Source organism: Rattus rattus, chromosome 6 (assembly GCF_011064425.1).
Source record: "Rattus rattus isolate New Zealand chromosome 6, Rrattus_CSIRO_v1, whole genome shotgun sequence".
In the NCBI taxonomy this organism is placed as follows: Eukaryota; Metazoa; Chordata; class Mammalia; order Rodentia; family Muridae; genus Rattus; species Rattus rattus.
This window is the reverse complement of record NC_046159.1, coordinates 140366128-140654485: the sequence shown is the minus strand read 5'-3', so window position 1 is coordinate 140654485 and position 288358 is coordinate 140366128. Positions and strand designations below refer to the sequence as shown.

At 40.2% G+C, this 288358-nt stretch overlaps 4 protein-coding genes across 6 annotated transcripts in view; 1 reads left to right on the top strand and 3 right to left on the bottom strand.

The window, feature by feature from the left end:
- Positions 1-77933, bottom strand: part of Abcb4 (ATP binding cassette subfamily B member 4) — a 215940-nt gene extending 138007 nt beyond the window's left edge. The window contains exons 1-7 of one of the 2 annotated variants that reach the window (XM_032907037.1): positions 18159-18229; positions 16721-16769; positions 15357-15519; positions 10693-10750; positions 8623-8814; positions 7783-7954; positions 6654-6778 (exon numbers count right to left, since the gene is read on the bottom strand). In XM_032907037.1, coding sequence (XP_032762928.1) covers positions 6654-6778; positions 7783-7954; positions 8623-8814; positions 10693-10750; positions 15357-15519; positions 16721-16769; positions 18159-18223 — 824 coding nt within the window. In that variant the 5' untranslated portion in view covers positions 18224-18229. Of the gene's footprint in view, positions 1-6653; positions 6779-7782; positions 7955-8622; positions 8815-10692; positions 10751-15356; positions 15520-16720; positions 16770-18158; positions 18230-77862 lie in introns of those variants that run through there. The other variant, XM_032907036.1, reaches the window with a different exon arrangement.
- On the bottom strand, positions 53061-130177 carry Abcb1 (ATP binding cassette subfamily B member 1). Its single transcript, XM_032907039.1, has 27 exons — positions 130088-130177; positions 126736-126784; positions 116366-116513; positions 104896-104950; positions 102828-103019; positions 101972-102143; positions 94036-94160; positions 90168-90339; positions 87088-87201; positions 86854-86964; positions 86548-86673; positions 86256-86459; positions 85822-85992; positions 83596-83757; positions 81970-82146; positions 81185-81331; positions 77863-77970; positions 76388-76465; positions 73598-73681; positions 69600-69803; positions 65593-65693; positions 64240-64380; positions 60079-60235; positions 59495-59692; positions 57568-57774; positions 54358-54504; positions 53061-53705 (listed from the first exon to the last, which is right to left on the bottom strand). Exons 1-27 carry the CDS (start codon positions 130150-130152, stop codon positions 53499-53501), a joined length of 3822 nt encoding a protein of 1273 aa, XP_032762930.1. The 5' UTR covers positions 130153-130177; the 3' UTR covers positions 53061-53498.
- A 20855-nt stretch (positions 130178-151032) lies between these two features.
- On the top strand, positions 151033-280358 carry Rundc3b (RUN domain containing 3B). 2 transcript variants are annotated; one of them, XM_032907029.1, is made up of 11 exons: positions 151066-151400; positions 181967-182082; positions 199834-199967; positions 209376-209461; positions 226547-226636; positions 231852-231932; positions 246985-247153; positions 255574-255731; positions 263686-263832; positions 275787-275908; positions 278079-279615. In XM_032907029.1, the coding sequence occupies exons 1-11, from the start codon at positions 151288-151290 to the stop codon at positions 278222-278224; spliced, it is 1362 nt and encodes a 453-aa protein (XP_032762920.1). In that variant the 5' UTR covers positions 151066-151287; the 3' UTR covers positions 278225-279615. The 2 variants fall into 2 exon arrangements, with proteins under 2 accessions (XP_032762921.1, XP_032762920.1); XM_032907030.1 differs by lacking the exon at positions 263686-263832 and having other exon boundaries at positions 151033-151400; positions 278079-280358.
- A 6850-nt stretch (positions 280359-287208) lies between these two features.
- The window catches only part of Slc25a40 (solute carrier family 25 member 40), a 43700-nt gene continuing 42550 nt past the window's right edge, over positions 287209-288358 (bottom strand). The window contains exon 12 of the mRNA XM_032907034.1: positions 287209-287284. Coding sequence (XP_032762925.1) covers positions 287274-287284 — 11 coding nt within the window. The 3' untranslated portion in view covers positions 287209-287273. The remainder of the gene's footprint in view (positions 287285-288358) is intronic.

Sequence of the window (288358 nt, the reverse complement as noted above, 5' to 3'; positions counted from 1 at the left end):
TTGAAATTTGTAAAAAGGAGGGTTACTGATTTTTTTAAAGATACTTTGTATTGGGCCACTTAACTGAAGGTATTTATCAGCTGTAGGAGTTCTCTGGCACAGTGTTGGGAGTCACTTATGTATATTACTGCAGCATCCTCAAGTAGCAATACTTTGACTTTTTCCTTTCCAATTTGTAGCTCTTTGATCTCCTTTTGTTGTCTTATTGTTATACTAGAACTTCAAATACTGTATTGAATAAATAGGGAGAGAGTAGACAACCTCACCTTGTCCCTGATTTTAGTGGGACTGCTTTACGCTTCTCTCCATTTAATCTGATGTTTGCTATTGGCTTGCTAATATATTGCCTTTATTGTGTTTAGGTATGCACCTTTTATCCCTGATCTCTCCAAGACTTTTAGCATGAAAGGGTGTTGGATTTTGTTCAAGGATTTTTTAGCATCTAGTGAGATTATCATGTGATTTTTTCTTTCAGTGTGTTTTTATATGATGGATTACATTGATAGGTTTTCATATATGGAACCACCCCCGGCATGAAGCCAACTTGATTATGGTGAATGATTGTTTTGATGTGTTCTTGGATTCAGATTGTGAGTATTTCTTTGAGTATTTTTGCATCGATGCTCATAAGAGAAATTGGCCTGAAATTTTCTCTTTGTTGAGTCTTCATGTGGTTTAAGTATCAAGGTGACTGTGGCCTCATAGAACGAGTTGGACAGTGTTTCTTCTGTTTCTATTTTGTGGAATACTCAGAGGAATATTGGTATTAGCTATTCTTTGAAAGTCTGATAGGAATTCTATCCTAAAACCATCTGATCCAGAAAGCCAGTTCCCAGGAGCACTGACATACCTGAGAGCAGAAGTAAGACCAACACTTCTGCTCCAAGGGACACACCTGGAGCCCTCAGGACACACAAACCCAGGAGCAGTCTGGGACAGGACCCTTCAGGGGTTTCTGCCTATGCCTTGAGCTGACCCAGTCCCACAGATCTCTGTACCCAGATCCCACTGAGAAAAAGTCAGTCACCAGGAGTGCTGACACATAGGCTTACAGGAGGGTCAAGTCACTATCAGAGACAGCAAGACCAGCTAACACCAGAAACAATCAGATGGCAAGAGGCAAGCGCAGGAGCCTAAGCAAAGGAAACCAAGACTACTTGGCATCATCAGAGCCCAGTTCTCCCACCAAAGCAAATACCGAATGTACAAACACACCAGAAAATTTAAAATCACATCTCATGATGATGATAGAGGACTTTAAGAAGGATATAAGTAACTTCCTTAAAGAAATATAGGACAACACAGGTAAACAAGTAGAAAGAAACTACTTAAAGAGGAAACACAAAAATCCCTTAAAGAATTACAGGAAAACACAACAAAACAGGTGAAGGAATTGAACAAAACCATCCAGGATTTAAAAATGGAAATAGACACAATAAAGAAAGCACAAAGGGAGACAACCCTGGAGACAGAAAACTTAGGAAAGAGATCAGAAGTCGTAGATGCAAGCATTACCAACAGAATACAAAAGATAGAAGAGAGAATCTCAGGGGCATAAGGTACCATAGAAAACATTGACACAACCATCAAAAATAATGTAAAACACAAAAAGCTCCTAATCCAAAATATCCAGGAAATCCAGGACACAAGAAGAAGATCAAACCTAAGGATAATAGGTATAGAAGAGAGCAAAGATTCCCAAATTAAAGGGCCAGAAAATATCTTCAACAAAATTAAAGAAAGAGATTCCCTAACCTAAAAAAAGAGATGCCCATAAACACACAAGAAGCCTACAGAACTCTAAATAGATTGGACCAGAAAAGAAATTCCTCCTGTCACATGATACTCAAAACACCAAATTCACAAAACAAAGAAAGAATATTAAAAGCAGTAAGGAAAAAGGTCAAGTAACATATAAAGGCAAATCTATCAGAATTACAACAGACTTCTCACCAGAGACTAGAAAAGCCAGAAGATTCTGGGCAGTTGTGATACAGACCCTAAGAGAACACAAATGCCAGCCCAGGTTACTGTATCCAGCAAAACTCACAATTAACGTGGATGGAGGAACCAAGATATTCCATGACAAAACCAAATTTACACAATATCTTTCCACAAATCCAGCCCTACAAAGGATAATAGATGGAAAACTCTAACACAAGGAGGGAAACTACACCCTAGAAAAAGCAAGAAAGTAATCTTCTTGCAACAAACACAAAAGAAGAGAGACATAAAAAACAGATTGGGAAAAGATCTTTACTAACCCTACATTTGACAGACGGCTAATATCCAAAATATATAAACTCAAGCAGTTAGACACCAACAACTCAAATAACCCAATTTAAAAATGAGGTATAGAGATAATAATAATAATAATAATAATAATAATAATAATAATAATTCCAACAGAGGAATCTCAAACAGCTGAGAAGCACTTAAAGAAATGTTCAATGTCCATAGTTATCATTGAAACACAAATCAAAACACACCTGAAATTCTATCTTATACCCATCAGAGTGTCTAAGATAAAAAACTCAAGTGACAACATATGCTGACCAGGATGTGGAGCAAGGTGAACACTCCTCCATCACTAGTGGGAGTGAAAATTTGTACAACCCCTCTAGAAATATCTGGTGGTTTCCCAGAAAATTGGGAATAGTTCTACCTGAAGACTCAGCTATACTACTCCTGGACATATACCCAAAAGGTGCTCCATTGTACACAAGGACACATGCTCCACTATGTTTATAGCAGCTTTATTCATAATAGCCAGAAACTGGAAACAACCTAGATGTCCCTCGACTGAAGAATGAATACAGAAAATGTGGTTCGTTGGCACAATAGAATACAATTCGACTATTAAAACCAAGCTATCATTAATTTTGCAGACAAATTGATGGAACTAGAGTTACCTGAGTGAGGTAACCCAAACTCAAAGGACATGCATGGTGTATATTCACTTACTAAGTGTATATTAGTAGTAAATTGCAGGATACCCATGATATATTCCACAGACTCAAAGAGGCTAAACAAGAAGGAAGGCCCAAGCAAGGATGCTTGAATCTCATTTAGAAGGGGAAATAAAATAGTCACAGCAGGCAGATGGAGGGAACTGGATGAGAGAGGGGCCTGGGAGGGGAATGGGGTGAGGTGGTAGTTCAAGATCAGAGAGGGGGTGCAGGAGAATATGGAAAACTATAGCTGGTGGGGTTGGGGGATGGGGAGCATCTCTAGGAAATGCCAGGGACCTGGGATAGGAAAGGATCTCAGGAGTCTTTGGTGTGACCTTGGCTGAGACTCATAGCAGTGGGGGCCATTTCCTGTAGCCGGACATGGATGGATCAAGCACTCAGGGAACAGCCAAACAATAATGGTCTCAATTTGAGACCCACCCCATGGGCCAGCATCACTTAATAATACTTGGTTGTGCTTGCAGACAGGAGCCTGGCTGTCCTCTGAGCGTTCCTACCCAGAAGCTGACTGAAACAGATGCAGTGAGAGCCAAGCATTGGCAGAAGCTCAGCGAGTCTTATGGAAGAGCGGGGGGAAGTATTAAAGGCCCCAAAGGGGATAGGAACTCTACAGGAAGAACAACAGAATCAACTAACCTGGACCTGAACCACCAATCAAAGTGCACACACAGGCTGGACCTCGTGCTCCTCCCCCATGCACATATGTAGCAGATGTGCAACTGAGTTGTGGGTCCCCCAACAACTAGAATGGGTCTGTCCATAAATCCATTCCCTTACCTGAGCTGCCTTGTCTGGCCTCAGTGGGAGAGGATGCTCCTAGCCCTGCAGAGACTTGATGTGCCACGGTGGGAAGATTTGGGGGGCAGGCTCACCCCCCTCAGAGAAGGGGATGGTGGATAGTGGATAGGGGACAGACTGTGTGAGCAAGGGGCCAGGGCAGGGAGGTAGCAACCAGGATGTAAAGTGAAAAAATAAATGATTAAGGGAGAAAAGAAAATTACATGGAAGAGCTGAACTATGAACTGCGCCCTGCCTGTTCATGTGAGGACACACAGACTTGGTTTGACTCAGCTACCAAGCCTACTGATTCTCTTTCCTGCCTGAGCAAACCGGTAGGAAAGGGTGCCTCTAAGGAGCGACAGGAGACACAAGACTTCAATTAGAAATGCTGGGTCACCCTCATCAGAGATGATTCAGAAAAAAAAATCCTGCTAACCAACTAACTCCCAATGGACAAACCCCAACTCAAAAACAAAACTCAGATGAAAACCCAAGACAACATGTATTCTCCAAAAATGAGCCATCTCACGGGGAGGCATGGCACTGACAGTGACTTAGCTGAAATTCCAAGCAAGGAACTAAGACTTTAATCACATTCACAGAATTCAAGGAGGTCAAAGAGCAAACAAGCATCTGAATGAAATATGGAAGTCAATTCTGGATATGAAAATGATTCAATACTGACAGAAGCATTGAAGAAAAATCATACCAAAGTGATGCTCAAAACACAGCACTCAATAAGCCAGCCAAAGCTGTGTGGAAAGCCTGACTTGCTAAGACTGGATAATGTGGAGGGCAGTCTAGCAAGACTAGAATCAAGGTAAGAGTCTGATCATTCGGTCAAGGACAATGACAAAATGTTTAAAACAGATAAACAGAACATGCAAGAACTTTAAATACCCCCCCCCACAAAAGATCAAATCTATGAACGATGGACACCGCAAGACAAAAACTCCATGTGGAAGGCTCAAAAAATAATTTCAACAAAAACCACAGGAAAAAAGTTGCCACATCTAGGAGAAGAAATGTCTGTCTAGGTACAAGACACATACAGAACACTTAAGAGACAGGACCAGAAATGAAATTCACTGTGCCACCTTATAGTTAAAACACTAAAGTCACAGGGAAGGAGGGAAGGAGGGAGGGGAGGGAGGGAGGAGGGAAGGAGGGAAGGAGGGGGAGGAGAGGGGAGGGAAGGAGGGGAAGGGAGGGAGGGAGGGAGGAGGGAGGGAGGAGAGGGAGGGAGGAGGAGGGAAGGGGAGAGGGGAGGGAAGGAGGGGAGGAGAGAGGGAGGGAAGGAGGGAGGGAGGGAGGGAGGGAAGGAGGGAGGGAGAGAGGGAGGGAAGGAGGGAGGGGAAGGAGGGGGAGAGAGGAGAGAGGGAGGGAAGGAGGGAGGAGGAGGAGGGGAGAGAAAAAGGGAAGGAGGGAGAGGGAAGGAGGAGGGAGGGAAGGAGAGAAAAGGAAGGAGGGAGGGAGGGAAGGAGGGGAGGAGGGGGAGGGAGGGAGGGGGCAAGAGGGAGGGAGGGAGGGAGAGGGAGAGAGAGAAAGGGAGAGAGGGAGAGGGGGGGAGGGAGGGGGAGGGAGGGAGGGAGGGAGGGAGAGAGGGAGAGAAGGAAGGAAGGAGGGATGGAGGGAAGGAAGGAGGGAGAGAGGGAGAGAAGGAGGGAGGGAGAGAGGGAGAGAAGGAGGGAGGGAGAGAGGGAACTGAAAGTTGCAGGAGAAAAGGGCCGAATCTCAAGGCAGGGCAATCAGAATAGCAGCTGATTTTTCAAGAGAAGTTTTTAAAACCAGAAGGGCTTGGAGTGATGTAGTTGAAATTCCAAAAGAGCACACCTAACAACCAAGTCTATTATACCCAGAAAAACTACCAGTCGTAACTAAAGGAGAAACGAAAATTTTCCATGACCAAGCAGTCTAAGCATAAGACCTGTTAAGTCTGAATTTGGTAGAGAAAAAGCAGGGCCGGTACTTGAACGTTTAGATGTAAATAAGGACTTTCAGAATAGGACTCTGGTCACTCAGGAAATAGAGCCAACAAGCACCAGACAGGACTCCACGAAAGTAATAAGTTTCTGTATACAAAAGGAAACCATTCGAAAAACAGGAGAAAAAAAACCTGTTACACTTAACAAAACTACTCTGACTATTGAATTAAATGCATCACAACTGTGAGTAATTTTGCATTCCCAACGAGCCAGTTTCTTCCCACAGCTGGTGCCTTGAGGGAAAAGTGAGCGCATTGGTTGCTTCAGACGTAGAAGCCTTGTGATGACAAATCTCACACCATCCTGGAGTTTTTACCACCTTGAAAGATTTTCATCTTTGATCCCAGACTCCATTCCTGCCCTAGGTATGGAAAACCTATTCTCATCTCTCTTGTTTCAGGCTAGTTAAAAATCTCCTCTAAGAGACATGCTTCACCACATTTAAATGTGCCCTCCTCCTGCTCCTCTTATCAAAGCATATTTTCAAAGATTATGTGTGTTGGGCAGCATATATGCATATGAGCAAAGATTCCTTTAGAAAAAAAAAAAAAAAAAAAAGGCATCAGATCCTATGGAGCTAAAGTTACAGGTGTCTGAGCCACCCCTCTTAACCACTCGGCCAGTTCTCCAGCCCTATAAACACAAATGTCAGTGTCTTTCTAAAAAGAATTACTCCCATAACTCTCTTAAATTAATGGTTGTCTGTGTACCAAATACCTACTTATTTGTAGTTTCTGTACCACCCCCCTCCTCTTAAGAATGAAAACACAGGCTTTCCACAATGCAAAAAGGAAACAGAACGTGTACACTCCCTTCCTCTGAAGGCAGGCAATAGGAAGGCTCAATTAGAATGTCAACTCTTCAGAACATCAGCAATGACACAGAACTTTACATTTCTAGCAGAAGCAGCCCAAACCTTTCAAGTTCCTTCTTTTGTCCTCCGAACGCAATCACAGTTCTGATGGCTGCTAAGACTTCTTCGGCGACTGCTCCAGCCTTCGCATAAGCCTGGAGTTCCTTATTAGTAAATGAAGTCAGTACCTGTCAAAGCAAGCGTAGGCAATCTTGCTATCATTTAAAAATGCCCAGCAACTCTATCGTTTGCAAAATAAAGAGGTAAAAACATAAAAATGTTGCTCATACATTAATCATTATACAGGACAAGATCTTTGGATGCCAGGTGTCTTGTGGGAGAGAAAAAGTGTAATGGTTTCCCTCCCAGTGCCTTCTAGCTGCCCCAATGTCTGGTCAAGGAAGACAATCAGGGACACAAAGGGTCTCTGGGTCAGGTGGGTCAGGTGGGTCAGGTGACTGATGTGTCTGGGAGCCTTCTGTTCTTCCTATTTGTCTGGGTCAAGAAGACAGCCTCGAGCCCACAGATGCAGTTTCTCAAGCTAGTATATGTATCTTTTAAATGAGCCGACCATCGGAGGATCTAAGACATGCAGAGCAGGGAGTGAAGCAGAGGCCCCAATAAATTGAAGCAAGGTGTAGTTCTTAAAGATTAGCTTGTGCTTGCTTTTCTTTATCTCCAAGATATCCTAAAAACATTTTAAATAATCCTTTTATTAAATCCTGGCATGAATCTAAACATATCGTGTTCAATGTTTCAATAAGCTAGGGGGATCAATTAAGAAAAAGAAGCTTTTAGGCTAGCAAAGGCTGGCAAGATGGTTCATTGGGTAAACATGTAATTCAAGCCTGCCAACCTGAGGTTGCTCCCTGGAGAGTGACAGTTAGTCTTACAGAAATCATTGTAGGGTGGAATAGACCTGGGAGAGCTACTTGTATCTCATAGTGATATGGTGCTGCCCTCTACTGAGCACAGGTCTTTCCAGCTCAGCATGTATTTTCTATAAAAGTGGGGGATAAGATAGGGGGTCCCCTTCCTTCCTATCCTCCCCACAATAATAGCTTGGTGGGGCAGAACCATCTTATCCCACTGATTGGTAAGCAGAAGTCTAAAAAACAAGTACCAAACAGAGTTGCTGCGGTTAAAAGACCGTCCCCCGAGTCTGGGGAGGACTCTAAATGTGTTCACTTACCTTTGCCCACATGGCAGATGACAACCCAATAAGAGGGCTGACAGCCAAAATTACAAGGGTTAGCTTCCAACCACTTATAAATCCTATTATAAAACCGGCTGAAAATGTCGTTATGGACTGAAAGAACATTCCAAGTTTGTCACCAATTCCGTCATTAATTTTGGAGACGTCACTAAAGGAGGAAGAGATTATGTTACAAATAATATCAGATCTGTGAACCAGAATTTATCCAGTTTTATATTGCATCATTGAGTCTGATATAAATTAATGTCTAGAGTACACACACACACACACACACACGTATGTATATTCTACTTGACAGGCTGTTTCTAGTAGATTTGTCATTAAACAGTGTTCTGTGGTCCTCAGTGTAAGACTAATCACTAAGAAATTTGAAACTGCTCAGAGATTTCTGCTGTGTGCATATGGTGCTGTCCTCTATGAATACAAAATCGTTGAGTTCACCATGTCTTCATGAGGCAGAGGATGACAGACAGGAGCCCCTTTCTTCTTTCCACTGTTGTCAAAGGATGCCATGGAGCCCTGGCAAGAAAGGGCTCAGTGTGGACCAGCCAGGACATATTGTTGCTCCATTGCACACCACTGCTCTGATCAGTCTTGATTCTGCCAGCCTAGTCCCTCATTCAGTGCCAGGCAAGCAGGACCCCCCTCCCTGCCAGGGTACTGTGAACAAGAAGCTGTGTAAGACACAGGGCTTTACCCTGCTCAGTGACACCCTGCTCAGTGACACATTGTCACTCCTCACAGAGCTGGTGGTATCCACTTCACAGCATGAAGAACAAGCCCACATCTGACTTGAGCATGACACGAAGTACTCACTCTGTGAGCCGGGTGTTGAGCTCCCCAGCGTCATTCACGTCAAACCAGCCTATCTCCTGATTCATGATGGCATGGAAAAACTTCTGCCTAATCTTGTGTATTTGTCTCCCAGCTGCCAGGCACCAAAGTGAAACCTGGATGTAGGCAACTATGAGCACACCGGCACCAATGCCCGTGTAATAGTAGGCGTACCTGAAAAACAAGAACAATGAATTTCCAAGTATCCCATCATCCTTAAGAGACGAGAAGCAGTTGTAATGGTCAGCACTCCCCTGTGTCTGCACTAAGGTAGAGAAATGGCCGATAGGGGTCACTGCACTGGGGTAAATAAATCCCAGCTCTTCTCTTAACTAACTTGTAAACTCAGGCAGGTTACTGATCATCCTGTGCTCTAGTTTCCTAACTGGTGAAATGGTGCTTGGGCCAGTGCCTTACATAAAATAATCATGCAGAGGGATCAGTTGCTATGAAAGACTACTTGGCATGCTGGCAATTGGGTAGGACATGTCATTGTAGCCCTAATCTTATGACATCAGCATCATGAGCAATTGGCAGGGACAGGCTGTCTGCTTGACAAGGGACGAGTGACAGAACTTGTCCAAAAATGGAACCCAGGGATGGGAGTGATGCCGTGCCCATTGAACTGCTGACAGACGGTGGCTGGTAAGTGACAGCTGAAAACTAATAGTACTTTTAAGTCACCTGACCAAACTGTTCATTTTGAACTATCCTAAAATGTTTTAAGGAGTCAAAGAGCAGCCCTTCTAATTTAAATTGAAGCAATGATAAATGAAAGCCCTTAAATCAAACTAAAAAAAAATTACAAGTTGATATTGACTCGTTCTGAGTCTTCACATTCACAAAAGTGAACAACCCTTGGACTTCTCTAATTGGTTGATGTTTAGACTAAAGGCAAACCTTCCAAAATGAAATGCAGGATCCAGATTTCCCCCATTTTTTTTTTAAAAGGGTTCTACTTTTTATCTTCTGAAGAATGCAGTGTGTCGTGGGGAAGCATCAAAATGCTTACTTAAAAGTAAAAGAACATCTGATGTGATGTTCACAGTTCTGTGCTCAGCCTATCAGGAATCTTGCCAACAGCCCATGCTCTGTTACCTCTTACAACTTGCAACAAGACATGGTGCAGCTAGAATGCGTCTCATTAATAGATGAATCTAGAATTATTTTTCATGTGCTAATGATATAGCAAGAGTAGGCCCACTTAACAAGTATAACTTATGCTTAGGGAACAGCCTGTAAATTGTTTAGTTTTATTTATTTTTTCACTTATTTACATTTTAAAAGGGTTTTTTTTTTTAAAATAAGATCTTGCTATGGAGCCCAGGCTGGCCTCAATCTCATAAGCCTCCTGTCAATACCCTTCACAGTCCTAAGATGTGTCCACGATTCCTCAGTAATGTATTTTAAACAATCAAGATATTGCTGTTAACTAGGCATTGGTGCTTAAACCTGTAATCCCAGCACTTGTAAGGCTGTTGAATGTCACAAGCTTGAGAGTAGCCTGGGCTGCAGACTGAGGTCAGATGGGGCATGTAGTTGTCTCAGCATAAAAAGAAATCATGCTTCTATACAATAGTGCATTCTAAGGATTTGTTCCATATCTTTCCAATATAAGCAAGTGGCTATGCTTCCTTTAAACATGTCAAACCATCCACAGAATAATGTAGAATCCTATTGTCTGGTTATTGTTATAGAGCTTTGCACATTTCTTAAAAGATATTGATCAACAAACTTCAAAGAGTACAAAGCATTAAAATGTTTCCGCAAGGTAAGCCAAGGTTAAAATTAAACATTTATTTATTCCAGGGTGTTTTATTTCATTATTTGGAATTAGAAGCTGAGTTTAAAATTTTCCTGCTGGCTGGTCTTATTATAATTATTACTAGGGAAACTGTGCAAGAAGCAAACTAATCGTTGCAATGCTGTGATCAGTGAGTGAGCCTTAATTCAGTTTCGAATCATCGTGTACGAGTGAAAATTTGTATAGATCATTATAACCGGATTCATGCAGAAAAGATTAATGAAAGAATAAGGAAGGTGCAGAATTACATGGCCATGTCCTCCTCCAGACTGCTGTCGCTGACCGTCTGTGTACTGTTGATTTCACCTAGAGAACAGAAAACAACGCTGGCCCATTTATGCCTCTTTGGTCTCCAATGATAATACACATGGAAAAATAAACCAACTCATTTCACTTGAAAATTAACACAAAAGCGGGATTCAAGCGATTCAGTTAGGTTCAATCCAGTTCCAGTTCAAGCTTTATTGACATCCATCCCAACACGTTCCTGCCGGCCCTGCACATCTACACACAACCTACATTCAGGGGTACTTTCAAGAAGAAACTCGCAGTGACAAATAAGCACCAATGTGACTGGACATGGGCACACATTTAAACCCTAACATCTCATTTCTTTACTCGTGTTGTCACTTCAAAATTATCGGGAAGAATAGATCATAATGCAATATTAGGAAGTGCTAACAGTATGAACTAAATACATGAGAAACCCCAACATGGTGACTAGCCACATAAATATAAATAGCCACTGGTCAACACTTTTGTGTACATATTTTCACATTTTCTTTTATTTGTGTATATATATACAAAACATTAAACAATGAATCTTGGTCTACACTCATTAAGAATTTTTCTTGCCAGTGTACACTTACGTCAATTTTAAATTCACATCGATTAGAGCTCTTCCCAATATCACACTGTTACAAACAATTCTACACACTGGGAACATTGCTCAGTGAGAATCTACTTACCTAACAAACACTATGCCCTAAGTTTGATCCAGGACCACATAAACAGACAAATAATACTTCAAAAGAATATGTGTGCATATATATGAACATATGGTAAGCAGTGTATAGGAAAATTGTCATAATTAAGACTACTCAATCAAGGAAAGGCCCACTACAAATCTTACAGTCACTGCAACATGTTATAGTATGCGGGGAACTCAATGAGAAGGGAGAAAAAGGAAGAAACCAGATGATTTGTGATGTTAACAATATGGACATGTGTGAAGATGAGTGAGCTTCTGATCCCCTTGACCTTGGTCCATATCCTGTGCTGTGCATTTAAGCCCCATTCGACTCATGTATTACACAGTCTCTAGTCCTACCTTATGCCAACTCACTGTCATTTCTTTAACTTCCTGGATGTCACTTAGACTTTTTGTGCCCTGCCAATATCAGCACAACACATTTAAAACCACAGCAGCCTTTATCTAGGTCTATCTGCAGATAGCACTTGGTTCACATGGAGATATGAATTCAGAGACTACAGAAAACTCCAGTTGGTTAAGTTTTGTATTCTCCACCCCCCTCTCTCTCTCATGCACACACTCACATACATATACACATACACATACACATACACATACACATACACATACACATACACATACACATACACATACATATAGTGTGTCACAGCTAGAGAATTCCCTGTCTCAAACATCAGAGTCTGCTGGAAAGGCTGGACACGTTTTAGTACTCAGCTAAAGAGTAGTGGGAGGAGAATGTTTGGAAATCAGACCTCATGGTGAAATAGGGAAACCAAGTAGGGCATTAGAAGAGTTAACATGACGACAAGGGCAGCAGAAGCAGCAGCAGCAGCAGCAGCAGCAGCAGCAGCAGCAGCAGCAATAAAGGATGGATGAAGTCTTTACACAGCTGTCTGGTTACAGCCCTGTATTGTATAATGCCCTCTAGAATCTGGGTCTCCTTGAACAATCAATAGACAAGGAAGCTCTGTAGTCTAGAACGCAGCAATCACAAAATGGTATAATTTTAACCCAAGATAAGCAGAAACACAAAGACATGGCCCCCAGGAACCAAGAACAAAGCAGCAAAGGTTCCAATGTGCTACAAATTAGTTTGGATATTTATGTGCACAGTTCTTGGATAAGGATACATAGTGCTTATCTTAGACCTAAGAATTCAAATATCAGGCTAGAGATATGGCTCAGTGGTTTGGAGCACTGGTTGCTCTTCCAGAGGTTCTGAGTTCAATTCCCAGCAACCACCTGGTGGCTCAGAACCATCTATATTGGAATCTGATGTCCTCTTCTGTCATACAGGCACGTATGCAAACACATCATCCACAGACATAAATAGATAAACCTTTAAAAACAAGTTCAGCTATCAGGCTAGGAATATTGCTTAGTGAGACGCCATAAGTTCAGTTCTCGGCACCTCACAAAACAAGTTCAAATGATGCACAAAGCCATGGGTTTGGTCTCTAATATCAAATGTAAAAAGTCCAGGGATGAGGAGATGGCTCAATAGTCAGGAGTGCTAACTGTTCCTACAGATGACAACGTCAATTCCCAGAACCCACACTGTGTGGCCCAGGACCTCTTGCAGCTATAGCCCCAGGGGATCAAATGGCTTCTGGCCTTAGTAGGCAACCTAAACAAATGTCCACCTGAACGTTTTACACACACACACACACACACACACACACACACACATACACACACACACACACACAGACAGACAAAATTAATCTAAAGAAGAAAAAACAAAGGGTCCTTGTAAGTTAAGTATATCACCGAACTGAATTATCAAGAGTATTTTCATATAGGCGTTGCCAACATTTTTGATTTTTTTTTTTTTTTTTTTGAGATTATAGTATAATTACACCATTTCCTGTTGTGGATTTGTTCTAACGCTTGTATCATGTTAATTGGGCCCCCAAAATTGCATGAGGGTCCCTGCCCCCCAGTGGCCAATGACTGGGCAGGGAGACAGAGGCAGGATTACCAGGTGAGGGACCAAGGTAGGAAGAAGGAGAGAGAAACCCCATGCTGGGAGAGAAGTAAAGACCAGGCCCTGGAACTGGAGGACAGAGAGACAACCAACATGTGAGAGTCAAGAGGTGCCCAACCCCAACACCTCCCAGCTGGGTCTAGGGCAACACTAATGGAATATAGATTTTAGTAAGTAATAACTCAGGAGTATGGGAGGGGAGGTGTTAGCTACGTGGAGGTTTAGGAGTGGCCCAGTCACTGAACTGCTCAGAACATATTAAAATATAATGCTGCATGTGTGTATGTGTATGTCTTTCGTATGGGTACCCAGAACATTGGGGCGGGCAGCTAGGAACACACGCCACCACTGCCTGCTTGATTAGAGATGAGATAAATTGATCTCAGCTACAATTTCCTTCCTGTCTCTCCCTCCAAACCCTCCCATATACTACTTTTTCTCTTTCAAACCATGACCTGATTTTTTCATTAATTGTTGTTACACACACACACACACACACACACACACACACACACCCCTAAATATATAACTGGAACCCGCCAACGTGTTCACCTGAGTACAAACTGTAAGTCGTCCAGTAGTTTATGCTAACACAGTCTCTGTATGGCTAACAGTGACCTGTAAACTGAGGCTCAGAGCAAGCAACCTGCCTCTCCCAAGTCAAGGACGGTTGGGATAAAGACAAAGTAATTCAGCAGCCCATTCATTTCTCCACTCTTCTGTATTAACAAGTCTCTTCCTTCGAACCTTACTGAAAGGAAAAAAAACTCCTAAATTCTAAAGGTCCCCTGTTCATCCAAAAGTTAGATTTTCTGCAGTTTCAGTTTCCTGCGGTGACTCATGAAACTGCATCACGTGACATCATCAAAAGGAGGACCAGGATACAGTAACATGGCAGAGAGAGAAAACAGGAACAGGCACAATTTTAGCACAGTGCATTGCTATATTTGTTGTTTTATTAATTATTGTCATGAATCTCTTGCTGTGCCTGATTTATGAATTAAACTTTATCGTCGGTGTGCCTGTGTAAGAACTACATTGTAAATACATGCGGGGTTCAGTACTCTCTGTGGCTTCAGGCATCCGCAGAACAGCTTTTAAACATGTGCCTGGCAGACAGGAGGGACTCGCTTACCAGCAGAGAACACGCATAGCTTCCCATCCCCTCATCCATCCATCTTCCAACATGAACGCCCTGTGACCACCTGCTAATGTCGCTGAGCTGTCAGGCTATTACCCTGAGTAAACATTTCCTCCTGATCATCGCACGTTGTTTTTCATAGAGGATCTAAGTCTTCACTCTCTGTCAGATATCACCTTCCACTGTCTTATTTCCATAAGAACATTACTTGTCCTGTCCTAAAACAGCCCCCCACACACACACACTCTCTCTCTCACTTCCTCACCCTGTCCCCTCTCCTTCTTTGTATAAACAACTGTCTTAGCCCTCTTCTCTCCACTCCAGGATCTGCTTTCAGTCAAAACTGCCTAGATGTCTCTCCCTTCCTTTTTCTCAACGGAGAGTAAGCATGCTTTTCCAGTTTCTTGGGCTAAAAGTGTTAATGACGTCGTCCTTAACTCCTCGCTTACACTCAGAGTCATGGATATCATCCTAAACTCACACTCATGGCTATGGACTCCTGAACCATTGCAGTCCTGCTTAGATTCTGTACTCCCTTCTGAAGCTTTCAAAGACATTTCTGACTTCATAGAGCCCCCTCTTTTTTGACACATCTCTGCCGTACTTCCCCTGGATGTTCTAATGCCCATAAACATTATCTTCTCAAACTCATTACCAACATGAGCTAGAGCTCCTACCCACCGCCTTTCACAGCACAAAAACACATTTTGTAAAGGTCCCACCAATGGTTCATTAAGCAAATGTTAACTTGTGAAATCCCAATAAATTTGGCGCCGCAAATAATCCTTACTTTGATTAGTAACGCTCGGCAGAATGCGGGTCTCTGCTTGGGTAAAACTATCTGTCATGTATCCGAACACCAGCATCAGGAGGGGAAGCAGGGTTCCGTGGATGATAGCAGCGAGAGTTCCCAGAGCCATGCACAGCTTGTCAAGCCAATCTGCATAGCGAAACTAGGAGAGAGCAGAGCAGGCACACAGTGAGCACGTGACACCGTAAATGGCACTTCAAAATAGACTCCAAATTCAAACACATTTTAGACTGCCACTGCTCCTGTCTAACACCAGGCTGTGCTCTCCCCATGCTGAACTTTGGCAATAATCTCATGGGCTATACCCAGCCCTTTTTACATTCATATATATATATATATATATATATATATATGAATATATATATATAAATTCATTTATATATGTGTATATATATACATATTTATATATGTATATATATATACACACACACACACATATATATACACAGTGTTGGGGAAGCACATGAGTGTGCATGCCATAAAAGGCCAGCATAGGATTACATGAAGTTAGAGGTGGTGAAGTGGTCTGATGTGCACGCCGGGAGCTAAACTTCATGGTCTGTAAAGGCAGCAAGTGCACTTGACAGCTGAGCCGTATCTCCAGCCACCACACACTAATTCTTCATATTGAATTCAGCACGTCTTGTCTTCTGTGCTATCTCAAGAGAAGTTTTTAAGTTTCTAAGAGGACAATAGTAGAAAAATAATATTCCAAAAAGGTAGCAATCACTTCCCATTCTGCGGTGGCAATCCGACTGGAACTACAACCACTGAGGAGAAACACCTCTCTCTCCACACGGTTGTGAGTGCTTCCAGGTTTAACTGAAGACAGAGAAGACACACTTGATGGCTGAGTCCTCATAGTCAATAATTCACCATGACCTTTATTACCTCGGGGACATAGGACTCCGAGTCAAACCTGCCGGGAGTTCAGAGCCTTGAAAGACAGCACATTTTCAAGCATGACAATCCCAGCACTTAGGAGGTAAGAAGGAGACGGATCAGGTGTTTGAGGCCAATCTGTTCTACATACACGGCAAGACCTTGTCTCAAATAACAGCAAAAAGACAAAATTCAATGCAGCACGCTTCCTCTAACTAGTTGGCAGTGACCAATGACCGTCAGGAAGAAAATACAGGTAAAAGGCAACATAACTAATTTGGAAAACACTGAAAACCAAGAAGGAAGCTCAGTACAGGGCAAATTATGATTGGCATTCCTCTGAAAATAAGCCGACTCTGATCAATTAACTCTACACCCACATCTCCATACTTCTTAAGAAAGCCACAGGAAACATCTTTTTGAGGGAAGTGTTTTAAATAATGGATCCATCCCAAACTCACCATCCCGAATATGCCAACAGCAGGTTTCTTCTCCTTCTTCTCCTTTTTACTGAGAAACACAACAAAGGAATTACACAAAGCCTCAAGAATGCTATGAAAACTTTAAAGTTATAAAAACAAATGATAACCAGGACAAATAGTAGGATCAAGGTCTCTTGTTATTCGGTGCTGGGTTTACCAGGGTAGCTGTCCCATTAGCTTCCGGTGAACTTCCTGTTCCAACTTCACACTTCTCTGCCAGAGTATTACAGATGTGTGTTACCAGCTCTGCCTTTCAAACGCTTCTCCCACAGTGCTCCTGCCCTTGCCCAGGCGCTGGGATTTGTGTAAGACTATATGCTCGTGAGCTACATTATTTCCTAATTTTGGTGATGAATACCCACTTCTTACAAGTAAAACACTGCACATCGAAAGAATAAAGTCTTCTATTTCTTAACCTCTTTTGGATTACTTTCAATCTAATTATGATATTATGGCTGGGCATGACAAAGTATATTTATAATTCCAGCACTGCAATGGCTAAGGGAGAAAGATTACAAGTTAGAGGAAAACCCAGGCTACATGGTGATACTCTTTTGAAAAAAAAAAAAAAAGAAAGAAAATCAATCATGTTCCGAATTAATATTCCCAGTTGCCTTCTGGGTAACTCTAGTGTAGTTTAATTAATACTTAGACATCTATCACCATCATCATCATCACTACCACCACCACCATCATCATCATCACTGTGGATCGTGATTGTAACCACTTTACTACAGAGAACGCAGTGAACAGATGTTGAACATCTAAAAAAAAAGTCATGACTTTGTATCGAGGTTTCTTATCAGATTTCACACTTTGAGATGCAAATTCTTCTTTCACTTTGTACTTTCCCTCTTTACCCTGAAACCTTGTTTCTGAAAAGTATTAAACATATCTACTAATTCCTATTGTCATAGTTTATAATTTTCTATAAAGAACGAACCCACTGATGTAAGTGTTTAATTACCGGCCACAGGCAGTCCACTATGATAAAAATACACTGAAAAATAACTGTTTTCTCTTGGCAACTACATTTTCAGTTTTTCTGATTTAAGTATAGATAACCAACCTTAAATGGTCGACCTGTACTGTTCTGTTTCACTTGTGTTTGTATACGTGTTCACCAGAAGATAACGGACCACAGCGAGAGCTCAAGCAGCACATGGCTCAGGTGAGTGAGTGAGTGAACGACAGCGCTCATAAAGCTGGGGTCATAAAACTAAACGGATGTGAGGGAGCAACGGCGGGTGTAGAGGCTGAACAGGAGCCTCTTTCTGTCACACACATCTGAAGGACTGCTCCAAGCAGAGGCTGGTTTACATTTCTGAAGACTGAAATAGTACAGTGCTAGAGGCTACAAACTAATTGCCCAAATGTACAAGCTATGTAAAGTATGAAAGTGAAACAATCTGGATACCTCTTTTTGCCCATCTTTGAGAAGTTCTTGTCTGCTCTTCTGTTAAGGCCCTCTTCAAACTCCATCACGACCTGGGGATAAACCACAGTTCATCAGCCAAACACATGGCCGCGGGGACCAGAGCCTAGGCAGAGCTCACTGCCCCAAGGAGCCCAGTGGTGATGAGGGGCCCCGCCTGGAAGTAACTCTCCCGGGGGAATCCCGGGGAAATGTGTCACCCGCATAGACCTGGTGCTCTGCTCTGGATCCAGCCACCCCACCCTGCTGGGTCCCCTCCGCCCCCGTGCGCTTCTCCACCGCCTGCGGCTGTGAGCTGGGCAGCAGGATGCACCGCGCAGGACTGGCGCTGCAAACACCAGCCTGGGGGCTGCTGCGGGAGCTTCTGGAGCGACTTGTGGCTGTCGCCACTTGGTCCCACGGACTCACGAGTACCCTGCCACCCGGACCAGGCTCAGGCATCCGGAGCACCGGACCCTTCCTAGGAAATGCCTACCTCACGTGACACCTCCGGGTTTCCTTCGCGAAGTCCGCCAAGATGTAGAATTTGGAAGAAGTAGCTCTGAGTTGAGCTGAGCCTCAGAAGATGGGAGCAGCGGCCTCAGCCTCTTACAGCTTCAAGAGCCGCTGCGGGAAGGAGCCAGAGGGCTTCCTCAGGCCGGAGATTAAAATAGATGCCGGCGGCCGCCCTGCGGCCCCGCAGCCAATCAGCCTAGTGGGTGGAATTGGGCAAGGAGGCTGGAGCGGTTGCGAAATAGGGATGGTTTCCAGGCTTCTCTGAGTTTTTGAGAAGGGAGCTGGAATTCCCCACACATGAACACAGACATGTCTCTACATGTTCAGGTAACTCTCCACATGGACGTGTATATACCTGGATAGTGCACGGTTGGATCCCTGGTGAGTCATACTTAAAAGGACACATTCCCTGACATATCTAATCTAATATAATTAACAAAGCAGCCAGGAACCTCGCTTATTCTGTAAAGTTCCCTTCTGACAGCACTGCTTTTTTTGTGTGTGTTTCTAAAGCTGGTAGAAATTTTTCTGCGAAAGTCTTTTTTATTTTCCAGTATGTTTGGCGTTTTTCTGAAACATATCCATCCGGTTTTCTGGCTTTGATGAGAGTCCTGTACAAAAGTCTTATACAATTTCAAGGTAGAAATGATATTTTAAAGTACATAGCGTTTTTCAACTTTTAACTCTGGAATCGATGGCCGTGTTTTCCTCAGGGCATATCAAGTTATTACGTGTTCTGGAATTCTGATTGATGCAGATATGTGAGTGTAACAGGTCTTTTTCTGTCTAGTTGTACCTGGCTGTGACCTAACATGCTGGCAACTCAGTGGCTGAAAAATGTCAACCTGAGACAGAGCTCCTTGTCATTTTGTCCTTCCCCTCCCCCACCCCTGAGCTGAGGACCGAACCCAGAGCCTTGTGCTTGCTAGGCAAGCTCTCTGCCACTGAGCTAAATCCCTAACCCAGAGTTTTCTGTCTCAATGACGGTGAAGCCCAGACCACCTGGGTGGAAACTCCTATTCTTACACCAAGCTGCCTCTGTACCCACAGATACCAAGAAGTAGCCACCGTTGTTTTATTTAACTCATGGTCCATGGGGTGAGCTGGGGTCTCCTTCCTGAGCAAGATGGAAGTTTTACTTGGTCTGTTAACTAACTGCATTGAATGGAAGACATATCATGAAAGGACATCTGTACCTTACCTGCTCCTCAGGGACTTCAGGTGAGGACGGAGGAGTTTGTCATCCTCCGGGCCCAGACCACCTTTCCCCAGTCTGTGTAGTGAGGTTATCTCATCTGCAACCACAAACCTTTTTACTCATCTTCTTAGCCCTGAAGGCCCTCTCCTCTCTTCAGCTTCCCTTTGTAACCCCAGCATCCCTTCTCACCGGTGTGCAACTTGCAGTTTCCCCTTACAATCTGCAGGGGGCGAGCTGTGTTACCAACGGAAGGGACAGAGGCAAGTCCCCAACCCTTTCTCCCCAGTGGCTTGAAAAGGTCCCTTTCAATTTGTGCAAAACTGAAATACGTTGCTTCAACAAAGAAAAGAATTTCTCATACACCCACTCATATGGATTTTGTCGGCATAGAAACAAAGTTATAAGGTAGGTTTATGAGGTAATGTTTAGACTTAGGAATGACGGAGTGTAGCTCCCTCGCCTAATACAGCAATGACAATAGTACAGGTATCTGTCATGCCAGCTCCCAGTGTTCCTCTCAGTGTACCAACAGGGAGAGAACTCACAACTGTCCCCAAAGTGTCCCATCAGCTTGGTCCCTGATACCTCCATTCATCTACTTTGAATGCTGCCTCTCCAATATGCCCACCCCATAGCCCTCACGGCTGAGGACAGCTTTGAACTCAGCCTGACACAAAATAGTCAACCTACTTATGGCATTGTGATTTTTTTCCCTTTGGGATGGTTCTTCAGCACAAACATCGTGGATAGCAACTCTGGGCCTCAATATCAAAAGGCTGGACATACCCAGAAGAAGAAAACTCCACTGTCTGTTGGTAGGTAAAGATATTTCTTCTTTGTGTGTTTAACCCACATCAATACTGTGGCTTTCTTTCTATCCTTTGAACTGCCTTTGCCTTTATCTGTTTATCTTCCTTGATCATTTACCATTTATCATTTCAGACTATCAATTAACCTTTTTCTTAGGCCACTGATCTTTCTCAGTTTTCTAATCAGCTGTGCCTGTGTGTTGGGATAGTTGACTGCTCACAGCCTTAACTCTGTGTGGTCTGGCTGGAGCAAATGTATAAGCCTTCACCTTCACCACAGTCACTTTCCTTCACCTTGCTCTTGCCTCTGCATTCCTTACTACAGCTTTGGTATATGAAGTATATTTACTATACGGGTGCTGTCATTTCGGGTGAGTAATCCCGAGTGTTCCTTAAGGATGCATGTGTGCTAGTTTTATGTCAGCTTGACCTATGCTAGAGTCATAGAGTGGAAAGGGCCCAGCCAACTGTGTGTGCTGCCATCCCTGGGCTGGTGGCCCTGGGTTCTGTAAGAAAGCAGGCAGAGCAAGCCACTATTCCTCCATGACCGCTGCATCAGCCCCTGCCTCCAGGTTCCTGCCCTGTTTGAGTTCCTCTCCTGACTTCTTCCAATTGTAAACAGTGATGTGGAAGTGTAAGCCAAATAAACTCTTTCCTTCCCAAGTTGTTTTTGGTCATGTTGTTTCATCACAGTGATAGTAACCTAAGATATATATATATATATATATATATATATATATATGTATATATATATATATCACATTATATAGTATTATACTCCTATATACTATACTATATATTATACACTATATATATTACACCACTACATAATATATATTATACTACATATATACTATATATACTAATACGTGACATTTCTTTGCTACAGTATGATGAACTTAATTAAGACAATGGAAAGTCTTAGTTCCTGCTACCTCCATCACGTCTAAGTGTCTTTGACCCTTAGACACTTGCCTTACATTCTTGCCCATTTCTCGAAAGGTGTCTTCTCTTTGAGCTTCACTAACTTTCCGTGAGATCCAACTGTCCCTGTTGTAAGTTAGCACTCAGATGGCTAGTCCTGCTTTTTGAAGTGTTCTTCCCCACAGTCTGTGCCTTCCTGCCATCCGCCTTTATGAACTTGTTGGTAGTCTTCTAACACAAAAGATTGTTACACCCCTACTACACTCCATCCCATTCCAATTTATGAGAATAATAGTACCTAACATTTATTAAACAGGAGTCACGTCTGAGAAACTGTCCCAAGCAGTTTGAGTGCATCAGCACTCTTCGTTCTGTTCTTTGAGCATCCAAGCGCCCTCCCATCCCAGGCCAGCGACTCTTACTGTAGCTTCGGCATGAAACGTCTCTTCTATTCAGTCAGCTGGGCAGTAGGGATCACTCCTCCATTTTCTTCAGGCCCTCGCTCAAATCCCCGGCTACATCACAGCACTCACAGTGTCTTGCATACAGGATGCACTCACAAATATGCATCAGGTGACGGAATGAAAGCAAGAAATAGGTTGACTCAACCGAGCATAGCCTAGGGGTGAAGTCACATGCAGGCTTCTGCTGTAAGAAAATATTGCTCTCCTGTATGTTTCTCTAAGCTTTTGAAATATTTCAAGTTATGCTTTTTGAATTGTCTGTCTTTTGCATAGCCATGGCCAAAATACTTGCAAGAACAAGTTCAAAGGGGGAATCCTTTAGTTTGGATTCATGGTTTCAGAGGTGCTAGTCTGTAATGGTGAAGAGGGAGTAGGAATAGAGTAGTGGAGATATTCATTGCGTGAGAGTCTACAGCAGAGAGAATCTATAGGAAGGAGCCAGCCCCCCAAGAACATGTACTTCATTATCCCACCTCCTACTTTCCACTACCTCCCAAAAAGGACACCATAAACTAGCAACCATTGGTCCGAGGTCTTACAAACTAATCCTGTCTAAGGACACCTCCACTGACACACCCAGAAGTGTGTGCTTCAGTTATCTCCTAGTTCTTTCAAAGTCCAAGGTAGGGGTTAAGATAAAACATCACAAGGTGTGGCTTTACAAACACAGGCTTCCGTTTAGTCTGTACCCTTCAAACATTTACTGAGTCCATGCTATACACTAAACATTGTACTGAATGGCAGCAGCTCTTGTGTCTGTAGGGAAATTGCAGACTGACTCCCCACTGAACCAGACAGTTAATATTTAGGTTGGTTGCATAGAACTTTACGTTGCCTCCAGGGCTACAGGTTCTATAACCAGTGTTGTAAAGCTGGCTGTCTTGTTTTCCTTGAGTCTGCTTGAAGTCCAAAATAACATAGACTTCTGCTGGAATACACTGTCCTGCCTCGCCTTAAGTAAAACTACATGTGAACATCCACCAAATAACGCAATCTTAAAGCTTGTCCATCTAAACTCTCATCAACTAAGTCTTTCCCAGTGCATTAAACACATCAGAGTAAGATACCAATATTTTAGCGATTCTTTTAACTCTTATTGACTCTTTTTTTTTCTCCAGAAATGTTTTGTTTTTCTTGAAAGAAAAACCAACTGTTGGGCTGGAGAGATGACTCCGTGGCTAAGAGCACTGACTGCTCTTCCAGAGGTCCTGAGTTCAAATCCCAGCAGCCACATGGTGGCTCACAACCATCTGTAGTGAGATTTGATGCCCTCTCCTAGTATGTCTGAAGATAGCCACAGTGTGCCTATGTATAATAAATAAATCTTTAAAAAATAACTGTTAACTAAGGTTTACACAGAATTATCACCCCGCAGATACAATGGTAGGTAAAGGCAGGTCAGGGAACTGGTGATATTGGATAGCCAAATATCATATACAATGATGCTTATGTCATCTGGTATTGAAAGAAGAAAGATTTTAAACTATCCCCCACTGACCCTGCTGTGAGGCCAAGTGCACCTCACAGCAAAGAATAACATAACATGTTTTGGGGATGTAGCCTGGCTATAGCCATCACAAACCATCTGGCCTCGATAAGTCCTTAGAAAAATAAGAACTAGGGTCAGCTTGCCCCAGAAGCAGGGTGGCCTAGAGTTGAACTGAGCCCAAGTTACAAACCAATGAAATTGCTTTGTGTGACTGTTGCCAACTGCTTATGTAATTTTCCCTATAAATCCCTTCCCCTAATTGGGCTTGGGATCGACTCCTCTATCTCCTGTGTAAGATATGTGTCATCCCCAGAGCTCTGGTTCCTCAAATACACCTCTTGTTTGTTATATTAAGACCGGTTTCTCGTGAGTTCTTGGGGGTTGCATTGTCTCGAGATTTGAGTGGGGGTCTTCCCCACCCCCATGGTCTTTCATTTGGGGCCTCATACAGGATCTCGCGACAACCCACGACTCTGAAGACCTTCTTGGAAGTAAGGGGGTCCCCAGTTGTGTCTGAGTGTGCGGCCGCTGACTGTGTCTGTCTCTGTTCTGGTTCTGGTTAGTATCTGAAAAGCACTTTGGTTTCGCAGCCGCTTTCTGGAGCTGTAAAGCTCAGAAGCTGTGGTCGACAGACGTGACCACAAGCTGCAGCCCTGGGGGACGCTTCAGGGCAACAGGAGAGCCAGGGACGCCTGGTGGTCTCCTATCGGGTAGAAGAGGATAGTGTGTTCCTCTTGGAAGAGAAACTTCAAAGACCTCTTCCGTCTGAAACTGCCTTTGGCTGGTGCCTGCGGATTAGGCACGGCAGTTGTTGTCTGGATACTGTGGTCTCTTTGTGTTGTCTGTTGTTTGTCTGTTTAGTGTTTTTTGTGACGATGGGACAGACGATAATGACTCCCTTAAGCCTGATGCTAGGTCATTGGACTGAAGTTAGGGACAGAGCACATAATATGTCAGTTGAAGTTAAGAAGGGAAAGTGGCAGACTTTCTGCACCTCTGAGTAGCTGACTTTTGGTGTCAACTGGACCCCCCAAGGGCTCTTTCGACCTGAATATGATTCCTGATGTTAAAGCTATTGTTTTTTTTCAGGAAAAGCCAGGAGCTCACCCGAACCAGCAACCTTACATCTTGGTCTGGCAAAACCTGGTTCAAAATCCTCAGTACCCTCTGCTCTTCCTAAGATCTATCCTGAGATTGAGGAGCCTCCTGAATGTCCAGCTCCTCCCTTGTATCCCCCATTTCCTCCCCAGCAGCCTCTAATCTCTGCTCCACAGGAAGAAGAAGCAGGGAGTGGGTTTTTGGCTACAGGTACCCGAAACTGCAGGGCTTGGAGCCCCACAGAGCCTGACTCAACAGTAGCCTCGCCTTTGTGCACTTATGGTGTCCAACCTCCTGAATCCTCTGCCCCTCTGGAGGTCCGGCCCAGGGGATGCAAAGTTGGCTAGCACTCACCCCTGACTCCTCTACTGGCCAGATTCTTGTTTTTCCCTTGCAGGCTTATAGACCTCCCCCTGGTCCAGGCAATGGGATGCAGCCCCTTCAGTATTGGCCTTTCTCCTCCTCTGATCTTTATAACTGGAAACTTAATCACGGAACTATTTACTTTATTCGTCAAAGAGTTTTACTTGGTCCTCTTGGTGCTTAACTTAGAAGTTAAAAATAATTTGCTTGAGAAAAATGGTTTTCTGCCAGGGAGTTTTATCTTTCTCTCTTGAGCCTCCTCTCCAAGGAGAGATGCCCCTCCCTTTGCTCCCCTTGTCCAGTCTAGCTGCTGCTAACAGTTGTGTATGAAGGACTCCAGGTTAGTGATTGACCCTGTCTGAAGCAGGCATTATCAGAACCTAAAAGCTTTATCTTAGATCCTGAAGAAAAATTCTCCTGTTGCTTAAACATTCACAGCTTCTAAGGAAGGGACAGCGCAGAGTAGGGAAGTGTGGGGCTGAGGGTGGCAGGTGCATGGGCAAGCAAGCTGCAGGCTGTGCATGGGCAGGGGCCTGAGCCAGCTGGAAAAGAGTTTCAAGGTAAAGGGTCGGGTGGCCAGGACTGATGCTTTGACAACAAAAAGAGTGCATTAAGAGAACTTTCTTTGAGAGAGCCTGCCTCCCTCCCCTTATCCGCTGGCCCTATTCTAAGAGAAGAGCATTAAGTAACCTTCCTCTGTCTACATGGACAGTGCCTTTGATCCTATCCCCTCAGCAGCCAGTTCCTGCCCCTGTGGTCAAAATGCCCCAGGTTGGTGGGCAGGGAAGCCCCTAAAATAGTTTCAAAAAGAATCTACAAGAAACTGTGAAGTACTTTGTTTTGCCAGTCAAAATTTAGAATTCAGGCTTTGGCTGTGGCCAAGGTCAGGATTAATGTTTTCTTTTCCATGGGCCTTTAGCCCACTGAGACAGTTTGGTAAAGGGCTGCTACTGAGGTCCTGAAAGTCCCAGGTGAACCGGTTACAATTCTTAGGTCAGCCACTTCGAATCTAACACCCAGGTCCTAACCATCTCTTCATCCTTTTGTTATTAGTTCTTACTAGAAGCCTAGTGTCATTTGGAGGCTGGTTCTCTTGAGAGGCAAAGCCAAGCTGACACTGAAGAGAAATACTCCTTGAGGGAAAATCTAAGTCCAGAGAGACAGTCATAACAGATCAGCTGTGTCCCTGCTCATCTTGCTGTTTCACAGGCGCTAAGGTTGTGCTTATTTTTACAACGGCCTTTTTGGGACAGGCTGGTTTAGCTGTGTGACTAAATGCTATTTGTCCTCTTCAGTGGACCTCTATTTTCTAGATTCTCTTCTTGTTTTCTCACCATCCCACTTGAGATGCTTGTTAGTAACTGTTACAGGTCTTCTTTACTACCGAGGAAAGACAGAATCCTACTAGAGGCCAGAAAAAATGTTTCAGACATGGATGGAAGACCCTCACTACTGACTGTTGACTTCAGTACCCCTCAAGGTAAGGAGTGTTCCAGGTCTACCGCCAGGCTCCAAGGGTGGGTTTCCAAGAGACTGGAAAATGCCCCACCAATCTGACTAAGGTAAGAAAAAGATATAAAGAAAAAGTTACAGAAACTTGAGGGGTTAAGATAAGTTGCTGAGAGAGTTAGTGTAAGTTGCAGAGAAAGTAAGATTGAAGTGTGGTTCAGGGTCTGTGCACATAAGTGGACAGCATCTAGTAGCTGTAGAGGAAGATGCAGAAGATATAACAGAGAGACTGAGGAAGAGAAAGAGGAAAAAAGGTAAAAAGAACAGGAAGCTAAGGAAGAAAAGAGACAAAAAGAAGAGGAAGCTAGAGAGCTAAAGAGAGATAAAAGACAAGAGAGGAACATATACTGGCCACAGTAGTTAGGGAACCTAGGAACACAGTACCTGGCAACAGAAGAGAATTCCTGGCTAAAGATCAGTGTGCCTAATGCAGAGAAAAAGGACACTGGGTCAGGGACTGCCCCAGGAAGAACAAGAGGGGCCTCTCCAGTGGCCCGGAAGGCAAGCCTCTCCATACTAGAGTGCTGGCTATCCGCAAAGATAGAAGGGAAGCCCACCCCGTTGTTTTGTGAACACGGGGGCCCAACACTCTGTGCTCCTATGCCCAAATGAGCTAGTGTCCAGAAAAAGACCTTGAGTACAGGGGACTACCGGCAACAAACAATACTCATGGACTACCCAAAGAATGGTGGACCTTGGAGTGGGCCGGGTATCCCACTTGTTCCTTGTGATCCCAGACTTCCCCTACGAGTCTGAACCCTACAACCCTGCTCCCAGACCCTGACCTAGACACCCCCTTCATGACTGTCAGCAGGTGCTCACTAAAGCACAGCGGTGGCATAAAGATCTGACTGACCAGCCACCAGAGGGGGTAGATGCCATCTGGTTCATAGATGGGAGCAGCTTCTTAGAGAAGGAAAAAGATGGGCTGGGGCAGCAGTGGTAGATGGAAACAGAGTCATATGGGCTCAGGCCCTACCAGAAGACACCTCTACTCAGAGAATAGAGCTCACTCCCCTCACCAAAGCCCTTGAGCTGAGAAAGAGACTTAACATCTCTGTGGACAGCAGGTATGCCTTTGCTACAGTCCATCAGCAGAGGGGCCTTCTGACATCTGAGGGCAAGAAAAAAAGAGATTCTGGCTCTGTTAAGGGCCTGCCATGACCCAGCCAGGCCGAGGAAGAGACTCTGGTACACCTCAATGGGAAAGAAGACCCTGTTACAAAAACAGGCAGAGGCCATGATGTAAACAAATGCATCAATGGACTCAGGGGTAAGTAAACTCATCCAGATGTTTTCAAAAACTAAATATTATGTCACAGGTCTCAAGTATCTCACAGAACAGATAGTGCATTGTGAGTGCACTGATGGATACCATGCCAAAAGGTAACTGTTTTCAGGAAAGTTGACTCTGGCAGGAGGCTCCATGGGGAAAGGCCTGAATCCTACTGGGAAGTAGACTTCACAGAGATAAAACCAGGAAAATATGGTTACAATGTCTCCTAGTGTTTATAGATACCTTTTCAGGTATAGGTAGAAGCTTCCCCCACCAAGCAAGAGAGACGGCCTCAGTAGTCATCAAGAAGATACTGGAAGAAATCTTCCCTCTGTTTGGAGTGCTCAAGGTAATCGGTTCAGACAATGGCCCTGCCTTTGTTGCCAAGGTAAGCCAAGGTGTGGCCAGGTGTTTAGAGGCCAATTAAAAATTATATTAGATCTACAGACCTCAAAGTTCAGGACAGGTAGAAGAATAAATAAAATTCTAAAAGAGACCCTGACCAAATTGACCATGGAGACTGGCGCAGACTGGGTGGCACTCCTTCCCTCTTGCTCTCTTCAGAGCAAGAAATGCCCCTTCTGGATTCAGCCTTACCCACGCCCCTGAAGAGACTACAGAGTTCAGGGCAGGTAAAAAAGATAAATAGAACTCTAAAGGGGACCTTGACAAAATTGGCCTTAGAGACTGGCGGGGGAGACTGGACTGTCCTCCTTCCTTTTGCTTTGTTCTGCGTATGGAACACTCCTGACCCTTTTGGCCTAACACCTTATGAGATTATGTATGGGAGTCCCCCTCCATTGAATCAGGCGGGGCCCCCTACCCTGAGGTTTTTCCTAAAACTCTGTTTGCTCATTTAAAGGCATTAGAAACAGTCCAAAGTGGAATTTGGAGCCAAGTGAAGGATGCCTACAACACAGGAGGTCCAGGGCATGCCTCACCAGTTCCCAGTGGGAGACGCAGTCCTGGTCCAGCGACACCAGGCTGAGAATTTAGAGCCTCACTGGAAAGGACCCTATCTAGTACTGTTAACCACTCCCACTGCTGTTAAGGTAGATGAGATTGCTGCATGGGACCACGCCTCCCATTTGAAGACAGCACCAGATGTTCTCAAAAATGAATGGAAGTTAGAAAAGACTGCTTAATCATCTTAATCTTTATCTCTGTTATAAGCGCTTATAATCCCCATATCCCCCAGAAACTGATTTGGCAAGTCTCTTCCCAGGCTGGGGAGGTAATATGGTCCATCTCCAAAGTGACCCCACCATACACATGGTGGCCCACTCTCACCCCTGACTTTTGTAAGTTGGTAGCTGGGCTGGACACCTGGGACATTCCTGACACAGATCCTCAGAGTATGACCCTAGAAGTCCCAAAGAGATTTTCACCTGGGGACAAGTTCAGATGCAGAAGTCCAGAAGCAAGGTGCCAATTGGGGAGACTGGGGTTTTACATTTGCCCCCAAGATGGCCGAGACCAGGCTACCATCCGGCCTTGTGGGGGCTTAGAAAGTTTATACTGTTCTGCGTGGGGATCTGAGACTAATTTCCATGCTCCTAGTACCCTTAGTTATTCTCTTATTAAAAATACATTTCGTCCAAATGTCAAAAGTAATAAGTTAACAACCTTTATTAGAGAAAGAGTTAGTGCAGTGCAGATTTTAATGCTTCACCAACAATATCATGCCTCAGAAGACCTTAGGAGAAAAATTGAAAAAGAAGGCCCTGAGTTCTAAGATTAGAACTAGCCACAAGCAGAAGTGGGGAATGAAAGAATAAAGATTTTAAACTATCCCCCACTGACCCTGCTGTGAGGACAAGTGCACCTCACAGCAAAGAATAACATAACATGTTTTGGGGATGTTGCCTGGCTATAGCCATCACAAACCATCTGGCCTCGATAAGTCCTTAGAAAAATAAGAACTAGGGTCAGCTTGCCCCAGAAGCAGGGTGGCCTAGAGTTAAACTGAGCCCAAGTTACAAACTAATGAAATTGCTTTGTGTGACTGTTGCCAACTGCCTATGTAATTTTCCCTATAAATTCTTTCCCCTAATTGGGCTTGGGATCGACTCCTCTGTCTCCTGTGTAAGATATGTGTCATCCCCAGAGCTCTGGTTCCTCAAATACACCTCTTGTTTAGCACATCAAGATCAGTTTCTCGTGAGTTTTTGGGGGTTGTGTCATCTCGAGATTTGAGTGGGGGTCTTCCCCACCCCGGTGGTCTTTCAGTATTTTACTTATCGTCACTATGGGAATACACATTTTAATACATCATTGGAGATATAAGAAACTAGATACTTCCTATTGGATCATACAGATGCAAGAAGTTTGCTAATAGAAACACTACCTTAACCCAATAAACAAAAGCAGCTTTTTAGACCTACTCTCGCTTTGTAGCCCAGTTTGAGATTGATCTTTTTCTTGCTTCAGCCTCCTGAGCAGCTGGGAAAATTTATATGTGGATACCACACTTGTCACAAAGCCACATAACTGTTACGTCTTTGTTTTTATTTTCTGTAAATATATTGATAATGTGTTTATAATGATAATAATAATCATTATTATTATTAATTTCAAAACTGGTCTCACTGTGTAGCCTTGGCTGTCCTGGAAGTCACCCTGCAGACCAGGCTGGGCTCAAAGTTACAGAGCTCTGCCTGCCTCTGACCCAGAAGTAAGATTAAAGGCGTGTGCCACCGATCTTGGCTATTTATTATATTTAAGTATAGAAATTTCCGAGTTTTAAAATTCTGTCAGTGCTAGAATATCTATTACATTCCATTACCTAAGAAGTTTGATTTATGAGCCTTCTGTGAAGAATCCACAGGACATAATCGTGTCTTATAGAGTGAGATAAACACTCCTCTCTTAGCTCCTCTGAGTCCTATTTATTTAGTGTGTGCATGTGCATTCATGTGCACCAGTCTGGCTGAAATGGCTGGCCACTGAATTCTGGAAGTCTTCCTGTTTCTGCCTTCTCAGTGATGGGCATACGGGCATGTACAGCATGGTAGCTCTTTAAAAGCGTGTGCAGAGGGACTCTAAACTCAGGTTCCCATGCTTGGGCCACAAGCACTTTATCAACTAGGTCGACTCCCTATCCCCTTTGAGTCCTTATTAACAACGGATTTACAGAAATCAAAAGACTTTTTCCTCAACTTTTTGCTTTAATTGTCCAGGAGGCTCTTCTCCACAACTCTTTTGGTATAAATCTGTGTCTGTCTCCCGTAGCTCTAAAAATTACTCCTTCTCCCATCCCCTTCTCGATTCCTGCTCCCCTGGTTTGAGTCCAAACTGAATTCATTCTGAAGGAGTGTGTTCTGTGAGAAGACAGGAAAACTTGTCTTGGCGAACGTCTTGGCCTGATCTAGGAAAGAACTCTAAGAGGATCCCACTGCAAAGAGGAACACAAATGCTTCCCTTGTATAAGTGATAGGGGACACTAGGCAGGGAAGGACGAGAGGAAGACGCGGATCTCGGCTTGTTCGCTTGCTGAGACCGGTGCTATGATCTGAGATAGCAATACTCAAATCAAACAAACCTAAAACGGACGCGGATTCCAAATGCCGTAGTGAAAAAGCACCACGCTATTCATGACTCATTTTCCACGTGCTGGCCATCCCATTCGCCAGAAGCAGCCTGCAGTGACCTTTCAGCTGTGAAGATGCACACGCAATATGCTGGAACCTAATTGCCAGTTAAAGATGAACCAAGGACAAGGACTTTAAACTGGCCACACAGCTGAAGGCTAGACGCCTGAGAGTAAAGCACCGTTGAATCGTCACCTCTAGCCCAAAGCAAACAAAACTAAAGAGACAGAAATAACAAAAAAGAAAAAAAAAATGAAAATACTGTCAGTTAATGCTTCCTGGCCGCACAACCAACCCAAAGGTAAACGGATGACCGCAGATTGTCTGAATCCCTTCCTGTCTTAGAGACGGACTGAATTCTTAGCCAGCAGGACAACTCTTAGCTCACACAAGATTAAACCGGCACGTGGTCCTTTGTGAGCCAGAAAGTGAGGACGTGCTTTCACACCCAAGGCCCACATTGCCCTGAGAGGAGAGCAATAAAACATGCAAGGAATGAAGTCCTCGGCCGCCAGATTTTGTCTCCTCCCCATTCCCCCCCACCCAACGCCAGGGTATGTCTGCCTTGTTTCCCAAGCAGTATCTTTCTATTTGAACTCTTTTGATCTCCTCCCTGGTCCCTAAGTCTCAAGATTGCCCGTCTTGTTGTTTCCTCTAATTCCAAAAATTCTGTGTCAGTGAGACCAAGAACTCTCCAAAGAGGAGTCTGTGTATCCCAGAGACATTAATGTTAGGTCTCAAACCCAGGACAAACAGCAGAGGTGCCTAGTTTACATATCAAAGTGGACCTGGCTGATGGGCATTCCCAGCGTCCCTCAGTCCCTCAGTTTGTTACAGGGAATGGCTGGCATATCCACTCCCTAACTCAAACTTCTCCAGCCCAGAGGCTGGGCTGCCCTTCCTAAAGCTGCTCCTCCCTATATAATCCAACCGCTTTGGTTACCTGGCCTTTTGTTCTACCCTTTACCCTCCTAGCCACTGCTGGTGGTTGGCAGCCCCATAACTCTCTCCTCACGTGGCCTGACTCGGGGTCTTGTTGGCTCTGGAGTCTCCCAGTTGTCTCTGCCTCTGGCTGTGCTCTCCCTTTTATCGATATACCTTCTCCTCTGCCGTACCTAGGAACAGCCACAATCCTCCTTCCTTAGTCCCTTTGTGCATTCATCTGGTGCTGAAATCAGGACCGGTCACGGCCTTCCTTTTTACTTATATTTTCATTCAGGTAAGTATTCCTTAACGAAGTCTCCTCCTATTTAGAAGTAACCAATTATCACGTGTGACAGAAGTAGGAATGATACAGAATGACTACTTCAACCCTTATTACAATACACAGGATTACTTAGAAGACTTTGGGTTTTTGTTTTTCTGTTTTTTTTTTTTTTTTTTTTTTTTTTTTTTTTTTTTTTTTTTTTTTTTTTTTTTTTTTTTTTGTTTTTTTTTTTTTTGTTTTTTGTTTTGCTTTGTTTTTAATCTATATTCTAACGCAGTCACTTCAGAGAGGTTTTCCTCAGTCAACTTTTGAGTAGCACGCCCCGTAAAGGCCACGAGTTAGGTGAAATAGTAACCGGATAATAATATATTAACTTGATTAAAAATTGATTTATTAGTCTACTCTAGGCACGATCTATGGTGTAAAAAAAAAACATTGGCAAGTGCGTGTCGGAGGCATGCCTTAAAGTCAAGGTTTTCTTGTACGGCTGCTGGCTGCCCGGCCAAAGGAGCAAGCCAACCACGTGACCCTGAGATAATTTTTTTTTTTGGGGGGAATATTTTTAGAGTATAGTTCCCTTTGATGGATGGCTCTCAACATCCATCAAAAGAAGCAGTGACATTTCTTCTCTGCTCTAGCTCGCTGTGCAGGCTCCAGGTCAGATGTTTGTTTATACGCTGTTTGTCCGTGGCGTGCAGCCTTCGGTGATGTCAGCTGTCTGTCCGTGGCATGCGGCCTTCTGGGACGTCACTCTCACAGTCCCTCCACCTGAGGGAAGAATTCCATTTCTATTCCAGGAACGGGGCATCAGGTGCTGAGTCCCAGATGCTGGAGCTTTTCACTTCTCTTGCTTTGTTACCCACCCTTGATACTGGGTCTCACCACGCTGCCTTTTCCTGCTGTCCATTTGTAGTGCCATCCAGGGACACCTACGTCCAGGAACACCGAGGCAGTTCCACACAGTTTCTGTACTAACAAGTGCTCTCAGTGCCTCTGTTCCTTCGTCTTCACACCACCCTTCATAATATGCTGTCCGTGTGTGTGTGTGTGTGTGTGTGTGTGTGTGTGTGTGTGTGTGTGTGTGTGTGTACTCAGTACATTTCAGAGATTTCTTCTAAAGGAAATTCATTTTCATACGCAATGAGATTGAACCAATCCTATATAATCATCCCCATTGTGGTCAAACCGGATGTCTGAATCAGTACTAAAGAATTTCCGGCGTGAACTATCGGTACCTTAAAAGACTCTCAACGTGGCAGAGTTCATAAACGCATCATTTCCTGCTTGATTTTTTTTTTTTGATTGGCTTAATGATTCATAGAGTTGGAACTTGTCTAACCTCAAATAGGTTCTGTCTTAAAAATGAGGTCAAGTAAGTTTGAGCCTGCATTTACTCAGTGATATTTTTTTAAAGGTGTTGCTTTTTTAAAATGTATTTAAAATATACTTTGACAAGTAAGAGACAGCACTCAGATAGGCCAGAGTTGGCTATTATCTGATCTTTACAATCGTGGTAAGTTGATGAATATTTTATTTTAAATTTGTATTAGGAATTCATTCATTTATTCAATAATATTGGGCCCTCCTCGGTTTTATGCCCTGTTCTAGAATGCATGGTATGTAAGACTGAGCAAACCAAATCCTCAAGGCTAGGCAGACCAGCAGAAGCTTAGTAAGTGACTGAATGTGTTCAAAAGTCAAAGCAGCCCTAGTGCCAAGTTTGAGGGAGGAGATTGGCAACAGCAGAGAGGGAAAGATTCCAATTTTAAATACATGATCAGGGAGACCTCACTGAAAAAGTGGCATTTGACCAAGATAGGACAGAACTGGAGATAGTGTTGAGTGATGCTGGCAAGATCTTGGGAAACTTTGAATATAGAGACTTTTAAACTTATCTAATATGGTTTCTACCATAGGTTGTTTCTGACAGACCAGTGTTTCTAGACTGATAGATGTTTAGGTTTAGAAAAGAATCAGCTTATGGTGTCCTGCATTACAGAGTCCCTGAAAGGCTAAAGAATTTGACCAATGCCACATAGTCAGGTAGAAAGATGACCATGTTCACGACATAGCTTTTCTGTCTTGGGGCTTACTGTTCTTCCTGTCATGTCGAAAGGAAGGTTTTTAATGACTGTTCAGATGGGCACATGTGGGATACGTGTTGGAGGGACAGGGCAGTCCTGGTCTCTAGCTGTGTCTTAACTTTCACTAGGTTTCCCAGGCTTCAGTATTCCCTAGTGAAGTAGTCTATGATCCTATCAACAGTTGAATGTACTTTGTTGTTGTTCAGCATAGGATGCCAGGCACTTGTGTTTTTTGTGTCCCTGATAATTTCCAGAGTGTATTGTGGTGTTCTTGGGTTATAATCTACACTTCCATTGTAAAATTACCCTAAATAAAATACATTGTTTTTTTTTTTTTGAGGCAAATGTGAGTAACAGTGGCCAAGGACACTAACTCAAATTATTCTAAATGATACATCACACTGTAAAAGAGATTTTGTGGACTCTTATGGGCACAGAACAAAAGAAAGTCATAAATTAATGTGTGTACAAATTCTACTGGTGGAAATATTAGTTAGGTAGTTCACATTGAATCATGGAGACCTGTAGGTTTTAGGTATTAATTTACAGTATTCTTATCTCTTTTTTTCTTTTTTTTTCCCCTCCATCTTTATTAACTTGAGTATTTCTTATTTACATTTCAATTGTTATTCCCTTTCCCGGTTTCCAGACCAACATTCCCCTAACCCCTCCTTCCTCCCCCTCCCTTTCTATATGGGTGTTCTCCTCCCCATCCTCCCCCCATTACCTCCCTTCCCCCAACAATCACGTTCACTGGGGGTTCAGTCTTGGCAGGACCAAGGGCTTCCCCTTCCACTGGTGTTCTTACTAGGATATTCATTGCTACCTATGCAGTTGGAGCCCAGGGTCAGTCCATGTATAGTCTTTGGGTAGTGGCTTAGTCCCTGGAAGCTCTGGTTGGTTGGCATTGTTGTTCATATGGGGTCTCAAGCCCCTTCAAGCTCTTCCAGTCCTTTCTCTGAATCCTTCAACAGGGGTCCCGTTCTTAGATCAGAGGTTTGCTGCTGGCATTCGCCTATGTATTTGCCATATTCTGGCTGGGTCTCTCAGGAGAGATCTACATCCGGTTCCTGTCAGCCTGCACTTCTTTGCTTCATCCATCTTATCTAGTTTGGAGGCTGTACATGTATGGGCCACATGTGGGGCATGCTCTGAATGGGCGTTCCTTCAGCCTCTGTTCTAAATTTCAGCATCCTTATCTTTAGGGATGGAGGAAGCTATAAGTGTGTATGCTTAGTGATACATTCTGAAAAATATATACGTGTTAGAAGACGATCAGGTTAGACAAAAATGGTAAGTAATTATGAAGGACTTGAGAAGTCCCAGATAATTTTGGTTTTTGCCTTAGATTCTCTTTATTCCCAATCAGAATATTTCAGTCAGCTAAGATCAAGGTGTCTGCAGGAACTTTACTCTACCTGTAACATCCTTAGTGAATTTCACTTTACAGTTCCCACTGGCCAAGGAATTGTGAATGTGGAGGTGAAATGTGTACTTTCCTTCAAGTTAGGAAGGCTCATGATTAGGAACCGAATAGATGAGGCCGTGTACATATGGAGGCACTCTCTGGGAGAGTGGAGATGTTCAATCAATGAAAAATCCCTGGGCCTACTAATGTTACCGGTATTTATGATCTGGTTTTCTCTTCTTTTTCTGGTCTTAACATTTAGCCTATCATCTATATGAGACACATAGTAGGAGGGTTACCTACAGTAAGGAGGAATGGAAGGATCATAATGTGGTCAATGAGGAGAGAGTAGTAGATGAAGGAAATAGGCACCCTTGCCAGCCAAACATCCTCTGCAAGGATCATCATCATGTGCTTAAAACCTACAAGAAAAAGTTTCCTCTTTATCTTGAGTCATCTGTGGTTCATGAAACATTTTATTGTCTGTTAATTCTAATTTGATTAGCTAAATTGATTCCAGAGGTATGTTGGTATGATCTCATATAAAGAGACTGGTGGTAACTCTGTGCAAGATGTGTGTGCATGTATGTGATTGTGTGCATGTGTGTGTGTGTGTGTGTGTGTGTGAGAGAGAGAGTGAGAGAGAGAGAGAGAGAGAGAGAGAGAGAGAGAAGGAGGGAGGGAGAGAGAGAGAAAGAGGGGGTGTGTGACTGTAGGGTCTAGTAGATGGTATTGGGTATCTAGGGAACTGGACTTAAAGACATCTGCGAACCTTCTACTGGGTAGTAGGTACAAAATTCAGGTCCTCTGGAAGAACAGGGTGCTTTGGTAACCACTGTGCCATTGCCCCAACCCCAAGGTTTGGTTTTTGCTCTCTATATCATTGCAACTTGTGTCTGTTGTTAGTACTTTGGTTCGTCCTGTTGTTTGTTATTGTTCCAGATCCTTGAATAGGGAAATAAATGAAGAGTCCCATTATAGAAGTTACAAACATCCACAGTAGCATGTGGAATTATTTTTCCATGCACCAAGTATTGTTAGTAAGAGAAAGCAAAGGCAGAAGCTCAGACCTGTGAGAAATTGAGTTTGTATAGACTTTGTGGAGATGTCATTTTTTATTTATAATCTGAAGAGGAAATGAAATTCCATTTAGTTTAGTTTTGTGGTAACATCATCCATGTCCTCTCCACTGGCAGAGCATGTGCTCCCCGGTGTTTTTTCAGTGCTGGCTGACTATGCCTTGGGATATCTTAAAGAGTCACTTACCAGGAGAGCCTATGATCTTAAGGTGAAGTGTCCTAGATTCCAAGTCCCATGTGTTGTTTTCACAACAGATGCTTTTCACAGTTTGTGTAGACCCTTAGCCTAATTTTTACATGAAGAAGGATTGGCCCTTGTCTCCTACCCACTTTAGATCTCATCTGCATCTCCATGACTAATAGTCTGCTGAGTTTAAAGAGAAGGCTATGCCATTGTTCAGTTCAGAAGTAGCTCTGTAGAGTTTGCCCCACACATGTGTGTGCAACACACATGCTCAATGCACACAGTCCTGGGTTCCCAAGGATGTTTTTATACAAGTACACAATGCACTCTGGTCATGTTTCCTACTCTCCTTTCTTCTTTTCCCCTTCCCCCTCATGTTAGGGTTGTTAGGTTTCTAAATAGATTGTATCTACCATCATGAAAATGCACATATAAAATTTTATATACCTATATACAATGTAGAATACACAAGTGAGTCATGCAATATCCTTCAGAGTCAGAATTTTTTAACAAGCGTTCAAAGTTTTTTTTCTTTTCCTACTGTATGTCCTACTGTTTGCAAAGTGAATTCTTTCTTAAAGAATAACTTTATTTACAACAAACTTGCTTGTCCTAAAATTTCCTGATAGCTTCAGAAAACCAGATGTCTTTGTTAGCTTAAAATCTAGAATGCTTATCTGAAAAATGCCAAATAGTGAGTAATAGTTTAAAGTGTGAAGCTTTTCAAGAAAAGACTCTGTTTAAGTAAGGTAGACGGTTTGGATAAGAAAATAATCATAGCAAACTGTGATTAGTAAGAAGATGAGATATCATCAGTAATTGTGGTTTTATTAAAATTATCAAATTTAATACAATTTCATAAAAGAAATTATACACAAGCAAGTCTGAAATGTTTCAGATAATTCCTTTAAACTTTAAATAAAGAAATTGAAGACTCTAAGAAGCACCTTCTAAAAAATGTGTCAGAAGAGCCAGGAGGGCTAGATTGTATTTATTTGGGTTTCTTTGTTTTTCAAATATTATAACTGGGCAGGTACTAATTACATTGTCTTATTTACATGCTTACACACACACATACGAACATAAACACATGCTCATGCCTGTAGGAGATGAGTAGGGCTGTGGCCCCCACCCATGCTGTAGTGCACGTGTGGATGCCACAGGACAACTTTCAGGAGCTGGCTCTCTCCTTCTCCTGTAGACTCAGGGAATCAAGCTGATCCTTCAGGATATGTCCTCAGTTGGGGCCTCCTTCACGTATGCTGTAGGCATGCAGCTTACTCGGTACATGTTTGGGGTTGGAAATGAGAATTCAGGAGCAAACTATGGAGATTTGTAGAACTCAAGTGCTTAGTCATATCTGATTAGGATACTCTCAACTAAAGCCATAGAGAATCTTTGACGTAGTGTCTCTTCCAGTAGGTGAAGAAAAATCTCCCCTTCTAAAAACCTTAACCATCCTTTAATCCTGTCTTTTGAGTGTTGGTTGGCTTTAGAGAACCTTTGTAGTCTGCTGTTAAGTTCAGTCTCCCCAGTGGGTGTCATCTTGAAGAGCTAGACCAGCCTTTCTGTTAGGACTTTGTACTTCTGTATAATTTTGACAGACAATGGGTACGCAGTTTTTTAAAAAAAATAAAATATAAAACAAAACTAGTGGGAGCAAAGGTATGTACAATTTTTGTTAACAGTTTTAAACCAAGAAATAGTTTTCGCGCAGTAACGAAAAAAAGGAAAACCATACCCGGTTATTTGTAAAATGAATTTTGTTTTATTTTAACAAATGACTTAGAATAGCTATTGTTAAAGACAGGGTGATATTCGCAATCCTGACATTTAGTACTTGTAGCATTCAACAGCTTAACATCAGAATATAACTCGTCTACAAACCTGATTTTGAAAACTTTATTTATGTATTCATTTTACACACCGATATTAGCCCCCTCCCCTCCCAGTACCCCCTCACGCAGAACTTCCATCCATTCTTCCTCCCACCCTCCACTCACTACTCCCCACCCCAGGAACATCAAGTCACTGCAGTACTAAGCCCACCCTCTCCCTCTGAGGCCAGAGAGGGGAACGGGATCCATAGGCAGGCAGGTGACAGTCCCTGTTCCAGATGTTGGGGGACCCACATGTATCTGTTACATACATGCAGGGGGGCTAGGTCCAGCTCGTGCTCACTGGTTGGTGGTTCTGTCTCTGGGAGCCCCCAAAGATTGGCTGACTCTGTTGGTCTTCCTGTAGAGTCCTTATCTTCTTTGAATTCCTTAATCCTTCCACAAACTCTTCCGTAAGACTCCCTGAGCTCCATCTAATGTTTGACTGTGGGTCTCTGCATCTCTTTCCACTGGCTGCTAGGTAGAGCCTTTTAGAGGGCAGTTATGCCAGATTCCTGTCTCCAGGCATAACACAGTATGATTAATAGTGTCAGGGATTGGGTCTTGTCCATGGGATGGGTCTCAATTTGGGGCAGTCATTTGTTGGTCATTCCCTCGGACTCTGCTCTGGTTTTGTCTTTGCACATCTTGTAAGCAGGACACATTTGGGTTGAAGATTTTGTGGGCTGGGTGGCCATCCTTTTACCTCCACTGGGACTCCTACTGGCTCCAGGAAGTAGCCCCTTCAGGATCCATATTCCCTACTGCTAGGAGTCTCAGCTAGAGCTTCCCCGAAAGACCCCCAGGAGCCTCTCTCCATTCCAGGTCTCTGGTGATTTCCATTCTCTCTCCCCTGCTCTCCCTATATCTGATCATTGCCCCAGCCTCGCTCCCCTCCCTATCTCCTCTCCCACCCAGTTCCCTCCCTCCATCCACCTTCAATATCTATTTTCTTCCCCCTTCTGAGGAATATTTAACCATCCTCCCTTAGGCCCTCCTTGCTATTTGGCTTCCTTGGGTCCGTTGGTTATAGTGTGGCTAACCTGTACTTTTTGGAGAATGTTCACTTGTAAGTGAGTACATTCCATGCATGTCCTTTTTGGGTCTGGGATACCTTACTCAGGAATATATTTTCTAATTCCATCCATCTACCTGCAAAATTTATGATGTCTTTGTTTTCAATAGCTGAGTAGTATTCCATATTTCCTTTATCCATTCTTCACTTCAAGGACATATGGGTTGTTTCCAGTCTCTGGCTATTACAAATAAAGTTGCTATGAACATAGTTGATCAAGCGTCCTTGTGGGATGGTGGACATCTGCCAGGAATGTACCTCTCATTTTTCAATAGATCCATACAACTCTGGAACACTGAGTAGGTACATTATATGGGTAAAAGTCTGACCTGTGTCTCGTGGGTTTCTGGGAGCCTTCTGGAAAACTCAGTCAGTTTTAGATAAAAAAGACTCAGCTTTAGAGTTTAAAGTATCTTAACATTTTAAAACATCTACAGCATTATTTTGTGTGAGCAAAGGCGATAGAATGAACAAGCACACTAAGGCATAGAGGCTAGCATATCAGTATGCAGTCCCCTTTTAAAATTTTCTGTACTGACTCACACTCAAAGTGTCCTTTCCTTTGGTAGCCATTAAGATTTTGGCAGGAAAGAAGTTTCTGAGGATATTTTGTATGCTTTATTCATGGACCCCACAAGATGGACGAAAGCATGTGAAAAATATTGCCCACTGCCTCTCAGCACCACTGCAAACCTCATCAGGTAGGCTTAGAGTACCCAGGAGCATGTCAACTCGCCATCTTTGAGCCAAGCTGTAGTATATGCAATCTGCTGCTACCAGGGGCCTTCCTGTTCACCAATGTCCCCTCTTGAACTGTGACTACAAACTGAGCATGCTCAGTAGTATATACTTTGAATTGAATATGCTGGACAATGTGCCAACCTCAGCTCTTTCCCATATGACTGTGTATTGAGCTTTGCTCCAGAAGGGCACAGCTCTTGGAATAGCTACTGTACTTTTACACACACACACACACACACACACACACACACACACACACACACACACACACTGTTTATTGATTCTTTGTGAATTTCACATCAGGCACCCCAATCTCCTCATCGGTCCACATTTGCCGTCTACCCTTGCAACCTCCCTTTCAAAAGAAAAACAAACAAACACAAACAAACAAACAAACATTTCGCCATAGAAGCTGTGGTGTGTCTCACAGTACATCCTTTGGCCCAAACAGCCTTACTTGCAAATGTTCGTTGCAGTGACTCATTGGTCTGGTCCCAGGGACGATTCCCAGATATCCTGCTGTTGCTCTGTATCATGGACGTCCTGCAGCTTTGGATCTGTAGGACTGGCCCCTTCATGAACTCCAGTAGTTCATAGATTCATAGTGAAATTACCAACCCAAAAGCTAAAAATGTTACCAAAGAGTGTGTGAGAGGTCTATGAGATTCCCCCTTTCTCTTGGTGTAGATGTTGGGGTACGACAGCTCAAAGCCACAGGGCTGCTTTTATCTGCTGTAGGTAACAGATCTCTCTCCACGTCGATGTTGAAGCTCTGCTTGTTTTGGGTTCATTGGGGTGTGAACTCCTGAATTCAGTTTGGTTACAGAAGCACAGTAATGGCGGAATCTTTATTTAGGAATGAGTTAAACTATAAGGTGAAGTTATTCATGGACTCTTATTAAAAACAGATGAAAGTCTCAGAATGCTCTTTGTCATTTAAAGTTTAGTTCTCTATCAACATGCTTGTGGTAGTTTGATAGAAAATGCCCCATAGACTCATGTGTTTGAATACTTGGCGATAGGGAGTGGCACTATTAGGACGTGTGTCTTTGTTGGAGTAAATGTGATGTTCTTGGAGGAAATGTGTCACTGTGGGTGCGGGCTTTGAGGTCTCCTATGCTCAAGCTATGTCTGTGTGAAATTACAGTCTCCTCCTTGCTGCTCATGAATCAAGATGTGGAACTTTCTGATCCTTCTCCAGTACTAGGTCTTCCTGCACCATGCTTCCCGCCATGATAATGGACATTTTGACCTCTGAAACTGTAAACCAGTCTCAAATTAAATTAAAAGTTGCGTTTGGCCATGGTGTACCTTGACAGTAATAAAACCCTAAGACAGTGCCGCTGACATCTATCTGCACAGTGTTTTAAAAAAAATATAAGTCTAATTGATTTTATGTCGCGAAATTGTTTGGAAGTTTCATTTCTTTTCAAAATATTTTCACACCTTTCTTTTTCCAAAGTATCCCCCAAGTTTTCCTAGCCCCTTTGTTTCTGCAGTAGACTTTTCTTTCCTATTTGAGAACCACAATACAAACTGAAGTGCTAGGGAGAAACGAGCCATATCGGTGTGAACGTTTCTATCAACCCAAAAGCTAAAAATGTCACCAGTGTTTGAGAGATCTGTGAGATCCCCCTTTCTCTTGTAACTCCACCACTCAATCTTTGCCAATGTCTATGAGAAACACCTCGTTGTATGACTCTCTTTTGTTCTCTGAGTGGTGTAAGTCCATTTCCACATCAGAGCATGTTTTTTGGACAATACTGGGTGGAAGAATGAAGTATTTCTTATTCCCAACCTCTATGTGAAGGTTTAAAAATACTTTTTTATGTTTTAAAATATATTTAGGTTTTTATGAAATTCATGTTCATTCATGCTTATGAGTCTCTGTGTGTACTGGGGAGCACATACACTGCTATACCTGTGTAGAGAGGTCAAGGATAAGCCTAGGACATTCAGTTCTCCTTCCACCATGTCGGTTCTGGGAACAGTTGAACTCAGATGTCCATCAGGTTTGGTGAGAAGTGTCCCTAACCACTGAGAAATCCTGTTGGACCCATATGTAGGTTTTAAAATTCAACTATCAGAGGGCAGTATGACTTCCAGGTCCAAGGGAAATTACTGATGCTACTATGCCCATATAACTGTATGTTTTTCTTCTCTGTTTTAAATTTGGTCCTTGGTTGATTCATTTACCAGATGTAGATGGATTTCGTACAACAACTATTAAAAATATCCTCCATTGAATATAAGCCGTGGGTTTTTCTCTCTTCTCTCCCTCCATCTGCCCCTTGTTTCCTTCCTTCCTTCCTTCCTTCCTTCCTTCCTTCCTTCCTTCCTTCCTTCCTTCTTCCCTCCTTCCCTCCTTGCTTCTTTTTGTGAGACAGTGTTTCATATAGCCAAAGTTGGCCTTAAACTCAAACTATATAGGTGCAAAGTCATCTGACTTTGAACCTCTAATCTTCCTGCTCCCAATTCCTAAGTGTTTAGATTAAACAAGTAAGCATCCCTATGCTTGGATAAATCTGCATATCTTTAATTCAAAAAGATCTGGATGTAATGAAATTATCAGTATTGGAGCTCTGGTTTTTTATGTTTAGATTTTTTACTTTTTATGTGTATGGGAGTTTTGTCTACATGTGTGTCTGTGTATGTGTGTTTTGTCTGCATGTGTGTCTGTGTATGTGTGTTTTGTTTGCATGTGTGTCTGTGCACCACATTTGTGCAGTGCCCAGAGAGGCCAGAAAAGGGTGTTAGATCCCCCTGGGACCGAGTTACAGTGGTTGAGAGCCACCATGTTTGTGCCAGGAAGTAAAGCGGCATCCAGAAGGGCAGCTACTGCCTTTAACCTGGAACACTGTAGCCCCAGAAGCTTGTTCTTATTTATTGACCTCTACAAAGTTGTTTTCTGCTAAACTTTCTGTGTTGTCAATTGTAATATTTAATAACTTTCTTCTTTTTGCTTGTTATTTTGATCAAATAATTCTAAACAACCATTTCTACTTACAAAATAAAGACAGTGGGATAGAGGAATAGTTCCAAAGGTGAAAATCACAACATTTCTTAGACTGTGACACTTGGAATTCATGAGCGACCTTGGCCACAAAACATCAAACCAAACTGATATATTCAAGATGGATGGTTTTTAGTGAGCAGTGCTGTGGTCTCCCATGAAGTACTGTTCAAGAGACAGGCAGTTCAGGGGAGGGACTTGTAATCGTTGCTAGTGGTTTTGTCTTTCTTACTTTCATTCCTCTCCCTTCTGTTACACTGCGTAGTTCATTAAGGAAGGGACTCTGAGTATCGTGTCCACTTCTAAAGTCCTCCAAACCTGGGCAATATACTGAAAGAACAAGACTGCAGAGTATCTGGCCCACCGAGCGTTAGCAGAGGCTTGTGGAGTGAGAAGGCAAACATGGGAGTTCTCTGAAGCCAATCTAGGCGTTTGGCTATTTGCTTCTGATCTCAATCCCCTCTCATTCAAATTCCACATCGCAGGCCAGTCTTCTTCCTAACTTTGCTAGAAAGGTGAGTCTGAGCACCATGTCTTTTTGTGGCACTCAGCTACCTGGATGGGGCTGTCCAAACACCTCTCTGCATGACGCAGCAGCTTGGGAGTGTGGCTTCTATTACCTGTTGTGTCTCTCTCTGTTCCATTATGACGAGTGGAACTGACTGTTGCTCCAGTGTCTTCTACTTTCCTCGTGCTCCTCTCATACTCCCGGCTCGTGCTCCGCTCGTGCTCCGCTCGTACTTCCCGCTCGTGCTCCCCGCTCGTGCTCCCCGCTCGCGCTCTGATTGTGCTCTGCTCACTGGGAATGCTGTCTCCCATGTCCACTCCATGAATATCTACTCACCTCATCTTTTCCCACTCCTGGGCCTAAGTTAAACTAATTCACGAGTACCACATAGATGGTTGCCGTGTCAATCCGACATGGCAGAACTTACTACATAACAGTAAACTCACAGCCACATCAGTTTCCCTGATTCTAATTTACCGAGTGCTCCTGATTTCTCTCGGTATCCATAGCTTCTACAGGTTCTGTCATTCTAGCCTTAATTAGTAATATCAAATGTCTGTCTCGGTGGCAGGCAGTTTTCGTGTCCATTTAAAGTGTGCTGCCTACTATGGACAGGAGAAAACATGTTTGAGACAAAACCTGGTGAGGTAGACGGCCTTTTCAGAGAAAACATGCCCTGGGCAAGCATCCTTGTGTCTGAGTGTGTGATGGGTCAGTGTGCCTATCACATCTGTCTTAGGGTGCTATTTGCTTATAGTCCCAATTAAAGAGGTCACATCTAGTGTGACAAGTGTGATGTCACAGGTGCCATTATTTTTTGGCAAAAGTGAAATATGTTTGTGCTTTATAATATGCTCGCAGATGGTGGCTGTTTACTTGCATAAACAGGTGTTTTTTTTTTTTTTTTTTTTGTTTTTTTTTTTTTGAGACAGATTCTTTGTAGCTTTGACTGTTCTGGAACCCACTTTTTAGACTAAGCTGACCTCAAACTCTGCTTGCCTTACAAGTGCTAGAATTAAAGGCATTTGCTACCTTTCTTTCTTCCTTTCTCTCTTTCTTTCTTTCTTTTCTTTCTTTTCTTTCTCTCTCTCTCTTTTTCTCCCTCTCTCTTTCTTTCTTTTTCTTTCTCTCTCTCTTTTTCTTTCTTCCGTACTTTCTTTTCTTCCTTTCTTTTCCTTCCTTCCTTCCTTCCTTTCTTCCTCCCTTCCTTCCTTCCTTCCTTCCTTCCTTCCTTCCTTTTTAAAGAGACTTGCGGTACCACAATGCGCATGTGTGTATTTGGACTTATGAGCCTCCTACCCCTGCCTCCTGAGCACCAAGAGTGAGGTACTTGCACGGTACCTGTGCTTGCTGACTTTACCTGGTGGGAATTTGGAATCAAATTTTCAGCTTCTGAAGCTGTTCCACATACATTTTCATGCCACTTGTTCTGACAACTCATTCATATAATAAATAGCAAAAAATTGTAACAATTGTATTAATACCTGTTGAGTATTTAACTAGATGCCTCTCAATGTTCAAAGTACTACGCAAAGAACTACTTATCTTGGAAATCATTTAAAAATGAACTGAAAATATGTTTAAAAAACAGTAAGTACAAATAAGGCCTACTTTAAACAAACTAATAGATCTTCTATGTGAAATTATAACTACTTAGGAAATGTAGAGGACAAAAAGTCTACTCATAATGTCAATCTGGAGCTCAGATAAATACTATAAAACTCTACCAAGTAAGTATGAGAGAAGGAAAAAGATATCATAAAGTCATTACTTGGATATAATCTAAATTTGGTGCAGTTCTAACCAGAATATTTGTAGGTACTGTTTGAAGGAAACTGTGTCAAAGGGATTCTAATTTTTTTAAGGAAGAAAAGATATTACAGAATTATCTTGGAGCTTTCTGGAATGGAGCAGTTAGGGAATACTAGGTCTACTCAATAGTAAAGAGAATTATTAGACTTTAGTCAGTACTTACTAGCTCACAAATGATAAATTAATTTGTCTGTTAGCACACAAATAGATACACATGTTTACTATCTGGTAAGTCAGTGGCAGAACACGAATGATTTAGTACTAGTGTCACAAGACGATTGGCCATTTGCATCAATTAGACTTTTGTCAGACGACTCCCATGAAGCTCTATAAAAAATCAAAAATGAAAGTGACAAAAAGAGGGAATTGCTGGCGATAAGCCATACAGTGTTTATCACAAATGAACAGAACGGCGACAAACTGGCGGAGACTGTGCCGATGACATGTGGAGTGATCCTGCTAGAATCAAGTTTTCAAAACACATCTTGAAGTATGTTGTCCCAGACCCATGATGATGTGGTTGGGGGCAAGATCAACTCAAGGCTTTCTAGTGGCCATGATAAAAGAACAGAGGGAACATTACATTCTGTGTCTTTGTCCAGTAGCAGATGTGGCAAGGTCCTGAGTGAGGCTGGAGCCAGGGCCTGGAGCCAGGGCCTAGAAGAAAATTAAGGTTGTGGTTTCTGGTGATCCAACTCTTCCCCCTTGGGCTATAGTTACCAGTTCTGAGGCAGCTACGTATTGAGGTAACCTGTGTTCTCTTTGCCAATATTGTCTGACTCCGCTCTCTGCTGACCTTGGCCACTTTCCCCTTCAAATAGTATGTATGAGTCTGTGTGCATAATACATGTGCTTGACAGCAGGATCCACACCTTTAATCCCAGCACTGAGGCAGAGGCAGGCAGATCACGGAGTTCAAGAACAGCCTGGTCTACAGAGTGAGTTCTGGGACAACCAGGGAGTGCACACACACACACACACACACACACACACACACACACACACACACACGTTGTCTCTATTTCCACCCCTCAATGTACTTGGCATAAATCACTAGCTTATATAAGACCCCCTGGTCCCAGCTATCTTCTTTCTCATCCTCATATTCCGCCTTGACACTGTTTGAAACTGTCATTCCTGTGGTTTTCAGTCAGACGTTACTATCTTCGTGTCCTCACTCTTTTGAGCAGAAGAAATCATCTTTAGAAGTCTAGGTATTTATTGGCAGCTTCAACAAACATATGAAAATCGTCCCACCGAGTTTCCACAAAACTTTGCAGAGTTGCCAGTGGTATCCACATTCATCCTGTAGAAAAGATCAGTAACGAGCGAGCTGAGACCAACACAGGGTTGAGAGGTAGTCATGAGACCGCCACCACCTCCCCGTTTAGGACAGGTTTAAGGTAGTGTAGCTCGAATCCTGCTCTATTCTTTGCTGAGTGGGAATACCCAAGCTACTGGGTAGCACCCCAGACCTAAGACACTAAAAGCCAGGTTCATTGCCCTTCCCAGTTACAGCCAAAACAACGAGGGGCTTCCTCCATCACTTGCAGCTTCTGGGAGAGGAACACAGGTCAATGAGCACCGAGGGAAGAGGATGCTGGCTGACACTTAACACTTTTGGTTTCTTATTTTATTTAATTTACTCTCTGGGTGACCATTGTGGAGAGGAACTTGTCTTCCTCTCTAGCAGGAAATCCAAGCCATTGTGGTTATGAGTGGAAAGGGAGGGTCGGGGAAATGTCTGTGGCTGTTTTGTTGCCCTTGAAGTGGGTGGGGCAAGGTTAAATATTACTTCTAGATGTTAAGAGGAACTAACCAGTTGGCAAAATTGATAACTCTTTTTCCCTTCTTTGTGTGTGTTTCTGTGTGCAGGGTGCATGTGGATGGCAGAAGACAAACATGGATGTCATTTCTCAGGAGCTGTCCCTCTTGTTTTCTGATGGTTGCTCTTTGCTACCTAGAGCTCACTAAGTTAGGCAAGTCTGGCTGGCCAGCACCTACCTCTCTCCACCTCCCAGTACTGAGATTACAAGCACACTCCCTCATACCCTGACTTTTTATGTGGGTGCTGAGGACTGAACTCAAGTCCTCATTCTTGTTGGGCAAGCACATTTCCAACTAAATTGAATCTCCCCGGTGCCTACTGGTACTTCTTAAGGCATATAAATGCACCAACTAATGGGTTTCACCATAGTGTAGATAGATAGATAGATAGATAGATAGATAGATAGATAGATAGATAGATAGATAGATATAGATAGATAGATAGATATAGATGATATATGGGTATAGATATAAAATACATATATATACATATATATATATACAGGCAGACAAAACACTTGTACACATAAAATAAAATAAACATTTTAAAAGTATTTTATATATATATATATATATATATATATATATATATATCCTGCATTATTTGTTGCTCATCACCTTCCTTTCCCAACCATCATTCGTTTTTTCTTCCCTCCCCTCCAACCAGTAATAATCCCCTTTCTTCTGTTAGGCTATGGGTTTTTTGTTTTCTCTAAAGTTTCCACATTCCAAGAGCTGGTGCTGAGCTCTCTCTACTTCTCGACTGTGGATGCCATGTGACCCTTGTTGTCATGCCTTCCTACCACAACAGATTGTATTACCACAAATCAAAATAAACTAATTCCTTGCTTTTACCAGGTATTTTTTTTTCCCATAGCAATGAGAGAAGTAACTAAATTATGTGCTGAATTTACTTCCTTTGGATATATAGCCAGGGATGATACAGCTGGACCTAATAGTAATTATACTTTTGAAATGTTTATTTTATTTTATGTGTACAATTGTTTTGTCTGCCTGTATGTGTGTGTACCACATATGTGCCTGCTATCATGAGAGATCATAAGAGGGGTCAGATCCCTTGGAACTGGAGTGATGAATGGTTGGAAGCCATCCTGTGGATGCTGGAACCAAACCTAGGTCCTATGCAAGAGCAACAAGTACTCTGAGCCACTGTGAGCCGTGGTAATTGTATCTTTAATATTTTCATGAATCTATATATACTGTTGTCTATGGTGGTTACTTTTATACCAGCAATGTAGAAATATTTCTTACTTTCCCTATCCTTGACAACCTTGCACAAACCTTTATTTCTTGTTATTTAAAATGATAGTCATTTGAACATAGGTGAGATGGGGTCCCAGCTTAGTTCTCACCTACATCTTCCTGATGGATTGAGGGTGATTAGCATTTTCATCTGTTTTTTTAGCCATTTTATGTTTTCCTTTTGTTAGCTTTTGAGTTGAGACCCGAAGTGATGGGCCGCATGATGAGACTTCCCATGTGTCTCGTTCTACTCTGGACATGTTCTTTCTTTCACCACACAAGGAGCCCTACTTCAGCATCTGCACATGAGAGAAAACACCCTACCTATATTTTGTCCTTTTTACCCACTACCTTATCTTTTTGTCCTCTCTCCTTTCTTTTAGATGTCTCCTCACCCCTACCTCATCTCCTCATACTTTCAGGATTTGAGAGGAAACATACTGTACTTGTTCTTCAGCGTTTGGCTTAGTTTTCATAACACGATGGTCTCCCCATCCACCCGTGTTCCAGAAAAGGAGATCATGTCATACTTCTCTTTAAATTTTTTTTAAAAAATTATTTAGAATTTCATTCCCCCTTCCTTCCCATCTTTCAAACCCACCTTTCATGACCTCTTCAACGATCGTTATGTATATATGTATACACACATATGTGTCTATAAATACAGTCTGATGAGTTCATTTTGTGTTGCTTTTATGTCGGCGTGTTTAGGGCTGGCCACTTGGAGTTGACTAACCTACTGGGTACCCATCTCTTGAGAAGACTGAGTCTCCCTCTCAGTCCCCACTGAGATCGCCCGTAGCTCTTCATCTAGGAGTAGAGCCATGTGATCTTCCCCCCATCCATGATGGTATGTCAACAGGTGTTGTTATTGTGCAGGTTTTGTTTAGGAGACCATAATGTTGTGATTTCATGGGTGCACCGTCCTTGTCATGTGTAGAAGGTACCATCTCATAACAGACTTTCTTGTCCTTTGGCTATTACTGTCTTTCCTCCCCTTGTGCATGATGATCCCTGAGCTTATGGTATTGTTGGAGAGGTATCACCTGGAGTTTCACAGCCCCAGAAAGTTGTTTTCTGCATTTTGAACAGCTGTGAAGGCTAACTCTCTTGTTTTTTTAAGGTGCTATGCATGTTGTCAAGAGAGAAAAACAATCAACAATCAACCTATAAATCGCAACAAGGACAAGCATGGCAAGATGTTTCCATAATAGAGGTGGGGGCTAGGAGTCTTGCTACTTTCTTTTTGAGAAATATCTATTTGGATTATTTGCCAGTTGTGATTGGATTACTTACTTTCTTGTTGTTGCTTTTATGCGGTTTGTATAATCTGGATTAGTAGCTATGTGCCAAATGGGAAAGATTTTGTTCCCACTCTTTAGGTTGAGTCTCCATTGGGCTACTTCTGTTGATGGGTAAAAGCTTTATAATTGGATGTAATAGTACTTGCTTATGCTTAGGTTTATTTCCTGAGCTGTGGCCTCATATCCAGGAAGGTGTCTGTGTCAGCATGTTAAAATGTTTCTCCTCTGCTTTCTTCAAGTGGATTACAGCTCTGAGGTATTTGTTACATTAAAAAGGCTTTTACTTATTTGGAATTGATTTTCATTTGTGAGAGACAGAAATCGAGTTTCAGTCTTTCACGTGTAGATACCCAGTTTTCACACAGCCATTTGCTGAAGAGCCTCCCTTTTCTCTGATTCATGTTCTGTGCACTTTGCATGGGAATCACTTGACTGAAGAAGCATGGATTCATTCCCGGGACCTTTTTTCTGCTCCATCGGTCTATGTGTTTGTTTTCTACTACTAGTGCCAGGTTGTTCATGTGACCGTGGTCTGTAATATCTGGCAATCGGATACTGTAATTCTTCCAGCTTTGTTCTTTTGGTCCAAGATCATAATGATTATTTCACATCTTTTGTGTTTACATATGAATTTTAAATACCTTGAATAATTTGCATTTAGTGACCATTTGGACTTCTTTTGAGAACTGTTTATTTTGTGTGCCCATTTGTTGACTGATTTGTGTGTGTGTGTGTGTGTGTGTGTGTATGTGTGTATAATTTTGTGTTCTTTATAATTTCCAATATACTATAGTTCTTAATAGATATTGATCATCTGTCATATGCCTACCTGGAAAAGACTATTTTCTCATCCTGTGGGGAGAATATTATAATAATAATCTGTACAACTGGAGTCTATTTCAGCACATCCTGACCTATGCTTATATCTTGAAGTGGTTTTTATATATTTTCCTCTATCAATTTCAAAGTCTCAGGCTTTACACTCAAGCCTTTGATGTGTTTTAAATTATTTTGGTACAGAGCATTGGAGAGAGATCCACTGTCATACCTGTGGAAATCCAGTTCTCCAGGAACCACTTACTGGAGAAACGGTCTCTTGCACAACTTGTATATTTTGACATCTATGAGAAAAGTCCATGCATGAGTTTATTTCTAGGTATTCTACTGTATTATATTTGTCTATATGTCTCTGTTTTCATCAATGCATGCTGTTTTGTTAGTATTGTTCTATAATATAACTTGAAATGGGGGATTATGAAAACTCAGCATTGTTATTTCTGCTCAGGACTATTTTGGATATTTGGTATCTGTGTTTCTATATGAGTTTTAGGATTAACTTTTATAGGTCACTGAGTTTATGATTTGGGTCACATTGAATCTGTAGGTCGCTTTTGGTAAGAAAGCCATCTTCATCAAATGATTTCTGATGATCTGTGAGCATTGGAAGTCTTTCTCCTTCTAGGATTTTCTTCAAGGTCTTTCTTCAGTGTTTCAAAGTTCTCATTACAGAGGCCTTTTACTTCCTTGATTAGGAATACTTTTTATTGTTTTGACACTAGCGTGAATAAAAGTGTTTCCCTGATTTTTCTCAGTACATCCCTTAATGATATTTAGAAAAGCCATTGAGTGACTGAAAGCATTTACCAGGCCTAAGCATTATCTGTTGGAATACTTAGGTCTTTTCATTATCAGATCCTCTTGTTGAAAATTATGGTTATTTTTTCTTCCTTTTAAAAATGTTTATTAGCATATATTAAGTATACATCATAGTGAGTTTCTGTACGGCATTTTCATACATGTACATAACATCCTTCAGTCATATTCATCCAAGTAACCTCCTTTGTCCTGGTCCCACTCCTGTTAATCCTCTTCCTTTTCCTTGCTAGTCCTCTATTAATGGGTGTGTGTGTGTGTGTGTGTGTGTGTGTGTGTGTGTGTGTGAGTGTGTGAGTGTGTGTGTGTATACATTTGCATGGATGGCATTTGTATGACGAGTACACATTTGTGACAATCTCATTTGCTTTTTCCCTCTTATTTTTGAGACAAGTTTTCTCACTGAACCTGGAGCTCCCTATGCTGGCTAGGCTAGCTGGCCACAGAGCCCATGGGATCTGTCTGTTTCTGCCTCTAGCCCTGGCATTACAAACATACCACACCTTTATGCTTACATAGGTGCTAGGGATCTGGACTCAGGTACTCATGTTTGTGTATTATCAGGCACATTATCCATAGAGTGACCCCTCCACCCAGTAGACTAAGTTTTAAAGGCTAAAATTATGTACAATACTCCAGTTGGTAGAATATATAATTTCACATGCATTTTGAGCAAAACAAGTCAAAAAATATAAACATTCAGTTTCACTATATATATACTTTATACAAACATTTCAGTAGTTTTGATACATACATAATTTGTTAAGCAAGGAAATCAGTTATAGTTACAAATGAGAAAGTATAAATAAAAGTATATATTATCAAATATTTACTTTTAACTCTTTTGTAAATTTTATAGTGCATTTTAAACTATTACTCTCCATTTGATGATGTATCTATTTTTGTTCTTTTAATTACAAAGTCTCTGAAGACTAAAATGGACTAAATGCTTTCCTTTGTGACAGGAAATAGATAACTGACTATTCTAGTAAGTGTTTTCCTTTTGACTTTGATTAAGTGTTATATATTAATACAAACATTAAAAATATTTAACATCTCGCATGGTCACAGTTCATGAGCGCTTTGCTCCAGCCTGCACACTGACCATGGAGAAATAGATGCCTTTCTGGGCCAGCAGCTGCTGGTGGGTGCCGTGCTCCTTGACCTGGCCGTTCTGAATCACCACGATCAAGTCTGCGTTCTGGATGGTGGACAGGCGGTGCGCGATCACAATGCAGGTGCGGCCTTCCCTGGCTTTGTCCAGAGCTTCCTGGACGACCTGTTTCACAATCGCACCAAAGAGTTAATGATGGAAACACCCCTCTTCCTACAGATCCCCCTCCATAACTAGACCCAGGATTTGTCTATTGTTCCTCAACAGTTATGGTGGTGAAATAAAGCAGAGATTAGAAACCAAGGTATGTCAGAAAAGAAGTAGTCCTCAATTTGGATGAGTTTTGTGACAGAGATAATCTAATAGCAAGGTAAGGGCAGTAAATACCCAATCATTTAAAAACACTCATTGTGCCTTGCCACATAACACAGGAAGCTGGGGCACCAGACAAAGCCATCACAGGACGCAAAAAACATCTCTTGATCATCTGCCTTTCAGATAGCTCATCTCTTTCTCAAGCTGGAAGGCGGCAGCAGTGGCCCTCTTAGGGCACTGTCAGACTCCGACCATCTCACCTTCAGCTCCTCATAGGCTACAGAGCTGTTGCCTGCAGGAGCAGACTGACGCCAGCATGCGGACTGTGGGTGGAGCACAGAGGAAAACACAGGGTTCATGACTAATCTGCCTCTCATCACTGGAGGTCTCCTAAGTGCCAGCGGCAGACATGTTTAAGCTCCACTGGGAGCCACCATGAGCAACAGCTGTCTGGAGCAGTGTCCTCTACTAAGGCAGAGAAAGAGCCCGACTTAGTCCTCACCTTTTCACTCTCCGTATCCAGAGCTGAAGTCGCTTCATCCAGAAGTAAGATGTGAGGCTGTCTGACGAGGGCGCGCGCGATGGCGATGCGCTGCTTCTGCCCGCCCGACAGCTGAGTCCCTTTGTCTCCCACTCTGGTGTTGTATTTCTGTGAACGGAAGTTGGTTGTTAGGAAGATAGAGCTGACGGCAAAGTGCAAACAGAGTCTGATCACGGAATATACAGTTTTCTAATAACCACAATATATAACGTAGAACATGGATTTAACTGTCAAAAAAGTAAAATGGTAGATTTAATATTTCTGTTATTTTTAATGTGTTTTTACATTTTATTCGTTGGGAAGTCACAGGGCAACTTGTAATGGTTAGGCCTTTCTGAGAGACTCAAACGGTGCCATTTTGTTGCCACACTCTTTCGTCTAATAAGGTCTCGCTGTATTTCTCAGGGAAATCTCACACGTCCTACATAGACCAGGCTAGTCCTGAACTACTTATAGACATATGCTAGTGTACTTGGCTTTATCCTGTGTCTGGAAAATAGATACCCTAAGATCATATGCTTTAGTACGAGTTAACCAAAATTTATTGCTGTAGGGATATTGCAATGGTGTTAACTTTCACCCTCTGGTTTCATAACATTTAGGACAAGATTGGCAGGAAATTTAAATAGCTGTGCATTATTATCAATGCTTGTCCTATTCATAACCTGCAGTTGATACCCTGTGAAGCATTTTAAAGTGAGAAAGAGAAAAAATTATTAGAATGATAGGATTTGGGTCTTTGGTTTTTTGTTTGTTTGTTTGTTTGTTTGTTTGTTTGTTTTCTTTTCTATTTTTCGGAGCTGGGGACCGAACCCAGGACCTTGTGCTTGCTAGGCAAGCACTCTACCACTGAGCTAAATCCCCAACCCCTGGGTCTTTGTTTTTATGAACCAACAATCCCATATGTTTAATAGATATTGAGGAATTATACTGAAATATTTGGCTTTGAAAAGTCAAGTAGTCCTCAAAAAATTTTTTGCTTCACATTCTTTTCAAAAATCTTCCTGTCCTGCTTCCCACATAGGCAACCATTACTAATTACAGGTCAGTATGACGTGAGATAGAGATTACAAGATATACTTAGGATATAACATCACGTACCATGAGGTGACAATATTTTCCCAATTTTGAGCCTTAATATGTTACGATTAGAGTCAAAATGTTGCCTTGGATGTTTATACCTGCATTTTGACTATTAAAACCAGGCTTTTAATGAGTGTTCTCTCTCTCTCTCTCTCTCTCTCTCTCTCTCTCTCTCTCTCTCTCTCTCTGTGTGTGTGTGTGTGTGTGTGTGTGTGCGCGCGCGCATGCCTGTGTAACCTGGGAACTGTCCAGTTTTTTGTTGTTGTTGTTGTTGTTGCAGATAGATGTGAAGTCTAAGGGATCCTCCTGTACCTGTTTCCCCAAGGCAGGGATTGCATGCATGAGCTCCACCTTGCTGTTTGGTGCTGAGGATTGAACTCAGAGCCTAATGGTTATCCCTCAAGCACTGAAGTGACTGAACTATCTCTCCAAACCCTGGAATCTTCTGTTATTTGCTGTATTTGACAGACCTAGTACTATGATGGCAGAACAAGTTTCCTATTTGTAGAGAAGGCCCCTGGTAAGCTCTGGGAAAATTCTTGATAAAGGTTCCATCCCAAAGCTGAATCTGCCTCTGAATCCAAGAGCTCTTCTGTGTTCCACTCTGAGTGAGTGCAGAGTCCAGACTACAGGGACTGAGCAGTGATCCCTATGGGACCTCTATGGACAGGGTTAACTCTACATGGAGAAGGAAACTGACTATGGCAAAGCAAGCTAATTTCTATGCCCAGTCACCGAGAAGAAGATGCTTGGAGAATCGAGTTGGTCAAGAACACTGAGAATAAAAATCCTGATGATCACAGAAGTACTCTGAGTATCAGAAAGATTGGGATCCAGAGGTAGGTCCTTTTGATAGTCAAATACCAGAGGACAAAATATATTTAAGAAATGTAGTGGTTCTATGTTGTAGGCTGCATCACTTATGCTCTGGGATTTAGGTCTGAGAGCCCTGGATTCTTCTCTCAAATTTTTCTTCTTCACCAGAGCTAGGGTGGAGCCTGATAATTCATATTCCTAACAACTTCCAAGGTGATGTGATTTACATTCAGGCTTTGAGTCAGTGACTCTTATCAGTAAACAGTGACTAGGGTTTTGCACTCTAAATGGCCGAGCCTCAAAAAGAGATAATCATTCATGGTTGGACTTCACGGAGGAGAGGAAGGGGACAGGCCTCCTCCCAGGTAACATTCTTGAGAGTAGCAGTTATTTGTGAGAAGGCCAAAGGTAACGAAAGTTTTAGGAAGCGTTTGGGCCACCTGGTGTTGTCATGCTTGTGTGGCTGCTTTGGGGCTACAAGTCTTATTCTATCATGAGCACTTCCTGTAATAATGGACAGTGGTAATGGGAGAGTTTATATCAGTTATGTAAGACATGTGAAAAACGGTAACACCCAAGTAGGTACACTAGGTGAGAGGTTCAGTTTATCTAACTTACAGGAAGAACTCAGAAAAGTCAATAGGACAATAGCTCAGGGGAGACTTTGATAGTCATCTCCCAGAGGATGGTAGATCAGTTATAGATCAATAATACCATAGTCATCCTAGTGACTTGGCTCTATTCAGAGCCTTCTTTCAGGCATGGGTGGAGAACTCTTGTCTGGACTGATTCCACAGCGATGCTCGAGTCTTTGAGGGGACTACAGAACAGCCATGATCGTTTCCTCTGCTGCAGCAGTGAACCCACAGTGCAGACTAGATGGTGCCTACCTACCCTTACCTGGGAAAAGGTGTTCAGATGTCTCCCCAGGCCTGAAACAGGGGCATACTCAAGCTTAAAAACTAAAGGACTGTTCCAGTTCTCAAAATTCCTGTCTTTTATACTTCAATATGACTAATATTCTGTTTCTTTCTCACAATGACAGGTAAGCATAACCCCTACCTGGAATAAGAAGTATGGATAAGTGCTTCTATGCTAGTATAATATTTTGGTTGCCAATTTACTTTGGGGCAACAGACTTTTAGGTACAGGTAGGTGGTAGAGCGCTTGCTTATTATGGGCAATGCCCTGGGTTTCATCCCCAGAATGGGGTGTGGATCATCCCAAAAATAAGTTAAAGGGGCTGCTAACTACTGAACCCAAGGTACATACCTCAGGCAGTGAGTCGATGAACTGGTGGATGTTGGCCTCCCTGGCGGCCTTCACAATCTCCTCATGAGACACGACACGACTGTTGTCTCCGTAGGCAATGTTCTCGGCGATGCTGCAGTCAAACAGGATGGGCTCCTGGGACACAATGCCCAGGTGGGCACGGAGCCACTGGACATTGAGTTGCTTTATTTCTTTGCCATCTAGAAACTGAAAGCGAGGGTTCACGGATCAGCTTCAGGACCAGCATCATTCAGATTTAGCAAAATTACTAAAAGTCTTGTGGTTATTATGATATTAAAGAAAAGGCTTTTTTTTTGTTAATCTTTTCTGATTTGTCTCTCACTACTTCTACAGCTCTGAGATAAGGTCTTACTTTGTAGCCCAGGCTGGCCCTGAACTCACAATGTAGTTCAGGCTAGCCTTTACCTCATGGGAGTTCTCCTGCCTCAGCCTCTCAAATATTGAGATTATAGTCATAAACTACCAATACCTGAACCTTATAATTCTTCACAAAAAACATTTAATAATATATCAATAATATATTTATATTTATTGGGAATTTAATCAGCATTTGAGAGCCAACATTTCACTAATTTTGAATGTAGTGGTAACATTATTTAATCCTGTGTTAAAACTTCAGTGATAAAACTAGAAATCAAAACTCATAGGGGATAGTTTTCTAAAAGGCAGTAAGGTAAGAAACAGAGCTCTACAACCGTTAAAGAATTGACCGAGTAAAGGTCATGACTGTTTTTGAAAAGAATAAAAAAGTTTTCTAAGCAGCAGAGAATAATTATTAGGAGAAGTTGAAAAGAACCATAGATGAATGGCAGGTGAAAAGTCCTTTTTCATCTCAGTCACTACTGCCAAGGCCCCCTGGATCTATGGGTCATTGCTACTGCTTCTGTGGTTTTTCTATAGTCTGAGTACTTGTAACTAAATAATACATAATAAGTATTCCATGCTCTAAATTCTGTTTCTTTGGTTCCTTTTCCAATCCTGTCTCTCATTGTAATTATTTAAATTCATTACCTCCTACAAGATTTTTCTCTCATGCCCAGCACCTGAGATAATTTCTCAAAGTTTTGCTGAATATAGAAACCTGATTACTCCCTCACCATTTTAATTGAGGAAACAAAAGGGCATTCCCCATTTCCCTACCCACTCTCCTTATGTGTCTATCAAATTTTGGGAGTCCTATTTGTTTTGTTGTACCATGTAGCATGTCCTCTATGCCAGAGGATTGCCTTATTCCACCATAAATAGAACATGTCCTTTATGTCAGCAGATTGTCTTATCCTGCCATGAAAATGCTTGGGGCTCCTCTCCACCAGTTCCCTGGACTTCTCCCGCCCCCCACCCCCCATCATCTTTATAGTCCATACTCAAATCTCTATATCCTTCTCTAACCATCTGTCGACCGTGCTGAACTGCTTGCCCACCAACACATCACTGAGAGTAGGGTGGTGAAAATAAGCCACAGATTGCTACGTGTCGTATCATGACGTCTCAGTCCTTGTCTTACTTAAACAGCCTGTGCCCTTGCAAATTACTGTTGCATTGAAGTGCGTCCTGCTCCTGACTTTTCCTCCCATTCCCATCTCCTCCAACTCTCTTTATCTTTCTGGCTATCTTTGGGCTTTGCCAGCTCTTGTACCGTCTGCTGAAGTCTCACCACGGCAAGGGCGATAGCTGGCCAAGGCTGGCTGCAACAGAGGACAGAGGGGCAGCGTGTTGAAAGAGAAGCTGGATACGTTGGCTAGTTCAGTTGACACAGACTGTACACGAAGCCTGTACACAGACTGTAACGGTGGCTTTTACTTCAGGAATCAGAAAAAAAACATGGCCTATGTTCAAGGATCAAATGTATCCAGCCAATTTAGATGATTAAAAACCTGAAATGTTCTGAATACAAAAATATGCTCACCACTGTTCCGGCCATGGGGTCGTAGAAGCGCTCAAGCAGCTGGACCACTGTACTCTTCCCGCAGCCACTGCTGCCCACCAGGGCCAGGGTCTGCCCTTTCTTCACCTCTAGGTTCAGCCCCTGAAGCACTGGGATGTTGGGTCGGGTGGGATAGTTGAACATGACTCCATTAAATTTCACATTTCCTTCCAACATATTCTACAATGAGAACAGTAACATTTAGCCTGATTGCAATACTGAAAACACAGTGTCTAGTGGTAACCCTTAGCACCAGGTGTCAAAAGTGAGCTCCTGTCATCTTAAGCCTCATTCCACATCTCTGGAATTCGATCAAAAGAGATAATAATTGTACAGCATGAATTCTTTTTTTGTGTGCATGAATTCTTAATATAATATTAATGTATCAATGTACTCTCCTAGACTACAATGGTCAGTATTCAAACCAACTCATGTAAATCTCATACATCTATATATCTATATCTATATCTATATATCTATATCTATGGCATTAAATTTCCAATTTTATTAAATTTCCTTTCCATCTTTTCATTGAGAAGTTAGGGATAGATATCCATCAAACTCACAGGCTTCAAGCCCTCCGTGCTGTAGCTGTCAATCTCAGGGATTTTCTCAATGATCCTGATGATGTGGGATGCCGAGACTTTGGCTTTCGCGTAGTCAGGAGCGAATGAACTGACCTGCCCCACTGCCATGGCACCAAAGACAATAGCTGAGAATACTCTGGAAAATAAAAGACAGGCCCGTGCAGTCTGTGACAGCTACAATGTTAACATTGTTATAGCACTTCTGTAATAATGGAGTAATTACCATGACAAAGTGGAAAGGTAAAACAAACTGTCTTTCCTCACGTTTTCACACAGGCATGGCAGATGACTCAAACTGGCCCATGTTCACCTGTCCTGTAATCTTCAACTTTTACAACATGACCTTTGCTTACATGTCCATCTAAGAAGTACAAATTTGTTTTCCACCTTCTGACCCCACAGTGGCCTTGTGACACGGCTCCATGGACAGGATGTGGTGGAAATGACTGTTCTCAGCTCCAAGCCCGTGACTCAGCATATGTTTTGTTAACTTGTGTTTTTCGTCCTGGCCAATGAGCCTATAGCTCACCGCAGACAACAGTGACCACAGCAGAGATCGACTATGCCCGACCCAGAGAAGGAGAAGTGACCCAGAGACTTCAAGCAGAATAAATAGCTATAGTTCCATGTCACTGAAGTTTAGTGGTTGATTATTACATGGCATAAAGGTGGCGATCAGTAATACATACAGTCAGTGCTGCTGAGATCACTTCTTAGACATCACATGAGCCACATAAAGAGAGCCTTGTCGTTGCCTTTGTTTAATACACAGCTATGATACCGCTTTGGAGAAGCTGCTACATTCTTAAACTATAACATGGGACTCATTAAGTGTCAGTAACTTTAGAAATCTTGGAGTTAAAAATAAGCAAAATGGTGTTGAAATCGATGTCCTGCAGTTCCAGAGGTGTCTGACTTTGATCTTTGGGCATAATCACACAATTCCCCTGTGAAACGTATGTTGGAAGGTGAATGTTTTTAAGTCAATGCTTAAATAGGGCAGAAATGGTGTATTGGCACACTGTACAGCCAGACTTACCTAGTTTTGGTTGCAACACAAACTGTCACAGCATTGACTATACTAAACTACTAGAGGGACGTCTAGCCAGGTTTGAAGCTCAACTTGAAGCTCAGAAAACTCATGTATAACCTTGACCAACAATCTGAATACTTGGTGACATCAGTTGTGGGGTTTCTTTCAGGTTCCTCTTCCCATGACCCAAGTTTAAGTTTCAATGTTTGCAGAAACACAGAGGGAAAAGCCTAATCCAGAGCTTCCACTGTCCCTTAAATTTTCCTCTGGCTTCAGAAAGACTAGAATGTGTTCAGATCCCGGACAGGCAGGCAAACAAGGAGAGGGACCACTGCTAAATAACAGTGACGAACCTCTGACTTCTTCTTTACTCTCATTCCCAAGACAAAAGCCTGGCAGTATTTCTGTCCTGTCAGCTGCCAAACCAAACCACCACCACCACCACCACCACCACCACCACCACCACCACCACCACCATCAAAATTACACAGCCCTCTAGGAGAAAGAGAGATTTCAGTTTCTGAGTAATCTTTCTACTTTATGGGGTCTCTCTCTCTCTCTCTCTTTCTCTCTCTCTCTCTCTCTTTCTCTTTCGTGTGTGTATGTGTGTGTGTCTGTGTATGTGTGTCTGTGTGTGTCTGTGTGTATGTGTGTGTATGTGTGTGTATGTGTGTGTATGTGTGTGTGTCTGTGTGTTGTCTGTGTGTGTGTGTGTGTGTGTGTGTGTGTGTCTGTGTGTGTGTGTGTGTGTGTGTGTGTGTGTGTGTGTGTGTGTGTGTGTGTATGTGTGTGTGTGTGTGTGTGTGTGTGTGTGTGTGTGTGTGAGTCTGTGTCTGTGTGTGTGTGTCTGTGTGTGTGACTGTGTGTGTGTGTGTGTGTGTGTGTGTGTGTGTGTGTGGTGTGTGTCTGTGTGTGTGTGTGGGTGTGTGTGTGTGTGTGTGTGTGTGTGTTGTTTAGGTGTGTCTGTGTGTGTGTATATGTAGGTGTGTGTATGTGCTACTTTATCACCCGCCTCTTAGTTGCCCAGTCAGAAAGCTTTTTAACGGAGCCATTCTATTCCTTCTGGACAAAAGACCTTTTTCTAAAGCATGACCTTCTGAAGACCTCTGAACTGAATCTAGGCACACATTCAGAAGGTCAGACATTCATTCAGAAACCGGCTGAATATGGCTTTTTAAAATGCTTAAACCTAAGATGATTAAGATGACAGAGAGTCTCAAATCCTAGCACTGACTTTACCAAGAGCTCCAAGAAGATACGGACACAACAAGAAAGGACTCTACCTAGATTGTGATACGATAACTACTGAGAAAGACTGCCCGTTGCCTTGCCTGCTGCTAAGACCCGTTCTGAACTGTGGACAAACAGGATACCTGCCATGCCTCATGTTGCTTAAGACAAAGCAAGGTTAGTCTTTCAAGTTCCTCCTCCACAGGAAGGCCTCTCAGATTTGCTGGGATGGCAGCTGAAGACCGATCCTGCCTGGGATCTATGTCCTCAACTAAACCACCAACTGCAAAGGAACCTAGTTGGGTAACTGTCTAGGTCATGGGTAAGTCTGTCCTTTTAAATAACACATAGACCATTTACATTAAAATATATCCTTCCCAGATCTCTGAGGAGCTTGAAGACCGAACGAGAGAAAGAAGTAACTTTGTCTTAAGGAACCCATTTTACAATGACTACTCCTGGTAGTCAACCACCTGTGTCTCATGGTGAAAGGTTAGTTAGGAAAAGGTAATATTTATGCAAGGGCTGAGGGTATGAGAACTTCTAAGAAAGCGTTTGAAGGTCTAGAAAAGAATTTGAGGTTGGTAACTGCAAGTTATGAAGGTTAGAGGATGTGGGGAAAAATGAAAACCTTGGCTGTTGATAGGAAGGTGACTTAAGGGATATAGGAGAAATTTTAAAAATGTTTCAGATGGAAGGTGTTCAAGGTTGGTAAATGCAAGTACCAAAGGATTTGTCTTTTTGTAAACTTATAAGAAGATTCTTGTAAGCTTCTGGGAATCCACTTGAATCCAGGTCAAGGACTCCAGATAAGGGCTGTCATCAGCCCGTTTCCTCCCTACTCCTATTGCTGAAGGTGGGATCCATCGAGTCCCCTTTCCCTGGTCCTGGGATGCTCCCCTTCTGCAACTACCAAAGCTATGGGCCTAAAAGTTTCAAATGCACACCCAGGAAAGACGTTTTTCTCCCTAAACTCCTTAACTCTATTTCCTACTCCTGACATATATATCTTCTCCAGCACCCTGCCAAGTCCAGATGTTTCCTCAGAACCTGCATCAAGGACAGTTCCAAAGCAGTTACCCCGCCTCACAGACTGCCTCAACTGTGCCTGCACACTCCTGCCCACGGATGAGCCCACAGCCTAGACAGCAGTGAAATTCTTCCCAGACTTGGCCAATGGTCCAGCGTTTCGCCCCACCCCCATAATGATGCTCCAGTGTCAGCAGGAAGTAGTCATAGACACCGAGGTCGCCCTTCATTCATTTATTATCAACAAAAGGCTGGGATGTTTGATCTTGGACCTCAGGGGCAAGAGGTTATTTTAATACCAAAGCAGATCTGGCCTACAGCTTCTCCCAGCATCCCTCAGTCACCAGGAGGATACCCTGCCCCCAGCCCTGAACTTTCCAGCCCAGTGTTTGGAAAGCACAGTGGCTCTTTGCTATATAACCCAGACACGTTTTGCTTACATTCTCTCTCTGTCTCACCCGCACCCCCCACACACACTTTTTCTGTTCTTACAAATGTTTTCTCTTTTTCTTCTTCCTCCCTCCTGTCTGCCTCCCTTCCCACGGCAACTTCCCAGCCTTTTTCACTGGGCCAGTGAATTTGTCCACCAGACAACAGCTTCCAATTAGCCTGCTATTATGTATACCTCAACCTGGCTTTAATTGGCTCATTTTTACCAGCAGAGAAATATCTTATCAGGTAGAAGAGTTTTCCGATAAACTGTGGAGTATTATTGGTACCATATGGACACCCAGAGGCAAAATGTCACTTCCTTCATTATCAAATGCTCAACACGACACTTCACCACACAAATTCTCATCCTCGATTTACCGTCAGGGTTAAATTATACAAGTGAACATAATACTTACAACAGAACATTTTCAAAGGTCATGAGTTCTCGTGCCACCAAGTAGGCACCGAACCGGAAACAAGCAGCATAGGAGAAATACATCATGGCCTGGGTGAAGGAGAAAGTGATCCCAAAGACGTGCGCTTTCTTCAAAGCATTTCTGGGAAGAAGACAATCCAATTTCACTCCATTGCTCAGTCATTCAAGCAGCTTATGGTGGGGTCGGCAGTGAGGCACGCAGGCGTGGCATGTGCTATGGACTCCATTTAAGGAATTCAGCTGGAGTCCCTTTTGTTTAACTGTGTGAATTTGGGGAACTGCCTTGTCTCTGAGACTCAGTGCTGTCTTCCTCTTTAGTGCAGGTTATTACATCTCAGTGGGTTGATGGAACCCTGAGAAGAGCCTGCCTTACATTAGCAAATGAATGGCCCTTGCCTGTCCCGCACTGTGGGACACACAGCACAGGTGTCCTGTAGAGGAGGACGCCTCACAACACATCTCCCCTGCCCGCTCAAGCTGTGGGTGACAGGGGAGCAGGCCTGTCCTTGCATGTGGGGTTGTAGATGAGCTGCACATTGTCAACGCAGTGGAGGGACTTCCTGAGAAATGCACTGTGGGAAGAAAGAAGTGCTCACCTGTCTGGAGCCCAGAAAGGCTTTACAAAGGATTAACATTCCAAGAATTTCTGAACAAAGGTCTTGGGTGTGGTGGTGTGGGCAGGGACAGGTGGGGATGGACAGACTTTTGACCTCCCTACTCCTGTTTAAACATACCAACTTTGTTCTTGTCTTTGCTACTTGGGAAACTTTTCTCAGAAAATGGGGGCTTGCCATGATTGTGACAAAGGTGCTTGAAAACACTTCAGTAAGGTCCAGTTCTTGCCTTGTCCTAGAGGAGAAGCTGGGACTCAAGGTTGGCTTTGTTCATGTCCTGGTCACCCTTTAGAGCCCTCATGGATACTGCTGGGGTAAAGGGAAAAGAGAAGGTCTCCCCAGGACAGAATGGAACGGAAAATTTCCTCAGGAGATCCCTCTGTATCACACAACACCTCCAATTTCATGTTCTATAGAGAACCTTCACCCCAAATACAGCAAACAGCAGGGTCATTATCCCACTGGACACCAAAGGCATTCATTGACAGTTGTCCTCTCCCTCTCCCCATGTGTCACCAGCCTTCTCGGTTTTAAGTCACAGACGCTCCTGACTCCTGACTAAGCTCAGGTCTCTTCATTTCTCTCTTGACAGTCTCTGGTGTTCCTTCTAGTACTTTCTTCATGTACCTTTTGTCTTTTGGCAAAAGCAATCCTGAAAACTGAAGTCCTGCTTGGAAATCTCCTCAGAGCCCTAGCTCTCTTCAGGGCGTCTTTCTTACCTGTATGGTATCTGCAAGCTCTGGGCATACATAGTTTCAAACTTCTGCTCCCGAGTCAAAGAGACGACAGTGCGGAAGTTTTCAATTGCTTCTGTAGCGATCTGTAAAAGACCGAGAATTATTAGGGTTAAAGACAAACACAGAATTAATTGGAAGTCTACAATTAGTAGCAGTAACCTATTATAAGTTAATGCTCCTGTATCCTTTAGCCTTATCCTTAGCTATATTCTGTATGAAGAAGAATGATAAGTTATGAAACTGAATTTTAGATCCTTAAGAGAGACCAGATAATTTTGTCTTGAACTTGGACAGAAAGAGAATCTAGGGCACAAAACCATGACACATTTTTCTAAAGCCACCATATCTTTCACAGAAGTATGTCCCCTGTGAAGGTGATATTTAAGTAACTAGTACTGTGATACTTATCCCTTATTCTCTGTGTAACTGTCATTCACAATTACTCAAGTTTAAGTTTGAAAGATGTTCAAAGAGTAATGGAAATGATCAATAATTACATACAAGCACATGTTACAAAGTAGCTTATATGTTTTTGTAAACATACACATCTTAAATAAAATACACTGAATTCTATATTCTGTCTAACCAATTTTAACAGTATTTTTCAAACTCACTTAATATGCATTAATAATGAGTTTTTAATAGCTACATTGTGGCCAGGTAGGTATTACTTGCAGTGGCTTGGATTCCTTTACTATAAGTAACATTGTAAGAAATACTGCTTTGCACATAAACATTTGCTCATCATGAATGATTTTCTTAGAAAACATTCTTAATAGGAAGACTAAGATGTCAGGGGGAATAAATTGCCTTTTAATGAATTCATTGTCCTTTTTTTTTTTTTTTTTTTTTTTTTTTTTTTTTTGGTTTTCTAAGATAGGGTTTCTCTGTGTAGCCCTGGCTGTCCTAGAACTCACTTTGTAGCCCAAGCTGACCTCAAACTTAGAGATTTGCCTGCCTCCGCCTCCCAAGTGCTGGGATTAAATCATGCACTAACACGGTTTTGATTGTATTAACTTTTAGTGAACATGATATATCAATTATTTTAGAGCTTTTTAAATGTTCAGTTGGGAATTTCCTGCCACCAAGGCTATTTAGTTAGGAAGACAGTCCATCACCACCTGTTGCATACTTCATAAAGGGATGTGAGAACATCAAGAACATTTGGGACACACAAAAGGATTTCTTTCTGCCTATACAGAAAGGATTTCTGTCTGCCATAGCGCTCAAACGCCATGCCTTCTGGTTAGCTTATCATCAAGGGAGAATATGGACCAGAAGGTCTGTACAGTCCTTTCAAAATTGTATGTCTCTAAAAATGAAAATTAAGATACTAGTTAATCTACTGTGTCTCCTTGTGGTGGTTTCACTGGTAAAACTGATTCTATTAAAGACATATTCTAGTAACCTAGTGCAATTTTGCTACTTAAAAGCCATATTTGTGAAATCTCATTTATGCATCACTGAATCTTACAGAATTTGATAACAGATATTTCACTATAAATTAAGTCAGTTTTGAAGACTAGTACAAAACAAACTACTAGAATAAAAAAGAATACATTTCTTAAGATACTTGTTTTAGGGGCTGGGGATTTAGCTCAGCGGTAGAGCGCTTACCTAGGAAGCGCAAGGCCCTGGGTTCGGTCCCCAGCTCCGAAAAAAAGAACCAAAAAAAAAAAAAAAAAAAAGATACTTGTTTTAAAAATGAATATAGTTTTCTCTGATCTAGAGCTACCAAGAAAGTAATTAGGAAAAAATATTTTATAAACTTTGCACATTTCAAAAATAATATACACCGACTTTAGAGAAGTATGGATAGTAAGAAGTTGAAGGAAATAGTCACTTTTAATGAAACTCCCCAAAGACAATTTCACTTACACACATAGAAACATTTTTTAATTATAGTGGGTTCAACAAACAGAAGAAGTTGTCTGAACCAGTAAGAATGTTGTAAAAGTGATAGCCATGGCTGGGAGCACGGCTCAGTGGGGAGGGAGGGATGCTTGCTTTTCAGGCGTGAGTGCCTGAGTGTGAATTGCCATCCCATACATTGGAAAGGCAGATGTAGTCATTCATGCCCGCAACCCCAGTACTGGGGGACTGAAAGAGGGGAACCCAAGAGTTCACTGGCCAATCAGCTTAGCAAAACTGACAAAGGAGAGGTTTAGTTAAAGATAAAGATGGACTTTGTATCAAAGACAAGGAGGAGAGCGAGAGGGCAAAACCCCAGACGTCATTTTCTGGCTTCAGTTGGCATGCACATAGGCATGCATACTGCCAAGCATGTATACAACACACAAGCACGCGTACACACACATATACACTAAATAAACAAAGAGCTCGACCTGTCGATTACAGTGTAAGGTTTTCAAGAAATATTTCCTATTCATTTTCTAAGGAAGGGAGTGTCTTGCTTGTGTGGGGTTCGGAGTGTGGGTACAGCCTAACACAAGCGAGAGCTTAGAGCACAGAGCTCGCATGTTATGTGAACGGCAGTCATTCACAGTGCAGTCTCCTCATCTTGATGCACAATTGGGAGAGGCAGTAAGTAGCAGCCACATCCTCACAACTTCAATAAAGGCTCAGTCATCACTAGCAAGAAGGAAGTCTAAAGTTCAAAGAAGAGTAAATAACGCGGCTTCCTCAGAAGGGACTGTGCATGTCCGTCTGTGCTAAAGAAAAATTTTGTTTCTCACAAATTAACTTGTACTTCTCTTTCCACACCAAATAAACTAAGGTTTGATTAGAATTTAACAGTGAAAGGATAAATACCTATACTATACAAAACTGCTCATTAGCCCTTAAAAAGGTGATAGAACATGGCCAAGAATAGCCCATAGGCGCTGTAGAGTTTATCTGCTTGTTCAAACATCATACCACAAAGACAGGAAATGAGAAGGACCTCATATCTACTCCAGGACCCCAAACCCAAAGCACATTCCCAAGTGTGGCATGGAATGTATTCCTTGGTTGGGGACAGACCATAGCCAGACCCCAGGGTTAGCTAGTTCCCAATGACAGTTTGCTGGGACAAGAAAGCAGGCCGAGCTAGCCACAGGAAGCAAGCCAGTAAGTATCACCCTCCACGGTCTCTGCATTAGCTTCTACCTCCAGGGTCCTGCCTGGTCTTCACTGAGTAGCATAAATCCTTTCCTCCCCAAATTGCTTTGTTCATGGGTGTTTCATCGAAACACAGAAAACATTATTAAGGCAGAAGAGGAAAGTGGTAAACAGAAAAGAAGAGGGCTGGATGAGAAGAGAGGAGCCTGAAGACAGTGGCGAGAAACAAAGCCCTGGAAAGCAGGCATCTGTATTTGAAACTAAGGATGTGTTTCCACTTTTCTTCAAATTCTAATCTTGAGATGAGAATAATAACTGTTGCCCAAATGGCGGTTATTAAAGTATCGCATTATAGTAGCAGGGCGGTGGTGACACTTGAGAGGCAGAAGCAGGAGGATCTCTCAGTTCAAGGCCAACCTGTTTTACAGAGTGAGTTCCAGGACAGCCAAGGCTACATCTGTCTTGAAAACCAGAAACCAACCAACCAAACAAACAAAAACTCAAAAAACAAAACAAAACAACAACAAAAACACGTTGTAGACTTCAGAGATGGCTCTGTTGGAAAAGGACTTGCCTTGCAAGCACAAGGACTAGAATTTGACCTCTAGAACTCAGGTAAAAGCATCTCAGCTATGCTTGATGGCTTGTGTCTGTAATCCCACTTCTGAAGGCACAGGGATGGGTGGAGAGATCATATCTCAGTGAACAACCATCTCAAAAAGCATACTGGACCATACCTGAGAAATATCACCTAGGGTGTTTTCTGACCCCACACAACATGCACACACATGCATGTGCACTTTCACATATACAGGCACCCACAGGAACACACACACACACACACACACTCACACACACACACACACACCAGCATAGCTAGAAAGAATGTTCTTTCTACTCAGTGACCAGTCATATTTAGTTTAACTCACCTTCCCAGAACCTTCTAGTTCCTTCTTATCTTTCAGTGCTTGTCCAGACAACATTTTCATTTCAACCACTCCTGCTATAGCAATGATGGGAACAATTGCTAGGAGTAAAAGTGTCAATTGCCAGCCGTAGATCAGGGATATGATGATGCCTGTCCCAAGATTTGCTATGTTCTGGGCAATAACAGCAAGCCTAGACCCTGTAGCCTGAAGAAGAAAAGTAGACACATGGTTTATATTCTAAAATAGGTTCGCGTAAGTTTTTTTTTTTCTTTTTTCTTTTTTCTTTTTTTCAGAGCTGGGGACCGAACCCAGGGCCTTGCGCCTGCTAGGCAAGCGCTCTACCACTGAGCTAAATCCCCAACCCTCACGTATGTTTTTAAGATAATAACTCATTTTCATGAAAATCTTCTCACCTATGAAATAAACGGAAAGATACCCTTATATAAACCTTTTCTTTTGATTTCTAAAACAAAGATTTCCCATGACTTATAATAGAATTATAACCCATAATAGAATTATATAGAATAATAACCCAAAGTGCAAGTTCATATTTCCATAATATTTCAGTACCAAAAAAAAAATCTTTATGCACCACAGTATGAAGACCAAAGTAAATCAGAATGTGGGGATCTGACCGTTATACTAAGTTGGGGATGATGGCGGTCATCTAGCTATGAAACTATCACTTAAGGAAGATATGTGCCAACATATCTGGGCCTATTTGAAACACTTTATTTTCTTGGAAAGGGACAGATTAGAAAGTTCTGGAATATGGTTTACAGTAAGCAGAGCCTTTGGGTATTATTCAGAAGGATTCATGGCTCTCACTCCTATGCAGTGATTCCCAACTCTAAACCAGCAGTTAATGTAATGAGTGTAGCACGCCTCCATGCAGTGCAGTCTACATCTCTGCGTGGCTACTCTGGCACCTCCTACAATCTAGCATCCCTATTCCGGCCTCCAGACCCAACTCCTCTGCAAAGAGCACACATCCTTCACCAGCCCTAATTTTTTTCACTTGAGCAAGACTGGCTGGTCTCAGCAAAGATTACGAAGTATACTCTAGACGGCCATTGACTATCTCTGTCCTTTGCGACAAATCTCTTCCAACTCCAAAACTGAGCAGATATATTGATTAGTAACCAGAGCCTCTCCTCTATTCTGAATTCTAGCACCAACCACCCTTCCCACATCACTTAATAGCTGTCTGACATATTCAGTAGACTGGGACTTAGTGGGGGAAAGCACTTCAACTCCCAGAAGCCTTTAAACACTTGAAGCTTTTAGGGAACTGAAACAGGGCTGAAAGCGATAGGATGGATACTACGGTGTAGCCGTTGGTTTTGCTGCTATCAGTGACCTCACAACGAAGTGAGTTTGCTAGACTGGGCACCGGGCATAGGTCAAAGGGTACATTTGAAAAGTACATTTCGTGTGAAATGAGAGGAAGCAGCTTAGAGGGATGCAGCCTCACAGGGACACTCCATTTGCCAGTGTCTACAATCCTGTACAAAAGCTTCTGAGGGACAGGAGCATCCAGCACACCTCCCAGGGGCACAGCAGAGACAGGGACCTGGCTTGTAAGTGTTTAGGTGTATGGAGGTCTCACTTTGGACCAAGAAATACCATTAAGATGGTTCCAGAGGCGACAAATTCCTTGATGTTTGGCTCTTTTCTGTTTTTGCAAAAAGTCTTTTAACAATGTCTCCATCTGTGGTCTTTCTTTCTTCCTTTGTCTCTTAAGAACAGGCCTATTGGGCTTTCTTTCCCACCACACTTGACAGCCCTGAGACAACCATTAGTACACAGGGCAAATGCCCAACTGTCTCTTCTCTTAGAACACTTTCTCAGTTTCACTGCCAGGACACCACTCTTCTATGTCTTGAACCCCCAGTTCTCCCTGTTCTCATCCTCACACCCCTGAGACCTCAGGGCTCAAGACTCACTCTTCACCTGAGATTTCTTGGCCATCTTTTCATGTCCTTAAGAGCTATCACATCACTGAAAAGAATCTACAGGTGAGTACTTCCAAATTAGACTTCTCTGCTAAACTCTAGATGCACAAGACATGCCTTGCTTTTTGACATGTTCAGACACTCATCTAATGTGGGCATCGTGACATTAAGTCACAATTCTTCCCCAAGCCTCATCCACCAATAGGATCACAATTTCATTAAAGAACAACTCCATTTGTTTTTTCAATTTGTGTAGGCCAAACATTTTACTCAACATTACCTCTCAAATCTACCATCTAATCTCATCCGCAAATAAAGTATATCCAGAATCAGCTATGTTTCGTTGCTTTTAGTATAACCTTTCTAGGAGACCTCTCCTAGACCATTGTAATAGATTTCCTACCTCTACTTTCCCTCCTCACAGCAGTTATTCACATAAGAGCCGCATAACTCCCGCTTTAAACACTTAGCAATGAGTTTCTTCCAATTCTTAATATGATACTGACCACAAAACTCGACTTCCTCTCACTTCATCTAGTGCTTTTGTGCTCTTTGCCATGAGATGTATGAATGGTCTAACCTTGGGTCCTTTACATTTTTCTGATTAGAACACTCCCACAGAGGCCTGCTTCAGACCTCTTCTTATATCAGGTAATTAGACCTTTCCTCTTGTAAACAAGGTAGCCCTTGGCCCTACCGCCTTCCTCCAACCTCCACATCTGACAATATGACTTGTGTAGACGTTACAAGAGCAAGACAATTATCTGTCTGTGGAAGTTAAAAATGTCTTTATTCACCATCCATTTTGCTCTCTTTAGTTTTATATGCTTGATTCTGTATCATGGGTCTTGCTGTGTGTTCGCTTTGAGCGGAGACCCACACTCAGCAGGAATTCGTAAGAATTATGCTGCAGAGCCACAGTTCTGTGTGCATTCAGATTTGTGACTTTACCTATCACGGGTCCCATTTATTAAACAGCAGAGGATGGATATTACCACCTTTCAGGAAGACTGAAACATAAGGCAGGCCGGACTCAAGACCGACTCACACAGAAGAGACCATGCACCATTCAAGGTCAGCATCATGTTATAGACTTTTGCCATAAAAAAAGGCTGGAGAAAAAACCTTCACATCTTCACCTAAAACATCAAATCCTGATGATTCAACTATTTATATCAACCAGGGATTCAAATAACAGCGTATTTTTGGTTTTATAATTTAGTAAAGTATCTTTCTTCCTGAGCTACAGTTTTAATATGCTTTTCGTATTCTTCAGTGTAATTTTAAGAACATTTTCTTTGTTTTTTTTTTTAATGAACTCTAATGTCCATTAAGCTTTAGACAACAACTTCGCTATCCTTTTTTCTCCCAACGTCAATTATAAATATTAACTGAACATTTAAAACAGAGTGATTCCAGTGGGTACGCCGAGAACACTTAATTTCCCGAGTAACCTCTTCCTTCATATCAATCTCCATGTTATGATTGGCACAGCAAACCAAAGGAAATTTGTAACTATATGTGTTACATGGTATATAATCTTTGAACTTTAACATACTGCTGTAAAGAATTTGATACACTGTGATATAGAGTTTGTGGTGGTTTGAATGGGAAGTGTCCCCCAAAGGCTCAGGCATTTGGGCACTTGGTCCCAGCTGGTGGCACTGTGCAGAGAGGCTATGGGAGGTACAGCCACTGGAGGGGGGCTTTGAGAGCTTTAAGTCTCTTCCTGCTTCCAGTTCACTTTCTCTGCATTGTGTCCGATGTTGAAGATGTAATGTCTCAGCTTCCTATTCCTATTGCCACAGCTCTCTGCCACCACTTACTCTTATCCCTCTGGAACTTTAAATCCAAATTAACTCTTCCTTTTATAAGTTGCTCTCAGCCATGGCGTCTTACTATAGCAATAGAAAATAACTCCTACAGAGAGCTAGTTACAGTTTCTTTAAAATGGTGACCATTAACACACGTGATCAGGAAGTCAGTCGTAGGCTAACCCTGAAACAGAATGGATATGAACAGCCGCAGAAAGGAAGCACGTACCCCTTTCACTTGAGCAGCGTCATTGGCAAGCCTGGTGGTCAGCGCTCCTGTGGTGTTTTTAGGGTCGTCGAACCAGCTTACATCCTGTGGCACAAAGGGGTTGGGTTATCTTAAAGTCCTACTCATGAGACCTTAGCTCCAGGAGGAAGCTGACAGAGACGCTTTTGTTTAGCTCTCACATCCTCTGCGTATGGCTTTCAGACAAGAAAGAGACTTAAAACACAAACAGAAACAGATCACTTCCTCTGTCTCCGTCTCCACTTTGTTTAAAGCAAAGATTCTAAGAGCTGAACAGCAAACACCGACAACGAAGTTGCCGATGTCTTCAAGACTTCCTTCTAGAGCCGGAAGGCACAGGGACATGAGCACACGGCATCTCAGACAGTAATAAACATGATGGGGGAAAAGAACAGGATGGGAAGGACAGGATTCTGGGGAGGATGATGTTGTACAGAGTAGGGAAGAGACAAGGGGAGTCCTTCTAAGGCAGCATGTGAGCCGAAACCAAAAAGAAGGAAGAAAAATGAAGGAAAGCATGTAAGAGAAAGCCACAGTACTTTCAAAGGGCCTGAGGCCAGCACACTTGATCTGCTCACACAGAAGTGAAAAGGCTTTACATCCTGTAGGTAGCCTCATTTGTCCTACTGGGATTCCCCTGAGGCTTTCCTTCTCAACTTTCTTGCAGTTTCCTCTAGTGCCCCGAAGATGACCTCTGTGATGTGGGTGGGGGATGTTTGTCTAGACTTTCCCCTGAAGGACCCAGGCTGTCTCTAGATTAGGTGTGGATGGAGGAATTGAATCTAGCAAGGAGGCTGATACAACATTAGAAAATTTTGAGTCTGAACAACTATAGAGAGTAAGAAAGAGCAGGTATGGGGTAAGCCTGCTGCGGATTAAAAAAAAAATAGAATTAAAAAAATAAAAAAAGCTCAAATTTGGAAATATTAAAGTGTGAAACATTTATTAATATCAAAAAAGAAAAGATAAACCAGCAGATGGTTAACTCTAGTTAGAGCAGAATAATAAACTGATTTAAAAATAAATAAATCTGGATTAAAATGAACATATAGCATGATAACAGATCTTATTAGTAAAACTTCTTCTGTTTTCATATTTTGCATTTATTAGTGATAGACTGTGAATGGATGCGTGAACTGGCCGTGGCACATGCATGGAGATCAGAGGGTAATTTGTGGGAGTTGGTTCTGTCCTTCCACTTTGTGGGCTCTGGAGATCAACTTCAGGTCACACGCCTTAAAGACTAGGCTATCTTACATCCTCATACATTTTAAAATAAACATTTTAAAAAGCTAGGAAACAAAGGGCTAGAACCTTTTTATAGCCTATATAACTGACTCTTTCGTAAGTACGAGGTACTTAAATGTTCCCTCACTGGAATGTGATAGCCTTGAAGAGAGGCCATTCAGATTTGAACACCTTGCAAAATTTAGTACTATGCTTTATAAACAGTGGCTCTGCTATGCCTTTTCTACTGAGCAGTTTGTACTGTTCATACTTAACCATCATCCACTCAGCTCTCAAAGTATAATGGACCTGGTAGTTGACCTGGAGGCTGACGGGATAATGGGGCTTCAGCGCTGTACTGAGGTCAACTTTGAGACAGTTTAAGTAGAATCTAGGATATAAATATGGCTTGAAAGCTCGTGATCTCAAAACCTTTGGAGATGGAGTTCACTACTATGCTCAGTTATACTGTGAGTTTGAAGTAAATTTGGGTACAAATAACTCTATCTTAAAAACAGCAAGATGGATGTGGATTGACAGGAGAGTCCAAGAAGAGGGGCCCCCATAAAAGAGTGCCCACTCGCCTGTCAGGTTCTGTTTCAACTGTGACTATCATTAGCTAGCTATTTCTATAAATATCTAAATATATAACATTTAAAAGGATTGTCTTCTGGAAATTCAAATACAAGAAACTGGCATTTCTCACTAGTATGTTTTCAATGTTGGGGATTTTACTGGGGCCTTATGAATTCTAGACTCTATCTCTGTGTTACATCCTAGTTTTGTTGGGCAGCTTCTGGACCTATCCCACCTTTGGTTCACGAGACTCATGTATCCTAGGAATGCCATTGATGTAATCCAATAAGTTCGTAAGTAGCAATATCATAGTATGGTGTAAAAAAGTTGGACGTCTCTGTTTGTAACTTTAATAGGAACGTTTAAGTGCCACATACAACATTTTCATGATTGCTGAATCGGACTGCTAACAGTATTGTCAGTGGTTCAGGACCTGAATGTACAGAATGTCAGAGGCACTCATGTTAAGTCATGACAGCTAATAACATTGTTACTTGGGTCACTCTTTCAGTCTTGCCTCAGCAAAGAATCTTGACAATCAGGAATGGGTCATGAAAATGAATCTGAATTTGGGCAAGAAGAGTGTGTAAAAGATCTCCAGGCATACAGAGTCATGACAGGATGTCTTGACTACACAGGAGGAAGAAGGCTACAGAAGGCCCAAGGGCATAGAGGGTTCCTTCTAACACTTCTCAACCTTTGGGATAAGATAAAGGACAAGAGGACCACTTTTGCTTCCATGTCTCTCACTGCTGAGGTAAAAAGGCCTGTGCAGAATCATCAGGGGACACATTTGTCTCAGCATAGCCTAGTTCCTCACAAATAACAGGATCTTTTGCAAATGGATGCTGAAGGCGACCAACAAAACATCTTAATCTAAGCACCTTACAACCTGAGTACCTACAATCTGTGTCCATAGAGCACAAAAGAGACAGCGTACTCACCCCCGGGGTACATTAATAGCCATACCTGTCTCAGCATGGATTTGAAGACCATGTATCTGAGTCTCTTGGTGAGGATCTCTCCAGCTTTGCCAAATGTGAAGCCCTGAGAAGAACAAGAGTATGTCCCACAGAAGACTGGTCAAGGACTCAAATAGCAGTTATTCAGTGTGAATCAAGACCTGTGAGAGTCCTGAGCAGGATGAGACTCACAGTCTGAGCTTCTGTCCTTACTGAGCTCCCTGCCTGTTTCTCAGATGACCAGTTGGGCATTGTACAGTTTCCAGCACTGTTTACACAGAGGAAGTGCATGGACCCACTGACTTCTTAATGAGGATGTGCAGTCATGGATGACTCAGATTTGTGACCGAACTGTTTTCATTCCCTCTGCTTCACCATCCCAACGGTCAAGGTAGGAGTGTCAGCTAAAAACTGCGCCCCTTCCAATATTGTGACACTCTTACAGATAGTGTCTCATTTATTGTACCAATATCAATAATCATTAAATTATTTAGTGAAGAAGCACCTTTTTTGCTGTTGTTTTATGTTCCTAACATGTTAAGAATAATGTATTAGAATGTGTTAAATAAAGAGACCAATTTAATTTTAGCTAAGAGTATTCACACAGGGGCTGTTAAAATAGTAATTTATTCTTAGAATGTGTTTAATAAAGAACCTATGTAGTTTTAACTGAAAAGGACATGTAGAATAATTATTGATGTGTTCAGTCAATGATTATTTACCTTTTTGGTCAACAAGTAGCTATATAATATCTCAAATCAGTCACACAGCTCTCCTAATTATGAAGAAGCAACCCTTCACCCATTTTACAGATAAGGAAATGGAGGTGTAGACAGCCTAAATTCCTGGATACATAACCGTGTGTGTGTGTAAGCAAGTTTTAAACCTGGGTTTAACACAATATCCTTACTGTATGCCTTGCCATGCTACACTGCAAGAGGTCTTGGTTCCTTTGCAATTGCATTTGAGGCACGTGATCTACAGACTACGAAATACCTTGTACATGTTTCTTAGGAGCCTTAGGACTGCCATTTTCCCATTACTGGCTCCCCCCCCCCCTTTTTAATTGCTGAATTGCTTTTGAAAACCTTTAAAAATCAGTATGACCTGTTAGGGAGTTTCATTTATTTATTTGTTTGGTTGGTTGTTCATTTGGAGTGTAGGAAGATGCTTCTCTGACTACTCCAACTGACCAACAGAAAGTATACACAAGCTGATAGCCAAGGTTTACCGTAAAGGCTGTATTTTAGTTCCCACCTTCCGTTTCCATACTGCACAGAACAATCTGTTCAATGCGACTGCATCACTGTTCCCACTTCTGGCATGGTTGGTTGGGACAGAGAAGGTGAAGATAGAGTCGGGATTAAAAAAAATAATCCTGCTCTCACTGGCCATGGTAAAGAAGGAATGACTTTATGAGAAAGACCGATACATATGTTTCTAAATCCACCTGAGTGAATGAAGTGAAAATACACCATTTACCTGAAGGAAAAACGTAATGAAAGAGATGATCCCAAGGATCAGGAACAATAAAGAAAACAAGTTGCTGTTCTGCCGCTGGATTTCAGGGGTGTCATTTTTTGTAAAAACCTATGGAAAAAAATATTCGAAGCGTTGTTAGTTCAATCACTAAAAAAGCATTCTAAATCTTCCCTGTTTCACACATTACAGTTTAGGTATTGGAAGGGCCTTTATACACTGGAACAGGGTTGGCATCCGGAATAAAGGCAGCCTCCAACACCCCTGCATTCTGTCTTTGTTGGGGGAGTGGTATTTGTCAACCACAGATTCACCCAACAAATATTCTCCTTTTGGCTTTCTTGGGAACAGAGTGTATCGTAAGTCATTTCTTTGTGTGTGTCTGTCAGGGGTGAGCACGTGTGTATGGAAGCCAGAGGTGAAGCTAGTATTGTTTAGAATTCTACTCTCTGTTTTGGATTTACTTATTTTATTTTTATATATGTATAAGGCTTTGCCTGCATGTATGTATGTGCACCATGTGTGTGCCTGGTTCCCATGGAGGTCAGAAGAAGGTTCAGATCCCTTGGAACTGGAATTACAGATGATTGTGTGTGAACCACCAGGTGGACCCTTGGAACTATGGGTCCCTTGGAAGAAGAGCATTTACTCCTAACCACTGAGCCTATTTCCAGCCCATCCACCTTGTTTTGTAAGATGGAGTTTTATTTCATGAGACCAGGACTAGCCAATTAGGCTAGAAAGCCTGGCTTGTGAGCCTGGGGATCCTTTTCTCTCTATCTCCCGGGCATTGGGACCACACCTGGCTTTTTACATTGGTGCTGGGAATCAAACAGGTCTGCTTGTACAGCATGCATTTTACTGAGCCATCTCTACAGCCCCAACTCAACTATGTGGACATTTTAAAGTACTTCAAGAGAGAACATGTTTATGTATTCTTGCTGGCGAGAACAGATGTCATTCATTCAACCTTTCAGAAAGGCACTTTTGCCAGTATATCCTGTAGGAGTTACAGTCAAAAGCCAGGTGGCAATGACAGCCAACTGATGCCTCCCATGGAAACCTTTCCAGAGATGCTTAGAAGTGCTAAAAAAAAAAAAAAAAACAACAAAAAAAAAAAAAAAACAAAAAACAAAAAAAAACGATGTTCGGAACTGGAAAAACTTACAGCATAATCACTCCATGGGGAAAGAAAACACACTTCTCTCCTTCTATGGGCTAAATCTGTTTTTTTTTGTTTTTTTTTTTTTTTTTTTTTTTTTTCAGGAGAGACACATTCCTAAACCAACCCAGAAAACTTTGTTTCATTAAAAAAAAATAAGGAAAAAGTTTTCAGAAGATGTTAGCTCAATTCTGGATTAGTCATTCCAACATTGCATTGTATTCTAAGGGAGACTGAATAGAGAGGGTGGCTATTCTATTACTTTCACAGAGAGAAAGGAAAACAAATGGATATTAAGAGACGTATATTAACCTACTCCAGAAAGCCAGGAAGGGGTGAACCAAAGACAAAAACCCAAGCCTTTAGACCCAGAGCCCATTATTTGCAACAATGGATGGCTGCCCGCCTAACTACTATATTAGCACTCTAATGGGCTAGCCCTCAATCACTAGCTGTACCTCCCCTGAAAGAATGAGGAAAACAAAGTGCCATTGTTGTTTGCTCTTTGTTAAAACAAAAGCAAAAACAAAAGCCAGGCAAATGCTAATTCTGACTTAATTATTTGCATCAGAAACCACAAGGCCAGCAAAGCTTGAAATATCTGTTCTTCTTACACTTTTGTGTAATGTGTTTGCTGGCCTGTGTTCTACAATGTATTCCACAGGATCAGATGTTTAGTCCCTTCTTTGGGGGATTTTCATAGCATACAAAAAATACCTTACACAAATTGGGCACAAAAATATTTCTTGACATATTAAACATGAGAATTAATCTAACGAGGTATGTAGGTAGATAGAGGACACGTGGTTTTGACCATACAATGGATAGTGTTTGGTTTATGCTTTTTATGGTAGTCAATTTCTTTCTGAAAAAGATTTTTTTTTATCAATAAGGCAAGTATGTCCTCGGTATGCTGTCTCATGGTTAGCGTTTGTCACTAAACCAAGACCATGACTGCTCAGACTGTACCTGTTATTTAAATGCTGCTGTTAAAATTAGGTAGACCCAGAATGTTCACCTCCACCTTCAGGGGTTTGTTAGAGTCTGCATATGAAATCTCCCCGCAAAAGGCTCATTTGGGGAATTTTATTGCTCATCTGGTGGATGTAGTCATTGGTGAGTGACTGGACTATCAGTGCTCAGGCCTCATCAATGGATTCACTCTGTGTGCATTGTAGGTGTGACCTTGTTAGAGAAAGTAGATTGTATTCCCACGAGGGAAGGAGTCTTGAAAAGCTATGCTTTATTTCTTGTTCATTCCTCTTTCTTTTGTTTCCTGGATGCCATGAGAAGGCACTCTGCACGCTGCTACATGCTCCTACCACCATGATGCCATACACCAGGCTTGCAACAATGGATCCACCTGTTCTTAGACTGAAACCTAGAAAACTATAGCCAAAATTCTGCCTGGGTTAGAATGCAAGCTCAAGATCAACCTGGGTAATTTGGCAAGACCTTGTCACGAAATAAAAATAATAAAGGGTGAGGGGTATGCTCAGTAGTGCTGCCCTTGTCTAGAACATGTGAGACAATGGGTTCAGTCCTGTAGCATGAAAAGAGACAAAACCCCTCAAGTGTCCGTCAGAGTGATGGAAAGCTAAGTAAGGCAGAGCTGTTTCCTTCTGTTTCAGTCTTAGAAAGTTAGTGTAGTGCGTGAGCCAGTTCACAGGCTGGCCAGTATGTATGTTATACAGCAGGTCATTGTCAATCCAGTCAGACAAACGTAAAAGAGTCTCTGTGCATGTCAGTTAGGTAACAGTTCATAACTTTGGCTCTGAGCTCAATGTTGGCAAGTATGAAAGGCTCAGTTGCCCAATTCCATTGACTATGTCAGTGAATGGGTGCCCAAGGCCCTAAGATTAAAACCATTAAGAACCTAAATAGAACACAAAGAATGTTTACAAAATTGTCCTTCTTATAAACCAAACTTCAATGATATTTTCAACCAAGCTTGTTTCATGTGAAGGGAGCTAGTTACATCACACACACACACACACACACACACACACACACATACACATACACGTGTGTGTGTGATATGTGTCATATATATATAAATTATATATATATATACACACACATAAATATATGTAATTTAAGATAGCTCATTCATTTTCTAGTCAAGACTCACAAGTAAATATAAAAATGGATGTAATTACTTACCCCTACAACCTTTGAAAATATTATGGAGAATGCTGGTTGCAAGCCTCCATTTATTATGGCACAAAATACACCAACCACAAAATAAGGCCATTCAGTTGAATTCAACTTCAGGATCCTCCAAAAGGAAGCTGGAGGTACGTCATCATCCTAGAAAACATATACGTGACAACAAAATTGGTTTCTTTTGTTTTGTTTATCATTGATTTTACTGTGCAGAGCTCTTCCATAAGCATAAGACTTTCTTGTGTTGTTAAGGCAGGTCTCATTTATTTCGGGCTGGCTTCAAAGAAACTGTCTTGAATGTCTAATCTATCTGCTTTCACCATCCAAGTGTTGGACTTACAAGAGGGCTACAAGTATTTAAATTAAATATTTATCCTATTTTTATTTCTTATCAGTTGATAGATTTTTGGCTTCAAATATGATGATGATACATTGCTTGTACCTCTTTAGTTTTTAAGAAATAAAGGATACTTCCACAGATATTTAATTTTTACATTCAGATGACAAGAATATTGACCAATAAGGATAATCAGAATAGGAATATTAACAATTAGAGAACTACTGTAGAATCATCATATTCTAAGTTCTATTTCTAAACATCTTGATCTTAATTCTTATTCTCAGACCTAAACTGACTATAGAACATTGCCATTTAGGTTTCTGGAGCACTCTGGAGAACAGGACGAAAGGATTATAGAAAACACATTGTAGTTCCTAGGCACACTTCTAGGTAGGAGAGGGTCACAAGGATAGAGAAAAGAGTATTCCATCTTTGTCCATACCAGAGCCTCTTTGGTGCTAAGTTCCCTGTCTTGATCGTGTGGCCCACGGATGCTTTTGCGAGTTGATCTTCTTCTTATTAGACTGGATCCCGAGTCTTTTGAAGACATGTCCACATTATCAATTCCATCTTTAGATTCACAAGCTTCATTTCCTAATTCAATTTCATTTCCTGCTGTCTAAAATAAATAAGAAATATGAATAGCTTAAGATCAAACAGTGGAAAATAATCATTGAAAATAAAATATCAAGAAAAACATTGAATTACTTAAGTCAAAGGAAGAGGTGAAACTAAACTACTATTTCTTCTTGTGTGATATGTTGGGAGAAAAAAAACCTAAATATTAAGGATTCTTTGTGAACACATTGAGATAAAACAGCATCCCTTCTGAGTATCCTCTCTAGTCATCTCTTTTGGGAGAGTATGTAATTCAATCAACTTTGTTTTTGAACCAGTGTGTGAACATCAAATCAAAAGAGATTTAAATGTTTTAGATTTTTAATGATGTGATTTTTTTAAATATATTATTGTTTTGTACTAAGCCTTCAGAATTTGCTGTATATTTTCATCACTATCATACGTACATAGCTCATACCTATTATGATGGATAGATTGCTTAAGTTTTTTTCCACTTTTCCTCAATTATCCTTCTTTGGCTCTCTTAAAGAAGAAGGAAGGGGAGGAAGAGGAGAAGAAGGAGATGGAGGAGGAGAAGAGGAAGAGGTAGAGGAAAAGGAAGAGAAAGAGGAGGAGGAGAAGGAAAAGAAGAAAAAGAAGGAGGAGGAGGAGGAGGAGGAGGAGGAGGAGGAAGAGAGGAGGAGGAGGAAGAGAAGGAGGAGGAGGAGGAGGAGGAGGAGGAGGACAGACAATCTAAAGCACTCATCCTGAATATTGTTATATAAAAATAGTAAAGCAGTAGTGGTCTGTCCAGAAAGGAAACTGAAACATAATCATAATTCCCTGCATGTTTTAGGACTATTAGAACATGAGCTCCTCAAGGCTATGATTGGGCCTCGAGGTGGGGGAGATTTAAACAGAATCAATACAATTCATGGAAAGCAAAGTATCACCAGCACTAAAGAGAGAGACGCTTCCCTTTAAAACATAGAGAGGAGCTTCATTAGGAATGAGAAAAAGATGGAGGGGTTGGGGGAGAGCGTTGAGATCCAAGAGTCATGAGAGGGATGGTGGGGAGGAGCCTCTTCAGAGGGCAGCCTTCACAGCACCTCTCTAGCAGTCCCCTGAAGAGCCTTGTACCAATCCAAAACACAAAGAAAAGGGATGAGTTTTAATAATCTTTTAGAAGTGGCAAGAAGTTTTCAGATCACATGATTTAGTTCAGCACAGTGTATTGATAAGCAACATGGAAGAACCATGTACCATAAATTGAGAATCAAGTCACAGTATAGGGATTCTTAACTCTCTGTCCTAGAGAGAGCAAGAGGGCAGTGTCACTTAAGTATGGGATCAGGCATGAAGGTGCAGGCCCACATTCTAAAAAAAAATCCCTAAGGACTCTTCTCCTACATTTCAAGATTATCCAATCAGGTAGCACTTACCTATAGATTAAATAGAGTGACAGCTTACCATCAAGATAAATTAGGACATTTCAAGAGTTCCACTGTACCTGTGTCATGACAAGTTTGAAGTAAATTCCTTTCTCTTTCATGAGCTCATCATGATTTCCTTGCTCCACAATGACACCACCATCAAAACCAGCAATGACGTCAGCATTGCGAACTGTAGACAAGCGGTGAGCTATCACAATGGTGGTCCGGCCTTCTCTAGCCTGGAGAGAGAGAAACCTGGCTTTAGATACATGAATAATTACAGCAAAAAAACTTAATTTATTTTTTCTGAATAAAACTGCTTTGAATACTGTGAAAACCATCGACAAATATATTATTTGGCTTTAATAAAGGCATAATGAACTCATAATAATGAAAAATAGTTTTTATTGCAATAAATACAAAAACAAACACGTTTACATATTAATATAATTTATGCCTCTATGGAGGCATAATTCCAACAAAAGAAGAATGCATGTTAGAAAAATTAGATAGTAGTAACTAGAAAATAGTGAATAACAATGGATTAATCTTGAGAGAGTTTCAAAAAAAGTAAAGGAAACATGATATTTCCACTTAAAATTTATACTGTAAAGAAAAGTATTCTTAAATAGGGCCATTTATAATGTATTTTATCTTTAATTTCCTATAAATTTATCTGTTAATTTTGTTCTATGTTCTACTATTTAACTATGATCTACTGTGGATCAGTAGACACAGGGATGATGTGAGCTCAAAGACAAGCTAAGTAATAAGGAAAAAATGTGGTCACAATGCCATCTGCTTCCATTTTAGTTCACAGATGTTTGGTACACTGTGTCCCCTCTATTAAGCTCATTGTCAGGGTGCTTAAAGGAATACAAACTTCTGTGTCATTAGGATGGACAAGCCAGAGAAAACAAGAGCTCACTTTTGCTATCTCCTGGGACAGCTCAATATTAAAGAACCTTTGCTTAGAAAGTCTATATCTTCCTGGCAATCACAAAGTTGGCCATCATATGCTGAGCGAGAGCTGATTCTAACTAGTGAGGAAGTCCTAACAAGAATCATAGGAAGGTCAAACTCTGGTCATACTCAATGACTTGTCATGAACCAGGAGGTCTCCAGTACCAAGACTCTGTACATCCTCTCCTTGAGAAAAAGACTTTTCAGCTCCATACTCTTCAAGTGGTATCAAGCAACATCTAGTTTTACTATCTTTTTGTTGACAGTGCTGTAAACTCTCTAAGCTATCTTAAGAAGGTTATTTCTCTTTTCAGTTCCATAGTCATCAAGTGGTATGAAGTGACTTCTATTCATATTTTCCTTTGGTTGACAATACTATCAACTCTCAAAACCAGATTAATGGGGTTATTTCTCTACATTTTCATGCTCAAATGCATGAAATTTCACTTGCATCTTCACTTTTCATTTTTTTAATTAAAAGATATTTACATGCCTTTTGATGAAAAATTGCTGCAATTCAGAAGAAGACAAAGAAGAAGAGGAAGAGGAGGAGGAGAAGAAGGAAGGAGGAGGAGAAGAGGAGGAAGAGGAGGAAAAGGGGGAGGAAGAGGAGGAAGAAGAGGGGAAGAAGGAAGAAGGAGGAAGAGAAGAAGGAAGGAAAAGAGGAAGGAAATGGGAAGAGAAGGAGGAGGAAAGGAGGAGAAAGGAGGAGGAGAAAGAGGAGGAGGAGAAGGAGGAGGAGAAAGAGGAGGAGGAGGAGAAGGAAGAAGAGGGGAAGAAGGAAGGAGGAGAAGAAGGAAAGAAGAAAGGAAGGGAGGGGAGGAGGAGGAGAAGGAGGAGGAGGAGAAGGAGGAAGAGAAAGAGGAGGAGGAGAAGGAGGAGGAGGAGAAAGAGGAGGAGGAGGAGAAGGAGAAGGAGGAAGAGGAGGAGGAGGAGGAGGAGGAGGAGGAGGAGGAGGAGGAGGAACAAAGTGTGTCGGGAGAGATGACTCAGTACTTAATAGTGCCTATGGATCTTGCAGAGAAGTTCAGTTCCCAGCACCCATATTTGGTGGCTCATAACTGCCACCCACTGACTTTAGCTTGAGGAGATCTAACATCGTCTTATGATATGTGCACACACGTGCAAACATACTCACACATAAGATAAGTATTTTTTTAAAAAAAATAGAAGAAACAGAAGTTGACAAGAAAAAAAAAAGATTATGGAAACCTGTTGCATTTCCCTAGTAACAGGTAATAGAAGCTACCAAGTTTTTCTAAGACCAAGATTAAGAAGAAGAGATGTTAAGAATGTTATTTTGCTTTTAAATTACATATTAGGAAGTATAGCTCACAGACCTTATCCAGAGCGGCCTGAACCACGGCTTCGCTTTCTGTGTCCAAGGCTGACGTGGCCTCATCCAACAAAAGGATCTTGGGGTTGCGGACCAGGGCCCGGGCAATGGCGATCCTCTGTTTCTGTCCCCCACTCAGCTGCGCCCCTCTCTCACCAACCAGGGTGTCAAATTTCTATAATTAAAACAAACAAATCAGGAAAATATAGCAAAGCAGCAAACTATCTCAGTTCACGTCTCGAACTGGGAAATAGTCATCACCTGCGCCTCACTAGAAGTACGTATATCTATCACCATTTGATAGGGCAGGGGCTGTAAAATCCGAGTGAGGCTAAGGCAGTTCTTCTGCCTCACAGAAGACTCCCGGTTCCCATGAACCACATCAGCCAGAGCTCTACTCTCTGAGCCTGGGGTGACAGAGGGTCAGGGACGACTCACGTGGGGCAGTTTCATGATGAAGTCATAGGCATTGGCTTCCTTGACAGCTTTCTCTATCTCATCCATGGTGACGTTTTCTCGGCCATAGCGAATGTTTTCGGCAATCGTGGTGGCAAACAGCACGGGTTCCTGACTCACCACCCCAATGATTTCCCGCAGATACCTCACATTGATGGTCCTGATGTCCTGTCCGTCGATACTGACCTGGAGCAAAACGTGTGGTTTTCACACTTTAGAATCACAGTCAGAATGATGGGCAGCGTTAACTGGTGCTGACCGCACACCCGCTCACCTCGCCCTCTATGGGGTCGTAGAGCCTCTGCAGCAGCTGGACAGTTGTGCTTTTCCCACAGCCACTGTTGCCAACCAGGGCTACCGTCTGCCCGCTCTTCACCTTTAGGTTGAGGCCCTTCAAGATCTACCAAGACACGTGGGAAGCCAACGTTAGGCCAGTTCCCAGGACAGACGGATGTAGGTTCTAAGTGCAGGCCTCTCAATTCAGTAGCACGCTTGGTTTTACACTCAATCCTTTCTCTATAACATTTTTTAAACTATCGGGAACGTTTCCGTTTCATCTAATAAAAATTTGCCACCGTACCTGAACATCTTTTCGAGACGGGTAACTGAAGTGAATATTTTTGAATTCCAAATTTCCTTGTATGTTGTCGGGTTTGTGACCACTCTTTGAGAAGCTGTCTATACTGGGTTTCTGTACAGATGAAAAGTATAGATGATGACTTAAGTGACAGCAACTTCACGATGAGCTAGATAATGTGATAATGAAACTATCTCAACTCCTTTACTAATGGATTAACGGGCAGGTCAGACTCACATTATCAATTATATTGAAGACTTCATAAGCTGCTCCTCTAGCATTGGCGAAGGCTTCAATATTTGGAGATGCCTGCCCAACACTGAATGCTCCAATTAATACAGAAAAGAAGACCTGGGCCAGGTAAAGAAAAAGTGTTGTGTTATTTAACCTTTGCCACAACTCTCTCACATTTCTTCTTTCTTCCAATACAATTAATTGCATTTTTTTTTAATGTCAAGGCAGCCTAAGAACACAGGATGTTTAAAACAAATCTAAAAATTCAGAATTTTACATTTCAAATACATCACCACCAAATGTAAAGTGACATAAGTGAGACTGTTTAGCTTAATGTAACCGATCTACATTGTATGCATATGAAACATGGCACTATATTCCTTAAGGCAATGTTTGTTTTCAACTGAAAAATACAGAAATCTAAAACGTGAAAACATTTAAAAACGTTCAGTAATTTCATTTAGCCTACAATAGAGAATCAATCTTACTTTTTTAGTGGATCCGTGACATACACGCTCTATATGAATATTATAATAAAACATTTTTTATTTCTTTAAGGAGTAATAATATTTACTTAGATCACAAGGGCTGTGCAATGGAAACAAACAGTAACAAGCAAGTTAGAAGACTAAAGTTCAAATCCTGCATTAGTACTAATCAGCTATACATCTGTAGGACATTCTCCCGAATACTGTTTTTAGTTTTGTGTGCAAAAAAAATATGTAAGACTCTATTTGTTCTCTCTCCAAGTTTAATCGAATGTCATCAGTTATGAAAATATTTTGTAAGTTACAAAGCACACAAGCAAGGGATGATTCTGTATGGGGTTAAATCATTATTTCCCAAGTTTGGGTATTGTTTTGATCAAAATATTGTCAGTAAATACTTGAGTTTATTTACTTCTGCTAGAAGTTGATGAGAACTAACATCACCATCCATTTGTTTCTAGTCACTCAGGAACCATGATGCTTGATAATTTGCACGGAAGGGGATTTGCTAAGAGAGTCTGTACCCATTACCCACTGATCTTTACAGTTAGGACACACACTCCTGCCACACATTTGGCAGAAGACGTGAAGAGCGTTGACTGCTCAAACCTTACTGCCAGTGTGTAGTGCGGTTGGAATCTGAACCTATTAGGTCTGATATCAAATCACTCAGTCTCCATCCTGAATGCATTCTAGATCGTGAAGCAGTTTTAGATTCCACGAATACTCGATCAGAACTACTCATCCCTAGGGCTAGCACTAAAACTCAATGGTACAAACAAATGTCAAGCAATCCTCAGTAAAAATAAAATCAGCTTCACTATATCAAAATTGAGCAGCATGTATCTCGTTACAACTCAATCTTTTTCAGGCCTTATCAAAACAAAAAACAAAACAAAACAAAAAACTATCTTTGTAAATCTGTCCCTATCTAAACAGCCTCACGTGTACTGAATAAATCACAGTTCAAACGACAGTAACAACAACAACAACAAAACAAAGAGTAATTATGAAATTCATATTACAAATCTGAATCCTGAGAAAGGGAACTATTTTAAGGAACTCAAAGAATTGTGGTCTGTTGTTAACTCTGTTTCCATGTGGCTAACCTAAGGTGAAACAGAATAGACTTTCTAACAAGATACATATATAGCTTGGTTGCAAATAATTCCAGTCCCTTAAATTAAGATATCATGTGTAAAGTCTTTTGTAAATACCTAAATTCTAATATGTAGAAAATATATATGATGGTTAATCCTGATTGACAACTTGTCAGGATCTAGAATCACCTTGAGGACCCTACCCACTGAAGGCTCCAATAACATTTGAAAGGAGGAAGCCTAAACAGAAACCATTCTCTGCCCAAAGCTAACCTAGGGAAGTGTTTCTCTAAGACCAGCCTGAAAGGTACAGAGGTCAGTGCAACTGTGGTCCAAGGATGCTGACTACACTTTGAACTGGCAACAGAACTTGATAGCATCATCTGCCTGGCTTTACAGGCATGAGATGTGCAATAGTGGTTGAGGGGGTGTGGCGGCTCAGGACAATGTTTCAGAAAGTCACTGAGACAAAGTAATATAGAACAAGTTTGGTTCCCAGCAAGGAGGTCCTGAAAGACCGGTGAAACTTTAAGGTGAAGCCTAACTTGCAATGTAGACTCCAAGATATTAAAGGTGCCAGGACTGTTAGAGATAACCCAAGAGAGAGAGAAAATGTATACTATAGAGAAGCAAGCTGGAAGGATGGGACTACCCAAGTCTTTTGTAGTCAAGATGTTTCCGTCATGAGTCCCAGATGCCTTACACAGCAATGTAGGGTTTGTATTTTCTCTGTTTGGTCTCATTCATATGAACTTCCCTTGTGCTGTCTCCAGTCTTCCCTTTGGAATATGAATGTTTATTCCATGCTACTATACATGAAATATGTAATGCAAAATCTGATGTTGTAGGAGCTCAGTTAAAAGAATGCCCAAGTTTCAGAAGAAACTACTATATTTATACTTTTGAACAGACACAGTTAGAACCAAAAATGTATTGAGACTATTGGACTGAATGTCTTTTGTATTACGAGATGGTCATGAGCCAATAAAGACAAAAGACAAAATGTGTTATCAAGTCAAATAGCGAGGGTTAATATTGTCAACTTGATGGCATTTAGAATTTGAGGGATATTAATCCAACCTTATCTTCTTCCAATTGTGTTGTGCATAACAAACTGGAAAATAAAAGTGAAAAATTTAGTATTAAGTTTGATACAAAGAAATATTCCTATTAAATGAAAATTCATGTTGCAGAAGTTGGTAAGGTTAATATTTAGGCTACATCAGGGGGTTGTAAAACCAAGCGCTATATTGCTACATAAGGGATCTGGAACTCCTAATGGAAATGATGGTAATGTTAATATTTAGGCTATAGTGGAAATTGTACAACAGATCTATAAGAAAACCAAAATCGATACATTTAATTTTTCAACTCTTTAACCTAATAATGCATTTTCTAGTATTTAAGACCTTTTCAGAGAATATTTTTTCAACATCATTCAATTCCATTAGACCTTTTAATGATCCATTTCTTCTCTGATGAGTGTTTAACTTACAGTGAGTACTTGTCCAATAGAGTATTCTTTTGAGATGACCAAGGAAGTCCCATACCAGAATGCCAGAGCATATGATGCATAGATAAGCAGAAAAGCTGCACCCATGGAAATGTTGGCCGTGATAGCTTTCTTTATCCCAAGCCTTTTAGCTTCTTCCAAATTGTTATTGTACCTGGGAGAAAGAAAAAAAATAATTGAGTAGATTTGGAAACTTTGTGGAAATGTGTTAGAGTAGCATGATTTTTAGTGATCAGTTAGAATGTGCCCAGCCCTTTAGCATACATGTACCTCCTCTATGTTTTTCCCCTACACTGTGTTATTCCTATTTTAATCCTCTACTTTTAGAAATTGATATCAAGATGTGGAGAGAGCATTTTAATTGTATGAGTCCTCTAAAAGTTCTTTTTGTGTAAGGCTTAGCAACAGTAAAATCAGTGAAGCAGTATTTAGCTAGCTTCTAGAACATGCGTTACTTCACACATAAGAGAAAGATATGAAAAACAATTATTTTTTCCTTAAAACATATATTCTTTCTGTATTTGGTTTTGATTTTCATGTTTTGTTTTTGAGTCACAATTTCTCCATGTAGTCCTGGCTGTCCTGGATCTCTGTAGACCAGGGCTGATCTTGAACTCACAAAGATCCACCTGCTTCCCAAGTTCTGGAATTAAAGGTATGTGCCACCACTGCCTGGCTTAAATTTTATATTCCTTTTAAAGCAGTTAATAAAAGAGATTTAATGCTAGAAAATCCTGAACACAAGAAGGTCATTTAAATCTCTACACTTGAGGGAAGACAGTTTGCTTCCTACCTTGTCTCCTCCTATGATTATTGGAATGACCAATTACAAGATAACATGTATAAGGAAAAATTTAAAGCTATGAAATGCTATACATAAGCTATGGAAATTTTCTTCTGTAGCTGTTTTAAAAGCATTGACCCATTAAAAATACTTGGCTTAAGAATAGAGTAGCCCATCACTATTTATTAGTATCTGTATCTTTTATACTTTGTACGTATTGCCAATGAATCCAACGTTGGTCATGTTGTGAGTGCCTGCTCTTGGGCGAGGGGGTATAGTCTGGTAGAATATAACATCTAAAGCCTTATGGCAGCAAAGACAGAGAAAAAAATTAACATATCAACAGCCTTGTAACCTGCTCATGGCACAAGTATTGGAGAATACCTTACAAGCTCTTAGAACAGTGGTTCTCAACTTTCCTAACTACTCTCAACACAGTTCCTCATTTTGTGGTGACATCCCAACCATAAAATTATTTCATTGCTACTTCATAACTGTAAATTTGCTACTGTTATGAATCATAATGTAAGTACCTGATAGGCAGGATATGTGATATATAAACCCTATGAAAGAGTCCTTTAACATCCCCCAAAATGGACTCAACCCACAGGTTAAGAACTACAGTCTTAATGTACTACAAAGAAAAGGAAACAAAGCTAATAAAACAAACCACAACCCCATACAATGTCCTGACTACTGACAGATACTTTTCCCTCTAGGCCTAATAACTTAATGTTTATTCTCCAACTTCAATTCAAGCACTTTCAGGTCCCAGAAAATAGATGATTAAGGTTAAAGGAGACTATTCATGGCTTTATTTTCACTTGAGAGCTGTACAGGAGACCACTCTGCTCAAGAAAGGAATGGGGACCAGAGTTAAAGAAAAAAAGAGAACTTTGCAAATCCAGATGCAAATGAAAATATTAGGGAAATAGGATGAGTCATTTTTGAACCTTATTCTGTTATAAATATAGAATTCATATTTTGAGGTCTTTGAACCATTAAATACATAATTATATGAATACTATACACTATCAATTTTCTTTGAAAATTTAATTTGTGGGTACATCAAAAAATTGAAATTCTGTCCCGAGTAGATATTACTTCTTGTCCTGGTGACTACTTTATTTTAGCTAGTTAGTTCACCTAGATCGTAAAAAACACAACACAGTATTTACATAAGAATCACACATACTGAAGACCAAACTCAGAGAAAATTTTATAGTGGTAAAATATTTATACCCTAAACATACCAGTTGTAATCATTTCGCAAGAAATGGTTTTTAAGAAACATGTTTTAATTAAGTGTGTCTCAAGTTAAAATCTGACCTAAGATAAATTCAATAATTCACTAGGCATACACTTTACATGCTAACATTAAAAAACTCAGAGATTAATTCTCCATGCTCATGCACATCCTTTACTCCGGCTGTTGCTTACCGAGGCTAATGTTGAAATCATTTCACTGATAGTTTGGTGTCAGTATCAGTTGGTGTCACTGATAGTGTGCAGCCAGAGGAAACATTTGCAAAGGAAAAATCAACAAGGAAAAAAATCCGTTTAGATACCAGACACATCCAGACACCAGAGAGATGCCGATATTAGACGGATACATATGAAGGAAGATAAGGGGGGGATAGAAGAGGAAAGAAGCATAAACAATACTGCATTTACATAGGATCTTTTAAAGACTAGTTTTTAAATGAATGTGTCATTGATGTCAAGCCAGATGTATAAAACCAGCCATTCATCAGAAGCTCTAATACAGATATGATAAATAAAAAAAGGAGTGGATAGTTAACAAAACAGAAAATACTCTTAATTATTATGAAGAGACTTGTTACAGAAGCTATTTGAAGAGAAAGTCAGACAAAGACTGATTCTGAAAGAAAATAACAAGTAGAAAGAAAACTAAAAGATTATATGTGGTTTAATAATAGCCTGGGGCTAGTAGGATGGCTACTGTTGCCACCAAACTTGACCACCTGAGTTTGATCATGCAACCTCATTGGCAGAAAGAGAGAACCAACTCCTGCATAGTCCTGTGAATATGGTGTGGACTCATGTGTATATATGTGCACACCCCAACACAATCACACACACACACACACACACACACACACACACACGTGCACTCACGCACACCATATGCATGCAGCATAGAAAATAAGTTGGAAAATGTAATTCATAAATTTTACAAAATCCTGTCAATCCCCTTTCAGCTGACTTCTGGCATCAGCCCTCCCCCTGACTAGTCCAGACAGTGCCACAGCTCTGTAACCTGTGTATGGCCACCCCTCAGTTTCACACCTTCAGGACTTGCCCATGCCTATGGAATAAAATCTTACTTTTTCCTCTACAGCTCCCACATCCTGGCTGCATCCCATTCTCTTTCCACTTATGTGAGCTCCAGGCTCACCTGCCTTGTAATAAATCTCAAAACAGACCAAAGCTTCCTGCCACCTCGGGGACTTTGGTAGACTGCTCTTCCTACCCATCCTATCCCTATGCCTGCTTTTGAAGACCTCTCTCACCTCAGATCTTATCCTAGATGAAATCTTCTTCAAGAGGGGTTCTCTGACCACTGGACTTAAAATTTCCTACCTTAGAACACTTGTTTGATCTCTTTGGAGCATTTAAAGGTAATAATTTAAGGCTCCTCTGAAGTATATCCCTTTCACTCTTTTATAATATTTTGTCTCCAAACCATATATCTTCCAATTGCTTTACTAAATTTTTGCTTCTTTGTGGCTGTTTATGCCCTTTCTCCCATCTCATATGAATTTATACTTTATGAGAATATGGGCTACATCTGGCAGAATGTCATCCCATCATTAAAGAAGACTTCCTGTTGTACTTATCAATCATGTTTTAAAGCAAAATAGAAAATCTTTCTGATATAAGAACACAAGTGCAATGGCAATTTTTCCAGAAGGTTATTAATGCTGCAATAAGTATGTATTGGCTTGTTTAATAAATGAGAAAAACATCATAATTAACATTGCCATCCTAAATGGCATGTGGGCTGAGAGAGTTAATATTTCTACTTGAAAAAGAAATTCAAACCTTTCAAGTTCCTTCTTTTGTCCTCCAAAGGCAATCACAGTTCTGATGGCTGCTAAGACTTCTTCAGCAACTGCTCCAGCTTTTGCATAAGCCTGGAGTTCCTTATCAGTAAATGAAGACAATATCTGTTTAAAAAAGACAAGTTCAGATTATTAGAAAAATGACAGTTAAAGTACACATATGCTAGTTGAGTATTACTACATTTGAAGAATTAAAATCTTTCAGTTGTCTTTGGCCATGATATACCTATTAGCCTGCGTGCGCGCGCGTGCGCGCGTGTGTGTGTGTGTGTGTGTGTGTGTGTGTGTGTGTCTCACTGTGCAAAATATCTCAAGATGCTTTTTCTTCAAAATGTTTTTGGCAATGAAGATGTGTAATAAATTAGGCAAACTATAAAATTACACACTGAGTATTATTTCATGGATCCTTATCTAAACAACAATAGGAGTTTGGGGAAATGTTAATTTTCAGAAAAGAAAATATATGCCACAATATGATCTTAAGAATTATAAAAATAGGCTTTATGGCCAGGACATGTGATATTCCCAGCAACTTTCAATGTGGGAGGCTAGGACACTGCAGAGGCCACACTTTCCTCTTCTGGTGATCCCTGGAGAGACAGAGCATTCACCTACCAGGGACGTTTTTCTTCCTCTTTTTGTTATTGCTTCAACCATGCTCTTTGATCTATCTGTTTGATTGCTGTGCATTTATTAGGAAACAGTCCTAGTCCTCTCAGGCACCTAATAGTTCTTCTCAATTACAAAGGGAAATTGGTTTTCCTAGCTTACACAGAAAGAAATGGAAACTTGCCGGGTTAGGTAATTAGGAAGTGAGCGGAACATCCAGGACTCAAGTGTGAGTCCATGTGGCTTCACAGCCTGGATTAGCAACTACTGTAAGTGGATCTCTGAAACATGCCAACTGTTATGACAGCTGGATCAACTGGCATGGGGAAAGGACTAAGGCTACCATTTGGACTAGGAATGACAACGTGGTCAGCCACCTAAATAGGCATTGTGCACAACCACTTTACAGATTTCTGATTTAACAGCATTACATTCTTACAATATGTAATCAGAGTCATTCGTCCTCAATATTTAAGTAAGAGGAATTGACTCCTTCTTGTCATTAAAAGAATCAGTCTTTTTTTTTTTTCATTTTAACAGTGCTTATCTGTCTTCATTGATCCCACTGATTATTCGGATCTTGAAGACTTCTCAAAGCCATCCTCTTAGGGCTGCCCCACACTACTGACTCTTTCAAAGTTCCAGGCCTGAGCTGGGCTGGTCAGTACATCCCTCAGTAAGCAGGTTTGCAGACCAGGGGGCTCACATAACATGCTTCACAACATTTCTCTTCACTCCCTGTGTAGCTCACAGTGGAGACAACCAACAACAGGACTACTAATATTATTTACCCAGAAGTTAAAATGTGCTGTTTTAATCTATTAATCTAATGAAAGTATTTCTGAATCCAACACATCTTTTCTATTTAACCTATACACCTATGACCTTCCATGATTGTACGCAGACATGAATGTGAAAAACTATAGTAAGGTTTTTTTCCCTCATAAAAGATTATGTCTGTTAAAACATTTCCCCCCTCAGGGAATCCCATGGAAGGGCAGGCAGGAAGAATGTAAAAGCCAGAGGGAATGGCGGACTCCAGGAGAATAAGACCCTCTCAATCAACTGAGCAGTGTTCATACAAACTCAGTGAGACGGGAGCCGTATGCACAGGGCTGCCATGGGTCTGCACCAGGCCCTTGAATATGTATAAAGGTTTCTGTTTAATGTTTCTATGGAATTCCTAAATGTGTGAATGGGAGGGTCTGTTTCCGACCTTTCTTTGGGCTTTTTTCCTTCTGTTCGTCTGTTTTGTCCAATTCCAGTGTGTTAGATTTTATCTTATTATATTCTATTATTACCCCTTAGAAGCCTCTTTATTTCATAATGACAGTCAGAAAGGATCTGGATGGGAGAGGAGGTGGGGAGAAACTGGGAGGATTAGAGGAAGGGGAAGCTGTAATCGGAATACATTCTGTGTGAAAAAACATCTATTTTCAATAAAAGGAAGAAAATGCAAAGAGGCGGAGGAGGAATAGGAAGAGAAGGAAGAGGAAGAAGATAAATTTCTCAGGGATATAACAAGCCAGCCTCAACCAATTTCTGATATAAAGTAATAGAAAGTTAAAAGCTGTCGAAAACAGGTAATTTTATATTCAAATTAATACAAAATTAATGTTGTTCAGGAACAATATTTTAAACTAGTATAGGTATTTTGACCACATTTGAATCCATTCTCTTATTTCTTAATGTGGACTCTTGCTTTATTATTTTATAAATCTTGTGCTCATTAATGATTTCTTTTGAGATACTTATAGGGTCCCATATCAAAAACAATACATTGGCATTACACATGTCCATATCCAGTGTCCTCCAATAGTAACATTTTTGAAAAGCATAGGAATTATATCACAACTAGGAATTTGACATCGATACATTCCAACAATATTATTCATGTTTACCAATCTACAGATGTGTGACTTTACTCCTAGGAAATGTTGTAACCTATATAGGATAATGTCCCTGTCAACAAAGTCAAGATTCAAAGCCTTCAAGCTGCTTTTTAGACCTACCGCCCCTGTCCATAGCTCTTCCCTTTCCTCTCCCCAAACATCTCTAATTTCTGGCATCCATGCTGACCTATTTACCTCATTTTAAGAATGTTGTATAGGACTAGGCTTGGTGGCACATACCTTAAATCCCAGCACTTGGGAGGCAGAGGCATGTGAACTTCTGAGTTCAAGGCTAGTCTGGTCTACAAGAGTTCCAGGACAGCCAGGAGTACACAGAGTAACCCTGTCTTAAGAAACAAAATGAAACAAACAAAGGACAGCAACAAAAGCTATGTTATGCTTACATATAGGAGTCTAGCCTGGTGTCCTCCAAGAGGCTCCACCAGCAGCTGACTGAGACAGATATAGATACAGTCAATCATTAGACTAAGGTTGAGGACTCCTATAGAAGAGTTAGAGGAAGGATTGAAGGAGCTGAAGGGAATGGCACATTCCCTTCTCACAGGAAGAACAATAGTATCAACTAACCTGGACCCCTCAGAGCTCCCAGAGCCACCAACCAAAGAGCATAGCCCTGGTCTATGCCTCCCAACCCCTGGCACATATATAACAGAGAGGATGCACCTAATTCTGTAGAGTTTTGATACCCAGGGAAGGGGGATACTGGGAGGTGGTAAGGTGGGGTTGGGTAGGTGAGGGGGTGGTGGGTGATGGGGGGTAGGTGAGTGAGGGGAGTGAGTAGGTAAGGGAGTGGGTGGGCAGGGACCCTCTCAAAACAAAGGGAGGGGAGAATGGGGTGAAGATCTCCGGGGAAGGGGTTACCTGGAAAAGGGGCACAATTTGGAATGTAAATAAATAAAAAAAATTGGTAAAAAAAAAAAAAAAGGAAGAAAAAAAGAAATGTTTATGAATGCACTCAAATAGTACATTGCTCTTGGGGGTAGGCATTAATTCACTTGACATGATTCTCCGGAAGCCTATGTAGCTTGCTGTGTGAGTCAGCATCCCTTTGTTGGGTGGTACTGCACAGTAGGCTTGCCCTAGTCATCTAATTCATCCATTGAAGGAGATAAGGTTAATATAAATAAAGTTGTGTAAACTAGAATGGGTAAACTCTTATGTCTGCGTCCTTTCCTTTCCTTGTAGATAAATGCTCGGGAATGTGGTTGCTAGGTCAAACCATAGCTTCATGCTTGGTTTTGTAAGAAGCAATGAGGAGCTGAGGGAAGGTTCTATGGCTAAGAGCATGCACTTCTTCTTCAGAGGAACCAAGTTATGTTCCCAGCACCCATGTCAGGCACCTCACAACCACCTGTAACTCCAGCTTCAGTGGCTTTTACACCCTTTTCTGGCCTTGGCAGCAGACATATGAGTGATGTATTTATACCCTGAAGGTTTGAATGAAGATAGTCCTGTCCCTAGGGAGTGGCACTATTAGGAGGTACGGCCTTATTGGAGTAGGTATGGTGCTGCTGGAAGATGTGTGCCCCTGGGGTGAGCTTTGAGGGTTCAAATGCTCATTCATGCCAGTCCCAGTGTCTGTCTTCCTGCTGTCTTCCAATTCAAATGTAGAGCTCTCAGCTCCTTCTCCGGCACCATGTCTGCCTGCATGCTACCATGCTTCCTGCCATGATGTTAATGGACTAGACCTCTGAACCTATAAGCCAGCTCCAATTCAATGTTTGCCTTTAAAATAGTCACGGTGGTCATGGAGTCTCTTCCCAGCTGTAGAGCATTAGCTAAGACATACACACACGCAGGTAAAGCACTCACATACATAAAGATTATTTTTTAAAGCCTTACACAATAGCAAGATTGTCTTACAAAGTTGTCATGCCACCAGTAATCTTTGAGTGATCCACTCTCTCTGTATTCCTCCAACATTTGGTATTTCACATTTTTGTTTCAGTCAACATCAGTTTCTACAGTCGATCTGGCATTCTGTGGCCTTTCTACTCAGTTGTCCTGTAGACTAAACCGCCAACCAAAGAGTACACATGGAGGGACCCATGGCTCCAGCCGCATATGTAGCAGAGGATGGCCTTATCTGGCATCAATAGGAGGGTTTGCCCCTGGTCCTGTGAAAGGCTTGACACCTCAGTGTAGGGGAATGCGAGGTGGGAGTGTGTGGGTGGGGAAGCACCCGCATAGATGCAAGGGAGGGGGTGTAGGATAGGGGGTTTGGGGAGGGGAAACTGGGAAAGGGGATAACCTTTGAAATGTAAATAAAGAAAATACGCAATACAAATTTTAAAAAACAAAAAAAAAATCATGTTTTCTTGTATCATTAACTGTTTTCAGAAATTCATAGTTTTCTTTCTTCCCTTACCAATCTATGCACGTTGTCAAATGTTTGTTCTGTCAGATGATATGACTGTTTACTTTCCTTAGTCTAAAGCAGGGTAGATTACACGGATCTTCAGTACAGCATCAGTTTTTCATAGCTGCACTAAATCTCTCTTGGCCATAACTCATAATTCTTTTTTTATACACCTGGGTTTAGCTTATACACCCCAATACGGGGATTTTCCCCTTTTCTGTCTTATCACACACACAAAAACCCTTGCTTTAGGCTTTGTAGTGACAGACCAGGGCAAAGTGCAGAACAAAGAACAATGGGAAAAGAGGAAGGCAGAGGTCAGGCAGGGCCGGTCCTTGGATAAGAGGTTAAGGAAGGAGGCCAGCACACACTGCAGTTACTATCTGATAGAAAAATCTCTCTGGATCCCTTTTTAAAAAAATATAAATACTATAATCAAGTTAGATTAATTCAATTTTTCTACATGTGAAAACATATTTCTTATTTCTATCATAAAGTCAACTAATAATTGAATCTGTCTACTTCAAAAGCTCAGTTCTGACAATTTCAAAATCTAAGACAGGTATTGGAAGACCCTAGCACCTGAAGGACAAATCTGGTACACCATATGCATTGTAAATAAAGTTTTATTGAAACACACGCACAAAAAAAAAAAAAAACAAAAAACAAAAAAAAAACTTGCTTGTGTGTTTCGCCTTTAGCGCTTTAGTTACAATGGGTCCTGACATGGATTTCTTAGATTCTATCCTGCTTGGCGTCAGATTAACTTCTTGCATCCGACTCTTGGGTTTGTCAGCCACTGGGTCTTCGATTCATCCTAAAGCTCTTCTCTTCCTCTGAGACTCAAGGTGGTGATATGAACCTCTTGTTGTCAAACACGGTGTTGAGGCTCTCCTCATTTCCTGCCTGCCAGATTCACTGATTCTGAATATTCTACATTCTACTGTGCAATTTCCATTCGAATAGCCTGAAAGAACCCATACAGCATGGCCCATTTGACTGTTGTGCCTCCCAGGTTCTTTTCTTTTTAATAATTTCCTATTGGCTGGTGAGTTTTTGCTACTGTCTCAAAGGATTATATAAATGAGTGACATATTTGTTATGGTAGTTATTTTAAAATTATAATCTGATGGTCTCAATATCTTATTTATGTCTCTGTGTGGACCAGCTGAGTGTATGTGGGGGGTGTTTTGTTGCATTTTCTGGTTCTGGGAATGATGGGCCTTTCAATCACATTCTGGAAATCTTATCTATAATATTATGGAACTGGGAAACAGCATTTTTAATATAGCCAAAATGTAAGATTAAGAAGTATACGTAAAACATATAAAAAGATTATCAAAGAGCAGAGATTAAAATAAAAGCCAAGGACTGTCTTTATTAAATAAATAGTATCAGAAGCAATGTAAGATTAGCTATTAAAATATTAAGTTCTAGTCTGCTTTCCCAACTCAGAGTAGATAATTAGTGGCTTTTCATTGAGTTCTGTTGTGAAGAATTTCCACCCAATCTGTTCAATGTTCTACCAAACAGAAAAATCAACTAAGAAAAGAGGAGCTTTGCCAGCTTCCAGCTAACTGATAACAACCAGGAACATCATTCCCATCATGTTCCCCTGGGTAAAAAATTAACAGTGTTCAGGATGTCAGTTACTAGGCTTGCTAAGAGAGCTAATGCCTATGCTTCACAGGTATCTGGTAGACATAGCGGATGCTTAACCAATGAGAGCTGCTGTTTGTAATAACAAAGCAACATCCACCAGACAGGGGAATGTTCCAAAAGCTTCTCCCCACCACAGCCTGACTTCTCCTGCGTTAGGGAGGTGTCAGTTTGGTTGAACTTTGACTTCTTATATCTTACATGTGATCTCACAAAATCTACATGCTAGACCAATCTTCCCACCATATAGGTACTTGTACATTAAGTAATTTTATAAAATGAGTTGCATGCTGACCCTGAGATGGGAAATGAATTACAAAGCTGTTAGAGGCATGTGCATGGCATGAAGAAGAACTTCTGTGTCTTCGTGACTGAATAACATGGCTGGAGGTTATAGTTTTACATGTGTCCATGGCTAGACAGTAGTTCCATAAGTCATTTTTACTGCAAAGGATTTAAATAAATATATCACACATATATGTATGTATGCATGTATATAGTATGATATATACATATATATATATATGCAGAACCATTTGTAACTATGACAAAATGGTTAAATCAGTTTATAAAATGAATAATCTATACACATACAAAACATTTAAGCTGAAAATGGAATGTGACATTTGGTGTTCACTGAATTTGAATCTCTACTTTCTGTAAACGAAATTAGCACTGTCATATATTAGAGATGGTGGTAGTTTGGATGGGACTGACAATCATGAGCTCACATATTTGAACACTTGCTTCCCAGTTGGTGAGAATGTTTTGGGAAGGATTAGGAGGAGTGGCCCTGGAGGAGGTGTGTCCTCGGGGTGGGTTTTGAAGATGAAACGGCCCATACCATTCCCAGTTAGTTCTCCCTGACCCACCTCTCTGCCTTGTGCTTACAGATAAAGACGTAGTTCTCAGCAACTGTGACTAGTGCTGTGCCTGCTTGCTTGCCTGTAGCCATGTGTCTGGCCATGATGGGAATGGACCACCTATGTGAAACTATGATCCAGCCCCAACTCCTTTCTATATGAGCTCCTTTAGTCATTGTATCTCTTCACAAAAATAGAAAAGTCACTAAGACAGATATTTACAAATCTTATGGGTTCAGTGTATCTTTTCTTATGAAGGCAAAGAATGAACTTAAGATCTTTCTCTTTTTTCATCTCTTTTTCACAAATAATCACACGGCTAAAGACAGCATGAAGTACTATGGGGCTAGCTCAGCTGATGTTTTATCCTCAGCTGATAAAATATCCTGCTGATATTTTAGCAAAACGCATGAAATTGTGTATAAAATTCACAGACAGGGTTATTGTGGTTAAAAGGCTTTTCCGTGGATCATGAGAAAGAGTTTAAAATCTGGACTCACGGGCTTCACCTACCTTTGCCCAAATACCAGCTGACAGTCCAAGAACAGGGCTGATGGCCAAAATCACAAGAGTTAGCTTCCAGCCGCGAGTAAATCCTATTATAAAACCACCAAAAAATGTTGCCATTGCCTGAAAGAACATTCCAATTTTGTCACCAATTCCTTCATTAATTTTGGAGACGTCACTAAAAGAAGAAAGAGATTGTGTTACACATAATGTCGGAATTGCGAATACACAATTTTTCTCCTGAGCCAGTTTTGTTTTGTCAAGAGAGAGTACATTAATCTGTGCCTAGGATCTTTGGTATGCCTGGTCCTTTGGGGAATTGAGGATGAGAGAAGGCTGTCAGTAGGAGATTTGTCATTAACAATGTTCTGTGGTTCATATGGCCTCAGAATACAAACATGGGAGGTGTAAGACTATTTATTGTGAGATTTCAAGCTGCTCAGAGATTTCTGCTGTGTGCATATGGTGCTGTCCTCTATGAATACAAAATCGTTGAGTTCACCATGTCTTCATGAGGCAGAGGATGACAGACAGGAGCCCCTTCCTTCTTTCCACTGTTGTCAAAGGATGCCATGGAGCCCTGGCAGGAAAGGGCTCAGTGGGACCAGCCAGAAATATTGTTGCTCCATTGCACACCACTGCTCTGATCAGTCTTGATTCTGCCAGCCTAATCCCTCATTCAGTGCCAGGCAAGCAGGACCCCCCCCTCCCTGCCAGGGTACTGTGAACAAGAAGCTGTGTGAGACACAGGGCTTTACCCTGCTCAGTGACATCCTGTCACTCCTCACAGAGCTGGTGGTATCCACTTCACAGCATGAAGAACAAGCCCACATCTGACTTGAGCATGACACGAAGTACTCACTCTGTGAGACGGGTGTTGAGCTCCCCAACGTCATGCACGTCAAACCAGCCTATCTCCTGATTCATGATGGCATGGAAAAACTTCTGCCTAATCTTGTGTATTTGTCTCCCAGCTGCCAGGCACCAAAATGAAACCTGGATGTAGGCAACTATGAGCACACCGGCACCAATGCCCGTGTAATAGTAGGCGTACCTGAAAAACAAGAACAATGAATGACTGTTTTCTAACCAATCCTTCTCTCTAAACACAACTTAGTTTTCTTTAATTTTCTGGGAATCTCACACTCTTAACAAACAAGAAGGGGTTGAAGGAGCTGTAAGGATTAGCATCCACCTAAGTCTGTAGCAATATCGAAGAAAGGATTTGAGGCAAATCCCAGCTCTTCACCTAACTACCTTGTGGCTAAGGATGCTTAATAACCTGAACTTCAGTTATGTATTATGGAGATAGGAGTTTGTAATATGTCATAATTGTACTCAGGCCAGTGCCTGGTGCATTATAATTACTCAGAGAGCGTCGGTGATTGTGGAAGATTGTTAGTGTGCTAGTACACTAAGGCTGCAGCTGTAGTCTTCTCTACTTTTGTTACATAGGCATGAATTGATGAAGGCTTAAGGGTGAGCTGTGCGCCTCAGATGAAGGGAAAACATGATGGAACTTCATAGAAAGTAGAACCAAGAAGTGAACTATTAGTTTAGCAGAGCTTGGACGATGAATGGCAACTGAAAACTGATGTTTCCGTGGCATTTACCCAACTGGCTACTGAGAGCTAACCTAAACTGTTCCATGAATCCAACAGTTTTCCTCCCAGTTTAAACATATAATCACACCCTTTAGAACAATTGAAAAAGTGTTTTTTGGCTGTGCCTCTATAGCTAGAAGTCCTGTGGCTTCATTAAGCAGTCCATGTACACATTAAATAGAAACCCTGCTTCTTCTTGTTGATTTTCTGGTGCATGGGATGGGACCTAGAATCTCATCTATGCTAGAAAAATGCTCTATCACTGAAGCACTTGAAGCTCTTTCAAGGCAAAATGAACAAAGGATAAAATTTGGTATGTTTGAAATGTTCTTTACTTGCTATCTTTGAATAAAAATGTTCACACCAAGTGTCAGACTGAAAAACAGAAATATAACACACAGTCAGCCTATAAGAATGTTGCTAAGCAAATCATCCTTCAAGCTACATGTTATAAACTATACTTATTAAGGAAGATGTAATTGGAACATTACATTTTAGTTAACATATAACTGTGAAATTAATTATTGTACAAGTGATAGTGCAAGAGAGTTCAAAGGAAGTTCCATTGAACAAGTAAAACTTTTATGCGGTGAAATACTAGCGTGTTTTTATGTAGTACATTTTACCCATTGGAGATAATAGAGTATCTCCAGTATTAAAAAATATGCCTCCCCACAGGAATATTCATAAGTATTTTATTCTCATCTTTCAAAATGTTATTGTGTCTCATCTTTCTCGAGTCTATCAGAGAAATCATAGTAAGATACAGAAACATTATCATCTGACTCACCAGCACATACCTTTGGACTTCTATTACACAGCAATTGCACAGACTGTCAATATGAATAAATCATTAACAAAATAAAAAGTCTGTCCATGTGACTTAAGGCCAGCATGACTACCTTTCTTTTAGGATGTTGTATTTTCTGTTTAGAATTACATGTGTAGTTCATGGAATTTCTGTCAGCTTATCTTAGCATTACACCATGACTGGAAACAGCCAGGAAGCAAACTGCTCACTAGGCCATTGAAAGTAACTATCGTGAATTTAAATATATCTAATGGGCTACTTTAAATTTCTCTAATTCCTGTATATATGGCATGCAATCTTTTCAACTGCATACATAAGTTTAATTGAAGGACAACCTTAATATATTTAATGATGTAAACACTTAAAAAAAACTGTAACATGTTTCTTGAAAACTAATGATGATAGCCTGAAACCTTCTAATTTTATTATTATAATGTGAACTATGACTATATTACTATGATTAGATCGACGCAGAAAATGTTAATAAGATAATAGTAAAGGTAATATGAAATTACGTGGTCATTTCGTCCTCCAGCTTGGCATATATGTCTGTAGAAACATTGTACAAACCTGGAACAACACAAAGCAAACATGAAACTTTTATGCTTCTTTGGTTTCCATTAAAACTAAGCACAAAATGAATGAAACTTGTTTTATTATGAAAAAAAGAGACTTAACCGACTCAGCTTCATTTCTGTAAAAGCACTTTGACATCTGTTCAAATGCTGCCCCGTTGACTGTGTGTGACCACACACAGCCTAAATTCAGTGGTGTACATATGCCAGAAGAAACACGGTGACAAATATTACTGCATCTTTGACTCTCAAGTATACGCTAGAAACCTAACAATGAAGTTCTCGATTTGTTTGTCTGTTCATCTGAGACTGGATCTCATGTAATCTAGGTTCTTAAACTCACTTCTACTTCTGATCCGTCTGCCTCTGCCTCCGTGTACTGGGGTTGCAGGAAGAGACCTCTATACTCAATATCTATGTGGTGCTGGGGAATTGAACCTAACACACAAACCCAGGGCCTCATACATGCTGGGCAAGCACTCTACCTACTCAGCTATATTACAGCCCATGTTTTGACACTTCAATTTTTAATTAGAAGTTATTGTATATCTACAGACTCAAAGCAATCCCCATCAAAATTCCAACCCAATTCTTCATAGAGTTAGACAGAACAATTTGCAAATTCATGTGGGATAACAAAAACCCAGGATAGCTAAAACTATTCTCAACAATAAAAGGATTTCTGGGGCAATCACCATCCCTGACCTCAAGCAGTATTACAGAGCAATGGTGATAAAAACTGCATGGTATTGGTACAGAGACAGGAAGGTAGATCAGTGGAATAGAATTGAAGACCCAGAAATGAACCCACACACCTACGGTCATTTGATTTTTGACAAAGGAGTCAAAACCATCCAATGGAAAAAAGATAGCATTTTCAGCAAATGGTGCTGGTTCAACTGGAGGTCAGCATATAGAAGAATGCAAATCGATCCATTCTTATCACCCTGTACAAAGCTTCCAAGTGGATCAAGGACCTCCACATCAAACCAGATATACTCAAACTAATAGAAGAAATAGTGGGGAAGAATCTCGAACACATGGGCACTGGAAAAAATTTCCTGAACAAAACACCAATGGCTTATGCTCTAAGATCAAGAATTGACAAATGGGACTTCATAAAACTGCAAAGCTCTGTAAGGCAAAGGACACTGTTGTTAGGACAAAACAGCAACCAACAGATTGGGAAAAGATCTTTACCAATCCTACATTCACTAGAGGGTTAATATCCAAAATATACAAAGAACTCACGACGAAGTTAGACTCCAGAGAGCCAAATAACCCTATTAAAAATGGGGTTCAGAGCTAAACAAAGAATTCACAGCTGAGGAATGCCAAATGGCTGAGAAACACCTAAAGAAATATTAAACATCTTTAGTCATAAGGGAAATGCAAATCAAAACAACCCTGAGATTCCACCTCACACCAGTCAGATTGGCTCAGATCAAAAACTCAGGCAACAGCAGATGCTGTCAAAGATGCGGAGAAAGAGGAACACTCCTCCATTTTTGGTGGGATTGCAAACTGGTACAACCTCTCTGGAAATCAGTCTGGAGTTTCCTCAGAAAATTGGACATTGCACTATCTGAGGACCCCCCTATACCTCTCTTGGGCACATACCCAAAAGTTGCTACAACATACAACGAAGACACATACTATGTTCATAGCAGCCTTATTTATAATAGCCAGAAGCTGGAAAGAACCCAGATGCCCTTCAACAAAGGAATGGATACAAAAAATATGGTACATCTACACAATGGAGTACTACTCAGCTATCAAAAACAATGACTTTATGAAATTCATAGCAAATGGATGGAACTAGAAAATATCATCCTGAGTGAGGTAACCCAATCACAGAAAAATATACATGGCATGTACTCACTGATAAGTGGATAGTAGCCTAAATGCTCGAATTACCCAAGATGCAATGCATGGACCACATGAAACTCAAGAAGGATGACCAAAATGCAGATGCTTCACTCCTTCTTTACAAGGGAAACAAAAATATCCATAGAAGGTGAAAGGGAGGCAAAGTTTAGAAAAGAGACAGAAGGAACAGCCATTCAGAGCCTGCTCCACATTTGGCCTGTGTATATACAGCCACCAAAACTAGATAAGATGGATGAAGCTAAGAAGTGCATGCTGAAAGGGACTGGATATAGATCTTTCCTGAGAGATACAGCCAGAACATGTCAAATACAGAGGCAAATGTTAGCAGCAAACCACTGAACTGAGAATGGGACCCCCATTGGAGGAATTAGAGAAAGGACTGAAAGAGCTGAAGGTGCTTGCGACCCCAGAAGAACAATGCCAACCAACCAGAGCTCCCAGGGACTAAGCCACTACCCAAAGACTATATATGGACTGACCCTGGGCTCCAACTGCATAGGTAGCAGTGAATAGCCTAGTAAGAGCACCAGTGGAAGAGGAAGCCTTTGGTCCTGCCAAGATTGGACCCCCAGTGTAGGGGATTGTTGGGGGAGCAGTAATGGGGAGTGGATGGGGAGGGGAACACCCATAGAGAAGGAGAGGGGGAGGGGTTAGGAGGCTGATGGATGGGAAAGTGGGAAAGGGAATAACATTTGAAATTAAATAAGAAATTCCCATTTTAATAAAAATGAAAAAAAGAAGTTATTGCATGTAATATAAATTAAAGTGTAATATATAACATTGACAAGCATCATCTGATATTAAGAAATACTAACTTTGAACTGAATATGTTTAAGACTCTTTCATAACTTTACTACCCCTATAAACAAAAATCACCACTACTTAATATTTTTATGTGTAGTATTTTCAAGTCTCTCAAGTTCCCCTGTATACATATGCATAAATATATGTGTACACCTAGTTTCTTTAAAAATTGAATCTCCGTGTCAATTGAGATTTTCGTTGTCTACAGCACTTTACTGTTACAAGCAATGATGCACACACCATGGTATAATATGTAAATATTCATGATGAATATTTTATAGGAGAAATTAGCACAATTAAGACAGTAGGGGAACACTTTAAACCTTAGAATCAATTAGAAATGTTACAGTATGTAAAAGACTTATGAAGATGAATCTGATTTGACAGCTGTGAAAATAAATAAAAACCTCTGATGGCAAACTAAGAAAAATGTCCTGAAAGTCTGTAGCACATGTAAAGGAGTTCCCAGTTTAGAAGAGGTAAGAAAGTGTGTGATGTGCATGTAGGAAGGGGATATATGGCCAGAATGTAGTCTGAAGTAGGTAACTGTCTATTTTAAAGACAGACTAGCAGACATTCAATGGTGGTGGAATAAAGTGGATATAATCAGAAGTGTGACCCAGAAAGCTTTAGCATTCAAGCAATGTATAATTTTGAGAATAAAATTTAAGAGGCTTCAGCTTTTATAAGAATGTAGGGAAAGTCTGTCTGAATAGGAAGAGAAAGCGGGCAAAGAGGAAGAAGCTATAGGAGCCTCCAATGGAGGGGATATTAGTAGAGAGTAAAAACAAATTGATCAAGACCATAAGCCCAACCACCTGAAAAATGTGAGTTTCAAGTAGGAAACCTGGAGGTTGGTCTGGAAAAATCAAGGAAGATTATTAGTTCAATGTTGAACATTTTATTTTGTGGCAGCTGTGCATTTGACTGAAGATATCGAGTAAATGTAGAACTGCCTGCCCAGTTCTTGGGGTTGGAGGCAGAGTTCAGATGTAAATACTAAGAAATCATATGCTAGAGAGTACAGGTAAATCTGGGGGTGGGGGGGGGAGAGCCATCTCTATACCTCACCAGGAAATGTTTATAGTTTGCTACCACAAAGGTCTATCGCTGTCAACTCAACACGAAATTCTCCAAGTCTAACAAAATACCTCCATGAAATTCCAGATTGAATATTCCACATCTGAATGTTACTTATACAGAATTCTAGGGACTAGAAGTATTTTTGATTTCAGAATTCCTCAGTCTGAAATAATTCCATGTATGTTACTAAAATAACATTACTAATCAAAAAGTCTTAAATCTAATATATGAATACCGATGGTCAAAAACTGTCAGACTATGGGGAAGGTTTTGAGACATTCGGTCAGTTACTATTTTTCATTTTATCATAAGAACTTACACAAATGCTCTTTGGCTATTGTAGCTTCTGAGTCTTGAGTCTTCTTTTGTTTTTCTTTTACAGTTTGAAAAACATGAGTTTCAAGGTCAAAATTGGCTCCTGTTTACATCTACAATTACACCACATATCTAGTATCAAGGACTACTCGCCAAAACAATTGTGGCAATGAAGAATGCTTGCATAGCATCTAAAGTTGATTTTATTTGGGGGTGAGAAGAGCCCGGAATTCTCGGGGTTATAATTCTCGGTTCTTCTATCAGCCATTAGCTTAGCTAGGGTGGCAAAGCTAAACTTAGTTTGGCTTTTAATGAAGTACTGAGACCCTTGACGACCATCTTGCCTTCTGGCTGCTAGAACCTCAGCTTCCTGGTTCCTCACCACTCTTACTCTTCTACCTCAGCTCCCCTTCACTGCTTCTCTGTGCTTTCCCTCTTTCCTACACACTGATATTTCCTAGAACTCGGAGAACCTTGCCAGAGTGAGTGTAGACACTCCCACCGCTTCTGTTTCTTCCAGATCTGTACCTGGAGATGTTCCAACCCATCCTAGGTCATGATTAAAGCTCTGGGTCCCTAACATATTTTCATGTATCATTGTTCGGTAATTTCATACATGGACATAACATATTTTTACTAAATCTGTCCCATTTTCTCCCCTCTTATTTTCTCTCTAGTCCTTCTAGCACTCTCTTCTAACTTAATGTGCTCTTTTTAAAACCCCAAAACCTCACTGTGGTGGTTGTATATGCTTGGCCCCGAGAATGGTACTATTTGGAGGTGTGGCCCTGTTGGAGTAGGTGTGTCACTGTGGGTGTGGACTTTAAGACTCTCATCCTAGCTCCCTGGAAGTCAGTATTCTGCTAGCAGCCTCTAGATGAAGATGCAGAACCCTCAGCTTCTCCTGCACCATGCCTGTCTGGACACTGCCATGCTCCAGCCTTGATGATAATTGACTGATCTCTGAACCTGTAAGCCAGCCCCAATTAAATGTTCTTTTTAAAAGTTGCTTTGGTCATGGTGTCTGTTTACAGCAGTAAAACCTTAACTAAGACACCCACCAAGTCATGTCATGCTGCCTGTATGCCTGTATGACTGTGGGTGTAGGGCCATCTGCTAGAGCATAGGTAGCTACTATGGCTTGCATTCCTAATGAGCATTGAGTCTTTTTACCCACAAGCTATCAATTGTGTACCATTCCTCAGATAGGGGTGAGGCTTCATGAGCCCCTCTCACATCCCTGTGGGGATTTTTGACTGTCTTTCTCCTGTACAGTTCTTTTTTTTTTGGTTCTTTTTTTCGGAGCTGGGGACCGAACCCAGGGCCTTGCGCTTCCTAGGCAAGCGCTCTACCACTGAGCTAAATCCCCAACCCCTCCTGTACAGTTCTTGAGCATGCAGTCTCAGTTGAACTCTTCTCAACATCTTATCCTCAACTGTGACAAGTTATAAATGATCGTTCCACTCAAAGCATCTCATTCATGGTGCCGTCACATAACACCTTTGGAAATGACAATGCAATCATGCCATTTCACTTACAATCTTCAGTGATAGTTAATGCTACAAAAAGGTTAAAAGTCTGTGACATATAACTATATTTATCCCTTTGCAATCTTTCCATAATAGACAGTATGCACAGCAGATGGGTCTTTTTGAAATTTTAGCTATGATCTTTTAATTTTTTTAACCCCATATCTTTCTTCTCATTCTAATAACTATGGAACTATGCAATCACCATTTCAGCAGAGAACAGCTGTCATAACAAAGAAACAAACAAACAAACAACAGAATGTATGTAGATTTCTTGTTGTCTTTTGTGTATCCAAACCCTTCTAGGGAGGAAACTGACCAAAGCCAAATACCATTTAAATTCATGGGATAAAAGTTCACTTTTTATGACTCAAAAATATTTTCTCAGTGCCTTAAAGAAGAGATGCCGTTGATAACGGGTGAAAGAACAGACACTGAAATGTCCAGGAAAGAGAAGCCAGCTCTACACACCCCAGAGTGAGAGCGCAAAAGAGGAATGATTGCACATCGCACTGAGAAGACAGTCATGGGACAGCTCCCAGAGCCTCCTTGGACCTGAAGATACTCAGAAGGAGTTGAATTCCTCCAGTGCTCCTAAGAGAGGGGAACAAAAGGCTTGAGTCAACTCTGCTTGAGATGGTGCTAAACATCATTTGGCCTTTACTCATCTGTAGTTATGCTGTGGGGAGAGAGTATACTTCAGCAGTAGAGCTTGCCCATGTGCAAAGCATTGGTTCAATCTCCAGCACGAGTCTAGAAAACACAGTTAAGTTGGGTCTCTCAGACAAACCAGTGCAAGGTGAGAGCTGCACTAAAACGTCTACGCTACCCTAAATAGTTGCCACCTTAGATAATGAGGGACTCAGAGTGGAGATTACATTGTATAAAATTAAAAAAAATTGGCACACTGGGGTTCTGAAATACCACATTCACCACACAAATTTCCAGCCTCAACTCGCAGAACTTTGTCATCCCTACCTTCTACAGCTCTAATTCCAAAGAGCCCCACTTCTGAGCACACCAAGGAATTTGCTGTTCTCTGAGTATTCTACCTACTTTTTCTTCAGCAGTTTTTCATTTTCTTACTTTACCTGGATATTCTTTAGTAACTTTCCCCCCAGAAAACACTCTTCCTTCATGAATAAGCCATAAAAAAGAAAAAAGAAAAAGAAAAAAATGACCTCTTCATCAAATTACTTCGCCTTAGCATAGTAGCTCACCTCATCACAGAATTTCATAGTAATTGATTGACACATGAGTAAAATTGCTAAGTCAATGTAGACTGGAAGCATCCCTGACTGTCTGTCCCCTCTCATTCACCTAAGTGCAAAGTGAAAAACTGAAATAGGTTTTCTCTTTGTATCTCCGCATTCAGGTAGCTGTGTCCGTGGTAACCCACTCTGTTCCAAAGACAGGGAAGTAGTCTCATAAAAAACAATCCATCCAAGAATTCTTCTACTTGTAATGTCAAGTGTCACATAAGATTAAAAGTGAAAATAGTCTACCATTCTATGTGGCGAGGGTGGCCATTTGTAGGATCACAAAAGACCTCACAGGAACTTCACTGTGCATACAGCATAACTAAATTACACCCCATGCTCTTTAGGGAAGACATCATGGTACAATTTGATCCAAATTTCACAAGATAGGGTGATACTGCTGAAACCTCTAGCCAAGTTTTTCCACAAACTTCCTTTTTATCCCTTATGCCTTTTTTCCTACCCAAGTTTCCATGGTAAGCAAGCAAAGTAACCGATAGACAAGATAACTTCAGAGTAATAACTTCCAATACGCAAGTACAGCAATGATATTATGGTTTCTTTGAGGTGAGAAGTTCAGACATGAATAGACTATCAGGGTCTGAACCACCCCAAGTAAAGAAGGAGACTGGAAGGTCCTGAACAGAACAGGGGAACAGGAAGGAGCCCTGAGTAATGAGATTTATGTGGCAGGTGGGAAAGAGCAAATCATGCTACATGAGCCACTAAATACAAATCGAACTTATTCCACATTATGGGAAATCATAGGGACAGAAGTGAACTGGTTTCTGTTTTTGAAAACCTTGCTGTGACAATATGTGGAGAACTGCACAAAACCAGGCAGGAATGGAAGTATGCCAAGGAGTTTATAAGATAGAACTGTGTATGAAGCAGACTTCAGACATGGGTCATAGCTGGGCTGTGGAAGGCTGGACTCTCAAAGGGACCTCAGTGTTGCAGAGGGTAGTAGAACAGGCCAGCATCAAAGACCTCAGCTCTGGGCTCCTATTCCTTTCCTTTTGGGATCTCTTTGAGATATTTTTCCTGATGAGCTTTCATCAGAGATGTCAATTGCCTAGAGGGTTTTCTGACTGAAAAGACATAGTAAGTCATAGACATATATGATCTACAAGGCCCCTCTAGCTCTACAACAACATTACGATTCCAGATTTCCAAGTATTCTTGTACAGAACATGCCATCAACCACAAGCAAGAAAAACCAGACAGTGTTCCTAGATGCTATATCTCCCAAGCATCTGTCCAGATGGGAGGCTGCCATCAGCACAGCAGGTTTGCTGCCCGTGACACAGATGATCCAACAGCCATAAACTTCCACCTGTGCTGCTTTCCCCTCAAATGACTTATGCCTATTGGCTGACCAGCCTGCTGTCTGACTCTACCACTTTCATAATGGTACTGATCCTACCTTCAAGACCCAATTAGATCCCAAAGCCTCCCAGTACATCAAGGGTTAGAATGCCCTCATTCATTTCGAAAGACATAAGTCCTTGGACCATAGTGTTGTCTATCCTTACGTCAGAGTAGCTTAGGTAATGTTAGTACCAAGCAGTTCTCTGCCAGAAGATACTACTTGTACCCTTAAAGGGATCAGAAACAATTCATGTCTGGATAATGAAGAAATAAAGCAATATAAGATATAATAGCATTGGACAAAAGACCGCTAGATAAAATATGAAACGGTAGGGTTTGGGTGTAACATGAAGTATCCCTGAGAAATCCCATGTTTAGTTGGTGGAAATGAATAAATCATGATAATCTTAAACTGAGCTGTGGATTGATCCACTGATGGATTCACAATTTGATGGTATTATGGAGAAAAGATAAAAATTGTAGGGATGAGGACTAGTTGAAAGAAAACTAGGAGCAAAATTCCTGGGAGCATAGCATGCCTTTGAGGAATATCTTGGCCTTGAGTTCTCGGTCTCTGTCTCTGTCTCTGTCTCTGTCTCTGTCTCTGTCTCTGTCTCTGTCTCTGTCTCTGTCTCTCTCTCTCTCTCTCTCTCTCACTGTCTCTCTCTCTCTGTCTCTCCCTCCTTCCCTTCCTCCTATGTGTGTATGTATGTATCCCTCCACCTGTCACTATGAGGTGAAAAGCTCATCTACCACATGCTCTCTTGCTATCATAATCTCTACTTTCCCTCAGCTTTCAAGCAATTGATATGACTAAACTTGAATAAAATTTTTGAAACTATGGGTAGAAAGAAATCAGATAATTCCTTCCTTTGTTTAAATTCTTCCTCTCAGGTATGTGTCATAGCAAAGAACGACTGATGAATGTAACGTGTTTAGTTCATTGTTGTCCATCAGAAGTCAGTCCTTCTAACTTCAAGAAGTTATATGATAGTCTCTTCCCAAACTGGGTTAAATTTCAACACATGAATAATTTGTTTTATTATCAGCTGAGTTCAAGCACTGTCCGTTCATCCTGTGTGCACAGCAGAGTTAATACCTCTTACAGTGTTAGAGTACTGCTTGTATCGAGACTCCACAAAACACTGGGTAAGGTTAGAATGACATAAATGCATGCATCGTGACTGCTGAGCTACCAGAGAGAGACCCCTGAAGAGAAAACTCTTCGACTAGAAGCTAAGGAGATAGCCAACTGCACAGCTTGCCGCAAAATATAGACTGCATGGGAACTAAAGAATTCAGGAAGTACTGAAGACTTTCCATGAATGGATGTTACAAAGAAGATATGACAGTTCAATGTTGGCATGGTATTCTTACAAGCTGTTTCAATATTGTAGATGCAGAAAGGAAAAGCATACAGATTTTACATTACTTAAAAATACATAAAAATCCCCAGCTCAAATCATTATTTGTATTAATAGAATAAATCATTATTTGTATTTACAGAATTGAAGTAGCCCTACCTCGGGTAGGCTATGGGTTCTTTGTGACTACAAAGAAATAGTTTCCAGGGCCAATGTCAAATACCAAAGATTCCATAAATGTTCGTAGTAATATTTATATGACTGCTTCTAGGGAAACGAATCCATTGTATGCACCAGAGACTTAAAATTCAGATATTGACATGCAATGCCCTGGGTTTAATCCCTGGCATCAAATAAAAAGAAAATTCCAAATGTTGAGGGGTCATTGTAAGCCAAGAAGTATGTATGTAGTTCTGAGGTGTTTTGATTTGGGGTAGTCAATTTTTAAATTGAACCTAGGGCTTCATGTTTGGTAAGTAAACACTCTACTACTGAATCGCAGCCTCATCCCTTCTTAACACTTATCCTATCTTTGTAGAAACTGAGCTCTAAGTCTTTTTTAAGTTTCATTCAGTTTAATTCAATCTCTGCTTGACCTGAGTATCTTTCAGATTGAAGCATAGAGCTATTAACCTGGCTTTCCCTGGTTCATGTGTATAGCATACAAATTTTTTCAAGAGCCCACCCACTTTCTTGCTCTCATTTCTTATGAAGCAAGTTTCTTACTTTCAAAATCATGAGAAAATTGAAGTGCAAGACCTTCCTCACCACAGTTAGGCCTTTTGTGGTTTCAGTTTCCTGCAGTCAACCATGAGACTGTAATATCTCACGTCATCACAAGAGGAAGGGGGCAGAGAGCAGCACAAAAAGGCATTTTTGAGAAAAACAGAGAGACCACATTCACATAGCATTGAAGGTAGCGTATTGTTATATTTATTCTATTATTGTGGTCATTAATCTCTTACTGTGATAAAGTAAACATTATCGTGGATACTTATGCAGGTTTCTGTACTATCCATGGTTCTGTGTCCATTGGAACAGTCACTGGCAAATGAAAGGATCTGCTGTCCTGAGAACTTTCTCACAGTCTGCCTCCCCATGTATCCACCTTTGGACTCTGGCACTTGATATTCTCTACCTTTTCCTGGTTTTAAGAATGAACATTACACATAGCTAATGCAAGCATCAACACCTGCCTGCTGGATCTCATCCTTTCTCACAAATTCATCCTAACAAATCTCTTTTACACTTGTCTTGGCCCCATTTCTCCATTCCTGACTTGCTCTCAGAGAGCCCAAACTTTAACAATGCAAAAAAAAAAAAAAAAACACAATTGCTGGTGTTTATTGCTGCTAAAATCTATGATTGCTTCCCTCTTTCCCATCTTGACAACAGTTGTGTTCTTCTAATTTCTCATGTTAAATACCTTAGAATCATCCTAGGCTCTTCTCTTACACACAGTGTCAATTTACCACAGCCTCTCATAACTTTCCCAGCTTATCATTCAAGGACCTGAGGAGATTCCCGTACTTCTTCCTGAAGTTTTTGGGGGACATTACTGACTTCAAAGATCCCCTCTCTATTTCTACATATCTCTCTTAACAATTCCACTAGTTAATCTAATGCTTAAATCATCTTCTCAAGTTTACTACAAGGGTGAGCTAGAATGGACAGCCTCCACTACATAGACCATTAAATGCTGTAGTGTGTCGTTATTAAGGCCCCACAGAGAATTACTTTAGATGAATAATTTTTGCATGTTTCCAGCACAAATGGTACCACAAACAATACTTACTCAAATTAAAGTTGTTTCCTACATTTGCAAAGCTATCTGTCATGTCTCCAAAGACCAGCATCATAAGTGGGAGCGCAATTCCATGGATAATGGCCGCCAGAGTTCCCACCAGCATGTAAAATCTGTCCAGCCAACCTGCATAGCGAAACTACAAAGAGAAGAAAATAGAGCATGGGCATCAGATAGTTTCGTGCATGTGTCATGGATGCTTTCCTCTACACCCCAAACACAAATATTTTGTCAGACTACTAGCTACTAGTCTAAGCTTCCCTTTTGCCCTTGCCTCTTTGCCCTCTACCATATTACCACAACAGCTTAAGAAAAAAGAATGGGTGTTTGACTCATTTATTGAGTTCTATATTAATTCTTCATATTGGAGTAGTCTGTCTTCTCTTTTTACATGAGAGAATTATAAAAGGTATTAATGAGAAGGTAGCAGAGATAGCAGAGCTATGGCTTGATTTTCTAAGACTAGACACCATTTTTTATTTTATGGAATAAAAACCCCGAAAGCCCAAGGCTCCCTTTAAGACACCATGGAAGAAACATTTCCCTACTTTTTAAAAATGTCTTTGATTAAAGGTCTATTATACAATGGTATTATTTTAGCTGTAAAATAATTTCAACATATTTGGAAAAGAAAAATGATTACTTGGATGATGAGTATTTCTCCAGAACGTTTTCCCTAAGATGTAGAATATGGTCATAATGAAAGACTAATACAGATGGGCACATCTCTGACCACAGGCAAGGAGCAGGAAGGAAAAGAAGGCTTATCAGAATCCAAAACGTGATGTGAGAAGGAAGCAAAATAAATGGTAAGTAAACCCAGGGTCCATCTAGGGGACAGTTCATACTTTTCAATGATCTGAGAAAAGGAAGAGAATATGAGAAAATGAAAATAGAAAATACGAGAGTCTGCAAGAAATCCCTATGAAAAATGGTTGTCTTGTCACAGGATGTACCACTTAGTTACAGGGAACGTGTTTATCATCATGGGAGGAAAACTAGGTAGACAGTCTAACAGGAAATAAAAGAAACACGATGAACAGAGATCAGGCAATAGTACCAAAATGGGTGCGAGAGTCTGTGCTCAAGCTCGGAAGCAGGTGTTGGGCACGTGTATACATGTAGCTATAGGCGAGAGTTTTGTGTTTTGTTTTGTTTTTTTAAATGTGGGAAGGAATTGAGTAAAAAGTCATCCCCTAGGCAGGAAATGTAAACCAAAGTAAAGATCTGGGATCTGGAAATACAAAAGCACAGAAGCAGAAACCAAGAGTTTAGAGCCTCTATCTACTTCAGAAGGAGACAGAACTAATCCTAAAGTTACATAACGACAGTACTAAGTGAGGAGAAGCACTGAAGTGACCCATGGGAAAACAAGGAGTAAGAGCGCTCTGGGCAGTACTTACAGGTGCTCCAAACAGTGGGAGCCTAAACAAAAACAACTCTAATAAACAGTAAGTAAAAGCAGAGGCTTGTGTAAAAAAAAAATCTAATATTATATTACTTAGGTACTTGTTTTTGAATTATATCTTACTACTAAGAAAGTAATCAAGTGAGATTAAGTGTGGGCTAATGACACAATTTTCCAATCACCATCTTTCAAAGAGATCATCTTCTTTACAAATCAGACCCCAAAGGGAAGAATAGTGAGCGGGCATATTTTTTTTTTTTTTTTTCGGAGCTGGGGACCGAACCCAGGGCCTTGCGCTCGCTAGGCAAGCGCTCTTCCGCTGAGCTAAATCCCCAACCCCGAGCGGGCATATTTTATTTGTGATGGGACCACAGGCTAAAGGTTGCCAATGCATTCTTTATTTTGTCTAAACAACTGTCTTCTTCCTTAAAAAGTGGAGAGAGAAAGAACTAGGCAGAAATTATCTTCTTTTAAAATATCTATTATATACACCAAAAACTAGATTCTTCGGAATAGGGAGAAATTTCACTCATCACCAACATCATCAACATTTCACCCCCAGAACTTCTCGTTAGCTAAAATCAAAACCAGGGGGTGATACATGCAAATACTTTCTGACTGTTTGACTGAACAACAGATATAAGCTGCAGAATAAATACCAAAGAGACATAATTTCAGAAAGCGTAAAGAACCGAGGGAGGGCACAACAGAAAGTACAGGCAGTGTGTGTTCTGCATGTTCTGGCAGAGAGTGTAAAGAACAGATAAAAAATGGGACCCGTGATTATTAGCTCCTCTGTGGAACTCAATCATAGATGGAGTGTTGCTTCCTTCTGGTTTGGAAGGAAGAACAGGGAGGGGGTTCAGAAGCAAGATGGAAGACATTCTAGCCAGAATGAAAGGCAAGGAGAAGCAAGAAAGGTTCAAATGGACTTTGAGAAGGCTGAAGTTTCGCAGGTTAGAGTTTTCATACATGAAAGCACAAAAGTAAAGCACATTAACTACTAAGAGGTACCGTTGATGGAGATGGGAAAACTGGAAGAGTTAAGTGCTTGGCAGGATGGAGAGCAGAGAAGTCTCTTGAGTGTCTACACTCATATCCAGGAAGTGCTACCCAGGATGTTAAAAACTCAACATCCAAGTCACCACTTTATACCGGCAGTCATGGGGATGGGTTAGATCATAAAGAACGAGCAAAGGGGTGCGTGGAGTAAAGCCAAAACTGGACACAAAGCAACAAAGACAGAATGATGACGTTTCTAGACCTTGAGATAAAAGAGGAAGAGAAAAAGTAACTAGCAGGTTGTGGTGCAATGCCATGGAGCTATTTCACTCACAGTGTCCTATGTCTACAGGTAAGCCATACAAAGAGACAGATGGAAGAAACATAGGAAGTAACCTGGGGTAATATCCTATGAAATAAAGAAAGTAATACTTCAGTAACCTAGGAAAGGGTAGCATCTGTAGAAAACAAAATTAGTAAGTTAAACAATATAGTCTCACGATGCCCTATGACTCCTTTTCATTGCTAGGGAGTGGTATACAATGTTGTCATCATTTTAAACAAGTGATCAGAGAACACCATAAATAAACGGGGAATACCTTGACATGTGATGTTTTTAGAGTCATAAGCCATAAAGGATACAACATCCCCCCCTTTTTTTACTAAAAGTGTTTGATCCGAAAGCAATAAAACATTTAGACACAACTTCTCCATAGAAAAGGATAGGCATGGAAGTCTAAATCTAATGATGTTCCAAGGAAATGACATAAACCGTTCTAAAGAGAAAACAATAAATGTTATCTCAATTGTTTTACTTTGAACAAATCAACTGTAAAACACAATTTTTAGATAATTGGGAAATTTTAATATAAAAATCATAATATTAAGAAAGTGTTGCTCATTTTGCTATCAGTCAAATATATTTTATAGGAAATGTTTTACAGAAAACCCTTTGAAATTAATAAAATGACATGGCCATACGTGAGTTACCTTGCAACTTGTGGGTGCAGCTGAATCATGCGTGGTAATATGTTAATAATTATTCGCCGTATGTGATGTGTTTACCAGTGTTGTTCTCTATTCTTTTATGTCTGAATTTTTTATGTCGTAAAACTTGGCAAAGAGAAGATGGTTTCCAAAACAGAGAGAAGTATTCCTATTCATCTTAGACTGGAACGACCAAACTAAGAATGAATGCAGATACTAATATTTTTCTAGCAACAGAGATAGAAAGACGAGTTGGCTTTCTCTTATTTCTCTGTGACCTTCTGAAAGAAAGGATGGGATTTGAGGAAAGCAGTCACCTAACGCTCAGTAGGATAAAAGCCACCACCAAAAGACTTTGTAACTTATTAGGGAAAAGGCTGGGGTGGGCAAGTAGAGGATCTCTCGGGGAACATGGCAAACGAGGGGGCAGAAGAGCCAGAGGACCAAGAAGTCTGTTGAGAGAGCGCCTCCTAGAAACTGCAGGGATGAGATACTCGTGATATCTCAGTTAGACTTGTCTGCACAAGGTCTGAAGAAGGACAACACTAACAGACATGCCAGACTGGATGGAGGAATCTCATGGAACCTCACCCCCAGATCTAAGAACTACAGAACTGAGAACTGCAGAGAGAGGCAGAATTAGTCTTCTCAGGGATGAGTCCCTGATTGGTTATCCGAAACCAAGTAGCCAGTCTTGAAATGTTCTACATACAAAGAACACTAAATGGACCCAGTGGATCGTGTTTATATATTGATCCTTACATAAACAAGAAAAAAAGAGGCCAGGAACTTGGAAACGGTGGCATATAGAACTGGAAAGAGAATGGGGGAATTGATGTAATCATTGTAATTTAAAAAATTAAACCTCAGTTTTGTTATCTATAAAGTGATAAAAATTAACACAGCTGTTACAAAGATTACGATGCAACACAGAAAACTTTTATCAAGAAGGTAATATGAAACATGAAGTACCCATTACTATGATTGGTTTGCAAACATTACAATAAGAATTTTCAGACTCTTATAGTTAAAGAATAAGACAACAGAGTTGTAACAACACATCAGGTACAACATAAAACTGGATGAAGGTATTAACTGGTTATAGTTGAAGGCCTTTAAAATAAAAGGAAATGAAAATCATTTGGTTAGAGGCTGATAGGAAGGACAGAGGAACGTAAACCAAGAACACAGAATGAAGCAAACTGGTATTGAAAGCTAAAGGGGAACCATGCCAGGGAAGAAGTGAACGGTGCAGGCAGGAAAGTCCTTTAGGTAATATTCACGGCATGAGTAGAAACATGACTTTCCTGGAGCCACTGAGGTAGAGAATTCATTCAACATTTTAAATTTGTTTAAAGAGCTATAATAAGGTTCACATTTGGCTCTAAGTACTGGCAATGATGGTGGAAAACACAGGTTACCTGCCCTTAGAATGCTTACAATGAGTACAATTGGTAATAGGAATAGACATGGCCAATATCCACCCAGTATCTAGGAACCTATTAAAGATCTGGGCACTGTTCTAGACCCTTGAGGAACAACAGCAAACAAAGCATAAAAACACTTCACTCTCGTGAGCACACGTGCAGGAAAGAGAGAACTGTCAGAAGTGAGGACGTGGTTAAGCAGTCACAGGATATAACTTCAGGTGACTGACAGGGTCAGTGAGTTTAGACTGGCAGGTCAGGGAGCATCTCTCTGAGACGAGACCTCGGTAACAGGAAGGATGCAGTTTGTGGTATGAGGATCTCTAAATTAAGCATTCAGGTAGGAAGCATACATGCAAAGACACTTAAGTAGAAGCGAGCTTGGTTTATATTAAAGAACAAACCCTATGATAGGACAAGAGTAGGGAGAAGATGTCTGTCTGTAATTAATTCATAAATAAGAGAGGTCATACCATATGTGGTATGTATATTAGAAACAGCTTAGTTTTTTACTGCAAAGCTTCCCTTTAGGTAAAAAGGAAAAGCATTACAATCCCTTTGTGTAGAGAAGAAAAGCCATACAACTCTTGCAGGAACGGACTGAAATGAACCCATGTGACTCTGACAGGCAGGCTTTGGGAAGTATGACGCTTCAGTGGATGCTAGAAGAATATAAAGGTACGAGAGGCCAAGTAACGCCACTCTTAACATGTGCACAGTCTAACCCTGGGACACGCTGAGAATGTGCTTTCTCACATTGTCCCACATGGGAAGAGAGACTGCAGACGCTAGACATCTGAGGACGATTGCCCTGGGACATCCAGGTAGACCCACTGTACTCATAAAGATGCTTCTAAGAGGCAGGTAGGCGCTCAGAGTCTACAGTGACACGAGAAGGGGACACGGGAATGTAAGCGCCTCCTAGAAGCTCCAGATGGGAAGGAAACGGATTCTTATCAAGAACCTCCAGAATGAATGCAATCCTCCTGACACCCTGCCTTTAGTTCACTCCAGAACTGGAAGAGCATAGATCTGTGTTGCCTTAAATCTACCTAACGGCATTTTCTTCTTAAATCTACCCAATGGCATTTTCTTCTCAAATCTACCCAACGGCATTTCCTACAACAGCGTTAAAGAATAGATGCACAGAGTCAAAAAGAGTGATAAGAAAAGAGAGCCAACATTTTTTAGGAGGACCCAGAAGCTGTGACTGAAACCGACACATCTGAGCTCATGACTTCATAGACAGAAGCCATCTTAGGCGAAAAGGAACAAGGTGTGAGTATAATTCACAAAGGCTGAGTAAGGGTGGGGATGTTATAACTGAGTCAAAGAAAACAGTCTGGGCTGATACGGCTACCGAAATAGAAGGGTGACTGGGGCATAGGTAAATGAAGCTGGCCAAGGAGGAGTAGGAGTACTATCAAGTGGTAAGGGATATGTTTGGGAATGGATAGAGAGAGGGAAGAGAAAAACCGTTCTGCATAAGGATCAAACATACTTTAAAAACATCTGTGTGGAAGTAGAGGAATACCAGCATTGTCAGGGACTCAGGGAATACAGGATTGAGAAACTCCTAAAGGGGGAAGGTGACATTAGAAGCCAAAGAGGTGGGAGAAAACCACACCGTAGTACCACAGAAACGATTTGGTGGCCAGTGACAAGGGCAGATTCGAGGTCAGGGAGTTTTCAAACATCCACAAAATTGAGCAAGTGGTGGGAATGGAAACCAAATTCCAAAACATTCAAGCTAATTGGCTACAATGATTGAAGAAGACTTGTCTATGCGGCCAAACTCCATTCAGAGAGACTGAGGATATGGGAGCAAGGGAATGATAGTAGCTATGTGGGGACCAGAGATGGCAGAAGAGGTGGGAACCAAAGTTCAAAGGTCAAGTAAGTGATGTGCTGTAAGAACTGGGCCAGGTGTGGAGGCACACATTACTTCTACTAGGCTAGAAAGAGTATGTTAGTTTCAAAGCAGTGTGGACTGCACAGCAAGACTTTGTCTACAGAAGCAAAATGCCTCATCAACACTGGGTGTCTCTACCATGAAAAACAGGGTGGACCAGATCCAAGTTCAGACAGGTTCATAAGATTATTACCTTGATAAAGGTCAAGGAGTGGTTATTCATAGAGCAATAAAAGTCACAGGGTGAGTAAGAAGATCAGGAGTGGGAAGAAGACACTAGGCCAGGTGACAAAGACTTCAATGACCAGATGATCACAAGATAACAGCGTTAACAAAGAACTCTTCAGCTTCATGGAGGTTACATTTTAACCAACCATAAGCTATGACAAACAATTACAGGTTTAAAAAGTAATATAGTCTACTTGTGTATCTGGGTAAAAGTTGGGCCTTCCGTTATAATAGTTATGTGACCGTGAGTTGTAGTACATTATTTAACTTCTTAGTGTGCATTCTGCCCAGCTATGCGTAAGGAAAAGAGGAGTTCAAACTTCAGATAATGCACGCAAGGTCCTGACAAAGGACTGGTTCCTGAGGCTGAGAGCTGTCACGTGTTCGGAATGATGGTGGCTGATACGGTGCATGTTGTAGATAGCTCAGGGTTAAATCTGCCAAAAAATGCTAACAGGGGGTGTGAAATTTGAGTTCATATTAAAGGAATCGCAAACAACATGCGCGTGCCCTGTTTTTACTTCCGCCTGCCCAGTTTCCCCACTTCAAGTTGATTCTACCTTTGTGTCTCTAAACTAAAATGAGACCTGACATCAAAAGAAAACCAGTATAAAAATGTATAAAAATTCCTGGCTTTGTAACCATTTCCTCAAGAACCGCCTAAGGTTCCCTCCTAAACGTAAATGAACTTTGGGAGCAGAAAGAGCCTAGAAATGTTCAGAAAGAACCACTTAGATGGTTGGTATCTAAAATGTGGATCCAGGAAGGGTCCATCATTGTAACTGGTAAATTTGCACTCTGCAGTGTGAATGATGCTGAATGAATGAATCCAATTCTGGTACCTGCTGGGCAGGAAGGTCCTTAATGATTAGCTCCCAGTGAGAACCTTGACCCTGTCACCGAAGCTCTCCACTGATGACGAGCATAATTTTGCATCTGTTATTACAACTTGCAACTCCTTGCTGGGGAAAAGGTTGTTTTGGACCGGTAACTCAGGGAGCTTGCGTCTGATCTCGTCCGACCCTCACTCCATGTGCCTCACACCATTACTGATTTTTGTCCTCTTGCTGTAATAAAACTTAGCGGCAGCTTTTCAGAGAGCTGTTGTCATAGCCAATGAGGTTTATCTGATATATTATTATTATTATTGCTAATTGAATACATTACCCAATCTTAGGTGTGACTATAGTAACATCCTGAGTTCTGAGTTCCCCTAGTAAGTCTTACCTAGAAAGTATTCAAAAGCATTGCAATAGTATTAGAATTTACCCTAAAACCCTTCTGACTATATCCCTGTGTTCATAGGTTTTACATAGAGGTTAGGGTCCAGTTTTCTACATAAACTCTTTGGGACAAGACAAAGACACCTTTATTGGCTAATTTTGATTGTCAATTTGACATATCTGAGGTGGGAACCAGGATTGAAGAGCTGCCTCCTGATATCACATTGACCTATGAATCTATCTGTAGGGCGATTTCTTGATTGGTAATTGATATAGGAAGATTCATCCCACCGTGAGAAATACCATCCCTAGAGCGGTAGGCTTGGGCTACATAAGAAACATGTATAGTCTGGGAGGAAGCCCACAGGCAACTTTCCACCAGGGCTTCTGCTGTAAGCTCCTCCCATGTCTGCCCTCATTGGTAGACATAATCTGTAATATGAAATGAGCCCTTCCTTCCATGTGCAGCTTGTCATCAGTGTAACTAGAACAACACTGAAGAAGTGCAGTACTTAGTCAGAAGGCTTAAACACATTCCCCTTATCCTCACCTTAGTCAGCATTTGGGGGCGAGAAAATGCTTGCCCTGTTTCTGCTGTAAACCTGTAATAACAGTACCTGCCTTAAGGATTAAATGAGCTTGTGCGGGAAGTAATTATAACAACGTCTGGCACATATTGTTATACGTGCGAGGTTATTTCTATTTCACATTCAAACTTTGCATTTGTGTGTATGTCTGTCTCTATCCCCTTCCCCCTTGGTGTGGTTTGAATTAAATATTGATACTTCGCATAGTAGTTAGGGTACAGTTCCTGAAACATAAAAAAAAAATAAACCTCAAGTCTTTAAGAAATTATAACCTAGAAACAGTAAGTAAAAACAGAAATAAAGATGCACTTTTCTGGTATTCTGAGCATGCGCAAAGCCCCTGAGTGGACCGCTTGTATCAAAAATAAAAAGGATAGCAACAATAACTTAATAAGAATGATGTTGGTATTAAGGTAACTGCATACATTAAATTTCAAGAATAAATCCAACTTTAACATAAAAGTTTCTTCTCATGCAAGAGTACAAGAATGGAATCTTTAAAAGGAAGAATAAAATCTAAAATAAAAAAAAATTATGTCCATGGTGACCTGTGTAGTATTCTGTCATTGTCAGCGCTCTGGAGGTAGAGACAGGAGGATCAGAAATTCAAAGTCGTCATCAAGTACGTAGGGAATTAGAGGCCAAGATATACAAGCTTTTTTCTCAAAATGAAACCAACAGCAACAATAATGACAAGGGCAAGAAGAGGAGTAGAGACATGTAACAAAAGGAACCGTAGCGAGAGCAAACGCCATCACAAGAAGATGCAGATGATGAAAGATACCCAGAGTCCTCAGGGCAAGCCGTGAAACTGTTTTTCCTACCTAAATCTATTTCTTCTGATGAATGTATAAAGATGCATTTTACATGGCGCTCCCCCCTCCCTGCACACTTCATAACATGGCCAGTGGAAAGAGTGAATTATAAAAAGCAGGACTCGATTGTTTGAGCATTCTCCCAGGTCCCAGCGCCTGGGACAGTTCGTGTAAATTTGCATGGACCCTTAAAAAAGAGGAAGTGTTCAAGGAAATAGAGATCATTTAAAAATAAATAGCCACACCTATAAAATTCCTGTTATATTCCAAGTGAGTTTAAAGAAAAGCTTCCAAACAGCCAGCATGTAACCAGAAAACGAAATGGTTATGTAATCCTTTCAAGTTCTACATTTTCAGTTACTCAGTACAGAAGAATAATGGCATATGCTAAATCACAGTAATAAATAATCCATTGCTACCTTTTATTATTGTAAGTGCTTAGGACTTTGACCCCATCGAGATGTTAAGGGGCATTACAAATGTCAGGCAATGTAGCCATCTCTGAAAGCTGGACGGCAAAGATCACCACAAGATGCCGATGAAGGCCATGTATCAGAGATATGACTTATAAGGAGAATGCAGGAATACAGGCAGGAAGGGGTACCTGCTAACTCGTAATTCATACAAATTATGAGCTGCCTTCCTTTGAGAATCGAACGCTAAGCAGTTAAACTTTATCTCTCCTTCACTATAGTGTCCAATCAAACGCTGTTCCAGATGAATTACCACTTTTCTAGGGGGTGGATTAGAAGGCAGTACATTTAAAACTCACCATTGTGAGCACACTGACCGCTGGTTTCTTTTCTTTCTTCTCCTTTTTACTGAAAATACAGCAGAATAAGTACACGAAACTTTAAAAACCTTATGCAAAGCCTTACAATTACTAAATGAATTTACAGACACTTTTGTTAAATGGCAAGACAAAAATCCATGTCTATATTAACCAATAAAAGCATAACAGTATGACATTTATGAGGCTTAAATGCAAGTATATCTTAGAAATCTACTTATGTGGTTATCGACAGCAACTGGGATTTTTATATAGTCCCCATACCTTAGGCATTTCTTAGTTTTCCTCATACATACATACATACACTTTACAATGAGAAAAAACAAACTCTAAATGGGACGTTTTACATTTTTATTCTAATTATGAAATAATTTATGCTTTTAGGGTTGGTCACCTTGACTATCGTTGTAACAATAGATGTCCTATCTGCAGACTGAATATCATTGTTAACCATTCCCTTTCTTAATAAAGCTCAGTGATGGTCAGATTCTGAATATACCTAGCCTAAGAAACAGAGTAATTAAATAACCCTGTGAGGAAATCTAATTGAGAGAGGATATCTGTGGCGTTAAGTGAACCATTACAAAAAGAAATACAACGTAGAAAAGATGCTCTTAGTCAGAAAGCTGTCCTTGGACATAATGGGTCAGTTCTTATTTTGAGCCGAGATTCAAATGACACACTAATACCCATTTTCACTCCATGTAATGGCCACCTAGGACGGGAAAAGCAAACCAGCCACAACAAAGTCTTACATTCTCGGGTACAAACACTGTTAGAAAAGAAAAGCCATGCATTTACAAATATTTCTAAGTTCAAAAAGTAAATTTGTCTTCGTTCTTCTTTTGACTAAATAACATTAAAAAGAATCAACGTTCAGTAGCTTTCACAATCGCTCTCCACTTTACTCTTTTCAGATGCTCCCTGGATTTGGATCTTGATCAAATGGCTAGACTGTGGCTCATTACCGCTTAGTACCCCAGACCCAAAGGGCATGCCTAGCTTTTTTAATGTGTCTTTTTGTGGCTAGCACTCAAATGCTTATGCCTTTTATGGACAGAACCATCTTCTCCGTGATAATAAAAAGCTCTCTAAAAAAATCAGTGGTTACTTGCATTTGGCTTAGATGGCCACTGGACATACTAAGCAGGAACATCTTCAGGTTCGGTTCTACCCTACCCCAGCTAAAAATCAGTCAGGATCCCAGAAACCAGGATGAGAAGAAATAACTGTAAATGGCAGAATTTTAGTTCTAAGTTTTTTTTTTCCATTCTCTAAAACTGATGCTACTTGGAGACGTTGTCCTCATATCCCAGGCACTAAGTAATCATTCTTCACACAATTTATAAACAATTCTGAGGAAGGCAAACTTCATCTTTCTTTCAGGGATGAGAAAACTGTAGAAGAGCGAAGTCCCACAGCTGGGACAAAAGCCCAAGGTTTAAACTCCAGGGTTACAGAAATAACCTCCAAGCTGCGAGATACATCTTCAGACTTTTAAGAAAAAGTATGGCTTGAGAATGTGCTACCAACTCTCATCCCTGCTAGATTAATCTCTACCCCTATCATTAAAAAAAAACTTTATAGATCAATTTATAAATCAAATTAGAGCACTTATGTAGAGCTCAGGGCCTTGGTTTTGAACTGCAGTACCATAAAACAAACTCAAGAAACCATTTTGATGAAGACTGTATGCAGATGAACACAGCTTAGGGAGTATTATCATTACAGCATTGTCTGTCAACTAAACTAAATGCTTCTTCATGATCCTTATGTTAGAAAACACAAGTATTGAAAACACCTCAAATCAGTGGTGATGAGCAGTTCTTATGGAAAAAAAAATCTTTCTGAATTAAACTCTGCAGGGAAGATGGCATTGGTACCCAAACGAAGATCTGTGTAGGACTAGACACTACCATTTCCTTCCACACAGCCTCACACACACTCAAATGTCTAAGTGTTTGTGATGGACACAGTTCTTTCAACTATTCTTTAAAGGCAAAATTAGGCTACCTTCCCTCCACTATTATATAAAGTTTTTATTACTGAAATGTGAAATAACAGGAAAATGTAAAGGTTAGTACATAATTCGCCTAGATACATAAATTATGACATCTGACAATATTTACCCATGCAAACAGTGTATGTTATCAATTGTTAAGACTCTGCAAACTATTATGCTGGAAATACCAAGTATTCATATATCCTACTCTCATTATCATATCTAGGAAATGTAACCTCAATGTTGAGATCATTTAAAATCCATCCCATGGAGTTTCCAAGTGTGCTTTCTGCCATTTTTGTTGTTGTTTTTATTTTCTTTGCCGAACTCTGAGTCAGAGCTCACATAACATTATCTGCTGGCTACGTTCTTTACCATCTCTTAATCTAGAAATTCACCTTTTGTTGAGACACTGGCTTTTCTGGCATGGTGTTGTGACACTGGCAAAGGTGTCCCATGGTTGTATGTACTTCGGACTGAACACAGATGAGAGTGTGGGGCAAGCAACGGTATTTAGAAACCAGATCTGTTTCTTGGAGTGCATATTTCTACTCTCCCTTCTAGTGGGCTGAAATGAATTCTAACGTCATAAGTAAGGCCACTTTGAAATGTTGGGTGGGTTCATCGATGAGGCAAGTTACCTCTGCTTTCAGTCGCAGACACTATCTGGTGACATTCCTAACTTGTGGGTTAAAAGAAGCTTGTGATCTCTTTGCTTAATACTGCCTCAAAGACTTAAAAGAGTCACCGGAATGTTAGGTCAGACATAGAGGTAGGCTAACAATAAGGGCATTATGGGGGCTGAAGATTGCCTATGATAATTTTTAGGCGGGCTCCTTTGAACTCTCTTACCTCTCCCCACCATTGAGGTTCTAATCACGTAATCAGCATTTGTAGAGATTTGGAAACAAGATGTGGCTTCTTTCTGTGGTAATACAACCTTTTTATATAGAAATAGTCATTGAGAGCTAAACAAAATGCAATTTGGGTCTCTTTTTCTTCTGCCACAAACGTGATATCTATAGAGTTGCTCTATTGGAAGCAAGATAATAGACCACAGCGAGAGCCCAAGCAGCATATGCTCAGGTGCGTGAGTGAGTGAACGACAGCGCTCATAAAGCTGGGGTCATAAAACTAAACGGATGTGAGGGAGCAACGGCGGGTGTAGAGGCTGAACAGGAGCCTCTTTCTGTCACACACATCTGAAGGACTGCTCCAAGCAGAGGCTGGTTTACATTTCTGAAGACTGAAATAGTACAGTGCTAGAGGCTACAAACTAATTGCCCAAATGTACAAGCTATGTAAAGTACGAAAGTGAAACAATCTGGCTACCTCTTTTTGCCCATCTTTGAGAGGTTCTTGTCTGCTCTTCCGTTAAGGTCTTCTTCGAGCTCCATCACGACCTGGGGATAAACCACAGTTCATCAGCCAAACACATGGCCGCGGGAACCAGAGCCTAGGCAGAGCTCACTGCCCCAAGGAGCCCAGTGGTGATGAGGGGCCCCGCCCTGATGCTCCAGCGGCCGGGTCTGGAAGTAACTCTCCCCGGGGAATCCCGGGGAAATGTGTCACCCGCATAGACCTGGTGCTCTGCCCTGGATCCAGCCATCCCACCCTGCTGGGTCCCCTCCGCCCCCGTGCGCTCCTCCACCGCCCGCGGCTGTGAGCTGGGCAGCAGGATGCACAGCGCAGGACTGGCTCTGTAAACACCAGGCTGGGGGCTGCTGCGGGAGCTCCTGGAGCGACTTGTGGCTGTCGCCACTCGGTCCCCAAGAGGACCCTGCCACCTGAACCAGGCTCAGGCTCCCCGGAGCACCCGACCCTTCCTAGGAAATGCCTACCTCACTTGTCTCTACTTTCCGATTTCCTCCGTAAAGTCCGCCAAGATGTACACTTTGGAAGAAGCAGCGGCTCTGAGTTGAGCTGAGCCTTGGAAGATGGGATCAGCAGCTTCTGGAAACCGCTGTTCGACTGTGCCTGGGCTTTCTGATGACAGGAGAGGAAACTTAGTGAGCTCAACCTACGCCCAGGCGCAGTCCCGCCCAGGCAGTGAGTTTGACCAGGAGGTTAACCAGCTCCCAGCCCAGCCTGACTCAAGTATTATGCTGGAGTAATTGCGAAACAGGTTGGATTTGTAGAAGAAATGTGCAGCCTGGTTTCACCTCGCAAAGGTCAATTAGACAGACTCACATCCCCGAGTCATCAGAGACACTTGCAAGAGTCGCATCTCTACACGGCCACACTTGTGTGTGTGTGTGTGTGTGTGTGTGTGTGTGTGTGTGTGTGTGTGTGTGTGTATGTATAGAGTTGTGCATTTGAAGAACGGCACTTGGTCCTCTGCGTATGGCCAAGTTAAAACACGCATTCTATGCATAACATCTAATAGCCAATTAAACAATGGGTACAGACCCTGCCTGTCAGTAAATTTCCCTTCTTTGGAGCACCAGTTCCTCGGGTATACTGGCTTACCTTTTATTAAAAAACACAAACATATATAGAAAGAGGACAATTTCCAGTATACAAATGGGGCATTTCAGTGTAAAAGTGGTATTTAAAAATATGTAATATTTTGAACTTTTAGCTATCAAACCAATATCCAAGTTCTTCCAAGGCATTTGAAATTCTTACAGTTCAATTGGGATTATTAAAAACATAACTTTCAACACATTACTGCAGTCGCTTTCTGTGTTTACATTTTATACTCTTCCTGAGACTTTCTTCAAACCGACCAGAAGTAACTGCAGTCTTTCCAGGTCAGATTCAAAGATCGGTTTGAACTCCTCCAAGTGTTTTCATTCTTTTGTACAACACAGCTGTTTTGTTTTTTTGTTGTTTTTTTTTTTTCTTTTTTTTTCGGAGCTGGGGACCGAACCCAGGGCTTGCGCTTGCTAGGCAAGCGCCCTACTACTGAGCTAAATCCCCAAACCCAGCATAGCTGTTTTGTGACCTCTGATTTGCAGTGTCTGACTTACATCTATGCCTCTGGACTTGTTGCAAGTATCAAGGAAAAAGATTCTTGATAGATTTCAAAGTCATATTTTTTTTTCTACTTTTTACTCAAAAATGTCCTTGTTTTAACTCTTTTAGGAGGGGACATGTAATTGATTTTAAAGAAAAACCTTACTACTGTTACAGACTTTCTAATAGGTCAATAGTGTTTTTTTTGGGGGGGGGTCTCTTTTCTAATTGGCTGTGCTCATGTATGGCACCTGTGGTCTATTGGGGGCATATATATGTCATCTTAAGCATTTCTAGTCGTGTTTATGCTTCTGCTGTTTCTGTATTCTTCCAACTCTAGAGATCCCATCTCTCCTATATTTGGTTCTGTATGCACTTGAAGGAACAACACTAACTAACATTAAGCACTATATAAGAAACCCCACCACACACTTCAAAAGGATAAACTCATTTAATCCCCACGGGAACAGCTGAAGTTGTTACTGTTTTTGTTTTTCTTAGTTCCCAGCAGAGGAAATAGGTCTACACTGTGTGTCAAATGCCACACAGCTGGTAAGTATCAGACCCAGGACTTAAAAGTGTCTTCTGTACTATCCCTCTTTTGTTCTTGCCTTCCTTTTGGGGGGAGGGAGAGGGAGTGGGGGATGGGTTGATGAGGAGTGACTCAATATGTATTTCCATAATGGAATGCACTGTAGAACATGGCTATCGTACATTACTCCCTACCCTTTCCAGTCTCATGAAACTTCTCCTTAGGATTCAACTTTAGGAAAGCTACCATGGGCCCCACCACCACCAAGAACTACATTAAGTCTAATATTTTACCTCTAATAATTTACTAGGTTTTAAGGATGGTAATATAGTATTTCTTTTTACTGACTTTCAACCTCACTTCTTTAAACCATCTCCCCCAAACATCCAGGCTCAATTCATTTCAACTAATTCACTGTATCTCTCAGGTGCTGTGTGTTGTTGCTGTGGGCACTCTGCTTTTCTACATGTAAATCTCTTCGTTCTGAAGACCTAGACCCAAGGCGGTAGGATTTAGAGGTTGGGCTTTAGGGAATGTGGTTGGGTCATTGGACTCTAACCCAATCAGCGGATGGGCCCACTGAATAATTCTACTGTGGTGGGCTATTAGAATTTAGCTTAAATTTAGAGGGTCAGACTTAGATCAAGGGAGGTCTTTAGGGGTCTGTCCTGAGAAATTATATCTTGTCCTGGTCTCCCTCCACTGCCCCTCGATTCTTAACTGCCATGGTGTGTTTATGTACCATTCTCTGCCACCTGATCCCAGCTATGATGATCTACCTCCCTCCAGCCTATGGACCCGACATTTCTGAAATCACAAATCAAAATAAACTTCTTCTTCTTTGGTTTTGTTTCTCTGAGATATTTTGTCACAGTGATGTAAAACTAACATGCTTTCTCCTAAGATTTCTAATTATTCCAGCTCTTCTTCTTGCGACCTTCTTGTGAATGCATCTTTCCTTGGTTCCTATAAGAACTTTCTTTCCTTCTAACCCTTCTATTTATCTACTGCAAATCCAAACGTAATCTAGGCTGAAGGAGGAACACCTTGATGAACTTATTTGACTTGAGGCTGAGAAAGACCATAACAGGATCACTGCAAAACAAATGATTCACTTGTGTGACAATAAAAAAGCCACAATATTACAGCACCCACCCACTTATGCATAACTGAATTTTATGTGTGAGGTACACACAGCAAGGACATTGAATGACTATACCAAACTCAGGTTAGATTACACCATCCGATTGCTTTTTAAAATTCCACGTTAGAAAACTCCTAACTCGGGTTGGCAACATTTCTCAGTGGATAAAGGTACTTTCCATCAAGGCTGACAACGTAAGTTGATTTCCCAGAACACGTACGATAGAAGAGACTCTCCCATGTTGTCCTCTGACCTTTATATGAATTCACACACACACAAATAAATGTAATCTTTCTTTTAGTTAAAGAAACCTAAACTTTTAAACTTGGTAATTTCTAAAGAAATTATCTATCATTTAGCCTATAATTCAACAATCGTAGCTCAGGTAAAATGATGATAACAATTAAAGAGCTTAATTTAAAATTAAGTGCTTTATTAACATGCTCTGGGTAGAAATCCCTTTACCTACTTCAAATTTGATAATTTTACTTTTACTTTTAATTTGATACTTACTGGTATTTTATATGAGAATGGTTTTTGTTTTATTATCTGTGCCTCATATCTTCTTATTAGAAATACCATGTGCTAAGGGTATTATACTGAAGTTGAACTAGTAGGTCACCACCTGCCTGTACCATTGCACCATCCTTAGGAAGCTCTGGGGATTCTTCCACCACCAAGCATCTCCTCCAAGACCCTCTACCACTCTCTTTTAAACTCCATTAGTGTCACCCACCCCCTCTACTCACCCCACCCCCACACACACAGGGAGGCACCGTCTTCTTCCAAGTGACTGACAAGAAGAAGAAAGAATAAAGGAGTAAGGCTTTTGCAGTAGGGGTTGGGAGAGAATGAAGTGGGGGGTGAGGGAGGCCTAATCCAGTCTCATTATTTATTGCTGGATACCTCTTGATGAGTTACTCACCCTCTCAAAGCATAGACTTCAACATTGTTTAGCAAGACAATAAGATGATCTATGTCTCTGAGGAACAAGTAGGGCACGGTTTAGAAAATGGCCCGTATAAAGCGTGTGATTGTGTACATTCCCTAAGAAAGATGACCAATGGACACCAAGACAAATGAAACGTAAAGACTCAAGCATAAAGTTGGAATGCCTGCAAGGGGCCCTGAAGGACACTGAAAGTAAATATGATGTCCTAAATTCAAGGGTCTCTGGTCTTTCAGTGCCTCGAACTCATTGATTCTATTGATCCTTGCACCTTAGTTTCGATAGTTCGGGCAACTGGCAAGAGACTGGGTAACTATGGTTATCCAACACTGGAAACATTATTTTTCTTGAAACTCAAATTCACCTTTTGTAATATAACTCATTGAATGGAAAAGCAGTTGTTCAGTACCTGAATGGTTAAATTCTCGGGTAGGTTATTTGTGTTGGTACCGCTATTAATGTAATAGCGATACTAGTATGTAATTTAATTAAGTGTTTCAATTTAAAATGAGATATGAGCTGGGTTGTGCACAGTTGTAATATTTAGGAGGTAAATTCAAGATCTAAGAGTTCAAAGTCAGCTGGTTAGTGGTGGTGGATGCCTTAAATCCCAGCACTCAGAAGTCAGGGGCATGCAAACCTTTGAGTCTGAGGCCATCCTGAGCTACAGAGTGTATTCCAGATCAACCAGAACTACACAAAGAATCTCTCTCTCTCTCTCTCTCTCTCTCTCTCTCTCTCTCTCTCTCTCTCCATCTCTCTCTCTCTCTCTCTCTCTCTCTCTCTCTCACACACACACACACACACACACACACACACATACACACACAAACAAAAAACAAACAAAACAACAGCTCAAAGCTGCTCTGGATACATAGAAGGACCATGTCACAAAAATCATGATAAATAAGTAATATAGTTTTCTTAACACCCTTAGCAAATTTATCCTCAGGGGACTCCTAAAGCATCTTTCCTTAGATATTAAAGTTGTAGCAATCCTAGCATGTGTCTCTTTCTTTTTTATCTTAGTTTATAGGCAAACCTTTTACCCTCAGACATCAGCACTAAGAAACTCCTGATATAAATATAACATTATCTTTGAGAGTTACTTTTTTACTCTTGACAAGGCTCATAAAAAAGCATCATTTCCTGTTTAGCTTTTTTCAATTGCTTTATGGCTTGTAGACTTTGAACTTGCCTAATCTCAGATGAACTTTCTCTTGAGAGTGAGGTGAAATCAGTTCAGTAAGCCAGCGTGAGTTCATTTACTTATTTTCCATTTTTTTGGTATTATTTGGATGATATGTCTATTTAAAATATATTTTCATAAGTGAAAATTGTTCTAAGATATGGATTCATTGTTGGTTGTGGTTCATTTTACAATAGCAACTTGTTAGTAAATGCTTTTTTTAAAAAGTTTATAGGAGGACTTCACTTATTCATTCAACAACGTTAATAACTGAGTATCTCCTAGATTTTATGTACCAGCCTAGAGTGCACAGCATGTGTAACACGATACAAACAAAAACTGCTTGGATATATCAGCTCGTGCGTCTAGGCAGCGAGACTGAAGTTTAATAAGTTATTCAGTGTGTTCAAAGGTGGAAAGTGCTCTGGGGACAAGCGAGGGGAAGAGGGCTGGCAGTTGAAGGTAGATAAAGATGACAAATTTAAATAGTATGGTCAGGTTGAGGAAGTAGCACTTAATCAAGATAGGAAAGAGCTGTGGGCAGTTTTGAGGGGCGCAGGTAAGATTTTGGAAATCTTCAAAACTGAACCCTTAACTTTGTTTAGCCTGGGTTCTACTAGAAGATGTTTCTCACATACAAGTGTTTCTAGATGCTTGGGCTTGGGGAAAAAGAAACCCATAGAGTCCTTACACAGTTCTGCTAAGTCTCTGCTGAGCTAAGTCTCTGAAATGTTGAAGAACCAATGCTACCCAGCCTGATACAAAGATGGCTATATTATCAATGACCTAGGGTTTGTCTTAGCGCTTGATGTTCTAATGGGCAGGTGTGAACCTGGCAAATGTGGGGTACGTGGTGAAGGGACAGGGCAGCTCCATTCTGCAGCTGTTTCCTTTCCACATCCAGTTTCTCTCGTCTTGACTTTACTTTTGCCATTGACCAAACAGGCCAGCCCATCTGCCTTGCCACTCCTCAGGATCCCCTAGAAATGATGTCAGTACAAGAAGAGTCACCATAAGGCTGACAATATGTTTGCCTTTCTAGTGTCTGTCCCTTATGTACCTAGGATTCAAACTCCCAGACAATCAAGTGATGTTATCTCTAAGATAAAATAATATTAACATAGGAAATATAGGATGATGTTAACCACTACTCGAAAATAAATGATTTCATTTATCCTGTGACTTTTCTGAGGTCATGGATAAATTGTGATGCTTATCTTTCCAAGAGGGAAACGCCATAATTCTGCCAAATATTTGGATGTGAGGTCTCTATTGTTTGGCACAGTGCAAAACTTTGTTGTGATTGTAGTCCTACTCACCACTTATCAAGCTACAGTGTTTATGTAGGAAGAAGCTTAATTTTACAGTTGACATTCTAATGTCACACTAAACTTCGTTCTTTTTTATTTTACTTGACCACCATATAGTATACAATCAAATAGTTCTCATCAAATTTGTCACGTTGTCCTTACAGCCACATAAAGGTATCTTTTATCTCCTGTTGTAATTGCTGTCTTGGAGGCTTACTGCGTCTGTCTGTAACTTAGGCCTTGTCCTGGAAGCTTCTAGCCTCCATAGAATCTAATCTAGGCCTAGAATGTTTTCAGCCATTGAGACTTACTGCAGAATAAGCTCACCCCTTCTTACTCTTCCTGAACTCTGGCTGGCTGATTCAATTCAGCTGCTCTGGCTCAAACTTCTGTCCAGGCTGACTGATCCAATCTGGCTTCTCTTGGTTTCTCCTGAATTGCTCTGCTTGATCTCATATTACCTCTGGTGATGTATTCTAATATTCTGGTTCCTTCTCATTTTGTCTTTACCTGTGTCTAGCTTGTTCTCTCTTCAATCTGTCTCTTGATAACTGTCCTGGCAAAATTGTCTCCTCCTTTCTCTGAACTGCCCCTCAAGTAGCTTCCCTTTCCTCTCATATCTCCTAAGAGTTGGCCATATCTTCTTCTGCCAAATCTTTCTCTGATTTGTCACCTTGTCTGCCACTCAATTAGACATCACTTTCAAACGTGGGTGCTTCCTTCTACAACTAACTTTACCTACATTGTCTGAGATTAAAGATTTGTACTAAGAGTGTGTCTGTATTCTGGCCAGGGGGGTTAAAGGTGTGTGTTAAGGGCTGAGACATACCACAACTAGAAACAGGGTTTTTCAGTAAATTACACAATCTCAGGATTCCCAATGTGATCAAATATCCTCCATCATTGCCATCTCATAACACAGCAAGGACAAATTTTATTCTAGAGTCAACTTTTCTTCCTCTTCCATCAACCCCCTTGTTGTTTAAAGCGATATAATGTAGAAGTCATGATATATATGGCTAGAAGAATGCCCCAGTCAGGAGTGTTTGCTGCGCAAGCATGAGGTCCTGAGCTTGGTCCCCAACACTCGTGTAAGAAAGCTAAGTGTAGCGTGCACACCTAACATTCCTGGACTGGGAAAGCAAAGACAAGAGAACTTCCCGGGGCTTGGTGGCCCACTAGTCTGGCTGATTCAGCTTGCTTCAGGTTCTGTGAAACACTTTGTCTCTATAAATAAGCTAGAGAGCAATGTAGAAAAGCATCCAACACCAATCTCTGTGTTCTACATGCACGCACATACATGTGCTCCCTGACCTCTGGATTCTACACATGTATGCACATGTGCCACTTGCACACATGTCTTCATGTATGTGCTGCACACCTCTCCCTGAACAAAGTCATACTGTGGAAATTGCTGCTGGGGTGGGACAATGGAATGCACATTGAACCTTCCCAAAGAGAACCCTTGATTCTGTCCCAAACCATGCTTCTCTTTTAGCATGTACCTATAAACACATGACAGCATCATCTGCCTGCTATCAGGATCCTTAACTCCTCTTTTCTTTCACATTCTGTACATTCAATTAGAACCCACTATCTTTTAAAATAATGGCCATAATCTTGTCTAAACCATTATAACCAACATGCTTTTTTGGGCTACTTTAAGACTATCATAGCTAGCAATGGTGAGACATGCCTATAATTCCAATATGTAGGAGGTAAAGGCAGGAAGATCTACATTTCTAGTCCAGTCTGACCTACACAGTGAAATTCAGTCTTAAAATGGGAAAATTACAATACCACTCTCCTTACATCCCCTATAGTCTTCTAATTCTTTCTCTTCACAATAGTGGAAGTTATACACACAATACCATATCACGCTTCTTGAGCTATGGCTTCTTGTTCTCAAGTTAAATTGCAAAGCCCTATATGATCCTCCTGCTCTTGACTCTCTCACTTTAGTCTGTTTCTCACCTTCTTCTTTCAAGACACATACACAGTAATATTTAGCTAAACCATGGAAGTTTTGCTGTGCGTTGTGACTATCTTCTCTCCTAACCCCGTCATTCTTCTCTTACTTGTTATTCAACACATGCACTCTTGTACACACATGCACACACATGAGAGAGAGAGAGAGAGAGAGAGAGAGAGAGAGAGAGAGAGAGAGAGAGAGAGTTATTTGAAACATAGTATTTAAGTGCAGAACCATCTAGAGCCTAAATTTCTACTTTTGACATTTTCCTCGAATCATTTAGAATTCATTTAAATGTATCAATATTTATGGTGGTTTGGATGAAAATGTCCCCCATAGACTCATAAGAAGTGGCATTATTGGAGGTATGGCCTTGTTGGAGCAGATGCGGTCTTCCTGGAGGAAGTGTGTCACTGAGGGGTGGGCTTTGAGCTTTCAGAAGCTCAAGCCAGGCCTAGTGGCTCTTTCTGCTGCTGACGCAGAGGGTTCTCATCTCCTTCTCCAGCACCATGTCTGCCCGCTCTCCAGCATACTTCCTACCATAGCGATAATGACTAAACCTCTGAACTGGAACCCGATTCCAATTAAATGTTTTCCTTCATAAAGAGTTGTCATGATTATGGTGTCTCTTCACAGCAATAAAGCCCTTAGACAATATTGCGGCTTGAAATGTGTTCGTTTTTGTTGTAAAGACTTCAAATTTTCTTCATTAACACTCCAAGTAAAGCTATTCAGTATCATGAAAACTTCAAACCATCGTGACCAAGCATTGGCTATTCTCAAAAGTAAAATTGGCCTGCCATAATTAATAAACTATTGTATAATAAAATGGTTTGATCATCGGGTTTCTGAGTCAGTTACCAGATTACTCACTCAACTACAGGTGGCCTTGGGGCATGGTAAGATTGGTAATTAAACTCAGAAAGATGTTGTCGTCATCTCTAAAAGGACAGTATAATTACTAGCAGTCTGGGAGTAAGGGCATGGACCTTAGTCTCAGTGTCAGCGCTGTACAGTGTCATATATTCCTTGATGTTCTGTGAAATATAAACCAAGAGAATGTCTTATGTGCTGATTCGTGATTGTGAAGTAGTCTAGCTCAGTAGAATGTCTACCTATAGACATACCAAGACTTACAGATATACATAAACTACCATCGCGGGCAATCACTTGCTATCATGAGATTTAAGATACTTTAGGTAAGGGCCCATCTCACATGAATGAGTCCCCAGAATATAATAAAAACAGAAAAACAGCTAAGTTTTTGAGGTGGTTCAGTTTAGAATATGTTTGTCTTAGACCTCTGTTAGATTAAAAAAAAACTATTTTAACATATACTGATCCTGTATGTTGGCTCCTGGAGATTGTGTTCCTTAAGATGTTCTGGAGTATTTCATTCTGATCTATCACATATAGGTTTAAAAATCAACTAATTCAAAGACACTACAGTATCTGGTTCACTAGGCAAACTTTACCTTAGCTCTTCAGAGTAAAGGGCAATTTTTATCAGTGGAATCAATGCTCAGTGATTATATATATATATATATTGAGATATATATATATTGAGATATATATATATTGAGATATATATTGAGATATATATATTGAGATAGATAGATAGATGTGAGATATACATATACATATATGATTTATCTTTTATTTTGGCTCTTTTGCAGCTTATCTTCCAGAAATGGCTTGATTGAATTGTAGGGACCTTATTATTATAAAAAACTTCTTGATTCAGATATAAAGTCTAATTTTCCTTGGCAAACCCAGAGTTTACAAAAAAGAAATTGCCAACGAAGAAAGGTTCCTACTTTTCTAAGAAATTTTCTAAGAAATTTTCATTTCTATACAGTTTTTCCTGAGGTTCATGATAATACTTAATTATCTTTTCTTTTCATTGTCTTTTGATTTTTACCAAACAGTTCTAAATACTTTTACATTATGAAGCTAGATTTCTGCCCTAAACCAAAAACTTAAGAAATGAAAAATAAAGAGTGATACTTATGTTTCACAGTTACAACATTTCTTAGTTTATGGCATTTCAAAGTCCACGAGAGACCTTGTATCACAAAATATAAGACTAAAGATAGTCAAGGTGTTTGTTGAGTAAACAGAATGTTGCAATCTAACATAAAACATACTAAGATGTGTTATGACTCAGCTCTTTGTCTTTTTGTTTTTATTTGTTTCTTATCTGTCACACTATAACTCAGTCCAGTTTTATAATCCTTAAAAGTCTGTGTACACAGTACAGGTCCTTATAAACACTGACTGAATTAAGGTGTGCAGTATGTCTAGTTGGCTGAAGGGTAACAGGCATGGGAGTAATTATATAAGTAATTAAGTAAGTATACATAGAAAGTTTTCTAGAACAATCTACTTTATTGGACCCCATGCTTGTTATTTCAGTTCCTTTCTTGTTCAAAATTAAGCCTTTCTTACATTACTAGACAGATAAATCTAGCCATGAAAAGTTCCAGTGACACCTACGAACCTAAATGGTACTCTGAACTCTTTTGCACGATACACAATGACTCCTGAAGTTTGGTTTCCATTAGCCAGGGAAAAGAAAAAAGAGAAAATAGCATGTAGGCCAATCTCTATATGAACTGATCACGGCTCTTTTGCAAACCCTTCCTTGCTTAGTAAGCCATCCCTGAGAGCTTAAAGGAAGGACAGAGAGGCCACCATGTGGTTTAGTGTCTTGCTGCATCCCGCAAACAGCCCTCTCTTCTTTAAAACCTTAAGGTTTTAAAATAACCAATAAAACTGTCATTTCCCGTATACCGGAGACAAAAAGCAAGTGACCCAGTGTTATTTGTCTAACTGCAGCTCTAATATCCTCTGTGCTTCTCTGTTAATGTCAGCTGTACTCTTTGCTTGAAGTGGTATTTTTCTTATGTTCAAGGGTGAACATTCTACTTAAGGAGCCCTTGAAAAAGAACCTCCTGTGGTACCTATCTATCTAAAACCAATAATGCCCTTCTTCCCGTTTAGTGTTTGTGAAGAGATGATGCATGTCCTTTCTTCTTTTAACTGGGTCCGGAGCATTTCTCATTCTCCTGTCTCTCCTCCTGAATCAGTTCTGGGAGCACATGTAGGAACTGCAGATAAGAGACCATGCAATGGTCTTTCTGGATCTGGGTTACCTCATTCAATATAATCTCTTCTAGCTCCTCCCATTTTCATTAGAAAGCCCTTTTCTGGATTGAAGGAGCTGGAGGGGCTTACAACCCCATAAGAACAAAAATGCCAACCAACCAGAACTCCCAGGAACTAAACCACTACCCAGAAAGTACACATAGACAGACTCATGGCTCCAACTGCATATGTAGCACAGGATGGCCTTGTTGGGCACCAATGGAAGGAGAAGCCCTTGGTCCTGCCAAGGTTGGACCCCCAGTGTAGGGGAATGTCGGGGTGGGGGAGCTAAGGAGGGTGAATGGGAAGGGGAACACCCTTATAGAAGAAGGGGAGAGGGGATAGGGAGCTTATGGATGGGAAACTGGGAAAGGGAATAACATTTGAAATGTAAATAAAATAATATTCAATAAAAGAAAAAAAAGGAAAATTTAAAAAAAGAAAAAAGAAAAAAAAGAAAGTTCTTTTCTACATCCATTCCATTCTTACATATACTTCCAACATGGTAATGCCTATATTTTCTTCTGGTAGTTTCATGTTTATGCAAGATGATAGATAAGCCCTAAAACCAAACACTGGAAGATTCCTTTTGAAGCTCAGGATTGTCTAAGAGATTCCCAAAACATTATAGACTATTGTTGTTGCCTTGGCTACCTGTCAAGATTGAAAGGAAGCCCCTATTTCTGAAGACGCCATGTACTTTGGACATACGACCCACCCTGTGGACCTGAACTGGATCTGACCTGAAAGCATCCTTTCTGAGGATTAACTTTCATGGTATATAGGGGGCAGCAACCAATAGTCCTACCTAGGTATGATGCCCATGAACTACAACAATGACCAACACAGCACAGTAACCTAAGGGTGCAACAGTGGCACATAGACCTGGGAGTAACCAGTAGCTTTCTAATCGGCCTGCTCAACAGGAAAAGGTAATACGCCTTGTACTGGAAACCTAGTCAACTACCCAAGGCTATTGCAGTCAAGGGTCTTGGAGAAGAGCCTATAACTACCATGTTACTAAACCAGTACATCCTAACTATTTACTGTCAGACCCACAGATACATCTCCCCGCTCATCAAGGAAACATCTTTTTTTACAACATACTGAGACCATTATAGAAAATCACAACTGATCAAAGCGCCAAGAACAAGTGACTGTGTGATGTCCAACCCCCAGTGATAAATCTATGACACAACTAAGGCTTGGGGATCATAGCTGAAGACGGGGTAGAAAGATTGTATAGGCTAGAAGAGCAGTAAGTTTGCTGTGGAATTGAGTCTCCTAGAAACATCAAGGAAACTACACCCATGAAATATCATCAACGTGGTTGCCTAAACAAGGATGATGCCCATCGACATTCAAACATGGAAGGGGCCTTAACCCTATACAAAGAGATAGAGGCAACTAAAGAATGCTAAGACTAGGAGAAATACGCTTTCCCAGGGAAAAGGTCCAACTGGTTATCCAACATCAAGTGCTCAGTCCTGAAATCATATACATATAAGTAACATTCTAAAAATTGAATAAGTTGCACTTATGTACTGTCTTAGGGTTTCTATTCCTGCATAAGTATCATGACCAAGAAGCAAGTTGGGAGTATCTTATTAGGGTTTTACTGCTGTGAACAGACACCATGACCAAGGCTACTCTTAAAAGGACATTTAATTGAGGCTGGCTTACAAGTTCAGAGGTTCAGTTCATTATCATAAAGGCAGGAACATAACAACATCCAGGCAGGCGTGGTGCAGGAGGAGCTGAGAGTTCTACATCTTTATCCGCTAGCAGAATACTGGCTTCCAGGCCCCTAGAATGAGGGTCTTAAGGCCCACATCCACAGTGACACACCTACTCCAACAAGGCCACACCTACTCTACACAGGGCTACACCTTCTAATAGTGTCACTCTTTGGACCTAGTATAAACAAACCATCACAGGGAAGAAAGGATTTATTTAGCTAACATTTCCACATTGCTGTTCCTCACCAAAGGAAGTCAGGACTGGAATTCAAGTAGGTCAGGAAACAGGAGCTGATGCAGAGGTCGCTGAGGGGTGTTACTGGCTTGCTTCTTATAGAACCCAAAACCATCAACCCAGCAATGGCACCACCCATAATGGGCCCTCCCAACCTTGATCACTAATTGAGAAAATGCCTTACAGCTGGATCTCATGGAGGCATTGCCTCAAGGGAGGCTCCTTTCTCTGCAATAACTCCAGCTTGTATCAAATTGACACATAAAACTATTCAGTATATATACTTAGGAATACACACACACAGTACACACTGTACACTACATTTTACACACACACACACACAGAGAGAGAGAGAGAGAGAGAGAGAGAGAGAGAGAGAGGCCATGAATTTGAGAGAGAGCAAGGGGGATGGGTTGGAGAGTTGGAGGGAGGAAAGGAAAGGAGGAAATGATGTAATTATATTTTAATTTTAAAACAAAGAGGAAAGATGTTTGCAATTTAAAGTGTGTGTACCAGAGTAAGTGACCTTCTGGAAATAAAAGAATGAATCCTCTGGTATCTAGACTAGACAGCCCTGAGGTAACAGCATCCGAGTTATATTCAAGGATGAGTGGAAAGCCAGAGTGGATGGAGCAGAATGACAAAGGAGAAAGAAAGAGCAGGAGCAGGGATATGGGAGAAGGGATGGTCCGTCATTGCAAGGACTTTGACTTTAACTCTGGAGGAGAGAGAAAACACAGCTTTGGGCACAGCAGAATTACACAATCTTACCACGATTCTGTATTTGGTCTTACATGCTCTCAAACACAGGCTACAAATTTGTGTAATAGTTGTTTAAATAGCCTACTAATTAAACACAATAAAGCACACGAGCAAAGAGGTCATGCTGGATTCTCCAGTTTGGAAACTTGACAGGATATAATTAATTCTACACTGAAAAACGATTTCTGAATATAAACTATAGAAGGAGAAGATCTATAAAACTGTCCAGACTGTGGGGATGGCAACCGAGGGAATAACGCAAAACTAACCGTACCTTTTAAGCGGAAGAGGAAGAGCCTAACAATTATCCCCATGTGTGACTTTCTTAATAACTATGTTCGTAGTAAATTAACTAGCAAATGAGTACTCTGAACTAGTAAATTAGCATGTTCGCCATTGCACAGTAATAATGTATCAAGTTTTAAAGAGAGCAGCATCTCTCTCTCTCTCTCTCTCTCTCTCTCTCTGTGTGTGTGTGTGTGTGTGTGTGTGTGTGTGTGTGTGTGTTTGTGTATGTATGTATGTATGTATTTGTGTGATGAGTGCACTCACCCATGGGCACACATGGGGGCCAGAGGTTGATGTCAGGATGCCTTTCCTGGATTGTTTATCTTGTTTTTGAGACAGGATCTCTTACTAAACCTACAGATAGCTATCTTGGCTAAACTCACTGACCAGCTAGAACCTCTGGCATCTGTCTGTCTCTCCCGTTGCCTCCAGGGTTGGGGTTTCTGGCATGCATTGGGCAGATGGTGCTAAACTATTTAAGAAAGCAGGCTGAGTAAGCCAGTAAGCAGGACTCCTCCATTTACCTGCTTCAATTCCTTCCTCCAGGTTTCTGCCCTAAGTTCATGCCTTAGCCTCCCTAATGGACTGTGACCTGGGATATGTAAGCCAAATAAACCCTTTTTTCTCCAAGTTGGTCTGGACCTGGGTGTTTCATCACAGCAATAGAAACCTTAACTAAGGTAATTAATAAAAGAAGTTAATGGAGATCTGCTGGCTTTGTGGTATTTTTAAATGGCTCAAGGCCTTACATGTTTGCTATTGGTCACTCAAGTAAAACTCCACCATAAGCAGGGTAATTTGCACCCAGACATTCCTTTAGACACAAGCACAGATCATAGAGTTTCAACCATTGGAGAGTCTGACACATGAGGATCTCTTGCACACCGGAATTAGCAATGTAGAGACACCCTAGCTAGCAAAACAAACAAACCCCAGTTATATAGGAAATCACTGTAATTTCTGAAACTTACTATGCGCTTTTAATCAAAAATAATGGCCCAGGATTCTAAAGCTTTGATAAGTGCCAAGTGAAGTATCTCACACAAAGGGAGAATTTTCCAGGAACTTCAGTTGTTCTGAGTTAGAAAACACCCAGGAAAGGCACATGGCCTAATGACCTAAAACTGATAGAGCAGCAGAGGTTTTAATCACAATTTGGCTTACTACAGGACTGCACACTCTTAACAGCCTGTTATCAGGAAACGGCTCAGGCTGTGCGGTAAGAAATAGTGTCTATCCACAGAGCCAAACAGCAACAGAATAAAACTAAACAACAAAAAGGCCCCTCTGGTCACTAGTGAAAGTCTCTAACGAAGTCCTGCACCAGAGTACTGTCAAGTCATTGTGGGCAGGCACTCTGCACTGGGAGTTACACCGCTGTCCACATCAGCCCAGGTTTCCTTTACTTTGATTCAGTTATTGACTGAGGTAAATACACTTGGTTAAATGGCTGAGTAAAATGATGCAGTCAGTCAAGTTTTGAATACCAGTCAGAGATTTTGGTAGATATAAGCTCATGTAGAAATACATGTGTGTGTATGTGTACATGTATTTATAAATATTCATATGCACATTTATATGATTAAATTAGCTTGGGGATTTCAAGACAGAATCGTTACGATCATACTTATACAGTTAAGCTTGCATATACCAAATGTGCTAATATATAGTAAATAATTGCTGAAATAAAATTTTATTTTCTTGATTTTATAGATCTCACAAGAATTTTCTTAAAAATTATTTTAAGGTAACAATGTCTCATTACAATTAAATCACCATTTTGAAGAGAAAAATCTCCTTTAAAAAATGTCATTATTAGTTTTTGTAGTGATTTTAAAGAAAATGGCCTCCATGGACTCATAGAGAGTGGCACCGCTAGAAGGGGTGGCCTTGCTAGAGTAGATATGGCTTTGTCGCAGGAGTGGGTTACTGGGGCAGGCTTTGAGGTCTCGAAAATCTCAAACCAGGCCTTGTGGCTTACGGTTCTTTACTTGCTACCTGTTGACCCAGTTGTAAAACTCCCAACTACCTCTCCAGCACCACGTCCGCCTGTGTGCTGTATAGTTCCCATCATGGTGATAATGGACTAAACTTTTGGACTGTAAGCCAGCCCCAATTAAATGTTTCCCATTGCAAGAGTTGCCACAGTCACAGTGTCTCTTCACAGCAATAAAACCCCTAACTAAGACAGGTTTGCTAGTATTTTTTATAGGATTAATAGGTTAAAATTTGGTTCTAAGATTGAAACATAAATGTGTTGTTTGTGCTAATCTGTGACCTACGGAATTTTGTGCTTGAGGATTTTTTTTATGTGTTGTAATTTTACTTCTTCAGAACAGGAGGAGATTATTGGGAATAATGGTACACGAGAATGGTGTAAGCATTAGTGTCATAGGATCCCTATGGATTGAGCATCTGTGTTTGCACAGTGTATCTTATTTTTAGTGTGTATATGTATGGATGTGTATGTGTGCACGCATGCATTTGGAGGTCTGAGGTCAAACTTTGGGCTCCTAGCATCTGTAGTTCCTCAGAAGCTCTCTAATTTTTGTTTTTTAATAGAGGTCTTTCCTCACTCTACATTTTGCCAATCAACCTAGGTTGGCTGGCCAATGAGCCCCAGGGAGGGATCTGTCTCCACCTCTTAAGTGTTGATCTCACAAGCACGCCATTAAATGGAGTTTTAAGAATGGATTCTGGAGTTGAACTCAAGCCTCTTCAAACATTTTACTGAGGGAGTTTTCTTGCCAGCTCCTCTAGTGGATCTTTTAATGCATTTAAATACTGTGCGAATGCTCGAATAATGAACTGAAATATTTACTGAAAGAATTTAAAAAGTAGTGGGAAAAACTCACTGAAGTTCTATAGTAGAAATATACTGTATACTAAATGTTACTGATTTTTAATTTTTATTATAACTGATTTTAACTGAGTTTTCATTTCTTGTTTCCAGATTAGTAAATCTGGAAAACACTCGACATCAGGGCAAGTGAGGGGGGGAAATCTTATCAAATGAGGCCCCCAAGTGGCAGTTTAATGAGAACGGTCCAGGGAAAGGTAAATGAATTCTTGTGGTAAAAGATAGTTAAGCAAGTATTGTGTCAAGTGAATGATACTAAAAGCAATGAAAATTAACACTGTAGCCTGATAACTTAAGGTAATTTTTTACTGTTTTCAGTCAGAAGTTCAAGAATTACAGTACAAATAACATGAAAGTGCACTTGATGCCAGAAAGCCAATCTCACTTTTTTTGTGTGTTAAAATGACTACTAATGTTCAACTTTTTAAAAAACATTTTAAATGTTATCCCATTTCCCAGTTTCCCTTCCAGAAACCCCCTATCCAATCCCCCCTCCCCCTGCTTCTATGATGGTGTTCCCTCACCCACCCACACACTCCCTCCCACCTTCCCACCCTGACAGTCCCCTACACAAGGCCATCTCCTCCCACTGATGCCTAACAAGGCCATCCTCTGCTACAGGCAGCTGGAGCCCTAGGTCCATCCCTGTGTTCTCTTGGGATGGAGGTTTAGTCCCTGGGAGCTCTGGGAGCTCTGGTTGGTTGGAATGACTGTTCTTATAGGGTTGCAAACCCCTTCAGCTCCTTCAGTCCTTTCTCTGATTCCTCCATTGGGAACCCCATGCTCAGTGTGATGGTTGGCACTGAGCATCCACCTCTGTGTTTGTCAGGCTCTGGCAGAGCCTCTCAGGAGACAGCTATATCAGGATCCTGTCGCCATGCAGTTCTTGGCATTAGCAATTTTATCTGGGTTTGCTGGCTGTATGTGTATGGGCTGGATCCCTAGGTGGGGACAGTCTCTGGACTTCAGTCTCTACTCCAAACTTTGTCTCCATCTTTCCTCCTATTAATATTTTTGTTCCCCCTTCTAAGAAGGACTGAAGCATTCACACTTTGGTCTTCCTTCTTCTTGTAATCTGTGAATTGTATCTTGGTTATTCCAAGCTTTTGGGCTAATACCTATTTATCAGTGAGTGCATCCCATGTGTGTTCTTTTGTGATTGAGTTACCACACTCAGGATGATATTTTCTAGTTCCATCCATTTGTCTAAGAGTTTATATGCTTCCCTTCCAAATCTATCAAACAAGGTTGCCTACAATTTGACTTCAGACATCTTTCTACTTCCTATATCGCTTTGAGACAGGGTTTTTCTATATAACCTAGTTTTCGATTTGCACCTGAAATGTTCCTCACAGGCATGGGGTCTCAAATGTTTGTCCCCACCTGGTAGCTTTATATTGGAAGGGTTGTAAAACTTTGGACAGTAGGACCTATTTGAACTCCATTGAAAGATCCCTGGTGGATTTCCCATCACTCCACATCCCCTCAGATTTGATGTCATCTTCAATGCTCTCCTCTAGCCTTCCATGCCATGAAACTTCTGAAGCATTAACCCATTTTAGTCACAACAACACAAACGTAATTAATAAAGCAAGGTATTCCTTCTACCTAAGTCATCAGAATTCTGGAATTGCAAACATATGCTACTGTCCTTGCTCTAGAAATTTTCTTAATAATTAATGGTTTCCTATGCATTTCCTTAGACACTTATAATCTCGGGCTTAAAAAAGTAATCTCCAATGTATGTTCTGTTTGCCATTGCTAGTGTAAATATTTTGCTAAGACTGGCTCCCCAGCCAAAGCATCTGTTTTCTGATAGCTGGTTCTGAAGTCGTACAGTTAGACTAGCAAGAAAAGATAGGATGTAGCTTCCTAGGAGGGACCTCCCTCACAAGCATCTTTGGCAATTGAAAATACAGGGGATATTTGATTACATTTTCACCGACAAATCACATACCCCTATATATGGAAACTTCCCCTGCATTTTTTTTCACGTGAAAGATAAAGTTCAGAGTCTTTTATTATATAAATGCATAAATTTTTACTGTAGTAACAAATATTTTCCTACATATTTTTATTTTATCATAATTATTTTTTAATAGTTTAAAGAGGTGAGACTTTGTCCTGATGATTTTAGATTTTCAAAATTAAAAAAACAAACAAAAAAACCAAAACCCTGAAGTCTGGACATACTGGTTTAAAGGCAGATGAACAGTAGTCTGAGGGGAATGCCAGAGGTCAGGGCCTCAAGCCAGGAGATCAGGCCAGAGAAGTGGAGACTCTGCAAAGAGGCCCTTCCAAGCTACTCATCAGGCCTCCAAGGTAGGATTTCCCTCTGCACTTGGTCAGACCTCCCCACGGCTCATGAGCTGCAACTCAGTTCAGATCTCACTGCACAGAACACTAGGCTGGACATCCACACAACACTCATTTTTCTATGATCAATTGAGTTTTAGGCTGTGCTGGAGAAGACCGGTGGGAAGATGAGGCGAGGAACATCAAGAATTCTAACCAGATTCACGTGAAGAGACATGTCACGGGCACATTCCCTGATGCAATTGTGTCGTTGTTTGTCAGGCTCAAAGAGGTCCAAATGGTACTCTTCTGTTCTAGATAACCTCATCCCCTATCCCCCAACTGAGGCATTCTCCTGCTGAGGCTACTGAAGCTCCAGGACCAGGAATCTGTCATGAACATTTGAGACTTAGCCTTGTCAGGGTGGCTGCGGACCAGAGTCGCTGCGGATTAGGCACATTAAAGCCGGTTTTCCAAGCCACCCTGCCTCGCCGCGCGCACCAAGAAGCCGCACGAGACTAGCCCTCATTCTGACAGAGGCCCACGCGCCAGGGCGGGGTTTAAGTGAGCCCTTTTAAAGGCTCCTAGGGAGGGTTCCGCCCCCGCCTCTCGCCATTGGCTCTCTCTGGAGCGGCTTTGTTCCCATAGGTGCAGGGGGCGGGGCTGCATGAGACTGGCGTGGGGGCTTCACCTCAGCGGCTCCCTCCCTTCTAGAAGAATGACGTGCGGTTAGGCCTGCGGGGCTGACAGGCTCGCCCGCGCACTGCTACTGCGGCGTCCCTAGGGAAGCAGCGCAGCTCCCGACTTGGAGCCCGCCCGCGCTTCTCTCGTGGACGGCGGCGGCGGCGGCGGCGGCGCGCGCGGCGCGCGAGCCAGCGAGCGAGGGCGGAGGTGGCTCGTGCGTGCGTGTGAGTGAGCGTGTGTGTGTGTGTGTGAGTGAGCCTGTGTGTGAGCGTGTGTGCACGCGCGCGTGGCACCAGGGTGGCGGGCGCGGGTGCTCCACTGCCTTCCACACACTCTGCCTGCTCCGCGGCTCCTTCCTCGCCCCTCTCCCGCCCCGCGGGCTGCCATCCTGAGAGAAGGCCGCGGGTCACAGGTGTGCTAGGCTTGCGGGACCGCTGGAGACAAAGGGGGCGCGGAGGTGAGCCCGCCATGGCCTCCCGGAGCCTGGGGGGCCTGAGCGGGAGCCGCGGCGGCGGCGGCAAGAAGAGCCTGAGCGCCCGCAACGCTGCGGTGGAGAGGAGGAACCTGATCACCGTGTGCAGGTGCGGGGCTGCCGGCGCCGGGCTGAGGGAGGTGCTGGGGCTCGGCGCTGCGGGCCGCGCCGCGCGTGTCCGCGGACGTGCGGGGCCCTGCAGAGGGGCGGTAGCTTCTCCCCGCGAGGCGGTGGTCCAGCCCTCGGGTCTGGGCGTCCTCGGTTGGAGGCTGCCCCGCGAGGGCCGGGGCGGAGTCGGGGAGGATCTGTTCTGAAGCGGTCAGCTAGTGTCTGAGTAGAAGAGGGCGGAGGAAGAGCAGCATCCAGCGGTAGTAGTTACTGAGATGCTCCCACATCCCAGGGCGGTCTGTTGTTTTCTCTTGTTGGCGTGTAGCTTGTCACCCCTTTCACTCGGCCCGAATCTGTATTGTCTAGTTAAGTCTTGTCAACTACTGCTTGCGGGATTATGGAAGACTCCTAGTCCTCCAGCCAGTCCTTTATTGGGAGATGTGCCTTTATTTAAATGCTTCCTGGTTGTAAACGTATCCCTTCCTCCGGGAAATATAGAAATAAATAGTCACTATCTATATAAATCAAGAATTCAGAAAAAACTGATTTTTGAACACGCTGATACATTTTCTTTTAAGCCTTATAAAATTCTAGGCGTCCATTTCTTAGTAACCACTCAGAGCCAATAAGCTCTGTGAAAATGATTTTGTTCAATCATACTGGTTAATCATCAACCAGTGATAATTCTCCAGTTATCAGGTAAATGATGAAACCTTTCCTGCCTCTCTGGTTTATGTCTATTTAATTTTTTTTTCCCTTGTGCAAAATCGTGGCTGGCATCTTAAACAGATTGCAGATATCTGTAGTAGGTTACATTCGATATTTAAGCAACTTTTAAAAAGTTGGATTCTAATGAGTACCCATGTTATCAGGAAGACCTTCGCTCACAGTTTGCATTGTAAGTGGTAAAAATAAGATGAACTATATTATTTGTGCTGTGTAGAATACAAGTTTTTGGGGACAAACGGGCTTTATTGCATTGTTTTAAAATGAGGCAAATTTTTAAGTTAGATACATAGAAAAATAAGCTAGCCGGATAGTCTCATCATTTGAAGATATTAAAATGATTTTTTTAAACGAAATTGATTTCAAAGCAGGTTTCAGCCTAAACGGTGCTTCTTGAGTCATTATGCTCATCAGAGCTTCCGCAGACTCAAACTTCCCTGTGATTTGACATTGAAGTTGGAAGAAGCTGATCTGGTGGAAATGTAACCGAGCTCATAATGCACGTTGTCTTTAACCATTGTCTTAATACCACTTCCTTATTTTCTTCATTGTTTTGTCGGCTGTACAATAATGTTGGGCCAGATTGCTAGGGATTTCGAATGATCCACTTAAACGAATAATAGCCATCAAGCATCGTGTGATCATACTTGATTTTTAGTGTTTCCAAATACGAGCATGGTGATAATGGTAGGAACATATTTATAGCAGCTAGGCGAGGCTCATGCATTTTTCTTTAAACAAACATTTGAATTGTGGCCCCATTTCGTGATTCTCTATTGATGTCTTGGAAAAACGGAAATTTATAAAACTAGAACAAACAAAACCAACTTCCAACTACTACATATAATTTCTTATACTTACACAGTAAGCTTTTTTTCTACCCCCCTTAAAATGTTAGATATAATTTCAGTTTAGGTTCAGTGCTATATCATAAAGCTATACAATTCTGTAGATTTAATGACATATACAAGTACAATATTGTTACTGTTTTGAATTTTGGAATTAGGCTACTTGGTTATGTAGGATAGTCAGGAAAAGAACTAAATTGAATTTGGACTCATTATGATTGTGTGTGTGTGTGTGTGTGTGTGTGTGTGTGTGTGTGTGAATTATTTCAGTTTGTTGCAGAGAACATTTATTGTGGACTTAAACCACTGTATAGTACTTACTTATCAAACAAATATTTAGAATATTTTTTATAGACTGTACTGGAGAAAAAAATAGGTCATTTCAGAACTCTAAATTTCCATACTCAACTCCAAAATATTTATTCATTGATTTTAGCTACTCCATTTTGTGTATATATTTTTCATTATTTAGAATTTGAAAAATTAAGGTATATTTCCCATGTTTCTCCCCTCCCTCTTTTCTGGTACATGGCCTTGTTGTGTAACCTTAACTGGCATGAAACTTGCTATGTAGATTAAGCTGGCCTCAAATTCACTGACATCTTCTTGTCTCTGTCTCTGGAGCCATGTGCTTTATATTAGGCCTGCCCTTGGGCTTTTTTAACCTGCATTTTTCATCCACATAAATTCAGACGTTAATTATCTTTTGTGTTGTTTTTAAGCTTATGCATTTTTTCAAAGATTTTTATTTTGTGTATGTGTGGTTTGCTTTCATGTATGTCTGTCCTCCGTGTGTATACATTGCTCTCTGAGGCCAGACCAGAAGAGATGTCAAATGCCCTGGAACTCGAGTTACAAATAGTTGTGAGCTGTCATGTGGGTTCTGGACTCAAACAGGAGTCCTCCAGAAGAGCAGCCAGTGCTCTTAATCACTGAGCCATCTCTACAACTCAAGCTGATATCTTTTTAAGCCAATGTATTTCTTTGGCCTTAGTTCTATTGGCTAATACAATTAAAATCTAATGGATTTTTTTCAGTTTATTATATTATATAAAATACTAAAACATTCATGTTTAACAATTATATATATTTTAAAACAACTTTTGCCAAACTTTTAGGTCGGCTTGACACAAGCTAGAGTCATCAGAGAGGTGAGATCCTCAGTTGAGAAAATACCTCTGTAAGATCCAGCTGTAGGTATTTTCTTAATCAGTGATTGATGAAGGACACCCCCCCCCCCTTTATGGATGAAACCATTTCTGAGCTGGTGCTTCTGGGTTCTATAAGAAAGCAAGCCATGAGGAGCAAGTCAGTAAGCAGCACCCCTCCAGGACCTCTGCTTCAGCTCCTGCCTCCAGGTTCCTGCCCTGTTTTGAGTTCCTGTCAAGACTTCCTTTGCTGATAAACACTGATGTGGAAGTGTAAGCCAAATAAGCCCTTTCCTCTCCATCTTGGCTTTTGGTCATGGTGTTTCATTGCAGCAGTAGAAACTCTAACTAAGACCGTAGTAGTTTAAAGGAACTTCTTATGTGAAATGAATTTTCCTGGCTTGTGGATTAAAAAAGACAAGGATGGTGTATGAAATGCACAATAGGTTAAGCAGGATAGAGACAAATGGTGATTTTACAATTAAAATATTTTAATAACATGAAACATGTTTTATAGGTCAAGATAGTATTTCAGGATGCTAGTATTATTGCAAGTTAGAACAGCTCCTCATTTCTTTAGTGTGGTCAAGGAATAAAGAGCTCATATTTTATACGTAACTAATATCTACTCTGAGCTTAAAGTTCTTCCCTCCGGTATACCGTCTCAGTCAGCACTTACTATGGAATACAATCTTCTGTCTAATGAAGGCCGTAATTTAAATGCTCACATTTAACACAATAAGCAGCATGTAGTAATTTTAGATAAATTACTTAACAAAAAAAAGAGGTTGCACATTTCTCCACCTTTAGAGAGCATACAGATAGCACAATGCAGTTAACTATGGATGAGTGCCTTCTGTGTCTGTGTCTATGAATATGTGCACTGTGCAGTGGCTGTCCTTGGAGACTCTTGAGGTACCCTAGGACGTTTAGCTAAATGGCCCCATAAGACTTGTGTTTAGAGTTTTTGTTTTTGCTGCTGTTTCTTCTTGCTGACTTAGCTCTTGTCTCTTGAAGGTGTGCTTCCAGACTTCACATCATGGCTTGCTAACTATAGCTGTTGTGAACTAGGGAAGGAGATAAATAAATCTGTGCCCAGAGGCACAGGTTAACTGAGAGAGCTTTAGCGGTCTCAGCATTTTAGATTTTGAATATTCAGGGGGAAGAGTCTTGCTTTGGTTGAACTTGGTTATAACTCAAATGTGTGTATGTGAGGAATTACAGACTATACTGGTGGTAATATCCTTTAAACACAGTAACTTATTCTTTGTTACTACATGCTAGAGTGTGTCTTATAAGAGTAGCCATACCTTGATATGATGAATATGAAAACTATTCTAATCTTGTTATATGTAGTAGAACATTGATCAACATTTTCGGGTCAATTCATAACATCATAGAGCTCCCGCAGATGCAGAGCGAATTACTCCATACTCTTATATTTCCAGTTACACTTATCCAGTTATATACCTTCCTTCATTGAGAGCTAAGATAGGAAGCAATCTAAAGGGTCTTTTTGGTGCTATTGTCAGGAGCAATGTATACTATAAAGATACCTTATTTTGCAAAGACTTCTGTGAGGACTTATTTCAATGTCGACATTTGCCTAATTCTAGTTAGTTTATTTACATTATTGGGCATATGAATATGGAACTTACAACCTTATCTTTGTCTTAGGTAGGTGATCAGTTAAATCTGTAGCCAGTTTTTTAAAAACATATGTTGAACATTGTGGTAATTTGTTCAGCTCCACTGTACCTTAATATTTTAAGTATAATTTTGTGCATGTATATGTTTGTGCAAGTATGTACATGTTTTGTGCATTCAGGTGCATATGAAGGTCTGAGGTCAACCTCGGGTGTCATTCCTCAGGCACTGTCTACCCTGGTTCTGTGTAAAGGGGACTATCAATGGCCTGGAAGTTACCATGTGAGGTAGACTGACTGATTAGTAACTGCCTCCTCTGCCCAGTCCTAGGATTACAAGGACACTGCATCATGCCTGAGAGTTTGTTTGTTTGTTTGTTTGTTTGTTTGTTTTTAATATAATTCCAGAGATTGAAGGCAGGTCCTCATGCTTGCAAATAAAGCACTTTACTGACTGAGGTATCTCCTGAGCCAGTGAAATTGTATGGACCTAAAATATGCATTTTAAAAAGTATACTTAGCATAAACACACTGCCCATTGTATTATTGTTTCTCCATTTGTTGACTTTTCCCACTGTACAGTGTAGAGAATTCCTTAATTATAAAGCAGTCTATAGATTTCCTTCATGATTTCTACTAACCAGCTTAACAAATCTGCTTGATCTCCCAAATAATCAAATATTCTTGTTTTCTTCTAAAGCTCTGTTGTTTTGTCTTTTGCATTTATATCAACAATCCATCTGCAGATTATTTGTATTTGTGGTATTAAGTGTGGGGACCAGGACTAAATATTGTCCTTAAAAAATCAGGTGAACTAGTTGAAAGGATCATATTTTATCCAATACCTTCAAGTATTACTTTTGTCTTAAATAGTAGAACCGCCCTGCCTCTATTTCTAGGCTCTTTGATTTCATCAGTCTACTAGTTTCTTCTTGAAATGATATAATACCATCTTAACAACTATTATTTATAATATGTCTTGCCGTTTGATAATAAAGTTTTATAGCTTTATATTTGAAGATAATCCTATTTTTAGCTTGTTGCCAGATAAATTGTGCGAATCAACTTATCAGTTTTCATGAAAATCATTCTGTGTGTTTAAGAACTACGATTTTAAATATGTATGTAGCGTAGTTCGGTCATTTCATGTGCCTACATTACTCTCTCTTATCTCCCTCACACTCCTTTTTGGACACCTTCTACCCAAGAAATCTCCTTTGTAATATATGTCATTTATTTGTGTGCTTGCTTTGTTTTGTTGTGACCCACTGAACTTAGTTTGGATTGCATAAATAACCATCGGTAGGATGAACATGGGCATCTTAACAGTGGATATATATACCACTGAAGAATATGACACCTCCTCCAACAACCATTAACTATCCATAGGGATCTGGGACTCTCCTTATGCTTGAACTGATCGTACAAGTCATTTTTGATAATCTTTCATCTTTATAATATTGAAACATATGATCACAATAAATGGATGTAGTAAATATCTTCATATATTCAAATAATCTCTTTTCAGGAATAAGCATTTATTTCAAATACATAGGCATTATAAATCCATTGTCAAATGTATTTGTGTATATTGGATATATTTCTATTATTATAACAAAAATCATTATATTTCCCCCATTTTTGCTAGTATGAAGACATAGACTTGGTCTTTAAACATTCTAGCTTTAAATAGATTTATTTATTGATTCTATCAGAATTTCTAAGATTGATCAAAACTCACATGCTTTATTTCTTCATTTGTCAATCTTTATCTGTTTTACTTCTTGTCTTACTACTTACTACATTGGCTAGGATCCTTAACACAGTGTTACAGAAAACATTAAGGATTTTATGACTTCGTGGGCGTTTGCAGCAGATTTTACTTACTTCTCTACTATTTCTAGATTCCTGGGAATACTTATCTTAAGTAGATACCAAATCTTTCTTGGCTAACAAGATTAAACATGATGCCCATCCCTACTTTCCTGTCCATAGACTGAATTCTGTTGTTTGAATTTTACATGTCTTACTACCTTGGAATAAAACCATTAGGTAGCTTATGTTTTTGAGATTTCTTTGCATACAGCTGAGTCAATATTTGGATTACTTCTACATATTTGCTCATGGGAGAGACTGGTCTATATTTGTCCTTTCTTATCAAGTCCTCATCTAGTTTTATCAAGGTTGCTTTTTTTGCCATGTTTTACATAGGTTTTATAAGATTGACATTATTTCCTTCTGTAATACACAGGGCAGTTCACTAGGTAGCAATCCAGACCATAAATCTCCTTGTGGAAATAAACAAAATCTCCGCGGGAAGATTATTAACAGGTTGACTTCATTTAATAGATTTTACCAATTCAGATTGCTGGTTTTCTTCCTCATTTTTAGTAATTTCTTTTCAGGGAATACATTCCTATATCTATACATCTCTATCTCTCTATATATTGAGGTTTCACTTAATCTCTCTCTCTCTCTCTCTCTCTCTCTCTCTCTCTCTCTCACACACACACACACACACACACACACACACACACACACACACTTTTTTTTTTATTAACTTGAGTGTTTCTTATTTACATTTCGAGTGTTATTCCCTTTCCCGGTTTCCGGACAAACATCCCCCTCCCCCCTCCCCTTCTTTATGGGTGTTCCCCTCCCCATCCTCCCCCCCTTGCCACCCTTCCCCCAACAATCCGTTCACTGGGGTTCAGTCTTAGCAGGACCCAGGGCTTCCCCCCTTCCACTGGTGCTCTTACTAGGATATTCATTGCTACCTATGAGGTCAGAGTCCAGGGTCAGTCCATGTATAGTCTTTTAGGTAGTGGCTTAGTCCCTGGAAGCTTTGGTTGCTTGGCATTGTTGTACATATGGGGTCTCGAGCCCCTTCAAGCTCTTCCAGTTCTTTCTCTGATTCCTTCAACGGGGGTCCTATTCTCAGTTCAGTGGTTTGCTGCTGGCATTCGCCTCTGTGTTTGCTGTATTCTGGCTGTGTGTCTCAGGAGAGATCTACATCCGGCTCCTTTCGGCCTGCACTTCTTTGCTTCATCCATCTTGTCTAGTTTGGTGGCTGTATATGTATGGGCCACATGTGGGGCAGGCTCTGAATGGGTGTTCCTTCTGTGTCTGTTTTAATCTTTGCCTCTCTATTCCCTGCCAAGGGTATTCTTGTTCCCCTTTTAAAGAAGGAGTGAAGCATTCACATTTTGATCATCCATCTTGGGTTTCATGTGTTCTATGCATCTAGGGTAATTCAAGCATTTGGGCTAATAGCCACTTATCAATGAGTGCATACCATGTGTGTTTTTCTGCACACACACACACACACACACACACACACACACACACACACACACTTATTGAGATAGGATCTTATTGAATATGTAGCCTAGATACCTCAAACTCAGTATCCATCTGCTTCAGCATCTCCTAAGTGCAGAGTGCTAATGACTTTTTCTTGGTTAAAAAAGATCTGTAGAGATTTACCACTCCTAATCCCGAAATCTGCATATTCCTCATTGTTTTCCTTACTAAGGCTTGTTGTGGGATTGATTTTTTTCAAAGAACCAGCCATTTTTGGATTTTGTTGATTTTACTCTGTCTAATCATGGATTATTTTTAAAATAGAGCTATAATTTCCATGTCTTCTAGTTACCTTTTACTTACATTTTAAACTTAATTCTACTCTGTAAAGATTATATTCTGAAAGACTTTGAGCTTTTGAAATTTTGTTGATGTTTGCTTTATGATATAACATATGGCTAGTTTCCATCAGTGTTTTCTATGCATTTGCATGTTCCGTTGATTGCTTGTTCTATGTATGCCATTTATATGTAGAGTGTTGTATATTTTATAACTTGTATGTCCATTTATTTATTTATTATTTATTTATTTATTTGGTTTTTCACTTCAGTGTTTGAAACTCACTCTATAGACCAGGCTGGCCTCAAACTCATAGAGTTCCATCTGCCTCTGCCTTCTAAGTGCTGGGATTAAAGTCTGCCTAGTAATATAATAGAGGAGATAGAGTATCAGAGCTTAGATCTATTTTTCCATTTTATTATACATATAGAATTATGGTTTTAGTATGTTAATTATGGTGATCTTTTCCTTCTTGCTTGATGCCCTTGTCATCATGATATATCCATTTATATCTCTGACAAAGCTACTTTCTTCAAAGCTACTTTGGCAATTGCTAAAATTGTCAAAATAGCATTGAGAGTAAAAAAAAAGTAATGAAGGCAGCTTAAAAGCACAAAGAGGGGTTGGGATTAGCAGTGGTAGAAAGGAAGGGCCCTGGGTCGGGTCCTCAGCTCCCAAAAAAAGAACCAAAAAAAAAAAAAAAAAAAAAAAAAAAAAGCACAAAGAAACAGAATGATGACATTCATAGCTCCAGCCTGACCTGGGAGGAGGGCAAAGCTAAAAACTCTGGGGAAAACAGACTGTGCTAATTCTAGCCGCAGGATGATAAGCTCATAGTACTCAAAAGCCTTACATCTAGGGTACGTGTCTGTGTGGAGGTGAGTTGGGTTGTTGTGGAGGCCAGCATGAGAAATTGGAATGTTTTTCTCAGAGTGTGATAAACAGACACCATGTTGTAAGAAGGCCTCTTATTTGAAAATGAGTTTGTCTGTGGACCTGAAAACAGTGAACAGTCATCGTAGGTCAGTAGTGTTTGGCCAGCAATCTTGGATACCTTGACACAGCATTTGGTTGGGAAACTTCTGTAAGAAGCAATTTAAAAAAAAAAAGGAGGACCCAAATCCCATGGGGAAGAGAGCTGGTCTTGCAGAAGTGCAGACAATCCTGAGAACTCAGAGGACACAACTACTTCTGCCCACATTCCTGACCCAAGAGGAACCTGCCTAGTGCCCTCTGTGCCCTCTGGGCACAGGAACCTAGGAACAGTCAGAGGCAGGACCTGTCCAGTTTCTGCCTGCTCCAAGAGCAGACAGCCAGTCACCAGGAGCTCTGACACACCTGAGAGCAGAGGTAAGACCAACTCTTCTGTTCCTAGCAACCCGCCTGGTGGCCTCAGGACATACAAAGGCAGAAGTCCTCTAAAAAAGAGACACTTCTGGTTTCTGACTGCACCCAAAGCTGAACAGCTCCCACAGCCCTCTGTATCCAAATCCCATGGATTAGAGAGCTGAACTCTCAGAAGTGCAGACAATCCTGAGAGCTCAGAGGAGATGGCCACTTCTGCTTACATTCCTGACCCAAGACTACCTGCCTAGTGCCCTCTGGATACAGGAACCTAGGATCAGGCAGGGGCTAGACCCCTCTGGTTTCTGCCTGAGCCCAGAGATGAAAGCCATGCACCTGGAGTGCTGACACATATGAGAGCAGTGGTAAGACCAACTCTTCTGCTCCAAGCGAATAGCTTTGAGGCTTTAGGACACACAAACCCAGGAGGCAGCTCTCTGTTCCAAGATATGACCGAAAGAAAACAGGAGTGCTGACACACAGGCTTAAATGAGGGTCAAGCCACTATCAGAGATAGCAAGACAAGCTAACACCAGAGACAACCTGATGGCAAGAAGCAAGTGCAGGAACTAAGTAACAGAAACCAAGACAATTGGTATAATCAGAGCCCAGTTCTCTCACCAAAGCAAATACTGGATATCCCAACACATGGGAAAACCAAGATTTGGATTTTAAATCACATCTCATGATGAAAATAGAGGACTTTAGGAAGGGCATTATTAACTCCCTTAAAGAAATACAGAGCAACACAGGTAAACAAGTAGAAGCCCTTAAAGAGGAAACACAAAAAATCCCTTAAAAATTACAGGAAAACACAATGAAACATGTGAAGGAATTGAACAAAACTATCCAGGATTTAAAAATGGAAATAGAAACAATAAAGAAAGCACAAAAGGAGACAACCCTTGAGATAGAAAACCTAGGGAAGTGATCACATGTCATAGACACAAGTATCACCAACAGAATATAAGAGATAGAAGAGAGAATATCAGGGGCAGAAGATACCATAGAAAATCACATAACCATCAAAGATAACGTAAACACAAAAAGCTCCTAACCCAAAAAAACATCCAGGAGATCCAGGACACAAGGAGAAGATCAAACCTAAGGATAATAGGTATAGAAGAGAGGGAGACTCCAACTTAAAGGATCAGTAAATATCTTTAACAAAATTGTAGAAGAAAACTTCCCTAACCTAAAGAAAGAGACGCCCATAAACATACAAAAAGCCTAAAGAACTCCAGATTGGACCAGAAAAGAAATTCCTACCATCACATAATAGTCAGAACACCAAATGCACAAAACAAAGAATATTAAAAGTTGTAAGGGAAAAAGGTCAAGTAACATATAAAGACAGACCTATCAGAATTATATCAGAGACTATGAAGTCTAGAAGATCCTGGGCAGATGTCATACAGTCACTAAGAGAACACAAATGCCAGCCAAGATTACAATATCCAGGAAAACTGTCAATTAACATAGATGGAGAAACCAAGTTATTTCATGACAAAACCAAGTTTACAAAATATCTTTCCACAAATCCAGCACTACAAAGGATAATAGATGGAAAAACCCCAAAACAAGGATGGATTATGTTTGTGTGTTTCTCTTCTTTTGGTTTCATTACACCCTAGAAAAAGCAAGAAAGTAATCTTCCAATGAAACCAAAAGAAGAGAGACACACAAACATAATTCTACCTGTAACAACAAAAATAACAGGAAAAAACAATGATTGGTCCCTAATATCTTTCAACATCAATAGACTCAATTCCCCAATAAACAGACATAGACTAAAAGACTGGATACTTAAAGAGGAACCAACATTTGGCTATATACAGGAAACACACCTCAGTGACAAAGACAGCACTACCTCAGAGTAAAAGGCTAGTAAACAATTTTCCAAGCAAATGGTCTGCAGAAAAAAGCTGGAGTAGCCATTCTAATATAGAATAAAATTGACTTTCAACCCAAAAGCCATCAAAAAAGATAAGGAAGAACACTTCAAAGGACAAATCCACCAAGATGAACTCTCAGTCCTGAATATATATGCTCCAAATGCAAGAGCTCCTACACTCATAAAGAAACCTTACTAAAGCTCAAAGCACATATTGCACTTCACACAATAACAGTGGGAGACTTCAACATCCCACTCTCATCAATGGACAGATCATGGGAACAGAAACTAAACACAGACACAGAGAAACTAACAGAAGTTATGAACCAAATGGATTAACAGATAACTATAGAACATGTCATCCAAAAACAAAAGAATATACCTTCTTCTCAATACCTCATGGTACCTTCTCCAAAACTGACCATATGGGTTGGGGATTTAGCTCAGTGGTAGAGCGCTTGCCTAGCGAGCGCAAGGCCCTGGGTTCGGTCCCCAGCTCCAGAAAACAAACAAACAAACAAACAAACAAAACTGACCATATAATCAGTCACAAAACAGGCCTCAACAGATATAAGAAGATTGAAAGAATCCCATGCATCCTATCAGATCACCATGGCCTAAGGCTGGTTTTCAATAACAACAATAACAACAGAAAGCCCACATATACATGGAAGCTGAACAATGCTCTACTCAATGACAACTTGGTCAAGGAAGAAATAAAGAAAGAAATTAAGAAAGAGAGACTTTTTAGAATTTAATGAAAATGAAGACACAGCATACCCAAACTTATGGGGCACAATGAAGACAGTGCTAAGAGGAAAACTCATAGCTCTGAGTGCCTCCAAAAAGAAACAGGAGAGAGCATAAATTAGCAGCTTGACAGCACACCTAAAAGCTCTACAACAAAAAGAAGCAAATACACCCAAGATGTGTAGAAGGCAGGAAATAATCAAACTCAGGGCTGAAATCAACCAAATAGGAACAAAAAGGATTATACAAAGAATCAACAATACGAGGAGCTGGCTCATGAGAAAATCAACAAGATAGAAAAACCCTTAGCCAGACTAACCAGATGGCACAGAGAGAGTATCCAAATTAACAAAATCAGAAATGAAAAGGGAGACATAACAACAGAATCTGAGGAAATTCAAAATATCATCAGATCCTACTACATTGACCTACACATTGAAATGATCATCCATCATGATCAAGTAGGCTTCATTCTAGGAATGCAGGGATCATTCAATATATAGAAACCCATCAATGGAATCCACTATATAAACAAACTCAAAGAAAAAAATACACATGATCATCTCATTACATGCTAAAAAAGCATTTGACAAAATTCAATACCCCTTCATGATAAAAGTCTTGGAAAGTTCAGGAACTCAAGATCCATTCGTAAACATAGTAAAAGCAATATACATCAAATGAGTAGCCAACATCAAACTAATTGGAGAGAAACTTGAAGTGATCCCATTGAAATCAGGAACTAGACAAGGCTGCCCACTCTATCTATTCAGTATAGTACTGGAAGTCCTGGCTAAAGCAATCAGACAACACAAGAAGGTCAAAGGGATACAAAGTGGAAAAATAATTCAAAATATCACTATTTGCAGATGATATGATAGTATTCATAATTGATCCCAGAGAAGTCCTAAGCTCCGATATACAACTTCAGCAAAGTTTTGGGTATAAAATTAACAGAAACAAATCAATAGCTTTCCTGTACTCAAAGGATGAACAGGCTGAGAAAGAAATTAGGGAAAAAACACCCTTCATAATAGTCCCAAATAATGTAAAATACCTCGGTGTGACTCTAACCACGAAAGTGAAAGATCTCTAAGACAAGAACTTCAAGTCTCTGAAGAAAGAAATCTAAGAAGATTTCAGAAGATGGAAAGACCCATCTCATGGATTGGCAGGATTAATATAGAAAAAATGGCCATTTTGCCAAAAGCAATCTACAGATTCAGTGCAGTCCCCATCAGACTTCCAACTCAATTCTTCATACAGTTAGAAAGAACAATTTGCAAATTCATTTGGAATAATGAAAACCCAGATTAGTGGAAACTATCCTTAGCAATAAAAGAACTTTTGAGGGAATCACCATTCCTGACCTCAAGCAGTATTATAGAGCAATAGTCATAAAGACTGTATTGTATTAATACAGAGACAGGCAGGTAGATCAGTGGAATAGAAATGAAGACCCAGAAATGAACACACATACCTATGGTAACTTGATCTTTGACAAAGAAACTAAAACCATCCAGTGGAAAAAAGATAGCATTTTCAACTAATGATGCTGGTTCAACTGGAGGTCAGCTTGTAGAAGAATGCAAATGGATCCATTCTTATCACCCTGTAGAAAGCTTAAGTCCAAGTGGATCAAGGACCTCCACATAAAACCAGATACACTCAAATTAATAGAAGAAAAAGTGGGGAAGAGTCGAACATATGGGCACTGGGGGACATTTCCTGAACACAACACCAATGGCTTATGCTCTAAGGTCAAGAGTCAACAAATGGGACCTCATAAATCTGCAAAGCCTATGCAAGGCAAAGGACACTCTCATTAGGACAAACCAGCAACCAACAGATTGGAAAAAGATCTTTATCAATCATACATCCTGTAGAGGGCTAATATCCAAAATATACAAAGAACTCAAGAAGTTAGGCTTCAGAGAATTAAATAACCATATTAAAAATGGAATATAGATCTAAACAAAGAATTCTCAGATTAGGAATCTTGAATGGCTGAGAAGTACCTAAAGAAATGTTCCACATCCTTAATCATCAGGGAAATGTAAATTAAAACAACCCTGAGATTCCACTTCACACCAGTCAGAATGGCTAAGATAAAACAATGGTGACAATAGATGCTGGTGAGGATGTGGAGAAGGAGGAACACTCCTCCATTGTTGGTAGGATTGCAAGCTGGCACATCTACTCTGGAAATCAATCCAGAGGTTCCTCAGAAAATTTGACATTGCACTTCCTGAGGACCCAACTGTACCCCTCCTGGGCATAAACCCAAATGATGCTCCAACATATAATAAAGACACATGCTCCACTATGCTCCTATTAGCCTTATTTATAATAGCCAGAAGCTGGAAAGAACTCAGATGCCCTCCAGCAGAGGAATGGATACAGAAAATATGGTACATCTACACAATGGAGTACTACTCAGCTATCAAAAACAGTGACTTTATGAAATTCATAGGCAAATGGATGGAACTAAAACCCTAACAAAGACAGAAGTTTGTACTAGGGAGTGGGGTATTGCTTTTGTTTTGGAAGAATATGGATTTTGGAACTTTGGATTTGGAAAGCAGTGGAATGCTTTAAATGGTGCTTAATGGGCTATCTTATTAGGCATGTGGAAATTTTTGTTATTTAAGAGTCATTTGAGGGGTTAGGGATTTAGCTCAGTGGTAGAGCGCTTGCCTGGGTTTGGTCCCCAGCTCCGAAAAAAAAGAAAAAAGAAAAAAAAAAAGAGTCATTTGAATTGTGCAGGCCTGCCCCAAGAGGTTTCAGAGGAAAAGAATTTCGGCATTTGCTGTAAAGTCTTCTTTTGTGGTATTTTGGTGAAGAATATAGCTGCTTTTTGCCCTTGTCTAAAGAGTCTGCCTGGGGCTAAGGTGATTAATTGCACTGAGAAAGGAATTCTCAGAAATGCCCATCATTCTCTGATTAAGTCTCATGAAGAGCATTTTAATGAAAAAAGGAAAATTGAGGAAGAAAAAAATACAAAATACATGGTTCAAGTATTACAGGGATATGTAGAAGTGAAATGGAGCTGAATCCTGTGTTCAAGAATATTGAAATTGAATTAAGGGAGTAATGACCTAAGGCAAGACCATCTAAGATCAGCTAAGTTAGGTCCAGGCAACTTAGTACAAACCTGTAGTTCCAGGAGACAGGCACACAGACCTCTAAATTCAAGGTCAATCTACAGAGCAAGATCCAGGACAGCCAAGCTTAGGCAGTGAAGGAGTTAGAAAAGAGGAAGCTAGTGATAATGTAATAGAACAAGGGGGTCATGGTCCAGTTACTGCAAGCATCAGAACTCACCACCTTTGGCCATGAGTCTCTGGTTTTTTATTTAAGAGAAGGGGACAATTGATTTTGACAATTTGATTTTGTGTTTTCAATTCTTTAAGGAGTGTTTGTGTTTCCTCTTTAAGCGCTTCTACTCGTTTACATGTGTTGTCCTGTATTTCCTTAAGGGAGTTATTTATGTCCTTCTTAAAGTCCTGTATCATCATCCTGAGATGTGATTTTAAAATCAAGTTTTGCTTCTCTGGTATTTTGGGATATATAGTATTTGCTTTGGTGGGAGAACTGGGTTCTGATGATTCCAGGTAATCTTGGTTTCTGTTTCTTAGGTTCTTGTGCTTGTCTCTGGCCATCTGGTTATCTCTGGTGTTTGCTAGTCTTGTTGTCTCTTACAGGAGTGGCTTGACCCTCCTGTAAGCCTGTGTATCTTTCATCCTGGAGACTGACTTTCTCCCATCTGGATCTGTGTCAAAGAGCTGTGTCACAGGGTCAGCTCTGGTGTAGGTTGAAACTGGAAGGATCCTGTCCCTGACTTCTCCTAGGTTCCTGTGTTCAGAGGGTTCCAGGCAGGTTCCTCTTGGGCCAGGAATGTGAGCAGAAGTGGTGGCCTGGGTCCTGCTAAGACTGAACCCCTGTGCCTCAGGGGTTGTCAGGGGGAGGGGTACTTCTAAGAGTCCTAAGAAATACTCAAGTTAATAATAATAAAAATCTAAAAAGTCAAACACCAAAAAAAAAACAAAAAAAAAAAAAAAAAAAAAAAAAAAAAAAAAAAAAAAAAAAAAAAAAAAAAAAAAAAAAAAAAAAATGGGATCAGGGGTACAGAGAGCTGTGGCATGGTCAGCCAGGCTCAGGCCTAAACCGGAAGGATCCTTTCTGAGACAGATCCTCTCTGAGACTACTCCTGGGTTCCTGTGTCCTAAGGGCTCCAGGTAGGTCCCTCTGAGTAGAAGTGATGGTTTTACCTCTGTTCTCAGGTATGTCAGCTCTGGCTGCAGTCAGAAACCCATAAGAGATCTTCATACATAGCCAGAGGACAGACAATACTAGGATGTTTTGAATCTCTTCCTTCACTGCCATTAATCCAGAAACTCTTCAATTTAGTCCTGGGTATATTTTTTGGACAAGTGAAGAAAGTGGCCATATTCATCACCAAAATAGCCCAAGAACAGTTTCCAGGCTACTTATTAATATTTTTCTCCTTTGAAACCTCTTGAGCTGAGCCATCATAATTTATATTGCTCTCAGCACCTCTGTGTTCCCTGCTTGTACTAGGGTGGCTCATTAAGCTTTGATTAAAGCATTTAACTGCTTTCCTAATCCAAAGTCCCAAAGTCCACATTCTCTGAATAAGCAACACAGGCCTATCATTGCAATACCCAGGACCTGGTCCCACCTTCTGTGCTAGGGAAGCATGACAGCATGTAGGCAGACATGGTCTGGGAGAGTAGCTGAGAGTTTTACATTTGGCATATAACAAGAAGAGAGAGGTGGTTGGGATGACGGGCTTTTGAACCCTCCTCCTTCATCCCCCCATGACATACTTTCTCCACCAAGGCCACACCTATTCCAACAACACTTCACCTCCTAATAGTGCCATGCCTTGGTGACTACTCAAAAACAGTGAACCATGCGTATTCAAACCATCATGTGGTTGTGGCAACACAGAGGAAATACAGTAGACTCCAATTATGAATCCATAATTTGATCTGGTGAATTCCAGTGTTAGAGGACACAGAAGACTCTCAAGAAAAACTTTTTTTTACATTTTATTATTATTATTTACTTTATATTATATCTCATACAGAGAGAGAGAGAGGGAGGGGGAATATGAATGGTTGTGCATATGAAGGCCAGAAGAAGAGAACTTTTCCAGTCTTTTCTCTCATTTCTTCTGGGTTCTGAGGCATAGGTGATTGGCTATTTTCTTGTCTCAGCCACCCAGCTTACCATAGGAGTACCAGGGCTAGAATTACAGAGATGAACCACCACATCTGGTGTTTGCACAGGTTCAGTACATTCTGGGATCTAACATAGGTGTCAGGGTTGTGTGGCTATGACCTTATTCTGCTGAGCTGTCTTGCTGGTACCTTTCACCATATTTTAAAGATATTTTATGGGAGTTGGAAGATGGCTCAGAGGTTAAGGGCATTTACTGCTCTTGCTGAGGATCTAGGTTCAGTTCCCAATAGCCACATGACAGCTCACAACTGCCCATGACTCCAGTTGTAGGATCTGCTATCTACTGGCCCCTGGGCTCCCAGCATGCATGTAGTCACACATGCAGACAGAACACTCATATACACAAAATAAAAGTTCTTTAAAAACATTTTGTGCATTAATACCATTTAATTTATATACTTTCCCCCTTATTTCTCATTTCTTGCTCCTTTCCTTGTCTTCACATTCTTTTCCTTCTTTTTTGTTTTATTTAATGCTACCTTTTCCCAAATCTTTCTTGAGTCCAATTTTTTACTGTTAATATGTTATGTTTATTACATTTTAACTTTATAGTGTACATTATTTTTCTACTTTTCTGTGGTTACTGATATCATAGTGGGTGTAATAAAGAGATTAAATGTTTTGTGTGATATATATGTACAATGTATGCTTACATGTGTCAGGTACAAGTGGAGGACAGAGAAGGATGTCAAGTGTTCTTCTCTATTATTCTCCACTCTCTTCCTTGGGACAGGGTATCCCGCTGAACCTGGAATTAGACTGGCCAGCAATAAGACCCAGAATCCTTCTGTCTGCCTTTTACAATATGGGGTGATAGGCCCAGTTATTAATAAGGGTGTTGGGATCCAAACTCAGGCTCAAACTGAGCTATAAACGCTATTTAACCATCTACCTAGCTAGATTCTTTTAAGAATATTTTTATTTTTGAAATTATACTTACCTCATTTTCCCTCTTCCCTTTCCTCTCTCCAACCTCTCCCAAAGACCATCTTGCAAACTCTGAAATTCATGACCTCTTTTTCTTTAGTCATTGTCTTAAACACACACACACACACACACACACCCCTCTAAATACATAAACACAATCTGCTCAGTCTCAGTCTATATGATATTATTTGTATTGGTCTCAAAGTTGACCACTTGGTATTGGTTTTATTTTATTTTGATTCTGAGTTTGTGTTGTTGATGTGACTGTTAATGGTAGTTTGTTTTCTCCACTTTGAGTAGTATGTAGGATTGAGGCCTCAAAAGAATACTCATTAAGCAGAAACCTATTCAAATAAATACATGAAAACACAAGAAATGTAAAAAGAAAAGGTAACAAGATTACTCCAGTAATTTATAACTCTTTAAGAATTGAATCCAAATATATAGAAATGAAAAAACTGACAAAGAACTCAAAAGTCTGATTTAAAATAATCAAGTACCTCAAAAGAGTTATATAATTAGATGAATAAAAGAAGTTAATTCAGAACTTTTATGAGAATGTCAGCAACCAGGACGAGAAAAACAATCAATACTCTATCTAAATGAGAAAGATGCGGAAAGATGGTTGTAATATTTATGTATCTGTGTTACAACAAGAGCTATTTAAAAACCAGAAATAGAAGACTAGAGAGATGGCTAAGTGGTTAAGAGCATCACTGCTCTTAGAAAGGACCAGGGTTTGATCGATACCCAGCACCCACATTTGATTAACAATTGTTTGTAACTCCAGTTCCAAGGTTTACTCTTCTGACCTTCTCAAGTACTGGGGTACATGCAGTGCATAGCCATACTTCAGGCAAACATTCAGGTACATAAAATGAAAACAAATCTAAAAGAATCAGAAGCAGGCAAATCATGGTGTACATACACAGCAATGGTTGTACATAATATGTGCATTATAGTCTGCATATCTCTGCTTAAAAATACATTGAAAATATCTTTTAATTTAAATTTTTTCTTGGTAGATTAAAATGCACATGCAATGGCTGAGAATTCTTAAATTATTGCTCAAAAAGGAAAGCAAATTTCTGATTTCTTTTTTAAAAAATAGATGTTTGGTATAAAATATATAAAAGAAAGATTAATCCCATTTGAACAAATATCTTCGGGTATCATGCTTATTACTTGTACTTAATGTTTTATAATTGCTGTGACTTATATCTTTTTGCTGTGTATGTACACATGATTATAGGGGCATAGTGTACATATGAAATGATAGAAGAAAAAAACTGTTATCTTTGAATGTGTACACTCTTTATTAATAGTGTCAGTCTTGGGCTAATGATGTGGCTCACATGGTGAAGGTGCTTGCGGCCTGGAAAGAAATAAGGAAAGCTTGCCACACTGTCAAAGAAGAAACTAAATACTAATCCAGCTTCTTGGTGAAATAGACATTGTTAAAATTATTTGAAGATATATTCAATTTGCTTCATGGTGTGCATTACTGTTTCAAATGACATACTTTTCTAAAGCAGTAGTTTTTCTCTTACCTTGAAGAATGTGCTTATAGAGTCACCTTTGTTATTCCATTCCTCCTAATAAAAATTAGAGAAAAACATTTAGAAATTTGCCTCTCAAGTCAACAATAGGGGTAGATGTTATTTGTTTCATTTTAGAAACCTATTTAAATCACCTTCAGAAGAACATAGAATTTGACATTAGTTTTGTTTTGTATGTATACATGTTTTGCCTGCACATAGGTATGTGCACTATATGTCTGGAGGTACTCTTTCTTTAAATTAAACGCACAAACTAGATAGAGTCACAGGCTCAGATTTGCATATGAAGAGAGAACAAACAGTGTGTCTTTTTGGTTCCGGGTAACCTCACTTGGTACCATTTCTCCAGCTTCATCTATTTACCTTTAAATTTCATCATTCTTTATAGCTGAATAAAATAATATGCTTATCCTAGGAGTAGTGGGTCATTGATTGAACCCCCAGTGCCAGGTCTGAGATACCAAGCCTTGTTTATCTACTTATTTTCTTACCAGAACTAGATGACAAGACCTTAATGTTGAAGGTATCACCTACAAGATGCAAGATTTAGAGAATTAAGCTGGAACTTAGCTGGAAGCTCCCTGCTGCCTAGTTTTCATAGTCCTGAGAGGTGGTATGCAGGCTCCCGGAGAAGTAAGGCATCAATGGACTTAACCTACCTATGAACTCAATGATCTGAGTACCAATCTGCCAGGCCAGTGGTGCCCATTAGTATAACAATAGCACAACTGTTATGGGGGTAACCAACCTCTCCAAGATCGAATTGTTATGGGGGTAGCCAACCTCTCCAAGATCTGATTGTTATGGGGGTAGCCAACCTCTCCAAGATCTGATTGTTATGGGGGTAGCCAACCTCTCCAAGATCAGATTTGAGGCTTGTTCCACAAGAAGGAACACATGCACCATTTTACAAACCCAGTAAAAAACTTACTACTATTTCTTAGCTAACCAGACAACATCAAACTACCTTCTAAATATATTCACAGACATAGGGTACTTTTGGCCTTAATTAGAGAATCTCTTAGCCATAATCAGGTAAATGCAAAGAAAAGGACTGTGTAAGGTGCTAAGAGTAGAGGCTAGCTGAGGGATCAGCCCTAAACACCATGTATACCACTTTCTTCATTTCAGAAGAGGGGTCCAAAAGAATGTAAGAGCTAGAAGGGAGGGGGAGGAGTGGTGAGATGTCATTTTCTAAGTATGACAGCCATGGTAATGATGAAGTCACATCAGTAACACCTGCTGGCATTGGTCAGTTTCAACCAACAGATTCTATGAGAGGAAGCTTTGTCTTTAATCATGTGACCACCAGCTCTAATGCATACGCTAAACCATCAATCCGGAAAGGGATTTGTAGGGAATAAGAGGAGCTGGCAAGGGTGGGAAGGAAATAAGAAACAGTGGGAGTGGGTAGTAACCAGAATTCATTACATACATGTGTAAAATTATCAAACAATTTTTATGAATAAGGAAAGATCAACTGATGCAGTCCAAGAAGATCAAGATAAGCATCTCTAGCAACTTAGCAGAGATGCACGCGCTAATGTCATTGAGAACGTGGTTGTGACAGAAAAATGGAAGATCCCCAAAGGAGTGACCCTGACAAAACACTTCTGTTAAAGGACCTCTCAGGGATGTCTCATGGCATTGAAGTCAGGGATACAGGGTTGGCAATCACCACCAATTGAAACAGTTTGAAGACTGGCTTCATCTAGTTTAACACTAAATGTTTGTGGTGAGTGAGAAGTACTAACCTAGGAAGAACTGGCATGATCATTGTGGGCCATAGCTACCTTGATAGGTGCTCATGAAAGATACCAAAAACAGCTTTGTCACCGCACTTTCCAATGCTTTTGTATTTGGCAAACACAACAAACCATTTGTCTTTCTACTTCATAGAAAGGGAATCCACTTCATTATTGCTGAAGAGAGAACAGCAGCCAAACAGTGTTAAAAGTGTTATGTGGGAGAGATTATTCTACTCTTTACATTAAGTCTCTACAGCATATGTTTACATGTGTCTGCACAGTAGCACTCGAGAAGGAGAGCTTGATTGGCTAAAAGTGCTGAGTTGATTGAAATTCAGTAAGGAATAGGACAGTTTGCCAAGGTTACATAAGAAGTTTGAGACAGTCACTCGTTGTACTCTTGATACCTGTTTTATAAGAAAGTAAAGAACTTCAAATCCCAATATTTCTAATATTTTTAAGTTGTAGTATTTTATACTAAACTATTTTATTTTCATTTTTCTATATTATAATTGGCTAATTAGAGATTTTTTATTATTTTCAGATAACAAAAATGTATAAATATCAAAAAATAATCTAATTTTTCCCACTACAGTAATTTTTGTGTGGTTTCTGCATTGTCCTAGCTAGGATTATAAGAAAGCAGCCTAACCAAAGCAACTCAGGGGGTAAAAGGATTTATTTATGACGGTTCCACAGTCAGGACAGGAACTCAAACAGGGCAGGAACCTAGATGCAGGAGCTGATGTGGAGGCCTTGGTGCAGTGCTGCTTACTGGTTTGCTCCTTTCTTGCTCAGCCTGCTTTCTTATAGCACCCAGGACCACACGTGATACCCAGTGATAGCCCAGCCTACATTGGACTGTGCCCTCACATCAGTCACTAATTAAGAAAATGTTCTATAGGCTTGCCCATAGAATGCCAGTCTGATGGAGGCATTTTCTTAGTTGAGGCTCCCTGGTCCAAAATGACTCTGGGATGTGTCAAGTGACATAAAACAAGCCTGAACATTTTTATAATAATTTTTGCAGCTTCCTGTCACTATTCTGAGGACAACTTTTGTTTAAAACTTTGCTTTTTAATTTTTTGTTTGTTTTGTTCATTCTTCGATACAGGGTTTCTCTGTGTAGCCTTGGCTCTCCTGGATCTTACTCTGCAGAGCAGGCTGACCTTGAACTTACAGAGATCTGCTTACCTCTGCCTCCTAAGTGCTGGGAATAAAGGCACACACCACCAGCAGCAACTATTTTTTAATATGGGAATTAAAATGGGATTTTCTATTTAATTATTTTACATTTTAAAGGATAATTACATCATTTCCCCTTCCCTTCCACCTCCAAGTCCTCACATATACTATTCCTAGATATTTTTTTTTCTGTTTATATTTTTTTTTTTTTTTTTTTTTTTTTTTTTTTTTTTTTTTTTTTTTTTTTTTTTTTTATATTTTTTTTTTATTATTAACTTGAGTATTTCTTATATACATTTCGAGTGTTATTCCCTTTCCTGGTTTCCGGCAAACATCCCCTCCCCCTCCCCTTCCTTATGGGTGTTCCCTCCCAACCTCCCCCATTGCTGCCCCTCTCCCAACAGTCTAGTTCACTAGGGGTTCAGTCTTAGCAGGACCCAGGGCTTCCCTTCCACTGGTGCTCTTACTAGGATATTCATTGCAACCTCACGAGGTCAGAGTCCAGGGTCAGTCCATGTATAGTCTTTTGGGTAGTGGCTTAGTCCCTGGAAGCTCTGGTTGGTTGGCATTGCTGTACATATGGGGTCTTGAGCTCCTTCAAGCTCTTCCAGTTCTTTCTCTGATTCCTTCAACAGGGGTCCTGTTCTCAGTTCAGTGGTTTCCTGCTGGCATACGCCTCTGTATTTGCTGTATTCTGGCTGTGTCTCTCAGGAGCGATCTGCATTCACATTTTGATCATCCGTCTTGAGTTTCATTTGTTCTAGGCATCTAGGGTAATTCAAGCATTTGGGCTAATAGCCACTTATCAATGAGTACATACCATGTATGTCTTTCTGTGATTGGGTTAGCTCACCAGGATGATAGTTTCCAGTTCCAACCATTTGCCTACTTAATTTCACAAAGTCATTGTTTTTGATGGCTGAGTAATATTCCATTGTGTAGATGTACCACATTTTCTGTATCCATTCCTCTGTTGAAGGGCATCTGGGTTCTTTCCAGCTTCTGGCTATTATGAATAAGGCTTATGAACATAGTGGAGCACGTGGTTTTTTTATATGTTGGGGCATCTTTTGGGTATATGCCCAAGAGAGGTATAGCTGGATCCTCAGGCAGTTCAATGTCCAATTTTCTGAGGAACCTCCAGACTGATTTCCAGAATGGTTGTAGCAGTCTGCAACCCCACCAACAATGGAGGAGTGTTCCCTTTCTCCACATCCTCGCCAGCATTTGCTGTCACCTGAGTTTTTGATCTTAGCCATTCTCACTGGTGTGAGGTGAAATCTCAGGGTTGTTTTGATTTGCATTTCCCTTTATGACTAACGATGTTGAACATTTCTTTAGGTGTTTCTCAGCCATTCGGCATTCCTCAGCTGTGAATTCTCTGTTTAGCTCTGAACCCCATTTTTTAATAGGGTTATTTGTCTCCCTGCTGTCTAACTTCTTCAGTTCTTTGTATATTTTGGATATAAGCCCTCTATCTGTTGTAGGATTGGTAAAGATCTTTTCCCAATCTGTTGGTTGCCGTTTTGTCCTAACCACAGTGTCCTTTGCCTTACAGAAGCTTTGCAGTTTTATGAGATCCCATTTGTCGATTCTTGATCTTAGAGCATAAGCCATGGGTGTTTTGTTCAGGAAATTTTTTCCAGTGCCCATGTGTTCCAAATGCTTCCTAGTTTTTCTTCTATTAGTTTGAGTGTATCTGGTTTGATGTGGAGGTCCTTGATCCACTTGGACTTAAGCTTTGTACAGGGTGATAAGCATGGATCGATCTGCATTCTTCTACATGTTGACCTCCAGTTGAACCAGCACCATTTGCTGAAAATGCTATCTTTTTTTTCCATTGGATGGTTTTGGCCTTTGTCAAAAAATCAAGTGCCCATAGGTGTGTGGGTTCATTTCTGGTCTTCAATTCTGTTCCATTGGTCTATCTGTCTGTCTCTGTACCAATACCATGCAGTTTTTATCACTATTGCTCTGTAATACTGCTTGAGATCTGGGATAGTGATTCCCCCTGAAGTCCTTTTATTGTTGAGGATAGTTTTAGCTATCCTGGGTTTTTTTGTTATTCCAGATGAATTTGCAGATTGTTCTGTCTAACTCTTTGAAGAATTGGATTGGTATTTTGATGGGGATTGCATTGAATCTGTAGATCGCTTTTGGTAGAATGGCCATTTTTACTATATTAATCCTAGCCAATCCATGAGCATGGGAGATCTTTCCATCTTCTGAGATCTTCTTCAATTTCTTTCTTCAGAGTCTTGAAGTTCCTATTGTACAGATCTTTCCTTGCTTGGTTAAAGTCACACCGAGGTACTTTAAATTATTTGGATCTATTATGAAGGGTGTCATTTCCTAATTTCTTTCTCGCCTGTTTTTTTTGTGTAGAGGAAGGCTACTGATTTATTTGAGTTAATTTTATACCCAGCTACTTTGCTGAAGTTGTTTATCAGCTTTAGTAGTTCTCTGGTGGAACTTTTTGGGATCACTTAAATATACTATCATATCATCTGCAAATAGTGATATTTTGACTTCTTCTTTTCCGATCTGTATCCCCTTGACCTCCTTTTTGTTGTCTGATTGCTCTGGCTAGAACTTCAAGAACTATATTGAATAAGTAGGGAGAGAGGGCAGCCTTGTCTAGTCCCTGATTTTAGTGGGATTGCTTCAAGTTTCTTCCATTTAGTTTAATGTTAGCAACTGGTTTGCTGTATATGGCTTTTTACTATGTTTAGGTATGGGCCTTGAATTCTATTCTTTCCAGGACTTTTATCATGAAGGGTGTTGAATTTTGTCAAATGCTTTTCAGCATCTAATGAAATGATCATGTGGTTTTGTTCTTTCAGTTTGTTTATATAATGGATCACGTTGATGGTTTTCTCAGATATTAAACCATCCCTGCATGCCTGGGATGAAGCCTACTTGATCATGGTGAATGATTGTTTTGATGTGCTCTTGGATTCGGTTTGCCAGAATTTTATTGTGTATTTTTGCATCGATATTCATAAGGGAAATTGGTCTGAAGTTCTCTTTCTTTGTTGGGTCTTTGTGTGGTTTAGGTATAAGAGTAATTGTGGCTTCATAGAAGGAGTTCGTTAGTGCTCCATCTGTTTCAATTTTGTGGAATAGTTTGGATAATATTGGTACGAGGTCTTCTATGAAGGTCTGATAGAATTCTGCACTAAACCCGTCTGGACCTGGGCTCTTTTTGGTTGGGAGACCTTTAATGACTTCTTCTATTTCCTTAGGAGTTATGGGGTTGTTTAACTGGTTTATCTCTTCCTGATTTAACTTCGGTACCTGGTATCTGTCTAGGAAATTGTCCATTTCCTGCAGATTTTCAAGTTTTGTTGAATATAGGCTTTTATACTAAGATCTAATGATTTTTTGAATTTCCTCTGAATCTGTAGTTATGTCTCCCTTTTCATTTCTGATTTTGTTAATTTGGACACACACTCTGTGTCCTCTCGTTAGTCTGGCTAAGGGTTCATCTATCTTGTTGATTTTCTCAAAGAACCAACTTTTGGTTCTGTTGATTCTTTCTATGGTCCTTTTTGTTTCTACTTGGTTGATTTCGGCTCTGAGTTTGATTATTTCCTGCCTTCTACTCCTCCTGGGTGTATTTGCTTCTTTTTGTTCTAGAGCTTTTAGGTGTGCTGTCAAGCTGCTGACATATGCTCTTTCCTGTTTCTTTCTGCAGGCACTCAGCGCTATGAGTTTTCCTCTTAGCACAGCTTTCATTGTGTCCCATAAGTTTGGGTATGTTGTATCTTCATTTTCATTAAATTCTAAAAAGTTTTTAATTTCTTTCTTTATTTCTTCCTTGACCAGGTTATCATTGAGTAGAGCATTGTTCAATTTCCACGATATGTGGGCATTCTTCCCTTATTGTTATTGAAGACCAGTTTTAGGCGTGGGTGGTCTGATAGCACGCATGGGATTATTTCTATCTTTCTGTACCTGTTGAGGCCCATTTTTTTTGACCAATTATATGGTCAATTTTGGAGAAAGTACCATGAGGAGCTGAGAAGAAGGTATATCCTTTTGCTTTAGGATAGAATGTTCTATAAATATCTGTTAAGTCCATTTGGCTCATGACTTCTCTTAGTCTGTCTACGTCTCTGTTTAATTTCTGTTTCCATGATCTGTCCATTGATGAGAGTGGGGTGTTGAAATCTCCTACTATTATTGTGTGAGGTGTAATGTGTGTTTTGAGCTTTAGTAAGGTTTCTTTTACGTATGTAGGTGCCCTTGTATTTGGGGCATAGATATTTAGGATTGAGAGTTCATCTTGGTGGATTTTTCCTTTGATGAATATGAAGTGTCCTTCCTTATCTTTTTTGATGACTTTTAGTTGAAAATTGACTTTATTTGATATTAGAATGGCTACTCCAGCTTGCTTCTTCCGACCATTTGCTTGGAAAGTTGTTTCCCAGCCTTTCACTCTGAGGTAGTGTCTGTCTTTGTCACTGAGGTGTGTTTCCTGTAGGCAGCAGAATGCAGGGTCCTCGTTGCGTATCCAGTTTGTTAATCTATGTCTTTTTATTGGGGAGTTGAGGCCATTGATGTTGAGAGATATTAAGGAATAGTGATTATTGCTTCCTGTTGTATTCATATTTGGATGTGAGGTTATGTTTGTGTGCTTTTCTTCTCTTTGTTTTGTTGCCAAGGCGATTAGTTTCTTGCTTCTTCTAGGGTATAGCTTGCCTCCTTATGTTGGGCTTTACCATTTATTATCTTTTGTAGTGCTGGATTTGTAGAAAGATATTGTGTAAATTTGGTTTTGTCATGGAATATCTTGGTTTCTCCATCTATGTTGATTGAGAGTTTTGCAGGATACAGTAACCTGGTCTGGCATTTGTGTTCTCTTAGGGTCTGTATGACATCAGTCCAGGATCTTCTGGCCTTCATAGTTTCTTAAAAGTCTGGTGTGATTCTGATAGGTCTGCCTTTATATGTTACTTGACCTTTTTCCCTTACTGCTTTTAATATTCTTTTCTTATTTTGTGCGTTTGGTGTTTTGACTATTATGTGACGGGAGGTGTTTCTTTTCTGGTAATCTATTTGGTGTTCTGTAGGTTTTTTGTATGCCTATGGGTATCTCTTTTTTAGGTTAGGGAAGTTTTCTTCTATGATTTTGTTGAAGATATTTACTGGTCCTTTGAGCTGGGAGTCTTCACTCTCTTCTATACCTATTATCCTTAGGTTTGATCTTTCATTGAGTCCTGGATTTCCTGTATGTTTTGGACCAGTAGCTTTTTTGCTTTTACATTATCTTTGACAGTTGAGTCAATGATTTCTATGGAATCTTCTGCTCCTGAGATTCTCTCTTCCATCTCTTGTATTCTGTTGGTGATGCTTGTATCTACAGCCCTTGTCTCTTCTTTTGGTTTTCTATATCCAGGGTTGTTTCCATGTGTTCTTTCTTGATTGCTTCTATTTCCATTTTTAATTCCTTCAACTGTTTGATTGTGTTTTCCTGGAATTCTTTCAGGGATTTTTGTGACTCCTCTCTATGGGCTTCTACTTGTTTATTTATGTTTTCCTGAATTTTTAGGAATTTTTATGATTCCTCTCTGTAGGCTTTACTTGTTTGTTTATGTTTTCCTGTGTTTCTCTAAGTGAGTTCTTCATGTCTTTCTTGAAGTCCTCCAACATCATGATCAAATATGATTTTGAGACTAGATCTTGCTTTTCTGGTGTGTTTGGATATTCTGTGTTTGCTTTGGTGGGAGAATTGGGCTCCGATGATGCCATGTAGTCTTGGTTTCTGTTGCTTGGGTTCCTGCGCTTGCCTCTCGCCATCAGATTATCTCTAGTGTTACTTTGTTCTGCTATTTCTGACAGTGGCTAGACTGTCTTATAAGCCTGTGTTTCAGGAGTGCTGTAGACCTGTTTTCCTGTTTTCTTTCAGCCAGTTATGGGGACAGAGTGTTCTGCTTTCGGGCACGTAGTTTTTCTTTTCTACAGGTCTTCAGCTGTTCCTGTGAGCCTGTGTCTTGAGTTCACCAGGCAAGTCGTTTGTAGCAGAAAAGTTTGTCTTACCTGTGGTCCCCAGGCTCAAGTTTGCTAGTGGGGTGTTGCCTATGAGCTCTCCACGGCCTCAGCAGCCAGGAAGATCTGCGCCGCCCCTTCCTGGGAGGTTCAGTGCACCAGTATTCTAGATCGCTTTTGTTTTCCTCTGGGGTCAGTACTGTGTGCAGCGTGCAGTCTCTTCTGGTTTCCAGGCGTGTCCTCTCTGAAGGTTTAGCTCTCCCTCCCACGGGATTTGGGTGCAGAGAACTGTTTATCCGGTCGGTCCTTCAGGTGCGGTGTCTCAGACGCAGTGGATCTGCTGCCCTGGGCCCTCCTCACGGGTACCCAGAGGTCAGATACAGTTTCCTCCTGGGCCAGGGATGGGCAGGTGGCAGCGCAGGTCTCCGCTCTGCTGCCTCAGGAGAGCCCGCCTGACCAGGCGGGCAAGAACTCCTCCAGGGGGCCTGGGAGCAGAGAGCTGCTGAAGGCAGGGATCCTACGCTGGTCCGGGAGTCTCCTAGATATTTTTAATTCATGGCTATTGTAAGTTGAAAATATCAGTAATTAAAAAATGCTTTTATATTAGTTACTTTTCTATCATTATGTTAAAACACTGTGACTGAGGTAACCTATAAATGAAAGAGTTTATTTGAGCTTATGTTTCCAGAGGAGTGAATCAGAAGCTAGAAGCTAAGAAACTTCAAGCTGTAGGAAGCCAAGAGAGCTAATTTGAAGTGGTTTGAAGTTTTTAATTCTCAAAAACCACCTTTAATAACCTATTTCCTCCAACATAGCCATACTTCCTAAGCTTTTTAAAATGTCTCACCAACTGGAGGCCAGTTATTCATATGCCTAAGACTAGGAATATCTTATTCAAACCACCACATATACCTAAATAATAAAATACTATAGCCTAGCATACTCCTCAAAACTGCTCAGAACATTTCTGTTCACATTTTGACAAAATCATCTAATGTTGTTTTATAGTGAAGGGCCATGAGATGGTGTAGTGGATACAGGCACTGACTGCTAAATATGATGACCTGAGTTCAAGTCATAGGACTCACATGGTAGGAGAAAACTGACGTGTTCAGGTCATCCTCTGACCTCCACGTGCATACTGTGGCACTTGCATGAGCATGTGTACACACAGACACACAAACACAAATAAATAAGTAAAAAATTAATTGTAATAAAAATTAAATATTTGATAGAATTTAGTGAATACTATACTGAAAGTAAAAATGCCAAGTAACCATATAGATATACTTTATCATTGTCCTAATTATGTGTAATGTTTGTAAATCGGAAATTTTAGAGTATCAAGTACTAAATTATAATTGTATCATATTTTGGTCCTGATTTCAACAGCTGTAATGTAAAGACACAGAACTATCCCAAAGTCTTACTTTAAGCCAAAGGTAGTATCTTAGTCCCTCCAGCATGTTCTGAGGAACTTCCCTCATACTGGGTAATTTGTTAAAATGCAAATTTATTGTTTATATCATCAAAGTGCCTGGAGACTTGGTGTACCATAGGGTCTGTTCTCACGTTTGATGCCTTTTATGACAGAAGAGGCAGTCAAGCTCCCTTGCACCTCTTCTACAAAGATACTTACAGTACAGTGATTCTTAAATTCTCCAAGGCCCAACCTGTTGATGCTAATGCCCAAAGCCTCGCCCATGATAGAAGGACTGGAAGGATACCAGCTTCCAGATGTTACTATGAGGATGGTCTGTACAAAGCACATTGAGTAAACATGATTTTCAGGATTCTCTTCTAAATAATCTCACATTTTCACACTTAAGTGAATGGATTTATTCTCTCTAAAACCAACAATCCTGTTTTCTTTCTTTCTTTTTTTTCATAGATTTTCTGTGAAGACCCTGATTGATCGGTCTTGCTTTGAAACAATTGATGATTCTTCTCCTGAATTTAATAACTTTGCAGCTGTTCTGGAGCAAATTCTAAGTCACCGGCTGAAAGGTAACAACTTTGATGTATTATTTATTTTCCCTGACAAATTCCTTGCACGAAGATAAACTTTGTCAGTTTACATCCCCTTGATCTCATTTTGTTGTCTAATTGCTCGAGCTAGAACTTCAAATACTGTATTGAATAGGTATGGGAAGAGTGGGGAACCTTGCCTTGTCCCTGATTTTAGTGGATTGCTTCAGGTATCTCTTTATTTAATTTGGTATTGGCTGTTGGTTTGTTGCTTTTACTGTGTTTAGGTCTGGACCTTGAATTCCTCTCTCTCCAATAGTTTTAACATGAAGGGGTGTTGAATTTTGTCAAGTGCTTTTTCAGCATCTAATGATAATGATCATGTGATTTTTTTCTTTGAGTTTTTTTTTTTTATAGTGGATTGCATTAATTGGTTTTTATAAGTTGAACTAACTTTGCATCCCTGGGATGAAGCCTACTTGATTGTGGTGTGGTTTTGATGTGTTCCTGGATTCAGTTTGCATGAATTTTATTGAGTATTTTTGCATTGATATTCATAAGGGAAATTGGTCTGGTTTTCTTTCTTTGTTAAATTTTCATATGGTTTAGGTATCAGAGCAATTGTGGCTTCATAGACTAAATTAGGTAGTGTTCGCTCTGTTTTTATTTTATGGAATAATTTGAGGAGTGTTGGTATTAGCTCCTCTTTGAAGGTCTGGTAGAATTCTGCACCAAAACCATCTGGCCATTTTTGTTTGGGAGTTTTTTAATGACTTCTTCTATTTCCTTAGGGGTTATGGGTCTGCTTCAATAATTTACCTGCTCTCGATTTAACTTTAGTACCTGGTATCTGTCTAGAGAATCATCCATTTCATCCAGATTTTCCAGTTTTGCTGAGTATAGGTTTTTGTAGCAGGATCTGATGATTATTTTTAATTTCCTCAGATTTTGTGGTTATGTCTCCCTTTTCATTTCTGATTTTGTTAATTTGGATGCTGTCTCTGTGCCCTTTAGTTAGTTTGGCTAGGGATTTATCTATCTTGTTGATTACTGAGCCACCAGCTATGAGCAACAAACCAGGCAGCATACACTAGCTGGTCTGAGGACCCCGAGACACACACAGCAGAGGACTCCCTGGTCTGGTCTCAGGGGGAGAGGATGGTGCACCTAACCCTCAAGAGACTTGAGGCCCCAGAAAGTGGGGAGGCCTAGTGTGGAGGGGACTTTCCCTTGGAGACAGGAGAGAAGAAGAATGGGATAAGGAACTGTGGGAGGGGAGCAATGAGTGGATTTAAAAAGAAATAAAAGTAATAAAAAAAAACCCACACATACATAAAAAAAGAATCAGTACAGAGTAAAACTTTTCATAAAAGAAAATGAAAAATGTATCTTTTCTGCTCAGTGCATTGTTTGAGGGAAGTTTTTGCTATGACAAGTAAACAGATAATATTAGTAATTAATATATATATATTATGTATAATGTGCAGTCAAGGGAAGTAGTGAACACCTTTAAATTTTATATAAAGACTTATAGGATTGGGTATCTGAATTTTGCATTTCATTTATTATACATTTTAAGTATCAAAAATTTCTAAGTTCACAAGACAATGGGTGGGAATTATTAAATATTCCACTCAGTGTTCAGACTTTTAAAAATTTCATTTATTTTACATCTCACTGTAGTTTCCCCTCCCTCCTCTTCTCCCAGTACCTTCATCCCACCCTCTCCATCCATTCCTCCTCCATTTCTCTTCAGCAAAGGTCCAGCCTCCCCACCCCCACACCCACCCCCAACAACAACAGCAACAACAACAACAACAACAAATAAACTTTTGGAAACTTACAGTCTGGACTGGTTTAGGTAGCAATCATGCTACACTTAAAAGAAAAACATAAATCTGACTTCATAATGTCTGATCATTTGTTCTGTGTCATTCAGGATGAATCTGTATTCTCGTATTTACACTTGTTTCTAGAATATATTGCTAATGTTGAGTATGGATGTAGTGTCACAGGCCTTTAATCTCAGCGCTGGTGAGACAGACACAGGTGGATTTCTATGAGTTCAAAGTCTGTCTAGTCTATGTAGGGTGTTCTAGGCCAGGCAGGGTTATGTAATATAACTCTGTCTCAAAACAAATTGCAATTCTGGGGATAAAGAACGTGCTCTGCAGTGAGGAGCACTTGTTGTTCTCACAGAGGACCTGGTGTTGATTCCCAGCACTCATATAGTGACTTAAAATCATCCACAACTCAGCTTCTAGGCGTTCTAACAGGAATGATAGGTACAGATACCTGAGTGCAGGCAAAACATTCATACTTATAAAGTAAAAACTAAATCTAAAAACTGCCAACGTCAGTATATTCATTGTTGTGCACAAGAACAAAGTCACTTTCCCAGAGCATTTATATTTAAATCTTAAGTGCTAGCATATCCCAAGCTTACTTATTGGTTTTAAGCATTAAAATGATGTTTATCATCAATACGCTTTCTTAAATTAGATACCGTTGAAAACTTTAACACTAAGTACCTTAAAATCAGTATGGTTTTTACTTTTTCCTACACCAGTAAGCACATTTATGTCATATATATGAATCTTTTAAAGTTTGAAAGTCAGTGGAGTAACTGCCCTTGCTCAAGTAAATAATGTCCACCCATGCACATTCAAGCAACCCTAGTTAAATGCAATTGCTCACACACAAAACAAAGCAAAAACACAGAGCATGAAGGTAGGAGAAAGACTTACGAAGAAGAAAGGATTCAGTGGATAGGGGATAAAAGAAGGTGGGATATGGTTAAAATATATATGCCTGGAATTGTGAAGTATAATTTATATTTTTACTTTAAAGGGCTTATGGGAAACAATGTCTCTGAATTCACATTTTTTAAAATCGAAAGTTAAATTTTAAAGCCAAGTGTCATAATGCATGCTTTTAATCCCAGTACTTGGAGGACAGAGGCAGGTGGTTCTCTATGGGTTTGAGGCCAACCTCTTCTATATAGTAAATCCTAGGCCATCTTGGGCTTCACAGTGAGACCCTTTCTCAAAAACAGATAATTATCTATAATTAATAAAAACCAAGCATTATAAGTCTTAATAACAACAATTAACAATTTTGTTACTCCAATTCTGTTATCTCTTCAAAAGAAAACTTGGTAACTAGATAGCTTTGCTTTAGCTTTTACGTTAAAAACAGTCTTAATGGTGTATAGTTTTACGTTTGCAAAAACAATTTATTTTGATAAATAACAAGAACTTTCAAGTATAGTCAGAAAGTTAATCCCATTCTATACTTTTTAATGCTGATAGCATCCAAGTTATGTTAAGTTTCAAATCATTTGAGGAAATGATTGAATTAACGTGGGAGGAAAAACTCTGAACTCATACATAATTCTGCAAGTAAGCTGGAGCCCATAAAACCATCAATGCCTTTTCTGTTCAACTCTGCTGTTTCACATGTAAAAAGTGTTATCGCTTTTCATTTTTGCATTTCCGTATTTCCTTAGTTTTCTGCCATGAAAATATTTTAATACAAAATATGTCTTTATGAACGCAAAGAATATGAATTTGTTTTGAAATATTGTTAGACTTGTTATTTATGTGGTAATTGTATTTTTAATACCATAATTTATGATCAAACAGCCCATTAAGTAAAATATTCCATAATGTATCTCAGTATTCACAAGTACTTGATCTGATGAAATTTCCCCTGATTATCATTTTATATGATAATCCTACAAAATATACTTGAAACTATCAATAAAAAAATCTAAAACCACCTTAAAATTCCCATTTTAAATTGAATGTTGAATTACATTTGCACTAATGTAAATGGATTCCTTTCATGCAAACAATAGCATCTTCTAAGTTGTGCCTCAGCAAAATTGGATCATGAATGTTCATCACATATTAAAAAAAAAAAGCAAGATGTGCCATGGCATTTCTTCTGAGTTAATATGCTCATTATTTTTACAAATATTGGACTTACTTACTCACATTCAGTTGAGGGTTCGCATTGATCCCGAACATTTTCTCAGTTGCTCAGTGTATAGCTAATCTTTTCTGTGTCCTTAAGCTACCACACAACCCTTCACCTCTATCAGGTGCATTCATCATGGGCATCGTCGCCTGGCTTTTCCTGTGTAGGAACCATTTCTCCTGATATGTGAATGGTCAACTCCAAACTTCACTAGGAATTGCTCACTGAGGCCTGTTGTTCACAATATTCAAAAGTGTGAGTCATCTCCACATCCCTAACCATCCCCCTACACTCCCAACATCTTTTTTCTCTGTGTTATTTTTTCAGTCTATCTAATCTATTGTATTTTTTACTTATTGTTACTTACTGTCCTTCTTCAGGACTAATAACATTGTCTTTCTGATGATGTATTCCTAATATCTGTCACATTGAGGTGGTAGATATTCAGTGAACATTTGTTGGAAAATTGAACATTTAGTGCAGAAGCAATAACACCTATTCCTCCTGCCCTCGATGCCATTTGATTTCAGACACTTAAAAAGAGTAGAACTCCTGTGCTTTGACACTACATAATTTCTGTAATCCAGCTGAACTGTTCTGATACTTAGGCTTTGGCTTCAACCTCAAAGTGTTTCCTGACTTAGAAGGTAAATAGTCACCTCCCCATGAGGCCATCTTTTGAAGTGAGTATAAACACCCTTAGAAACAATAAGTAAAGATAAACCTGTCCATTTGGCTTTTGAGTTTTCTTTGTTTGTTTCTGAAGGCTTTCCAACTTTTGATTCCTGGTTTGCACATAAGTGAGACTTGAATTGTTTCTGTAGTAACATGAACAGAAGTTACCCAACAAGAGCCCGTAGACCCGTGCAAAAACACCATACCAGAGATAAGAAACTGCTCCAATCGCCAGGACTGGGTGTTTAGACAATGGACAAGGCCGCTGGGAGAAATACCCTTTTAAGTTCTGTGCTCGGAAATTAAAGAAAGTCTCAGCAGATTTTTTTAAAGTGAAAAATCATATTTAAATAATTTCTGAAGCATAGGGCTTTATGTTCATGGAAAAAATTAGGTCTAATATCTTCAATCTTACAGAAAATGAAGTTGTTATTAATGTGTCTTACTAAACGTAAGGTCTAATAGTTTAACTGTAGATTCTAACAATAGAAACTCTTAGTTTCTAAACAAACTGTAAAGAAAAAGGTTAGTAGCTAGAAAAAAATGAGAATCACGAAACTTCTATATTGTTCACTTACTGGTTTTGATCTCCATTACGTTCCTGTGCTTTCAGTCTAGAGCCCTTGTCCCTTTTTTGTCCTTTCTGATGCTGTTCGAGTAGAAGCTTCACAGTAAAATTTTACTCTGTTCTATTATATGGACCACCTGGATTTCCTTATATTTCTGTTAAAACCAAGTTAGGAAAGGTAAGAGGGAAAAGGACGAAAGCCTGTCGTGACTCTCAGCCTTTCTCTGTGTTCCTTCATCTCTTGGGCATACTCAGCTCTTCTTTACATTTTTGTCTTCCCATCATTCACCAAAGGGGTACAGCATTCAAATATAAAGTTGCAATAGTAATGAATTACCAATGTGACTGCAGATGAAAACGTTACATTTATCACCATAATTCATAAAACAAAAGGTCCTGTTTTAACTAAAGTTTGCCTTTCATTGGATTTTAGTATATTTGCAGTTATGCAACTATCCCTGATACCTACCTTCAGAACATTTTTATCAGTCCTAAAAGAGGCTTCTACCTATTAATTAAATCATCTGACTTTTCCACCTTCGTGCATCCCCTGGAATCTATTAAACTATTAATCTAGAAATTTCTTAGAATGTATCCTTTCTAGTTGGTTTTGTATATCAGAACTTCATTCGTTTTTTTCAATTGGATGATAGTTCTCTGTATTGACATAGCCCCTTTTATGTATCCATTCATTGGTAAGTGGACATTTGCATTAGTTAGGTATTTTGTTCTTAAAAATAGTGCTGCTAGAAGTATCCATGTACAAGTCTTTGTTTCTTCGTGTTTTCTGTTCTTGTGAATATTATTTCTCTTTTATTTTGTTTTTGGTAGTATATAATATTTATTGTATAAACTAAGAACAGTTGCTTTCTTCTGGGAATTTCCTTTCCAGAGACATATTATATATCAGTGAAATTTATTTTTAACATAATATTTTAATTTATTTAAAGTTATTTTCTAGTAACAGTAGCTAAGGTATGATTCCTATAAACAAAGAATTTATAAAATTTAAATTGTATATGTTGTTAAATTGGCTACTATAAATGCTTCTTACCAACAATAGTGTATGTGATTACATTTTTGCAGATTTTTTTTAATGTTTTTAATCTTAAAACCCTGGAGAGTTTTTCAAGTTTATTGTGTAGGAATATCATTTTGAAAACCCCAACAAATCACAGAATTAGGGGCTTTGTCATTAATTGATGGTATCCAGTAGAAGAACTTCATGTTAATATTTATTTATTTTTAGTCTTTTGACTTTTCACCAGAAGAAGACTTTTCATATTTCCAGCTTAACTTGTAAATTACTTTTATAAAGTAGTTTGAGGCCTTATAATCATCAAAAAGTCATATTTGATATACCTTGTAAATTTCATTATATAAACTTAGTAACAGTTTTGGTTACTTTATTGCTCCAACATTTCCTCTTATAACAAACATTTCTTATTTTGTAAAACAGAGAAGATGGTTAAATTTAAGAGACTTCAAATTTGGAGGGTGTTATTATCTCAATTCTATATTTTTGATTTTCTAATTTTAGTGAGGTTCTTTTTGAAAAATTGTAAATTTGTGCTAATTTTACCCATTCTCCTTTAAAAATAGAAATTAACTGCAAGATACTCTACCAGAGGACTAGTGCTATGTTCCTGTTGTAATCCATAACCACTCAGATACCATAATATTCAGAGTGGAATAACTAGTTTGGAAAGTTTATTGTATTTGTATATATATACTATACTTTTACTTTAAATGTTGCTTTTTTGGTGCCTTATGTAAAACTGAAATGAATGTATGTTCAATTATACTTAATATAATTTAGAATTGTTTTGATCACTTTTTTGTAGAATTATACAGCAATTGTGTTTTTATTTTTTCATGAATTGCCACTTTCTCTTTTCTTATTTTTTTTTTTACTTTTACACTGCAGACTTTATTCCTCTCCTGGTCTACCCTCCAACTGTTCCACATCCCTTACCTCCTTCGCACCCCCCTTCCCTGTCTCCACGAGGATGTCCCCACCCCTCACCCCACCAGACCTCTAAATTTCCTGGGGCCTCCAGTCTCTTGGGGGTTAGGTGCATCTTCTCTGACTGAACCCAGACCTGGAAGTTTTCTATAAATGTGTTTGGGAGGGGTGGCTCATCTCAGCTGGTGTATGCTGCCTGGTTGGTGATCCAGTGTCTGAGAGATCTCAGGATCCAGGTTATTCGAGACTGCTGGACCTCCTACATGGTTGCCCTCCTCCTCAGCTTCCTCCAGCTTTTCCCTAATTCAACAGAGGGGTCCGCAGTTTCTGTCCATTGGTTGGGTGCACATATCTGCATCTGACTCTTCCAGCTGCTTGTTGGGTCTTTTGGAGGGCAGTCATGATAGGTCCCTTTTTGTGAGTGCCCCATAGCCTCAGTAGTGGTGTCAGGTCTTGGGGTCTCCCCTTGAGCTGGATCCCACTTTGGGCCTGTCACTGGACCTTCTTTACCTCAGGCTCTTCTCCATTTCTATCCCTGCATTTCTTCCAGACAGGAAGAATTATGGGTCAGAGTTTTGACTGTGGGATAGTAATCCCATCCCTCCCTGATGCCCTGTGTTTCTGCTGGAGGTGGGGCTCAACAAATTCCCTATCCCCACTGTAGGACCTTTCATCTAGGGTCCCCCACTTTGAATCCTGAGACTCTCTCACTTCCCAGGTCTCTGGTACATTCTGGAGGATTCTCCCAACGTCCTTTCTCCTGAGGTTGCCTGTTTCCATTCTTTCTGCTGGCCCTCAGTGCTTCAGTCCTTTTCCCCCACCTAGTACCAGATCATGTTCCCTTTCCCCCATCCCCATTCCCTTTCTTTCCCCTGTCCTTCCCCCCACTTGTGGATCACATTCTTATTCATAAATTTAAATACTTTAACTCCACGGGAATCATTAATTTCTATTTATTGACAGTTGAATTTTATATATTTATTTATGTAGTTGTCATTGTTTATATATTCTAATATCTTTTCATTAAAATTATATTTATTTGTTTTAAAGAAATTTTGATTTAAAACTTTTAAGAACATTTGATTGATCTAGGTATTCCCAATCTTTAAATTGTTGGGTCCACAAACACTTCTCTTCATAACAATCTACTTATAAATAGTATCTTCTATATCTTATTTTGCTTTATATTTTTAACACAGTGTCCCACTATGTTTTCCTGGCTAGCCAGACACTAACTGTGTAAGCTAGGCTGACCTCAGACTCACAGAGGTCTGCCTGCCTCAGCCTAGGGAGTGCTGGGATTAAAGATGTCCTGCGCTGTGCCAGCTTGCTTTTTAGTTTGCTTGTTTTGTTGATTGGTTGGTTTTGATTTTTTTGAAAAGAGGATTCTTCTCCATAGCCCATGCTGGCCTTGAATTTGCTAAATTGCCTAGGCTTTTCTCAAACTCACAATCCCTTTGCTTCAGCCCTTTGTATACTATGACTAGATATGACTCATCACATCCAACTTATAAATAGCATTTTAAAGCAGCCTCTTAAATGTTGAAGAAAAGCTGTATATAATACATTTTAAGATTACAACCTATAAAATGATGGAAATGACAGCATAGAAAAGCACTGCTGTATTTTTAGCTAAATTACAGTATGAGCTCTAATGCAACTGCCATTCCCAGGGGAATCTGCCTCTTGGTACATAACCAAGAGGTTATGTACCTCTTTCCTGCCACCCATCCCAACTGTTCCTTCTATCCCATTTCCATTCCTTTATGACACCTGATGACCCTCAAATAGTTTCTATCAGAGACACCCACACTAGCTAGGGACAAGTTAGGTGACTTTTACTTTCCTTCCTGTCCTTACTCTGGCCTCTCCAGAGTTGTTCCTCATCCTACTGCAGCCTGCCAGAAAGAGCCCCTCTTCACAGCTTTCCTTCATACCCTAATAACCCAGTTTCTGTCTGGACCCAGGTGCCCCCTAGTTCTTTCCTACCATCCCCTCCAGCCTTTCTTTTTAAGTACAACTTCATTGCTTTGTAACACTTGCCATCCTATAGAAACACTCCACGAAGGATTCCACAGCCAGCACATTTATCTAGGATTAAGAATGGACATTAGCAACCAAAGAACAGAACACTTTCCCAGTAAAGGTGAGACGAGAGCTAGCAAGTACACTTCAACAATCATAACCCCAGATGCCTAGATCCTAGCACGTGAACACCGAAGATAATATGCCTCCTCTAGAACCGAACAACCTTATTGCAACAGGCCCTACAAAAACAAATTAGTTGAAGTTCAAGATAAAGATCTCAAAATAGCAATTATTAATTTGTTCAAGTGCCTTAAAAAGGACATGAATTAATGTCTTAATGAAGACTAATAAACACAGTTGAATGAAGTAATGAAAACACTTCAAGACATTTAACAAAGAAATAGAAATACCAAAGAAAACCCAAACTGAAATAAAACTGCAAATTAAAAATTTATGATATCAAACTAAAAAAAAAACCTCAAAGTTAAGCCTCACCAACAGGTAAAAAACATAGAAGAGAGAATTTTAGGTCTTAAAGACAAGTCAGACATAGCTCAGTCAAAGATGTTGGATATAGAAAACCCAGGCACAAAACATTAGGAAATCTTGGATATTATGATAAGACCAAACCAACAAATAATAGAAATAGAGGAGGAGGAAGAAGAAACCTAAGTCAAAGGCCACAGAAAATGCTTTTAACAAAATTACAGAGTAAGATTGCTCAAATGCAAAGATGCCTGTCATACTGGTCAATGGTGGTGCATGCCACTAGTCACAGTATCCAGGACGCAGAGGCAGCTGTGTCTCTTGACTGCAAGGCCAAGCTGGCCTACCAAGGGAATTCTACAACAGCCAAGGCTACACAGAGAAACTCTGTCTCACAAGCAAAGAAACAAAGAAACAAAGAAACAAATGCCATTCAAGATAGAAGAAGCATATAGAACACCAAATAGAGAGGATCAGAAAAGAAATTCCCCACAACAAATAATAATCAATAAAATATTGGAAACCGAATCCAAGAAGCCATCAAAAGATCAACCACTATGATCAAGTTGGCTTTACTCCAGAGATGGCAGGAATTGTTTAACATATATGAATCAGTAAAGGTAACCCACCATATAAACAAGCTGAAAGACAAAACACACATGATCATCTCATTAGACACAGGAAAGCCTTTGACAAAATCCAACACCCCTTTTTGATAAAAGTCTTGAACAGACTAAGAAAACAAAGGACCTCAGCATAATGAAGGCAATTTAGAGCAAGCCCACAGCCAACAACAACTTAAACAGCAAGAAACTCAAAGCATTTTAACTGAAATTATGATGTTCACTCTATCCATACCTATTCGGTATAGACTTAGCTAGCATAGTAAGACACCTGAAGAAAATCAAGGGGGTACAAATAGGAAATGAAGAAATCAAAGTATCTTTATTTGCAGTTGATAAGCTTTTATACATAAAGGCTCTTAAAAGCTTTACCAGGAGACTTCTACAATTGATAAACCCTTTCAACAAAATAACAAGATACACAAAAGTAGTTTTCATACACCCCATCCCACACACATGCACGCACTTGTGACAAACATATTGAGAAAGAAGTCAGGGAAATATTACCATTAACAATAGCAGCAACAACAAATAGTCTTGGAATAACTCTAACCAAGCAAGTGAAATATTTGCAGAGTAAAAATTCAAAGACACTGAAGAAAGAAATTGAAGAAGACACCAGGAGATGTAACAGTTTCTCTGATTTCAGGTTGCACTACAGAGCTATAGTCATAAAGTAGCATGCCATGGCATAAAAACAGACATATTGACCAATGAAAATGAAGCTCAAGATGGGAGTCTACATAACCTATAGACACTTGATTTTTTTGATAAGCCAAAAAATACACACTTGAGAAAAGTCACCAACGTCAACAAATTGTGCTGGTCAAAGTGGATGGTTGCATGTGGAAGGATGCAAAACTATCTATACTTTTTTCATGATGAGCAAGACTCCAGATGGATCAACATAAGACCAGATATTCTGGATCTAATAGGGAAAGTGAAGATTGAGCTTGAACTCATTGACGCAGGAAAGGACTTCTTGAACAGGACACATAGCATAGGCACTAAAATGAACAATCAATAAATAGGACTTCGTAAAGCTGAAAAGCTTTTATATGTCAAAGAACACCATCATAAACAAAGTAACAACCTACAAGATATGAAAAGGCCATTACCAATGATATATATATATATATATATATGTGTGTGTGTGTGTGTGTGTGTGTGTGTGTGTGTGTGTGTGTGTGTATTTAGTATTTGACATATGTGAAGAATTAGAAAACTTGAACACCAAGAAAACAGATTTTACCCAAAACAAGTGATTTGAGAAACAGTTAAAGAAATATTCAACATCCTTAGTAATCATGGAAATGCAAACTAAAACGACTTGGATTTCATCTTATTTCAGTCAGAGTTGTGGTGATCAGTAAAACAAATGAGAGTATAAGCTAGAGAAGGTGTAGAGGATGGGAAACAGTCATTGTTGGTGAGAATGCAAGCTTACACAGCCATTATGAAATCAGTGTGATGCTACCTCAGAAAGGTGGGGATTGATTTACCTCAAGATCAAATTACCACTTCTTAGAATATACCTAATGGACTCTATCCTTTTTACCAAGATATCTATTACTCTATGATCATTGCTGTACTATTTATAATAGCCAAAAATTAGAAATAGACTATATATTCATCAACTAATGAATAGGTAATAAAAATGGGGTATGTTTACACAATGGGATATTATACAGCTATTAGGAAAAGTATAATATTCTCAGGTAAATGGATGGATCTAGAAAAAATTATGCTGATTGAGCTGACACAAACCCAAAAGACAGATATTGTATGTTTCATCTTATATGGTGACGTTAACTTTTAAGCTTCCCATATATGTACAAGAATCTGAATAACCACAAACCATGTAATTAGTAAGGGACCTAGGGAAGGAAGGGGAAAATAGAACATAGTCTTATGGAGAGAAGGGGGGCACTATAATTGTAAGATTAAAACAGAGGAAGAGGGGGAGAGCATGGTAAAGGAGGGATATGGGGAGGGATTACTAACACTAAAGGTTATTTGAAAAAGTAGACACCTACCCCTGTAGTAGCTTCCTAAAATATGTACATGTATGAAATTCATCTAAATGAAGTCAGCATGTAATAGGGGAGATAGTGTCCTCAACTAGACATCTTAATGTCAACAAGGAAGCCTCGGCTATTGCCAAGCTACCAGTTGCCCTCACAGCAGTGTTAAGATCCTACTGCTATTACCTATTTGTGTAATCAAGCACAGAGAAGTCCAGCTGTGTCTCAGCTGGAAGCCTCACTCCTGCTAATGTTCATAGTGCTCCAAGGTACTCTGCATACTATGAGAGGAGAAATGTAGTCATCCATAGAAGCTGCATATAATCCATATGTCCTTTAACAGGACACTGCTTACAGAGTATACCGGTGCAATAGTGGCACGGACATTATGGAAGTAACCCATCTCTCTGAATGGATTTAAGGCTTACTCCACGAGATGGACTGTTACTGCTAATGTGGTCAAGAAACCTGAGACTAGATAGGCTATGGCAATAAAAGGAACCCGTTACTTTGCCAAAGGAATTTGTCAGTAAAATGATTCCTAATACAATACAGTTCTATCCACAGACCCTTGTTTAACCCTCATCAGAGAAGCTTCTATTTTCAGTAGCTGGGAGTTAACACAGAGAACCACAATTGGACAATATGGTGAGAGTGAGAGGCTTTGGAATGACCAGTTCTAATTGAGATGTCTTCATCTACCCCTCCTCTCAAGGTGTAGGGATCCATGCAGAAGAGAAAACAGAATGATAATAAGAGTCAAAGGTAATGGATGGCTCTAATGGAACGTCTTTCACACACACATGATATATGCACGCACACACACACACACACACACACACACACACACACACACACACACACAAAGACTGTGGCAATACTTTTTTTTCATTATTTATAGGAGAAGAACAGGTATACTAAAGATTTTAATATTATGTGAGAAAGTCCCAGATACAGTGAGTTTCCTTAGGTTCTCCCTACCCCTTCTTTCTGGGGCTATCAGTGAGAATTCAAAACCAACAGGAAAACAAACTAACTGATTCTCCTCCATTGGTCAGACCCATGAGGCTAAAAGAAAAATAAATGCTTTGTTGTGGCAGTCTCTGAACCCCTCTTTTTTCCATTCTTAAAGTCAAAACATTGTTAAAACTTGTCTATGGATAACATGGAATCCAATCAATTCTTGTTTGGTCTGTATGCTTCTGGTCACTTTTACTCTGGCTAGAATAAGGTGGTTAATTATGATTAAAACACTTAATATCTTCAAGTAAATATATATTTTAAATCAACCCTTTTCCCATGACTTCTTGTAGTGAAATGAAAATAGTAACAGTGCGAGAATAATATCTAGTGTACTAACAGTGTCATAAACCGAATCTTAAATAGATTCAGGAAGTTCATCACTTTATATGATAGATTGATTAAGCTTTTGGCATAAGTCTAGTTATGTTATAGGTTAATTTCCTTTAGTATACCATTAAATATACTCATGAAAATTGTTATTACCTTAGTAACGTTTTGGTTCTGCAAATAATAAGCAATGTAATGGTTTTTTTTTTCAGGCTAGAGGTAATATAAGAATGGCTTAAACATTACTAATTGACATGATTTTGAGAGCGAGCTTTCTATTCTTTATTTGTCTTTTAACGTTGGAACATTGTATAGCTGTAGTTTGATGTAGTAGATTCTCTCAAATGTTTCCGATTTTAATATTTGTTAAGCTGTTATAATCTGAGGTAAGATAGATGTGGCACCACTCATAAGCCTTCCTTTGATTTTTCACGAAACATTATTGTGTGCTTGTTGTGTGCTTTAATAAAGGATCTAACTGTTTGGAATGATGTCAGACAGTGTCCTATGGGGGGTTTTCAGTGTTTGCTCATAAGAGAAGGAAATGTCTTTTGTTTTGAGTATGATTTAAGAAATTTGGCCTTGGAGTTTTCCTGTAGAACTATACTAGAACTTTTTAAACAATTTGGCCAAAATTTATAATACTTTCCAAAGTGTCTGCTTAAATACTATATGGGCTGAACAGGTTAATTTGAAAGACAGCAGTGAAGGTGGCCATGTGGCAAGGTTTGGAGGGAGGAAAGGGACAGGGAAAATAATGTAACCGCATTATAATCTCAAAAACTGGAAGATTGCTTTAAAAAAGTTCATCTGGGAGGAAAAATGTTTTAAAAAATTGGAAGCTATAGCAAATAAAATCTGTTCCGTGGAGTAGGAGTTCAGTCAGTGCTGTTAAACTGATGAATGTGGTGGTACTGGAATACTGTTTCCAATGCTCAGGAAGAAAACATATAAACTGCAACATGTTGAGGCAGAAATAGAATACTGTTCTTTCAAAACATACTTGTTTATAATTTGAAGAAATGTTTAACCGAAAAATGTATATTTTAAGGTTAAAAATTTTTGAGCCAGATTGTTCGAACATAAATTTTCTTAATCAGTTCTACAAATCTTGAGATTAAAAGTGAGCAAATTCATCTAGGCTCCTGCTCATTTTAGAGACTGTAAGTTACTGGTGATTGGAAAGAGTGAAGATAAAAGTAAGAGGGAACAGTTGCCCCAGCCTCCACAGCAGACGGCCACATTCAACCAGCTTAGTTTTCTTGCTAGAGGACAGACAGCTTACATTCATCTTAGTTGGGTTAGTTTTATGTACCAGATAAAATTAGTGTTTGTTTTTTCAAGATTATATGCACTTTTTTATTTGGACTATTCAGTGTAGAATTATGAACTTAATGGTACTTTGTAAAAGTACCTATGTACAGTAGTTTCTAACAAAGCTTTTAGAAAAGAATTTCCTAAGGTCTCAGGTGAAGGCTCATCTCCATTATGCTGGTGATATCTTCTGTCACTGAGCTTCATGGGAACATGGAATTGACTTACTGGGAGGACTATATCAGCTAACAATCTTTCCTGATACATAGCATGAGTTGTGCAAAACTTTCAGTTTTGTTTCTCTAAGTAAAGAGGATACAAGTATCTTACACTTAGTTTAAAAATCAAGATCTTGTGAGTTCAGGACCACCCTGGTCTACAAAGCAAGCCCAGGACAGATAGAGCTATTATACAGAGAAACCCTGTGTCAAAACACCACCATCACCACAAACAGCAAAAAGTTTCCTTTCTTTGATCCTGGCTTTATTAGTTGTACATACTATGCTGCTATAATTATTAGAACTCTCAGTGAACAGTTGAATTATTATTTCTAATATTGTAAGTGCTATATAATACTATTTGAAGATAAAGTCCAAGAAACTGTGTGGATTTTCTAGCCAGAAAGGAGTTTATTTTTTAAACTGACCAATTTGGTAGCCATGGTTGAGAGTTATTCATATATCTTAGACATTGAACTTCAAATAGAAATTTATAACAAAACATCTAGAGAGAATCATCGCTATGGAAGGGGAAAGCTCAGACAAATACCTAGATTCAAATAAAGAGGCGTGTATTTAAAAAGTGAAAGCTAATGGTTTGATAGGAAGATTAAACAACTTTCCTGGGTAAGATTAATCTTCCCAGACAGCCGAAGTATGAGGCTTCTTCTCATATACCACTGAAAAATGCTAAGTAAATTTAATCATATGCACACAAACAATACTAAACAGATTCAAGGAGTTGTATTTATATTATGCATATATGTTTGTGAGTGTAACATAATAAAAGAAAAGGAAGCTCTCAATTTGAGGAATGGAGGTATAGAAGGAGTTGGAGGGAAAAAGCAAAGTGGAGAAGTAACGTAATTATATTTCAACTAAAAGTTTAAAATGAACATACATTTAAAAACATTGAGTATGCGAGACTCCTATGTATCTGCTACTCAGAGCAGTACATATAATTATTAATAGTGACATAAGATACACCAAGAGAAATGCCTTTTTATTCACAGACATGTAATTATCCAAATGTAAAAGCTGAGGCTAGATAGATCAGTACGTGCTCAGCCATCATTGGAGAGGCTTCCTCCTTCAGCTGATAGGAACAAGAACAGAGACCACAGCCAGACATTGTGCAGAGAGTGAGAGAACTTTGGAATACTCAGCCCTAAATGGGATGTATCCCATCAATCTTGTCACTCAAGGCTCAGGGAACCGTGTAGGAAAGAAGGTAGAAAGCGTGTATGAGCCAGAGGGGAAGGAGGACATTAAGAAACAAGTTCCATTAAAACAGCACAGTCAGCACATATGAGCTCACAGAGACTGGGGCACCATGCACAGGGCCTGCATGGGTGTGCACAAGGTCCTCTGGGTATATTTTACAGCTTCCGGTTTAGTGTTTTTATGAAATTCCTAAGTACGTGAATGAGTGGGTTCTGTTTCTTGTCCCGTCTATTGAGCTCCTCTCCTTCCATTTGTTTGTTTAGTCCTATTTCAATATGTTAGTTTTGGTTTTATTATTTTTATTTTGCTATTAATCCTTAGAAACTTGTTTGTTTTCTAATGACAGACAGAAAGGGGTGGATCCCGGTGGGAGGGAAGTTGGAGAGGAACCAAGAGTAGAGCGAGGGAAAATCCTAATCAGGATATATTATATGAGAAAAAAAATTTCAATAAAAGAGAAAACATAAGCGGACATAGATAAATGAAAATGAGCAAATAAATGAAGGAAGTAAGACTAGCATAAAGATATATACCTGGGTTTTCACAGGCTAGTGACTAAATGACAGCAGATGAATGACAGAGGAGGGTTCTGTAGGTAGAGGTTGGGAAGGAAATATGCAGTGAATGGAAATTGATTTTATCTGCTTATAGGGTCAACCGCCAACTGTCTCAAGATTTAAAATACAACCTTATAGAGGGGAATGAAAGATTTGTTTTAATGTATTTTCCATTTTCAGTAGAAAAGGCTTTAGAATCCAGCTAGTGACACATAAATGAGTGTCCAGCTTGAACAGGATATATTTTAAAGTGTATCTTAAAAGGAAGATTGTAGTGAGTAGGTTCATATTTTCCTGCTACTCAAGATGCAACAGTGATCATTCAACAAACATAATTAGAAAATAAATATGTACAATGAGATGAAGATAAAAGACAAAAACCTCTAAGGGATGTCAAGTCTGTAAAGTTAGTGTGTAAATTCCAACATCAACAACAGTGCTACCGGGTGTCCAGGAAGTGCGGGGAACGCTTCCTGTGCTCTAGTGAAAAACCTTAGACAATAAGATATTTTTAGTGTGCAGTTTCTTTTCATTTCATGCGCATAACTACAATTTAGAATTACAGAACGACTGTATGACAACGTTGTCAATGTTGATATTTTAAAGTAACACCAGTAAATTTAGAATGGGACTAAATGTAGGAATTTTCAATATCTTGATCGTTGCCCTTTCCTTACTAGTACACTGCATTACCATTTGTTGTTCAGAACAAATTTACTGTTTTGAATTTTCTAGACTAGTTTTACTTATCCTGTACTACAATTTATCTCCTGAAGGTCAAGTAACCTGGTTTGGCTATGAAAGTCCTCGTAGCTTCTGGGACTACATCAGAGTGGCTTGCCGGAAAGTTTCACAAAACTGTATCTGTAGTATTGAAAATATGGAAAATGTCAGTTCCTCCAGAGCTAAGGTAAGACTTGATAATAGGAAGTATGTCTAATCTAATTAGAAACTGGTTTACCTGAACTGAAATTATTTGAACTCTATTTAAAACAAGTTTTGTCATGGTACTGTTGTTGGTGATGGTGGTGGTGGAATTTGCATATTACCCAAGTTGTTGACATCCCTTAGAGGTTTTTTTGTCCTTTATTTTTATTTCATTTTATGTACTTATTTTCTAATACTGTTTGGTGAATGCTCACTGTTACATCTTGAATAGCAGAAAGATATGAACCTACTCACTACAATCTTGCTCTTAAGAAGCACTTTAAAATGTATCCTGTTCAAGCTGGGCATGATAGTTCACATGTGTAATCCCGTACTCAAGGGCAGAGGCAGCTGAATCTCTGACTTCAAGGCCAGCCTGGTCCACAGCACGAAGTCCAGGAATCTTGGGGGTTTTTGAGGGTCTTTCTTTGAGGGTCTGTAACCTCCAAACCAACACTGTGTTCCTGTCTTTCACTGTGCTAACATTTACACTGCTCATGCACAAACAACAGTGACTCGACCGGTACAAATGAAGGCAGTGGCATCAAGTGACACAGGTAGCTACTGAGTACTTTCCTATAGTGTAGTTCCTTTTGAAAAGGCAGTTTGCTTAGAATGTCTGCTAAAGGCATTTTCATCTAGTCAATTTAATCTCTGACTAGGTATTGACTAGGCAATCAGGTATGAAAATGTGCAAAATGACTGGGCTCATGCTAGGGAGGCTGGGGCAAGAGGGAGGACAGAGGCTTTGAGGCCAGCTTGGGAGACTTGTGAGTCAGCCAGCCTGGATTGTATAGTAAGTTATATCAGAAAACACTTCTGTAGCATACTGGAGTGCTATGGTTACTTCAGAAAGACACTTGTATAATTGTCTGTATCGGGAGGGAGGTGACCTAGGCACTTTTTATGTGCTACTATTTTTATTGCAAAGAAAGTTACAGATGTAATTTGGGAGCTGGAGAGAGAGAGAGAGAGAGAGAGAAAGAACACACAGACAGAGAGAGAGAGAGAGAGAGGAGAGAGAGAGAGAGAGAGAGAGAGGAGAGAGACAGGGGGGAGGGGGGTGTGTCTTCATTAAGGGCTTACCACATAAGCCTGTGGACCTGAGCTTGGTTCTCAGAATCTACCTAAAGCCAAGCATAGCAGTATATGCCTGGATTCTCTGCTCTGCAGAGGCTGAGGCAAATACATCCTTGGGGTTGACTGGTCAGCCCTGTGAGAAACCTTGTCTCAAAAATCAATGTAAACAGCTCTTAAGGAATAACATGTGTGATTGTCCTTTGGCTTCCACAGACACTCACACACAGGTGCACATGAACACACACACACACACACACACACACACACAAATATATATATTTCTTTTTCAGATTTAGACATTTGGCAAACACTTTCTTGCAAGAAATAGCCTTTCTTTCTGAAGAATATGCATGGTGAAACAACTGACAATATTTCTTGCTACTGGTCAAGCTTTTAAGCAAAAGTTAAACTTTTGGAAAACTTACATTCACTGCGTTAAGCTTCATAATAGCTGTTCTGATAGCTTCAATATAATCAGGAAATACATTTTAAAACTGATTTGTAGAATTTAGTATTTGATAGATCTGCCTAACTTATATTTTCTAAATGTCTAATTCATAGGCTTACAAAAACAGGCATGAATATATGATTAATTCAAAGTTTAAGTTAAGCCTATGAATTTAATGCAATAATATATTAAAAGTTCATTGTTTTAGTTACCTATCCATATTACATCTAACTTTTTAAAATTATCATGTGATGAAGGGGTATGTGTGTGTGTGTCTGTCTGTCTGTCTGTCTGTCAGTGTGTGGCGCATGCTGCATTCAAATGTACAGATCTGCCCATTTGCGTGCCCATTGTGTGCCTTCTTTTATCATTCTTTACCATATTGCCTAAACTGGAAGGTTATTGTTTGGCTAAGCTGGGTGGTTGACAAGCTAGAGAATCTCTGACCTGACTGACTCTACCCCCCGCCCCCCGGAATGCTAGCATTACAGGCTTATGCAAGCATGATGGGTTTTATGTGGTTTAGATTCATGCTTGCAGGACAAGTGCTCTTACCCATTGAGCCATCGAATTTTCCCCATTTCCTGAGTTAGCATGTTAGGTACAGTAAATATTAATAGGTATAGTCTACTTAAAAGCTCTCTTAGGGACCTCCATAATTTTTAAATTTGAAAAAAAAAAAAAAAAAAAGATAAAAAGCCTTTTTAAATGACCTAAGATGCAGACATAAGGTATGTTAGCCTTAATTTAGAAAGTATTTTATGTTTTATTGGGCTGCCATAAGTAGAAAGATAAAGATTTATAATTTGAAGATCTAGTCATGACTTAGTTCATTATTTTACAATTTTAAAACTGAGACTATGCCTTGGTTGAGTTTATATCAGCTTTGTTTCCTTGCTTTCCTTATGACTTGGGAATGATATCTCATTTCTTTAGGTTAAAAGATTAGTTGTATTTTTTTGAAGAAACAAATCTATACAAGCAAAAAATTGTGGCACACATTTTTTTTTCATCTTCGTTGGGTGTTTTTGCTGCCTGCGTGGGATTGCAATCTGATAGCTTTACTAAAATACTAACGCCTGCTTTCTACACACCCTCATTTTCATTGTAAATGGATTTTCTCATATTCTGATTATAGTTTTTCCCACCCCTAGTTCTCCCAGTTCCTCACTTCATCCCCTCCCATCTGGATCTACGCCCTTTCTCTCTGCAGTTAAAAAACAAACAGGCATCTAAGGAATAATAATAAAATAAAATAAGACAAAACAAAATGAGCAGTTTGGAAGAGTACCAAACAAACCTAAGAAAACGCACAAGAAACAGATTGAAATGCAGAGGCATGACATTAGCACAGGGAAAACCCTCGGAAACTCAGAACTGGAAGCTATAGTATCACGAGAAGGACCTGCATTTAGGTCCTGGGCTTCTCACTTTGCTATGAGAAGAATGTATTTCAGAGTCAGTCATTTTCATAAACAAGATCTATGAAGATAACCAAAACCTTCCGAACACATCAGTTTTCCAGAGTTACTTTCCTCCAAGTCTCACGATGATATCCTAGTTGAAAAACCTCGTGGGATTCAATCAGTCAGCTAAATGCATGTATGTGAGGGAAAAGAATTCTCCATGAGTCTCAGGTTTTCATTCGGTAGAGGAAATCATAACATTGGCATTGCCAAGGCCCTTCTTTTAATTTGTTAAGGAATATATTCAGTAGTCTTCTAAATATTAAATATCAATGTTAGACAACTCTTGAAATAGAGCATTACTTCTTCACATTCTTCATAGTTTTAGCTTGAAGCCAAAATGAATAGCTTTGAAAAGGTAATAAATAGCAAAGGCAATTGGCCTTTAACCAGGGATTTTACAAAAACAGGATTTGCCCATCTGGTGGTAAATAAAAATCTCAGAAATGTAACTCTTGTGAGAGATGAGGTTCCCCCAATGTCTGGAATAAAACTGAGAACCAGAACATGGAAATGCTTATAGCCTCTGCAAGCTAAAAGTGAACACTGCCTATAACCAGGAGGGGTGCACCAGTTGCCAACCTTCGAGAGCATAACTTGACTGTCTGCATTTTGTGTGACCCTGAAGAGAAAGATCCTGCTGTTGCCCATCCAGATTTCTAAATAGTAAAGGTGCTGACTCAGCATATTCTTAAGCCTCTAAAATTACAATATACTGCATAGCAATAGAAAACTAATACAAATTTCCATAATAAAATGTATTTCCCTGCCTAGTTGTGTACATGTAGAGCTTATTGCCTTTCTTTCTCCATCACAGCAGAATGCTGTGTGTAATGGCTGCACCCAGAGAGATAATGTTTAGTATAAATAAGTCTCTCATAACAGTTGAATGAAAATATTCACAAATTTTCAAAATTTATTGCACAGATTAAGTCATTCTTAGAAGCCAGTAATTTTGTACTTGAAATGCTTCCTGAATCTGGACTAGCTTTTTTTTTTTAACTGGATGATGAAATCCCCAAATTCCAGTAAATAAAACAAATTTTAAGGCAGAAATATATAATCATATAGAATCATGGAGAAGGAAAACAAAGTGTTATAGTTTCGAAGTCACTATGAAGGATTAGTTGATAGATCATTTATATGGGTCCTGGCTCAGTGACATGTTCATGGTGGCAGGACTGAAGACCAGGAGATCTCCACCTCTAATCTCTTTCTATTGATTAGTTTTATTTAAGAAATTGGTCAAGAGAAGTCACATGGATGGATGGATTTATAAACGTTTAGCTTGGTAACAAAGTATTTGAAAACCTAAAAATGGAAAATTAACTTTCTAGTTTTCAAATATAAAATAGGAACCATGACTAAAACAAGTATTATAAACCCATTTAATAAAGACTGGAATAGTAAGTATGCAACTGGCTGGTCCTCAGAATGCAGAAAATAGCCCAGAAGACAACGAACATGCACTTCAATACGAATTGCTCTTAAGAATGTGCCTTATATAAAGAGAGAGCTTCGTGACCACAGGGGCCATCATGCAGTCATGAAATCACAAAGTACTGGCAGAGACAGAGCATAGACTGTAGACAGGATGATGGGGCCTAAAGCGAAAGAGGCTTTCCTTCCTATCCCACGAGGTGCTATGTTGGGAGAGATAGCCACTATGAGCGTTACAGACCCCTTCTGGAGGTTGGTAATGGATTTGGGGGTGAGCAAGCTTCATACCATATTATCTAGCCTGGCCTGATCTTCACCCCAGTGGACATGTACTAGGTGGATCCACAGTCCTACCTTGCAGCTACAAGGAAAAAGAGATGTAGAGCCACAGAATGCCATTTTTACTCATCAGCCCTGTATGTCAGAAGTGAGGAGGGGATGGGTGGAGGGGGATATGAGGGAATGGAATGAATTCTGGGGAAGGGGGAGCACTTAGTCTGCGAGTTAGGATTAAGCAACAGATAAAAGAGCAGACTAAATGTTTTCATTTTATTCTTTAGAAATAACAGGTTAAAGTTCTGGAAAAACTAGGTAGGATGTTCTATAAACACTCCAGACTTTCATTTGAGGCCAGAACGTTTTCATACTGAGGATAAAGACAGTTCAGAAAGATCAACAAAAATAAAAGTCCTAAAGTGGTGCTCTTCAACATGTCTCCAAGAAGAAAGAAACAGCCGTGGAGAGAGGAAGCATCCTAGTGCTGTGAGTTATTGTTAACAATATCCGTTATTCAGTCAAATCAAGCGTATCAAGAAAGAACATCAAGGTAGGTGTGGTGGTACATGCCTGTAATCTCAGCACTCAGGAAGCTGAAGAAAGAGGGTCCCAAGTTCAAGGCCAGTTTGGGGTACGTGGAAAAACTGTCTCAAATCTCATAATCCCCAAAAAGAAAAATTGACTATAGCAAGAAAACCTACAAAAGAAACAGAACTATAGATGGTAAATACAATAAACTCTTAAGTAATTACAGTGGGTTAAAATTAGGAGCAAAGAGGAGGTTTTGGAAACTGGACATTTACAAAACAGCAACACTGCCAACCAACCAGAGCTCCCAGGGACTAAACACTACCCAAAGACTAAACATGGACTGACCCTGGGCTCCAACTGCATATGTAGCAGAGGATGGCCTTCTTGGACACCAATGGGAGGAGAGGCCCTTTGTTCTGCCAAGGGGTTGTATAGGGGATGTCATGGCGGGAAGTGGGGGATGGATGGGGAGGGGAATAACTTTATAGAAGAAGGGGAGGGAGATGGGTTGGAGGCTTATGACCAGGAAACTGGGAAAGGGAATAACATTTGAAATGTAAATAAAAAATCCAATAAAAGAAAAAAAAAGAAAAAAAGAGCTAGACTTATACAAACACTGACTGTTTGCTGAATCATAATTGATCTCAGTGACTTCCAAAGGATCATGTAAGGTCCACAGTGGAAGTAAGCTAGACTCAATGACAGAACAACAAGATCCTTTAATGGGGGGACATTTTGAATGGCCTCTACATATCTCTTAAGTGAAAGAGGAAATCATAATCAAAATTGAAGTATATTTGAAAAATGACAATGAAATGTAACATATAAAAAACTTGCTTTAAAGAAATACACTTATGCAAGCTTTTCTGTATGTTTGAATAACAATAAGTGATAGAAATTAGTTGTCAAAGAATTCATGTAACAAGCCACTATTAAGTAGTAACTTGAAGACAACACCTATATAATCTGTAGCTCACAGGTTCTCAACCCCTTCCTATCCCATAGTTACATTATGATTCCTGACTGTAGCAAAATTACATACATAAAGTAGCAGTGAAATGATTTTAAGGTTGGGAGTCACCATAACATGAGAAACTGTTATAGTGTATTAAAGGGTTGAAGCATTAGGAAGGCTGAGAACCAATGCTGTAGACAGTAAATATTCTGTTAAGGTATTATTAACTTCACACTGATAAAGTTGCAAAAATGATGGAAGTGGGAAAATTCTTTGAAAAACAACACTCACCCAATCTGAAACAAATAACATCTGAATATCCTAATAATTAAGCTGAATTATAACTAAAACATACTCCTACTAGTACATCCATTTTTAATTTGTTGGGGATTTGTAGAAAATTTAAAGACTGTTTTGTAGTCCATATGTAACAGTCTTTTGTCAGATGTAATGAGACATATATATTTACTGTGTGTCTTAGTCAGGGTTTCTATTCCTGCATAAAACATCATGACCAAGAAGCAAGTTGGGGAGAAAAGCACTTTCACATTGCTGTTTATCACCAAAGGAAGTCAGGACTGGGACTCAAGCAGGTCAGGAAGCAGAAGCTGATGCAGAGGCCATGGAGGGATGTGTCTTAACTGGCTTGCTTCCCCTGGCTTGCTCAACTTGCTTTCTTATAGAACCCAGGACCACCAGCCCAGCTACAGTGGGCTGGGTTCTCTCCCACTGATCACTAGTTGAGAAAATGCCTTACAGTTTGGTCTCATGGAGGCATTTCCTCAACTGAGGCTCCTTTCTCTGTGATAACTTCAGCCTGTGTCCAGTTGACACACAAAACCAGCCAGTACACTGTGTGATATCTTTTTTCTCTCTTAAGTGATGATATCTCATTTTGGGACAAGAAAGAAGAATTTATAGATCGGTTTGTTTGATGATGAAATTATTTTTCCTATACTAATGGCATATTGTTTTATTTCATCTTATAGTCAAGTAGGGATAATATTGTACTCCTAACTCAAAAAATTTTCATGAGAGCTATTTTAATATACACGAAAGTTTTTGAATAGAGTCTAGAGCATAATAATTATGTTCTTAAAACTATTGTCAATGTTCATGACTCTTTTTTAAATCTCAGTGATTCACCATCGCCAAGTTATAAAGTATAAATTCCTTAACACTGCTTCAGGTTTTCTATATTGTGGTGACCAACAATCTTCTTAAGTCTTGTTTGTTTTTCTATCCTAGTAAAAGTTCTTTTATTGAAAGAAAATAAATTAGCACAATTTGTTACCACGACAGAGTTCCACACATGCAAGGACAGGAAACTAAGTGCAGCCCAGCTCTGTGTGGATTGGAATTAAAAATCCGGAAGCAGGACTTTCCCCAGATCTCTTATCTAGCCTCAGCACACAGTCTCCTGTGCCTAGCTTTTTGTGGAAAATGGCTTCCTTTGCTTCTGTGCCTGTGACAGTGTAACCTTGTGATTTTACAACCCACTAGTAGCTGCAAACCACTTCTAGTTGATGTGTCAAATTCAATTTGTAGTGAGATTTCTGGGACTGGGGGGCAGCTGGCAGCTTGCGTTTCTTCTTCCTCTGCTTCCAACAGCTCCACCTCCTGTGGGTTCCTCCAGGCTTACTCCAAAGGACCCAGTGGGCTGAGTGCAGAGCAAGCCTGAAGCCAGCACAGTGGGAAGATTGGCTGGCAGCTGCATCCCTGTTCATTTTCTCCCCTGCAGCATTGCTGTTCCTGCCTGAAACAGTTGGATCTGTGGACATTTCCTTGCTTTTGTTCAAGCCCAGTGTATTGATTAGGCACCTTTATTCCCACTGCCATTCCATCCAATGCTTTGGTTTTCTGTGTTACTCAGTTGCATGAATTTTGCTGGTGAATTGGGAAGAACTAGGTAGAAATGAAAGTAAATGTAATTTTATATTCTTCCCACAGATATTATTCCTTGCATTATTTCAGTCCATACAGGCTTTAAAAAGGGCTGGGGAGGTAGCCAGTGAAGTGAACTGCTTTCTTCACAGGCTTGGTGACCTGAATTCAAATCTCCAGCACCCACATAAAACTCTAGTCTATGACTCCAGGTCAGAGGTGTGGGAAGCGAGATAAGAGACAGGTGGATCCGAGGGGCTTGCTGTCCGGTCAGTGTAACCAAAGTAACCAAAGAACTCCAGGTTGAAAGAGAGGCCTTGTCTCAAAAAAAAAAATATTGACTTCTGACCTCCACATAAGCAAGTGCAAACACACACACACACACACACACACACACACACACACACACACACACAACACACACACACACACTCTCTCTCTCTCTCTCTCTCTCTCTCTCTCTCTCTCTCTCTGGGGGAATTATAGGGACTATTTTGGATTATTCAGAAAGACTAGCTAAGGTCTACTACTAAAAGGTGTTGATACTTTCTAGTACTGTTTAATGATTCACACATCAGAGTTGCTTGTCTGTGATTCTGTGCTGAAATATGCTGACATCTGAGTTGAAATACGCCCATCTGGGGTGGGGGGTGGGAGAGTGGGGGGGGGGGGGGGGGGGGTGGGGGTGGGGGTGGGGGTGGTAAAACCAGAACCTGGATTATCCTAAGTCAGTGCTGTATCACTGAGCTCCATCCTCAGTCCCTGGCCTCCTCTTCTTGTTTTCTACTTTTAAATCTTTGGTAGCATGTTTTACATTTGGGGGAAGAAGCTCCAAATTCAGTAACTCATGACTTGGGTTTATGATTGATCATAATTTACTGTCAATGTAAAAACTTCCTCTTGGGGTATGAGTAGAATATCTTTTCAACCAAGTACTGTTGAAGTGAGCACTGTAAGATTAGGTTTTGTGTGTTTTATAAGGGGACTCATTTTAACTAGCATGTTGCCTTTGGATATTAAAGTGGAATTTTATATACATGTACTATATGATTCAAAATACATCTCTAAGCTGGGCTTGAGGATGTAGCTGTAATTTGATATATTGTCATCTGCTGAAAGACAAACTATGTGTTTAATGTAACCCAAGTGTTCTGTTAATATAACCCAGTGTTCTGTTTTATCTTCTTAGTGGTTCTTCCTGGCTATTCTTTATTTTGGTTGTTTACTCCTTACTGTTATTATGCAGATATGTGACAGTATATAGAAAATTATTTTTAAGATTCTTATTTGATCCTTTCTTGTTCCTCTTAGGGTAGAGCCTGGATCAGAGTAGCACTCATGGAAAAACATTTGTCTGAATACATCTCTACAGCTTTGAGAGACTTCAAAACAACCAGGTTTAAAAGTCCTTTCAATTTTCTAATACTTAATGATTTGAAAATCAGAATGGTGTAGTAGTCTGAAGTTCTCAACTTTCTGATCATCTGTTTTTCTTACTGCTCAGATAAATCTGCTGTCTTCTTAGAAAAGTGTAATTTGTCACCTGACTATACATTTGACTAACTGATTGGTATAAGGCACACATGGTGCCACCTGGAATGTCTTTTTACTGAACCATTCTGAATATCGATTGATAGTGCTTTGAGCTTTCTTCTCCCCATTCACTTTCCTTTGACAAATTTGAAGGAAGTTCTAAATATGACATTCTTTTTTTTTTTTTTTTTTTTGGTTCTTTTTTTCAGCTGGGGAAACCCAGGGCCTTGCACTTCCTGCAAGCGCTCAACACCACTGAGCTAAATCCCCAACCCTAAATATGACATTCTTAAATGTCTGGTCTCTTTCCCCAGTAGTGCTTATTTCTCTGCTTGAGAAGACTTTAAGTAGATCATTTATTTCTTTCATTCATGTACAGAATTAATAATGGTTTTATTGTCTTTTCAGTGAACTTTGTAGATATTACTCTTCTAAAGGTTACATAGATTTAAGGGATGTCCTACTGTTTGCTCTGTATAAATGAAGACCTTACTGCTTTTTAATTGATGGTAAAAAGGTTCCTGCTACACAAGTCGTTAAATATTTAGTTCTTGTCTGGTGACCTACATTTGCTGCTGTTGATGGCACTGCTTTCCTCTATGTCGGACGTACTTGTGAATGAAAGCATTTAGTAATCTCATTATCTTAGACATATACTGTATAGTGCCATTGCACAAGGCACTATATAAGATAAATAGGTTCATATAAAACCCAAATTTAGTTGTTCAATTGCCATATCACATTTCAGCCACTCCGTTCATAACAAGTTGTTTCCCTTCTCATGGAAAGGCTGCCTTGATGCTTCTAAAAGACTCTCCGTATTTACCTCATTCTGATTTCTGAAAAGGATGGTAAAACGGCAGCTGTAAATCAGCTTTGAAAGAGGATTAAGAATAAAGAACTCATGAATCTGGAGCCTCGATTTCCATGTCCTGATGGATCTAACACTCTAGATTTTAATAAAACCTTGACATGAGTTACGACATTCTTTTTGCCAGCTAACTGGTACAGAATTTTTCAACTCTGTAGATAATAAATAAAACAGTAAACTTTTAATTCGACAGATACAAAAAATTATTATGATAATAAATTTGATCAGAAAGATATTTATGAAAGTGTTTTAATAAGATAAATATACTATGTATTTATTGAGATTTTTAGCAACTTGATACTCTTGGCCTATATCTAAAGATGGATAAGGTGATAAACTCTTAGATCTTTAAAATGAACCTGACAAAATGAAATTTTATCATCACAGGGAGACAAACTTAATTATAAAAAGAAATATTGATGGTACAAATGCTTTGTAAAAAAAAAAAAAAAAGCAAAACTACAGCACAGTATCAGAATCTAGTATAAATTCCAAAAAGTCTAAATTAAAACTAAGCTTATATAATAATTATCTCTTATATAATTGTAATTAATCTTTTCTAAGTGAACACAGAAATGTCTCTCAAGTTTTAGTTGAGATGATTGGGTGTGATAGGCATAAATTTTGAAAGATTGTTTTCAGAACAATAGTTAAAAAAATCAAAGGGAAACATTTTAGCTCTGTCTTACATCTAGCCGTAACCTGATGACAAAGGAAATGATTCAATTCTAAATACAAAAGTTTCTGAAATAAAAGGTCTTGTAATACTCTACAAACATATTCTATTCAAAACACAAATGTGGCTTGGTACATATTATATGCATGCATGTATGTGTGTATGCATAAACATATCTGCCCTAACAGAGGTGCTTGAATGTGAATACAGTGGCTTCATAATTCACAAGAAGGAAAGTGAGCACAAAGATATTTCAGAATTTTCTTTTTAGATTGTGACTAACAAATGTGAAAACACAGAATGTTTTTAACTACTTAATGTTGTTATTTTTACCGAAATAAATTCAAATAACTTTTTAATTGTAAGTAATTTGAATGTAAATCCCTGACTAAACAAACACACTTGGAAGAGTAAATTTTTAAAATATAAGAATAATCCTGGAGAGAGCAGTTATACATTACCTTTTCTGAATGCTTCCAGACGTAAGTGCATAAAGAGGGAGAAGTTAGTCCTTTAACAATCTTGAGAGTATCTGAATCAAGTGGATTTCTTCTCGTTCTGTCTGACTTCACAGACAAAGAGAAATGATAGTCTTTAAAATAGTGACAGCGTGCTTACCCCAGTTCAAGGGGAGGAGCTAAGGCAGGCAACTTTGAAGCCCTAATTGAGTATCCAAGGATGGAGGAAGGGTGGAGGAAGGGTGGGGAGCTGAAGTACAAATTCTTGGAGTACATGACCGCCTTCAAAGCATTAAAGAATTTCATGTGAACTTCTTGCTGAAGTGGAAAGTGTCTTGAGAAGCAACTGAAAAAAAAAAAAAGAATAAAAACTTGGAATGTTTTGTGATTCAGGAATTTGGGTGTTATCTGGAGACAGCCAGAATTGGGAAGTGATAGAGTACAATCTAAGATTTTCTTAAAGGTAGAATATTACTTTGATAGCATCCTGGGGAAAAATCTCAAATGAAAAGTGAAAACAGGATTGGTTTGTTCAAAGTTCAGTTTCTGTCCATCTACAAAGAATTAATTGGAAACATTAAGCCAAATTTTATACATGTGACATTTGAAATAATATTGAAAATGAATGTTTTAAGTAGTAAATATTGGCAATAATAGATTAGAGAAAAGCTGGCGGAAGCTGAGGAGGAGGGCAACCCTGTAGGAGGCCCAGCAGTCTCGATTAACCTGGACCCCCAAGATCTCTTAGACACTGAATCACCAACCAGGCAGCATACACCACTGAGCTGAGGCCCCCAACACACATACAGCAGAGGACTCCTGGGTCTGGGTTCAGTCAGAGAAGATGCACCTAACCCCTAAGAGACTGGAGGCCCCAGGAAGTTTAGAGGTCTGGTGGGGTGGGTGTGGTGGGGATGTCCTCGTGGAGGGGGCAGTGCAGGGAGGAGTTATGGGATGTGGAACCCTTGGGTAGACCTGGAGTGGAATAAAATATGGATTGTATAAATAAATAAATACATACATACATACATACATACATACATACACTAGGAAGCAAATATGATTATCATGATGTAAGAAGACAATGAGGTATAAAGAATATGTTAAGAAAAATGACCTGAAACATCCTACATTTGGTATAAAATATTATGTATCATAAAAAATTAGCTTTACAAAAACCTAAACTTAGTTGCGTCAGTATTTAATTTAAAATGATAAATTATGTCATAAAGAAATGTCAGTTTTTATAATATTTTGGTATAAATATAGGAGGAACTAAAGTATAAAATAAAACTTTGTAAATTCCTGAGGTTGTTGTGGTGCATATTAAAAAAGATTCTCTATCATCCTAGTGCCATATGGCTTCTGCAGGACATTTTCATCTCAGCCAGCAAAGCCTCTCACCCACTAAGCTCCCAATCTCCATCCCACACTGCTGATGGCCACTCTCTGAGCCCAGCGCAATCTCTCCCTCCATCTAGTTCCCAGGGCCGGTTGCTGCCTTGAAAGTTCCATACAGAGACTGCCTATCTTGCCGCTCTCTTACTGTGGACTCTGCTCACTTCCCAGCATCCACCCACTGTGGTTATAGTCACAACTCCCAGTAACCCATAAAAATCAAAACTCAATAAGCTTGTAATTTAGCAATCAGATTTATGTCTTTAGCAATCAGATTTATGTTTTAAATTCTCAATCCACAAAACATCCACACAAAAAAACTCACAACGAATTGATAATGATATAAACTTCCCACCTAGATAAGACAAACTGTCCTATAAAAATCCATCCCTTAAGGAATATTCACAGCTACCTGTGGCCATTTAAGGCCACATGGATCTGGGTCGTCCTTCTCTGCCTACATCTTGGTTCCTCTTTCTCTTTTCTTCTCTACCACCTTACAAAACTCCGTCCCCACCTTACTCTTTCACTGCCCATCACAGGCCCTGCCTTCTCGTGTGCCAGCCCTCACCTGCATAAAGACAACAGTCCACACTGAGCTATTACTGATGATGGCGCTCTCAATTTCAGAAAAGTGGCTAAAATAGTAATGAGTTGCTAAATCTTTTAAGAACCAAGAGTTTTAGAATCTATAAATATGCCAAATTTACATTAAAATTATCCTTTGATATCTATGAATTTGCTTTCTATGATGTCTGTTACCCATTGACTGGGAAATTCCAGAAGTAATTCGCGCATTTTATATAGCTGCTTTTACAGGCTGTTGCTAATACCCGCTTTAATTAGTTGTTACTGTAAATCTCTTCATGTGACTTGTTTATGTTAAACTTTATCGTAATGTGGATGGGGAAGCATAGCATAGCATGGCAGTTGCTCCGTATGTCTGGAGACTCTCAGTATGTTGAAAACACCGTAAGTCAAAACCACATTTACTGTGCCAACTGCCAGGCACCAGAGCTTAGCCTATCATACTTTAATATTCTCAAAACTTTTATGAAAGCCTATGGTTGGACAAGTAAAGCAGCAGGTCTGTTCTCACATACAATGATCATGTGATGGGATGGGAGCCGCAGCTCACTGCCCTGCTCCTGCCCTGGAAAAGATAATGCAGCAAAGCACAATTGCTGTTGAATGTCCACTGTTTCTCAGTACCTTTAGGTCAAAAATTGGAAGTTGAACTTATATATTGATAGCATATCTTGATATTATGGTTTTCAGGCATTCAGTGGGTATCTTGGGATATTCTTCATTGATGAAGAAAGTTTCTGTATTAAGATGAAAAAAATAAACATTATTAAAAGTTGCTTTTGGATTGTCCTACCTCACGACTTATACCAAAACTCCAAGTAGATCCAATTTACTTATTGTTTGATTGATTGATTGTTCATTGACATACCTTTCTGCTGAGTATATTATGCAGAACCTTAGAGGAAAGACACCTGCTATTGACGGTGGATTCCACACTCCCAAGTGAACATATTCCATATACTACATACAGATAAATATCAAAGCATTCACATAGTTATTCAATAAGATAGAATTTCAAAGAATTCTATATATAAATATTTCCAAAGACAATAAAATAAGTATTATTCAATAAAAGTAGCTCACAACACATCAGAATATTTAAGAAATTCTAAGAAACATAACAATATTTACCAATTTACCTGTTCTATTATACCATGATGCCAGTCTATCGCTACATATAAATATATCTAAGGTGTATTTCCATGTAAGCATTCTTATACAAATGTATTACTTTTTGCATTTTTATTGAATATTTTATTTATATTTCTAATGTTATCCCCTTTCCTGGTTCCCCCTCTCCCATCTCCCCTCCTTCTGCTTCTATAAGGATGTTCCCCCACCCACCCACTTACTCCCACCTCATCACCCTGACATCCCCCTACACTGGGGAATCAAGCCTTCACAGGACCAAGGAACTCTTCTCCTATTGATGCCAGACAATGCCATCCTCTGCTACATATGCTGCTAGAGCCATGTGTACTCTTTGGTTGGTGGTTTAGTCCCTGGGAGCTCTGGGGTCTGGTTGGTTGATATTATTGTGTAGATCCAATTTAAATACAAAATTATTGAAAGAAAACATAGGTTTAACTCTTTGATATTTCCTTGACATGATATCCTATGTACAAAGATCAAAAGAAAACTAAATAAATTAGATATCAATATTTATAACTTGATTTTTCCGTGGACACCATTGATAGGTAAACAAGAACACAGAGTAGGAAAAAAATTAAAAGTCACATAAGAAGTATATCCAGAAAAATATATATATAATCTTTTACCAATTGTTAGTAAAAATGAGAAAACTTTTCTCTGACAGAGGAATATAAATTGTTCGTAAATAGCAAAATAAAGCCTTGATGGATAATTTTCACTGTTAGCCCAACAGAATCTGAATCTCGGGGTATATCTTTAAGATGGGATTTCTAGACAAATTTAACCATGGAGAGATGATCCAGAATGAATGTAGGTGACAGCACACCATCTTTGGTATACCAAGCTGAATAAAAAGGGAAGAGGAGAAAGCCAGCTGAGAGGTTCCCCTTCTCTGTTTCTGACTCTGCTAAAATATAAGGACAGCCTTATGCTCCCACTCTCATGGACTCTACCATGCCTTTCCCTCCACGGTGGGTTATACCCTCAAAATGTGAGTCAAATCACACCTTCTCTTTGAAGTTGCTTCTTATCAGATATTCAGTTGTAGTAGTAGAAAGTAAGTAATGAAAAGCTTGGCACCGTTAGCTCCCGAGAAATGCAAACCAGAAACATTATGAAACTTAGGAAGTGAGATGTGTATTTACAAAAGATTACATGAAAGCAAACGTTGATGAGAACTGGGAAAATTTGGATCTCCAATGCGTTGCTTGTTTCAAAAGTAAAATGCCATAGCCACTTTGAAAACAGTCTGCAGTTGCTCAAAAATTTTAAATTATCATAAAACCTATCATATGACACATAGGGTTTGAGTGTATGGATGTCTGTTATTCCTATATATCAATGCATGTATACAAAATTGATACCATAGTTATAAAATGTCCATCTACTTATAGCTACAGTATTCATAATAACCGAAAGAGAAAACAACCCAAATCCCCATTACATAAAGGAGCGAAACGCATCCTCTCATTCAACCATAAAAATGATCGGAGTAGTGCCAACATTACATGCATTGGCAACATGGAAGTCCAAAGATAAACCTTGGTAACATGCAAAGTGAAAGAAGCCATTTACAGAAGGCCAGGTAGTATATGGTTTCAGTAATTGGAATGTCCAAGATACCTGAATAAGTACGTAGGAACAGGAATGAGGTCAGTGAGGTATAGACGGATTGGGAGAGTCACTGGCAGAGGGCTTGGAAGGAAATGATAGGTAACTGATAGCAGACGCTGTGCTGTCTTGGTTTTTGTCAAGTTGTAAGCCAAATAAAGCCTTCCCTCTCAGTGCTGCTTTTGTCGTGGTGTTCGTAACAGCAGCTGAAATCGGACTAAGACAGCTATTGTGATAGTTGATCTTCTCTGTCCATTTCACTGATTTTGTTATCTCCATGGAAAGACGCTTCTAAATGTGTCTATAAGGATGTTTTCAGAAAAAATTTTTTAAAAAAAGACTTATTTATTATGTATACAGCGTTGCACCCGCATGTACACTTGCAGGCCAGAAGAGGGCACCAGATTTCATTATAGATAGTTGTGAGCCACCATGTGGTTGCTGGGGATTGAACTCATGACCTCTGGATGAGCAGACAGTGCTCTTAACTTCTGAGCCATCTCTCCAGCCCGTTTTCAGAAAATTTTAACCGAAGCATAGATACATGCAAATGTGAGTAGCACTATTCTATGAGCTGGAGCCAGGACTGAATAAGAAGGGCAGATAGCAGTACACCAGCATCCATATCTCTCTGCTTCCTCACTGCGGGTGCCATCTGACCAACATCCTCATATCCCCACCACCATGCCTTCTCCACAGCGATGGACTATATCACCAAGTCATAAGTCCAAAGAAACCTTTCCTCCCTTTAGTTGCTTGTCAGGTACTGGGTCACAGCAAACAAAAAAAGTGACCAATACAGGTCCATTATTTCCTATGGTGGAGTATGAAAATGTGTTATAAAAATTGGAGCTGATAATTGTAGAACCAATTAAAGTATACTGCAAGAGTACTTTATAAGGGTTAATTTGTAATAACTACACTGTACTGTAAATATACTTTAGGTTACTTTGTAGTCAGTACACTAGTTGTTTTTAAAAGGGTAAAAATTTATTGAAATCCATTTAGTTTGATGTTAGCTACTGGTTTGCTGTATATGGCTTTTACTATGTTTAGATATGGGCCTTGAATTCCTGATCTTTCCAGGACTTTTATCACGAATGGGTGTTGAATTTTGTCAAATGCTTCCTCAGCATCTAATGAAATGATCCTGTGGTTCTTATCTTTGAGTTTGCTTATATACTGGGTTACATTGATGGATTTTCATATATTAAACCATCCCTGCATCCCTGGGATGAATCCTACTTGATCATGATGGATGACCGTTTTGATGTGTTCTTGGATTCGGTTTGCAAGAATTTTATTGAGTATTTTTGTGTCAATATTCATAAGGGAAATTTGTCTGAAGTTCTCTTTCTTTGTTGGGTCTCTGTGTGGTTTTGGTATAAGAGTAATTGTAGCTTCATAGAAGGAATTCGGTAGTGCTTTGTCTGTTTCAATTTTGTGGAATAGTTTGGACAGTATTGGTATGAGGTCTTCTATGAAGATCTGATAGAATTCTGTACTGAACTCATCTGGTCCTGGGGTCTTTTTGGTTGGGAGACTTCTAATAACTGCTTCTATTTCTTTAGGAATTATGGGGTTGTTTAGATGGTTTATTTGTTTGTGATTTAACTTCGGTACCTGGTATCTGTCTAGAAAATTGTCCATTTCCTCCAGATTTTCCAGTTTTGTTGAATATAGGCTTTTGTAATAGGATCTGATGATTTTTTAAATTTCTTCAGATTCTGTTGTTATGTCTCCCTTTTCATTTCTGATTTTGTTAATTTGGACACACTCTCTGTGACCTCTGGTTAGTCTGGCTAAGGGTTTATCTATCTTGTTGATTTTCTCAAAGAACCAGCTCCTGGTTTTGTTGATTCTTTGTATAGTCCTTTTCATTTCTACTTGGTTGATTTCAGCTCTGAGTTTGATTATTTCCTGCCTTCTACTCCTCTTGGGTTTATTTATTTCTTTTTGTTCTAGGGCTTTTAGGTGTGCTGTCAAACTGCTAATGCATGCTCTCTCCTGTTTCTTTTTGCAGGCACTCGGAGCTATGAGTTTTCCTCCAAGTACCACTTTCATTGTGTCTCATAGGTTTGGGAATGTTGTATCTTCATTTTCATTAAATTCTAAGAAGTATTTAATTTCTTTCTTTATTTCTTCCTTGACCAAGTTGTCATCGAGTAGAGGATTGTTCAACTTCCATGTATATATGGGCATTCTGTCATTATTGTTGTTATTGAAGACCAGTCTTAGTGCATGGTGTTCTGATAGGATGCATGGGATTATTTCTATTTTCCTGTATCTGTTTATGACTGGTTATATGGTCAATTTTGGAGAAGGTTCCATGAGGTGCTGAGAAGAAGGTATAACCTTTTGATTTAGTATGGAAGGTTCTGAACTAGAAAATATCATCCTGAATGAGGTAACTCAATCACAGAAAAACACACTTGGTATGCACTCACTGATAAGTGGATATTAGCCAAAAAGCTCGAATTACCCAAGATGCAATCCACAGACCACAGGAAGCTCAAGAAGAAGGATGACCAAAATGCGGATGTTCCCATTCCTTCTTAAAAGGGGGAAAATATCCATAGGAGGGGATATGGAAGCAAAGTTTAGAGCAGTGACTGAAGGAACGGCCATTCAGAGCCTGCCCCACATGTGGCCCATGTATATATATATATTCAGCCGCCAAAACTAGATGAGATTGATGAAGCTAAAAAAATGCATGCTGAAAGGGAACAGATATAGATCTCTCCTGAGAGACATATCCAGAGCATGTCCAAACCACTGAACTGAGAACAGGACCCCCTTGGGGGGAATTAGAGGAAGTATTGAAAGAGTTGAAGGAGCTTGCAACCCCATAAGAATGACAGTGCCAACCAACCAGAGCTTCCAGGGACTAAACCACTACCGAAAGACTATACATGGACTGACCCAGGGTTCCAATTGCATATGTAGCTGAGAATAACCTTGTTGGGCACCAGTGGAAAGGGAAGCCCTTGGTCCTGCCAAGGTTGAACCCAGTGCAGGGAATATGGGGGGCAGTAAGGGGGATGTATGGGGGGAGTACCATATGGGGGAGGGGAGGGGAGGGGAGGGAAGGGGAGGGGAGGAGAGCTTATAGACAGGAAACTGGGAAGGGGAATAACATTTGAAATGTAAGTTAAGAAATATATCTAACAAAAAAATTTATTGAAATCATGTAGATATAAAAAATAGGTTTTTATGAATTCTGAAAGCATGAAGTGATATAGCAGTGTATGCTAGTATATTTTATAGTTAACAACTTTATTTAAATTGTAATGTTTAGGATCCTATGTTGAAATAAGGATGCTTTGTACAGTAAGCTTAACTCTCTGTGATTGCTCTTCCCTATCTTAACCTTCTTCAAAAATGTAAATCTCATTGTCCTCTTAATCCAATCTTTTATTACCTTTTCTTTTTTTTCTCTATTCATGTTTTTCTTTTTCTAGAACTTTATTCCTTCTCTTCTTGGCCTTAAATATTGTCTATATCATCCTGAGACCACATTTAAATCTCCAGATAAATAGTTCATATGTGTTTCCCCTTCCCATAACACTGTTTGCCCTTGTCAAATGATTTCACTGGGTACACATAGTTAAACAACTAGAAGAGTAAAATCCATACTCAACTTCTCTTTTACTCCCTGTTCATTGGAAAAGTCTGGTTGGTTCTATCTTAAATTTATTTGGAATCTCTTCTCTCTTTACCCTCTAAGATTCTTAGAGTAGTCCTTTATTTCCAGACTACATTCGTACCTATTAGCCTCCAAAATGAGCTTTTAGTTTACACCACCAGGAGCCATGACCTACCTTGAAAGTTAGAGATCTTGTCAGTTTTTCCATAAAATAGGTAAATGACTGCTATTGCCTTAGCCAACATGTTTCAGTTATATCTCTTGAAACCTTTCCTGGTTTTACTGCTGTCTGACTGGGGGCCCTGTAATGAGTTGTTTAAGTTCTCTGGAGGATCATATGTAGTAGCAAAATTTAAAAACAACTTCAATAAAATAGTTATAATTATGCCCTATGCTCAATAAATATTGTTCACTGTTTTTGTAAAAGGCTCACAGCCTACAGAACCTTCTGTGGTTAGACTCATGTAGATCTAGGGTTCAGATTAAGCAGGAGTACACCAGTTTCTAATGACTCCAAATTAGGATCTCATCTCTCCCTCAAGAAAATGTTTACCTACTTTACAGTATTTACCACTCTCCATAATTGTCCTTTTGTTTTTTGGGGTTTTTTTTTTTTTGGCCTATCAATTTACTGAGATGTTATGCACTAGAGACAATAAACTGTCTAGTTTTTTCTTTCTTTCTTTGCCATTATAAATGCAGTCAGCAGCATAGTTCTTGTCACAGAGCAGGAAGGGTTTGTTATGTAGTCAGTGGTAAAATGATCAGTGAATTTCACATTCTTAAGATCTCTGGAGATTGGTGTTATATCCCTGTTTCACATTCATTTAACTCTGAGGATAACACAATGCTTATTTATGCCTTTGTCTAACACATGGGAAGATTTTCTCCCAGATGCTCCTTATAGTTTATATGTACAGATTAAACTGAAAACAGTAAAGAAAAATATCCATAACAAAATCTCCTCAACTTGAAAGCTTCTTCACATTTTAACAGTGTGCTGTCAGAGTAAAACTTACCATCTTTACAGAAGGGTAATTTAAAGCGTGATTTTGTTCTGCACTATTTTGATCCCACCCACGGGTTATTTGTTGTTTATCAACCTGAAAGGCCTTAGAACAGGCTTTCGGAATGAACAATCGGATGGCATTATAAGAGAGCTAACTTATATATGATCAACAGAAAGAATAAGGATGCTACTTACTGCTAGTCATTAGCACATTTTTAGCCGAAATGTAAATAATTGGTAGGAATGTACCTAATAAAAATAGAGATCACAATAATATGAAAAATTGCTTGCATATAAAATATTGAGGAGTACCCAATAGTATATTCTTTTATTTGTGTGGAATTTTATGTATTTTTACATCAGTACTTTAAATATTTATCTTCTTGGAATTCAGGGTATTGTTTTTGTTAATGTTCTCAAAAATATTTTCTTTAGAACAAAAAATACTGTTAACAAAGGAGTGGTGTGTGTGTGTGCATGCATGTGCATGTGCGTGTGTGTGTATGTGTATGTGTGTGTGTGTGTGCTTTTTTTATTTTTTTTTATTATTATTTTTATTTATTTGAGTACACACTAGCTGTCTTCAGACACACCAGAAGAGGGCATCAGATGGTTGTGAGCCACCATGTGGTTGCTGGGAATTGAACTCAGGACCTCTGGAAGAGCAGTCGGTGCTCTTAACCTCTGAGCCATGTCTCCAGCCCCTGTGTGTGCTTACTTTATGCTCAGCATTCCTACTGAGCAACCTTGGCCAGCTTTTCTATTCCAATTCTTCTGTGAGACAGTATTAAACGGTTAAAATTTTATAATCTCTTGAAATTTTGGAAAGTGAGGTTACAAGTTTTATTAAGAAGGTAAATATGAATTTCCTTCTACCTCTTTAATGTATAAATCACTAATGTCTTCCAACTAAGTGGTTCAATTCATTGTGAAAGCATGTCAGACTTAGACGTACGTTTTTCTGAAATTTTTCCTCACAGAAACAGTAATGGAAAGCTGAAACCATGACAGTCAAGCCTCCAAGGAGTCTTCCTCTTGTATTTGTCCTCTCTACTCACTGTTGAATTATGTTGTCAGGATAGTGCCGTGTTACAGTTGTATTATGATTCTACTGGAATAAATTATCGAACATCTAGCAAGTATTTCACTTATTATCTTTAACAAATCATTAGCGTAGAAAGTTGTCTCACTTACTAGGTAGTAGAGCTACCATCTAATTAAAATAAATTATATACATGTAAATATAAGGAATCTTTAGACTCAGATAAATAACTTTCTGAAATGCAGTTAATGTTTTTGTTTTGTTTTGCTATTCTTTCTTCAGCAGCCCTAATACAGTGCTGACACTAGGGAACAAGTAGATTATTGTTGTTTGGCTCTTAAGCTGTAATTTCAAACTGTGGTGGGCTCAGATGGGTATTAAAAAATAGACTGTTAAGGAACGGAGAGATGGTTCAGTGGTTAAGAGCACTGTTTGCTCTTTCAGAGGTTCTGGGTTCAGTACCCAGAACCTTAATGGTGGCTCACACCCATCTGTAACTCTAGTCCCAGGGGGTCTGATGCTTTCTTCTGGCCTCCAAGGTTCTAAGGCATACAAGTGGTCCACATACTTATGTCTAAACAAAACACTCATACACATAAAATAAAAATAAGCAAGTCACTCGTGTGTGAGGCGAGCGGAGCCGGAGACAAGAGCAGAGGCCAAACTCAGGATCTGACAAGATAGCCGGGCTGCCCCGCAGGATCATCAAGGAAACCCAGCGTTTTCTGGCAGAACCAGTTCCTGGCATTAAAGCAGAACCAGATGAGAGCAACGCCCGTTATTTTCATGTGGTCATTGCTGGTCCCCAGGATTCCCCCTTTGAGGGAAGGACTTTTAAACTTGAACTATTCCTTCCAGAAGAATACCCAATGGCAGAACCTAAAGTACAGTTCATGACCAAAATTTATCATCCTAATGTAGACAAGTTGGGAAGAATATGTTTAGATATTTTGAAAGATAAGTGGTCCCCAGCACTGCAGATCCGAACAGCTCTGCTATCAATCCAGGCTTTGTTAAGTGCTCCTAATCCAGATGATCCATTAGCAAATGGTGTAGCTGAGCAGTGGAAGAGCAACGAAGCCCAAGCCATAGAAACAGCAAGAGCATGCTATAGTTCATGCTCTCACTGAACTATGAGGCTAGACATACAGTGCCTCGGCTATATGCCATGAACAATATTTAAGTCGATCAGATCATCAAGTATATACACCACTTCTGTTCTGCTAAGGCTTCTTCCTTTTTTTGTTTGCATTTAATGGACTCAGTCTTAGAAACAATACAGAATAAGAGCCCAGGCATCTTCATCTTTGGTGATCACATGCACTTAGCAAACCTGTCTTGTCCTGATTCACTGTTGTAAAGCATGAGCAGAGGCTGGAAGCATCACCCGGGTTTCAGAGAGATGCTGAGAAGCCGGACTCTCTGCTTTGACGCCTTTCCCCATCATGGTCTAAGTACAAGGCACTGTGAATGAAGGCAGTTGTCAGGGTTAGCTGCCAGGGGCATGGGTGTTTTTATTTTATTTTTTAGGGGGAAAGTAGTTTTATTTTAACTTTATAGCCTCCTTTCCCCTCCCCTCTCTTTTTTTTTTTCTCTTTCTCTTTTTTCTTTTTTTCGGAGCTGAGGACCGAACCCAGGGCCTTGCGCTTGCTAGGCAAGCGCTCTACCACTGAGCTAAATCCCCAACCCCTCCCCTCCCCTCTCTTAAGGGATCTAATTGCAGTGGTTAAATGCAGCTAACCGGTTTTTTAGAATATGCTCTCTAGGCAAGTCCAACTGTAGATGGACAAGCTTGACTGTCTGATCCAAAACAGGAACATTAAATAAACATCACAGCCCTCACTAATAACATTGTGACTTTGCCGTCAGGTGTAGATTCTCCATCCCCTACCCCAACCCCCAAAAGACGAAGGAAAAGCTTGTGACCATTTTGTATGGCTTGTCTGGAAACTTCTATAAATCTTATGTTTTAGTAAAATATTTTTGTTATTCTTAAAAAAATAAGCAAGTCTTTAAAAAATAATATTTCTTATAAGAAAATAAAGGACAATTGGGTGATTATCAACATCAAAAAACTAGAATTATTTTTTAAGTAATTTAATATAGTTTTTGTAACTATTATTTCTTAAAGTTCCTTAGAATTTAATTATCTGGAACCACTGAAAAGAAGGTGGTATAGAGTAAGGGCCAGCAGTAAAGGGTAGCAGGACACAAGAGCTAGTCAATTAGGTAGCAGTGGTCCCAAGTGTGATCTGCAGCTAAATAAAGGTTAAAATAAAGAGAGATGGATGAAGCAGAAGGGTATGTGGACACCAGTCACAGAAACAGACTTGTCAGGACAGTATGCAGAAGGGGAAATGAGAGGGGCTGTTCAGGAAAGACCAAGTTGGACTAAAGCCAAAATCCTGCTGCAGTAAAAACCAAACACAGCAAAGTAAAGGTTAGGAAATGAAGGTGGTGTAACACCAAAGAGATACTTCAGCCTCTTTGAAGAAAGGGGTATGTGGACAGATTCTCCTGTTGAAAATGAAATCTCAGGAAAGTGAAATACAAAGAACTACTACGCTGAAGTTGTGGCAGGGACAAAGTATACTCCCATGCAGTACTCAGTACTCATTTACTGACAGTGGGACATAAAGAAATCCTTGCAGAGTAGACCTATGCCTGGGTTTGTATAGAACATCAAGTCAGCTGGGTATTTATGTACATTGGAATGATGTTGGTCTGTTCACCTCTGAATGAGAAGAACTATGTGTTTTGGATAGCTTGGTGATTTCCAAGTACCTGTAAAGAAATCAGCATCTTTACTGAATGACAGTGATTGAGAAGCAGTCACTCCTGAACTACTGGAGAACAGTGTGAGGGACATTCATCTCGGAAAGGCCATCATCTTTGTTCTTAGTCATTTCATATGCAAACGATGAGCTTTGAGTGTGTTGGTGTCTAACAAAATTAATATTTTCTGTTATCTTTTAAAATTATATATAAAGTTTCAATTTATATATATAATATATAAAATTCCATTTTATTTATCACTCCATTAATTCATTAAACTCTATTACATTCCATTTTATTTTATAAATTCCATTAGTATTTAGAGGACAAAATAATGTAGTTTTAGATGAAATGACATGCATCTGTACATGCTCATACTCACCCCTCTTCTATGTCCGCCTTTCCAAACGCTCTCAGTTTTGCTTTCCTGCCTCTCATATACAAATAGACATATATGAAGACATATGTGCATGTGTATGAGAAATATATCTTCATTCAAAAGAAAAATTGTACTTTTTGAGTCTGATTTATGTAGCACAATAATCTTGCATTCCTTTCTTTTAAAAATGATATTTTGAAAACATACTTTGCTTAAATAAAGCTCTCGTTGTAATTTTCTTTGTCCTGCTGTGATAAGCAACACGACCAAAAGCAGCTGGGCTTGGGGAGGTGGGAGGCAGGAGGGAACTTGACACAGAAGCCACACAGGGACACTCCTCACTGGTTGCTCAGTCATGGCCTCCTTATACAGCTCAGGACTACTTGCCCAGAGGTGACGCCAGGCAGAGCAGGCAGTGCCCTCCTGCATCACGCATCGATCGGTACAGTGATCTGTAGACATGCTCATAGGCCAGTCTGATCCAGGGAATGCTTCCACGGAGACTTTGCTCTCTGACTATAGTTTATGCCAAGTTACCAATGAAAGCTAACCAGAAATTGTGTGTGTGTGTGTGTGTGTGTGTGTGTGTGTGTGTGTGTGTGAATTAGTAGATAGTGTGTGAATTAGTAGATATAATTTGGAGAACTGGGTTGCCTATTTGAGCAGCTCAGGAACATGAAATTCAGCAAATGGTTTTGACCTCTAAGAGCTGGTAAATTTCTGAATATTTTCAAAAGAAACTTTAAATGAGCACTAACCAGAACAGGATGCTTTAGGCATCAGCAGAGGTAAATTTATGCTCACATTTTGTTAGAGAATGGGTAGTTTCTTTTTTATATACAGGCGTCTTGATAACCATCTGCTTGAGTATCATAGCATTAATGTGAGCATAAAGTACAAAACACCATTTTTTCTACGTTGTAAAATTGATCAATAACTCTCAGCATTGCAGAAAGAAAAATTCTTTCTGTGTATTACAAACTAATGTCTACCTAGTTTCGAAAACAGATCCCTAAAATGGAGCCTGAATTCGCCACCTACCACTTGACATTTACATTACCCCTTATTAAGGAAATTTCTGGACATCCAAGATCCACTGAGATTATTACTTTAGAGATTCTTTTCCAGAGAGTGTTAAAAAAAATAAGGAGTAATGATTTTATTTAGGGTAATGAGTTTGGATGTTTTTAGTTATTTTTATTCTGGGGTGTAAATATTTTTGTAACTACAGTAGTCATTTTTTATTATGAGTAATGAAATTAAACTCTTACGTGACTGTGATTTCTTCAGGAGAACTCTTGGTTTGTTTTTCATGCTCATGCATTCACTCATTGCACTGCGCAGGAGGTTTTATGAAGATGGAGCCATTGTCCTGGGGGAAGAGGCCAACATGCTTGCTGGCATGCTGCTGGGCCTCAACGCCATCGACTTCAGGTACGTGGGTCAGCTAGAGGAGTGTGCCTCGTACTTCCGCTCACCGGCTTTCTTTCTCTAAGTATATCGTGGTTGGACTTTAATATTTGACTTCTATTGTTTTCAAACGTAATGGTCCTACTCTGTTAAACTGCCTGGAAGGGAAGAGTAGACTGTCCATCTAGCAGCAGGACTCTGCTGGCACGAGGGGACAGTTCTGGATCCTTACTCTTAGGCTTTTCAGCCACTGCTTTAAGATGTAAAGAAATAGATTCGAAGCAAATTTAAAGTAAGCAAAATTCTCTTTTTCCCATGTCCAGATAGAGAAAATTCTGTGAGGATGTCTTAGGTACACTTATTGAATTATTAATATTAATTTAAAATATAAAGTATTGTTAATTTGCTTTTATTCTCCACAAGATGAATCAGTTTCAGACCTATAACATATGCTAAAATTGTTTATAGTTAAGTTACTTTGTAGATTCTGAAAATGTAATTTTGCATTCAATTTATCTCAAATTATATTAAAAGTAAAAGGTTGTAAGAGAACTCAAAAGGAGTTCTAAAAGGAAAACTATTTTTATAAGTAGTATCATTTAAAAAAATCCAATAATAGTAACAAAACAAGACCAATATGACTTTCAGGTTTCGATTTAATAATTATTTGACTTTACATTTCTGTAGTTTTTAAGGAGGTTACCTTTTCCTAGTAACTTACATTATCTTCAAAATATTTGTCATTTCATAGGTCTGGAATTCCCCTATTTGTGATTTAATATACTAGACCTAGCTTAATTTTAGGATGAACATCATGAAGTCTGAAGGTTGTCTCTAAGTCTTTTATGTTTATTTATTTGTGTGTGTGTGTGTGTGTGTGTGTGTGTGTGTGTGTGTGTGTGTGTGTGTGTGTGGGCACAAGTACCACAGTGTGCATGCTGAGGTCAGAGAACAACTTAAAGGATTCTGGTTTTTTCTTTTGCCCTGCGGGTCCTGAGGATTGAATTCAGGTCACTGGGATTAGAGGCAGGCACTTTTGCTTACTGAAGATGGTAAGACAGCCTGAAGACTGTAGTTGCAACCCCCAAATGTTACTGACTCATTGTATAGGGTACCCTATCATCTTAGCCCTTTAAGTCCATGTGTTATGTGTTTGACTTTCTCTCTTTTACTTCATAGTCAGACCACAAAATTCCACATTCAGCCACCCATGGCCATATCATGGTGCAAAAGATATATATAGTCTGACTTTCAAAGTACCCACAGTCTTTAACAGTCCCAACAGTGTTCAGAAGTTTCAAGGTTGTGTCTTCTCTGTCTTAAGACAGTCTTTTGACTGTGAGCCACTGTCAAATAAAGAAATTAATCATATACTTCTAACATACAATGATACATTCCCATTCTGAAAGGGAAGAATGCAAGCATATTGACATTAGACCAAGGCAGGGACTTCAGCAGGCACGCACCAAATCCTGTAGTTCTGTGTAGTGTCTGTAGCTTCAGTTTCAAAGGCGTATGGGTCCATCCCTCCACACCATGCGACCTACAATATGTGCTGCTCCCTTGGCTGTTTTCACTTCTAGTCTAATACTTTCGAGCTCTCCTCGAAATATATTTCATGGCCCTGATATATCCAGCAGTCAATGGCTTTCTAGCCCAAATTTCTAAAATCTTACGAATCCCTCCTATATAATAAAGGCCTAAAACTACATCATCTGGTTTACCACAATAATGACTCATTTCTGATCCTATTTATGTAGCGACTGCTTCTGTATTGCTGTGATAAAATTCCCTGACACGAGCAGTTTGGGAGAAGGCGTTTGCTTTGATTTGTAGTTTCAGAGGGTTAGAATCCCTTGTAACAGGGAAGACATAGCAAGTAGGGAAGACAGACATGGTGACAGGAAACTAACAGATCACATCACATCCCCACTCAGAAAACAAGTGGGGCTAAGCTACAAAAGAGAAATGCCCTACAGTGGGGAGAGGGAATTTGTAGAGCCCACCTCCAGTAGAAAGACAGGGCATCAAGTAGAGGGATGGGGTTGCCATCCCACAGTCAAAACTCTGACCCATAACTGTTCCTGTTTGAAAGAACTGCAGGGACAAAAATGGAGAAGTAAAAGAAGGTCCAGGGACAGGCCCAAATTGGGTTCAGTTCAGGGGGAGGCCCTAGAGCCTGACACCATTACTAAGGCTACGGTGTGTTCACAAAAAGGGTCCTATCTCTCCCGAGAGACACAGCCAGAATACAACAAATACAGAGGCAAATGCCAGCAGCAAACCACCGAACTGAGAATAGGACCCCCGTTGAAGGAATCAGAGAAAGAACTGGAAGAGCTTGAAGGGGCTCGAGACCCCATATGTACAACAATGCCAAGCAACCAGAACTTCCAGGGACTAAGCCACTACCTAAAGACTATACATGGACCGACCCTGAACTCTGACCTCAGAGGTAGCAATGAATATCCTAGTAAGAGCACCAGTGGAAGGGAAAGCCCTGGGTCCTGCTAAGACTGAACCCTCAGTGAACTAGACTGTTGGGGGGAGGGTGGCAATAGGGGGAGGGTGGGGAGGGAAACACCCATAAAGAAGGGGAGGGAGGATGGGGATGTTTGCCCGGAAACCGGGAAAGGAAATAACACTCAAAATGAATATAAGAAATACTCAAGTTAATAAAAAAAAAAAAAAAAGGGTCCTATCATGACTGCCCTCTGAAACACATAACAAGCAGCTAAAAGAGTCAGATGCAGACATGTGCACCCAACCAATGCACAGAAGCTGCTGACCCCTGTGGTTGAATTAGGGAAAAGCTGGAAGAAGCTGAGGAGGAAGGCAGCCCTGTAGGAGGACCAGCAGTCTCAACTAACCTAGGCCCCCTAGATTTCTCAGACACTGGGCCAGCAAGCAGGCAGCACACACCAGCTGATATGAGGCCCCCAACACATACACAGCAGAGGACTTCCGGGTCTGGACTCAGAGAGGATGCACCTAACCCTCCAGAGACTGGAGGCCCCAGGGAGTGGGGAGGTTTGGTAGGGTCAGGTGAAGGAGATTGGGGACATCCTCATGGAGATGGAGGGCGGTGTCAATGAGAGGTGGTATGAGATGTGGAACAGTCAGAGAGTGGACTAGGACGGGGATAAAATCTGGACTATAAAAAAAGATTAAATAGGGGCTGGGGATTTAACTCAGTGGTAGAGCGCTTACCTAGGAAGCACAAGGCCCTGGGTTCGGTCCCCAGCTCCGAAAAAAAGAACCAAAAAAAAAAAAAAAGATTAAATAAAATTAGAAAAAGAAAAAGAAAAGAAAGTATAAACCCTCACAGACAGATTCCTCCATCAAGACTTTTAAAGATACTATAACCATCTCAAACGATGCCATAGGCAGGGGAACAAGTGTTCAAAACAGCCTCTGTGTGTGTGTGTGTGTGTGTGTGTGTGTGTGTGTGTGTGTGTGTGTGTGTGTGTTCGTACGTACATGTGCATGTACACAGGTTGGGGAATCTTCTATCCTTCCACCTCTATAGGAGGCCCAAAGAATGAGCTACAGTCACCAGGCTTTCGCAGCCGGTGTCTTTGCCTGCTGGGGCATCTCACTGACACTGCTCACTGACACTGTGATGAGTGGGAAAGCAGTGTCTTAACACACGTTAGTAATGCTGGGAAATAAAGGGAAGCTCACGCAGAGTGTTGCTGCATTAATTCTGTTCTTAGTTAAGCCTAGAAAGCATACTCCTTGTGTAACTATGTTAAAAGGAATATTTTAACAGTCAAACTCTGGGACAAAATTAGAATGGCGCAGTTTATAGGTGATTTCTTTCCCTCTGAAAGATCTTTGTAGGCTTTTCTACATTTATACTTTTGGAGGATTTGATTTTTTTGTCGTTGTTGATTTTTAGTTGTTTTAAGACAAAGTTTTGTTTAAAACTGGGGTAATATGTGCACACTACACCCAATTTTTTAGTAACAGTAATCATAAATCAGATACATTTTTATCTTTTTGTATGTTATACCAAAGAAGAGATTACTGGATTAGGGGTTAAGAGATTTAATTTCCTATATTGACATAGTGAGCATCACAGAGTACCCTTGGGCAAGTTGCTTAGTCTCAGAAGAAGATAATTAGAGATTAGAGGGTTTTTGGCACCACTTAAAATTCTAAGTTCCAAGTATTTTCACTTATTTAAAGAGTTTAGGAAATTTTTGTTTGCTAATCAAACTGACTTTTCTAGAGGGTATACACTATCACTTGAGAATGTGTATTTAAACATGGAAGACAAATCTTTTCAACATATATATATATATATATATATATATATATATATCCTATATAACGTGTATAACCTGGGCAGTTAAAGGCAGATGGGTCCCCAGAACTCACGGTGGGGCAGTACAGATGAACTGCAGATTCACAAAAGAGGCCTCATCTCAGAAAATAAGGGGGAGAGCCATAAAGAAAGACACCCAAAGTTGACCTCTGTGCATGTGCACGTGTGCGCACGCACACACACACACACACACACACACACACACACATGTGATATTTTGAATGTCCAATGAAAGTCAACATATTGCCAAATAGAAAAATGTGGTTTAGATTTGTGGTGGTTTGATTTCAATAAAAGAGCCCCCATAGGCCTCATAGGTATTTGAATTCTTAGTCACCAGGGGTTTGAACTGTTTGAAAGGATTAGAAGGCCAAGGAGGTGGAGTTTGTTGGAGTAGTGTGGCTGTGCTGGAGCTAGTGTGCCATGCCCAGTTCTGTCTGTCTACCTGTCTCTCTCTCTCTGTCTCTCTCTCTCTCTGTGTGTCTCTTTCTCCCTCCATTCCTCCCTCCCTCCCTCTTCCCCCTCCCACCTCCCACCTCTGCTTATGGTTCAGGATGTAGCGCTCACTACTTCTTCAGCAGCACACCATCATGCTCCTACCGTAATCATAATGGACTAAGCCTCTGTAACTGTAAGCAAGTCCCCAACTAAATGCCTTTTCATTGGTAAGAGGTGCTGTGGTCGTGGTGTCTCTTTATGACAGTAGAACAGTGATTAAAACAGGTTCATTTCATTAAATTTTATTTTTGCTTTATGAAACGTTATGTAATAATATACTAATGAGTAATGTTTGTCACTGCTATTGAAAATAGGACATTTAAGGTAACAAGTAACAATTATGGGGAAGTTCCTGTGCAGTTGTAACTCTACTGTTTATATACTAAAATGTGTGTTTGTCTGCTTTCTTAGCTTCTGCCTAAAGGGAGAAGGATTGGATGGCACCTTCCCTGCTGTGATAGACTATACACCATATTTGAAGTTTGAGCAAAGGTACTTGTCATTTCGAAAAGTTGTTGAAATCTTAATTGTAATTTAATGCTTTGAACAAGTTTTACCTGATTTAAACTTCGTATGCAACATTCATTTCTTACCAGAAATTATTAGTTAGAACTAGGAGATGACTCAGTGAATAAGATGCTTGCTTTGCGTGCATGAATTTCTAACTTGGTATCAGTAACTCATGTAAAAGGTAGCCGCGGTGGAATGGGTATATAACCTGGGCAGTTAAAGGCATGTGGGTCCCCAGAACTCACGGTGGGGCAGTCCAGATGAACTAGTGAGAGGCAGAGTCACGAAAGAGGACTCGTCTCAGAAAATAAGGGGGAGAGCCATAAAGAAAGACACCCAAAGTTGACGACCTCAGTGCATGTGCACGCGTGCACACACACACACACACGGGGGGGGGGGGATTGAGAGATAATCAGTAAGTGCAACCTCTAATTGCATTTCAATGTTTATGAAAATGCACAATGTTTATCTTTTTTTTTAATTTATTTATTCCATGTATGGAAATACACAGTCGCTGTCTTCAGACACACCAGAAGAGGGCATCAGGTCCCATTACAGATGGTTGTGAGCCACCATGTGGTTGCTGGGAATTGAACTCAGGACCTCTGGAAGAGCAGGTGGTGCTCTTAACTACTGAGCCATCTCTCCAGCCTCCCACAATGTTTATCTTAATCTTAGGGTGTAGCTAAAATAAATATATCTATTTATATTACTCAGTAATTGTAAAAGGATAGCAACTAGCCCTGCTCTGAAATGATCCAACGAAACTTCAGAACCATAGTTCATCAGAGTGTGGTCCATTTTATAGAAATAAATTTGCTATCACTTCTGGTGTAAATTCTCAGTTATTTTAGGTTAATTCAGTTAAAAGTTCACTGACCCTTAACCTTTAAATTTATATAAATTGTCTAACAATTAATCCCACTACTACTGTGTGTAACATTGTATAAGAACTCTGGATTTCTTATAATTTCATTGAAAATTAATTAAGTGAAATCTGTAGGTTTTTTTAATTTCCTAGAAAAATCGTCTCGCAAATAGCAATGAAAATCTATTATACTTAAACACTGTAGTCAGGCCAAAGTCATAGGTTCTCTGTAAATTACATATATTTATACATGTCATAGAGGTGCGTAGTATTCACCAAATCTCTCTGTCTCTCTCTCTGTCTGTCTGTCTCTCTCTCTCTCTGTCTCTCTCTCTCTCTCTCTCTCTGTGTGTGTGTGTGTGTGTGTGTGTGTGTGTGTGTGTGTGTGTGTGTAAAGCATTCAAAACTTCTAAATGAAAGTACAGTCCCTGACTCCAAGCAAACTACCAGCTAGTAAAATATTTCAAGTAAAAATATTGGAAACTTTTCCAGAGACATGTGATGTCAGAGAGCAGTTATTCCACTGAAGAGTAGCTTGCTGTACCACTGACTTCCTTAGTGTTGGTAACATGAGCATGGGTGATGGGTAGCTTACAGGAAAAGGGGGAATATATGGCAGGTGCATCACTGAAAATGCCACATTGCTGTGGTAATGGCAGCTTGAACTAGCTCCAGGGAAAGACTTTATGAATAGAGAACTTCGGAGCTTCTGGAGCCTGGTAATTTTAATTAGCTTGTTGAGATTGTATAAGCCTCCTTCCTGGAGGATTCCAGGATGTGTTTCAGTTCCAAGGAAGTAGCTACACATCACTGGCTGTGATCACCCTCACCCCAAATAAGCAAACTGTAGCTTATTCCTAAAATGCTCAAGAGTCCTTACATCTTGTATAAAGGATACTAAAACGAGAAGCAAAATCTAGTCAGGAGCCAGTTAGTAATTCTGACCATGGAGGTTTCACCTTAGAAATGTTTAAGCCATCCTGATTGTTAGTAAGAATCCACACACAGACTGGAATTAGAATTGCCTCATTGATTTGGCAGATGCTTTAAAACAATCTGTAAAGTTCCCAATGTTCTTTAACGTTTTCATATAATTAAATACTGTATGTTGATACAGTTTTTCCACCATAACCCCTCCTTTTCCCACTCTTTTGCTCCTTGTCCACAGTTTCACCCGTTAATGTCCTTTACATACGTGATTTTATGTAGCATTAAAATCTCTAGGAACCACTGAGCTTATCTTTCCCAGAATGGCTAAATTCACTTTATATGATTATTTCCAGTTGTCTCAGTTTCCCTGAAAACATGACTTTGCTCGTCTTTATGGCTAAAAAATATTCAGTTAAGTATGTGCACCACACGTTCTTTGTCCTCTCCAGTGTTAGAGGACACCTAGGGTGGTTCCAGAACTTAGCGGAGTACTTTATAAACATGGCGCAAGTGTTTCTGTGATACAACTTGGAGTCCGTGTGAATGCCCAGGAGCCATATCTGGTTTATATGGTAAATCTAGCCTTGGTTTTTTGAGAAACGTTAGGGCTTTTGTTCATCTGAAATATTTTATATTTCTACTAAAAGTGTGTCTACTAAAAGGCTTCCCTTTCATTGACATCCTTGCCAGCATTCATTATTACCTCTTCTTATTTCTTTTCTTCTTCATTCTGTGCTCTTTATTTTTTGCTATTGTATTTTTATCATTTCAGAATTCCATACATGAATACATTGCATTTTGATTGTACTCACCCCAGCCTTCCCCTGACTCCTACATTCATCCCCTACCCTCTCACTTTTGAATGTCATATGCTCTTTCGTATTCTAATAACCCACTGAGTCCAGTCTGTGCAGTTCACATACTCACAAGTGTGGAGCCATCTACTGGAGCATGGTCCTCTTACCAGAGACCATGCCCTTAAACACTGACCTGTCTTTGCCCAACAACAGTCAGCTAGGCCTGAGGACTGAAACATTGATGGACTTGAGATTACATAGGCAACTACAGCTGCTGTGAGTGCATGAATGCAGTAGTCCTCTCGTGTCCAGGAGACACTGTTGTGCTTGGATCCTCTCCAATCTCGTTCATCTTACAGTCTTTCTACCCTCTTTCTTGAGGTCCCTGAACCTTGGGGTAGAGGGTGTGATACAGATGTATGTTTGTGCAGTATTGTGCTGTTTTTTTACTGTGACTCAGTATTATAACCATTTGGTTATAGTGATAATGTCAGTATTATTTTGCTTAGGATTTCTTTGGCTATTCAAAGTCTTTTAAGATTCTTTAATTTTAAGATTTTTTTGTTCTATTTCCGTGACAAATGGTTTTATAATTTTGATTGAGATTTTGTTAAACTGATAGGTTGCTTTTGTGAAGATAGCTATTTTCATAATATCGCTTATTCCAACTCATGATTGTGGGAGGCCTTTCCATCGTCTAGTATCTTCTGCAATTACTTTTTTTAGTATAGAAAAGTTCTCAATGTAAAGCCTTTAACTTCCTCTTTCTTTTTTTATTGAGGGAACTGGGAATAGCATTATTTCCTTGATTTATTTTTCAGTGTGTTTGCTCAAGGTAAGGGCAAATTACCAATGTAAATTGCTCCTCAGTTTTGCTTTGTAATAGAAGCCAGATAAACTCATGTTTCATCAAGGTGGACTTTGGTGTACGTGTTCTTTGATAAGCCCTTTGTGTCCTCTCTAGAGTGAATAATGCTTGTTCATGTCTTCTCAGGCAATGCTAACACAATGGTTTACTAGATTAAGAGTTTTCTGATGGAGTCTTCAGGGTTCCTTATGTACAGAATAATCTTTTGTACATAAAGATCTTGAGCTTATTACTTTTATTTGACTCTCTTGTCTCACTGCTTTCTCTGGGACTTCAAGCCCTGTATTGATTGAGTGGAAAAGTGAGTCTCCATGAGCCTGTGTGTGTTCTGTAGTTTTATTCTACTGAAGACAGATAGAATGTAAGAGATTATTTTGATTTTCATGTATTTGCTAATATTTGCTTGGGTTCTATTAGGTAATGTATGATTTTTTTCTTTGATTTCTTCGAACATACTTCTAATTATTCTTTTAAATTCTTTGGGGTTTCATTAGATTCACTCTCATTGGAAGCTATTATTATAAGAGTCATGATTTTTTGGAGTAATGTTATTGTGAATTTTCATGATTATTGTTTTGGGTATTGAGACATATCGATCTGGAGTTGTATTGTGGGTATTTGTGGTAGTTTGAATAAGAAATGACCTATGTAGGATCATATATATGAATAATTTGCTACAAGTGGTAGCACTAGTAGTAGGTAGGGAATTTTAGGAGGGAGAGTCTTGCAGGAAGATAGGCCTGGGAGAGCATGGAGAATGTATAGCCCTACCATACCTCCAGCTCTCTCTGTTTCACATTTGTATTTGAAGATACTGTCTCTCAGCTTCTTTGATAGAGGACATAGAGCTACAGGATTTAATATTTGCCCTGCTGTGCTTTGGTCTTCCTGTGGTCAGTTTCTCCTCATAGGCCCTCCAGCCTTTGGAATGGAAATACATGTTCTGTGTTGTTGTGTGCTATAAGCGTATGATTTGATTTCTTAGGCAATAGGGGTATCGTCGCTAGGAAAGCACTTTGGGTCTTAGAGGAGGCTTTGGACTTTGAGGCAGTGTTGAGACTGTGAAAGACTATAAGGACTTTTAAAGTTGAGTTACATGCATTTTGCATTATGATATGACCATGAGCCTATAGGAGACAAGGTGTGGTGGGTTGAATGAGATATGGGCTTATGTATTTGAACACCTGTCCTTAGTTGGTGGTGCTGGGGTTTGGTTTTTTGTTTTTCTGTTTGTTTTTGGGTTTTTTTGTTTGTTTTGTTTGGTTTTTTTTGTTTGTTTGTTTTTTGTTTTTTTGTTTTTTTTTTTTTTGTTTTTTTTTTTTGGCATGGGGGTGAGCTATAGAACCTTTATGAAGTAGAGCCTTTCTGGAGGAAGTATGTTGCTGTAGTAGGATGCGATGGTCTGAATGAAAATGGCCTTCACAGACTCATAGGGGGTGGCACTATTGGAGATGTGGCTTTGTTGGAGGAAGTGTGTCACTGGGAGTTGGGCTTTGAGGTTTCAGAGGCTCAAGCCAGGCCTAGTGGATCAGTGTTTCTTCCTGCTGCCTCCCAATCCAGACGTAGAACTCTCAGTTGCCTCTCCAGCATCGTGTCTGCCTGCAGGCCACCATGCTCCCTGCCATGATAATAATACTCTTAATCTCTGAACTGTAAGTCAGCCCCAATTAAATGTTTTTCTTCATAATTGTTGCTGTGGTCATGGTGTCTCCTCACAGAAATAAAACCCGACATGAGGCTTTCAGAGCTCCCACTTTTACTTCTGCTTTACGTTTGTAATTGAGCATTGTCCTGTGCTTCCAGTTTCAATGTCCTCTTACTAAGCTCATCATTATGGGCTTTTCTGCAGGAACTGCAAGCCAAATAAACTCTGTTCTTAAGTTGTTTCTGGTCATGGCGTTTTATCGGAGCAACAGAAAAGTAACTAATACAGCTGAATTTTTAAAAATTAACCTTGTAGTGGAAGTGTTAGCAGTGTTCCGTGTTGTAGTAGGGTTGAGGTGTCGTTTCCTCTGCTAGACTGGATTCCAGGGATAGATATCCATCATTCCAGTGAGAGTAGGAAAGGTGGGGGATGGAATGTACATGGAAAGAGCAATGGGAGGGACATCGCAAGGGGAGCTGAGGCAGGCTGTGCTAAAGGTAGAATGAAAAGAGGAATGAAAACTAACAGTCAGAATCCTAATCAGCCCCAGCTCTCAGAGACCCCCATCAACCCAGGTGCTCTACTCTTTGGGAAAGCCCATCAAAAAGAAAAGGTAAAGGAAGCATAGGAGGGAAAGGAATAAAAAAGAAATCCAAAGAAGGGAGAAAGGAGAGAGGCAGGGATGGGGAGAGAAAGAGGAGTGCCTATTCTACTGTTAGTAACTGTTAAATAATGGGGGGATAAGTGAAAGGAGAGATTAGATGCAGGCATAACATACGGATGTAGTGTAGCCTGTCCACTGATGGGGGTGTAGCACGGGGATGTAGTGTAGCCTGTCCACTGATGGGATGTAGCACGGGGATGTAGTGTAGCCTGTCCGCTGATGGGGTTGTAGCATGGGGTTGTAGTGTAGCCTGTCCACTGATGGGGGTGTAGCACGGGGATGTAGTGTAGCCTGTCCACTGATGGGGGTGTAGCATGGGGTTGTAGTGTAGCCTGTCTACTAATGGGGTGTAGCACGGGGATGTAGTGTAGCCTGATTACTGCTTTTAGTTTCACATCTCTTAGTTTTCCTGCACAACCCAGCTGCCTGTCACACCCCTCTCTTTTAAAGGTTGAATTTCTGACTCTGGCAGATGATGAATGGGTTCTTCACAGGTCAAGTCACAGATGCTGGGATGCTGGTCCCACCTCTGGGTGGTGTGTTAAGAACAGTTGAGAATGTCTGCCCTACCTCAGAGCTGTTCTTTATAGGGTTGGGTCATGGATGTTAATCTCGGGTTCATGGGTTTTGTTGTGGTTATTGCCTGTGCCTTGTAGGACTCATCCATTTGTCTTTTGATATCCGTGTCTGTATTCCCCTGCAGGCTCTGGATCCAATCAGGTTTCTCCCTCACTGAGTTCTTATTCAGTTTCTTCCCCTCAAACTAGAAGTATTTTGTTGGCTTGGTGTTAGTGTATGGTTCTGTGACATTGCTCTGAGTACTGGAAGTGCAGTTCATAGAGGGTTTCTGGTCATTAGATCGCTCACTTAACAGTGACAATTAATGTCCAGACATGGCTGCACTATCTTTTCCTACAGGGAGATGCCCCTTGACTGCTATGCCAGGCACTTTCTACCTGACTCCGCCCTCTCTGCCTTATTGGAAATGTCAGCCTTGTGTTACCAGTACCTCTTCACAGTAGGAGAATTCCCCAAGTTTAGCCCAGGGATCTTAACTTTTAAAGGACATCTACATCAGTTACTTCCTTGTTTTTATGGCTGAATATCTGACTTAGACCTCTCTTTGCTATAATACTATCCATTTTTCTCCCTGCGTGTAGCGCTCCACACTTACTGATCCCAGCAAGTGACTGGCTGAGGTAGGATGAGCTCAAATTTAGAGCCAGCCTGAACTCTATAGCTGGGCAAGGAAAAAAACCCACATTTTTCTGAATTAAAGGAGGAAAGATGTATATGTGGCTGTCAGTTTTAGAAGATCCAGCATGTGGTCCTTTGGTGTCATGCTCTTGGGCAGGACCTCACAGTAACAGGGCCACTTCTCACTAAAAGGCACAGAAGAAGCAGACAAAGAGAGGAAACAGGGAGTGGTAAAATCTTCAAAAACACGGTCTCAGGAACCTCCTCCCACAGCTATGCACCCCTCAGGAGGGACCTGCCTCCTCCAGAAGCAGTTCTGCCAGCTTCCAAGTGAGAACCCAACATGGGAGCATGTGTGGATACTTCTTATTGAAGCCATAGTGCTAGTGCTGTGAGAGTCACGCCTCCACAATGCTGCCTTCAGGTTAGTTAGAGAGTAAGACATATTCACTGAAGAACATTTAAGTAAGGAAAATAAAAAAATTAAAAAGAATGATTCTGTCACTAATTACCCCCAGGAAACAACTGTTAGAAGAATTTCTAGTTTTTTCTAGGCACAGACATATATTCCTTAAGAGAGATGCTAATAATACACACGCACTCTTTTCTCCTTTTAAAGCCACGGGAGGACAGTTTCACATGTCCTGAACCATCTTTCTGTAGCGCCATCTACGACACAGCAAACATTTTAGTAGTCATGCCTGCCTGTTAGACTTTTAGAGTATGTTCATTAGTTAATTACTGTTTGCAGTTTTATAGCAAACAAGTTTTTAAATTTTTTAAGCATTTTACACAGAAACAGGATTTTCTCTTACATAGATAGAATTCCTAGCAAAGCGTAAAAGTTCAAGGGCTTTTCCACACGCTCCTTTGTTTGAACAATGACACAGAGAGCTGGTATACTCATTTAAAGCTTCAGGGCTTTCTACACGCTCCTTTGCTTGGACAGTGACACAGAGAGCTGGTCTATTCGTTTAAAGCTCCAGGCACTAAGCCACACCAGTTCCCAGCTTCTCTAACTTGGATGGCGTGGCCCACTTCCCAGCCACACACCTGCCATCTAGGTTTCGCCCTGGCCTCCTTCCTCATTCCTGTTCTGATGTGACTGTGACCCCTCTCCTCTCTTCATGTGGGACCCTTTTAGTGGGATCAGAAGTCTTTACTCTCCTCCCAGCTATAGGCTGATCAGCTCAGAGGGGATGGAGAACAGTTAGTACATGACGCTGAGAGAGGAGATGTTTGACAATGCCAGTGTCCAGACTGCAGCCAGATCCCTGCACACAGTAATCAGCATCTGAATACACAGTGCACAACACCATGCACAGAAACAACAAGGGTATTTCTGGGATAATTAGCATATGTATTATTAAAATTTTCCAAATATACTGTAAATTTCCCATTCAGAGAGGCCATTGAATTTCAGTATATCAGGAACATATCAGGATGCCTGCTTCTTTCTCTTTTCATATAAGTATTAAAAGTAAGGCAAATTTTATTAGAGAAAATTATTTTGTTTTGATTGCTGGTAAAGTTGAGTGTTTTACAATGTTAAAATTCCTCTCTTTAAATGGAGTATATTCTTCTAAAACTACAGTATAAAATAAATAGAAAAATCTTAGAATATATTACATATTTAATTCAGTGTTTCAAGTTGTATACCAGTGAGAAAATAGCCGCTTTTTATCAAACTGCTACTTGATATAACATTAACCATTGCCCTCACTGAGTGTAGCACTCCACACTATGATCTCAGCATGTGGCTGACTGAGGTTGGATGATGTCAGATTCAGTCCATCCTATAGTCCATCTATAGCAGAACAACAACAACAACAACAAAAATTTTTTTAATATATTATATGTGCAATTTTTAATGGGAAACAATTGTTTTTCTTTTATAGTACTTTAAATCAGCTTTTCTGTTTTCCCTGTCCACTCTTGATCCCTCCATCTCTTTATTCTGAGAGAGAGAGAGAGAGAGAGACAGAGACAGAGACAGTTGATTCTGTTTTCCGAGATTACCAGTGCCCCAGTGTTAGACTCCAGCCTTTCATCTTTATTGCTCTGAAGCTGTTCCAAAGCTGCTTCAGGAGCCAAGGACAAAAGGCCAAGTAACATTAACCTTATTGTTCTAATCACTTAGGAAAAAACAAGGACTATGGGAGTTATACGCCAGTAACTATGAATGCAAATAAGTAAATAATGAGGATTGGGGTGCCTTCCTCCCCAGTATAGAGCCTTCTAAACGAGTCTCCAAGTTTACCTATCCAGAAATTCAGCAAGCCCAACATATCACAACAGTAAGCACATAAGGATATTATGTTTACGCTTGAATATCAGAAAATTATTCCTGATCCTTACTTCTGTTCTCTAGCCCCTCCTTGTATTACAGCAGTTTTCAAACCTTTGCCATAGCTTCTCTTGACTTGTGTAAGCTTCAGTACCCCCTCCAGCGGTAACATGTTTACCACATGTATCTCGGGCTTGGTGATGAGACGTGCTGTTCTCCTCACAGATCTGTAGTTTCTCCTTGTTTGTTCCTTCTCTCTCATCTACAGTGGATAGTCCTCATCACCTCGATCTTACTTCATGCCTGGTCCCTGGACCATCTTCTCTAGAGACAGGGAGTTTCTCGTCCAGTCTCTTGACCTTGCTGTGTGTGTGGACCTTTGTAGGTGTGTCTTTTCACCTAGGATACCACATAAACCCTAGACCTACTCACCTAGCTGCCAACTGGACACTTCGGAGGTAGAATAAATAACTTCAACTATGCTATTATTAAATCGAACCCCTGATTTCTCCTATATAAGACTTTTATTCCTGTAGGTCTTTTATTCTGAAAATAAAAATTCTATTATTTATAGTTGCTTCAGAGCTATTCTTCAGTTCTCTCTGTTCATCCTTGGCAAATCTTAGCAACTCCACCTTAACCTGCATCTGGACATTTGCAATGGCCTCCATGCAGTCTCCCATTGGCTACCGTAGTTGATCCTTGACAAAACACCCAGATCGTTGTTTTGAGCTGTGAGTCATATTTTACTCCTCTTTAGAAAACCTCTATTAACTTCTTTCAATGTAACACGAACTAAACAGCAGAACTCTGTGGCTAGTCTGTGAGCTCATCTGTACCCAGTACTTTCCGCGGGCTCCAGACGGGGTCTGTTTCTTGAGCTTTCCAGGCATGTTTTCCCAGTGGTGTCTGAGTCTTTTCCTCCCCTACCCAGGAAAGAGGTTTCTAGGTTATTTGTACCATTTTCTAGGCTTAGATGAAAGCGTAAATAGACCAACAGTCTGTGTAGCAAGAAAAAAAAAAAACAGAACTTTTCCTCCTCTCAATCATGTGATTATTCTTTATGAAAAACCAAGACCTTTATAAAAGCCATCAACAACACTTTCCAATGCTGATTAGAAAGAAGAAAGTAGTGGCCTGCTTGCTGTCAGTTAAAGTAAGTCTTAGGAATGGAGATAGGAGTGGAGCTCCACTAACAGAGGATTAGCACACTGTGGTGTCTCAACACTCTCTGACTTCTCAGGAAGCCTCCACTGCTTCCTGCCTACCTGTGCGCGTTTCTGCTTGATACCGCTTATGTTACTTGCTTGCTTCCCTCCACTAGACTAGAAACTGCCAAAAAGCCAGTGAATTGTGAAAGTCTGTATTCAGGTTTATATTGTACATGAAGCACACAGCCCACACACATCTGTATCCTCTGTCTCCCCTCTCCTGCCCCTCCCTTCTGTGTCCTTTCTTACAGTAGACAGTTTCACTTCTGTTTTCATATATGCAAACATGATCTTCCTGAAACCACCAAGGAGAAAAAAACCTTTCAGTATTTGCCTCTGAGACCGGCCTAATCAGTCTAACACGATTCTCTCCATTACATCCACCTTCCCGCAGTGACACAGGACAAGGGTTTCTGTCTCGCTCTACTCCTACTTCCTCAGTGCCTAGAACAGTGCTTAGTGTAGATGTGCAGTAGACACGCTTTGAGATTTAAATAATGGAGCTTCTAGACTTTTTTAGTGTTTATTTATAAAATGAAAATTATTTAATTGTAGGAGATAATACTTGTAGAAATTTCATCAAAGCTTATCAGGTTAGATATTTTATAGTCCATTTGATTTGTTATATGTCCTTATTAAACTTAAATTTAATTAATAAGAAAGTTAAATAATAATCTCTACCCTCTTATTTCTAACTATAAATGACAAAATATTATTAAATGAAAATTTTTTGTATTAAAATTCCATTAATTCTTCAGTATAAATTCCTAAAATATTTTGTTCTTTAAAATACTTATATTGAGAATATTTTTATTATTTACTTTTGTTGTATGTGTGGGTATATTAACAAAATGTATGCCTGTGAAACATGTGCGTGCTGCCTGCTTAGGGCAAAGAGGGCATCAGAGCTGGTGACCTGCCATATGAAACCCGGGTCTCTAGAGCAGCCAGAGCTTTTAGCTGCTAAGAAGCCATATCTCCAGATCCTCATTTAGAAAAATCTTGAGTTAATTTTCTACTAAATTATTTGAAGAACTTTGTATCTTTTAACTTAAAAATTACCTTAAAGAATTCTAACTTATCAACTACACTGTACCAAAACTTCAGGCTTTCCCAGAGTTGCCATCCACAGACACCACGTTTACATTTTTTACTTGTTTACTTATTTTTACGTTATATAGGATAATTACATCATTGTCCCATCCTTCCCTCCTCCAGCCCCTCCCATGTCCTATTTGCTTTATTTCCCACTAATTCAATCCACTTGAACACTTGCAGCTTTGGTCATTAAAATACTGAAAGAGGATAAGATATCATGAAGAGTCTGTTGCATAACACTGTTTCTTATTAGGGTGACCTTGAATGAACTACTTAACTCATTCTCCTCCTTTGTTGGAGGAGTACTTATTTAAAGAATTTGCTACTGGTACTAGATGTGACTTTTAAGAGACTTCATAATAAAATGTTAGGATGAACATGTGACACTGTGGACTATAAGTGTTTCTTTTCCTCCCTGTCCCTTGAAAGAACTCTCTTACTACCCATCCTTCCTTTTCTATTTTTGGGGATAATCATTTTCTGAATACTTAGGAGATTAAGCATTTGAGTTTTAACATCCTTACATAATTATCTTCTTGATTTTTAATAGAACTACTGTATTGAAGAGAGAGCTACTTCTCGTTTTCCTTTTTTAATGTTATTTACATTTTTAAATTGCATTTATTTATTTATTTACTCATTTATTTATTTAGTCTCTCTCTGGGGACGGGGAGAGACAGAGAGGAAAGTACAGTTGCTTAGGTCATGGCATTTCATCTGTTGATCCTCTCTTCCGCTGGGAACATACTGCACATGGAACTCGGGTTATCAGGCCTGGTGGCCAGTGCATTTTCCTGGTGAACATCTCACCAGCCTGACTGCATTATTCGTAAACTCTGTATTCTTCCACAAGTTGTGTGCCACCTTTATCCTCACACATTTTTCAGCCAGGACAAATTTTAAGTTGAAGGTTTTGTTCCCGAGTTGATTGGTTTCCCAATCCCTCCACTGGAAGCCTAGCCTGATTGTATTCTTAAATTGCTTACATTTCAAATCAATGCATGTGATCCAAGGAAAGCTACTCATTGATAAATCTTGTTCTTCAACTTTTCAGTTCTTTTAACTACAAGTGATGTTTTTAGAGTGACTTGTAAAAGATTATAAGTTTAACCTATGTAGTTATCTTGTGACTCTGTTGAAATAATACTATAGAATACATATGTAAAGATACAGAAACAAGGAGAATAGGAAAGTGTTCATTGGTTGGTAACAGATACAAACACTGTTAGTTGAAAGCTTACTAAGTCCTGGGCCTTGTTCTAGCTGTAAACAATACAGACAAAAATCTGATTCCTACAATCCCTTACATAATAGAATATTTAGGGTATTCATGACAATAAATGTTATGTCATAAAACAAGTGAAAAAAGCTATATTGTGTTTGGTCAAGGTATAGTTTCAAGTCCAATGATGGAACCATCATACCAGCATTGCCAATTTTTTTAGAAACACCTTAAAAATGTGTTTTAGATTCATTTTATAGGTACAGCATAGAGTTGGTTTTGCTTTGTAGTGGTCTGACTCCCTGTAAGGAGTTTCAGCCCATCCACGACCTCTGACATACTTTTCACTGAAGTCTATTATCGTTGTTTGTTCCGGGGTTTTGTGTTCTGTTTTTCTTTTTCTCTTCTCCCTTTACTCCCTCACATCGAAGTCCCTTTTTCTTTTCTTTTCCTTTCTCTTCCTCTGTTATCTTCTTGCTGCTCTCGTTCCTAGATTTTCTGACAAGGTCTTCAGGTGTAGCACAGGGTGGCCTTGCCTCTCCAGTTCTGGGATCACATCCATGTGACACCAGGCCTGGCTTGGACAGGATTTCACAGTGTAGTTCAAGCTGGCCTTGCTTCCTGGGCTCCTGTGATCTTGGTCTCATTTTCTTTCTGTTTTGAGTTCTTCAGTTTTTTCCACCGTGAGCTCAGATTGCTTGATGTAGCATTTTCCTCTGTATGTTATTCTTTCTTTAATACCTGGAGAGGATCAATTACCACAACCACGGTGCCTACTTTACTGTCGTTAGCTACCAAGCTTACACACTGAAGCAAACATCTTAGAGGAGTGGTTATAACGCAATGGGTTTACTCTGTTCCTTTCCTGTTATTTCCTGCTGCTGCTGCCTGAGCCCAGGTCGTCATGATAAGCAAGTGCTCGTCCACTGAGTGACACTCCAGCCTGTGTGTTGTCTTTTAAACCCCTTCTCTATCCTGTTGTATTTTATTTAGTTCTTATGTACAATTCTTACTTTATGCATTCCTGAGTGAAACTGACTTTTCTTTTCTCACATTACCTTGAGAAATAAAGTTATATAGTGGTACATCATAAAAGATTTTTTTGGTATCTAAAGCTTTATTGAAATTTTTAAAAATTGTGAACATTTGATAAAGTTTAGTCTATAAAATCTTTAAATAACATGTTTGTAGAAATTGGTTTTTATTTATTTTACTCTTGAGATTATAATATATCATTTCTTCCTTCCCTCCAGTCCCCTTCCATATACCCCCTCCTTACAATCTTTTAAATTCATGGCCTCTTTTTTCATTTATTGTTAGTAACATGCATATGTGTGTATATACATATATAGATATTCCTAAATAAAATCTACTCAGCCTGTATAATGTTATACATATGTGTGCTTTCAAGGCTGACCATTTATTATTGGATAAGTAACTGGTGTGGCCTTCTCTGGGGAAGACTATTTCTCTGTGGGAATTTTTTTAATTACTGATTTAATTTTTTAATTACTGATAGTCATATGAATGTTCAAATTTTCTATTTCTTACTGAATCTATTAATAATTCTTATTCTGTTAGTAAATTAGTTCATTAGCATTTTCAAATTTTATATTAAAACATTTAACAAACTCTTTTTTAGTATCTTTTAATACTCTCTTAAACTGGGAAATGACATTACTTTCTTCTTTTACTCTTTCAAATCCTGACTCACATGGTCAGAATTTTCCTTACTCCTTCCCTTCTCACCTCTCCCTTCCCATGTTACCTTGCTGATTTTTAAATATGGAGTATGATGGGTATTCTCTATTTCTGTCCCTGTCTTGCTACAGACTGATGAGGAGTGACTGGCTCTTCTCAGCTTGCAGCCTTCTCTCTGATAGAGTTGAGCTGTCTGTGATGACTTTGTTCATCCACAGCTAAGATTAGATACACCTAATTAGGTTGGTGGGACTCTTGTTTCTTCTGTGGGCATTCTCATGCATTTTATGTTAATGCTTCAGTTTTGTGAACCTCACTTTTAGAGTAGTGATCGAGACGTGGCTTTGTAACCAGTGAGTTAACAGGCCATACTAGCTTGCCATTTGTCAGGACAGTTAAGTCTTTATAGTAGAACTGTAATAATTCTGCCCTTACTACTATTTCTGAAAACTAGTTCACCAGTCTTAGAGAACAGAAGTGTTCATTTTAAGAATCAAATTGGAATCTGCCATTTCACTGTCTTCTTTCTACCTTTGACCTTCCCAGTTCTGACAGCATCAGCAGTGATGAGGAAGAGCTCAGGACATTCGGGAGCAGTGACAGTGAGGGCAGCACCCCCGAGAACGTGGGCCCACCTCTAATCCTGGACGAGAACAGCTGGTTCAACAAGTGCAAGAGAGTAAGGCAGAAGTACCAGCTCACCCTGGAGCAGAAGGTACTCATCAGCGGGCTCTGGGTTTTGCCTTTGGAATGGCAGCAATCTTTTTATTTCATTTTATTCAAATATCTTTCAACTAAAGAAAATTGTGTAAAGTAAATTTCCCTTTACTTCTGAGTTGAAGACTTATTTAAAAATAAAGAGAGATGCAAGGCAGCAGGTTAGAGGTACCCAGCAGAAACCCACTAAAAGACTCCAAATAGCTGAGGGAGCTAGGGATGGTGGCACAAGCCTATAATTCCAGCACTTAGGAGAAGACAGACGGATTACAAGCTTAACGTAGCAAAACACAATTTTAATAAAATTTTAATAAAACCAAAGGCTGAGGAGGCATAGCTTAATGGTAGAGCATTTGTATTGCATGCACAAAGCACTGGGTTAGACAGATCCCCAGCACCATGAATAGCAACAACAGTAAACCCTTGGGGAGGAGCCACTCAGCCTGGGACCATGGAAAATAGTGAAGCTCAGCAGCGTACACAGCGCTTGGAGAAAACCGTGCACTTCAATAGCTGGACAATTTGCCAGCATTGGTTATATAAGGAGTTCGAAGTGAAAGAGGAAGAGACCCAGCGAGCACAGCCGGACAGCAGCACTGTGCAGAAGTGCAGGGGGAGCACAGTGAGCAGCCTGAGACTTTCTCTGCACTTTCCAGCGGATATGCGGGAAGCCATTCTGAAAAAGTCTTGTCTGAGCTTGCTGCTCTGGGAATCAAAGTGCCTTGCACCCTGTTTCCAGGAACTGACAGTAAACACAATTATGCTGATTTGAGCTGGAGCCTAGTCCGATGGGAGATGCTGTGAAGTAAGCTGACTGAGAATTCTGTTCAAAATGAAGCCTGTCTGCGTGACAGGGAAGCAGCTGGGTACAGCCCCCTGTAAGACTGTTAGCTGATTCTGCTCCAGAAAATACTGAAGCTCAGGAGCCCTGCGGATTGGCAATGAATGGCGGACCCGTGCTACCGCAGCCCTGTGGCTGACTTACAACCTCATAGTCTCTCTCAACCCTCTGAGTGGCCACCACAGATAGTCTGGGGGATCCTGAGGCCCTGTAGCATCATCTGCGACCCCCATTCATCCCACGGAGAGTGCAGAGCAAGAATAAGCCTGCAGGGGGCAGTGTGCTAGCCCCAGATCTTACTGTAGAGCAAAGCCATGACGCCTGCCAGGGAGAAGGAAAGGAGTGGAAAGGCTTTGCTTTGCTCAGGGGCACTGAGACTGGAAAGCAGCCACACTCGGGGAGACAGCAGTGTCTGCTGCCCACTTTAGTAGACAGGAAATCTTTATTTTAAAAGTTTTATTATTTAATTATTTGTGGGTGTCTCACACACACACACACACACACACACACACACACACACACACACACACACACACATGTATGTGGAGGTCAGAGGACAGCTTTGGGGAGTAGATTCTGTCCCTCTGTGGGTTCCAGGGATTGAGCATAAGTGACCAGGTTTGAGCAAATGTACTTTACCTCCGGCCTTTCTTACCTGATGTGCTTCTAAGCTGATGGATTAACTCATTGATGAGGCTTAATTCCTTATAATCCAAAATTCTCTAAACAGGGCTGTATCGTGAATCATGTCTTTAATAAATGAGTCTTCAGAAGACATTCTATACTAAAACTATAGTAAAAGTGGAAAAATACCCATCTCAACAGACTTTAATGAACAAAATTTAGCATACAAACAGGAGATATTACTGCAAAAGAGCATGATTCCTTAAAAATTTGGAATTTTTGTTATCTTGTAATTGATTCCAAAGATAACAAAATGAAAGATATAACAAACAGTTTAAAAGGAATGCTTTTAGTTAATGATTTTTTTTTCATGTTTTTTTCTTCATTTGTGGAGGGAAGGTCACAAGGTGGGGAGCCGGGTAGACCTGGGAGGAGTAGGAACTGAGTGTGATTGGGTGCAGGCTGAGAAATTCCCAAATAATAAATAAATATGTTATGCTGTGGAAAACACAGTGACTATTTATACTTCTGTTTCCTACTTACTGTAATAAGTCCATGCATTATTTTTGATATTCTGTATAAGCTGTTTCTAGTTTGCAACAAATTCTTTCTCACTAAATTAGATAATGTTTTAGAATATAATTATATAGTGAATATTAAGGTATGTTTTTATAAAGAAATAAATGTATTTTGTAAAACGAGCATTAATGAGCAGTCATAGTTTGACATGAATTTAATCCCAGTGCTCAGCAGACAGAGGCAGGAGCATCACTACCAGTTTGAGACCACCTTGAACTACACAGTTAATTCCAGGCTATTACAGGCCACATAAGAAGACTCTTGTCTCAAAAATTAAGAGATGTTCTGAAAAATAATGAAACATTTCTTGGGAGTAAGAATCTTGATGAGTCTTTGAAGTGAAGTTGGAAGTGTCATCAACAGAGTGGATCAAACAAAAGAGAAAGTATCAAGACTTAAAACACACGCACATACCTATGTATGTGTGTATGTATGTATATGTACATACGTATGTATGTATGTGAGGTCTCTGGGACATCATTAAAAACTAAAGGTAGGTCTGTTAGTAGACAGTGGATATGTCTATAGACTGACTAACCATACTTGTAAGATGATTAGAAATAGAAAAGGGACTAAAATATAGAAAGTCCTTTTAGTAAAATAGTAAAAAATTTCTCAAAGCTTGGGAAATACATGGACATCCAGATACAAGAGGTATTTATAACCCCAATAGACATGACCAGAGAATAACCTCTGTAAGACATAGCTGAACTGCCAAAAATACAGAACAGCAACAAAAAGATTATTATAAAAATTGAAGGAGAAGCTTCAACTTACTTTTAAAGGGAAGCCTGTCAGAATTGCTGAGAAAAGATACTATGACCAAGGAAACTCTTATAAGGGACAGCATTTAATTGGGGCTGACTTACAAGTTCAGAGGTTCAGTGTTTTGTCGTCATGGCAGGAAGCAGGCAGCATCCACACAGACATTGCACTGGAGGAGCCCAGGGTTCTACATCTTGATCCAAGGCATCCAGGAGAAGAGACTGATTTCAAGACAGCTAGGAGGAGGGTCTCAAAGCTTACTCCCAAAGTGGTACACTTCCTCCAACAAGGCCACACAACCTAATAGTGTCACTCCCTGGGCCAAGCATATTCAAACCACCACACCTACCAAAAGCCTTCAGTTGTGGAGAACTATATTTCAGCATTCTTAGCACAGTGTTCAAGAATTCTCTTCAATGGCTTCCTGTCTAGGTTTTTACTTCTAGGGGGAGTTGGGTGGAGTGGAAATAGGAGTTTTCACAGGAGTCTTTTATGACTTTTTCACAACTACGAGTCTGCGGTCATCAATACCACTGCAAAAGTAGCGTCCTTGCCCTTTAGAGTTAGTGGGAACACAAATCGCAGACTTCCACATGACAGCATGGATGACAACATTCACATGGGCTCTGGCATTAGCATGTGCCATGGACATCAACATGGTCTCCAGTAGCAGAGCAGACCATAGACATCAGCATGGGCCATGGACACCATCATGCTCTCGGTGACAGCAGTGGCTATAGACACCAGTACGGTCCTTGGTAGGAGTCTGGTCCATGGATATCACCATGGCCTCCGTCAGCATCTTGGAGCTAGATGGCAGTTTAGAGCACAGATGTCAGTAGAGCCCTCTGTCACAGTCAGGACCACAGGAACCCTCCCGGTCCTCAGCAGCACATGCCATGGAAATCAACATAGCCCCCAGCTGCAGTGTGTCCAGTGTCCAGTGGACATCAGCACAGCTTCAGGCGACAGCCCAGACCACAGACAACCTCATGAACCTCAGTCTTCAACACAGCCTGAGGACACATCAGGGACCCTGGATACCATCATGACCTCTACAGCACACGCTATGGAGGTCCTTGAAGGAGGTCCAGTCTAAAAATGAACGTTTTTCATTCATCTCAAATATCCCATCATTGCTCAGAGCCAGTGTAAGCATGTGCTGGGCAGTATGTTTGGGTGCTGAGTCTGCATAAAGTCCAGGCTGCTGCATACCACCCTACTGGTCCTAGTCAGCAATGACATGTTCCCTCTCCAGCACGTACCCGTCCCATCAACACCATCATGTCTCCACCCCTCTCCACTGTTTGGTTCCCCCATCTTTCTCACCTCTCTGCATATTTGTTAATCTTAGTGGCATTGGTAACTGCAGTATGTTGTACAGTATATACATATATACACACATGCATACATAATACATACATACATACATACACATACATACATATATGTAATACATACATACATACATACATACATACATACATACTACATTCTTTCCCAAATGCAGATAGTCAATGTAACAAATCATTGATCTGGTTCAAGCTTTCTGGTTTCTGACACACCATAAATACTGGACCATCAACAAGACCTGTCTCAGATATCCTACCAGAGTCAAGATGATCTCGTGGCTAGGCAGGGCATCTGGTGGTAGGTTCTATGGGAACTTCAGGCTGCTGCATGCCTCTGACTGGGCTTGACCTTTGTGCTTACAGCCTGCAGGTAGCACTGCTGCCCTAAGCTCTCTAGGACCAGCCCTATTCAGCAGTGACATCTGGTTCTACAGGCCTGGCTCCTCCAAATGGTACAGCAGCTCATAGATAAGTAAATGTCGGGATGAACCAATTCAAAGCCCTGGATCTGGGCCCAGATGGCAACCTAGTTGGTCGGCACTGGGCCTTCTGCCAACCCAGCATTCTGCCTGTGCAGGCCCTAATGTCTCCCTTTTAAAATTTGACCCTTTTATCTATTCTTGTTTCTTAAGAACTAAACTAGACAAAATACACTCTTTAATAGAAAAACTCAACTCCATTAGAGAGTTTAATAGAGAAACTCAAGTCCATTGAGATTGTAATCTTCACTGTTTAACCACGTTATTTTTTACTTGTATTCCTTCTTGAAATTTAGCATTATTCTTAACTGATATATGTAAGGAAAGCCTGGGAGGATTTACAATGGAAATATTAGAATGACAAAAATTATAATCAGGAAAAATATTTACAAAGTAAAATACAAATATTGATTTCTTATATGTAAATACCTTCTCAAAATATAAACATAACATTATGATAGCTATAAAAAGTTTTATAATATGTATAAAGAGAAGTTTTGAACCATGTTAAAAGAAACTCCTGGTATTACCAAGAAATCAGACAAATGTCAAATAGAACCCAATTGTTAGACATATCATGCAGATGTTTCTTTCAAAGAACATAGAAAGACCTGAAAATAGTGGGACTAGCTCAGGATTCAGGGCTAACCCAATGAACCACTCTGCGGGTTTAAGACAAAGGCACAGCTGCTTAACTTCAGGTAATCATGTTTTAATAGCCTTGAATGGAACTGAGAAACAGGCCTCATTATTATTCAAGATGGAAATGGGACTCAGAAGGCAGGAGTAAGTGAAAAATGACAAGATGAATAATTACATGACAAATACACCTTGACTGGATTAAGCAACAAAACATAATAGTTAAGATGAGATGACAGTGATATGCTAGAACATGTTCAGTACCTGGTTTTTGCAGAGGAGATGGAGAAAGGAACACCAGTTTTTAGTGACACCAATTTCTCTAGGTAAACATTCTCATCCTGACCAACTTAATGCGATCAGTATGACTTCACTCAGTGTAGAACTGGGAAGAGCTGCACAGCAGACTACTGTATAATCTTCTGAAGATAGAATAAATACATGTGGAGAATGTGAACCACACAGGTAATAATGAAACCATTATCAAGTAATAAAGTGTGAGTGATGACATGGCTTTTACAGCATTCACTTCACTGTAAGTTTATGTGGTTTGATGTTTAATAATAGCAATGGTTAATGGCTGGCTTAGAGAATGTCTCAAGTGTAACCGTTTGCTCTCAAAAGCCCTCACAAGCTGGATGTTGCCCACCACTGAGAGGAAGAAGGATAGCTCAACAGTGAAGAACAGGCTGCAACAGTGACAGTGACAGAGGCGGAGGCCCTCGGAGCCTTCATTATACCTAGAAGATAGTTTTGTGTCATGCTTGCTTATATCCAAAGTTAACACCTAAGAATCACCATTGGAAGAAAAAAATCTAGAGTGTCTAACTTCTACATTGATAATGGGGAAGAAAAGAAATGAGGGAAACCTGATTAATACGGTGGGAAGTCAGCTGATAAAGTGACGTGGTTGGCAGAGTGCTTTCCTTGCATTCACTAGGCCCTAACTTCCATCAGGCACCCCCAAAACTGGCTGTGGTAGCACACACCTTTAATCCTGACTCTGGGTAGGAGAGGCAGGAGAATCAGGAAGTTAAGGCTATTCTCAGCTACATGGCAGAAGTTAGCCTGGGAATCATGAGACCCAATGTTTAAAAAGAAGAATATTTCTAAGAATAATAAAATAAAACATAATAAAAGATTAGTAAAAGTAGCAGGTATAAGTAGATCTAATTAGATCTAAGATTCAGCATTGCTGCAAAGTAGATATTATCAACTTGCCAGTTATAACAAATTAGGTTTTAAGAAATTATTAAATACATGCTAATTTTAAGGAATAGCATAATATACTGACATACAAGAAAGATAAAATTGGGAAAATAAACATATTTGGCAAATTTTATCCAAAGAATTCTTTGTCATTTCAGATAAAAGGCATTATCAAGACTAAAAGAAGGCATTTCTTTTGCTGTTGTTGTTCTTTGATTTTCAGTTTAGAGTCTCACACAGTGGCCCTAGCTGGTCTGGACTTTACTGTGTAACTAAACGGCCTCAGGCTATCCTCCACTCTGTCTCACATTACTGTGTACTGGGGTTACAGGCATGAGCCTCCATATCTGGATATATTGCCTTTTCGTTTAAATATTTTAATTTTGAGAATTAATTTTGAGAGTTATAATTACATCATCTTCACTCCTTCTTGTTCTCCCCTCCCTCACATCCCCTTCTCCCTCTGAAATGCACTACCCTTTCCTAGTCATTACAGTTGCATACAATGCACATATAATATGGAACCTTTTTCATACTATCTTTTAAAAAAGAACAATTCCCAAGAATATATAATAATGCTGAATTTATTCACATCTGATAATGTATTAATAAATACATAAACCCCAAATCAATAGAATATCTAGAAGAAATAGTCAAATCAAAAATTATGGTTTTTTTTAATGTCTTTTAGAGTAGTTTATAGATTGAGTAGTGAAAGGGTTAATAAGGATGTAGTGGACTTTAATAAAAGAACAATGTAAAATATATTAAATTCTGATGTCTAGCATATTAGTTAATGTTAAATAATTTAAGGCAGCTTCTTGTCAAGGATAAATGTAACAACTATAACTTTCACTAAGCGTACTAGAGTGCAATACTGATATTGCAAATAGCAGAGCTATAATAGTGCTCACAGCATTGTAATACAATAAAGGAAGATAGTATTTACTAGCTATTTCTCATTGCTCTGATAAAATACCCTGGCAAACACATGGGAAAAAAAGATTTATTTTTTTTATAGCATCTGGGAATACAGTCCATCATGATGTGGAAAATAGGGTGGGAGAGGCATGTTGAGAGGACCATGATGTTAGTCAAATTGCATGTAGGAAGTAGACAGGAAGCGGGTCCAGGCTCTAAAACCTCAATTTCTGCTCCCAGAAATCCACTTCCAACAGCAAGGATTCGCCTTCTGAAGGTTCCACAACGTTACCAAGCAGCACCACAGGATGGAGATCAAATGTTCAAACAACCCTGAAGGGATGTGGCCCATGCAAACTGTAACATCAACACAAAGTTCATTATCCCCCACACATGTCACGTACTTAGATTTTAGGAAAGCAGCCAATGGAAATTAATGTAGCCGAAAACAGTGTGAATTAGCACACATAAGTGGCAGTTTTCCAGGATTTGTAGGACTTAGAATAGAATGGACTGAGGAAGATAATTATCTAAAATGAAGGCAGAGAACAAACAATTCGAAGGAAGTGAAAGAGTAAAATAACTGATATAGACAAAATAAAAAAGAGAATAATTTTTAAAAAGTAAAAAAGTTAAAGCTGAGATGAGCCAAGCATGGTGGCACTCTTAATCCCACATCTCTTAAGTTGCAGGACAGTAGGGTCTACAGAGCCCATTCCAAGATAACCCTTTCACTTTAGGACAGGAAGGCATAGGCAGGCGGTGAAAGTTCCCAGTCACGTGGGAATACATAACCAGTCCCCATCTCCCACCCCACCCTCCGCCATAGTGTTAAAGAGTGCAGGGTACACATTAACCTTCTGTAGTCAGTTAAAACCATTCATCACTAACATTACAAGGTGTCTCATTATAAAATAGAGGAAAATAATGCTGGAGGCGTTGATCGTAAGATACCACGGGTTTGCAGGTGTCATGAAGGTAACTCATATTCACGATACTGTATTTCCAGGGTTATCTTGAAGAACTCTTACGGCTTCGTGAGAACCAGCTTTCTGAATCTGTCTCTCAGAATAAAATCCTACTTCAGAGGATCGAAGATTCTGACCTGGCCCACAAACTGGAGAAAGAACAGTTAGAATATATCATCGTGGAGCTTCAGGACCAGCTGTAAGTGAAAGGCTCTTATGCAGACACTCACAGTACCTGAGCACTGACATGGGATGTGCTTTGCTGTGTGATTTAAATTCCAAGAAGTCTAGCAGCGTCCCTTAAAGCTTCTTACTCTTGTTAATTTTGTTCCTTACTAGAAAAGTAATCTGCTTTCATTGTGGAGAAATTATAAAACCTAAAATAACATTCAAAGCATCCTTAGCATTCAATGCAGTGTACATTCTAAATGCATACTTTTTTTTTAAGTGTCTGTTTTGTTTTTGCATTGCTGAGCATCGAACTCGCTGAGGCCTGTTCTCAGCCCTGAGCATTTATGTAGTTGCTATTGATTGACTGCAAGATGCTTGTACACAGAGCATTGCAGTCCAGCTCAGTCCTGATAGATGAAACAGATACCAGGCTCTGCCAGGATGTCGCTGCGCACAACTTAATGCAGTCTCTAAAAAACTGGTGTAGCAAGCAAAGCTATGTGTGTAGGAGCTGGTAGGAGCTTACCTGTCACTGTTCAAAGCACTTACACTACGTCCACCATTTTGTTAAACTTAAGTTGACTGTTTATAGAAAAATATACACATAATAGTTTCTACTCTTAAAGGATGATTTTTAAATATTATTATACTCCCAGAAAAATCACAAGGATTAGTAGACAGATTTTCATCTTTATATCACAGGATTCATCAGATTTTAATGTTTACCCTGTAGTCCCTCCCTCTCCTCACACATGCAGATCTTTGACCACTTAGATGTCTTAAACGTTATCATATGTCCTTGTGCCTTCTGCTCCTGTGTGTCTGATGGTGACTAAGAACAAAGCTTTTCTTATGTGTGATGAATGTCCATAAATCAGTTTTAGGAGGTCAGATCAGTTGAACACTTTAATCTTCTCCATCGTTCATACGTCAGTGTCATTAACCGTTCTGAGAATGGCCCTCAGCGCAGTTTCGTTTCTTTGTCACCAGATCCAATTCAAGAGTGTTTTACTTTATTCCGTTTTCAGTCACTTTAAACTTAGAGCAGTTTCTCAGTTTCTCTCACATGAGATTGATACCGATAAGAAATCAATTGATACTGATAAGTAATTTTTATCGTATTTAATTGTTTCTCTGTTTTTGCTTTACACATCTTTAACTGAACTATAACCTAAGTTAAATTCACCTTCAGAGTGTAACACTCAAAAGCGTGTGCAGTCTGTTGGCACCTTATTAATGATATAAATTTTAATGAGTTAAACAAATATTCTTAAACATTCTGTCTTTTGTAGTTGATGCTGGTCCCCTTTGTAAATGGTACATAAGATATAAGAGATAGTCTGCAACCAAATAAACATGACAAGTAGCTTTTGTTTTACTTACTTGCTTTTCTGTTTGTTTATTGATTGATTGTTGATTGATTGATTGGGTTTTTGGGTTTTTTTTTTTTCATTTAGTTTTGGTCTGCTTTTGCGGTTTGGTTTTTGTTTGTTCGTCTTTTTGTTTTGAGACAGTCACTGTGTAGCCTTAGCTGTCTTGGAATCTTAAAGTTCACTGTGTAGAACAGGCTAGCCTAGAACTCAGAGAGATGCTCCTGCCTCTGACTCAAGAGCGCTGAGAAAAGATGTACACCACCATACCTGATAGATGATGGCTTTTAAAAGTGAGAAATCTTATTAATATACAAACAAAAAACCCACAATATTTGGTAGGAGTTTACGTATTGATAAACATAATTAGGTCCAGACATGGTTCCTATTACTTCTAACAATGCAGAGAGTCCCTCATTTGTCACTTAAGAGTACATTCCATAGTCTCCTAGCTTCTGTTAAACTGGATGAAAAATAGCAAGACCAAAGTAATAGAGATGGCAGGGTAGTCCTTTATAATTAAAAGATTAACAAGGTAATTAATTACACTTTCCTTCTTAAGTAATACCCGTAGCTCATCTAACTATTTTCGCCAGAGCTGGATCCATTGCATGAGCTCATAATCTCAGCAGCGAGAAGTAAAGGAGAAGCACCATGAGGCTGACCCTTCCTCAGCTTCTGTGTAACAAGCCTTTGTCTTTGGAAATTAAATAAAGTAAAAGCTAGTTTTGCTGTATTAAAAGTATCTTATTAAGGATTAAACTTCGGTAAGTTTCTTTTACCTTTGATAATTTTAAATGAAGAATCCCGTTACTTTTTAGTTTGAAAAGAGAATTCATCTGTGTTATAGTTTTAGTATAGTAAAATAAACTGTGTTATCAATTCTTCTGGTTTTGCAAAGAAACTACCGATATTCTCAATACCTTTAAAAAGATCTTAACTGAAACAATAAATCAACAAATAAAAAGTTGTGTCTAAGGCTGTGTAGATGGCTCAGTGGTTAAAGAGCACTGTCTGCTCTTCCCGGGCACCCAGATTCAATTCCCAGTAACCGCATGGTGGCTCACAACTGTTTGTAATGTCAATTCCAGGTGATGTGATGCTTTTTTCTGGCCTTCATAGACATCAGGCAAAGACATGGTAGAGAGACATACATGCAAACTAAACATCCATACACATAAAAAAAAACATTAAAAAATGTATCCATTGAGAAAAATGGACTATTTTTTTTAATTTTTTTTATCAGATATATTTCTTTACTTACATTTCAGATGTTATTCCCTTTCCCGGTTTCCTGTCCATAAGTCCCCATCCCTTCCCCTCCCCCTTCCCTTCCCCCTCCCCAATACGGGTATTCCCCCATACATCCCCCCCCGTACTGCCCCCCTCATATTCCCCTGCACTGGGGGTCCAACCTTGGCAGGACCAAGTGTTTCTTCAAGTATACAAGTTTCAGATTTACGTCAAAGTAATAGAGCTGTATCCTCCAGATTGTTTTAAGCTGTCTCATAATATCCCTTTGCATAAGGCTGCTTTAGGAGGCAAAGAGCAGGAGAGGGAGATAATGAGGTAATGCTCAAATGAGTATTCTCATTTTACTACGTGATGCTCCTGAGACTTAAGATGCAGAACAGTGTATGTACTTTCGCAGCTGTAGAGTGTGTGTGAGCATTTCCTTCTTAGTGCCGAGGGCCTTCATCCACAGTCACGGAGCTGCTCAGGTCTGGATACTGGTGCTCATTTTGTTCCTTCTGACAAGATAAAGGCAGCAATCAGGAGAAAACAAAACATTCAAACACATTGATGTAAAACTCACAGGTGGGATATTAAGGGTCAGAAGCGACATGTGATGCTTATTTCCATATGGGTTAAGTATCTTACCTTGGTGATTTGAAACCTTTTCTACTCAGCTTGCTTTTGTTTTTAACATTTAATGTATGTCCTATAAATCATATTATGCTCTTGTACTGCATGCATCACTAAATTACTGTGTTACTAGAACTACAAAATGCTCATATTTTATATAGCAGAATAGCCGGACCTTGTAGCACAGACCTTACTGGTTTTTCTGTATTGTATTTTTTTTCTTTGTGTATATATGATTTCAGGGACTACAGTTCTTTTTTTCCCTTATTTTTTTTCTTTGTTTTAAATACATGTCAACCACAGTTTGCCCTCCCTCCACTCCTCCCAGACCCCTCCCTCAATCCCAGATCCACCTCCTCTCTCCCTTCAGGGAAGAGCAGACCTCCTAGGGATATCAGCTGAGCACAGCATAACAATAAGACGAGGCACAAAACCCTCTTATCAAGGCTGGATGAGGCAACCCAGTAGGAGAAAAAAGTCCCAAGAGAAGGCAAAGGGTCAGAGACAACCCCTACTCTCACCATTAGAAGTCCCACAAGAACATCACATAACCGTGGGTCCACATTCTGCCTCACCGCTCAAGCAAACGAAAGGGGAAGGCACTAGGCTACATCCCATCCTCTCCATCCTCCGAGTCCCTGTGAGCCTTGCATAACTAATGCTGTGAGCTGTGTTCTCCTGCTGTTCTTGACCACTCTGTCTTCCACCATTCTTCCTTCCTTTCTTCTGCAGGGCTCCCCCAGCTCCAAGAGGAGAGGCCTGATAAGAGATCTCTAATTTGGGCTGTCTCCTTCCCCAATGTTTGGTCTGTGAGTCTCTGCATCTGCTTCCATCAGCTGTAGGAACAGACGTCTCTGATGACAGTTGGGCTAGGCACTGATCTGGACTTCTGGAAGCCAATGTGGCCTCTCTGCAGTAAACAGTTAGGGGGCTCATCTGTGGGCGGGGCTCATCTCAACAATCTTTAGTCTCCTACAATTCTTTGCCTGGTGAGACTTCCCCCTTCTGTGGTAGCATGTCTACTAATCCTATTGTCTAGGTCTCCTTCAGGCAGCTGTTTGTAGGAGACACAGTCTCAATGGCTTCGGTCCTCTGACTCTTAGAATTTGTGGTCGAGCCTTAGGTGTGGTAATTTCATTGTAGATATATTCATCAGGGCCGGGCTTCCCATCATCCATTGGTCTAACTTCAACACTCATAAGAGTCCTAAGTAAAATGTGAGATGCTGCATATTTGCAGTCACTGGTTTAACATGATTAAGTAACAATTATTTGATAATTTAAGGTAAAGTCACTTTTGAGGGTAGGCACAAATAAGAAAAATGTTCTTCATGGCCCACAGAATCAACTGACCAGGACTCAAGTGTGCTTGTTCACAGAGGTCAGGGGACTTGCATGGGTCTGACCTTGGTCTGCTGCATATATTATGATTGTGTTGCTAGCTGTGCATGGGCTGTTTCTGACTCTTTCTTTTGCCTGCCTTTGGGGCCACCTTTTTCCTCCTACTGGGTTTACTGGGTTGCCTCGGTCCAGCCTTGATGTGAGAATATGGGCTTGGTCTTATTGTGGTCTGTTATGCTGTATTTGGTTGAAGTCCCTGGAAGGCCTGCTCTTTTCTGAGAGAAGTGAAAGGGAGAAGGAAAGGGGAGGTGAGGGGAAACTGCAGTTAGGGCGTAATTTATGAGAGAAGAATAAAATGGAAAAATTCAAACAGACAGAAAATGTTCTTGCTTCACCGCCCTTAGGTGAGTCACTTTGAATATGTCTTGCTATCAACTTGGTGTCATTTTTAAGGTAAATAATGGGAGTGTCTAGTTTCAGAGCAGCTGCAGATAGTGCTTGGTTACAGGAGTTTCCTGGAAAGCTGCCTGAAGTTTGCAGGGTAATAGAGTGGAGAAATAGGTCTGGAGAGAGGAAGGTTGTAAGTAACGACTTTGGGAAGTTCTCTGCTGACCTCGAGTAGAACAATAGACCTGCTTACTCATCGCTTGGATTAAGTTCTTGTCAGGATCTAAAGTGTAGAATGTAATTTTTAATTTAACATAGTTCATTTGCCTGTTCTGTGGCAAGAACCCAAGAAAGGAGACCTAGCTCATTTCAAAGAACCAATCAGCTGTCAGTAGAAACAGCATAATTGGGCTGGAGAGATGGCTCAGAGGTTAAGAGCACTGACTGCTCTTCCAGAGGTCCTGAGTTCAATTCCCAGCAACCACGTGGTGGCTCACAACCATCTGTAATGGGATCTGGCACCCTCATCTCTTGTGCAGGCATACATGCAGGCAGACACTATACACAATAAGTCAATGAACCTAAAAAAGAAACAATGTAATTAGATCTCTAAGGACAATATCTAAAGAGAACACTGAGGACTAGGGAGATGGCTCAGTTGGTAAAGGTACTTGCTGCTAAACTTGACCTTAGTATATTTTCCATAATGCACAAGGTGGAAGGAGAAAACCAACACTTATAAATTATCCTCCTACCCCATAGACTAATGCACTAAATAAATAAGTATATTTAAGGTGACACTATAATTTGGTTTTAGGCAAAACTTTTCTGTGGGGAACTGTTGTGCTGTAACTTTGTGAAACCATTTTTGTTTTATGAGGTCTAAAATTGCTTCATTTTACAAAAAGAAACTTCACTATAAATTAGAAATTGTAGCCAAGCAATGGTATTGTGTTTCTTTAATCCCAGCACTTGGGAGCCAGAAACAGCCAGATCTCTGTGAGTTCAGCCAGCCTAGTCTACAGAGTGAGTTCTAGGACAGTCAAGAAAAAAGTTCTAGGACAGTACAAAGAAAAACCCTGTTTCAAAAACAATAACTAGATAGGTAGGTAGGTAGGTAGGTAGGTAGGTAGATAGATAGATAGATAGATAGATAGATAGATAGATAGATAGATAGATAAGACAGAGAAAGAGAGAGAGAAAGAGAGAGAGAGAAAGAAAGAAAGAAAGAAAGAAAGAAAGAAAGAAAGAAAGAAAGAAAGAAAGAAAGAAAGAAAATAAATTGTGCTGGTACCCATTCTTAATAAAATGCACAATTGTAGTTCTCAAACCCTGATGGGAATGTTGCCTGAGATCTACTCATGACTTTGAAGCTGAATTTTCCATTGATAGTCACTAGAAACCTCCTAGAGAGGGAATATGTAATATAGAAATATTTGCTATGAAAACCCAAAATAATGGCGGTGTATTGTGTTAGATTATCAGACTGATAATCATTATTTCTTCTTTTTCTAACAATCTTAAACTTTCTGTAAAGTTTTGTTTTTAGTAAGTAAACAATGTTAAGATACCTTGAAAGTGTTTTAAATGAGTTTACATCTTTTTCCAGTGAAAGGAATTGTGTCAACTGTCCAGAAAAAAAAGTATCTTAGTAAGATTCATTCTCACTGACTTATAATATTATTAGACAAAATCTATTATCTGTATTAGATGATGTTTCTCTGTGAATATAGTAGAACACATAATTTAGCAGATAGTTATTAGAAACTACATAAAATCAGAACTATTCCATAGCCCATTAAGACTTGCAAACACGGTTATTCTGTAGACCCACCGTTAGCAGCCAGAGGCTTGTGCTAGCTGATTGTCACGTAGGACTATGCTGCCAACTACTGACTCACTCCCTTCTCCTGCATCCAGAACAGGACTGAGGGCTGTGGAGTTAGTAGTAGATATCCATCACTTCCCTACTCCTGACATGATGCCTCAGAATCTTAGGACACACTAAGCTCATGGGCTTCTGTTTGAGAATACACATTGCACAGATGCCCTATAAGGTTTTGAGAGGTATAGTAAGAAAGATCTTTGCTTTTAAATGTTCTTTAATTAGTTCAGATATTGAATTAGTTTTGTGACAAGTCAGTTGAATCATGTTGGCAAAACTTTAGTTCTTTTGCCTGTTGTTCTTATCAACTAACATTTTTATAAGAAAAACTTGATGATTATAGCATTGCCAGTTGATTATAGCATTTAGTACAGTTGACATTTGATTTAATTATTTTCATGAAACTTTATTAGTAAGCTGTTTCTGTCAGAAACAGTTTAATATGTCTGGAGAGATGGCGCAGCAGTTAAAGGCAGCATGTACTGCTTCTTCAGGTAGAGGACCTGAGTTTAGTTCCCTCCAGCTAAGGCAGTGCCAGGGGGTCTGACGTCCTCTTCTGGGCGTATGTGTACATACCACACACAGACATAATTAAAACGTTTATGATTAAAAGGGAAAATGGAGAAAAAATTTTAAAATAAAACTGTTATTTAAAATGTATTGCATGAATTTTAAATTTTCATATATTTCTATTTTTTAAATTGCTTTAACTGATCTTTTTACTTGAGTTAAATTATTTTCAATTATTCTGAGTTTTTGAACCAGGAGATCATAGACATGGAATCTATGTTTTAGCTCAGATGCCATTGCTTTTGGTTTAGGTTTAAAGTGGTGTTGGACCATTTTTAATTCTTTTACTAAAGAATTAATACCTCAATGGAGAAGACAGAAAATCTGATTTTCAGTAGTAGTAACCGATGCCAGCCAGCAGAGAAAGTCTAAAAAGCAGGTGCTGAGGAGATGAAGCATCAGAGTCCCGGCCAGCCCTGCCCTGTGGTGGTTGCAGTGTCTGCTCTGTCTATTGACATACCATTTGTGAACAGTTACCTTGGGGCCTACATACCAGTTAGGTTCCTCTGCCATTGAGGAAAAAAGGAGTAAAGACAAAAGCACTCACCATCTTAATATTCACAGGACTGTACTAAAGAATAATGATTTAAGATCAAGACAAGAGTTAACTGCCCACCTCACCAACCAGTGGCCTTCCCCAGGAGCTCTGGATGTCAATGCTGTTGCCTTGGATACCTTGCTTTACCGAAAACACAATAAACAGTGGTATGAGTAAGTGTAATGTTTTTTTTCCAACTAATTACACATTTAGTTGTACCAAAACATGTGGCTATCCACTCTGGTATCTCAGTTGTTTTTCTGAACATATTATTAGCCAAGATAGTCGCTAGGACTGCTTTGATGAGGTTCCCTTAAGAAGCAGATGTCTGAACATTTGAAGCCAAGGCACACTGGGGAAGCAAAGTATCTGAAGAATTTTTAGGTAATAGTATCAGACCAGCTGTCTCCTGTTCTGTTACACTCCAGTCATCCTTTAATTGTGTCTATGAACTTGTTTTCATGAGGTATCTATTTTGAAGTTTTAGCTGTAGGATTCACTAGCCTGGAATTAGTTTTCTAGATTTCTTTATAAAAAAAATAACATATTTCATCTCCTAAAAGTATATAAAAGTCTAAAATTCTCAGTGGATTTGACTTTTGATCATTTTAATCAATCTAAATTTTAGGAGAAATAATATAGTCACTCTACCTCTGAGCCATAATTTCCTATTCCTAGTGTTCAGACTTTCATTTGGTCAGAGTGTCTCAGTATTAAATGAGCTGCAAAATCATTTTATCAGGTTATATTAGCATTGGGGTTTTAACACTTTTTTATCATAATCATTTGTTTCCACCATATTTTTTCTTTAGTTAAATTTCTAACTTCGCTCCCTAATATTCTTCCCTCCCAGCCACTTTTATTTTTATGTCTTTTCCACATATTTCTCCATTTACTATTTTCTTTTTTTCTTTCTTTATTAAGAGAGTTTTTTATTGACTTTTTATTTACAGTTCAAATGTTATTCCCTTTTCCTGTTTCCCATCCATAAGCCCCCTATCCCATCCCCCCTCCTTCTTCTATAAGGGTGTCTCCCCTCCCTACCCACCCCTTTTTGCGCCCCTGATATTCCCCTATACTGAGGGATCCAGCCTTGGTAGGACAAGGACTTCCCCTTCCATTGGTGCCAAACAAGGCCATCCTCTGCTGCATATGCAGCTGGAGCCATGGGTCTGTCCATGTACCCACTCTTTGGGTAGTGATTTAGTCCCTGGGAGCTCTGGTTGGTTGTATGGCTGTTCTTATCTCCCTCCCACTAACCCTTCATATTTCCTCTCTTCCTTTATCTGTTCTACTTTAGCGTCCCTGGCTTAGAGGTCATTGGCAAGGTCACACAGTCTTGCCCGTGCTTCTTAGAGCACCCTACTAGGTAATGAGTCACTGTGTGTTTCTGGCTGGCTAGCATTCAGCTGGATTTTCTGCTTCTTGACTTGTTACTCAAACAGACATAATCATGTCTTAGCAAAAGCATAACTTCCACATTCTTTTCTCATGATTTTGGGAGTTGTTGTCTATCAAAGATAGTATGCAAATTAAATTTGACCTTACGTTATTAAAAGTGGTATTAGAGACAAGCTTTTTCTTGTTTTATCAATTGTTAGAGATAAGTAGAGCAGAGAAGACTCTGTGAAATAAATCAGAAAAATCCTTTTCATCTATTAAATTATTTCAAATGATTCAAGGAATGACTTTGGCCATTCTATGAATTAGCCTAGAGTTCCTTCATATACTCATGTAAGTGTTTACATGAGTAAACATGAGTGTTACAGTAGCTATTTCCTATGCCAAGTATAAGTTTTACCTTTTGCGTCACACTTAATTGATAGAATAATATTTGTATTTTAAATTTATAATTAAAAACATAATTTATAGAAATACATTGTATATGTTATATGTAGCACATGAGAGCTCTTAAATTTGCAGAGATGAGCTGGGGAGATAGGTTGGTTGATAAATTACTTTATGTTCAAGTGTGAGGACCTGAGTTTTGAACCCCTTTACCCCACAAGTCAGTGGGGGATGCACCCGTAATCCTATCCCTGTGGAGGCAAGGACAGGAAGATTGTGGAAACCACTAACCAGCTAGTTTTGTCCTACCTAAGAGATTCTGTCTCAAACATTACATGTGAACCTAGGTGTGCATACACACATGATTACATATACATGTATGTTTCGTGTACACATGCTTACTGTTGTGACAGGAGCAGTGGGCTGAGCTCAGTCATTAAAGTGTTAACTGTGCCAGCATGAGGACCTATATTTGATCCCTCGTCTCCATATAAAAGCCGGATGTACTGCCTGGTACTTGTCATCTCAAGCTTGGGGAGGCAGAGTCAGGTGGATCCTGTGTCTAATGAGCCAACTAGCCCAGCCTAATTGGTAATCCTTGGGTCCTTTTTTTAAAAAAAAAAAAGGTAGACACTCCTGTGGAGTAGTACCCAAAATTGCCCTCACACCACCAATCATGTACTAATACCCCCACACACAAACATGAACAGACACAGTGTGACTATATTAAATCTGCAAAATCACAGGCTTTCTTCACAACATCCACTTCATTGTCAAAAGGTTTAAAAAAAGGAAGTAAAATATTTTAGCCAAAGATCTATACTTTAACCTGTCCACAGAGATACCTTTAGAGGAGTCAATAAAGAACCCAAAGTGGGGGTTGGGGATTTAGCTCAGTGGTAGATTGCTTGCCTAGCAAGCACAAAGGTTCAGTCCCCAGCTAAAAAAAAAAAAAAAAAAAAAAAAAAAAAAAAAGAACCCAAAGTGATAGGGAGGCAAAGTTTAGAACAGAGGCTGAAGAAACGCCCATTCAGAGCCTGCCCCACATGTGGCCCATACATATACAGCCACCAAACTAGATAAGATGGATGAAGCAAAGAAGTGCAGGCCGACAGGAATGGATATAGATCTCTCCTGAGAGACACACCCAGAATACAGCAAATACATAGGCGAATGCCATCATTAAACCACTGAACTGAGAACAGGACCCCCGTTGAAGGAGTCAGAGAAAGGCCTGAAAGAGCTTGAAGGGGCTCGAGACCCCATATGAACAACGGTGCCAACCAACCAGAGCTTCCAGGGACTAAGCCACTACCCAAAGACTGTACATGGACTGACCCTGGGCTCCAACCTCATAGGTAGCAATGAATAGCCTACTAAGAGCACCAGTGGAAGGGGAAGCCCTTGGTCCTGCCAAGACTGAACCCCCAGTGAACGTGATTGTTGGGGGGGGGCAGTAATGGGGGGAGGATGGGGAGGGGAAGCCCATATAGAAAGGGAGGGAGAGGGGTTAGGGGGATGTTTGCCTAGAAACTGGGAATGGTAATAACAATTGAAATGTAAATAAGAAATACCCAAGTTAATAAAGATGGAGAGAAAAAAAGAGTAAAAGGCATATAGATTAACTTCACAATTTTCTGTAAAATTGGGTTACTTCCTGAAATATGTGATGATGTAAAATGGCTGACTATTTTGCCATTTGTATATCAATATAAGCCAGTGGATACTAGAGTAAAACATTATATATATATTTAAATATATATGTATGTGTGTGTATATATATATTTTTTTTTTAAAAAAGAACCCAAAGTGTGTCTGGTTTAGCCATGTACACACACACAGACACACACACACACACTCTCATTAGTAATAAATAAATAAAGGTTAAAAAAAAGACCATAAGTGGAATATTTATTGCTAGTTTGCATCTGCATGTATAATGGTAACTTATTTACAAAGCAACATTGAAGCACCCCAAGTGATTACAGTCTTACACAAAGGCAAGGGGAAAGCCTTGTTCCCCTGCTCAGCATGAGTTTAAAGTTGTCCTTGACTCACAAGTCATTGGAGAAGGGAAAATACCCTTTTCTAGTGTTATCTCATTTGCCTGACTTGTCCTTATATATTCTTGCTGTGTAGATGAGCTTGCTGTCCCTCAGCTGTCCAGGTATCCTGTAGTGTGGAGGAGTCTCAGCCTGGAGCTCAAACCCAGTATCGTCAATAGCTACTGCTGACTGATTACTGTGTAACACCGGGTGATGCCTCCTTCCCTTAACTTCTCTCTCTGTATGTTCAATACTGAGAGTAGGGCCTAAGTGTCAAATCCATTGTCTTGTCCTTAATAGCTTCTCAATGACTATTAATGGTTGACACGATTTTTTTCATTAGTCTTGTGCACAAAGGAATATATGTCTATCTCACATTCCAAGATCTGCTTTCTGAGTCTTACAGAAATTTGATTTAATCTTCTGAGTATGTAGTTCCAACTACTTCATTTAAACATATAGGTCTGGGTTTTCAGGATAGGGAGCTTTCTATAAATGTTTAAAGCTAATCAGATATTTTCATCATTTATGATAACCTTCAGATTATGGGAGGTGTCTAGGTTTCTTTAAATAAATATTATCAGCTCTGTAGCTGGCCCTACAATTTAATAGTCTTGGTGTTAGTAAGTTTCTCCAGCAACAGAGGTACCGTGCCCAAAGCTCTGTGAGATCATCCTACCAGCTAACCTAAGATGTATTCAAGAAGTCTTGGGACAAGTTGGGCCTAACAGCATCTATTTAGGCTTCCAGCAAGTTCTGAGAAGCCTACCCAGCTACAGAAGCAATAGTTCTCTAAGGAATCAGAGAGCAGAACAGAAGCATCTTCTGTTAGGTTGTCCTAGAGGGAAGAGGCACAGGTCTTCTTTGGGGGTGATGTGACAAGTTGGCCCTTTGGGTTGGCTGAAGATTAGATTGTTACTAAAATGTATAGGCCTAAGTTAGGTATAAGTTTGGATAGAAACCGACCATTATAGTTTGTTACTAGAAACCAAAAGAAGTGATGGCACCCTTGACTGATGGCCCCTCTGCTTAGTTACTTCACAGTGTACAGTTCTGATTTAATTAATTCGTTGGGCTTTTTATATTTAATTTACATATAGAAATTGTAAAGTAAGCTACTGGATAACTGGGTTAAAATTCATAATCACAGAAGGACCCCTCTCACAACAGATATGAAATTTATTTCTATTATACTGTTTATTAAACTTTAAATATAGGACTCCTACTTTCTTTATTTCACTCATGGCAGTATGGTAAAAATTGATAAAGCCAGGTGTGGAGGTGCCTGCCCATAGTTCCAGTACTTGAGAGGCAGAGGTAGAGCTCTGTGGAATGAGGCCAGCCTGGTCTTCAGAGTCAGCTCCAGGCCTACATAGTGACACCCTGTCTCAAAAACAAATTGAGACCCGAAAAACATTAGGTTCACAGTAAAATCTCAACAGGAACTAAACATATTAGATATGTATTCATAACACAACATATAATAAGTGTTTACTCTTTACTTCCTGTAGCTTTTTATCTTAGGGTTTCCATTGCTGTGAAGAGACACCGTGACCAAGGCAACTCTTAACTCTTTTTTCTTTTTTTTAACTTTTTCTTTTTAATTTAGTCTTTATATTTTAGTGTAGATTTCTGGGAAAAATAAGGATGTATTGAGCAATAGAAAGATTATAAAATTAAGAACAGATGGCCACTGATAGCCGGTAGGTTCTTAGGAAAGCTATAGAGAATGAAGTGAGTCTCAGTTTGGTGTGTGTGTGTTGTTACTTTTTTTCTTTATTGGATTTTTTTTAATTTACATTTCAAATGTTATCCCCTTTTCTGGTTTTCCCTCCAGGAACCCGCTATCTCACCCCTCCCCCTGCTTCTATGAGGGTGCTCCCACACACACTCACCCACCCCCTCCACTTCCCCACCCTGGCATTCCCCTACACTGGGACATTGAGCCTTGACAGGACAAGGGCCTCTCATCCCATTGATGCCAAGGCAACTCTTATAAAGGAAAGGATTTAATTGGAAGTGGCTTACAGTTTCAAAGGTTTAGTCCATTATCGTAGTAGGAAGCATGGCGGTGTGCAGGTACACGTGGCAGTGGAAAAGGAGCTAGAGCTCTACATCTAGATCCAAAGGCAGCGGAGGAGACTGTGTACCACACTAGTTCCAAAGCCAGCCTCCACAATGACAGACTTCCTCTAACAAGGCCACACCTCCTAATAGTACCATTCCCTATGCCCAAGCATTCAAACACATGAATCTGTGGAGGCCATACCTCTCCAAGCCACCACAGTTTTGATTCACTATCCTTTTTATACGTGAAGTCTAGGTCACCTGAGCTCCTCTAATTATCAGTTGCTATATCTTGTTAAAGTACTATCTCCCTCACTCATTCTCACCCACAAGTTCAGATTCGTCAGCATCAAGTTTCTACTTCCCTCTTATACATTTTTAACATGCATTTATTTGTTACTTAGCATTTATTTAGCTCGTAGAGGTATGTGTGTGGGAGTAAATTCTCTCTCGGATACTGGGATCAAACTCTGGTTTTCAGACTTGGTGACAAGTACCTGTACCTGCTGAGCCATACTCTGCTGCCCCTTCTTAAGCTTTTTAATCCTTTAAATATATCATTGGCTCTCAGCCTGGCTGCCACACAGACTGCAAAGTTATGACAGTCCTGACTCCGGATGCTTTTTCATGATCTAGTGAGCTTTTTAGTTTTTCTTAAGAATTCTTACTTTACATGTTTTAGGATTTTCCCATGTGTGTTTTTTGAATATTTATGGAATTATGGTCTCTAAGGCACTGAGGCTGCAAAAATATTTCAGAATGTGTGTGTCATGTGGATCGTCTCCTATCAAGTTTTTCCTGCCTCCTATGGTAGGGTAGATTGAGTCAGTAGATATTCTGTTACAGCAAACGGCAATTGTAGTTTTATAAATGTAATTTTATTTGATTATGTTTTTGCACACTAGTGCATGTGTGTCCGGGTGATGGTGCCAGATTCCCTGGAACTGGAGTTACGGACAGGTCTAAGTTGCCAGGTGGATGCTGGGAAATGAGCCTGGATCCTCTGGAAGAACAGCCAATGCTCTTAGCAGCTGAGCATCTCTCCAACCTCGACAATTTTATTAAACGCATCCCTATGAGAAAACAAGAGATAAAATTAGCTTCTTTATGTCCATGTGCATACATAATCCTGTGACTATTATACACATGATTTTCCTTTTCTTTGTTTTCTTTAGTCTTTCATACAGTCCATCCTGACCACAGCCTCCTCTCCCTTTTCTCTTCCCAGTTCCCCAGCCCCTGATCTTCCCTCCCCCGCCCAGATCCACCACTCCTCCATTTCCCTTCAGAAAAGAACAGGCCTCCCAGGGATATCCACCATGCACAGTATAGTAAGATACAATAAGAGTAGGCACAAACTCTCATATCAAGGCTGGACAAGGCAACCCAAGAGGAGGAAAAGAGTCCCAAGAACAGGCAAAAGTCAGAGACACCATTTCCACTATTAGAAGCCCCACAAAAACCCCAAGCTAAGCGACCACACTGTATAGCAGAAGACCTAGTACATGCTCTGTGCTTGCCACTCCAGTCTCCATGAGCCCCTGCGAGCCTTGCTTAGTTGATTCTGTGGGCCGTGTTCTTCTTGTGTCCTAACACCTCTGGGTCCTACAATCCTTCCTTCCCCCCTCTTCCATGAGGTTTCTCAAGATCCACCCAGTGTCTCATTTCATCTGCTCCCATCAGCTGCAAAAAGAAGCCTCCCTAATGACAACTGGGGTAGGTGCCAGTTATGAGTATAGCAGAGTATCATTAGGAATCATTAAATTGACTTGGATTTTGTTGGCTGTGGTGGTGGTGGTGGATTTTCCCCATCATGTTTTGGTTCTACTTTTAGGTCTCTGGGCTTTCCAGCTTCTAGTTCTTGGCCATCTAGGCAGTGTCAGGCACAGGTTCCCTCTCATGGCTTGGGCCTCAAGTTAGACCAGTCATTGGTTCGCCATTCCTACTAGTTCTGAGCCTCCATCATCCCAGCACATCTTGAGGCAGGACAGGTTATAGTTCAAAGGTTTTGTAGCTTGGTTGATGTCCAGTCCCACCACTGAAAGCCTTGCCTAGTTACAGAAGAAGCTTGTTCAAGCTCCATATCCTCCAGTATTAGGAGTCCTTGCTAGGGTCTCCCTTGTAAGTACAGGAAGTTTCCACTGCACTAGGTTTCCATATCACCCCCTAAATGCCCTTTAATTCTAGCTGTCTCTCTCCATACTCTCTCCCTCCATCCTTCTCTTCCCCAATCTGATCCTTCCAGTTCCTATTTCTCCTTCACAGGGAGATCCATGCTCCCCTCCACCCCACCCCCCCGTGAGCCCTCCTAAATCCTGAGCCTCTCTGAGTCTGTGGATGGCAGTGATCACGTGCATGCTCTCCTTCCTCCCTGTGGATGAGACTTACTTCCCTCTGTGACTCACACAGTGTAGTGTTCACTGACTACCAGATGACAGGACTGACTGACGTCAGAACACCTTTTAAGCAAATACATAATATAAAAATGATATCATCAGTTCTGTCATTGACTGAGATAAGACTACCAGTGACATATGATACCATTCTTACAAGTTTAAATTAAATTTAACATAGTTACACATATTAAACTACAAGTTTTTGTGTTGTCAGAATATATGCAGTTTTGGGTTCTCATTTTTATATACTTAAACTACTTATTATATAAAAATTCTGTTCTGAGAAATAGCAATATAGTTTATGTATCTCTGTGGATACATTTCAATCTTATGATGTTATTGTATCTAGGATTCTCAGGACTTAGCTATGGCCTTTTAATGAGAGAGCTTCCATAGATAGTTTACCACAAACCTGCAAATGGTTATGAGAATGAGTCTTACTAGAAATCGGGTAGGATTGCATTATCTAAACCCTATTTTTTGATATCTGAGGCTGAAGTCTCCTCTCTGCTGGTGGCTTTATCTTCATCTTCAGTAAGGGAGGTAGAGTGTATCATAAGGTACTGCTGTAATGTCTTATTAATAAAGTGTTTAATTTCAGGATGAAATGCTTGTTGTTTTAAAGCATCGTTGCTTCTAAATTCTGTTTCTACTTTCATTTCATTTGATTAAGTAGGAACTTTAAACTCAAGGATTGTTGCTAACTGTAAAAAACTAAAGAAAAGGTTTAGCATTGCTTTGGATTCTCGGGTGTCCCTCTGACCTTGAGCTATGTGAGAAGCTCATCTAACATTGTTATCCCCGGGATGGCTTTCAACACTTCCTCCCTCTGGTAAGCTGGAGGCCTGGAGACTGTTGTAAGTACGTGCTGCCAAACCCCACGATTACAGTTTTCAATGAACTCCTGCCTTTGCTTATGAGTATTTCATTTTTAAATGTTTCTTAAAAGCAAGAATTCTACAAGTTGAACATAGAAAATAATTTATGAAGAAATGTCTGAAATTACTCAGTAGCGTCCTGTGTTCTAAGGCAAGGAAAATGGCTGAGTGGATAAAAGTGCTTGGTCTGGAAGCATGGGGGCTAGAGTTTGAGTCTCCAGCACCCATGTTGAAAGATGGACATAGCTGCTCATGTCTATGACCCCCAGCATAGGGTGGGGTAGATTTCAAGAGTCAGCTTTACTGAAACAGCAAGCCCATTTCAGAGAGAACCCTGGTCTCTCCGAGTAAGGTGGAGAGGTCTGTAGAGGGATATGTGCCTGCTTTGATGCCTGTGGGTGCACAGGTGTACACACACACAAAAACCCATGTTTTTACCATCCTCTGTCCAGTGAAGTTTACAGGGACAGAGTGATTGGATGCAGTTCTCAGGGTGTGTCTCAGCAAATGAACCTGCATGTTGAGAAAAGTCTAATAAAATAGGAAGGCAGATCCTTCCTTCTGATGTTAGAGTGGAGATGAAGTAGCTAGGACAAAAGGTTAGTCCAATGCCCAATGGCTAAGATCATTTACTCTATGTATGACCTTTCAACAAAGAAGAGAGGTAATTAATTATCTAAAGTACCTTTGAGTATTGAATAAGTCTTATATGTGTATATATGCTTATACACATGAGTCACGTTTTTAATTTAAATGTATAGCACTGTGTTTTAGCATGTACCAAGTGCACTATAAGCTTTATTGTCTAGCATGTAATTATGAAGAATCTGCTGTATCAGAAATTTACTGACTTAAAATAACTAAGAACTTTTATATATAGACATTTGAGGAGTCATTATATTATAAATTGAGGGCCCTGTTTGCATTGCTAGTAAAGTCATTCTGCCACCTCATTTTGCATTTCTGAGACAGAAAAAATGGATTCCTGATACATGGATTCTATCATCATGGCAGCTATAAAATTTTACTTTAACATAATTGATGGAAAATAAATAACAACTATTTAAAGTAATTACTATTTTAGTAAACTTATTGTTCCCTGCCTTTGTTGTTATTGTTTTGGTTGTTATTATCAATGCAATTTTTCAAATTTTTATTATAAAAAATATACTTGTTTGTTGAAGAAACATTTTCCCTTTTCCTCCTCAATTTATTTATTAGTCCTGGATAGCACAAGGTGATATCTGGACATAAGTATTCAAAACTTTTTCCATGAGACAGTATCTCACTGTGTAGCTGTAGGTAGAACTGCTATGTAAACTACACTGGTCATGAACTCACAAAAATTCTTGCTTCTGCCTCCCAAGTGCTGAGATTAAAGGCAATGCACCACTAAACCCAGCATTTTGAAACATTTTTTTAAATTTTATTTTTTCTTGGATATTTTATGTATTTACATTTCAAATGTTACCCCCTTTCCTCCCCTCTCCCATACCCTCTCCCCCCCTCCCCCTGCTTCTATGAGGACGATCCCACTCCCACCCACCCAATCCAACCTCAACGACCTGGCATTACCCTACATTGGAGAAATGAGTCTTCACAGGACCAAGAACTTTTCCTTCTATTGATGCTGGACAATGCCATCCTGTACACTACACATGTGGCTGGAGTCATGGGTCCCTCCATGTGTACTCATTGATTGGTGGTTTAGTCCCTAGGAGCTCTGGTGGGGGTTCTGGTTGGTTGATATTGTTGTTCTTCCTATGGTGTTGCAAACCCCTTCAGCAGCTCCTTAAGTCTTTAACTCCTCCATTGGGGTCCCCTTGTTCAGTCCAATGATTAGCTGTAACCATCCTCATCTGTATCAGTAGGGCTCTGGCAGAGGTTCTCAGGAAACACCCATATCTGGCTCCTGTCAGCAAGCACTTCTTGGCATATTTTGAAACATTTTAAATGTATGTACCTTGCAGATCTAAGACTAGGTCTACCCATGTGTGTGTGTGTGTGTGTGTGTGTGTGTGTGTGTGTGTGTATGCACACACATGTATATATACATATGTATACATACAACTAGGAAAGATATCATTTGCTTCATATGTGCTTGTAAATACTATTATAAAATATGTATTTGTGGATTTATGTAGGATCTGAGAGATATTCAGCTTGGAAAACCTACTTTTCTTAGTCCACTTCCACTTTATTTAGTAAATGGTGATCAATTCCAATTTTACACCAACTGCAAAGGACACCAAACCTGAACATATCTTTTTGTTAGCCTTATCCTGAAAACTAAATTTGAGGAAAGGTTAATAATAAGCTTTTGTTAACCTTTCACTCCTGACTGAAATATCCTCTGATATAATTAATCTAAGCACTTAGCATAATACAAGGGGTCTTAAAACATCAATTGGATCACGGAAGGATTATCTTGATGATATGTTAATATAATAAATATTTATTAGTCAAAAATTTAAACTTCAATTACAGTAATTTATAGTGTCTTTGTTGAATATATCAGCTGTCAGTGCCTATTTCAAGGCACTAAGGAATCTTGAAGTGCTTGAAATGATAGGTCATTATTAAATTGTGCCATTTGTTTCTTTATTGGTAGTATTCCTTAGATTTTCTGCTCCTACTTTAAAATTATAATAACCTAATTATAAGACCTATTTTAATTGTCTGGATAATAAATAATCAACTTGATAGTGTTGAATTGCTTGAAATATTACTGCTCTTTTCTGTTTTTCAATGAACAAACTAGGTGAGCTTCCAGAATAGGTAAGGAGAAAAGTGTAATGGAAATCACACGGAGAAACCATGATAAAGGCAAAATTTAGGGAAGACATGAGAAAATTAGCCACAATTTTAATGCATTATTAACCATTGAGGTCTGTCAAAAGATATTCTCTGTTGTAACAAGAAATTGCAATAATTTTTTTATCCTTATTTTCAGTAAGAGTTACCAAAGCCTTGACCAGTTATCAGCAGAAGTCAGCCTTTCTCAGGCCTCATTGGATCCCAGCCACTCACAAGAAGGCGATGGAAAGCAAGACTCATTGAATTTCATCGGTGAAGGTAGTGTGCTGGCTGCTTTACACCCATTCGACTCGAGCTGAAGTCATAGAGAGGAGGAAACTGCAACTAGAAAAGGCCTCCGTAGGCTTGGGCAGTGGGCAAACCTGTAGAGCATTTTCTTAATTAGTAGGGAGGGCCCGGCCCATTGTGGGGGGTGCCATCCTGAGCTAATGGTCTTAGGTTCTAGAGGAGAACAGGCTGAGCAAGACAGTAAGCAGCACCCTCCATGGCCTCTGCATCAGCTCCTGCATCCAGGTGCCTGCCCTGTTTGAGTTACTGCCTTGACTTCCTTCAGTGATGAACTATGATGTGGAAGTGTAAGCTGATTAAACCCTTTCCTAACCAACTTGGTTTTGGTCATGGTGTTCATCATAGCAATGTGGCCCACACTGGCTTTAAACTTGTAACCCTTTTGACTCTGCCTCTGGCATCTAGGATTACAGATAAGTCCCACATTCAAACAGATAAACATTAAGAATAATTAAGTTTTACTAATCCCTAATAAGTTGTGTTCATGGCATTCCATACATGTTTTAATCCTGGTTTCCCCTTTAGCCTCTCATTTCTCTCTCATACCTGCAAGTCCCTCCTCTTCCTCACAAATCTTTCCCTCACACTCATGAGTCTTGTTTGTTTTGTGTCCCACAGAGTTTAACTAGGGTGGTCTGTGCGATCCCGTGTTTAGAACTCTTCTTCAGGGCCTGGTGTGCTTACCAGGGGCTATACAACTGGACACTATGCCCTCCTACTCTCCAGAATCTATTAGCTGCCAATAAATCAGCAGTAAGTGGTAGGGCCCTGTGAGCGCCTTCCTCGCTATGACTGTTAGGGAGCCCCATTGCTGTGTGGGCCCAGCAGGAGAAGGCACAGTCGCTCAGAGTTTATGATTGCTCAGACCATGTGTGTGCTTAGAAATTGGCAGTTCAAAAGGCCTTTGCTTCTTACATGTTTTGTGCTCCCCCTTCTGGAAATGTTACAAAAGTGTAGTATAAAAGTCTTGGTCAGGGTGAGCGCTTACTTCTTTTTGTTCTTTTTGTCTTGTATGTTACAGATCTCTGCGTTACCTCCATTCACTGTAAGGAGGGTTTCTCTCATTGAGCCTGAGAGTAGCATTTGTCTAGTCTCTCCAGAGTAGACTACATATGGTAGAAAATTTTAAGTGTCCAATTATTTTATTATTCACTTCTGAGTATGCCATTCTTTTGGATCATATTGTAAACCAAATTATTTTCTCAATTTCTTTTTTTAGGTTTTTTAATTGCTTCTTTTAGATTTTAAGCATGCATTTTAAAAAATTGCCTCTTTCTCTTATCTATCTGTAAAAAAAAGAGTAAAAGTAAATTTAGTTGCTCATAGTAGTGTCAGAATTTTTTGTTTTATTTTTAAGGCAGGGTTTCATATAGCTGAGGCTGTGAGCACTTACTCAGGCAAGCCGTGAATGGATAGTCCCGAACTTCTTCCTGTTCAGTTCTGCATTGGAGATGCTTAGTGGAACAGGAACACCAACTCCTGGGAGTGCCTTTTCACACACTCTGTGCACACACACCAGAAATAAGACTCAAAACACCGGCGATTTAAAGCACAGATCCTAGTGCTCAGGAGACACTAAATGGTCAGCAAGTGATAATGTCTGGTCAGGAGAAGTCTGTGTTTACTGTACGTCCTAATGTAAGTACAGGATTCTCACATACTCTCTGGTTTGGCCACAGTTACTGTTATTTAGTTGGGTATTCTTTCCTCTTTACTGGGTGACAAAGTGTGAGTACATTTTCAAAAACAGAAGCTGGTGGAGTGGTGACACATGCTTTCAGTCCCTGTGTTTGGGAAGTAGAGGTAGGAAGATCTCTGATTTTGAGGCCAACCTGGTCTACAAAGTGAGCTCCAGGACACCCAAGGTGACATAAAAAGACCTATCTCAATAAGTAAGTCAGCACATTTTTGCTCCAAAATTCATTATCTCAACCTACCATACCAAGAAGTTTTAAGAGAAACATAAATACACTAATGCTTTTAAAGGTGATAATTAGAAGCTACTGCAAGGTAAAATAGGTTTAGCCACATGGATACATTGTCACTACCCTAGAAGCTATGGGAGTTGCTCCTGGTTTTTTTGGTCTTGCTGTGATTCATAAAGGATGTTACTTTTGTGTGCTTTTATCTCAATTTCCAGGTAAAGAAGATACTCCCTCACTTCTTGGCCTTTGTGGGTCACTGACATCAGTGGCAAGTTACAAGTCCCTAACAAGCCTAAAATCCAATGACTGCCTTGCAAGCCCCACCACGGAGATAACAAGCCCAGGCCTGACTCCTTCCTGAAAGACTACGTAAAAACCCAAAGTTTCTGTGTTGTAAATATCCTGTTTACATGAGTTTGGCTGCTGGGAGATCTTTGAAATTTTATATTCTGGTATATGCGTAGCATTTTGTCGTTCGGAGATTTCAGTCCAGCCCAGGTAAAGTTCCGAGGGAAAGGCATAGCAGTTCCCCTATTTTTCTTTTTAAATTAGTACATTTGTCACTGAGGATGTTTAAAGTTCAATAGGCTTTAAAAGTCTCACAAAGATTGTCTGAATCCATTATAAAGTGTACATAGTTGTTATTCAACCAATTTTTTATATTTGTTTAAATGCGTCTTGGTGTCCAGAGACTAGATCCAGGTTTTATTCCAGAGACTTAAGCTTAATGGTTTCTTTCACTCCTTTATTTGGTGGTTAAATTTGCACAAAAGGCAACTCTGTAATTTCATGACGCACTCCTGCGCTCTGTGTCTGTGTAACATGCTTTGAGGGGAAGTCTCCAGCCGCAGCTATTTAAGTTTTCCTTTTGTCATTTGGTACCAACTTCTAGCATTTCATAAATTTTGTAGAAATGTGCCTTTTTAGGCGGTTGCTGACTTAATTTTAAGGTATGAAGGAAAAGCATTTTATATATAAAAAATGAATGCATTTCTTAGACTTATTTTCCCCAGTGTGCCTAAGACATTGGAAACCTTTCAAAATACAAAACAAATGTTGGCAAGGTATTTCTTACATCGGAAGTTTCCAGTTTAATGAGTGATTTGAGAACTTTTAGAGAACAACCTTGTGAGTGACCAGGATAACTGACTGTGGATATATGTCTGAGCCACAGTGCTATTTCTCCCTGTGTGCAACCACGAGTTATACTGGATGTTTCACAACCATTACCACTATTCCGTGATTTCTCATTTTTCAAACTGATCTGAGTGTTTAACAATCCTATTCTTCTGTAGGAAAACAGGTTTTCTTCAAACAGTTGTGTTTCAAATCTCTTTTTTTTTTTTTTACATTTTTTGAAACAGCTACATGTGTCCCTAAAAATTCCACTGTATTGAAAACGAAGTGTATATTCTATAGTGAGTCACAGGAGGAAAGCAAGTGTGCCAAAGATGTTTCCTACACTGTTCATGAAGGGGCCACAGTCCTCGCTCTTGTCTGTTAATTTTTATATTTAAACAGCAGCTGTGACATGGAGGACACTTATCCCTCCTAGAAAGCTTCCTGAGGAGAGCTGAACTCACACGTTCATTCCTTGTGCCCAAAGTGTGTAGGGGAGGGAGGTTCTGGGAAATGCTTGGAGCTCAGTCTCCTGGTGTAGAATCAGTCAATAGTAACGTGACCGGCGTCACATGTGAGACAGTGCAGACACTAATTTCTGGGGCAATGGAAGCCTGGAAGCTTGATGTAGATGTTGCAGCTCGATGTAGACGCTGCATTGGGTGGCTCAGAACACACTGAGAGCTTTCTTCCAGTAGGCGACATTAAAGCAGAGCACCTCTGTCTGCTCTGAACTGTTTTTTAGGAACACGGTGGCCAAGACCACTTTTAAATAGTGTCCGGAATAGCAAATCAAGACAGCAGGCCTGCAGGAGGCTGCATGGAGACTTAGGCCATGAGAATGTTGGGAATTTAGGCTGGCCATGGGCACGCCTCTACTTCCCTAAGAACTATCCAAGTGTTTACCGCTTTATCACCATGGCCTGCTCTCATCTGTCATTTATGATTTTTTCCAGATATAGAACATTGTTAAGATCTTTTCATACGTTTTTATAAAGTAGAAGGGAATACAAGATTCCCCAGTTGGTACACTTTTTCATCTCTGTCCCATAGAAACACTAGTTTGTGACATATCCCTGCTGCAAACCACAGACTGAGACATGACACCTGAGGACCATGGCTTTCCCTCCGTTATTGGAGCTCTTGATACGAAGTTCATCTGCTACTGTGGAATCCGAGTTTCTACAGTTGATCTGAGATAGATGCAGTCTGTAATGCTTGCATGAGTGAACAGCGTCTCAGTCTTTAATTACCAGTGGTACTGTGTATTTCTCAGAACCCCACAGAGAATGCCGGCTTAGTCTCTTTCTGTCTGTATTCCGTTGCCTTGATGTACTATATTTGTTGCATGTATATTAAAAAAATTTTTAACCATACAGTACTGGTCTTTTTCCTTGACAAAAATAGTTACCTGACTCGTGTTCACTGAACTATTTCAGCAAATAGAGTAAATAGTGGGGACTAATTAAACCCAACACACTAATGAATATGACTGGAGGAAACCCTTTTACCGAGGTTGAATATTATATGTACTTTTAAAATGCTCTTTATAGAGCACATGACATTTCAGGAGTTACTCATTACATAGAGGACAATGGCCCCATGTAATTGAGTTGAGTTGAAAATTCCTATCCCTTAGTGACATCACAACTCTTCTAATGTGAAGTTGACAAAAATTCTGATACATTCTAAATTTCTTATAATTCAAGAACTAGGGGAAAGGGAAAAGGAAGTTAAGTCAACTAGTAGTTGACAGGCAAAAACCCCAACATGATTATAGTCATAGGCCTGGAAATATGGTGACATGTGGCCATATGATATAATTAAAACTTGAGTTTCCCTGTTCTAGCAAACATTAAGCTTCACTGAATATAAGACAGATTTCTCCTATATTCCTTTATTGATTTCTTGGACCTTTCCAGAAGCACCAGGACTGTTATGTAATGGACTTGGGGATTCCTTCCTAAGAGTCCTTCTCATCACAGTATGGATTAGTCTGTATCTACAAGAGTGTCTTTCCTGGCTCCCCAACCCTGCCTATGGATTAGTCTGTATATCTACATGAGTTTATCTCCCGGCTTCCACCACTGTGTGTTGTAACATGGATATAAGCAAGGCAGAGAGAAGCTGATATTTTTCTTTCTATGAAACTCAGGCCTGTACAGACCCTTTTCCTGGTACCAAGGAGCAGGAAGTGGACCTCAGAATCTGAGAGAATTTTAACAATCTAGCAAAGTGTTTTTTCTGCAATATGAATTATAAATCAAATTATGCTTTTCTGAATTCAGTTTGCAAGTATTTTCTGCAGATTTTTTTAAATTTATGTTCAGTAAAGAGACTGAACTACAATTTTCTTTTTTTGTTGTGTCTTCATGCAGTTTTGGTATCAGGATAATTATGGCTTCATAAAATGGGTTAAGTAGTGTCAAGTCTTTTACTATTTTATATAAAAGTTTGAGATGACTTATGTTAGATCTCATAGAGCCTAGTAATCAATAGCCTGTAAAATTTATACAAATATTGTTTGAGTCCATTGTAAACTGTACATGGTTGTTATTCAATTTTTTTCAACTTTTTATTCATTCTTTGTGAGGTTTGCATTGTTCACCCTAATCGCGCTCATCTCCCCGTCCACTGTACTTGCCCTCTGCCCTGGCAACACCCCCATCCCCAGACAAAAAACAATTCTTGTTGCAGAAGCTGTGGTGTGTAGCAGTGTATCCAAAGTATGCCCTTTTGTCTAATCAGCTTTACTTGCAAATGTTCTTTGCGGTATGTCCATTGGTCTGGTCCCAGGACTCTAGCTTCTGTTATACTATCAATACTGGGTCCTACTAGATTCCCATCACGGGGATCCTGTAGTTTTGGATCTGTAGGACTGCCCCCATGTACTCTCCATCAGTTCATAGATGGGGTAGATGTTGGGGAGTGTCAACTTAAAGTCCTGGATTTGGGCCTGGGCTGTAGCTGAGTGGGTCAGCATCCCAGCTCCCCCACACCAAAACCCCCGTGGGAGAGCTCTCCAGCAATTGCCCTGACTAGGTCACCCAGTGCTCCCAATGCTGCAGCCAGCAAGGGGCAGAGCCAGCTCCTCCACTCTCATGCCCTCAGGCTGACTCACCTGCATCCATCCCAGGAGGCCAGCCCTGCTGTCCAGTTGAGATGTGGACTGCTCTCCCAAGTACCACACTCATCGAGGGGCTGTGCCAGCTCTCTTATGCCCTTGGAACTGGCTCACCTCTAACCCCCCCCACCCCCCGCAACCATGGACAGCTCTACTGTGCTGACCAGATGGAGGGCCTGATCTCCTGAGTGTTGCAGTGAGTGTCAGGGACAGCTCTCCTGCACTCATGACCTTGGGGCCAGCTCTCCCATCGTCCACAGGTGGTGAAGGGGATGTGAGGGAGGGAATCTCTCCCTTTCCACAGCACCACACATTAGACAAATGGCCAGGCCAGCTTTCCCACACTTACACACACAGAACCAGCTCACTCACAACCCTCTGCAACCAGGGCCAGCTCTGCTATGCTTCCCGGGCAGATGAGGGACCCACTCTCCTCAGTACTGCAGTTGGAGACTATAGATGTCCGCCTGACCTTTGGCAGTAACAGACCCTTGCTGTTGCAGGACCATGAACTTAGACATGGCCCTGGGTGGCAGCATGGGCCAGGACACCACCATGACCTCAGCTGGCATCACTGGCCACTCTCATCAGGCTTTTCTCACCACTCAACAATTCCACCTCCCTTCCTGGTACAAACATCCCTCTTCCTTCCCATCTCCCCACCACTTCCTTGCCCATCTTAATGATGCCTGGGCCTCCGGGTGTCTGGTGTCATCTCAGGTGTGTTATGTCCCACCCAATCACTGGGCAGGGATTGTCTGAAGCATGGACTACACAGCCAGGCCCATGTGGGCACCAAGCTGGAGGGTCATCTCAGGCTTGCTCTGTAGCCCGGGCTGCATGTCACTGAATGGGGGTGTTCTCAGGTATGGTCGCCCTGCCTGGGCAGTGTGGTACCTGACTGGCTCACCTTGCTTTTTATCTATGTGTTCTGAATCTTGGTGTCCAGAAACAGGATCCAGGTTTTATTCCAGAGTCTTAAGCTTAGTGTTTTCTTTCATTCCATTATTCAGTGCTTAAAGTTTCACAAAAGACAACTAACTAATGTCAGTAAGTATTTTCTAAGTTTCAATGTCTATGTGCTATGTTTGTATAAGGGAAAGCTAGATTTGCCTCCAGATGTTTTTATTACTGCATCAATTCTGTTAATTGTTTATAAAAGTATTTGTTTCGCCTTGGATTAATTTTTGTAGGTCATATACATCTAAACATTCAACCACTTATTTTTAGATCTTTCCAATTTAGCAGAATATATTAAGATAGCTCCTAGTAATTGTTTTGAATTTCATTTGTATCTATCATGATGGCTCTCTTCATCTCTAATTTTATCAATCTAAGTCTTAAATTCTTTTGGCAAATTTAGTTAGTCTTACTTAATTGATCAAATAGCATAAATATGTATCACTCAACAATCACTCTATATATTAATGGTCTCAGTTGGGCAGTGGTGGCCCATACCTTTAATCCCAGCACTTGAGAATTGGCATCCTAAACCACATTCACAAAGCAGACAGAGAAAACTAGGAATGGCATGAGTCTTTAAATTCTCAAACCTTGCCCCAATGACATATTTCCTCCACAAGACCCCACCTCCTAAACCTATCCAGCCTATGCCAACTGGGGACCACGTATTCCAATGCCAGAGGCTATAGGGGATGTGCAGCATTCAGACTACCACAGTTGTCTTCCTCGATTATTCTCCCTTTATTGAGTCAAGGTTTTTTGGTGATTCATTAGCTTGTTAATTCTGGCTAGTCTAGGTAGAATTGTGTTGCGGTAAATTCTCCAACCCAGATTAAGCCCATGCAATGAAAACACAACTCAAATAATATGAATGCAAGTTGTGTGCCTAGATTGGGCAGACCCACCACTACATTACTCTATTACCCCAGCTACAAGATTCCTCAGAACTCGCAGTTTCTCCAGACCACGTGCTTTATCTCCATCTTCCTTCCACCTCATTTTCTCCATAGACCCCTTCTCTCCTCCCTCTCCCCCCAACTCTTCAGCTCTACCTTCCCTGTCCCTGCCCAATTACTGGCTCTAACCTTTATTTTACAAGTTAAAATGGGGAGATGGTCCCGATGAAGTCACCTGAGTAGTGTTTCACTCCTTGTCCTAGGCAGCCACTCTTGGGGAAGCTTAATTAGCATCAAAATGCAAACAGACAGTACCAGGGCAACACACAGAATTGTCCTAAGGATCCTCTGGCTTTGTCTTCCATGTGTTATAGGCTTTGGTTCTCACACTTGTCTTGTGTCCACTTTATCCACTGAACCATTCCCCTATCCCACATCTTATCTTTAGCTGACAGAATGGTGGCCTGAAGGGGCTGCCCAAGATGGAGCCAGGGCTTTGGCCCTAAAATTCTGGGCATTCAATCACACCGTCATAGACAGCTGCTCTCATTTGGGGTGGGTAATCTGTCTTGTGAGGATCATAGTTTCATGGGAATGTTCATGAAGATGTTGCTGGAATCCAGGCTGTCTTCAGGTTTAGGACAACGAACTTTCAGGCACCTTTTGGAATCTGAACTAAGGCACTGTAAAAACTGAAAGCAAGACATCTAAAGAAGAGACCTACAGAAATGCCTGGCTTTTGTCCTGCTTTTAGTTAACTTCTGGGACCAAGCGAGGAGTCAGTGCCTTCTAGCAAAACCAGTGTCTATGTCAATATAATAGAAGAATATAGGGGTATGGCTGAGAATGATGGAAATTTTCTCAGCTTAAATAGGAGCCTAGAAAACTCAAGGGCCACCAAAGCTGCCTACAGTCAGTAGCTTTAGAGTTCTTGCCTCAAGAATTCAAAGAATGAAATCCACAGACTAGAGGATGGGCGTTTCAGGGAGCTGTTAAGATGTGGGTGAGTGAGTGAGCAGAAGTCCCATCTTGCAGGAGAGATCCTAGGAAATAGGATGCCATTGACATGCCAATCACGAGGCTTTGAAGGACTTACAGTAGGAGAGGAATGAGCTGGTCAGCCCAGTTGGCCTCCTCTCAGCATTGGAAGTACAGGCATGTGCAGCCCTTAGGAGAGGAGCTCAGATAGGAGGTAATAGAACAGACCAGAGTTCTGCTGGCATTCCTGGCCTGCAGCAGCTTCAGAGCCCCTTCCATGACCAGTTTCTGTGTCCTGTGCTAATCTGCTCTTTAGCCCATTTATGTGGCTCTTCTGGATCAGAACCTGGAAACCTACAGAAAGCTACTTATTCACAGATGAGGGCCTCGGGTAGAGCAGGAGGATGCTTTCTTTTCCCTGTCCTGTTGGAGCTGTGTGTGTGCTGATAGTGGTCTGGTAACCCACAGGCTGTGGGCATTGTGACACTGGCCTGTAAGTCTCCAAGCTGATAGGCTGAAGTAGGATAGCAAGGTCCAGGCTATGTAGACATGTCCAAGAAGTAAAGGGGGAAGTGTTTAGGTCACTGGGTTCTACTTTAAGCCACTTCACACTATATAAAGCAGTGATTTGTCTGGCTGCGTTGCCATAAGAGACCCCCTCTACATGGGGTCTTTGATTCCATTTGGTGGGGAGGGTAACTACAGCCCTGGGCAGACCTAGAACTGTGCCGTCTGTCATGTGTCACCCAGCCAGCAAAGATTGTAAGTTTATCGAGGATAATGAAACTATAGGGACACCTGGGCATATTAAAATTATATCAAGGAAAATAGGCACAATAACTTACCCGACACACCAGACCAAGGAAAAATGTAACCTCCTTTCCTGGGCCATATAGAGTGGTAGACATCTAACATTAAGGCAATGGCCACATACAAACCAATCATCTGAGGGCTGGTGTGGTGTGGGCAGTGAGGACCAAGGACCCTCTGATGCAGCTTGGTCCCATTGTTGGTCCTGTCCATCTGTTTGCTCACCAGGAGCTAGATGTGACCTACTGCTTCCTGCTCCTGAACAATGGGTCATGTCCAAGTCCAGAGGGGTTGGACCCTTTTCCTGCTCATGGACACTGGCTCAGTCTTTCTCCTCACAGATGAACTCTGCACTCAAACCCGACTCCAGCTCTTCTAGCAGCGCTACTTCTGTTTTCTGGTTTGTTGTTAACATACAGGACTTTCTCAGTGTGCTTCTGAATCCACGTGAACCCCTTTATTGGGAATTCATTGTGTAGCTCGTGTACACGCATGTAGATTATATTTACTCTGTGCTGTGTGACATGAGATGTAACAATAGTAGATGAACTTATTTGTGTCTGCCTCAGCCAGTATTAGCCACTAAACCTTGTGAGTTTATTGTTTCCAGTAAACTCCCAAATGGTGTAAAGACAGCAGTGTATGACTTAGGTTTTAAGCAACCCCACACTCAAATACAAGTTAAAAATACCACTCACCTTGTTTCTCAAGTGCAAGGGTTTGGCACATCAGTTGAGTGGATTTAAGACTCTTTTTAAAAGAGTCTATCTATAAAGAAAAGTTCAGGGTGTTAGAATTGTTCTCGCTTTGCAAACCATCCTAACACCAGGGAAAGTACTGACAAACCTGAATAACAGGCTTCATGTTTAGCTATTTGTTCAGAGCAGGGTCTCCCTAGTTAGTCCAAGTTACCTCATATTTGCTCTGTATCCCAGCTTGACCTCAAACCCATAACCTTCCTGCTTCCTTAACTTCTGAGCCATTTCTTTGGCCCTAGTTTTTCCAGGCATTTTTGTTTTAGTTAGGGGGGGAAAATGAACAGCGTCTCATACACCTTAGTCTGACCTTGAACTTGGGTGGTATTAAATTTCTGATCTACTTGTCTTAGTGTTTGCTCTGCAGGACTCTGGGCTTCACACCTTGGACCATTTTGTCTTACCTGGTCCTCTGCCTGCCCTCTTCTCTGTGAATAATGGTCTTTGAGACTCATATCTTGGTGTTTCCTGTGTTGTTGCACCTCTGTCTTCCTTTGGAAGTACAGTTATGGTTAACAATTGCTTCCATTACAATGGTGGAGGAAATCACACCCAGCTTTGATGGAGCGAGAGGAAGGAACTACTTTGAAGTTAGCAAATAGAGAATCTAAAGAGAAGCTGTGGGCTGCGGAAGTAGCTTTATTGGTAGAGTGCTTTTGGAAGGCTAAGTTAGGTTCAGTTCCTGGGCAACAATATATAACTTCTTCACTCTGGTGGAGATAGGTGGACCGGAAGTTTAATTCCATTCTTGGTTACATACCAAGTTCAAGGTTGGCCCGTGATATATAAGATAATGTTTCAAAAAAACAAACAAACAAAAAATCAGCCTAAAAAAAAAACAACAACAACAAAAAACAAAAAAACCCAGGGGTACAAAGAAAGTTTTTAAAACTAAGGGAACGTGCCACATCAGCTTAATAACCTGAGTTTGGTCTTTGGAACCCTCATGGTAGAAGGAAAATTTTGATTCCCAAATGCTGATCCCTGATCTCATACAAATATGCTATGACATGTGAACCCCCATTACACACACACAAAAAGTAAAAACAAACCCTCCCCCAAAAAACAAAGAGACATTGTTTATGTATATCTGTGAGGTTTTATTTTTTTGGTTGATTGGTTGGTTGGTTGGGTTTGGTTTTGTTGACACAGTTTCTCAGTGTTGCTCTGCCTGTGCTGACATTTACTATATATACCAGGCTGGCCTCAAAATCAAGATATCTGCTTGCCTCTGCCTCCCAAGTGCTGGGATTAAAGGCATGCACCCAGACCCAGTTTCATCTCTGTGTTTTGGTGTGAATTTCAGCATATGAATGCATAGGCAAGAGGGAACTTTGCTTACAAACCAGTATTTTTATTTCAGAGTTCAACAGGTATAGCCGCAGGGGAGTCAACTGAAAACAGTCACATTTCCCTGTGTATGAAAGGGAGAAGGGGCTCCCCCTGCCCCTAACTGAGAAGCTATGGACAGCTGTTGGCTTCTGGGAGAGAGATTATTAAGAATATGGATCCTGGTAAGCTGCCCATGTTCTATGGATAGTCCCACACCCAGCAGTATATGGACAGTGTGACTTGGAATGGATGTGTTATGTTGGAAGGTAGGGGTGGGGGCTGAATGGTTTAGAGGACTTGTTGCTCTTGCAGAGGACACTCACTGAATCCCAGGATTTCACAGGGCACCTTGCCCTTTCATGCTAGAACACGGACTGCCTTGATCTGGTACTAGCAACCAGAGCTGCTGTTAAGTTCATGAGTGTGGGGGTCCTGACATGTCCAGAAGACATCAAAAAGCTCATTTTATTCAGTATTCAAATGGCAGCATTTTGTTGGACATTCATCTGCTGTTTATA

Bases quoted from the DNA above. Each gene is read 5' to 3' on its own strand.
- Abcb1 (XM_032907039.1), bottom strand. From the start codon at position 130,152: ATGGAGCTCGAAGAAGACCTTAACGGAAGAGCAGACAAGAACCTCTCA. The intron at 94,161-101,971 runs GTAGGTGAAGCC...TTTTTTAAACAG, and splicing joins CAGCTGGTATTTGGGCAAAG to ATATTGTCTTCATTTACTGA. The intron at 57,775-59,494 runs GTGAGCATATTT...CCTCGCTTTCAG, and splicing joins ACCCCATGGCCGGAACAGTG to TTTCTAGATGGCAAAGAAAT.
- Rundc3b (XM_032907029.1), top strand. From the start codon at position 151,288: ATGGCCTCCCGGAGCCTGGGGGGCCTGAGCGGGAGCCGCGGCGGCGGC. The intron at 226,637-231,851 runs GTACGTGGGTCA...CTGCTTTCTTAG, and splicing joins CTCAACGCCATCGACTTCAG to CTTCTGCCTAAAGGGAGAAG. The intron at 263,833-275,786 runs GTAAGTGTAATG...CCTTATTTTCAG, and splicing joins CACAATAAACAGTGGTATGA to TAAGAGTTACCAAAGCCTTG.